Source organism: Peromyscus eremicus, chromosome 1 (assembly GCF_949786415.1).
Source record: "Peromyscus eremicus chromosome 1, PerEre_H2_v1, whole genome shotgun sequence".
Taxonomy (NCBI): Eukaryota; Metazoa; Chordata; class Mammalia; order Rodentia; family Cricetidae; genus Peromyscus; species Peromyscus eremicus.
This window is the reverse complement of record NC_081416.1, coordinates 95201865-95484926: the sequence shown is the minus strand read 5'-3', so window position 1 is coordinate 95484926 and position 283062 is coordinate 95201865. Positions and strand designations below refer to the sequence as shown.

Here is a 283062-nt window from a genome sequence, read left to right as displayed (position 1 = left end):
CCTCGTCTAGCAAAAGGAATGGAGAGAAGTCATGTCCAAATGTGAAAGCTGCTGTAGTGGAAATTGGTATGTTCTTCAAATTCCCTGGCCACTTGTAAAAGAAAAGCAAATAAAGAAAGAGGGACAAGAGGGAAGGAGAGAAAGGAAGAAAGGGAGGGGCAGAGGGAAGGGAGTGGGACTGGAAATAGGCTAAAACATTGACACTATAGACACATAACTCTACTGCTGTAAACTGATGTTTTTTTAACTGAAATATTCTTCTTGAAATTGGTATGTTTGATGTTTCAATCTGCTCATGAAGGAAAGGGATGTCACCCGTAAGTGAGAGTTGATCTTGAAAGTGTTTACAGCATTTTCAAGACATGTTTCCTTGAACAGATATTGTTCTAGTCTCATTTCCATGGTTGTGATAAAGTATCTTGACAAAAAGCAACTGAGGAGAGGAAGGGTTTATTGGGCTTACAATTCCACATTACAGTCTGTGATAGCCGGGAAGTCTGGGTAGGAGCCTGATGCAGGGCACACCATATCCACAGTCAAGAACAAAGAGAGACAAATGCTCCCATGCTGCCTGCTTGCAGGCTTATGCTCAGCTAGCTTTCTTGACTCTTATATAGTTCAGGGTCCAGCCCATGGAATGGTGCCACCAATTATCAATGTATGTCTTCTCATCTCAGTCAACAACCAAGACAACTCTCCTCAGACATACCCATGGGCCAACTTGATCTACATGATTTTTCTAAGATTTATTTATTTTTATGAATATGGATATTTTGCCTGCATATGTACATGAACACCACTTGCATGCCTGGTGCTCATAGAGGCCAGATGAGGGCATCAGATCCCCTGGAACTGGAATTACAGATGGTTGTGAGTCACTGTGTGGTTGCTGGGAATTGAACCCAGTCCAGTGCTCTTGACCTCTGAACCATCTCTAGCCCAATTTTTCATTAAGACTCTCTTGCCAGGTGACTCTAGGCTGTGTTGAATTGACAGTTAAGAGTAACCAGCACAGAGCCTCCATGGAAATTGTCAAAAATACTTAATTTGGAACATGAAAGTTTCATTCATAAATATAAGAAATTTCTTTTTGAAACTTCTTGTTGAAGAATGTGTTTTGACCATAATAAGTGTGTGATTCATATGTGTGAGAAATCGAGAAAGTGTAAATCTTATCAGTTTCTGACTAAATGTGTGATTTGTCTGTGAAAAAAAATAGTTTGAGTTACTAGTTATGTTATTCCATACAATCAAAGTGGGCCAAAGTAATAAAATGGATTTCATTCAAGAAAAGTAAAATACCATCTCTAATTCAGTCATATCTGCAACCTTAACCTTGTTTTCAGAATGGTTTTCCCATCAATCTTCTCCCATTACAGGGACCTTGAAAGCATCAATCAAGCAACATGTCACAGAGAAAAAGAAAATAAAACAGAAACTTGAAACATACCCAAACAACTGTTGTTTGTCCCATACATAGACTACTGTAGGAAATAAGGATGGAGGGGAGGCTTCTAGGCTATCGAAAAACCCTGCCTCAGCTGCTCCAAAATCAAGAAAGCAAGAGAATCCTTCACAACTTGTATTTTAGAAAAATTCCTATCTGACATGTGCTGCATTGATTTGTATAATTTTAACTTACTGATACCTATTATACTAATTGTTCTTGTACCCACAATTATACCAGCAAAACTATGTAACTTAGAGATGTAATGTTTATCAATTTATATATTCCCTTATGAGAGTGTTAAAATTAAAATGGAAGTCAGGCACGGTGGTACATGCCTGTAATTGCAGTATGTGGGAGATTGAGACAGGAAGACGACAACCTACAGGCCAGCCTGAGCCACAGAGTGCGTATCAGGCTAACCAGGGTGACATAGAAAAGCTCTGTCTCAAAAGGAAGAAAGAGAGAGAGAGAGAGAGAGAGAGAGAGAGAGAGAGAGAGAGAGAGAGAAGGGAGAGAGATAGATAAAGGACTATAGATGTATATCACCAGGTCCAGCTAAGAACAGGTATATCTTAATCCATATAGTTAATTGTTATTCTCTTATAGTCGAAATAAATGAAATCCCTTAAATTTTCCAATTTTTTTTTTTTTTTTTTAGTTTTTTGAGACAGGGTTTCCCTGTGTAGTTTTGCGCCTTTCCTGGAACTCGCTTTGTAAACCAGGCTGGCCTCAAACTCACAGGGATCCTCCTGCTTCTGCCTCCCGAGTGCTGGGATTAAAGGCGTGCACCACCACCACCCGGCTCCAAATTTCATTTTTATTTAAAAAAATTAAAACAGGGAGCTGGAGAGATGGCTCAGTAGTTATGGAACACTGGCTGCTCTTCCACCCACACACATAAAATAAAATAATAATAATAAAAATTTTAACTGAAACATCTTGATATTTGGAGCAACAAAGTTTAAATGAATAGATCTGAACATACTTTGCTGCACAAACTTGTTCACTTAAAATTTCAGAAATGTGATTTTGTTCATCTAACCATTTTGTATTATTGTAATTTAGTAGTCTAGTAATTAAAAAAATTCTTAAATGATTGGGGGAATTTATAAAATATAACACTGAGGCATATGTGTATGCATATTCACACATAACTATGTAGAACATGTGTGTATGTTAAAATGTTAAAAAGTCTTCCAAGAAACTATCATTCATTGAAGTTAATATCAGAATCTTTTACTACTTCTCTGTCTTCCTGTGTGTAAACACATGTGCTTATATGTGTGTGCGTGTAACTAAAGTAAGCAGTTTTAAGTGTGAGCCAGAGGGTAAGTCTGTGTTTTAACCTCTCCCTTCCAGAACTGTCGGAGATGAGTTTTAGACAACATTTTATATATGTCTCCTGGTACCTGATCAACTTTGTGAGAACTCTGTATGAGGAGCTCTTGCTTAATGGCCCCTGGTGTTCTTCTGGATGGGTTGTATTTTCAGAACCTCTCTGTTTAGATGATGCTGAACTGTTTGCATGTGGTGCCTATAAAATCTATTTTAAATTTCTCAAACTGTGTGGGGAGGAGAAATGTTGCGTATTTATTATGCTGTGCTCCATATCTGCTCATAGAGGGCAAATTTGTCTTATTGTAGCTTGACAAGTCCCTCTTAAAACCCAAAATGTATATTCTTATAATATACTTGGATAAAAGAACATTTTATTTTAATGATCTGCCATTCATCATAAAGAAGCGATAAATGTTTGAAGGAACAGACAAGTTTAAATTGGTTTGGAGGGGTGGAGAGATAGTTCTGCTGTGAAGAGGGCATACTGTCCTTGCAGAGGACCTAAATTCATTTCCCACCACCAGAAACAAAGGCTCACAACCACCTGTAAGTCCAGTTCCAGGGATTCAATGCCTGGCCTCTGCAGGCAGCTGCGTATATATGCACATAGCCCCATACACACACATATACATGTAGTTTAAAATAAAAATAGCCATGGTGGTGGCACATACCTTTAATCCCAGCCCTCAGAAGGCAGAGGCAGGTGGATCTCTGTGAGTTCAAGGCCAGCCTGGTCTACATAGTGAGTTCCAAGACAGCCGGAGCTACATAGCAAGACCCTGCCTTAAAATGTATATAAAATCTTTTTAACAAAATGAACTGAACATTATACAATGTTCAAATGTATAGAGCTATCACATGGGTGTTCTCAGGGCCCAACCCACTTCCTGCTGTCTTATTTGGTCCCACCTGCCCATACGCATGCAGTTCTGCCCTGGCTGGTAGATGTCATTGCTTTAGCATGGTCCAGCTTGAAGTGCCATAGGCCAATCCAATGCCATCGCCAGCAGGATCAAGTTCAAAGGGCTTCAGAAGCTGCACTAGTTCTACCAAATGTGCCCAAGGGACCATCACAACAAGAATGGCTTAAAGTGCTGCCACACGTCTGAATTCTATCAAAGACAACTGCTGCCTTCAAAACAATCCGCTGTAGTGTATTGATCTTTTTTTTTTTGAGGAATGCTGAAATGACTTTCTAGAACTCCTCAGGAGATGCACTGGCACTAAGAGAGTCCACAACAACATTGTCTACAATGAATACATCACCCAGTGAGAGCATGTGTATAAAATAAAAACCTACTTGTGGTTATTTTTAAAAGAAAAGGAAAGAAGTGCCAGAGAACTTTTTGGAGGAGGAATACAGAGGGAGGCAGAGGAAGAAGGGCCAGCTTCAATTTCCACAAATCATGGGCACTTTTGTCTGCTTTAAACCCCAGCCTATTTGTGTTTATTTCATTTACTTCCTCTCTCTCTCTCTCTCTCTCTCTCTCTCTCTCTCTCTCTCTCTCTCTCTCTCTCTCTCTCTCTCTGCGAGCATATAAACTCTGCCCTGCATGGAGTAGTCAGAGGGCAATTCCTAAGGACCGGTTCTCTCCTGCCACCTTGTGGGACATAGGGCTCAAAGTCAAGTATTCAGGCCTGCACAAGTGCCTCTGCCCATCAAGGGTCCCAACCTTCCTAATACTGTGACCCTTTAATACAGTTCCTCATGGTGTGCTGACCCCCAATCATAAAATCTTTTTTTTTTTTTTGGTTTTTCGAGACAGGGTTTCTCTGTGTAGCTTTGTGCCTCTCCTGGAACTCACTTGGTAGCCCAGGCTGGCCTCGAACTCACAGAGATCCTCCTGGCTCTGCCTCCCGAGTGCTGGGATTAAAGGCGTGCGCCACCACCGCCCGGGCATAAAATCATTTTGTTGCTACTTCATAACTGTAATTTTGCTACTGTTATGAGTTGAAATGTAAATATCTGTGGTTTGTGGTGGTTTTAGGTGACCCCCTGTGATAAAGGGTCATTAGACCTTCAAAGGGGTCGCAACCACACAGGTTGAGAAGCACTGCACTAAGCCCTCTCACCAGCCTATGAAAAACAATTTTTAACTATATTTTTACAACTGTGTTAATATATATTAATACTGTTAGTTATGATACAATCCTTGAAGAAAGTATTCATTGCTTTCTTCTGACTTAAAAAAATAAAATAAAATATTTTTCCAGGCATGATAATACAAACCTTTAACCTTAGCACACAGGAGACACAGGCAGGCTGATCTTTATGAGTTCCAGGACAGCCTACATAGCAAGTTCTAGACCAGCCAAAGCTGTATAGTTGGATTTTGTTTCAAAAATAAATAAATCAGCAAACATTTTCATGGGCCTTTAAAATGGTTGAAGATCCTACACACAGTGCCCACGTGCTCACATGCTTTAGTTGTCCCAGAGAGATACCAACAGAGCCAATAAAAAGGAGCACTGAACAGAGTAGGCTCCTAAGGCCAAGTTCTTGCTCATCCTTACACTCCTGGGGCCTCCTCAGGAGACATTCTTATGGCCTGGTGCCACCCAGTTCCAAGTACTGTGCTAAGGATTCAGAGGTAAGTTAAGGAGTCCTCTACCCTGCACTGTGAGTTCTACTGTCACTAGGGCTACATCTATTAGAACATTTTCAGTTACAGGGAAAAAAAAAAAAAAAAAAACCATAAAAATACTAAATCAGGAGCCAGGCTTAGTGGCTCATGGTTATAACCCCAAGTATTCAGGAGACTGAGCCAGGAGGATCACAAATTCAAGGTCAGCCTGAACAACTTAGTAAGACTGTGTTTTGGGTTTTGTTTTGAGGTTTGTCTATTTATTTTATTTTGTGTGTGAGTGTTTTGCTGACATGTATGTATATGCACCACATGTGTGGTTGGTACCCAGGGAGCTCAGAAGAGGGCATTGGATCCCCTGTAACTGGAGTTAGAGATGGTTGTAAACCATCATGTGGGTCTGTAAATTGAACTCAGGTCCTCTGCAATAACAACAAATGCTCCTGACCACTGAACCATCTCTCCAGCTCTTGAGACTGTTTTAAAATGAAAAAGAGATACAGCCCAGTGTTAAAATGCTTGCCTAGCATATGTAAGACCTGCTTTTGATCCCCAGTATAAAAGCAATAAAACAAAACAGAAAACTGAGGTTAAACAAAAAGCATATTGTTTAATGAATGAAAATGTCCACAGTATAAGCCAGTTTCCTACATGAGTAAATTTAACCACCAAGCAATCATAACAAAATAAGGAACTCGAAGCATACGTGTGCCTGGCCAGGTTCTGATCATATCCTGTGTGTCCGCTCACTCAACTCACAGCAGATCTTCACAGTAAATAGCATGATTAGCTCTACTGTGCTAACTAGTCTCTGTTCCTTGGCTTCCTATGTAAGTTTTCTTCTCAAGTCCTTATAGGGGCCCCACATGTATTAGATTTATTTATGAGGTAAAATGTCACAAGAGTTCATAAAATAAAAAATCTGCAAGACTCAGGAACTAATTGGATGTGGGGTTCTGGTCAGTATGTGAGTGAAGTTACCTCTTGGTTGTGATACTCAAGGGTTGGAAAATCTAGGCTGTTGAGAAGAATGAGCTTCTGTACTGGATAGACCTGCCACATCAGTGGGACTCTCATGATCATTCTAGATTACTTGAAACTAACTTCTGAATTACTTGAGACATTTGTGTAAATAAAAAGAAGTACCAAGACCCACACGGCTTGGGACCCAGAACCCTGACTAGGCGCAGTGAATGAAGAAGGGACAGACCCAGGAAGGAAAAACAGACATGCACACAGGCACATATGTAGTGAAACTGAGATCTAATGGGGTTCTCTACCTGATACCTCCCACCCCTCTCACCCAGGGACCCCAGTGTCTCTATTAGACTCAGCACAGGGAGGGTTGGCTGGCCTGGGGAGGAGGAATCGGTAGGTAATCAGTCTCACGTGGTAAACATCTTGGAGCAGGAAGCTGCACTTGCCACCCTAATCATTGTCCATAAACACTCATGCTCAGATTCTCTACTCATATTCCCAAGGAAAGCGTTGCCATTCCTCTTGATCCAGGGCCGTATGGGTAACAGCTTTGTCAGTTTGGCCTTGGAGTCCTCCATGCGGTGTGCCCATGTGTCAAAATAAACATTCACTCAGGACCGTCACTCACTTAGGGCGCCCCCTACTGCCTACAAAGAAGTATTGCAACAAGAGTCAGCAACTAGAAGAGGAAATCGGGCTGATGTGAAGACTGTTGGAGGGTTCAGAGGCTTCCCCTATAACTGCCGCCCCTGCTGGGACAGAGCACTTAACTCCAAACTGTATTACAAGGTGGGCATGGTGGCGCTCAGGAGGCTAAGCAGGAGAACTGAGAATTCAAGGCCAGCCTGGACTACATAGTGAAATCCTGTCTCTCAAAGACAGCAACTTCTGTTAAAAAGGACGGTTTCATGTGAATTCCATAAAGGCAGCATCTTTTTCGGGTGGGAGGCACTTTGAGACAGGATCTTGTAGCTCCTAATATCCTCCAATTCACAGTGATATTCTCGCCTTAGCCTCCCAAGAAACCACAAATTCCAAAAGAACAATATGTTTTTCCAGTAATAGGAACTGAATCTAGCACTTCATGCTAAGCAAATGCTCTACCACTATGCTATTCCCCAGACCCAATTGAACAGTCTTTTTTTAATTCTCATAACAGACCTGGTAAAGAAAATTGGCAACATGAAGCCCAGATGTATTAAGTATGAAAGCCATGCCTCCATGGCACCTTGCCAACTACCTGTTTAAAACAGATTTCATAAAGTAAGATAATTCACAGGGAAAAGGCCAAGACTTGAAAGAACACAACATAAGAACAAATAATGCCTGGGCTCAAGAAGAGATTGAGGAAATCCTAAATGAGTCAGCCCTGTGTACCCTGTTATGGTGAGTCTCCTCCAGCATATCCCTGAAGGAGAAGCAACTGCCACACATGGAAATCACGGGGATAGATTTTGATCTCAGGATGAAGAGAATGCTTTAGTCAGTGTCCTCGTTTGCTTCCTAATGCTGTGACAAATACCATAACCAAAAGTGACCTAGGGAGGGAAGGGTTTATTATATTATAGCTTGAAGTCCATCATATTGAACAACCCAGGACTAATTACCCAGGAGTGGCATTGCCCATGGTGGCATAGGTTCTTCCACCTCAATCATTAATCAAGAAAATGACCCCGCTGACTTGCCTATAGGCCAACTCAACTGAGGCTCTCTCTTCCCAAATTGAAGTTCTCTACCTGTGTCAGGGTGACAAAAAAAAAAAAAAAAAAAAAAAAAAAAAAAAAAAAAAAAAAAAAAAAAAAAAAACTGACCATCACTGTCAGTTACAATATCTAAAAATAGAGTTGCCTGGGAAAATAGTAAGTTCATGGACCCTGGACTATTTCAAATGCAGACCAGCTAAGAATAGACAAGATTGAACAAGAACTTTAGTAGACTCACTGGCTTTGAGTGGAGAGATGTGTCCTCCACTTCCAACAAAGGAAAGCCCAACGAATTTCCTGTACTTACCCAAAGGAGAAATTCCCTACTATGAATGCATGTATTCTTTATTGCTGGAGGAGACATGTCACATCAGAAAACAGGTTCTGTAACCTTGCTTATCTTCACGCGCTCTAAGATCTGGCTGGCTTCCCCTGTAGACTTTGTGTCAGGCTGAGAAACGTTCTCTCTGACTGAATTGTTCCCCTTACTCGGCAGTTAGATTTTGTAGGGAAATTAATGAATCAAGCACTCAAGTTAATCAATCTTTTTTGAGTTTTGCTATTTCAGAACAGCCAAATCCTGCTGGATCAACGAATAAATTTCCATTTCTGGCTCAAAGAGCTGGGAACCAACCTCTGAAATTTAGTGATCCATCAGCCTGCGGTCCACCTACTTAAAGCAGCCGCGTTTGTGCTGCACTATCAGACAGATGGCGCTCTCTGTGTCTCCTTGCCCTTGATTCATAATCATATTAACAATTACTATAGCTGTGACAATTGAGAACATAATGTAACCAAGTGGGCTATTAGGAAACAGAACTAATTTTGTTTCAACTTGATCTAATTGTTTGCTACTGTAGACCAATTAGGAAGGAATACAAGGTAACATTCCACCTTCTCTTGGAAGTTTACCAAGTCTTTTTAGAAGAAGTTAAGGATCTAGATATTTTATGTGTGAAATATTCCTTTTGTTTGTGGGTGGAAAGAGGGAAATCAGGTGGATTCCTAGGGACTTGAAAAGACAAGACTTTGTTTTTCCTTAAAGATTTTAAGCCCACCCTGCTCATCCGGGGCCCTTTGAGCTGGCCGACTCTTGAAAGCAGTAGCAGCTATGAAGTCAGGGTGTGTGAGTACTAAGGTTTCGGAGCCTGGAGGAGGAGCCTCTGCTTTCCCCATTTGAAAAGACCCAGATCCACAAAGCCGGGTCTACAGCTGCCCCATCTCTGGAAAATCAAATCAAGCTGAGAGGGAATGGGGGGTAGGGGTGGATGAAGCACCAACTAGGACACTGGCACCCCAATAGTGACACCATGTGGTCAAAAGGAGTATCAGCAACACAAAGCCATGAGTAGAGCAGTCTCTAGGGCAAAGTTGTCACAGTTGTGTGGAGAGGGACAAAGTAGCAACTACAACCACAATTGGGCCACTAGAGAGTTGAGGGCTGGGCAAGTGGTGCTTTGAGAGCAAGGAAGAGAAACGTCTGGCCCTGAAACAGGTGTGCCTGCTGAGTTGTGCAGGAGATGAGACTGAGAGCATGTGACTCTGTGTGACAACACAGGCTCAGTATCCCTCATGCAAAAGGCTCAGAAGCAAAAGTCTTCTGGATATCACAATCTTCCCAGATTCTGGAATAAAGCACTTGCACTTATATACAATAAGAGCTCTTGGGGCTGGACCCTGAGCCCAAATATGTATGTGTTCTTGCATTTTATATACATAGCCTGAAGGTAATTTTTATATAAAACATTTAGTGCACATGTACTCCCATACTGACCTGTCACGTGAGGTCGGGTGTGAAATTTTCCACTTGTGGCATCATTTCAGTCCTCAGATTTGGGAACTTTTCAGATTTCAGAGTTTTGAACCAGAGACATTCATCCTATTGTAGCATGAGGACACACAGCCACAGACAGAGGACTTTAGGTAAAGGGTGAAAAGCTTTAGCTTTATTGTGAAGGTGCTAAGAGACACTGAGGGTGTGAACTAGGAGTCTGATGTAGTCAGACTGGCAGTCTAACCCTGGTCAGGAGAAAGAAGGCCTCAAAAGGCCACAGATAAGAGCTTTAAAAGGGAATCATACTGTTGATGTCAAGTCCACGATAACTGTTTCCTTGTGGGAGGCAATGGCAGAATCATCTAACCAACCAGAAAGCTCAAGTTTCTATGCAAATGATGGTGCCATTCATTAGTAAAGAAAACTCAGGAGATGGAGAGATTCTGAACTATACTCAGCAGGGCCTGCCACATAGTAGGTGCTCAATAAATGACTGTTGGTGTGGAATGGAAATTAATCAAAAGTCATAAAAGAATATAGGGGCTGAGGAGATGGCTCAGCAGTTGAAGGCATTTGTGACTCTTGCAGAGGACCTGGGTTCAGTTCCCAGTGCCCACGTGGTGCTTACAACCATCTGTAACTCATCTGTTTCAAGACAGAGAGCCAAGGATGGCCCAGTGGGTAAGAATATATGCCACTAAGCCTGATGACCTGAATTCAGTTCCCACAGTGGAAGAAGAGACAACTATTGAAAGTTGTTCTCTAACCTCCACACATGTGTAGTGATGTGATACATGTGTTTGCTTCTTTTTTTTTTTTTTAATGTGATAGAAACAAACTTCCAGAGTCACTGGGCAACTTCTCTCACATAGATGACATAAGAGAGCATGTCGTCCCTCATTCACTTGCACATCATCTGTGTGTGCCATCTGATCCAGAAGTACCTACTGGTGTCCCAGCCAGTCCTCAGATCTAGTCACAGCACCCATGGCAACTTCACCAGATGTGTAGACCAGCTGCAATCTGTATTCCCAGAAGAAGACATCATGAGCAAACTACTGTACTTCTGCCCTACCTGGCCAAGTAGTGAGAAGCTTGGGCTACTTTAAGCAGCTGGGCTTCCACACAGCCCATTTCCTTAAAAGGTAGTAGATAACCCTCCCCATTATGTGCCCACTGGTATTCTGATCAGGCTTGTGCTAGATATGGAAGTGTCCACAAAATGGTCATGAACATTTGAATATGCAAGAATATTTCAAAGTCCATGGAAACTGACATGATACATATACCTTCAAAGAGGAATTAACACTGTAATTATATATTCTATTATGCATCAAGTATAAAATTAACTCCTCATGCTATAGTGCTGAAATTATTTGTTTTTAAATTTTTTTAATGGGGGCTAGAGAGATGGCGTTTGGCCTGAAGTGAGGCAGATTATGGCAGCAGGCATATTGGCTGAGGCTGTTCACCTCATAGCAGCCAGGAAACAAACAGGCAATAAAGCATCCATCTTCTGGGGATCCATCTTCACCCAGTGACCTTTCTCCAACTAAGCCTCACCTCCTACTTTTCACCTTCTCCCAATAACGATGACATACTATGGATTCATCAAGGACTTAATCCATTTATTAAATCAGAACCCATTCTTAGACACACACACACACACACACACACACACACACACACACACACGAGCTTGTTATTTTATTTTATGCATTGACATGAAGACTATGAATGTTGTTGTATTCATTTCACTTACGAAGTCAGCTCATCACACCGTCTCTGTTTGTAAGAGATGCTCAATTCTAAGTGGCCTAGACTCAACCTATGAGGTTACTCATTTGTTTTTGAAAACAATGAGTGGCTTGTGTGTTTTGTTTTTGGCAGGAGAACGTAAGTAGACCAAGGGCTACTTTTGAATTGCTTTTCAACTGCGTCTGGGTTGTATGTGGCTGCTGAGAGAGACCTTGGAGTGAGCATCAGACACCGGAAGCAGGAAGACTAGAAACAAGCCTGACTGAAGAACCCTGTAAAACTCGACTTTTAAGGGATGATAGAAGTCAAAGAGTAAATGGGAAAGCACTAGTTGACACTTAATTGGTCATTTTCATCAAAGAACTGCACAGCACCCCACCTTCTCAAAACTTCGCTTATATGTATGTCCCCACAGGGAAAGTGTTTAAGCAGTAAGTGGCCAGCAGGGAACTTCTCTGTGCCAGTGGAGGAGACCCGGGATTCAGTGAAAAGTGAGAAACATTTTCCATTCAACCCATTCCAGGCTCCATCATGCTTACCCTTCCTACTGCCTTCCCACCCCACACCCGTCCTCGCCCTTTCACATGGAGTCTGGGTTAGATGAAATTACTTTTATTGCTGGTGAGCCTACATTAGGCTGAAGGCTCCTCTTTCAGAGGACACAGGGTACCAGGCTGAAAGGCCAGGAAGAGAGGATCGCAACTGGGCGGTGGATGCAGAATTTTCTCCTTATTTGGGTGTAAGTGCTGCACGCTTTAAGGATTTATTTTTGGGACAAGGCATAAGCACCGAGTGGGACAGGCAGCTCCAGTGATCAGGCTGCACTCTCTATTTGAAGCACAGGCCTCCCAGGATCTTCCTTGGTAGCCTGAGGAGGTTCTGGCTCCAGGGCAGACTCCAGTGAGGACTCTAGCGCAGCCGGCTGAGCTGCAGGCTGGCCATCTGGTGGGCCTTCCGAGCTCCGGACAGGCCCCAGACGTGGGGGCTTGACTGGTGTGGGTTGTGCAGCTTCAGGGCCTTTACGACTGGAAAGAGCCCTTCTTAGGCTTTGTACCTTCTGCAAGCCTGTGCGTCGCAGCCGCTGAGCCCGGGACTCCACCGGCTCCTCGTCGGAACTCTCTCCAATTTGATCCTCTGGTTGCTCTGGGCCCAGCACGGACTGGTCCTCGGGGCCCAAGAGCTCTGGTGCTTTCTGGAAGGCGCGGGCTGGGATTTCAGTCTCCTCCTGAATGTGACGACACAGTTTTGATTCTGGCGGGCACTTAGCCAGGACCAGCCTGAAACTCTCCCCGGGGTTACACCAAAGGAACCTACTCCACCCTTTGCCTCTGCACGGGGAATTGGAGCAAATTATGAGAGGAATGGGAAGATGGGAGCCGGAGGAGAAGAGGGATGAGCAGGGAGGGGGAGAGTGGGCTGTGCAAGTTTGCAAAGTAGATGAAACCTTATAAGGTGTGAAACAAGACAACAGCTGTATGGGCGCTTGGAGGAGGCACAGAAACGCCACAACCGTTATTTTCATGTGGTTGGGACTGAGCAAATCTGCGGACTGACCTGAGCTATAGCAGGGAGGGCGTGGATTGGCCAGGCTGGGAGTGAGAGAGGGATAAGGCCCCGCTGTGGGAAGTGAGAAGTGGGTGCGGCTCTGAGAGTTTGTTCCACCACTGAGATGGTGGACGGGTGGAAGACGGGAGAACCCCTATGTGGTGGCCTAGAGGCGGGGATTAAGGGGTGCCTAAGGTTACTGACCTTGAAGAGCAGGACGTGCAGCTTCCCGCGCGCCACCAGCAGCCCGTGGTTGGCCTCCAGCCGCTGCACCTGAGCTGCACGGCGCAGCGCCCGCTCCTGGGCTGCATCCGCGTGAGAGCCCACGCGCTCCGCCTTGGCCAGCAGCTGCGCCAGTGTGTTGCTGGTGGTGTCGTGGCTGCGACTCAACGCGCCCAGGCCGCTCTGGATGCGGCGCACCGAGCCCGCCAGGCCGCCCTGCCTCTCAGCCAGGCCACCCTGACGCTCCCGCAACGCCTCCAGCATGGTGGCCAGCTTTTCCAGCAAGGTCACCACGGTGACGGCGTGCACCGGACCCCCGGCCGGCGCCCCGGGCACAGGCCCCGACTCCAGCGCGCTCTCCCCCATGATCTCCGACAACCCTGTTTGCTCTCCCTGCGGCCGAAGGCTGCGATCTGGGCTAGGGCCGCCTTTCTCCGCCTCCTCCCCAGCTCAGGCGGTGACTCAGCCGGGCGGAGTTGGCATCTCCCCTGGTGGGAGAAGGAGGAGGCCGAGCAGGGGGCGGGATGTCCGAAGGGGGCTTTTTTTGAGGGCTCCGCCCAGGGATCTACGGGGGAAGCAGGCTGGCCCAGAGGTACCCCTCAAGTCCCCTTTTCCCCCATGAGTTTGAGCTCTATGTTTGCCCATTTGCCTGGTGGGCCTCTTTCAGGCCTATGCTCTCCCACAGCAAAGGGCGAGCCACTGAGATTTTCATCCATGCTTCGAGTGATCAGAGAAAGGTTGTGTGCTGGTGGAGGTAGGGGGTTAAAGGGATAAGGCATAACCTGAGACTTCAAAACGCTGCTGAGCCCCACACTGGGCGGAGGCCTAAGAAGTTTGGAATGTTCTGCTAAAGGCCTAAGGCAGGGCTTTGTGTGGAGGCGGGCTGGGCGGGGCATCCTCTGATATTTTCCAGGTTTAGCCTCTGGCTTTCTTATATTGCTATTCCCATTGGTTTGTGTTGTCCTATTTTGGGCTTCGTGGGAAATAGCTCAGCTGTGGGTTAGAATAAGTAACTCTATGTCTGTTATTTAATGGAGGCCGACTCTGGTTCCTACCTAATGCCTTCAAAGCCCTGTCTCCGAAATTGGTGAATGTGATTATCTGGTACACATTGGGGTATGAAGATCGCCAGTTAGAGACCAGCGTGGAATATATAGTGAGTGTTAAAGTGGAAAGTCGCTACTTAAAGGTTTATTCCTGATTTCTTATTGTGAAATTTTTGTTTTTTACTATTTATATTGTACTTCGATTTGCCCATGTTGGACCCTAGAGTACCAGAGCCATCTAAACCTAATGAACTAAGAGTTGAGACAGGGTTTCATGTAGCTGGAGCTGGCCCTAAACTCGCTGTTCAGTCAAGAGTGCCCTTGAACATCTGATCCTCTTGCTTCCACCACCCAAGTACTTGGATTACAAGTATGTACCACCAAGCCTAGTTTATGCTGGTGCTGGGGATTGAGCCCAGGGCCCTATGCACACTAACTGAGCTAAATCCACAACCCTGTTTCTGTGTTTCTGAGATAGGGTCTTGCTGTGTAGTTCAAGCCTCAAGCTCAAAATCCTCCTGTCTCAGACACCTGAGTGTTGGAATAAGTGTTCACCACCACACCCATTAGCTGGTTGACAGATTAGTTGGTTGGTTGACTGCAGTGTTAAGGATAAAACCCAAAGCCTCAAGCATGCTAGACAAGTGGCCTGCCACTAAGCCACACCCCAGCCCAACAACTTGGAAATGTGTGTGGGGTGTGTGTGTGTGTGTGTGTGTGTGTGTGTGTGTTTGTGTGTGGTGTGCACATGTATGTGCAACAGCCTATGGAGGTCAGAGGGTGTCAGATCCCCTCAAGCTGTAGGTACAGGTAATTGTGAGATATCCAATGTGGGTACTGAAATAGAGTTCCCATCCTCTGTAAAAGCAGCAAGTACTCTTACTGACTGAACCATCTCTCCAGCTTAGATACACTGTATGTCTTGGGTCACCCAAAAGATTACATAAATGAATAGGGTTGAGAAAAAAAGCCTTAGTGATTGACTCTAGCCAAGTATAAGCCACAGTCTGGTCAGTTCTAACTGTAGAGGTTCAACGATATGATGCTCATCACCATCCATCACAAACTCATAACTGACATTCTTACAACCAAAGTCAGATTAAAATGGGCTTGTAATCTGTGATCTTACACCTGCAATCCCAGACTAAGGACCATGAGTCAGGAGGATTAAGACTATCCTGGGCTACACAGAGACTGAAATGTCCAACTAAATTTATATGATGGAGGTTTTACACAGCACAGACTTCAAAAGTGAAGACACAAAGGGAAACGGTCTCATAGTATGCTTATGTTCAGTAAAGAATGGAGAGTTACCCAGAAATGGGGTTAGACAGGGGTATGGTGAGAGGAGACCCAGCGAGGCCTGTCTGCTCAGATTTTTTGGGACTTCTCTGTGCAGCACGCCTTTCTCCTGGGTACAAAGCAGAACTCCCCTGCAACGAAGGTGTTGAAGAAAGGGAGTGACCCTTGTCATTTCTGTGGGACTTTTTTTAACTTTAAAAAAAGAGCGTGTGTGTGTGTGTGTGTGTGTGTGTGTGTGTGTATGTGTGTGTGTGTGTGTGTGTGTGTGTGTGTGTAAATATGTGCATGTGAGTGCAGGGTGTATGTAGATGATATGTGCATGTAAGTGTGAATGCCCACAGAAGCCAGAGGCATTAAATCCTGGAGGTGAAGTTACAGGCGATTGTGAGCTACCCAATGTGTGTGGAGGAATAGAACCTGGGTCCCCTGGAAGAGCAAGGAATGCTCTTAACTACTGAGTCATCTCCCCACCCTGTAATTTCTATGTTTTGTGTTAGAAAAGAATTGTGGTTTCTGTGAATGGCTTCAGGGGAGCTCAGGAAAAGAGGCAGCAGGAGACAGATGCCATGAGAAGATCACGGAGGACTTCCATTCTCCATCAGGTCAGATTCTCAACATGTCAAAATACAGTGCTTTGTGGAATCATTTTCTGAGTCCCAACACGACCCTTTGGCTATATAAATAAGAATTTATATCTTCAATTTCTCCCTCTCTCCCAAAGTGATTTACAAACACAGGCAAGCAGCCAAGGCAGCTCCTATAAGGAAAACTACAGAAAAAATATTCTGGATTTTCAGCTAAGACAATGCCTTCAGCAACTAAGAGTCATACTCCCTTTGAGAGGAGACTTGGGCTTGCTGCTAGATTAGTGATTCACCAGTAGCCTCTGGGTTGTTCATAAATTGGAATCCTTCATCTCACACACCAATACAAGCTTAACGTTTCTGATTATCAAATGGAACAAAATCTTAGAAAAGATGCAAGATGTCTAGATGAGTTCATTATACAAGAAATATCCTTTGGGACTGGAGAGTTGGCTCAGCGTTAAGAGCCCCTGTTGCTCTTTCAGAGGACCCAAGTTCAATCCCCAGCACACACGAATATGGTAGCTCACAACTACCTGTAACTCTAGACCCAGGGGATCTGAGGGCCTCTTCTGACTGACATGGACACTAGGCACCCCCATGGTACACATACACACATGCAGGCAAAGCACTCATACACATCAAATAATAAAATAAATGCATCTCAAAAGAAAATTAAAGAAATGCCCTTGGTCCTAGACATCAATTTCAGACACCCAGATAAACTAAGCATCCTTCAGGGACTTAACCCTTGGATTGGAAGTCATAGTGTGAACCACCAATCCTGAGTTTAAACTTCTGAAGCTATTAACAAAAATGAACTTTCTGCCCCTGAACTGGTTTCCTTGGGTGTTTGGTTACAGTAACAGGAAGCTAATACAGACATGCTGGCTTGTATATTTACCAGTGACAAAGATTTTCCCTTGTGTCTTAGTTACTTTACTATTGCTGTGACAAAACACCATCATCAAGGCAACGTATGAAAGAAAGCATTTAATGTGGGGACTCACAGTAAGGGTCTATGACCTAACATGATAAAGAGCAGGGAAGAAGACAGGCAGGTGTGGCCTAGAACAGTAGCTCAGAGTTGACATCTTAAAAGCTAACTGGGAATGGTGTGGGCTGTTTGAACCCTCAAAGCCTCACCCCCAGTGACACATCTCTTCCAACAAGGCCACACCTCCTAGTCCTTCCCAAACAGTTACACCAACTGGGGGCCAAGCGTTCAAATATATGAGCTTATGGAGGCCCTTCTCATTCAAACCACCATGCCTTATAAACCAAATGATATCTGTTTTGTTCCTTTTCACCTCACTGGTGCACTTACAGGAATCTGTGGTGGAGTCCTGCTAGGTGTAGGAAAACACAAGCTTGTTGCTATCTTGAATGTTGTTGGTTGTTTTTGGTTTTCTCATTGGAGCATCTCTGATGTTCTCAGTTGAAATGAGATAATAGGTCTCTGTACAGAGTTAACAGCTTGTCTCTCAAGCCCTTCCCTGTTTGCCGTACTTCTTGAGAATTATCTAGTATAGAATTGTAGAGCAGACACAGGCCCAAGTTGGCCTAAAAGAAGATCAAAAGACTGTGCCTACTCCCATGGATCTGTCTCTCCTCTCCCAGAGTGAGTCGACCAGAAATCCAGAGCATCCAGTTTATAGTAGGAAACCCTCTGTATGCAGTGCCCCCCACTGCTATTTTGATAGACAGCTGACTTCCTACTGTGGAATGACTCTAACTATTGTTACTATTCTTTTACTGGGAACTCCAGTAAGAGTTTCCAGGGACCTGGGCTAAAACAGACTTGTTGCCAACCTACAAGCTGCAAAGGGTGATTCATGCCATATGCTAAGCAAGCATCGAGGAGTAGGCGTGTTATTGGACCACGGTTTCACTCTCAGTTGTGGAAATGATATCGGAGATGTTTTATGGTTATTTTAGTAAGCTGCCCTAACAGTGGAAATGAATAAAAGAGAGAGAGAGAGAGGGAGAAAGAAAAAGAATTCTAAGTAAACTTTCCTCTGCTCCATCACAATGCCTAAAGATGTAGTTTTGCCGTTCAATGCTGTAATGTTCTTTATTCTTTCCCATACTAAATATCATACTTTTTAAAAGAGAAGTATGTCACTGTCCTAGAAAATAAAATGACTAATTCTGTTTTGTTTGTTTTCTAAAAAAATTAAAAAAAAAAATTAACAGGGAATGAGCCTCGGTGGACAGGCACTACCTTCCAGCCTTTGTTATAGGCATCCTGTCTACGGAAGGGGTAAGGCCACACCACACAATGAGGGGGCTCTGTGCCACTGGCAGTTTAAACACCTGAGTTAGGGGCAGCTGGAAAGAAGAATTCGCACTGTTTCCAGAAACTAAACTATTCAAGTGAGAGACCTGGGAATGCCTTCAATGGCAAAGAATCAGGCATATTGCTTACTCAAATGGCTGTTTTGTGTTGGCTTTGTTTTTCAGCTTTTATAGACTGAATATTATCTCTCAGAAAGATATGCATGAGTCCTAACTCCCAATACCTGTGAACGTGATCTTATTTGGATACTGGACCTTGGCAGATAAAATTAAGTTAATGCTCTTGAGATGAGATCACCCTGAATTTAGGGTACACCCCTAGACTGTTGCCTTTATAAGGGAAGACACGGGACCTCAGGAAACAAGATGATGTGAAGACTGAGGCAGATGTAGGGTACCACAGACAAAGGTCTGCAAATGATGGTTGGTGCCCCCACAAATTAGGAGAGGCACATGATATAGACAGATACATATACAGACGGACAGACAGACAGATGATATAGATAGATATTAAACACACACACACACACACACACACACACACACATATTGTCCTGCCCAGCTTTCTGGGGCATGCGCTGCTACTGACACTGATTCTGTACACCTGCCCACTGGAACTGTGAGGAGAATAATTGTGAGGAGGGGGGTTATTTTAATGATTCTTTTCTTCCCTACTCTCTTCCTATTTTGTATTTTTTTAATTTTTTTTTTTAGAAAGGATTTCAAAAAAACAAAAACAAAAACAAAAAAAGAAAGGATTTCATGGAGTCAAGGCTGGCCTTGAACTTGCTATATAGACCTTCTGATCCTCTTGAATGCTGAGATTATAGCTGTGCACCAACATGCCCAGCCTCCACCTCCCAACCCCCAGCTCTACCCCTACTCCCAGTGCTGAGGATAAGAAACCATGACCTAGAGAATTCTGGGCAAGCATTCAGCCTTGGAGATGCATCCCTAGCCCCACATTTCTTTAGTTCTAAGCCAGATACATCACAATTGCTTGATACAGCAGTTTTAGGAAACTAATAGGCCTACAGACACCGCCTACAAGCACTAGAACAGGAAAAAAGCACCTTGTAACAGCAGGCAGGCAGGCAGGCACCCTGCGAGAGGGAGGAGTTTGCTGACTGTTGTCATTTGGTTTTGCTTTGCTTTCAGAAACTGTTCGTTTTCCATCTTGCCTGAGTATCTGCAGAGCAGCTTCCTGCCATGAAGTAGTGTCCCTATGCATTCAGTGGCCTGAGCAGACTCGTCCTCTGTGCCTGGGAACTGCTGGATGGGCACAGAGGGCACCTGGGTGCCTTCAGGTCATCTGCCTCCTCAGGCTGAAGAACCAGGAAACTGGTGAGGTCCATTCATGCTGAAGCTCTTCCCTGGTCACAGCCTTTTCAGCGCCAGCTCGCTCTTTGTTCTCAGGGTCTCTGTAGAAGTGGAGATTAGCCACGGCCTAACATGGATGTTCACACGAGATGAAGCCATTCACCATTCACGTAGAGAAATTCTAGGGCGTGCATCCAGTCAGACCCACTATGTGAGCTGCTTTATTGTGGCATGAGATCCTAACTGCCACTCAGCATAGACGAGAATCTGTGTTACTCAGAGCAATGGTGGGTAGATTGACATAAGACCCCTCTGCAAGAGGCTAATGGTGAGCCCCAGCATCCATCACCACCAGAAGGCTGCCTCGGTCTGGGTAAGGAAGGTCTCAGGAGTGAAGTGGCCAGAATATGAGATGTCAGTGGCAAAGTTCAGCACAGCCTGGTCAGCATTCCTGGAGACAATGGCACTGACATCAGCAGACTTTCAATGGCAACTGAGCAGCTAGCAGAAGCTTCTCTCGTGGTCTCCTCAGACTTATGAGAGAGGTACTATCATTTTTCTTGTATAGAGGTACTGAATTCCCACTGTAAAGAGTCTGAAAACATTCCCCTCCTAGATTTGTAGAACATCAAGGTTTCTAGACATTGTGTGTAAGTTTCCCTCTAAGTAAGTGTAGAACTCCATAGCAAGGTTTAGACCCCTCCCTGGGTAGTGAAGGAAGGCCAGATGGATGGTTCGTTCAAAGCACACAGTGTGCATTAGGGCGTTTTGCCCCCAAGTTGAGACTGAAGTTGTTAGGAGGGCAGAACTTCAGAAAATATACTTGCTACTGGAGCCAATCGCAGGAATGCAGGAGTTGGGCCTCCTCTTCGAAATATCTTGGGACATTCCAAAAGACAAAAAGCCTAAAACGCATGAGTGAATAGACTCCATTGAGCCCCTTTCTGTAATGTAAGGAATTCGAAGCATTCTGGCATTCGAGAATTGCTGCCTGGAGGAGTGCTTCCGTTTTAGACAAATCACTGAGAAGCACTTGACGAAAGACAGCAGCATCCTTCCACCTGACATTTCTCAGCTGACTCTGATTCAAGGATTAATTCTACCACCCACGTGGTAAGTGACAGAGCTGAGCGCTTGTGCACTGAGACGGAATGGAGACCTGAAGACAAACTTGAACGCGATGCTGTGGTGATTTCTAATAGGTTAAGGCTTAATTAAGGGCGTCGTGGGCCACTGGCGCTCTCTCCCTACTTCATCTTAACACCAACATTCTCCTATGTACTGACAGCTAGAACCAAGGAAAGTTAAGTCATTTACAAGCCACCTAGTATCTACACCTGGGAAGTGATTTGACTCACATGGCTTAGCACTTATTGGGAGGCTGAAGCAGGCAGATTGCCATGAATCTGAGTCTAGCCTGGGCTACACAGTGAATACCAGGCCAGCCAGGCTGTTGAGGAACACTGCTCCAAGTATGATGTGCCTCTTGCCATCTTGAAATCAGAGCAGTTGTGATTACCCTAGGAGACCCTCACAAGATTGGACCCACTAACATCGCCTCATAAAAATGGCCCTTGAGGCTCAAAGGACGCATGAAGCCCTTCCCTGAGAATAAATAAGTAATTAATAATTGCTGTGGGGGGGATACTCTAGTCTAGCTCCCCATAAGTTGCGCATGTTTCTATAGGCAACCCCAAATAAACTCAACAAACTAGACTTGGGTGGAATCAATTCTTTGGTCTGTCATTGATCTGGGGTGAATAGACGTTCGTTCAGCTCTCCCCATGAAAAGTTAGGCAACATAGAATGGCAAAACAAGAGCCTATTCAAAAAGCAGGATGAGGAAAGAAGGAGGGAGGGAGAAAAGGAAGGAAAGAAGGAAGAAAGGGAGGGGAGGAGGGAGAGGGAGGAAGGGAGGGAGGGAGGAAGGGTAGACTGACTCATATATACTTCTACACTGTAAAATTTGTACAAAGGAGGCCAGCAAGATGGCTCCACAGGTAAAGTACTGGGTAAAACTATTGGCTACACAAGCCTGACAACTTGAATTTGATCCCACTATGAAAGGAGAAAATCAACTCTCTAAAGTTGTCCTCTGAACTCCACAGGCATGCCATTTCACACACACACATAAACACACACGCACACACACCACCACCACTACCACCACCCAAGTAAGTTTTTCTTAATTTTGCAGATATTGAGGACACCATATATTATGCTTACATGGCTCCATCTGAGTAGAAAAGCTACGAAGGCAGAAAAACATAATGTCCAGATGGTGCTTTACTTATAAAGGTTACAAAATTGAAACTGGGAATCCTCAAAGAATAGCAACTGCTGTCTGTCTTTAACTTGGGATTTGGCTATCCTGGGGAAGCCAAATTAGAGTGCCACCTGCTGAATCTTGGAAAACACGCTTAGATTCCTCTAAAGTTGACCCCAGAAACACAGGGCAACTTCTGTGGCTGAGATCCCTGGAAAAGACCAGTCACTTATATGCCTCATGGGTAGAAGTCCTATGTTACTGCTGCCTGCTGCCAAAATCTCAGACAACATGAAGAACAGCCAAAATGTCTACTTTAGCATTGTCCAACACAAAAATAATACACGTAATTCTAAATTTTCTAATATTCAGGTTTAAAAAATAAAAAGAAAGCCAGGCAGTGGTGGCACATGCCTTTAATCCCAGCATTCAGGAGGCAGGGGCAGATACATCTCTGAGTTTGAGGACAGCCTGATCTACATAGTGAGTTCCAAGACAACCAGATAACGACATAAGGAGACTCTGTCTTAAAAAAAAAAAAAAAAAAAAGAAAAAAAAAAAAAAGCCGGGCGGTGGCGGCGGCGGCGGCGGCGGCGGCGGCGGTGGCGGCAGCAGCAGCAGCGCACGCCTTTAATCCCAGCACTCGGGAGGCAGAGGCAGGTGGATCTTTGTGAGTTCAAGGCCAGCCTGGTCTACAGAGCAAGATCCAGGAAAAGGCGCAAAGCTACACAGAGAAACCCTGTCTCAAAAAAAAAAAAAAAAAAAAAAATAGTGTTGTTCTGATTAGGCCTTTTAATACATCCCTAAAACATTCTCACCCACATGCATGTTTTTAATTAGGCATAACAAAAGTAATAATTTTAGTATGCAATAAAAAAAGGGAAAAGAAAGCATGAAGTAGCCCCAGGTTTTATGACCCAGTTATTCGGACGAATTCTAGGAAGACTGAGCTTTGATACATCCATCCTAACAGAGAATGACATAAATGTGGCATAAAAGTGATCGTGAACACACATGACACATTGTATTAGCAAGACAGAAGAGGTGCCAGATGTACTTTCAGAGGGAGCGAGGTTAACTCCTGGGGAAATCTATGGACTGCCTTTTGGTTTTCTGACTGCTCTACTTCGTCAGGTACCTTCCCTAAGTGTTAGGGTTGGCATCTTCCTTTTCTGGAAACAGGGACAAACCACCTTCCAATGCTAGACATCTAGATGTGTCTAGATGTGTTAGACATGGCTCTGCTGGGTGTTTCAAGTGCCCTGTTTTGAGGTCTTTCCTTTTGAAGCACATATGGCTTCTACCCTTTCAGAGATGCCTGTTTTTTGTTTTGTTTTCTTGTTTCTTTGCACGGCCCCTAATCCTGGAAGAGGGTCATGAAGGTCTGGATATAAGGCACATTTGCCTTTATTCTTATAAAATAAGCCTGGCGATAGGATGGTGCTATGGTTTAAGTTTCCATCCTTCATTTTTCCACTGAGTCCAGAAGTTGTTACAGTAAAATATTAGCCTATTTCCCTTTACATTTCAGAGAATCAAACTCATTTAAAGATTTTACTCTCTCTCTCTCTCTCTCTCTCTCTCTCTCTCTCTCTCTCTCTCTCTCTCTCTCTCTCTGTGTGTGTGTGTGTGTGTGTGTGTGTGTGTGTGTGTGTGTGTGTAGGTGCTCACAGAGGTCAAAAGAGGTCATCAGATCCCCTGTAACTGGTGTTACAGGTGTTTGTGAACCATCCAACATGGATGTTGGACACCAAACTCTGGTCCTCTAACAACAAGCATGCTTTACTGCTGAGCCATCTATCCAGCCCCTCATTCCAATCCTTGGGGCTGCATTGTAGTATAGAGTCCAAGGACCTAAAGGTGAATTTCCCGTGGTGATCCTAGGGAGAGAGATGGGAAACTGGGGGCCTCTAGGGTGGAAAGGTGTATCTTTTGCCTACCCTGTGTCCTCAGCATCTGATTGATGCATCCCATTTACCATCATTGCAGCCCAGGTGTACCCAGGCAAGACCGAGACATATCCACAGAAGAATTACAATTGCTGGTTTGAATCCCAACTCTTTTAGATTTGTTCTTTTCCTATTTGGGATTTGAACCAATCACTTGCATTATCTTTCTCCTGGGACTAAAATCTAAAATATTGACATACAAGTCCCTGCTTCGAGCATAAAGGCCCAAGCTATGATGGCTAGGTTCAGGAAAAAGACTTGCTCTCATGAATGTCTCTGGGTTTTGTTGTAGGTTGCCATTCAAGGTAAAAATACAAGTGGAAATGGTATTTCTCCCTGTGGAACTCACATTCAGGGGGCTGTCTTGTTACCTGGGGAACTACATCCATACTCTCAGGGATGTGGCTGTGTATCGTGGCTGAGCAGAGAGAATATAAGAGCAGTTAGAATGTGGTGGAACAGAAGTAAACAAAGTGCATCTGTAGGAGAGTATGGAGCAATGTTAACCAGAGCCCAAGAGGGGAAAGAGCCCATTGCATCAGCCAGACTTGGGTTCTCTGTTTCCCAGCAATAGCTCAGACATTTACCTCAGACAACAACAGTTAGCTTGGCTTCTTGTTTGTTCTTCAGAAGGATCCTGACTCTATCACCAGGTAAGGACCCTGAAGCCAGTGAAGTTGGCCTTCATATCACATCTGCACCCTGACTTTGAGCTCTGAAGAAGGAATTATCTCAGATTCAAAGAGGGAGCAAGTGAGAGCATCCACTGCTACCACCACAGTACTTGTGTTGGAGCCCAATGCTTCTGAGTCTAGTCACGCTTTCCCGGCAGAACTGTGAGCAAGCAAAAGGAAGGAAGAATGGGAGTAAGCAAGCAACGTCAGTAGCATGTGAAAGTCTGTAGTGTGACGGTATTCAGAGAACCAATCGGCATTGTAGATCCCAAGCAGTCACATGGGCCTCATTGTCTTTATTACTGCTATTGTAGCTACCCAACATGAGTGTCACCATCTTAGTTAACCACACGACTGCCATCATATTTGGTTGTCCTCTGCCTGTGATGGATAGACACCTCCATCCATGTTTGAGCCAAGTTTCCATAAACATGAGTTCCCTGTAGGTTCTGCGCATTTCCTGGCCTCAGCTGGGATCTGTCCAACATCTGTGGGTCTACATGGCCTTCCCAATTTAAATGTGGACTTTCCCCAACAGCTGCCTCCCAGTCTCAAGTGCCAAATTGGCAGCCTCTAGCCAGGATGCATGTTTCTTTGGCCTGGCATAAACTTGGCCAGTGTTCCAGTAGGTCAGAGTAGAAGGTCCAGGCACACCATTGGCTCTGAGCCTTGGGCACGATACATTGTAGAAAGGAAAGAGACAGGAAGAGGTTGGATCTAGTGCCTCCTACAGGATCGTCAGGCCTCCTACAAGAGTTTGCTCGCCATTTCCAAGAGCTCCTAGGAGGTTCAATAGTGGAGAAGAAAGCAGGAAGAAATAGCATAAATCTTAAAAAAAAAAAAAAAAAAAAAAAAACCGAAACAAAACCTCCTGGCTGATTCACTGGCTGCTGTAGCCGTAGTCAGAGTCTATGGGGGCACCTACTGAGATTTCCCAGTTCTTGGCCCAGGGACACATGGATGGTGATGGAAGGAGAAGTAGTTTATTAAGAAAAAGAAAGGGGCTGACAGCACACCTTAATCCCAGCACTTGGGAGGCAAAGGCAGGTAGGTCTCTATAAGATCTAGGCTAGCCTGGTCTACATGGTGAACTCCAGGCCATCCAGATCTAAATAAGGAAACCCTGTCTTAAAAATAAAAGAAAGAAAAAGAAATAATAGAAACAGGCACTCCTGAGAATATGGAATTCAGCTGGAGAATTGGGGGAAAGTCTGAGGACCAAAATCCCTAAATGTCATGACCCCTTGTAGATCAGTTACTTGGTATTTAGAGATCTTGGGATTTTCTCATGTGTCCTGTTTTGTTACATGTAGCTTGTGTTTTTCCGGTCTTCCTCTGTCATTGGTTTTTGTTGCTGTTTTGGTTTCATTTGAGGTATGTGTGAGTGTGTGTATGTGTACTTCAGATCTCTCAAATTCTATAGCAGAAATTGGCAGGAAGTGGCTCCAGAGGTTAATCTAGCTGCTGACCTCAGGTTCAGAGCTATCAAATCCCAAAGTTATTATCAATTGGTGAGGTCTTCTCCAGACCACCAAGACAGGAGGAGGCAGGGTATACAAATCATAGCCTGAGCCCAACCTCCTGTGGCCTGCACTGTTCAGCTTCTCAGCCTCTGGTCCTCTGGCTTGCCACAAATGTTTCCTGGGACTGTCTGTCACCCAGGGACTGCAGCAGATTAAGTCCCCAAACCCTGACTCATGGCTTCTCCACTCTCATGCCCTCCAGGTGGCTCAGTTTTAAACAATGCATTTTCTCTGGAGTGGTGCCTTCCCACTGCCCTCTGAGTCACCCAGCACACTCAGTTCTTCTCCATTGCTGACCTGTGCGTCAGAGGAATCTGGTATCACCAAAACCCACAACTGGATTTGAGGCTTCTGAGGCCTGTGGGTTGATTTTGCCTGTAGAAATGTCTGCATCTCTTCACCAGAGCTGCTTGGCTTACCTCTTGAAGGAGGCTCCTGCTTCCCCTCCCCTACCTCACCACCACCCCGCAGGAAGCCTGGGCTGATGTCCTTCCCACCTCTCATACATCCTTTTCTCAGCACTTTTCAGTTGTTTATGACCTGTCAACATGCTTCCTCTTCCTCTTCTTTTTTTTTTAAGATTTATTTATTTTTCTATGTACATGAGTGTTATGCCTGCATGTATGTAAGGACACCATGTGTACCTAGTGCCCCAGAAGAGAATGCCAGATCCCCTGGAACTGAAGTTATGGATGATTGTGAGCCCATGTTATCTGTAAGAGCAGCAAGTAGTCTTAATGGCTGAGCCACAGCTAGGTCAGGCAGAGGCAGCTCCTAGCTGCCACTATTCTTTTAAATACTCTACTGTCCTCTGGGGACCATCCAGGCCCTAAATGGCAGCCACTCTCCTGACTTCTAACATATTTGATTATTGATAGGACCAACTTGAAAACATTTGTGCAGATTAAATCAATTAGACCTCACAATTGCATTTCACAGCGAAGGGACAGGGAAATCCAGCTGTTAGGCTGCTGGCTGAGATCACACTGCTGTTAAGTAGCCAAGCTGGGATCCAGCCCAAGTTCCACAGAGAAGCCATGATACCCAAAACATCACAGCAACTTCCCAGACAGCCTGAAACCAGTAATGTCAGTGTCCTCAGAGCAGAAGGACTGTGCCAAGCATAGTGGCAAACGCCTGTAATCCTGTTCTCAAGCTTGGGGGTCACATCATGTCTTAATTAAAGTGACTATTGCTATGATGAAACGCCATAACCAAAAGCAACTTCGGGAGGAAAGGGTTTATTCAGCTTACACTTCCACATCACTGTTCATCGTTGAAGGGAGTCGGGACACAAACTCAAACAGGGCAGGAACCTGGACAGGAGCTGATGCCGGGGCCATGGGGGTGGGGGTGGGGGGTTGCTGCTTACTGGTCTGCTCCTCATGGTTTCCTCAACCTGCTTTCTTATAGAACCCAGGACCACCAGACCAGGGGTGGCTCCACCCACAATGGGCTGGGCCCTCCCACATCAATCACTAAGAAAATGCCCTACGGGCTTGCCTGCAGCTTGATTTGTGGAGGCATTTTCTCAATTGAGATTCCCATCTCTCAAGTAACTCCAGTCTGTGTCAAGTTCACATAAAACTATCCACTACACACCCTGTGTCTCAAGTCAGGTCCAGCTACCCATTATCCTCAGCAGGCCAGTTAAAAGAGCCAAATTAAAAGAAAAAGAAAAAGAAAAGCAGAACAAAGAGATTTATTCAATGTGGACTCTGAGAAGAGACAAACTATCCAGCAAATCCAAGTCCTGAAGTGAGGTCAGAGTTTAAATAGAGGGCCAAGGATACACACATCCGAACAGTCTCAGTCAAGGTGTGGTCCCACCTGCCACCGACCCATCATTGTTTGGGCCTCCGTCTGACCCATCATTGTTTGGATTCAGTCTGTATGGTGGTCTGACAAGTTGCTAGAACTGTGTGGAACCTCTTTTCCTGGACGTGCGTGTCCCTTGCGGTTGGCACTTGGTCCTTCTCCCAGCACAAGAGTCCTAGAGGAATTCCCATTTCTTTGAGGTCCCTTGTTTCAAGAGCCTAAGAGTCAGACTGAGAGATGCAAGTGTCTATTTAGAATACCTTCCCCTCTACAGGATAGTTAGAAGACCTGTGTTCTAGAACCATCTTCGGAGAATCAGTATCCAAGGTCACCTTCAATCATACTGTGAGTTCAAGGCCTGGCTGGGCTACACTAGACCCTATTTTTAAAAAAGCAAAGAAGAAAGCCTGGAAGAAACTAACCACTCTTTGCATGCAGCTTTTAGCTCATCTCTTTCTGCATGCTCTTACTCACTGAGGGAGGCATGAGGACCAGATGGAGAAGGGAAGTACTCCAGAGCCACGGTTGTAAGTGGGAGAGTCAGGACTGTAGCCCAGTCCAAGATAAATATCATCTCCAATATAAATTTCATCAGTCAGTCCCGCCTATGGGCCAGGCAGAGACTGCAGGAAACCAGAGTCAAGGAGATGCATGCAGCTGAGTGGGCAAGGAAGAGGAGACTCTCAATCTGAGGCTCTAGTAGGGGCTGACTTTGGGGGCACTTTGATTGTCCTGACATCCACAATAAACTGGAGAGGAACAGAAGAAGTCCATCCAATTCTGTGGGAGATTAAGGCATTCTTCAGCATCCCCGGATTGTGTACTCTGGATCATTCACTTAATTACAGTCTTGCTGCTTACCCAAAACAGTTGGCAATGACAGTTACATAAAACAGTGATGATCACACTATTGTCACATGATGAATTGTTTCCCATCCCACTTAGAAAGAGATTGAACTAAATCTAAAATGACTTAAGTTTTTTAATGTTAATGACTTCTGAGTGTTGGATGTTTTGAATAGTGCCTGATTAGGAACAGAGAGGACCTCAGATGATTTGATAAGAAGGTAAAAAGCCATGAATTCATACTGAGAGGACAAACTGTGGGTCCTAGCACTCACCCCTTACTCACAGGGTGACCCTAGTGTATTACTGAGCTTCTCTGATGTCTAGACCACTCCTCATTGTGGCATAGTAATGGAAATATGGGTCCTGAAAGTGGAAGAAGACCCTCCATTTTCCAAAATGGAGCTTTATTGGCATTCTTTGAGGATCAGCTAACAGCATTTCCCAAACATGCCCCCATGTGGTCAGGTTGCCCCACAGCTTTTGACTCAGCCTGGCTGTAATCCCTTTTTGGAACTCAAACCACAGAAGCTTAAGATGAAGTGACATATATGAGTTCCCTGCCTTGTCCAAAATCCTCCACACACGTATGGACACATATATTATACAGGTATCCATCTGTATCCCTAAGGGACAAGTTCTGAGATTCTCTCCCAGGCCCGCATATGTCTAGGGATATCAAAATCATTTAACTTTTGAGTCTCAAATATAAAGTTGGGCAGATTCACAGATAACCCAGACATCTTCCTATATACTTTAAACCATTTCTATATTATTTATAACATACATTAAAATCTAAACACTAGGTAAACAGTTGCTATACAGTACAGTTTTGAGAAGAAGAAAAAAAAACATGTCTATAGTACAGACTAAACCATTACGGCTCATGAATGAGAATGAAGCTACAGCAGGATGTGCCTACACACCACTTCCTTCAAATGCAGTCAGTAGAGCTCTTGACTAAGTGCAAGGCCATTCAAGGGGTTTTTTTGTTTTTGTTTTTGTTGTTTGTTGTTTTTTTTTAATGGAACTTCTTGTAATCTTTTTCTAAATCTTTTCATTCCCCAGTTGGCTAACTCTACAGACGTAAAACTCAAGCTTACGAAGAGCTGAATTTTGCACATTGGCAAATAAAACCCATCAACTTGATGCTTACAGTGTGACCCATTTTTATAAACTTACCCAAGGGTTTCTCTAGCTTTAAACTGTCTCATATGATAGCCAACAGCTACATGTGGCTGTTTGTCTTCAACTTTTTAGAATTAAGTAAAATGTAAAACTCTATCTTCAATCACTCTACCCACTTCTTTGGTTTTTAATTGTTTAGTTATTTTGTTTTTGTTTTGAGACAAGGTCTCACTGTGTAGTTCCTGGCTGGCCTGAAACTCCCTGTGCAGAGGAGGCTGGCCTCAAACTCACAGAGATCTACCTGCCTCTGCCTCTGGAGGCTGAGACTGGGATTAAAGACATGTACCACCATGCCTGGCTCATACTTCCCACTTTTTAAATTGCTTAACAGGCTGGGTTTGGTGGCACATCCCAGCTACTTGGGAGGCTGAGGCAGGAGAATTAGAAGTTCAGGGCTAGCGGGGGCAACTTAGCAAGAGCCTATTTCAAAAATAAAAACTGAAAATTGGACTGCAATGTACCTCAGTGGTAAGGGACTTGCCTAAATAGGCAACGATTCTGCATTGAATCCCCAGCTCTGAAAACAAAATAAAACTCAAGTGCTTAACAATTCATATGAGAAGGACCGTAGGGATGGCCATGGGCATTTTTGTATTCTATATTATAAAGGCACATTTGGGCTGTCAGTGTTGTTCAGAGGGTAGAGACATTTGTTGCCAAGTTTGACAACCTGGGGTCCATCTCTGGGACCCTCATGATAAAAGGTGACAACTGACTTCTGGTGGTTGGCCTCAATGCTTAAGAGCATTTGCTGTTCTTGCAGAGGACCCAGGTTCTGTTCCCAGCACCTACATGGAAGCTCACAATCATCTGTAACTCTAGTTCCAGGGGATCCAATCACATCTTCTAGCCTCTGAGGGTACCAGACACACATGCATGAAAAACATTTAAAAAGTAAAAACAAATCTTAAAAGAAAAAAATTAATGCAAAAACGGAACTAGCTAAGAAAACAAGCAAGTAAGGGGACATGATGCTGGAAAGCTGTAATCCTAGCACATGGGAGGTGGAGGCAGGAGGATCAGGTGTTCAATGTCATCCTCTGGGACGCAGACAATTTGTGTCAGGCTGGGCTACATGAGACCCTGTCACAAAAGAAAAACCAGGAGACTGGGAGATTATCTGGTAGCAATTCACAGATGGGCTAGCCATATGCTGTGGTTTGAAGATGTTTGAATTCTTGGTCTTCAGCTGGTAACGCTGTTTGGAAAGGTTGAAGAATCTTTAGATGGTAGATCCACTCTGAAAAAGTGAGTCACTGGGCACTGGGGATGGGCCTTGAGGTTTTTCCTCACAGCCTCACTTCCCGTCCACTCTGTACTTCCTGGTTGTAGATTCGGTGTGAACAGCTGCCTCTCACCCCTGCTGCCATGCCCACCATGATGAACTCTATCCACTGGCAGTTTAAACCAAAATAAACCCTCATCCCTTATATTGTTCCTGTCAGATAAATTAGTGACAGCAAAAAATGAAAGTGACTAATAATGCCATGCTTGTATATTAGTAATCCCAACACTCAAGAGGCTGAGGTAGGAAGATCATGAGTTCAAAGCCAGCCTGGGATACATAACGAGACCCTGTGTCTAATTAATTAATTAAAACTCTGGTGCCAAGGCCAACAAGATAGGTCAGTGGGTAAAGGTGTGAGCCTGACAGCCTGAGTCTGATGCCCAGGACCCACAAAGCAGAAGGAAAAAACAAATAAAAGCATACCACACACAAAACATGGCCCCCATAAGTAAAATACACTTTAAATTTTTTAATTGTTTAAAACATCCAATGCCAATGGGATAAGAAGGTTATGATTAACTTTAAATAAAGCTTTGCACAGTGGGGAGGAGAGACAAATATACCTATAATCCTGCACTCACGAGACAGCAACAAGATGATCTCAATTTGGAGCTCTACCTGAATTACACAGTGAAAGCCAACTGGAACAGCACAATAGGATTCAGTCTACAAAGGAGGAGCAGGAAGGAGGATATTTTTCCCTTCTTTATATGTCCTCTATAATCTATTTCATTTAAAAAATATTTGTTTTATATGTATAGGTATTTTGCCTGTATGTGTGTCTGTGTATTGAGTATGTGTCAGGTGCTCTTAGAGACCAGAAGAGGGCACCAGATCCCCTGGGACTTGGAGTTATAGAGAATTGAGAGCTACCTTGCAGGTGCTGGGAATTAGGCCCCAGTCCTCTGGAAGAGCAGCCAGTGCTTTTAACCCCTGAGCATCTCTCCAGCACTTATAACCATCTTATACAGTACCTACACCAAGTAAGTACTGGAACTAACCCAAAACATCACTCTTAAAAGATCTGAACCCCTGGTAAATTAACCTACACTGTGCTAAGGTTTAACTTACCTTAACCAAAAGATATATATTGTATAAAAAATTATGGACACATGCACAAAAACAAAACGCAGCTTCACCTCAAAGGGAATAAAAATAGTTTTATTCTAAAGTCAAATATGAGTGGCCATGGCCTGGAACACAGATTCAGGATAACCCAAATACTATGTTCTGTAACAACTCTTTTTCTGTCCCACCAGCCAGCTCCCAAATAATGACACAGAGACTTATTATTAATTATAAAAGCTTGGCCTGTAGTTTAGGCTTGTTCCTAACTAACTCTTATAACTTAAATTAATCAATTTGTATCAATCTATGTTCTATCACATGGTGTCACCTCTCTTCCATCTTGTGTCTCCCGTTTACTCTCCATGTCTCCTGACATCGCCCGTGCACCTAGATTCCTCCTCCTCTTTCTTTCTTTCCCTGGAAATCCTGCCTATACCTCCTGCCTAGCTATTGGCCGTTCAGCTTTTTATTACACTAATCACAGCAAATACATCTTCACACAGTGTACAAATATCCCACAACAAGGTTCCAATGTGGAAGTAGTTTCAAGAAGTTTTTATAGTAGCAGAACAAAGAAAGTTGCAAATCAAAGCTTTTTTTTTTTTTTCTTCAAATACACTGGGGGAAACATCAGTTAGGTGATTTACAGCCAAGTAGAAAACCTTTGTTACAGACCTCAGGTATTACGTAATGGCAATCTTAGCCTTTGGATTGGTGGAAGCTACACTCCTAAGGGATTTACCTGAAAGTCTCAAGGATGTTAGGTTTCCCATAGAGAACTTGGCAGTAAATGGGTATCAAGCAGACTAAAGATAGGCCAGTCCCATTCCAGCTCTCCACAATCCATCAATCATCCATCTAGAATGTTGAATTCAGTGTGGATTTTTTTTTTCTGAGAACTTCACTTCAAAGTCATGCCAGCCATTTTTCTCACATTGTCCTCTATCTTCCCAAGTATTAACTGCAATAGACTCTAGTCAAGGACTCCTTTTTTTCCTTTTCTTTTTTTTTTCTTCCTTTTCTTTTTTCAATGAACTGGAGGCCATTCAAATTTTGTAGGCCTCCTAGACTGCTCTACCCTGTCTTAACCACTCTGCTCCATGCTGTAGTCCTGAGGATGACACCCATATCCTTCTGAGGTTCAATGCTTTCAACCTTGCTTGAAGAACCCATCTGACTTCTGGAGAGTGATTGATTGATTGGGATGAGCAGAAACTATCTCAGTTAACTTATGTGAAAGTGGATTTATCATAAAAGAATGTTCACAACCACCCCAGCTTCCAAAGTAGACTGCTCAAACAATTTACTGAGTCTGAAGCCTTTCCTGAATTAACAAAGAGAGGAGCTATTAAAGGATAATGTGGCTCATTCATCATTTCAATGGATTCCCAGGCAGAGCAGGAAAGAAACCAGACCTCTCCCTGATAATGGTGCTCACTAACGTTGGGGGAAAGGCAAGATGCCCTTCTAATTGAGGAAATATATCCCCTTCAATATGAGTACAGATTGTACTCTCTGGAAGGTAATATCTATTCCTGGGAGCAGAGCATCAGCTAAGATGGCAATTCTATTAATCAAACAAACTGACCCAATTCCTGCTCACACATGTAAGAAGAGCAAAAAGGAAACCTAGCCAGGAAAATCTAAATATGCAACCAACCACTGACCTGTAGGCTTTTCCTATTTCATCATACCCCACCCGTGGATATACAGTTCTTAAGACTTGTGGGACAGTAAGCATCATATTTAACTAGTTAAAGACCTAAGGATCCTGCCTAAAATTGACACATTCAAAATTGGGACCTTGGGGTAGGAGAGAGTGATCTAAGGGGTGAGATCCCTTCCTGTGGGTGGGTAGAAGGTTTTCCCAAGGAAAGTGGTAGCTTCTAATGCAGCAAGGTTCCCAAGGGGTCCATGGAGAATGAATGAAAAGACATGTGCCTAATGGGCCTGTGGGTGCCAGCCCTGTTTGATGTGACAAGAAAGTCTAAGGTGGAATACCTTTCTAAAATGACTTCAGCTCTTCAGTGAAGAAACCTACACATGACTACTCAGGCTGGAGATACTGGCGAGAGAGTGTAGAATAATGGGAAAGATCTGTTTCAAACATCTCCTTGTTTTCTGAAGAAAGCCATCAAGCAGACTACAACACAGAACTCCTAGTGGTGACAGGGCAGAGAATAGGAGGAATATTCATAATGACAGGATACTGTGCCAGAGGACAGTCAAGGAGCAGAAAAGTCACTGTTACCTGGGAATGTAAGTCTGGCCATTGTCGGTGACTCAAGCTTGCTGCAAGCTACAGGAAAATGTAATGGAATTCAGCTACTATCACAAAAGCTACTACTTGGAAAAATCAAGGACTTCTCCAAAGATCAAGGTACGGCTTAAGAAGTCTTGGTGATACTTTAACTTTTATATAAATATATAAATTATATATATATATATATATATATATATATTAATTAGCTGGCTCCTAAAATTATTTTCTTGTGTGCTTCCAAGAACTCCTAACAGTGTATTTATCTAAAATGCCTATCAAGCATCCAAGACCAAAGAAAACAACACCTGTCTCCTAGGTCAAATGGATTTATTTATTGGGCAATTTAGGGTGAGACCCTCCTTTCTTATACAACCTTACTCAAAGACCCCTAACTTCTTACCTAACCACTTCTAGGAGTGTAGATTGAGCACATAGACGTAGATGTAACCAATCGTCTTTTTAAATAAGAAACACAGAACCAATGCAAAGAAGAAAGCCAAGAGGTCAGAGCTAAGAGCTAAAACCTTACCCTTCTTCCTACGGTGGTCCTACCTCTCCGAACCAGAGCTACTTTCTGTGTTAAAGTCTTTATATAGAGTTTCTGTTCTGCCTTCTCATTGGTTGTAAACCCAACCACATGACTGCCTCATCACAGCCTGTCTGTATAGGCCTCCAGGTTTTCTATGATTGGTATTGAGATTAAAGGCATGTGTATCCAATACTGGCTGTATCCCTGAATACACAGAGACATACCTAGGTCTGCCTACCAAGTGCTGGGATTACAAGCGTACGCCACCACTGCCCTGCTTTTCTATGGCTTGCTAATAGCTCTGACCCCGGGCAACTTTATTTATTAACATACAAATAACATTTTAATACAAATAAAATATCACCATACATAGATCCCCTTTTTGATATTCTAGCCGGTCATTGGCGCTCAGTTGACCTCCTCTTTTACCACCCCCATTTTGGGTTGTAAAAGAAAGCCTGAGAGTCACTCCTGAGGAAAATTCTTACCTACCTTTATGACCCTGTAAGAATTCAAGCCTGGTGACCTTGCTCAGGCAGAGGATTGCTATTGTTTGGGTTTATAATTGGATTCCTGAGAGACTTGGGGAGAATTGAGAGAATAAGGCAACGGAGAGTAGGAGAGGACCGAGAACTGAGAGGCAGAAGGAGGATTTTGACTAGAGAACTTGAGGACGAGACAGAGAAAAGAGAACAGAAGAACTAGATGAGTAAGAACTGGAAAGGAATGAACTAGATGGGCAAGAACTAGATTAAAGGGCTAAAAGAGAGTTAGAGGAACAAGATGGAAGACGAGGAAGAGCCGGACGGGAAAGAACAAGATGAGAGAGTAGGAGACGAGAGAGGAGCTGAGATGGGAAGGAACTAGATAGATGAGAACCTAGATGGGGCAGAACTAAGATGAGAGAATTAAGATAGAACTTAGAGGCGACAACAGATAAATGTAGAGAGAAATCAGGCAAGAAAGGAGCTAGGCATGAAAGCAGACTAGAAGCTGTGTAGAGAGAGAACTGACTCAGAAGAATAAAGTATATGGACTAAGGAGTTTTGTGTGCATATATTCATTGCCTTTCATCAAAGATTAAATTATCAGCTGGTTGTGGATTCTTCCTGGACCCTAGGAGGGGACTATCAATGGACTGGATACACACACACACACACACACACACACACACACACACACACACACACACCTCCGTAGTCCTCATTACAAGCTGAGAGTCTCCCTCTCAGGCTCAGGGGCCTTTACTAGTGTGCACCTAGGGTTGCTGACTTACACTGCAGAAAAGAATTTCCAGATGAGTAAGAGGAAAGCAAACTTAGCAAGTTCACTGGTTAGGAGGCGAAAGGACTGACTTACTTGAGGAGAAGACTGACTTACTTGAGGAGAGTCAGGTGCCATGTTAGGAGAGGAACATGACTGAGTGCTTCAGCAACAGTCATGTGATTTTGAAAGTTGTGGAGGGGCTGGAAAGATGGCTCAGCGGTTAGGAGAACCTATTGCTCTTGCAGAGGACCCAGGTTGAGTGCTTAGCACCCACTTGGTGGCTCACAACCATCTATAACTCCCTTCCCAGGGGATTCAAGTCTATGGTTACTACATACACACAGTGCACATACATACAGACAGGTAAAACAATCATACACAAAAAATAAATAAATCTTTAAATAAAAAGAGAAAAGGAGGGAGTTATACTGTTTAAAGAAGGCAATCTGTAGCTGAAATTGAAGGAAGAAGAAAAACATGTTTTGGTCTATTTGTTTCCTACCAAAAGAAGTATTTTTATAAATTAAATTATCAAATGATTATGGGGGTACTGGGCAGGCTTACATGTTCGGAAGAAATGTGTTTAAGACAAAAACAGATCAAAATTTTAAAAATCAAGTTAATTTTGCTATGCATAGTTCACACAAAGAGCATAAGGCATGTGTGTTAACCTTGAGCATAGTTCATTAGGCATCTTAATATGTGGTATTTTTAGGAAGGAACATAGCTTCTGTGTGGGGATCTACACAGGGCAACCTCCACTCAGCTGTACTGAATCTCTCAACTCAGCAGCAAGAGCCATACATAGGTCAGGTTCAGGTATGTGAGGGGGAGGGGCTCTCCTCCTCACATCCGCTAACCTCTTCCTGTTATTCCATCCTACTTCTGTGAGAAGAGACAAATGCTTTTGTGTCCTTTTGTAAGTTTGAGGACATTAGTTTCTAAAAAGGGTGTGGGAGAAGCTGAGAAGATGTTGGGGAGGCTGGGTATTCAAAATGACCAGAAATTAATATCTGGGTATTAATTCTCCTGGCTTCAAGTCCAGAGTTTCCCATACTCTGATAAACTCACAGCACACACCCACTCAATGTTCCCACCTCCCCTTTGACACCTGAATTCCTTGACTAATCTTGTCGCTGTGCACCACCTTGTCATCAAGTTTCACGAAGAAGCATACTCTTAGCCAGACTGGGTAGCACACACCCACAGTCTCGGCACTCAGGCTGTAGAGGCAAGAAGGTCAGGAGTTGAAGGTCATCTTCAGGTGCATAGTGAGTTTGAAGCCAGCTTAGGCTGTATGAGACGCTGTCACTAAAACAGAAAACAAACAGACAAAAAAAGTACATACTCCTTCCATCTGGAAGATTGGTCATGGGAAGAATTATCCCACAGGTTCTGCTCAACTGTAACCTCTTTCTTTCTTCCTCTTTTGTCTTCCTCACCCCACAACTCCTACTCGGGGAATCCGTGGACAGGTATTTTACCCACCTAGAAATCCTTGACTTAGCAACTTCTACCTCAAATGAGCTTTTTAATGGATCTTCCTAATAAAATCCCATTATTATCTTCTGAACAAATCTGGTTATATATTTTCTCCTTCTCATGAGCTTAGGATCAAATAGCCCATCTCACAGAATCAGGGGCCCAGAAAAGCCTTTGAACTAGACCCTAGAGAGCTGGTTTCTCCCTCTGATCCACAAGGGCCTCCTGCTCTCCTATGCACCTGTTCCATCTGCTGGCCCTAAAACTAGACTTCCTGTGGGTACTTCTCAACACAGTGGATGGTGGTCTGAGAGTGTGGGCTCTCCCCTGTAATCTTAGAACTCTAGAAACTGGAACAGGAAAATCACAGCGTGCTCAACGCCAGCCTGGGCTACAGAGTGATTTCTGAGCCAGCCAAAACTACATAGAAAAACTCTGTCTCAAAAAAGATAAAAATGAAGGAAAGAATGAATTAAAGAAAGGAAAGAAGGAAAGTTATAAAGAGAGTAAGAGGAGAGGGAGAGGGAAAGAGAGGAGAGAGAAGAGAGAGGCAGGGAGAAGATGGGAGGGGAGAGGAGAGAAAGAAGGGCATGGTCGGAAAATAGGCATTCCAATCCAGCAAAGTCTACTAGTGAATGATTATAGTTATTGTTCCATAATAGGATTTCTTGAAAGAAATAGATATTCAAGAATATCTAAGTGGAATATAATAATCCCAGCAGCCTCTTGCAGGACTGGTTTTTTCATTGTTATAATAAGATGCATGAGAAATGATTTAAAGGAGAAAGGGCTATTGTTAGCTCACTGATGCAGAGATCTCAGTCTGTGGGCACTGGATTATTTTGCTTCTGAACCAGTGTATATTGAAGCTAAACATCATGTCAGAAAGCTTGGAGAACAAGGTTGCTCACCTTGTGGCATCCATGAAACAGAGAGACTGGAACAGACAATGACAGTACACCCTTCAAAAGCCTGTTTCCAGTGCCCTGTTTTCTCCAACCAGGCCCCAGCTCTCACCATCTCCCAATAATGGCATTAACTTTAGGAATCCATTGGCGAATTCATCCATTAATGATGTCAGAGACCTCATGATCCAGTCACTCTCCGTGATTAGCTCCACCAACTGGACCCCAAGCTTCAACACAGGAGCCTGAAGAACACCTCATATCTCAATCACTGCAGTTGGCAAGGTGAGACAGTCCTTCCCATCAGGAAATGGAATCTGTTTCCTGGTCCACTCAATATACACTGGTTTTTAGCTTCGGTCATCAAGTGCAGCAGAAATGGAATGTGCCAGATCTGAGCCTCAGCCTTTCATTCTTCCTGGCCCTGTCACAATAAACCACTCCAGATTAGCCTACTGCATAAGGACGGACACATGGCCCAGGATCCACGTCACTTCTGCCTTTAGACAGACAACAACCAGACGTGAGTAAGTAAGGCCATCCTAGGCGCCCAGCTGACCAGCCAGATGGTTTACAGACTCTTGAACAAAAATATATGGTTGTCATTTTAAACCACTAAGCCTCAGGCTGATTTGTTATGCAACATCAAATAACTGACAAGACATACAGTGTGTGTGAATATATACAATATGTAGCTGGGCTTACTTGCTTACACCTCTAATCCCAGCATTTAGGAAACCAAGACAGGAAAATTGCCACGAGTTCAAGGCCAGTCTGGGCTACTTATTAAGCTATAGAGGTATGGGCACTATATCAAAAGCTTGCAAAAAAATTAATTAATTAAAATTTTAAAACCTGGGTATGATGGTACAATCATGTAACTCCAGCACTTGGGAAGTAGAGGCAAGAAGATCAGTAGTTCAAGATCACATGCAGCTACTCACACTTGGAGACCAGCCTGGGATGCATGATGCTCTGCCTCAAAAATAGATAGATAGATAGATAGATAGATAGATAGATAGATAGATAGATAGATAGATAGATAGATGAAACATTTAGTAAGTTCACAGATGTTAGTGCTCATAAAAATAGATAAGAAAGAAATAGCCAAGTCCACAGGAGCTGTATATCCCTTTGAGGAATACTGAATTTCATGTAATGAAGATCCTGGCTAATACCAGCTAACTGACTGATTCCCCTTAAAGCATGACTTGCAGACTTGACAGTTGTAACCAAGTGAGATTGGCCTAGAGAATTCCATTATTGAGAGCAAACCTAGTTGGCTTCCCTTGATCCCACTACCAGCTGCTTCACTAATCTGTTGGGTGAAGCCTGGCAAGGGTGAGGAAAGATAATTGATGTAACAGACACATCTTGTGCCCCACACAGATCTTCTTGGCTCCCCTTTTCTCAGTCAGTGGAAGCAAGCATCATGCACATAGAATGTCAGTAGCAAACTCACCTTCGCTTTTTGCCCAGGGACATGTGGTAGTTTGAATAAAAATGGCCCCCACGGGCTCATGTTTGAATGCTTGGCCCTGAGTGGGTGGATTAGGAAGGATTAGAAGTTATGGCCTTGTTGGAAAAAGTGTGTCATTGTGGGGATGGCTTCTCTATCTATCTATCTATCTATCTATCTATCTATCTATCTATCTATCCATCCATCCATCTATCTATCTCTGTCTCTCTGTGTGTCTCTGTCTGTCTGTCTGTCTGTCTGTCTGTCTGTCTGTCTCTCTCTCTCTCTCTCTCTCTCTCTCTCTGTGTGTGTGTGTGTGTGTGTGTGTGTGCGTGTGTGTGTGTGTGTGTGTGTGTCTTTTCCTCTCTCTTCCTCTCTCTTGCCCATGGAACAGGATGTGAGCTCTAGTTACTGTTCCAGTTCCGTGCCTCCCTGCCTGTAGCCATGCTCCCCATCATGATGGTCGTGGACTCTAACCCTCTGGAACCAGGAGTCCCAGTAAAGTCTTTCTTTTATAAGTCACCTTCATCACAGTGTCTCTTTACAGAAATAGAGAGGTAACTAAGCACATTCCAACATCCTCAACCTTGAAGTGAGGTAGCTAAATGGATGAGGCCAAGAACGGATACATTTAAGGAACACTTTACCTGTATTCTCAAAAGATGAAGCTCAGTTACTCACAAAAATAACGACCTGACTGGATGATGGACATTCTCTGCCCTGCCCTGTTTCACCATCTTCTGCCCTTCTTTCTACTCTCTGGGATCTCTGCCCAGGAAAACTACCTACCCAGAGAGTCCTTGTCTCAAGCTCTGGTTGGTGTTTATGGTGCAGGGAGAGGTCTAGAACTCACAAGATGGAGAATTATATCCAGGATAACATGGCTATTACGAGAGTCATTCTGCCCACCTAGTCCTCAGGAATATCTTTTGTGGGGGGAACCTTCTGGTCAGCATGAAATGTGGCATGCCCCATCCCTGGGCCCCTTCTCAGAGATACAGCCACAAATCTCTGTTCTCAGTCTTGTCAACGGTTCTCCAACCTTGCCTTACCAATCATTAGTAAAACCATGAGGTACCACTCATGAATCAATGTAAATTCATCCCCAGGACATGTCATTCAGACAGTAAGCAGCTGATTTCCTCTCTGCCTGACACTTGTGCCTAGTGGCTTTGGGCTTTACAGAGACAACAGCTTGTTGGTCTTCTGGCTCCCAGTCTTCTCTGTCAGCAGGTCGTGGTGGGATTTCATAGAGGGTGGCATGAGTTCTCAGCCACCTTAATGACAGAATAGTATTCCTTTATAAGGAATATTTAATCTCTATTTTTTTATCTTAGAGATTTTATTTATTTTATGTGCATGAGTATTTGCCTGTGTGTATGTATGTGCATTATATGCATGCCTGGTGCCCATAGAGGCCAGAAGAAGATGCCAGGTCCCTTGGAATTGAAGTTTCAGATGGTTGTCATATAGCTGCTGGGAACCTAACCTATGTTCTCTGTGAGAGAAGCAAGTGCTCTTAACCTCTGAGCCATCTCTCCAGCCTCCTTTTATTAATTGGTTTACAAGGTAGTAGATTTCCTAACTTCATACATAATTTGGATACCCCCCTCTTCTCCATCTTCCGGCTGCCCTCTCCATTTATAAAAACCCAGTATTTCCCTTTCTGTTTTTCTGTCAACTATATTAGCTTAACTATCTCTACCTCTCTCCCTTCAGCCATGGTTCCTTTCCATTTACACCATTCTGTTCTCCTCATACACTCACTCTCATACAACTAAACATATGTTAAGAATTGGGAGCTGAGATCTACATACAAGAGAACATGGGTCACCTCCCTTAATATGATCCAGCTCCATGCATTGTCCTGAAATTTTCATAATTTCATCTTCTTTATGGAGGAATAAAATCCCATTTTGTATATGCACCACATTTTTGTTGTCCAGCCATGGAGTGATGGACACCTAGGTTGATTCCATTTCCTTCCAAACAGCCCCCTATTCGCAGTATCACTGATGTCATGACACAGCTGTAATGAAATCCCTTAAGTAGCAGTGCCCGGTTGCCTCAAGGAACTGACAGTCCAGTGGAAGAGCTGACACTGAGCCAGCGAGTACAAAAGTACTTCATTACAATTATGATAAGTGTTATCAAAGAAAAGTACTAAAGGGAGGCAGTGAGATGGCTCAGTGGATAAAGTCCTTGCTGTGCGAACCTGACAACTTGAGTTCGATTCCTAGAACACAAGTAAAGGCAGAAGAAGAGAACTGACTCCACAAAATGCTGTCTTCTGACACACACATACAAATGCACACACACAATGATAACAAAACAACAATAATTTAAAGAGAAAACATGAGAGATGGTTCAGGCATTAAGAACACTGACTACAGCCGGGCATGTTGGCACACACCTTTAATCCCAGCACTCGGAGGCAGAGGCAGGAACTTCTCTGAGTTTGAGGCCAGCCTGGTCTACAGAATAAGTTCCAGGACAGCCAGAGCTAGAGAGAGAGAGAGAGCCCCCGTCTCAAAAAAAAAAAAGAAACAAACAAACAAAAAAAAAAAAACAAAAACCAACAACAACAAAAAAAAACAGCACTGAGCACTGACTATCTTTGCAAGGGACCCAGGTTATAGCAGCTCACAACTGTCTGTAACCCTAGTTCCAGGAGATTCAGTCCCTCTTCTGACCTCTGCAGGCGCCAGGCACACGCGTGGTGTACACACATGCATGCAGACAGAACACTCATACACACAAAAATAATTTTTTTTTTAAGAAAGAAAAATACTAAGTGCATTAACATTGTATTACACATGGACTTGACCTCATGATGCTGAGGGTGACTTGCAAAAAGCTACCAGGAGGAGACCATATTTAAGTTAAAACTCAAAGAGTAATTTGTTTGGGTGACAAGTGGGCAGAGATGAGGCAGAAGAATCGTTATATGAAGGTTTCCATGGAGAGCGTATGTCACCCGCACAGACTCAAGTGTGCAGGAAGAAAGATTATCACTGTAGCCTGCCAGGAGCCCTGTCAGCCTGCTCTCTAGATGAGGACAGGAAAGCCTGAGGGAGGCAAAGCTGGTGTGTCCCAGAACTTTGTGTGCGACCATGAAGTACATGGTTGGGGGCAGGTGGGGGGGGAGTATAAGGGATTTCAAAATATCGTTTGGATGGCCCTGTGGAGGGTGGCCAGCAAAGCGACAAGAGAAGACAGGAAAATCAGTGAAGGCAAACCAAGTTGTATGGGCGCATGAACTCTCTCCTCCTCTGAACACTGTGATTGGTGAGATAAAATTTTAGGAACATCAAACATGAAGCAAACATTACTTCAACACAAAATGCCTCCATCCTAAACAACCCCGAGTTCATTTTCTCTTCCCCACACAGTTCTTAATTCTCATAAACTTCAGGGGCTGGGGCTAAAGCTCAGTTGGTAGAGTGCTTGCCTGGCAGGTGTGGAGCCCCGAGTTTGTTCCCCACATAACCTAGGTGTGGTGGCACATGCTTGTCACCACGGCACTGGGAAGGTGGAAGCAGGAAGATCAGAAGTCCAAAGTCATCCTAGGCTACATAGTGACCCTGTCTCAAAATATAACGGTACCAGTTCTAACAAGATTGCCTGTGCGGTCAGTCTCCCCTTGAACCTACTTCACAGCTTGGTAACCAAAGTTCCGGAACAGAAACCTGAGTGTATTGACTACCTAGCTACAGATCTTCATCTGCTGAGGACCGTAACCAAAGCCTGACTTATGGGTTGTGATGGTCTAGGTAACTTCCTCATCTTACCTTCCTTCCTCCTTACCCGTCCCCTGCCCCCAGTCTCCCTCACCCTGAGCCTTATGCCTGGAACATTTGGACTTCGAGGAAGTCTACCCATGACCCAGACTCTATTACACTCCACATCCAAAGTCTCTTTGTCATGTCTCAGTGGCCCCACACAGCTCCTCCAGCTATGCCTTTTTAAAGGAACCCTGCTTAGACTTCAGTGTTCACATCCTGCCCAAACTGAATCTATCCCTGGGCTCCAAATCAGCGTGTACCTCCTTATACTATAGCTCCTAATATGTTTATTATAATTATTTTGTTTGTATTAAAATTTTACTTCCATGGCTGTCAGTGCCTCAACAGTAGTGACTACTAGGACAATCCACCCTGGTCTTGTCAGGGTCTGTCATGGACTCTATCATAATCTGAATGTGCACTTGTTTTGTGGGGTATTTACACACTGTGTGAAGATATGTTGCTGTGATTGATTTAATAGAGAGCTGAATGGCCAGCAGCTAGGCAGGAGGTAGAGGCAGGACTCCAGGCAGAGAGAGAGGAAGTGGGAGATGAATCTAGGGGCGTGAGAGATGCCAGGAGACACACAGAGAGAACAGGAGGAGCAGATGGAAGAGAAGTGGTGCCACGTAATAGAACGTAGGCTAACGCAAATGGGTTCATTTAAGTTATAAGAGCTAGTGGGACAAGCTAAGCTAAAGCAGAGCTTTCGTAATTAATAAGTCTCCGTGTCACTATTTGGGAACTAGCTGGTGGGACAGAGAAAGACTTATTACACACTTGCTAAACACTGAACATATGGGTGAACCAAACCTAAGCGTCACACTGCCTTTGCAACTAGTTGGCATGGTGATGACGGGGCCAGGACTCTAGATGGCCTGTGCTTGGAGATTTGCTTTGGGCCATTAAACCTGATTCCTTCCTGCCTCCAGGGAGTCTGATGTGAGGGACAGTTAATTTCTCTTTCTCCCCCATATCTCACTTGTTTACACCTGGGCCCCACCTTGGGACCCAAGTCAGATGTCCCTCCAAGTGTGACACTGCAGTGCCATCTGCTGGTGATTGGAACACCTGCAGGTCAGACTGGAGGAGGCGTAGGGATGGAATTAGGATCACTGTTTTCATCCTGCCCTTAAACCCCAGCTCTTGGACCCTACATCAGGAAGTCCCCACATACCAATGGGAACTCAAAATTAATGGAAGCTTCCTTATTTAGATTTCCCATTAATCAAAGACCCTGAATTGTGTCTCAACAGCTTTCCACACTGTTCAGGAGGGAAGATAAATGGTGTTTTTTTGATGACAGAGATGTAAAAGCTGAGACAGAAAAAAGGAATTTAAGAAAATATTGTCATTTGTTTAGCATTTAACATTTTGTAATGCTGGCATGACTAGGACTTTTTGTTAGCCTCCTCCGAGTCAAAGTTCCCACCCTTGGCCTCCCCTTCTGCCAGTGACCCTAACTCAATGACCCAAGATTTATCCTAAGTCTCCTCAGAACAGAGTTGCACACCCAGGACCATAGGCCACACGAAGGAATTTGTGACAGGCCTGGAGGTGTGACTCAGTAGAACATTTTCTCATATTCTGAGGGGATCTGAGTTCTGTCTACAGTGATAGAGGGTGTTGGGGTATCATAAGGGGCTTCCTCAGCCTTTGGTGATAAATGTCTCCTGTCAGTCTTCTCCATCCCACTAGAACAAGTCCCCTGCTTCAGACCCTCAGTGATCAGATACCTGTCCTCAAGTCCTTAAAGACCAGAGCATTTTGTCCAGGCCCCTCATTAATACAGAGCCCACCGTCAGCATGATCAGACTAGGAACCTTCACTCAGACCTCACTCAATCTCCTCAGTGACTCAGGTCCTCCCAGACACCTGCCTCAAGCCCCTCATTGACCAGGAACTTCACACAGTCCCCTCAATGACCAGTGTTCCTCCCTTGGTTCCCTTCACAGCCAGGGCCCCCCACTTGGGCCTTTCTGGTTTTCCCCCAGGTCTCAGGGTCAGAGACCCTCCCTCAGTTACAACATTAGGGATGGATTTCTTCACTGGATCCATCAAAAGGAGCTTATGGAGTCATCAAAGCAGAAACACGCAAACAGCAGAAAACAGACTTTTTAATGAATTTAGCATTTGTCGGAAAATATTCAGTGAGAGAAACCAAACTTTATTGACCTTGCTTGATGGCTTTATTGACCCATTTTATGATAGATACGGTTTTGTTTAAGATAACATAAAACCAATTGTCAACTTTAAGGTGTCAAAACTTTCAACAGTTTTGATCCATTCTCATCCACATAGGAACCTCTCACTTGGGGCTTTGTGGCTGATGATCTTTCATTAAGGTCCAGCAAGCATGATTAGCTAGACAGTCCCTTCAGACCACCCAACTAACTTCTTTTCACTTCCCTCTGGTCCCCCAAGAAGTTGAAGTCTCCAGGATTCTGCCTTCTGCCTTGTCCCCAGGCCCTTGGCACAGACAGAGGACACAGCTGTGTCCAGGCCTCTAGAGGTGTAGACCCTAATTAGTATAAGCCCAGAGATTGCTTCCCCAAAGGCCAGAACCAGCTATCCCTCCCGAGCCTGCCTGTTAGCAACAATTAGCAATGACCCTCTGGACTGAATCTGATGCACACTAATCCTCCAGGATAGTGTCACAGATAAACAGACCATCCTCCACTCTGACCCCAAATCCTCTGAGACTATAGCACAGGGTCAAAAGTTAGTGTGATTTATGAGAGCAATTACAGTCAGTTAGAAAAACAAACAAAAAAACTTGTGCCTGGACATCTCACTCCCACGCCCAGTCTGAGCCCTCCTTCCCCTCTATTTTGGCCCATACTGGGCCCTTCTGCTCTTGACTGGACAGGAGACTCCTGCCCTTTTAAACATTAACCACTGTTCTGATCACCAACTGTCCCAAGGCCTATTTTTTTGCCTTTCATACATATTAATAAATAGAGTCTCCAGGCTGAGGACTCGTGTCAGAGAAACAAAAACACCCCTTGTTAACCAAAGGCACAAATGAGTCAATCACTAATTTCATTCATTCAATCAGTCCTTGCTCATTCATTCATTCATTCACTGATTCATTCATAGTGAATTTACTCAGCAGTACTGTACACAGGTCCTACGTTAAGTTTGGAGAACAGACAGTGAATAAAACTGAACTTACCTCCCCATGGGAGGCACAGATTTTAGACCACATGAATTTTTGTCATTTGTGTGTGTGTGTGTTGCTCCCACACATCCCACTGCCCAGTGCTGGGAGTACTGATGCACACCACCGTTCCCAGCCTGAACTTGGGTGCTGAGGATCCAAACTCAGGTCCTAACGCTCGCACAGAAAGTACTAGACTCACTCAGCCATGGCCCCTGCCCTTGCGTGGTTATTAACAGAAAGCATGGAAAGGGGGCTGGAGAGAGGGCTCAGCATTCAGAGCACTAGCTGTTCTTCCAGAGGACCCAGGTTTGAGTCCCCGCACACACACATAGCAGTTCATAAGTCTATAACTACAGCTCCAAGGACTCCAGTGGCCTTTTCTAGCCTCTGAGGGCACTTTATGCATATGGTACACATCATGAAGGCAGGCAAAACACCCATACACGTGAAATAAAAATATAAATAAATCTTAAAACAAACAAACAAAAAACATAAGAAATGCTGAAAATGAGCTGGATTGCCTCTGTACCCGGGCTTGTGCTTTCTGCTCTGGGTGAAAAAAAAATGGATGAAGGCACACATCTGTCTATGATGCACATCTGGCCGCTCCTGGGAGAGATGCTTAAAGAAAACCCTGGCTGTTAATAAAATTCCTTTGGATTTATTTGTTTGCTTTAGTTTGAGTTCTGATACCATCTCACCGTGTAGCTGAGGAAGGCTTATAATTCACCCTGCCCCTCTCTCATCTGCCCAATGCTGGGGTTGTACATGTGCACCATCACACCTGGATAAATAAAGTTCTTGAGAACATTCCAAACTGAGTATTGTGGGCATACCTTTAATCCCAGCACTCTAGAGGCAGAGACAGGTAGATCTCTGTGAGTTAAAGACCAGCCTGATCTACAAAGCAAGTTTTAGCCAGGGCTCTTACACAAAGAAATCCTGTTTCGAAAAACCAAGAAAAAAAGAAAGAGAACATTCCAAAACTCCCAGTGTAAAAAAACAAAACAAGCTAACTAAGAGGCCCAGCAAATGAGGCTAAAACATCAGGACTGGCATGAGAGATCAGCTATACAGGCTGAACAAAAGGCAGGCTGAGTTTAGGAAGCATGATTGCCAGTTGCTGGAAGCTGGGGATGCCAGTGACCCAGAGAAAGGCCTGCAGGAAGGCAAGTTGTTTAGGAGTCAGAGCAAGGGACACACAGGCTTCCTAGGCTTGTGTGTTCATCTGTCTGTTTATCAAAATCCACTGCTGTGCTGGACACTCAGAGACACAGTAGTTCACTTTTTTAAGTTTGATGGAAAAAAATAAACAAGTATACAGTACATGTTAACTGCAGTTAAGAATATATGCCTGAGCTGGGTGTGGCAGCCCAGGCCTTTAACTCCAGGGTTCAGGAGGGTGAGGCGGGAGCGTCATCACAAGTTCTAGGCCAGCCTGGTCTGCAGAGTGAGTTCCAGGCAAGCCTGGGATACAGAGCAAGACCTTGTTTCAACCAAACCCTATAGGGCGGGTACAATGGCTCCGTGAATAACCACCAATGTGAGGATTTGAGTTCCACCCCCAGAATCCAAAAGGACAGGACTAACTCTCAAAAGTCACCTGCTAGCCCCTACACATTCACCATGACACATCCATCCATACATACATCCCTAGACATGTACACACGCATGCAAGCACATGCACAAACAAATGCAATGAAATGCTTTAAAACACACATGCATGTAGATGGAGCTTAGTGGGATCCCACCACTAAAGTCCTTGGGGGTAGCGATTGCACCCTCACTAATTTTGGGGGGCAAAGGAATGGCACCACAGCCTGTACTCAGAAAGATCTTCTCTAGGGCTGTGCCCCATGTGTAGCCAGCAGGAGTGGGCAGATTGAGAACACAGTCATGGTCTTGCCAACTTCAGATTGTTGTATCTAGTTGGTATGTTATCGTTATTTTTACCGTTGGCTTTGGTTCCTGCAAAAATTCTTCCTGGGTTTAGATAAAATTGGCTTTAGCCTTTGAGATGTGTGTGCATATGGATGTCATCCATCATGTGTGGGTGATGAAAGAAAAGATTAAGAATGGCGTCCATGCATGGCTGCACACAGCTCAGGGTGAGTCACGAACCTCAGACCAGAAAGGAAGCTGAGTGGGAAGCCAGAGCAGGCAGAGACTCAGGTGTGAATCGTGACAGCTCAGTCTGGAGGCAGTCAGGTGGCAGAAGACCTCTCCATTGGCCTCCCACTGAGATGCCCACATCTAGCCAGACCTGGAACCTGACAGAGGTCCCCAGAAGGCCAGCAGCAGGCCAGGGTGCAGTGCTCTGCAGAAGTGATGTTGGTGAATCTTTTCTATTTTCTCTTCTGTTAAAAAAAAAAAAAAAACTCAGAAAATGCTGTCTATATCCGTCCTTTTGCCAAGGAATATGCAGCTCTTGTTTCATTTTAAGGTGTTTATTAAAAGCAATATTTTTTCAGACCTTAAAAGGAAAATACCAGTTTGAGCTATGTTCAGAAGAATGGAAGAAAGTTTTGCTCACATCCCTGAGTTATGTAAGTGTGTGTGTTGGGGGAGGAGGGGTTATGAACCAGTTATGAGTAGAGAGGCAAGGGTAGGCAGGCAGTTTGAAGTCAGAAGATTCTAAGGCATAGCGAAAGGAGACAGAGAGACTGCTGTGGGATGTCCTGTATGTTGTGAATATATGTTGCTATAATTGATTGATAAATAAAACACTGATTGGCCACTAGCCAGGCAGGAAGTATAGGACAGGTGGGACAAACAGAGAAGAGGGGCTGGGAGGTGGGAGCTGGAGGAGATGCCAGCCTGCCATCCAGGGAGCAGCATGTAAAGACAACAGGTAAAGACACAGAACATGTGGCGACATATAGATTAACAGAAATGGGCTGAGTATAAGTGTAAGAGCTAGACAATGGTAGGCCTGAGCTAATGGCCGAACTGTTTAAATAATATAAGCATCTGTATGTTTATTTTATAAGCAGGCTACGGGACTGCCGGGCCTTGGTGGGACCCGGAGAGAAAAACTCTAGCTACAAGAGACTGAGAATGACTCTAAGTTCTGAGGCAGCTGGGGAGATGAAAGAGGTGAACAAGGACCTGGATGGATGAGTCAGGCTCCCTGACCAGCTTCATGGCAGCTGACTCCCCACACTGCAGCTGTTTTCATTACAGATGAATAAGGTTAGCCAGAGAGAAACCAAGGTGAGAGTCGGCTCTGGGCCTCAGAAGCCTCACAAAGTCCAAGAGACCTGGGGGAGGAGGGAGGTAAGTGAGTAAGGAATGTCCCCAAATGTGCAGCCTCCTCCCTCTCACTTAGGTCTAAGTCTTTGAGAATAAGCCCACATGCCATCTTCCCATAAAACCTTTCCAGCTTTTTGGTCCTAGCTGACCTCTCCCCCGGCATTAATTATCAGCTTAGATCCCTGTCCTGTCTCGCTTCTTGTGAACCTCTAACTGTCTATACTTGACCTGTTTATGAGTGCTTTGGTAGAGTCTTTTAAAATCAATTATTTTCAGAGAGGTTTTTTTCGTTGTTTTATTTTGTTTTGTCTTTACGATTTTTTTTTCTTTTTGAGATGGAGCCTGCCTTTGAACTTGCTATCTAAACCAGGCTGACCTCAAACACATAGTCTTCCTGCCTCAACCTCCCAAGCACTAGGATTAAAAGTGTGCACTGCCACACCAGCTATAAAAGTTCTTGCTACAGCTATCTGCAAATATTTCCTTCATTGGGCCTGGTGTGGTGGCGCACGCCTTCAATCCCAGCACTTTGGAGACAGAGGCAGGTGAATCTCTGTGAGTTTGAGGCAAACCTGGCCTGTATAATGAGTTACAGAACAGCTACAAAATGAGACCCTGTCTCAAAAAAAAAAAAATCCTCTTCAGTTGTTCTTTAATTTGGATTATCTGTTTTTATACTAAGGCTTGGAATACCCTGACCTGGGGTCAGTTAGGCAGTTAACGTCTCCTTCGAGAACACGTCTGTTGCTCTGAAGGCGGAAACACTTGTCATTACAGAGAACCAATAGTTTACATTTCTGGGTTTGTATTATGTATTTATTTGGAGGTTTTGTTTACTGTATTCTCTCTCTCTCTCTCTCTCTCTCTCTCTCTGTCTCTCTCTCTCTCTCTCTCGTCCATCTGGAAAATACTTGGTAAATACTGCAAGAGGACCAAGGTTACTTTTGCTTTATGACAAATGTGTACAGAATAAAGTCTTCCTTTCCCAGTGATGTCTGATTCTACCCTTATGGTAGGTTGACTCCTTTCTTTTTCTTTCTTTATCTCACTATTTGTTTATTTAATTATTTATTTATTTCTCTCTTTCATCCTTTTAAAGCTGAGAATAGAAGGCAGAGTCTTGCACACGCTAGGCAAGCACTCAACCACTGACCAACAGTACCAGATTTATGATGCATATTGAATCCATGCGCATCGAGGTCATCTTTATCCCAGGCAACATATTTGATTCTAGAAAAGACTATTTGACATTGGTTTGGTTGTATGGTCTGGATGCCTCTGTTAATTTCATTCTAAATCATGTTTTATGCTCAACTGTTCATGCAACAGATATTCACTGAACATTGACAGTGGGCCAGCCAGCCGCTGAATACTGGGAATAGGGAGAATAAGATAGACACAGGCTTTTTCACTGAGCTCAATACTGACTAGATCATAATGACAAAATGGGCAACTGTGTTTAGTAACAAACAGTCCATCTTAGGGGTGTGAGATGAGGACTGCAGAGGGCCCAGGAGGTCTCTCTGACACTTGAAGTATAAGCATGCCCTGATGTAACGTCAGGAGACTAATGTGACTCAGCTGCATGACTTGGGGTTGCCCTGAGTCAAGCAATGAGGGAATGGAGAAAGAACAGACACACGTACAAAAAAGCCAGTCAGGAAGACCATGTGCTTTGATGGAGACAGACCAGCAGCAGCCCAGAAACTCAGTGTGTGTGTGTGTGTGTGTGTGTGTTTTATGTATCATAATCAGGGAGGCAAGTTTAGGTAACCTTGGTAGGGGTTATCTATAGTGTTCAGTCTTAGACTGTGAACACCTGAATGAAGGAAACTTCCATCAATGGCATTTTTCTGCACATGGTGTCAACACCTGCACATGGACACACAAGAGGCTTTGCTGTTCCCTCAGGTCTGAAGCATCAGGATCCTGGACATGGCTGTGCATATGTCAGCAGCATACACTCACTCAGGACTGCATCCATTCCCCACACTAACATAATCTGGTCTAGGCGAGACCTGGGCCAGGCTAGATCCTGCCTTAGCCTTGGTTCCAACTTCACAAGACCAGTGGAGCCTAGAGGAAAAGTTGAGAAAACCGGTTTTGTGGTGGTACACACCTTTAATCCCAGCCCTACTTACGTGGAAGCAGGAAGATCAGAAGTTCAAGACAAGCCTCGGCTATTTAGAGTGTTGGAGGCTAGCCTGGATTACATGAGATCCTGTTTAGGGAAAAAAAGAAAGAAAAAATGAAACTGGTCACTTCCCAGGCAGTCCTGAGCAGGAAAGGGAGCTTGCCTCCATGACAAACACCATGAAACATTTCTGCATAATTCTCATTTTTTTTTTTTTACACAGTCTTTCTTGGGTTCTTCTGTCTAACAGTCCTGGCTGTCCTGGAACTCACCTCTGTAGACCAGGCTGCTCTCAAACTCACAGAGATTGACCTGCCTCTCCCTCCAGTGCTGGGATTAAAGATGTGTGCCGCCACCTTAACTGCTGAGCCATCTCTCTAGCTACCACCACCTCCACCTCCACCTCCACCGCCACCACCTCCACCACCACCTCCACCACCGCCACCACCACCTCCACCACCTCCACCACCCCCATCACCACCACCTCCACCACCTCCACCTCCACCACCTCCACCACCACCACCACCACCACCTCCTCCTCCTCCTCCACCACCACCACCTCCACCACCACCACCACCTCCTCCTCCTCCACCACCACCACCACCACCACCACCACCACCACCACCACCACCACCACCACCACAAGCACCGCCACTACTACATAGATGGGGAGACTAAAGCTTGAAACGTCTACTTCCCCAATGTTCAGATCACAAAAAGGGAAAGATGAAACCTGTGGCATGAAGACATCACCTTGGCCTGCTCTTTTCCTTCCTGGGGGAATCTTTGCTCTCCTGAAACTTTGTGCTTCCTGTTTTCATGACACCCCACCCTCAGCCTGAGTCTCTATAAAGTGACATTGACTCACCAGAGTTCTTAGACTGGCGTGGCCCTGGGTCAGACCCTGGAATCTCTCGGGCCATATATGGCTTTGTCTTTTCAGGTTCTCCACCCATTGACCTTTACAGCCCAATGAACGCATAAACAGTCATCAGAGCCTAGACACTGTTGCAAACATTTTCACCAAAGCCTCAGAACAACTTGTGCCATCAGGATTACAGTCTTACTGGGAGTTGTATGGGGCTTGAGCTGTCATCTCTGTAGGGCATGGCCACCATCTTTTGTAGCTAGAGTTTTCCTGCCTGGCCCACGGTCAGGGCAAATCTCTCTCACCCGCCAGTCCCACAGCCACTCAGACCCGACCAAGTAAACACAGAGACTTATATTGCTTACAAACTGTATGGCCGTGGCAGGCTTCTTGCTAACTGTTCTTACAGCTTAAATTAATCCATTTCTATTCATCTATACCTTGCCACGTGGCTTGTGGCTTACCGGTACTTTACATCTTCCTTGTCCTGATGGCGGCTGGCAGTGTCTCCTTCACCCAGCTTCCTGTTCTCTCCATTCTCCTCTCTGTTAGTCCCGCCTATACTTCCTGCCTGGCCACTGACCAATCAGTGATTTATTTATTGACCAATCAACAACACATTTGACATACAGACCATCCCACAGCAATCTTTCCCATTCTCTGTACCCCTATGCTCTGGTTGATTCCCACCACATCACCCCAATGCCATGCCACCACAAGCAAACTAGTCTTTATATCATCACTACTCCAGGTGTGGGCTAGGCACCACTGCCAGTCCGTATCTGTTTGCTACCAGTCATTCTAAGTTCAGAGGTTGATAGCTGGGTGTAGTAATTAATCCTAGCACTTGGGAGGCAGAGAAAGGTGGATCTCTGTAAGTTCAAAGCCAGCCTGGTATACATAGGAAGTTTCAGGACAGCCATAACTACATAATAAAGAGACTCGGTCTCAAATAAATAAGTTCAGCGGTTGATAGTAAATACTAAGAAACTTGTATAAAGCCAGGTGTAGTGGCACACGCCTTTAATTTCGGCACTCGGGACACAGAGGCAGGTAGATCTCTATGAGTTTAAGGCCAGCCTAGTCTACTTCCCAGGCAGTCCTGAGCAGGAAAGGGAGCGTGCCTCCATCATATACACCAAGGAACATTTCTGCATAATTCCCATTTCTTTTACACAGTCTTTCTTGGGTTCCTCTGTCTAAGAGCCCTGGCTGTCCTGGAACTCACTCTGTAGACCAGGCTGGTCTCAAACTCACAGAGATCCACCTGCCTCTGCTGAGTGCTGGGATTAAAGGTGTGCGCATCACCTTAACTGCTGAGTCATCTCTCCTCATCTCTCCACTATGGTCTACATAGTGAGTTCCAGGACAGCCAGAGCTACATGGGAAAAAGAAGAAAAAAAAAAAAAGACAAAAAGAAAGAAATTTGTATATAAAATTTTGATATAATAATAGTATGGGGTGGCACATACCTGTAATTCCAGCACTTGGGAGGCTGAAGCAGGATTGCTCTGAGTTCAGGATCAGCCTTACTCACTACGTAGTGAGTACCAGGCCAGAACTACATAGCAAGACTGTCTCAAAGAAAGAGCAAAAAACAGGATCTGAGGATACAGCTCATCCTGTAGGTGGCTTGATTAGTACTCTACAAAATCCTCAGCGTCTTGAAAATTGGATGTGACGGCACATATTTGTAATCCCAGCACTCAGGAGGTGGAGGAAGATAGACCAGGAGTTCAAGGTCAGAGCTGGAGCTATAGCTCAGTTGGTAGAATGTATTCACAGCATGCACAAAGCCCTGGGTTTGATTCCCAACAACACATAAAACTAAGCAAGGTAGCACATGTTTGTGATCTCAGTGCCCAGATATAAACCCTGCTACATGTAGACCAGCCCAGATGAGACCCTGAAAAATAGTTCAAGGTCTTCCTTGGCTTCATATTGAATTTGAGGGCAACCTGGGCCACACAAGCCTCTGTCTCAAAGGAAAAAAAAAGACTAACAGTATGTCGCTTGAGTCTTATAGTCAAAATTCTTCTAAATGCACTCTAGGATCCCCAGTCAGATCCCAAAGGAGAAAGAGGACATGATGGGAAGACCTGCTGACCTCTGAAACCAGTCTGCAGTTACACCAGGGCTAATTTGTCAGCCTTGACAGGTGTGTAATAGTAAACACAATTTCATATTAGGGGAGCTGAGGGAGAGGTACCCAGCAACCCTCTACTCTGAAAATTCTCTCAAAATCTGTGTTCAAATTGAATTTTTAATTTTTTTAAAGATTTATCTAGGGGTTGGGGATTTAGCTCAGTGGTAGAGCGCTTGCCTAGCAAGCGCAAGGCCCTGGGTTCGATCCTCAGCTCAAAAAAAAAAAAAAAAAAAAAAGATTTGTCTATTTTTATTTCATGTGTATGAGTGTTTTGCCTGTATGTCTGGGCACCATGTGCATGCAGTACACAGAGAGGCCAGAAGAGGGAGCCAGAGCCCCTGGAATTAGAGTTAACAGGCCATTGTGAGCCTCCTGATACAGGCTCTGGGAACTGAACTCAGGTCCTCTGAAAGAACAGTATGTGTTCTTAACTGCAGGGACATCTCTCAGCCCTTAAAAAGGATTTGCTGTTGTTGTTGTTGTTGTTGTTGTTGTTGTTGTTGTTGTTGTTGATGAAAGTAGTCCGGTACCACAAAATTTTAGAAGCATGTTCACACACTGTCCCCGATGGATTTGTCATAGTACTTTTTATGAATGATCGTCATGAGCACTGGGTGACAAAGATCAGACAGCAGAGACAGGTTGGAAGGTAGACATTGTGCGATACAATAGCTAAAGCCACAGCTCCCAGGGCCAGAGAGATGGGTTGGTGGTTTAAAGTACTTGTCTCTTGTCTAGAGGACCTCAGTCCCCAGCACCCATATGGTGGCTCCAAACCATCCGTAACTCCAGTTCCAGAGGATCCAATGTCTTCTTCTGGCCTCTGCGGGCACCAGGTTCACACATGATGTACACACATGCAGGCAAAGCACTCATACACATAAAATAAATCTGGAGAGAGAGGCGGGGGGAGAACAGCTCATGACAGTGTCACCTCTCAAATGTAAGCACATTATAGAACTTCATCCCATGCCCAATAGTGAAACATCTCAAGGTCCAGTCACACCCCAGCTGCCACGGAATAGACACTGTCACAACTCTGGACCAAGTGTGGACAGCAACAAGACTCTGGGGTGTGCTGGTATGTAAGGATGGGTGCTGGGCCAGCCTGTGTGAGAGGGTCCTACAATGTGCCATTGTTTGAAGGATGAAGGAGGCAGCTTTCTGGCTATGGCAGGAATACGACAAGGCCCTGGCATGTGACTTGGCCTCTTTCTCATGAGTTCTGGGCTGTGACAAGTTCTCGTGGTGCTGGGACATGGGCTAATTCTGTTTCACAAGGTCTGGCACAGACATCCCGGGGAGGATCCTAGCTTGTCTGGGGTGTGTGGCCTGACAGGAACAGCTGATTCAACCTTGGGTGATAGCTAGGCTACACTTGCAGAGAAGTTTGTCCTGACCTCTGAGCTGCTGACCCTCCTGGGATATATGGAACAGACCTGGGTAGTTTAAGCCACACACAGAGTCTTTCATCTCAAGAGATTCTGCCTGGAGTCATCTCCTCAGAGTCATCTAATTTCCTCTCCCTGATCCCACTGCTCTGACAGTTGGCACAGCCTGCAGCTGAGCCTGTCTTAGCTGACCCTCCTCACTCTAGGGACAGTCCTCCTGTGGCTCGGTCTGGTTGAGGCTTCGTGTGAGGCCACAGTGCCATCTGCTGGCTATTGTGAGTCTTGCTGGCCATGCCAGTAACAGTCTGGACTTGGCCAGCATGAAAGGCCTTCTCCACTTTCAGTTCAAGATGGAAAAAAGCGGCTTCTCCCTCAGGCCGCAGGCTTCGGGGATCAGAGCTGCCTTCCAGGTCTTTCATCACTGTGGCTTCTTCCAGTCATCCTCCCTGGGATCAGTACTGACTCAGACTCTAGCCCCAACCCAATGACCAGGAATTCAGTGACCAGGGCTCCGAGGTCATGACCCCTGTGGTCAAGACCTCTTACTGGGCACCCACAAAAAACAGAACTTATTCTAGCTCCAAGCCTCCCTCAGTGATAGTCAGGCCATTCAATGATAGAGACCTGTACTCAAAACCACTAGAGGCCAGGACCCCTCGATAAAACACTGTGACCAGGCTACTGAAGGATCTGAAGAGCCCACTCTGTTAGGTACCTAGAGCCCATTACTTGGAGGCCACTGCATATCAGACTGGCATATAGAACTGATGGTCCTATCTAGTTCTCTGTCTATCACCCTTCCCCTTGACTCAGCAGAGACCTGTGCACAGGACTCCCAGCTTGCTCTTTCTGTGCTCTTGGCTTCATGCCTTAGACCTGGTCCCAGCTGTGCTCCAGTCTCATGAAGAAGGTAGTCTCTGCTAGAATGATCTCTCCTTTCATAGGAAGTCTGGCGGGAGAAAACCCACTGTGTCTTCCAGCCACCTGAAAGTGCCCCTGCTGTTCCCTAAGCCTGACATCTTCTGGTCTTCAGCTCCTGGTCTCAGACCTCTGTACTGTGTCAGCTCACTGCCCACAAAGTCCATCAAATCTCAGATGCCTTTACAGAAAAGCCAAGAGCTTGTCAATCCCAGCATCCCTCCAGTGCCTCGTACCTGCTTCTAACCACTGGTCCTGACTTTCTCCTCTTTTCCCTACAGATCCTAGTACATCCCAGGTGCTCTCTCATTCTCTCATCCTCTGTCTCTCTGTCTCTCTGTCTCTCTGTCTCTCTCTCTCTCTCTCTCTCTCTCTCTCTCTCTCTGTCTCTCTCTCTGTCTCTCTGTCTCTGTCTCTCTCTCTCTCTCTCTCTCTCTCTCTCTCTCTCTCTGTCTCTGTCTCTCTCTGTCTCTCTCTGTCTCTCTCTCTCTGTCTCTCTGCCTCTCTCTCTCTCTCTCTTTCTCTCTCTCTCTCTCTCTCTCTCTCTGGCCCATGCCACTGAGTTCACTTCTTTATTCAAGCAAGTGTCAAGCACGCACCATGTGTTACGAATCTACCAATGCAGGGTAGGAATGCAAGGGACAGCAACATAGCAGGGACATTTGGGTTGAGATTTAAAGGATGAATAAGGAGTTTACTAAAAAGTCGAGGGTTAGGGAAGTATTTGAAGAAGGAACCACAGATGCAAATGCACAAAGGTCCAGATATTCAGAAATGACATTCCCATGTGGCTAGGGCATAAAGTGAGGGTTAGGAAGGAGGGAAGAGAGATTTGAATAGGAGCATGGAGATAAGGGTTAATTCCTGGAACATCTTGGAGGTAATAAGTATGCATTTTTAAAATTCATTTCATAATTTTTTAATTTAGACTCATTTGATCAGTCAAATGACATCATGGAAGGTTGGAGAGAAAGAAACACAGAGAGTCAGGTATACCAGACAATTCAGCTAGTCAGTCAACAAATACTTATTAAGTGCTGAAGTGAGTTAAATGGTAATCCCACCTCTCCACCGCCTCCAAAAAAATGTGCCCTAGAACCTGTGAATGTGACTTATTTGGAAAAGGGAGTTCACAGAAAACTAAGTTAAGGCTCTCAAGATGAGACCTTGTGGATTCAATGGGCCCTTAACCCAATGGCAAGTCCTCTCATAAGAGACACCCACCAAACTAGATTTGGTGGTGTGTGCCTGTAATCCCAGCACTTGGGAGACTCAGGCAGGGGCATTTCTATGAGTTCAAAGTCATCCTGGGTTATATATCAGGCAATAACTGGGGCTACATATAGCAAGACCATACCTCAAAAACAGGGTGGGCTAGGATATGGCTAGCTCAGTTGGTCAAGTGCTTACACAGTATTCACAAAACCTTGGGTTAAATCTCTAGGACCACGTAGACCCAGTGTGGTGGTGCACACCTGTAATCCCAGCTGAGGAGGTAGAGAAAGGAGGATCTGAAATCCAAAGTCGTCTTGCTTCACATCATATTTTCGGCCAGCCCAGCCTACATGAGACCCTGTCTCCAAAACAAAACAATATCAAAAGCAGACTCAGAACATACACACACTGCATAAAAAATCTGGTAAAGACAGGGGAGAGATTGGGCCTTTTAGAGGGGATGTGGCTCTGATAACATCTTTTATATTTTAAACCTGGGCCTCAGAACTGTGAGTGAATAAGCTTCAACTGTCTTAAGCCACCTGGCTGTGGATATAAAGTCCTATGGAGTTGACACAGCACAGCCATGTGTTATGACTGGTGCTGAGCATGCAATCCACTCAAATGCGTGCTCTGGATCTAATCTTATCATTTGTTAAATAAATATTTGCTCAGTGCCTATTAGATGCCAGCTACTATTCTAGACACTAGATTACACCAGTGAATAAATTCTCCACTTCCTTGTAATTAATTCCATATTAGCAACTCCTTCATTTGTTAGTCTATGGGTGGCCTCATTCTGGTCGGAGATTCAGCCCTTTCTTTTCTTTTTCTTTTGTGGAACTAAAGATTGAACCCAGGCCCTCCCAAGTGCTAGGCAAGCACTAAACTATAACCCCAGCCTTCTTTTTAATTTTTTTTGTACTTCAAAGCAGTATCTCTCTAAATTGTCACAGACTGGCCTTGAACTCACACTGTACTTGAGATTGCCTGCCTCAACTTCCTGAGTATCTGGGTGCCTGGCCACCAGGCCCTACTCAAGATTCAGCCTTTCTCACCACCCATGTGACCAATTCCTTATATTAAACTCTGTCTTGGGGCTGGAGAGATGACTCAGCAGTTACAAATGGGTACTGTTCTTGCAGAAGAACTTCAGCTCCCAACACCTAAGTCAGGTTGCTCAAAACTGCATGTAACTCTAGCTCCAGAGAACCCAACACCCTCTTCTGGCCTCCTCAGGTATCCACACACAGTGCACCTACCCACACACAAGGCACATACAAATACACATAATTTAATATAAAATGTTTATAAATAAATAAACTATCTTATTAGAACATGCAATGTGGTTTGTTTTCTCACAAGTCCCTAATCATATAGATATAGGATGAGGTGCTACATTCAAAACTGTGCTGAGTAAAGACCCATTGAGCAGAGAAACCCAAGTGATTTGAAAGGTTTCAGACCACAGGATAAAGATCTGTAAGAGCTCGGCACAGTGGCACACATCTTTAATCCTAGCACTCAGAGGATAGAGGCAGACAGATCACTGTAAGCTCAAGGATATCCTGGTCTACATAGCAAGGAGGGAGGGAGCAAGGGAGGAAAGGAGGGAGAAAGGAAGGGAGGGAGGCAGGGAGGGAGAGGGGAGGGAGGGAGGGAGAGAAAAGATCTAAGGTGAACACTGCATTCCAGGGAGAAAGAAGAGGCTGTGGAGCCATGAAATACATCTGAGTGTATTCAAAGAACCATAAGTAGCTCCTGGTCTGGTGGCAGAGGCCTGAGATCCTGGCTACTTGGGAGAGTGCGGCCCAAGACCAACCTGAGCTGCATATTGAAACTGTTTCCCAAAATGAAAAATAAAAAGAGATTTAGGATATAATTCTGTGGTAGAGCACTTGCCAAGCATTTGGGAGGTGCTGAATTCTGTTTCCTATAATCCCAGAACTTGGAGATAGAAGCAGGAGGATCAGGAGTTCAAGACTAGCCCCAGCTCTATAACAAGTTCCAGGCCAATCTGTCCAAAAAAGGTTATATGGATTGGAATATAGTTTAGAGTGTGGGTTTGATATAGTAAGAAAAGAAAGGAGCTGGGTAGCCAAGGCTGTGAGGTAGGTGGAGGCTACTTCCCACCCAAAGCCTTTAAATCAGTAGCTCTTGAACTGTGGGTCATGATTCCTTGGGGGAATGAATGGCTTTTTCACGGGAGCTGTACATCAGATAGCCTGCATATCAGATATTTACATTATGATTCATAACTGTCATAAAATTACAGTTAGGAAATAGCAACAAAATTGGATCTTATGGCTGGGAGGTCAGCACACCATGAGGAGCCGTGTTAAAGGGTCTCAGTATTAGGAAGGGTGAGAGCCTCTGCTTTAAATGGTTCCCAACTATGGCCTTCACAGTCTTGACTCCATTAGCTCTTGGACTTCAGCTCATGGCATTGCTTGAACACTCTCAGCTGTGTCCAGTTGTGACTCCCTCCCAAGGTCTTTTCACTTGCTGTTCCCTCTGTCAGGAATATTTTCCCCCAATTAGTTCATTCTCACCTCCTTTGAGTCTTTGAGATTTCCCCTTACCCACCTACTTGAACTGAATATGCACCAAGCTCTCACTCCCCCGGGCCACACTTTGTTTTCCTCCATAGCACTTATCACTCCATCACACTACTTTTGTCAGACTATGGCAATAAGGGTTTCTTAATATTTATTTACATATTCTCAACACCTAGAATTTTATCTGTCACATTGTAGGGTTCTCTTCTTCTAATTTACTGACTCAAGTTATTCATTCACTAGAAGTGTGATCTGACACACAGTGTGTATACATGTCTGTGTATGTGTCTCTCTCTTTCTGTATATGTGTGTGTCTGTGTGTGTGTGTATGTGTATCTGTGTGTGTGAGAGAGAGACAGAGAGAGAGACAGAGAGACAGAGAGACAGAGAGAAATGCTAATGATTAAACCCAAGGCTCATATGTGCTAGGCAAGTGCTCTATTACTGAACTACATCTTCAATCTGATACACAATTTCAAACAAGAAAATCAGGCTGTGGAGACAGACTATGGCCTTGGGGGCAAAGAGCAGCAGAAGGGAAATGATTTAGGGAAACATTGAAACAATCTAAGCAAGAGATGACAGTAGCTTAGGCTAAGTCCACAGTTACAGAGGTGATCAGCAGAGATAAAATTTAAGATAGATTTTTGGAGCGAGTGTGGTGGTGGCACATGCCTTTAGTCCCAGCACTCAAAAGGCAGAGGCAGGATGATCTCTGTAGTTCAAGGCCAGCTTGGTCTACAAAGTTAATTCCAAGACAGCCCCGACTATGTAGAGAAACTGTCTCAAAACAAACAGACGAAAAGGTTTTGCAGGCAGAAGAGATACAGTTTGGTAATGAAGTAAAGTTAGGAATAAAGGAGATGAGTGTCAAAGTGTCTCACGGGATGAGGCGTCGTATCTCCAAATCAGGAAGACTGCTATACTGGTATCAAAGTCAGAAGAGGGCGCTTGCTTTGGCAGCACATATACTAAAACTGGAACAATATGGAGAATATTAGCATGGTTCATGCATGAGGATGAAGCTCAAATTCATGAAGTATTTTTTTTCTTCTTTTTCTTCTTTTGTAGGGGAAGTGGAAAGGGTTTATTAAAACTTACAAGTTGAAGTCCATCGTGGAGGAAAGCTAGAACAAGAGCTCAGGACAGGAAGTGTTCTGTATTTTAAAAAAGAAAAATAGAGTCACACACCTTTAGTCCCAGCACTGGGAAGGCTGTTCTCAGAACCTTGAGGTCAGAGACACGCTGTATAGGAATTTATGGCTAGTTTACATGGCCGGAGGCCAGTTCACCCAAGACGGTTTTAGCACTTGAAGTATTCTTAGGAATACTTTCACAAAATGGCATAACTATCGTTCAGGTATATTATTTACTGCAGTTGTGAGGTCCAGTAAAAGTTCCAGCCTCCTAGGAAGTAAGAAATATTTCCACAACATTAGTTAATCACTAATGCCCATAATCTTCTGGCACTTGGGACCAGCTGAGCTCAAAGATGCTATCCAAGTCCAGGTGAGGGGTCCACACAGGCAACAGCTCCTGTCTTCTTTTCGTTGTTCTATGAGATTTATCTCTTGTGGTCCAGGCTGTCTTAGAACTCTCTGTGAAGCTGATGCCCTTAAGTTCCTGCTCTTTCTACCTCCAACTCCCAAGTTGGGTATTACAGGCATGTGACAGACACCACATCTGACATTCCTAGTTCTTTTCTTCTGGAAGAAAGGCAAAATAGATATGGAGAAAAAAACAGAATTCATAAAATAAAAGTTAAACTTTTAAAAAGTTCTGCATTCCAATAGCTGCTAAAAGGGAAAAAAAATAGAAAAAACAATTGAAGCATCTGTTTTGTTTTGAGACAAGTTTTCTAAAGTCTCGGGCTGGCTTAACTAACGTTGCTGCATGGCTGAGGGTGACTTTGAACTCCTAACCCTCCTGCCTCTCTCCCATGTGCTGCCCAGTTCAACATGGAAACTACTAACAGTATCAAAGGTCAATCTCTCTATGAGAAAAGAAATTCGTAGAAATTTATAACAGCAACAATCAGGCTGGAGAAATGCCTCAGCAGTGAAGAGCACTGGCTGCTCTTTCAGAAGACCCAGGTTCAATTCCCAGCACCCACATGGAGGTTTACAACTGTCTATAACTTCAGTTTTAGGGGATCTGAAACCCTCTTCTGGCCTCTGTGGGCATCAAGGAATGCATATGTGCAAGAAATACATGCATGAACAATACCTATACATGTAAAAATAAAAATAAATCTTAAAAAATCCAACAATTCAAGAAAAAAAATGGGTAAAGGAAAGAAATCAAATAAAAACTGTACTGATGGCTAGAAATACAAAAAGGTGCCCGGGTTCAGTCACAGAGAGCACAAACCAGAACTCTCAAGTGTCATTCATGAATCCTATCACACAAGCAAAGTAACACAAAGAATATCTACAGAGAGTAGATGCTAGCAATGTTTGTCTTCGGTGAGAGGAGCTTGGCGGCCGGGAACAAAGAGGACAGCTCCATTTTCCTCAGACTTTCCACTCTACACCCTTTGGAACCTTCTGAATCTAGACTCATGTAAATGTGTTGCCTGTTTTTAAATGTAATTCAAACATACTTCAACAAAAGGATCTAAACTGAGGTCAATGTCACTGTCTGAGCCCGAACCTGTTTCCAGACTTGCTTGGACCTCCCTGCCCTTCTGCATGTCAGTCGAAACCTCTTGCATCCTACAGAAAGCTGTTAGCCACTGCTTCCCTAAGCCTTTCGTGGTCACTTTAACCCCAGCTGAACCTTTCATCTTCTGAACACAGGAACTATATTTATACATCAGTCCCGAAAGGACACCAAAATAAAAATCAGTTGGAACTCTTGAGTCACTCCAAAACTCAGCACATTCTTTGAACTTCTACAGACCACCCTCCACAGCCATGAGAATGCAAAGGGAATACCAAGGCAAGTTTACTCAGATGCAGTGAGGAGTGACCAAAAGTATCTCTTGTTCTCTTTGAGGAGACACAAAGTGGGGGGCAGGGGATTGGGAAAATGGTTCAGGGGGAAAGAAAGTGCTTGATACACCAACATGAGGACTCGAGTTTTGATCCCAAGAACCCAGATAAAGCCAGACTGTGGCGTCTGTAACCCCAGCAGTCCTACAGAGAGGTGGGAGACAGAGAGAGAGAAGCTGGAAGGCCAGCAGCTCGTACACACAGCAGCAATCAAGAGACCCTGTTGCCGAAAGAATGGCAGATGATGACCAAACCCGACTTGTGTCCTCACCTGCCTCTCTCTGTACAGACATACATGCACACGTGTATACTACAGTTTACAAAAAAAAAAAAAAAAAAAAAAGGAAGAAGGAAGGAAGAGGAGAAACAAAGGAACAGAAAAGGGGAGAGGAAATGAAGGGAGTGAAGAGAAGGGGATGAGAAGAGAAGAGAAGGGAGAGAGAGGGAAGGGGAGAGAAGAGGAAGGGAGAAGAAGGGAAAGGAAGAGGGAGGGGAGAGGGGAAAGGAAGGAAGAAAAGGAAAGAAAGGAGAGGAGAGGAGGGTAGGGAGAGAAGAGGAAGGGAGAAGGGAGGGGAGGGGAGGAATAAAGGAAAGCTTCACCACTCACTGCAAGCCTCCATCATCTGCTTGATCTTTATCTTCCACTCATTTCCCCATCTCTCTCTCCTACACAATGTTTGGCTTTCAACATGTGGAAAAGCTTTATGAGGTATGAAATGAAGATGAAATAAGCTCTGTCTGCCTAGATCCCTTTCGCACAGATTCGCTTGGACAATGACGAGAAGCTACAGTCAGGCTGAACTGGGTTTCGTCACTCACGCTTGGAATAATTCCTTAAAGCAGCTGGTTCTACTTATCCTATGACACCAGAGTGGAAGTAGAGTAATGTCCCTATACATCCAAATATTATTACGCTTCCCTAATCAATTGGCCTGTGTACTGACTGTAGTGCTGTTTCCTGACTTTACTCAAATCACCAACTTCTTGTCACTGATGTTTGCTATGTCTTTTGTGCTAGAGTAGTGGAAATTTGTCAATCTAAAGGTAGAAATCAAAGCCATACTTGTAAGATAAGGAACTAGACCACTTCCTTGGCTGCTTAAAAATATCGTTTAGATTTATTTTATTTTATGTGTATGGGAGGTGTTGCCTACATGTATATCTGAAGGACCCACAGAAGTCAGAAGATGGCATCTCAAAGCCCCTGGACCTGGAGTTGCAGATGGTTGTTATGGGGGTCCCAGCAAGCACCATGGTCAGTAGAGAAACATCCAAGTGAGGTAAGAGGGAAGCTCAGTTCAGCCTGACTTAGCTAGCCTGGGTCAGACTTCTGGAGTCTGACACCAGGCCAGTTTATTTTAGACATATTTATGTACAGTATAATTTTGGGAAAAAGTTTCCTGGTAACAATTATCTCAACCCCACACGCACAATAAAGCTTAAGGCATGACTACATCAAAACTCTTGCAAAGAACATGTGACCTCTACCATGAAAATGGGCTCTATAGTTTAAGGGCCTAGGATCTGATGTGGTCTCTGACCAAAATAATGTAGAAAGCACCAGGCTATATAGTACATGAAACATTTCCCATAAGGGTGGGTTCTGTTGACTGAGAAACAAAGCTAAAGATAAATGTCTAGGGAGGAGAGTCTGGGATAAACATTCTATGGGCTTTGGATGAGGACTGTACCTACAGATAACAAGGGTCATCAGGATATTAACAACATCCACTCTCAGCCTTCTAGGTGGAAAGGGGTAAGATAAGTCTTTTGCACCCTGAAGACCTCTCCGCCACATCAGACCGAATTGGAAAAACCCAGGTTTACTGGGTAAAGCGTTCCCGGGTGATTCCCGACCCCTCAGAGAGAAGACGGGGCTGAGATCGAATGAACCACATGTCTTGTTTTCTGAGATGCAGCTTATAAGCCCTGTGGGAGTGGTCTTGAGCCTCTCTGGGGGAGGAGCTGTGTGTAGTGGGCTTTGAAGGGGCGGGTTTAGGGAAAGAGATAGCGGAAGGGAGTTGAGGTGGATCTTCCACCAGACTCCTTCCAAACATTCCAGATTCTTTGGGTATAGGGATACCAGGGTGCCAGGGGTTGAGGTGGAGCTCCCACCCAAACAGGGTATACATTTCCTCCATCGATGAAATGATCCTTTGTGACTAATGGTCCCGGTTTCTTCAGTGCCTGTCTGTGAGCACTCATGATGTGTGTGCTGGGAAACAAACCTGGATCCTGTGCAGGGATTATAAGCGCTCTTAACTGCGGAGCCATCCTTCCACTTCCCCACCCCAATCCCACAGTCATTTTTTAAACATCTCCAGCTTACTTCTTTTTTGTTATTGTTTTGGGGTTTTGTTTTGTTTTGTTTTAGACAGGATTTCTCTGTTTAGCCCTGGCTGTCCTGGAACTCACTCTCTAGACCAGGCTGGCCTCGAACTCAGAGATCTGCCTGCTTCTGCCTCCTGAGCGCTGGGATTAAAAGTATGTGCCACGACTGCCCAGCTCCAGCTTACTTCTTATCCAGACAAAGAGTGGAAGATACTTTTTTTTTCTGTTCCTGATTTCAAATTACCCATCATAAAGGCCAGAAAGGTAGTGTTAATCCCACCGGTGGAGAATAAGACCACTCCCACCGTTTAAACTCAAATTTGAAGCAAGCTTTAACTAAATATTGGCCAGGCTGATGGACTTTCTGGCCAGGTCCATCTCCAGTTTTCCATAAAATGACCCTAAGTCACAGCCTGCATGGGGCTTAAAAAGACAAACCCACAATTCACCGTATTTCCCATCAGGTCCAATCAGAGGCAAGCATTCATCCTGATGTATTTCCTGACTTGATCCTCCCGCCCACGTGTGATCAAGCACTTCCAGTGTAGCTGGGTCGAACAAACTTGTTTAAGGGGAGTGAAGACCTGTGGCTTGTTATCTTACACAGCCTCCAGCGTTTCAGGAACTGTCTTTCCTGGGGCCAGGGGCTTGCAGATCAGAGGCATTTTTGTTTCATGGATCTTTTAGGCACAGTAATAAGACAAAACCTAACTTTGGCTCTCACAGTGGCTCATCAGCTAAGAGTATACGCTGCTCAATCATGAAGATTAGAGTTCAGATCCCAGCACCCATGTGACAAGCTGGACTTTCCACAAACACCAGCTCTGAGGGAACCAGCTTTTGGTCTGTGGTAAGCTCACCCTGCACATACCTGTACACAAATATGAATGATAAACAAATGAATAAACAAATATCTTAAAAATAATAATAAAATGAATGGTTCCTTGGTTATTTGCAGTGTGACGTGTTTCCCACCTTTACAGTCATGTGTAACCCTGAGGCATGCTGTCTGGGAATGTCACATGGCATCTTGAGATCTGTGACTATTTCACAAACTGAAATAAATCTTGGGCTCATATAAGCCAACCTCTGACAAGAGTTTCTCGGTGGGGTGTGGGGAAAGAAGATGGGACAGAGTCGGTCGGTGAGAGAGGCATAAGTACTGAGTTTATTCCAGTGCTTTCGCTGCCATTTGCAGCTTTCTGTTACTCAACATGGACGGTAAAACTAAGGGGAGAGATCACCAATATAGTTCAAAGAGAATAAACAGAGTGAGATGCAGAGCAATGCCAACCCTTCTTAGAAGGAAGAGTACCTTCACTGCTGGGAACACGGCTTTCCTACTTCCTGGCTGTGTGATCCGAGCCAAGTTACTTAAGTCTCTGAACCTGTTTTGTCATTTGGAGAAAAAGATGCACACCACATCCTGAGTGCTGTGGTGCTTGCTGTGGCTTCTAGGATGTAAGGCGGGAGACAGGAAGAGGATGACTGTCACGTAGGGCTCAATTTGTTAAAACGATGGAATTTTAATCTGCATGGCTCTTAAGTTATCTATTATAGAGAAGGCAAAATCACTGTGGGTATTGGAGTAGCAGGGTGGGTGTTATGGCGGCAGAGGAATCAGCAATATGAAATTATCTGCCAAGTTGTGAACCGGTTATGATAGACAGGATTGATCGTGGCAACCGGAAACCTGAAGCAGAGCCCTGTGAAGTCGTGACTTTAGCACTGCATCCTTTTTGTCAGCCATAGAGCCTTCTCTTTTCCGCTATTCAAGTTCAGGAGCAGAAAGGGCGAGCTTGAGTCTCTTCCTGTTGGGATTCTTTCAGAGGTGAAAGCCCCCACAGAAGGGGCTAGGGATGTAGCTCAGTTGGTAGAGTGCTTATCTAGCATGTGTGGAGCCCTGGATTTGATCCCCAGTGCTGTATAAATCAAGCATGGTGGTACATGCCTGTAATTTCAGCATTTGGGAGGTGGAGGGAGGAGAGAGGATTGGAAATTCAAGATCGTCTTCAGCTACATTAAAGCTCAAAGCCAGTCTGGGCTACAAGAGAACCTGTCAAGGAAGGAAGAGAGGGAGGGAAAGAGGCCCAGGAACTGAGAGTATCTGTGACAGAACTATTATGATGTTAGATTATAGAGTATGATTTGTGTGGACAGGAAGCCATGATGGGGTAGACACACAGGGAGAAAAAGAAAGGGAGAAGGACTGGGCATTTGAGAGTCATTTGTGGTACTGACATCAGACCTAGGGTCTTCCTCATGCTGGAGGTACATCCTTATGCCTGTCTTTACTTTTTATTATGAGACAGGTTATAAGTTTTTCAGGCTGCCCTTGAACTTGAGTTTGTAATCCCCCTGCCTCAGCTTCCTGTGTAGCTGGAATTACAGGCCTTTCCCAGCAGGTCCAGCTAGACTAGATGCATGGATGAGGTCAGAGAGCTATTGCAGTAGGGGTGGGAGCCATTGTGTATGCTCATAGCTGGCGGAAAAGTGCCTCTAGGGCTCAGTTTCTTCAGAGACTAGACATGGTGAGAAATGTAAAAATCTCTGGGTTTACCAACTGGATTTCCCCTTGTTCAGCCCTCAGGGTTGAAACATTCTTTTCTACATCAAGTTCCCATTACACATCTCTGAGTCACCAGAAGTGAGGTGTCCACGTGGAACTGTGTAGCTGGAGACAGCAATGTCTCAGGGCACAGGGGAGGATCTCATGCCATACACGCTGTGAGGCAGCTCTGAATGGATCATCGTATGTCCATGGTTCCTGTCCTGTGTTGACAGGAACCAGCAGAGCTTGGCTTCGTTGCCTCCTCATGATGATGGAGGAGGCACAAGCTGCCCAGTCATCTTGATGCCAACTGTGGCAAGACAGTCACTCTGGTCTGACCCTCTGTCTCCAGATCGCCTGGTCACCACCAATTTCCTCACTCTCAGATGGCTGTGGTCCCTCCCCCAGGGTAAGTGTAGACATCTGAATTACCAACTTGTTGGGCAATGCAGATACACACTGTGTGTGCTGAAGCACCACACTGAACCTTATACCTTTGCTTATCTATCTACATTCCCACCACTAGAGAAATTCCAATGTTCTTCAAGACAATGTGACTACTTCCCAGATCTATAACAGAATATATCTGGATGTGATGGCATACACCTTTAATCCCAGCTCTTCTGAGTTTGAAGCTAGCCTGGTCTATAGATTGAGTCCAAGCCAGCCAGGACTACATAGTGAGACCCTGTCTCAAAAAAAATAATAATAATAACAGGGCTTAGCAAATATTCTCTATAAAGACTAAGAGCACAAACGCTTCATGTGTTGAGACTCATACTACCCCTGCTGGGATTACTTATCTCTGACATAGTGTAAAAGCTGATAGAGATAATGCATAATGATCAGGATGGCACTGTACAAAAAAAAACTTTATTTATTGACACTAAAATCCAAATTTCATATAACATTTTATCTCTCCTCTCCCCTACCCCCCCCCACCAGATAACTACATGTGACATTTAATATCAATTAAATCATGCCATGTTTACTGTGGTCACACACACCTATAATCCCAGAAATCGGAAGAGCTGGGTAATGACGTGCTTTGTTCAGAGTCACACAAATAGTCAGCGGCAGAACTAGGATCCAAACCCAGGTGGCCCGAATATAAAGCCCCCCTTAAGAGCTTGAGCACCACCTCTGCTACAGGGGAGTCTATTTCAGGGTATTGGAATTCCCTGCTTCTAAATAACTCTTAGTTCACTAGTACTCCCTAAAATTTCCACAGGAGGGAGACCTTTCCCCACTCAAACTTGAAGATGTTGGCTTTGGCCTTCTGGAGTCCATTTGTAGTTTCCTGGGCAGTTGAAGAGTTGATTGGCCACCTGTGCAGAATTTACACTGGTCCCCTGCCACCGAGAACCCAGGCATCGTAAACAGGTGCTCACCAAGTTACCCCAAGGTAGGAATTAGCTCCGTGGTAGACTGCTTGTCTATCCTGCACAAAAACCCAGGTTTGACTCCTAGCACTGCAAGAGAAGCAGGCTTGGTGGCAGAGACCAAGGATCCCAGCACTGGGGAATGGCAGGCGTGAAAATCCTAAGTTCAGGTTCATCCAAGACACGTGGCTAGTTTGAAGCCAGACTGAGCAACCTGAGACCCTATTTTTTTGAAAATAATAAAACAAACAAAGACAAATTACTCAAATTTAACTAGAAATTTTCAGCCCTATTCAGACAGCTCACACTGACCAACTTGACACCTAATCCCTGTGGTGACAGGGACTATATAAGCCTTAGGTCTTTTTTTTTTAAGATTTATTTATTTTTATTTTATGTGTATCAATGTTTTTCCTGTATGTATGTATGATAGCACATGCATGCCTGGTGTCTGGGAGATCATAAAAGAATGTAGGATCCCATGGAGGAGTTATAGATGGTTGTGAGTGGCGATGTGGATTCTGGGAATAGAATCTGGGTTCTCTGCAAAAGCAGTAAGTGCTCTTAACCACTGAGCCATCTCTCCAGACTCTGAAGCCTTGAATCTTCATGCAACAACCCTTCCCCCAGTGCTGCTCACTATGCAGACAACCCCACAAGAGGTTCTAAGGTCCCAACATGTTTAAGAATAAGGCAGTTCTTGTCACTCTCATCCCCAGCCTTGTTCATAATGGCATAGGTTTTATACTGGAACCCTCTACCAAGACAGACACTGAGAAGGAGGGTGTAGTGGGTACTATGTGAGGCCCAGATTTCCCTCTGCACATCTGCTACTCTATGGGCCATGACCCTCAGCCTCTGAAGGACCCTCTACCTATAAGAGTCACCTTGTCTGTGGCCACATCCATTCCAGAGGCAGCGCACATCCTGGGACTGACCGACTTAGAGAAGAATAAAAATCCAGCATCCTTCCCTTTGCTTGGAACAGCTCTGAAGGTTGCCTCCTTAAAATCTGCTGTAGGATCAGCTGAGGCCTCTGTAGAGACTCTACTCACCCAATCCTCTTTCCTTCCTTCCCTTTTCAGATGCTGATTCTGAATGCAACCCATGATAACCCTCCTGCATGTTCATCTCTAGCTTGTGGTCCTGAGAAGCCTGATCTCCAGGTGTCAGTGCTAGGAGTGCTCTGAGAAAACAGATGCTGGATTGACATGGGGGTGAAGAGGATGGGTCACTTACCACCCAGCTGGTAACAAAGACAATATCCATCAGCAGCTAAGCGACACTCAGGAAAGGTCCTAACAAAACAGGATGACATGGTAGTAAAAAGGAATGTATTAATTGACTTAGTGAATTGTGCTCTTTTGGTTGTTTTCTGGAGACAAGGTCACATTACGCAGTTCAAGCTGCCCTGGAGCTTACTGTGTTGCTCATGCTGGCCTTAAACCCACAGCAATCCTCTTGCCTCACCTCGTGTGCTGAGATTACAAGGGTGAGCCATAGCATCTGGCCTGTGAATCAGACTTTTTGGAAAATGTTAATTATAATGATATGAGAATTTGCTAGCTATTGCTCAGTGCTGTTAATATTCTGAGGAAAAAATACAACAAGATGAAAGCAATTCATTGACAGAAAAAATTTTAAATGATGGTCTAAGTGAGGTAGAAATGCTTCAATTGACAGAAACGACTTCAGACCTTCACAAAGTGGGCTTTGAGAAGATATGTATAAAGCCCAAATCGCCACCGAGTAACTGTTTCATGGACTTCAGGGACATGCAGTTTACTAAAGCAATCAGGAATGTAAGGTGAAGGGGGAACCAGACGCCCCAGGAGATCATAAGGGTTCTTCTGTACAGGCCAAGACTGGTCTAAGGAAATATTACTACTTAGCGGGATTCAGAGACAGCAAGATATGGTAGAGAGAAGGTGCCCTCCAAAACAAAGAGAAAGGAGGCAGCATGTAACCACCTGAACATCACAAACCTGCTAGCATAGACCAGCTACATGAGACCCAATCCCAAAAATAGAGGATAGATGACTGATGATAGATAGATAGACAGATAGATAGATAGATAGACAGACAGATAGACATACATACATACATACATACATACATACATACATACATACACAGATAAACAAAAGAAGGAAGGAAGGGAATGAGGGAAAGGAAGACAGGGAAGGAGTGAAGAGCTCCTAGGGAGGAGAACAAATAGCTTTTGCTTTTTGTTTTTTGTTTGTTGTTTGTTTGTTTGTTTGTTGTTGTTTTAGGTATCACAAACAGTTTTTAAGACAACAAAGGTGTGTGGGCTGTAGTGTCCCACAAATTTAATCCCAGCACCTGGGAGACAGAGGCAGATGGGTTTCTGTGAGTGGAGGCCTACAGGTCTACAAAGTGAGTTGCAGGACGGTCAGAGCAACATAGAGAAACCCTGTCTGGTGGGGGCGGGGGAGGGGGGGGACAAAGACATGATAAAGTGTGTGCTTGTCTGTACATCTGTGGCTGTGGTTTTGATGGCCTCTTTAGAACCATAACAGGTCTCTGAAGTGAGGATCTATGGCTAAGTTTACTGTCAGTCCCCCCGAATAGATGCACCACCTCCACCCTGCCCCCCAGGAAGTATACTTCAGGGCAGTCTTCACTTCTTGGAAGTGTCTGCTTTCGTTCAGCCACCAGAAGCTTCACAGAGATCTTTGGGTATCACTGAAGTAGTTTCAGTTTAAAGGAATCTTTCTATTCATTCTGAGGCTCTGAGTGTGTCGGTGTCCAGTTCAAATCTGAAGCTTTGGGGCTAGAGAGATGGCTCAGCAGTTTAGAGCATTTGTTGATTTTGTAGAGGGTCCAGGTTTGATTCCAGGTGCCCACATGGAAACTAAGAACCCCTGGCAACCTCAGTTTCAGGAAATCTGTCATTTTCTTCTGACCTCACCAAGCACTGTGAGGCATTCTCATGGTGCGAGTACATACATGAAGTCAAAATACGCAGCTACATAAAGTAAATAAATAAATGGAATTTTTTTTAATAATTTAACTTTATTTTATGTGCATTGGTGTGAAGGTGTCTGGATCTCTTAGAATGGGAGTTACAGACAGTTGTGAGCTGCCATGTGGGTGCTGGGACTTGAACCCCAGTCCTCTGGAAAAACAGTCTGTGCTCCTAACCCCTGAGCCACCACCTCTCCAGCCCCTGGAATTTTTTATTTGAAGATTCAAACAGCCAGATCAGAAATAACGTGGGGGTAGGGAGATAATGCCTGTACTAAACATGTACCAACTTTTTTCTTGTTAGCAATACAATGTAACAACTATTGTTACTATTAAGACTAAGCAGTCTATACAGGATTTAAAGTATATAAATGTGTGTAACTTACATGCAAGTGCAGCACTACTCCATTCTACAGAAGGGAGGGGCCTGAGCATTCTTGAGCTTTGATATCCAAGAGGATCCTGGGAAACATGGCAGGAAAATTGTACCTAATGCCTAAATTTGTTGTAAGAATTGAGTTAACTCGGAGCCCTCAGGGAAGTCCAGCATATAATCTTGGAATTTGTTGGGTAATTATCATGATTATCTGAAATGAAGTCTACAAGGCAGGGGGAGAGTCCCATGAAATGCATCCTCTAAGAAAACCACTAGCAGGGTTTCGGTTTCGTAGTTTGGACTCTTAGACTGTTGTAGGAATCCAACAGATTAAATTTGCTGTTGTAAAATGCCTTTGTCTTAGTTTTCTCATCAGCAGAGTGGGAACAGCAAGAGTTTTGTTTAATTTTGCTTGGAGGCAGAGTCTCAAGCAGCTCAGACTGATCAGACTTGTTACATAGATAAGGATGACCTTAAGCTCCTGTTTCTCCTGCCTCCACCTCTCAAGTGATAGGATTACCAGCGTGTGCCATCACACTCAGCTCAAGAATGGTGGTATTATCGTTATTTGTGGGATTGGGGTGAGAACTGAAAATTAGTCATTATAAAGAGCCCAGACTAGTGTTTAGCACATTTAAAGATTCAATATAATTAAACCTTTTACCACTGGGGATATAATTCCTCTTCCTAATTTTTTTTTTGAGACATACTTTGGTGCAGTCCAGGGTGGACTCAAACTTCTCAAACTGACTTTGTAACTGAGGGTGGCCTTTAATGCCTGATCTTCCTATTTCCACTTCCCAAGTGCAGGGATTATAGGAGCACACCCAACCCTTCTTTTATTAAAAGGAAGGAAATGACATTCTTATGTGAGCCCAAAGTCCCTTCTATCCAAAGAATTCTGAATCAGATTCTCAGATATAGCTACACTAGGAGACTGTTGCCTGGCACCCATTTGTAAAGCCAGCCAGCACTGTGGAGGCTGGGCCAAGACACAGTGAGATCCTGTCTTAAAGTAAAAAAAACCAAACAAACAAAAGAAGACTTAAAGCACTTAAGTGACTGCTTTCTGATTGGATTTAAGACCTCCGTGAGATGAGATGGGACCCATACCATTATCAGGGCACCCATACCATTATCAGGGCACCCATACCATTATCAGGGCTAAGGACCTGTGGTTAGATAGGTCACAGGCCCTAGGGAAAAACCTACTACTATCATACTGCTAAATAGGCAGAGTAATTAAATGACTCTAGTGTCTTTTATCTGTACCCATAGATTAGAGAGCACTTCTCAACCCTCAACAGAGAAGCTTCTTGAAGCAGATGAGAGTTAATACCAACACCTATAACTGATCAACACAGAGAACAAGAGACTTCAAAGTGATCTGCCCTAAATAGGGTCTATATCACACTTCTGCCCACAAGGCTAAAGAACTGAAAGAGGGGGTGAAAGATTGAAAGAGCCAGGGGCAGTGGATGACTATAAGGAAGCTGTTTTCCGGATACAAGAAATTTGCATACAATGAACTCACAGCGATTGTGACAGCATGCACAGGATGTTCAGGCTAGACAAAGTTCCAATCTGGGTGCTGGGGCAACAAAGTCCCACTCCCAGCTAAGGAGCTGTTGGCATTGAATAGCTACTAGGAGAGAAAAGTCGGTTCTCTTTAAGGATATGTCCCTCTGGTAAGTCGACCAGACTCCAGGGCAGGCCCCACACTTAATAGTGCTGCTCTTCTAGAGGACCTGGGTCGAATTCCCAGCACCTACATGGCGACTCAAGACATGTATAACTCCAATCCCGAGGGATCCTACGCCCTCCAGCAGACACCACACACGTGGTGCACATACATACAAAATACCCATACATATAAAATTAATAATAATAATAAGTTTTCAATTAAAATAAAGTAACATTAACAAAACCTTAAGTGGCTCGGGGTGCTGTAATGGCGGCAGCGCATGTGGAAACCGAGGGGAGGGACCTCCTTGGCAGGTCAGTCCGCTCAATAGAAGGATCACTACCCCAGCCCTTTCTCTCTGTAGTCTCCCTTCCGAGTTAAATAGACAGCTGAGTCTGGTATCTATTCTAGGAATCTGAAAGTAAAAAACGGACCAAGAAGGCTCCTGGGAGTCTCCTAAGGGCTTCCACCAGTTCCAGCCCGAAAACACCGGGCAGTCTGGCCAGCGCGCCCCCCGCAGCAGTGGCTCAAAGTGGAGGCATTTGTCACTGCAAAGTGCACCTGCCTCTCACCAGCGTCTCAGGGCTGCCGGCAGAGATGGGGCGTGTCAGGGGCAGGATCAGGGAAGGCGGACGAGCCCCCTTTTGCTCCGCCCCCAAAGCTTTGACAACACTCCCCGCGGCTGCTGGGGAATAAGAGGAACAGGAAGGGGAGGAGCTGTTTTGTGGCTGGCTGCTGAGTGATCAGTCAACCACAACGAAGGGTAATTGACTGTGTCCAGCGCTACCCGGGGCCGAGTGCCAGCTAGGGCCTCGGCCTGTGGGACCTGGAGGGGTGATCCAGTCCTGTCTACGAAGCCTGGCAATGCCCCACCACGGAGTGTCATCTGGCCAGGGCCACTTCAGAGCCGGCTGGGAGCAGAGGCTGGAGAGGTCCTTACCGGCACCCAAGTTGGGACTCGTTTGGATGGGGCTGGGCCTGGCGCTAGTGCTGGCTCTGTTTGACTGCATGATTCTCTGGGCTCCTGCCAGAGCTTATCCTCTTCCTGCCCAAGGACATCCCGTCAAATCCAATGCTATAGTGCCCCTGCTTCAGAATGCCTTCGGGTGGCAGAACCTCACCTGCCCCGCCTGCAAAGTCTTATTCACTGCTCTAAACTACAGGCTGAAGGTGAGCGGTTGCGGTGGAATGCGGGGAGGGGGGTTGGAGGGGGGAGGGCGGCGGGGAGGGTGAGGAGAACTGATATGCCCTGGGGTCCAATATATTCCCTATAGAGGGTGCTTCCTATGTATACATGTTATACATGTTAACCACTACCCCATTGTGACTTTTGTAAAGTAAGAGTATAGACAGTGCCTTGAGAAAGCCAGCTAGCTAATCCTAGGCTTGAAATGATACAGGACCCTGAGCTAAAGAGTAGGTAGGTGAGGGCTTGGTGCTACCTGAGTCGCAGGGCACTGTGTAGGAGGCACTGAGGCCTCTTTATCATGGTGACACTGAGTTCATCCTAGCCCCGATTTAGACATGGAAGCCTGTGGAGTGGTGGCCAGGGTTCACTTGCTCTGTGTCTGACCTCTCATCACTGGTTCCTTCCACCACAGAAGGAGCCCAACGTAGCACGGGTAGGCTCTGTGGCCATCAAGATGTGCAAGATGCTGAACATAGCACCACTAAATGTGTGCCAGTCAGCTGTCCATCTCTTTGAGGATGATATGGTGGAGGTATGGACACGATCAGTTCTGAGCCCATCTGAAATTTGTGGCTTGCTTCTGGGCCCCTCCTGTGGACACTGGGACATCTTTTCAACTTGGAACATCTCTTTGCCATCAGTGCCGAAGCCACCCCCCAAACCACCGAACCCACCAGCCCCAGGTGCTCCTGTCAGCCGTGTCCTCTTCCTCACTGACCTACACTGGGATCATGACTACCTGGAGGGCACAGATCCTAACTGTGCAGATCCACTCTGCTGCCGCCGGAGCTCTGGTTGGCCACCCAACTCCCAGGCAGGTGCTGGGTACTGGGGCGAGTACAGCAAGTGTGACCTACCCCTTCGAACTCTAGAGAGCCTGTTGAAAGGGCTGGGCCCTGCCGGTCCTTTTGATATGGTGTACTGGACAGGAGACATCCCTGCCCATGATGTCTGGCAACAGTCTCGCCAGGACCAGCTGAGGGCCCTGACCACCATTACAGACCTCGTGAGGAAGTTCGTGGGGCCTGTGCCAGTGTACCCTGCTGTGGGCAACCACGAGAGCACTCCTGTCAATGGCTTCCCTCCCCCCTTCATAAAGGGGAACCAGTCTTCACAATGGCTCTATGAAGCCATGGCCAAGGCCTGGAAACCCTGGTTACCAGCTGATGCCCTTCAGACCCTCAGGTACTTACTGTCCATGGAAACCCAGGAAGGGAGCAGAAAGCTGGACAAGGGGAAAGGGAGGAGGGAACTGGGTGGACTCTGTTCTAACAAGTGCCCTCTGCACTCCCCACTGCCCTCCCTAACCTGACCCCACCTTCCCTTTCTTATCCCCAGCCCCCTCTTTTCAGAGCAAGCAGTGCAACCTCACCGCACCCCAGCTTGTGTCTACTTAGGGTGGCTCTCCCTTTAAAATGAATTCCCTTCCCCTTTTAATAGCTCCCATTTTTCTCAACTTGACCAGGCTCACAACATCTTCCCTCAGAAAGGCCTTTGCTCTCTGGCTTCACTGAATCTCTGTCCTGAATTCCTGGAGCCTTCAACACTCTGGGCCTTCTTTACTCAGAGGAGCCCTATAATTACTGCTGCTTTGGTCTTCAGCTAGGATGGGAGCTCCTGGAGGTGGGAGACATCCCGTGTGCCTCTGCCTGGCACAGGACCAGGCGTGCAGGAGTAGGATTGTCCAAGTATTGACACCTCTTGCTCACTTTGTTTCAGAATTGGGGGCTTCTATGCCCTTACCCCTCGCCCTGGCCTCCGCCTCATCTCTCTCAATATGAATTTTTGTTCCCGTGAGAACTTCTGGCTCTTGATCAACTCCACAGATCCGGCTGGTCAACTCCAGTGGCTGGTGGAGGAGCTTCAGGCTGCTGAGAATCGAGGAGACAAAGTAAGGGGGAGTGTGATGAACCCTGTGGAGTAGGTGCAGTGGGGGCTGGGAAGAGGCAGGCTGCTGTGGAGCTAAGACCTGTGAACAGGGACGGGAGAGTGTCACTTCACTTCCTGGAACTCCAGTGTTCCCTGGGGTCCATGGTCACCCTCTGATGACCTTCATATCCACCCAAGGCTGTCTGGATTCCTCAGTGCTCTGATAATTCCCATAATTCTCCTTTCAGGTGCATATAATTGGCCACATTCCTCCAGGGCATTGCCTCAAGAGCTGGAGCTGGAATTATTACAAAATTATAGACAGGTAAAAGATAGAGGGCTTGGATGTAGAGATTGAAGTGTTGAAATCCCCTCAAGAGCAGGGTGTGACCTTGTGAGTTCACCTTGAGGCAGAGCAGGTGATCTCTGTGAGTTCAAGGTCAGCCTGGTCTACAAAGTGAGTTCCAGGACTGCCAGGGCTGTTACACAGACAGAAACCCTGTCTGGGGCGGAGGGAGAGAAGAGAAGCAATTTCCTCAAGCACCTCACAATCTTCACCTTCTCCATGGAGCGGAGGAACTATTAAACAAGTTGGAGAACGACCACCCTAACTCCCCAGATCTACCCACCCTCATTTCTGCCTCCTTACAATCTTCTAATGTCACTGTGTCTCTGGCCAGGTATGAAAACACTCTGGCTGGTCAGTTCTTTGGCCACACTCATGTGGATGAGTTTGAGATCTTCTATGACGAGGAGACTCTGAGCCGGCCGCTAGCTGTAGCCTTCCTGGGGCCCAGTGCTACAACCTATATCAACCTTAACCCTGGTGAGTGAGGCAGAAGGGAGCATTCCTTATCCTAAAGATGGTGTGACAGAAGGGATGGAAGCCAAGGCAGGTCCTCCCCAGAGCTGCCTTTGTTCCCTTCTTTACCACTCAACCCTTTCTTACAGGTTACCGGGTCTACCAAATAGATGGAAACTACCCCGGAAGCTCCCATGTGGTCCTAGACCATGAGACCTACATCCTGAACCTGACCAAGGCCAATGCACCAAAAGCCACACCACACTGGGAGCTCCTCTACAGGGCTCGACAAACCTATGGACTTCCAGATGCACTGCCTGCCTCCTGGCACAACCTGGTCTACCGCATGCGGGACAATGAGCAACTCTTCCAGACCTTCTGGTTTCTCTACCATAAGGGCCACCCGCCTTCAGAGCCCTGCGGCACACCCTGCCGCCTGGCCACTCTGTGTGCCCAGCTCTCAGCCCGTGCAGACAGCCCTGCTCTTTGCCGCCACTTGATGCCCAATGGGAGCCTCCCAGATGTCCATAGCTTGTGGTCACGGACCCTGTTGTGCTAGTGTTCCAGAAGTTCATGGATTAGGAAAGGGACACATTCCTAAGCACTGTTGAGTCAACCTGGCAAAAACTTCTGGGGAAGGAGCCCTGTCAGGCCAGGGAGCAAACCTTTTCATAGAGAGCTTGTTTGGCTGGATTTGGGGGAGGGTTTGGCTGCCCTACCCATGCCCAGTATCTGGATTCCCCCTGAGGCTGATGTCTTCTCAAGGTCAGAGTTTAGCCCCAGGCCTGTGCTATCCACCTGTTAACCCTATACTGCTACCTGATCCTGCCGGGCTGTTAAATAAAGAGACTTGGACTCCAGATGACACTGTCCCAATTTCTTCTTCTTCCTGATAGGCAGGGCAAAGGGAGCCTGGTAGCAAGATCCTGACTGGGAAGTTCATATGAGCACAGGGAGACAAACTGCAGCGCAGACAGACTTTATTAGTGATATCAGTACAGCGGAGGTGCCCGCAGGACAGGGGAGAGGGGATCCATGCCAAGACTAGTCCCCTTCTGCCCCTGCTGGGCCTTTGAGGGTAGGACCTGGCTTGGACCAGTTCCTCCTGCTCCACCTCAAACACTGGGGATGGAGAGTCCAGGGCTGGCCTTGCTTCTGGCCACTCATGTCATCAGTCCAGTATAATGACTTCTGTGAAGGAATTCAATTTCTCTCTCCCAGCCCCTAGGTAGGGAACCCAAGCTACTGAGGAGAGGCAGCCTGGGGGACATGAGGCCTAGGAACAGCATCCAAGGCCCCTACCTGTCCCAAACCCTTGAGTTCCCTGGGGCCCAACACAAGCAGGTGGAGGAAGGATGGGAGTTCTTCATGGGGTCTGGGATCCTAGACGTTTGGGCTTGAGGGAACCCCACAGCGACTGAACACCCCTGCGAACAGTCCACCCTACACGTCTTGCAACTGACTCCGCAGGGGGTGCTGGGAGGCAGGAGGTGGAGGTCTGGGAACGAGCATCCAGACACTTCTGGTAGCGGAGCTGCAGAGAAGCAAAGGGCAGTCACTCTCAGCCCCTTAAGGTCACACTGCTATCCCACTGCCCTGCTTACTTACCATGCATGCAGCCTGCACAGCCTCTGAGAGGCTAGCAGCATTGGGCTCGCACCAAAACATGTGGCAGCAGAAGGAGGCTGGGCCGGCAGCCATGATAAATGCGAAGGTGTGCACATCTCTGCCCACAGCCAGGAAGGAGAGGAACCGCACCCGACACTCCCCCAGCACTGCCTCTGTCTGCAGGGGAGGCACCCAGTTAAAAAGGAACATCCCCTAACCCTATTCCACTGAGGCACACGCTTACTGCCAGCTCTTCCCCTGACTCGATTCCCCTCCATGGCAAAGCTCAGTCACACTGTCTCCTACCCCAGCCCTTTACCTGCTGGTGCAAGATGGTGAGAGTAGCAGGGGCCACACTGACGTGACTTGGGGTCCATTGTTCACGGCTACTGGAGGACAGGACTGACTCCAGGGCCCCATTAATCACATCTACCCCTGGAAGATACATAAGCATGCAGGACTTAGGGTAGAAGACAGCCCAGCTCTGCCTGTCAAACTCAGGGGCCGGCTGCATTCCCATCTCAGCAGCCTGTGGCCTGAGGATGCTGCGGTTTACTCCTCCTGGGCACTCTCCTCCTTGACTTCAGTGACCCCTGACCCTTTCTTGCTTTTCCTATCCTGAATCTCCAGCCTGGTTTTCTTCACTGATTGTCTCTTCCTTCAGCCCCCTAAATGGACAGACCCCTCCCCACAGAGTTCTGACTTCACTTCCCCACCGGTTACCACGCACATTCAAACATTACATGGCTTCTTTCATACAATAGTGGCTTCCAATCAGCCAGGCTAGTCCTCTCTCTCCAGACCCAAACTTTTTTTAATCTTTAATTTTTTTATTATTTATTTATTGTATGTGCACGAGGGTCAGAGGACCGCCTGCAGGAGTCAGTTCTCTCCTTCCACCAGGTGGGTCGGGAGTTTGAACTCAGGCTGTCAGGCTTAGCTGCAAGTTCCTCCACCTGATGATCCACCTCCCGGCCCTGTCTCTTGTTTGTTTGTTTGTTTGTTTGTTTGTTTGTTTGTTTGTTTGAGTTGGGTTGTGTGCTGTTTTGTTTGAGACAGGGCTTCACTGTGAGTTCAAAACCTGGTCTAGATATGGAGTTCAGGCCAGCCAAAGCTACATAGTGAGACCGTGATGTGGAAACAGAAGGAGTACTAGTTGGGAAGAGGAAGAGGCTCAGCAACTGAGGCTGGCTGCAGTGGTGCACAACTTCCCAGCACTCTGGAGGCACAGGCAGGTGGACCTCCGTGAGTTTCAGTCCAGCCTGCTATACACAGTGAGTTCCAGGACAGCCAGGACTATGTAGAAAAACCCTATCTCAAAACCAAAACCCAAAAACCAAAACCAACACACACACACACACACACACACACACACACACACACACACACACACACACACAAATCCATCCATCCATCAATCAATGAGTTCAAAAGGAATGGGAGAAGAAGAGATGGTAACAGAGGTGAATACAAACAAAATGCATTATACACATGTATGGAAATTTCATAGTGAAACTCATTATGTATAACTAGTACATGCTGATTAAAACGTTCAAATAAGAGCAAAATAAAATGCTCTCTCTAGGAATGGTGGTGCATGTCTACAATCTCAGCACTTCCCAGAGACAAACTATACATAGTGAGTTCCAGGCCATTCACAGCTACATTGCAAGACTTTGTCTCAAAAACCAAAATCAAACAATCCCATAATGGTCTTCTCCACTTTAAACTACCTTTAAACACCTGTAAAACCCTAGACATGGAAGGCAGGGTCAGGAGGATCACCACAAGTTCAAGGTCAACCTAGTCTAAACAACTTTCAGTAAGAGCTACTTGTAGAGACAGGTGTGTATGTGTTGGGGGAGGAGGGTGTTTAGATTTGAGTGGGAAGGATGTCCTGAAGGACAGTCTGTGACTAATAGCCAAGTCTCCAAATGCCCTTTTCCAGTGCCCATCTTAGTATTCCTGATTACCATCCTAGGTCTCACCTGAGAAGCCTTCTCCAGGGCACAGAAAAGACACTCTCTTTTGTTGTTGCTGTTTCAGGGTTTTGTTTTTTCCTTTTAAAGTGTTTTTTGTTTGTTTGTTTGGTGTGTGTGGGTGGGTGGGTGGCCCTAGCTGTCGTGGAACTTGTTGGTCTCAAACTCACAGATTCACCTACCTCTGCTTCCTGAATTCTGGGATTAAAGATGTGCACCACACCTGGCTGCAGAGATAACTCTTATCAAGGTATCTTGTAACTGAGGAAACCCTCTTTCTACAGTGGACTATGGTCATCTCAAGGACAGAAACCGAATGTAACTGGATTCTGTTTCCCAGTCTTCACACGGTTTATTTGCTGAAGATTTCAGATACACAGGAATGGTATCTGAAATGGTACACTAAAGGCAGCATGGACAAAAGCATGGAAATGGAAAGTAATACCGCAGGAATGCACAGGAGGATGACGACACAGGAAGAAGCAGATGGGCCAAGTCACGCTGCAAGGGCCTCAAAAGCGAGGCAGAATGGTGTGATGTCTACGGCATTTAAAATGAAGCAATGGGAAATTTCAAAGTTCATGGGGGTGGGAGAATCACCAAAGTCAAACTAAAGAATATGCAGATGATCTCAGGGTGGAACCTGACTTCCTGAGTCGGAGAGAATTCAGGGAAGTGATCTAGAAAAAGGCAGCTGGTTGGGTGTGGTGGTGCACGCCTTTAATCCCAGCTCTTACGAGGCAGAGGCAGGTGGAACCCTGAGTTCAAGGCCAGTCTGGTCTACAAAGAGAATTCCAGGACAGCAAGGACTACACAGAGAAACCCTGTCTTGGAAAAAAAGAAAAGAGGGAGGGAGGGAGGGAAGGAGGGAGGGAGGGAGGGAGGGAGAGAGGGAGGGAGAGAGGGAAGGAGGGAAGAAGGAAGGAAGGAAGGAAGGAAGGAAGGAAGGAAGGAAGGAAGGAAGGAAGGAAGGAAGGAAGGAAGGAAGGTAAGCCAAGCCAGCTGAATTTCATAGCTCAGGGTTAAAAACCTGCACTCCTTATTCTTCTGTGCATTTTCCCCCATACCAGTTGTCACTTTCAAATATACTATGCAATGTACTCCTTACTGTTTATCTCTCCTTGCTAGAATGTGATCCACTCAAAGGCCAGAATCATGGTCAGTGCTATTCCCTGATATACACTAAGAACACAAGTAAGGTATACAAGAATAATCTACTGAATAGATGGATGAACACCGTAGCTTCAGGAGGACAGTGTTTACAAAAAGGGAGCAGGATAAAGGAAGTACAAGGTTGGCAAGATAACTCAAAAGACTTGCCTCACAAGCCTGATGACCTGAGTAATTCCCAGAACCCACATAAAGGTGGAAGGAGAGAAGTGACTTCTCAAGTTGTCCTCAGACTTCCATAGGTGAACACACACACACACACACACACACACATACACACACACACACACACACACACACACACACACACACACACACACACACACACATTTTAAAGGAGTATAGATATAAAGGAAAAAGTAACCTAAGAACTCACTGGTCCAAAAGCCCTGTCTTTACAAGGGCAGACTCATGGAACTGACAGGGTAGCCAAAGATCGCTTTGGCATTGTGGGGTCCTGTGTACAGTGCCAAGTGAAATGGAACAGTCATGGGCTGGGGCTGATAGGCGGAAGAGCCAAGGAGGTTCAGAAGTTGTGGATAAGAAGGAAACCAAAGCCAAGCAAGTCCCTGGGTCAGCTACCCTTTTCTATTCTCTGAGAACCTGTTTTCACCTCCAGCTCCAATCCTGTTCATTCATTTCTTCTTTCTTTCCTTCCTTTCTTCCTTCCATTTTGGTTTCTTTTGGAAGCAAGGTCTTACTATGTAGTCCAAGCTAACCTCAAGTTCACAATCCTCTTTCCTCTGCCTCTCAAGAGCTGGGATTGCAGGCATGCTCCAGGATGTTGGGACATCCATTATTCCTTGGAATCCTCTCCTTCTCTCCTCCCACTTCTTTCCTGCTCTCACTGTCCTGGAAGCAGCACTTTCTTCCACTCAGACATTAAATACTGGGAGACTACAAAGGCAGGCCTAATCTATTTTCCCTTTCACTTTGGGCTGCCCATATTCTGGTGCCAACCTCCTCCATACTTACGGCTGGCTGTCTCTAAAACCTAACGATGCCCAAACTTCTATCTCAAGTCCAGATCTCTGCTCTCAGTTTACCGATAAGGCTGATGAACCTAGCTGCCAACCTGACTCCCACTTACTCTGTCCAAAGGTACCCTGAATTTGGCATATTTAAAACTGAACTCACAATCCCCATACCAAAACTAACCTCTCTGCCAGTGTCTGCTACTTTTAGAGAAAGACACCACTATCCAGTTAGCGCTAGGCTACCCAGTCCAACGCCAAGTACTCCTTAATGACTCCTTCAAATCATCCTTAACGACTCTGCTTCTCACCCTACTGACAAACCAGTCACCAAAGCCTATGACTTACACTCTTTTTCAGTGGCTGTTGTTTAAGATACTCTCATCACTAGCTGCCATGAACATCAAGATCCTCCTGCGTTCCCTATGTCTTCTTCCACCTGTTCAACATCCTTCTTCATGGTACAACTAAAGCAAGCTTTATTATATTCAAAATCTGTTCAAGAACTCTCCTGAAACACAGTTTGGGTAAGTGTCAAGTGTTCCCCAAAAAACCCGTGTGTTAAAGCCTTGATCCCCAGCCCATGGTGTGACTGGAAGCTCTAGAACCTTGAAGAGATAGGAATGGCAAGAGGTCTGTCCTTGCAGGGGACTGTAGAAATTTGGCTTCTTCTCTTTTTGTTCCCAGGGCATGAAGTTAAGTAGCTTTGCTGTGCCATGGGCTCCTGTGTGATGTGATAGTGTCACAGACAAAGCCAACCAATCATGAGGCAAAATAAACCGTTTCTTTTTATAAGTTGATTACCTCGGGTGTTGTATGTGGTAATGGAAGCTGACCAATGAAAATGGCTCCCTGCAGCTCTTATCTTGAAGATCATATTAGCATCCTAAGGTAGAGGTCTCTCCGTTTGACCACTGCCCAGCCCTCAGCCTAGGCCTGTACAATCAGCCGTCTCTTAGTGCTTCCCAAGTACCACAGTGTCCCCTGTTCCGGACCCTCCCTCACACACACTATCCACTCAGCTGACCATTACCTTTCCTGGCCTGGCCTGCCTTCATCTAACTGTAACACCTTTACTGCTATTCATATTTCAGTTCATCTGACACTTGCACAGGAAGGTTGTTTTCTTTTCCTTTTTTGCAGGGGTGAAGTGGGTCAAGGAGACAAGGTCTTTCTCTGTAGCCCTAGCTGGCCAGGTACTCACGCTACAGCTCACCATACTAGCAGCAGTCCTGTTTCAGCTTCCCAAGTACTGGGATTACATGTCACTATACCTGGCTTCATAGAAGTCTTTTCTGGTCCCCTAAACCAAATGAAGGTCTTCTGTTAGATCTTGCTACTTCCTTTCCATAAAGGACTGACTTTGTTATGACATTTGTTTGATTGGCTCCTGATTATTCTACTGTAAGCTCCATAAACTCCATGAAAGCTAGGCTATGGTCATTTTTCCCAGTGCCCAACACAGGGCCTGGCACAATAGGTTCCAAAGGCAATTGTTAAGTGAAGGAACAAACAAATGGCAGGTACTGTGAAAGCATGGTCCCTTGTCTCATTTCATTATCTGCAAACAGATTTTACTGTAATTGTTACACGCAGGATCATCAAGAATTAATGAGGGTTGGAAGTATAACTCAGTGACAGAATACTCACCTTGTATACCTGAGGATTTGGGTTTGATCCCCAGCACTTCGTGCACACAATTAAATGCAATAGTACTTTTTAAAAAGTCCTTATACTTTTCAATAGTGAAACCTATGTCAATCATGCTTACTGCTCCCTTCTCTGGATGCTGATGGCTCACAATTAAGACTATTATACTGAACCCAGTGCCAGGCTAGTGCCTGGTGTTTCCAGCCACTCAAATACCTACCCCCCAAACCTATCAGAGGTTTTCCATGGGATGGGGGCGGTTTGGGGGAGAAACTCTCCCTCTGTGCCTAGCTCAGCACTAATCATGTGGTAGGCTTTCACCGAAACATGCTCACTGGAGCTACAGGCAGGACACAGGGCAAGGCTGGGAGAGAGCTATAGGGAGACGGGATGAATTCTAAAAGGCAGGGATCTGCCACATATGAGAAAGTGCAGAAGAAGCAGCCCTAGAAAACATAGGGTGGGGACAGAGCTCTAGGCCTGAGGGGGTGGTCCCTGAGGGAAGAGGACACACATACCCACAGGTTTAGCAACAGGTACATTCCCCAGGTAATAGACTTGGAACTTCTGTACCAGCTCATTCTTAGGTGCTGGGAATTCCACTGTGGGAAGAAAAAGAGGGTCAACCGTTCTCTTAGCTTGCAACACCAGTGCATAAGCTGTGCACTTGCCCAGCTAAATCCGCACCCCCACTTCTCCCCTGCCTCCCTCTACAGAAGCCCCTCTACTTACGGGAAAGCATCCCATCTCCATGCACTGTGTCTGCCCGGAACCCTGGGCCTCTTCTTGGGTCACTTCACCTCACCTAACAAAGCTGAGCTGGGCCTTGAGAGGCTGTGGTACTAACCTTGGAAAGGGACGTCCACAAGTTTAGAGTGGTCCAGGGAGAGTCCATTTACCAAGCAGCGAGCATTGTGCCGTTCAGACATGATCTGAGGAACGAATGGGGGAGGGGTGGGATTTGTTAGAGCTACATTGCCCTGAAGACCCTACCTCACCACCCACCAACTCAGCAACCCTACCCACACCCTTCTAGAGCAAAGGTGACAGCTAGTCCAGGGAGTTGGGGGAGGGGGCCGTGCCTTGGAGCAGATCTCATGCAGGCTGGTGGCGATGTTCTTGGCAGGTGCCTCACAGCGAAACACGTGGCACTTGAGCATCTGGGTCAGCTTATCACGAGCTACGTAGGCAAAGTCCCTGTTGGGGGAGGGTCACCTCAATGTCTCCTAGCACCATCAAGTGCCAAGCCTGGCCACCATCCCACCCACACCCTCTCTGTCCATGGCAGTTCCTACAGGGTTTCTGCCCTGGTGGTCTGTAGGTTCTGCCTTAAGGAGCTGGGAGGACAGAGAGGCAAGCATGCTGAGGTGGGGAATAATGCCCAGCACGGCAGGTGGGAAGGGACAAGGCACAGTGAGGGAGCCTAGGTGCTTCGAAGCATCCGGTCCAGGCGTGGGAGGGGGCACAGTCAAAGCAGATGGGCATTAATACCTCTCTCTGGGTCCGGCAGCACAAGAGAGCCAAAGAACAGATTAGAAAAGAGGATTCTGACTGCTGGATGGACGAGCCTCCCCCACCCCACAGACTCCTGTGCCCTGTGCCCACCTTCCACTGTCCCGCCCAACGCCCCACACACGAATGCTGACGATGGGCTGGGCATGAAGCAGTGCTTGGCTCTGTGGCTCCACCAGCTTTAGTGTCTCATCCTCCAACTGGAGCAGCAGATCCTTTCCCTGCAAGCCCAGGAGGCAAGACTCAGTGGTACCCCAGTGGGAAGGTGGCAGAGACCTGCCATCTCCAGCTCACGGGACATGAGCCACCACTGGGGAGGAGTACGGCTTGTTTAACTATCAGAACACCCACCTGTGGGCCTTACTCTATCTAATAAAGGTTCTCCCATGACCCTTATCATCCCCATCACTGTTAGACAACCACCCCTCATGGTGCCAGGCTGGGTTACACATCCATCCCACAGGGCTACTACTTGGACCAATATCCACTCCCATGTCCTCACAACCCTTTCTGAGACAAGTCAGATCCCCCATATCTCACAACTCCCTGCACACTCCCACAGTTCCACCACCTCACCAGCTCGGGCCCTCACCTCTCCCCAGCCCCCAGACATTGGGTCATGTAGATTGTTTTTGTGGTAAGAGAGCTGACGGATACAATTGTTGACTGCCACACTGCTGCGTCCTGGGGCCAGTTCCTCCTCGGTCATCTCCACCCAGCCTAGAGAGCGCACGGCGAAACACTGCCAGACACAGAAGAGGGTCGGGGTAGATCTGAGATGGAATTGGAGGCTCCCTGAGGACAGGGCAGAGGAGCTCCTGACTTGGAACAGAAAAGGTGGGATGCATTCTGAACTAAGATGGAAGCTCTCCACACAGGACATGGTCAGAAGAGAAGAGACACCTGCTGGTCCAAGCCTCCAGAGTCCCCAGGAGGCCCTTGGGTCAACTGAGTTAAATATGGAAGGTGTCAGAAGACTGTCCAGCTCAGACACACAGCCCTGTGCTGAAACTGGGAAGAACTCCTCATTTGGGAGCTTTGCCAAGACCACAGATACCCTCAGCTCAGCTATGAGAGCCTGACCTCCATACAAGGGCCTGCTTACAAAATGGGTGCTGGTCTTGAACAAACCTTGATCCCTGGGTTGGCATTCCGTTGGGGCAGCTTCTCCTCCTCTTGGGGCAATGGCTCTGGGCTGGAGGCAGATGGAAACACTTGACACGGCACCCCCATTTTTGGAGTTGCCCCAATACTCCTCCACATAGACCCAACCTAACCCTAGCCCACTGCATCTGGTGACTCACCTGAGGCTCTGAGCTGGGAAGGGCAATGTCCCCTCTTCAGGGTCCTTCAGCCCCAACTCCATTGGGGCCTCCTCACTGGGTTCATCCTTTGAAAAGGGATTGAGGAATCAGGGCCAAAATGATGCCCCTTCTCTAGTTACCCCCACAGTGAAACGGGTCCCCTCATTTACCTTCCAAAACTCCCCTTCCTCGAAGCCTTCTTGGTGAGCAAAGCCAGTCCAGGTGAGCTGGAGGAGGGATGGGTGGAGGGTGGTAGTTTCACCCTGTCCTTTCAGCACAGCCCCTTCCACCCCAGCACGGAATGACAAGCCACCAAGCCTCACCTGGGACTCCTCTTGCGGGCTGCTCCCCTGTGAAGGGGAGGCCCGGCCTGGGGGTTCCCACTGGGTGGTCCCTGTTGGGATGTGCCAGTAGTAGGTCCCTGAGGTATCCTGGACCCTCATCCATCCAGCCGGCAGATCGGAATCCGTCTCGAAGGCGTTAGGGTTCCAGAAGGAATCTGCCAGACAGGAGGCTTCAGTGAGGGTCGGCCCACCCAACAAGTAGTCAGTAGATGCCCAGTCCCCTTCCCAAGATCCCATGGCTGAGAAGAAGGAGCCAGGAAAGGGACAGTTTAGTTCCTGCTTGCTTCTAGAGCCGACAGTTGAGTTGCCACATTGGAAGCCACCCGTGGGGAGCATGGCTCCTCCTGGGCCCTGCTGCTGCCTAATGTGGCCACATGGAGGGAAAAAAGAAAGCATGGAGGAAAGAAGGTGAGAGAAGGAGGTCGAGTGAGCCCAGTTCACCTCCTCATACATCATGCATATCCATTTGTCTGGCTACATAAAGGTGCACACACTGGAAGCTCCTGCACACATCCATGTGCACGTAGATCCACAATATATGTAAGCCCTACCACATACCTGTGCAGCCATAAACAGTGCACAGCACACAGAAAATTCTGGAAGGTGTCACATACAGGTGTACTTGTGAGTTCAGCAGCAAACAAACACAGCAACACCAGTTACATACTCGTGTAGAGCTATGTATATATGTAGCTATATATACCAGCCCTACCACGCAGATGTGTACATACCACACCACCAAAGCCTCCCAACATGTGTGTGAGTACAACACACACAGGTGAGAACACACTCAGACACAATACATTATCAACCCCTGCCACCTCTGTGCAGACACACTACACACACACACACACACACACACACACACACACACAAGCAAATATGTCATGCACACATATAGACCACATATCTGTGATACACACCCCTCCTCTCCTGGATCTACGTCACTCTATCACTGTCACCCGGACTATGTGCCCTCCACCTCTGTTCTCTTTGTCAGACCCGCCCCACATCACACCCAGCCCCACGCTGTCCCTCACCTGGACTGTTGTCCTGCAGGATGATGGCCAGGAAGAAGTCCTGGGAGAACATGGCGCTTACTCCCTGCCCCTCCTGCCTCCACCCTCCCTCCTCACATCCCCTCCAGCCCAGCCAGCTGGGCTCACAGCCTGGTGCTGGGCTGCAGAGAAAAGCTCATCCCGCCCCCTTCTCACCAGGGCAGAGCGTCTGCCAGGCGAGATCCTCCTCCGCCTGGAGTTCTCGAGGGAGGGGCCAAGACCACCATACTAGGGAACCTCCTTGGAATGGAGAGGGGCTCATGAGACCCCAGCTCTTCCTGCTCTTCTTTCCTTACCCTAGCTCCCCTCCCCAATCCTGAATCTCCATCCCACCCTCCAGTGATGACATCAAAGCCACAGTTAAGCCAGTCTTACAAGCACCAGGAGGCTCAGCCTCTTGGGAATAGCTCAGCCACCTGGGGCCCTGCAGAACCTATAGTGCTCAACATAAACAGGGTGTGGCTTCCAACCCTCAGGGATCCCTCCCCTATCTAGACCCTATCCAGCACTTTCAACTAAAGGGTGGTCTTTGAGAGCCTGAGCCCTAGCAAGCTTGAGGATTTGAGGCTTCCCAGCACCACCCCCCTCACCTGCCAGGGCCCAGCTAGGCTGCAGCGTCTCCTCGGCAACCGGCAACCGCAGCACCGGGATGGCTGGGAGCGCCCAGACTGCTGACGTGCTTCCCGTTACCAAGGAAACCAGGAATCCTGACTGGTCCAAGAGGCAGCACTGAGGGACAGGCAGTCTCAAGACCCAGGCTGCTGGGTACCAAGGCACAGAGGGGCTGGGAGTAGGTGTGGCTATGCCAAGGTGTTTCCACACCTGACATGAGTTATTCAGACAGGGTGCTTCGCCATCCTCAGCCTGTAAATGAGGCAAGTCCACAGACACCCAATGAAAGGGGGGTCTTTTTGTTATCCACCTTCTAGGCAGCCATCACTATATCTCCACCCTCTACTATCCCACTCTACTGAGGCTCAACAAATGTGTGCTTTCCTCCAGACCCTTCCCCCACTCCCTCCAGGACTTTACTGCTAAAACCTTCCAGGAACACCAACCCCAAGGGCCCTTGCCCTCCCCAGCATGCTTTATGGTGGGTCAGACATTTCTGGAATCCGGGGGCCAGTTTACTGTTTCCCCTGACTGAATCATGCACACCAATCCATCTGCCATCCCTGTCAACCTGTGCCTTCCTGCTTCAAAGGGCTTCATCCTTCCGATCTGTCCTGGAGGGGGCAGCTCCTCCCCCCTTGACCATCTGGGAGGCCCTTCTGGAGCTTGGCACATCTCTCTCCAAGCACAACCCACCCGGGGCCTTTGCTTCCACACACATGCATTAATTTCACAACCGTACACTTTCCTGAGGGCACACACATGAATCCAAATCTCCCTATGGCCCTTCCTCCCTCCCTTCCTTCATTCATCCATAAATGCCTTAGTGGCTTAGGCAGGCAAACCAGTTTTCTCAGGAGACCACGATTCGTGTAATGCTCTCCTCCCTTCCCCCGTGCCACATCACTACCACACAAGCAGCACGTTTTAATGTGGATTATTGCAGAAGCCTCTCAACTGGCTTCCTTCTGTCTCCACTATGGGCTGTACACTACAGCCTGAATGGTTCTTAGGAGATGCCAAACTAATCAGGTTACTCTCCAGTTTAATACTCTTAACGGCTCTCTCATTACCCTCAGGATAAAATCCAAACCCCTCCACAGGTTTTATGTGCTGTCTGTTAAGAGCCCCTAGTTTTCTGCCTTGCCTCTGACAACTCCCCAACTCCCTATCTCCCTACTAGTGTTCTAGCTATTACTCATTCCACCTTCAGACAACAGTGTAAAGGGAACTCTCACTACTGACCCACTCTTCCCCACTCCCTCAGGCAGGGAGGGCGCCCTCCTCCTGCTCCTCTACTCACCTGCTTATCATCACTGATTGTGACTGTCTATTTCTGTCTCCCTACTAGACAGTTGGTACTCACAAGTACCCAGAGGGTAAGAGCATCTTTCTCCTGTCTGATATATTCTCAGCATTAGGACAAGGGCTGGCTCAGAGTGTGACTCCAGCACAGGTAGTAAATTCATTCATTCATCATCCATTCACATAATTCACTCAATTCGCATAGTTCATTCAATCAACAACTATTTTGTGGAGATCTTAAAATTGGAAGAAAAAAAACAACTTTTGTTCTATCCTGTCCCATTTCTACTTAGCAGAAACCCACCACCTGCAGCTCTCATAGAAGAAGCAACACAGCCAAGAAAGAGCAAGCAGTAACGACCCCTTCTATCCTTGGGGCCGGCCTAACACCTCTACATCCAACAATCCCTAGACTCCAGGACTGGATGGATTGCAGAGTCTCCTCTCACTCTTCCCATGGTCTCGCTAAGATCACTGGCCATGCCTAGCCCACACTTAGTTCTCCTATACTGCGACCCTCCCACCTCAGAGGACGAGAAACGCTTCCACTAGTGACGACTCTCGGAGCCACAGAACCACCAGGCCTCCACCCGGCCAGCGACTCCTGCCCAGGGTTGCAAGCTAACCCTGCTGTAATCTGCAGTGATGCGAACCTCGGAGAGAAACGTATGACTTGCACAGCACTTTTGAAAAAACAGAATTAGTTGCTGACATTTATAAATTGGAAACGTTCACATTGGAATCTACCTTTCAGTATGTACATCTTTTCTCTAAACTCCACCAAGTAAATAACCAGCTTGAGTAAAACAAAAGGTGTCCCTTTACAGAAGATGGAGACACTGGCCACCACAAGCCACTAACATCATGCAAAGGGAAACAATTAGACTTTACCTTTGGTAAGGTACCCCCATGAGGTGTCCTCGCAAAACAAAACAAAAAGCCACCAAACCTGAATCTGATCAGGGTTCTAGAACTATCTACTAGTTTACAAGAAATCCAGAAGAAGAATATGTTCAAAACCATTTGAAGAGAGAAACTAAAAAGTTCAGATCATGGAAAACTCAGGATAGAAAACATGGTGTGTGTGCAATCAACAGAATAATAAAGGCAGAACTTATGTACATTAAAAGAAACTTTAAAGCCAGGCATTGTGGCTCATGCCTATAATCCCAGTACTCAGAAGGAGAGGCAAGTACATCATCACCAGTTGGAAACCAACATGGTCTACATAGTGAGTTGTTGGTTCTAGGTTATCCAGGACTGTAAGATGAGTCCCTAACCAAAACAAACAAAACAAATAAACAAATAAACAAAATAAAAGAGAAAAGGAAAGAAGAGCCAGCAAGATGGCTCTTCAGGTAAAGGCGCTTGCTGCCAAGCCCAATGACCTGAGTTCAATCCCCTAAACTCACATGTTGGAAAGAGAGAACTAAGTCCTAAAAGTTGTTCTCTAACTTCCACATGCATGAGCAGGCATTTAAAACAAAACAAAACAAAAACTAAGAACATAACCATTGTGGGGCTATTTGGATATCAATTCATATAATTCTCATCTTTTCAAAAGGCTAAGTGGGATGATTATTAGAGTATGTTAACATTTGATGATATGAGTTTCCCTCCAGAAACATACAGATAAATATAAGCAAAACAAGGCTGTGTATGGGTGTGTAGGTATGGTGGTTCATGACTACAATCCCAGCACACTCAGGTGGAGACAAGGAGCCAGAAAGTCTAGGGTCAGCCTAGGCTACAGAGTGAGACTCTGTCAAAAAAAAAAAAATGTGTGTGTATATATATGTATACATACACATTATACACACACGTACACACACACATGTACATGTACACACATACATACATATACACACACCAAATAACCTAGACTGAGGCTCAGAAGTGAATGAGGCATTGATACAGCAATCAACTATGCAATGATGATTATTGAAAATGGGTGATGAGTAAGTCAAGCTGTTATCTCTACTCTTGTATGTGCTTGAAAACATTCAGTTAGGCTTTTGAAAAGAGATGGCTGAAGCTCTCAGGTGTCTGAAATGTATCTCCCCTGCCAGGATCCACTTAGTAGGGTTGTAGGTACTGTTAGTCCCTTGAGACATCAAAGTCAGTGTCTGTCTCTCCATCTGTCTTTTCAGGCACAGAACCCAGGTCAAGTACGCTAAGCAAGGGACCTACCACTAACTTATATCACCCCCCCACCACCACCACCAAGCTTTTCTTATATTCCCACCCTCAGATCTTTTGGGAGGTAACTATAGCTACAGTAGGGAAATCTCTACTCTGTATCATATTAGCAAATACAGAGTCTCAACTTCATTAAATGGGTCACATATAGTGATCAATCTTTGTTCTCTGATATCTATCTCTCCAGAAGGAAGCATGATTTTACTCTTTCTTTTAGCCAGTATCTTATTCCTGGCAAAATGGCATCCTTGCAATGGTCTACATGGGGCATACTATACTCTGCACGGGGCATGTGGTTCATAAGCAGAAACTAACCCTCCTCCCACTTTCCAGAGGTGGAAAGGTGGAGAGGTGCTCACTGCTCCCTCTAGATGTAGACATGACTGTTAAAAGAGGTCTACCTTAGTCGTCTGCTGCGCATAGAGCTCACACAGGTCTGGACTCAGATCTGCTTTAGCGCTTAGTTCTGTTTTGACCCAGGACTGTCTGTGACCCTCAGGAAGCTATTAAACTTGTCTGGGCCTCTTTCTCATCATTTGTAATATGGATACAGAAAGAGTATCTATGTCACAGTATTATTCTAATTACTAAGCCCCATAATGCTGACCAGAGGGACGGTTTCTTAGTAAGTGCTCAATAAACCAGCTAATCTACACATCAACCATGACAGCATACATAATGAATAGATCCATCCTTCATGGCATGCATGATGGACAGACCTATCAAACTGTCCAAGCACCCTCTGACTGAGGAAATGTTGGACTGAGGCAGAAAGCTCTGCAATTCATGCTCAGGCTGGCCCTGGCTTTTCCACAGAGAAGCCAGACTTCTGACCCCATGCCCTCCCATATTGCCACATCTAGCTCCACAAGGTACCTGTGTCCTCCGGGGAGCCATAGGAGGGGCTGCCCTGTGATAAGGTGGCCCAGCTTGAGTCCTCATCACTGGCTGCACTGTTCCGCATGCCAAATAGGAGGCTAGCACTCTTGCTATGATCCCGGGGGCCATCTGTGAGGGCCTGGGGCTCAGAGGGGACTTCCACACTCTCCAGGGGCTCAGGCAGCCCTGGAGGAGAAGACAAGTCCTCCTCCTCATCTTCTTCCTCCTCATCTTCATCATCCTCCTCAGCCTCCCCGGCTGCCTTCTCCTCTCCTTCATCTGGTCCCTGCTCTTGGGTGTTGATGATCAAGCCGGGTCCACGAAGCCCTCGGTTGGCTGCATTGTGGGCTGAGAGCTCCAACTCAGAGTACAGATGCATCAAGCCTTTGGGACCCAAGGGTGCTGTCTCAGCCTCCTGGCCAGCCTCTTCTGCCAAGGTCAAGGTCACATTTCTGTTCTGGTCTCGGTGGGCCGTGGCAGCCCTCCGAAGCTGGTTCTGGCCTTCCTTTAACCACTTGGCATTGGCGGGGCCTGGTTCAGGCACACCACCCTCCCCCATAGCATTTCGAAGGTCCTTGGGTACCACAGCTGTGGCTTGCAGCTTGGCGTTGAGCAGCTGGTTATGGGCAGCGTGCAGGGGCAGGGGGAGGCTGAGTGCAGGGCCTCCGTGGCTGTTAGCGTTAATGGCCGATTGGCTCAGGGACGATGGAACAGACATGGCCTTGGTAGATCCTATGAGACAGGGAGGAGAGACCATATTGAATGTTCCTGCTTCTGACCCAGTCTTAGGTCCTGTGCCTCATCTTCTTGTACTGTGTAGGCCAGCACACACCAATCCATGACCCATAAGCTACATTCCCATCAGACACCTGTCCCTACAGCCTCACCCCCATCACAAGCCAGGCCCAACTCTGTGATCTGTCCCTTTCCCTGGTGTTCTGGGGCAGCACAGTAGTGTCTGCTTTCTCTTCACTACCAAAAGCAGAGAGTCTGCACAATGGCTCTCTGTGCATCCCCATGCCCCACTTGACCAACTGGGGCTCACTGTGCCAGGGACACAGCCAGCAGGACAGGCTCGTGTGTTTTAGATGCTAGACACTGACTATCCCTTCCCTCCTGCCACAGTGCGCTCTGGAGCCCCATCATTGCCAGCCCCTGGGCTGCATTCCCTTCATTATAAATCACTAATACCAGCCATCCCTAAGCCCACTCTACAATAAGGATTGGTTAGATGTGAATGATGGGTGTGGAGAGATGGCAGACATTGTCCAGGAAAGCAAGCCATAGAGGAAGGGCCTTCAGTTCCAGTTCTTGGCTATATAGAGCCCAAGTATAGACACTGTCTGTCTGTGAAATAACTCACCTAGGGTACCAGTCTCCCCTGTCAGCCCTTATAATGCCACAATCCCCTCAAAAGCCTCTGATCTGGAGCCTCCAGCCTTTCAGGTTTTTGTCCAGGGATCACTTTATCAGGGAGACCTTCCCTACACATCTATTTTAAAATTGCAGGCTGCCTCTCCTCAACTCAGTAACCCCATAGTCTTCCCAGGCATGGACCACCATCTACCAAACTAATTTATCATTTGCATTTGTTTACTTATGTCCTCGTGGCTAAGTTCCATGTTGGTGAAGATTCTGCACTATTATTGTTGTTGTTACTATTATTTACAATACAGCACTCCCAGCCTCTAGCAACATCCTGGAACAGAGCAAGAAGTAGGAACCCAGTAAGTAGCATTCACTGAGTAAGTGTCTAGGCTGCCCTCACATCTGGACCCCATTTTAGCCTCTCCTCAGAAAACATTTCATTTCATGCTCTGGGTCGGTCTGTCTCAGCAGTGGCTTATGGCACCTCAAGCACACTCTTCTGAGTCTGCATGTGAAAGGGGACCTCTTGGTTCAGTGTCAGCCCCTTCTCGGGTGTCTTCCGCACAAGTCCCAACCAGATTCTAAGTATGAGCTTTCTTCTGAGAGTCTCTGGACCACCACCCAAGGCCCAGTCAACCCTTCTCACTGTCTCTGGCCTGTTCTGGCTCTTCTCTGACCCCTGCTCTCCTTGGAATCTCCCAACACCAGTTCCTTCTCCTTGACCATCCACTCCCCAATTCCCCGACTCTCAATTCTCACTGCAACCCCCACCTTGGCCAAGCGCACTGTCACTCCCTCCAACAGCTTCCCTCAAAGCTCTCTCTTCCTACTGGACCCTTCCTCAGTGCACAAGACCCCTACTGTGCAGCCCTTCTCCTTAACCTGCCCCCATCTCATTCTCTAGCCAAGGTGTCTGACCCTGGCCCTCCGTTGCCTCGGTCCTCTCTGCTGCCCATATTGAGTGCAGGTGTTACGGTGTACCTGAGCAAGGCTCCCCCATCTCTTCAGCCTTGGCCCAGGATCCTGAGATGGGGAGCCACAGTCTGCCTTTCTACCATTTCTAGCTCCTGAGAGTCTAGCACATTGCTGGGAACATATGTATAAAATAAATGCAAACAAGGTTTCTGCCCATGGGTCTGCCTCACCTCCACGTTTAACTAACTGCCGGTCTGATCAGTGCGGCTCCACCTGGGCTGTGAGGAAATGCATGGTTGCTGGAATAAATGAAGAGGAAAAAAATAGGCAGTTCTGTCTCCACCCAGAACCACAGTAATTTTCCAAAAATGGAAACCAGATTGTGTCACTCCCTGGTTGACAAAATTAAAGGGCTCACCACTGACTTTAGGATAAGGTCTCAGCTCAGTTTACAGGATACCTGAGAGGCCACTGCAGCCAACCCCTAGCACCTCTCAGGCTCCCCCACCCCACCCCCCACTTCACACCTTACACTCAGCCATGTGAAGTTTGGCAGGTTCTGGAACACATCACACAAAACCCCAAGTCTTTGTTTACACTGTTCCCTCGGTCTGGAATCCTCCCCTCTTCTAAGAACCTCTTCTTGCATTTCAAACCTTTGCTCAGCTGTCAGGACTCCTAAGCAATCTTCCCTGAACTTTCTTCACCTAAAAAAGACCATCCCCTTTCCGTGCTTCACAACACCAGTGTCACATGCTATCAGAATATAGGAAACTCGGTCTTACTTCGTATTACAGCACCATCACTAAGGATAATATGTTGTGTGTTTACCAGAGTAACCATTGTGTGGGAGGGAAGGATGGGTGAATGGGACAGACACTCGGGAACTAGGAACCTGGAAGCATGGAACTGACTGAGAACAGAAAGTTTGTACAGCCACCTTAGGCTAGGGTAGGCAAAGGCGATCTGAGGGAAGATGCTGGAGAAGGAGGAAGAGCCCTGATAGGGAGGACAGGACAAGAGTCCTGGTCAGGTGAGGCTCAGGTCTATGGAAGGAGGAAGGAGGAGAAAGCACTTAAACCAACGCCCTGTCTTAACAACTATTCAGTGGCAGCATCTCGCTGAGACCCCGTGCCTCTGGACAGCTCACGGGACTTCAGGAATGACGAGTTCTTCTTTGCAGCAATGGTGGACAGAGCCATGTTTCTAGGTCAAGCTGGGGCTGACTTTTGTAACACTGGGGAGTGTACCTGGAGAGAACACATGTTTTGTGACACTGGGTCAGGGAGGAACCTGGTTGACCATCAGGGCACCAGGGCAGAAAGCGTTGAAGTAAGATGGGGAAAGTCTGTTGCAAGTACTGAGGCATAGCTGTCTAGCCTGAGGCAACGTGGCCACCACCTTCTTACTTTATGAGAACAAAAAGATAACCACATATCTAGTTTCTTCAAGAAAAGGCATGATCCAACTCCTTTCTCACTGGGGTTATCCATACTTGGGGCATCTCAAAGGATAAAAAAGGGGCCAGCATGGCTCATTAGGGAAGGTAGCTTGCCAAAAAGCCAGAAGACCTGAGTTTGATCCCCAGGACCCACATGGTAGGAGAAAATCAACTCCATAAATGGTCCTCTAACCTCCATACCTTCACTGTGATGCATGCACACCTATACCCACCCCACCCCCCAACACACACGTAACTGTATGAGTTCTGGCTCAAGGCATGAGGCTAAGCAGAGCCTTGAGATGGAGACTAAAAGGAGGGGCCATAAAGCTGACATCATACCATAGGTGAGTGAGCTGAGTCCTGTCCAAAGCCAGGGGTCTTCCAACTTGATATCCTAGAGATGCCAGGCATTGAACTAGGTATGGGTGAGGGCATTAACAATAGGAAATGGCCGGGCGGTGGTGGCGCACGCCTTTAATCCTAGCACTCGGGAGGCAGAGCCAGGCGGATCTCTGTGAGTTCGAGGCCAGCCTGGACTACCAAGTGAGTTCCAAGAAAGGCGCAAAGCTACACAGAGAAACCCTGTCTCGAAACCCCCCCCCAAAAAAAAAAACAATAGGAAATGGCTCCTCCCCTGGAGGAAGTCAAACTCTAGGGAGTCACAACACAACTCCTTACTGTAGAGTAGGACACAAACCTCTAGAACGATTCCTGGCACCTACATACACTTTCTTCTTTGTTATTTTAATTGTATTTATTTGTGTATTTTGTGTGTGGGCACACCTTCACCACAGCACATGTGCAGAGGTCTCAGGACAACTCTCAGGAGTCTGTGTTATCCCTCCACCATATTATCCCTCCACCATATGAGGCCTGAAGATCAAACTCAGGTCAGCAGGTTTGGGGGCAGGCGCCTTTCATCTGCTGAGGCCATCTCACTGGCCCACAAATAAGCATTTTTTATTGGTGGAACAAGTAACTGGTACGGTGATGGAGAAAGAACAGGATACCACCAGAGTCTGGTGTTGCTGCATCTCTAAGAATAAAGCCTGCCTGAGCGTCAGTCGGAATTCTCTTGGACCATCCGTGGGCTCTCCTGTTCTCTCAACCTCCTGTCCAAAGTCACAGAAGAAAGGGAACATCCTCAAACATCCAAACTGGATGAATCTGTTCTCCTTTCTCTTTTTGCCTAAAACCAAGTGCTGAGCCGACTACTTAGATCCTCTCAACATAAGAACAAAGTATTTCTTGGCCTGACCTTCCCCTAAGCGCCTCAGTGCTCTCTTTTCTCCCCACATTCACTATTGCCATTTCCCCTCTTCCCTGTTGGCCTTTCTAACCCTGCTTCCCCCCTCAGCAGGACTTGGTAACAACACCTACTAAGGTCAGCACGGCCCCATGGCATTTCGCCCAGTGGATGCCTAGTCACCATGTGTACTCTCAGCAGAATTTGACCCCATGAGCCCCTCACCTAGTGCTCATTCATAGCTCCCATGCTCTACATTCCTGGATTTCTTTCCACCCATCTGGCTACTGTTTCTTGGCCTGTTAGACTTTCTTGCTGGCTCAACTTCCTCTCAGTCATTACAGGCTGAATTTCTCACAGCTTTTATTATGTCCCTTTCTCTTCCTTGTCCTGTACTCAATAGAAGTATTCATTCATGTCCACAGATTCAGTTACCATCTATACAATGAGGATTTCCAAATTTCAAGCTCCCTCACCTGAACTCCAGACGCGTACATTCAACTCTCTACCCAACAACTCCATCTACCTATCCCAAAGGCCTCTCAAACATGATACAGCCATTCATGGTTCTCATTCCTATCCTCCTATCTCATTCTCTTTCAGGGGCCATGGGATGGGATGACCGCCTATTCTATTGTCCAGTGTTGTACCATTCTAGATACATGTTTCACTCTTGCTGCTTAAAGTAAATTCATTCCCAGACAATAATCACATTCTGAGAAAAAATTCTGGATGTATCTATTCTATACCTCCACTATCATTCATAATCTGCACCGAAGCCAATGACCTTATGGTCAAAATCCTAAGCATTGTCTGAATTGTCCTGTTAGCTTGCCCATGGCCTTCCTCCTCTCTGGCCCCAACTCTTATCATTGACCTCCCCAACCTAAGCAGCTTTCTTTGATTCCTGGAAGGCATTGTGATTATGGTCTTTGTTCTACATGATTTCCCTTCAACCCGTTTCCGGACTTCATTATCCCAACCCTCCCTTTACATTCTAGTTGAAACTACACGTTCCTCAGAGAACGCTTCCCTTGACCCCTACTCTCTTATCCCCTCAGCCAGTCTAGCTTCTGTTCTGCAGGCCTGTCAAAGCACCATGCATCTCCCTTCATGATGTTTATTCCCTTTACAATGTCCTTCTTATTTGACTTCCTTCATAAACCATCCGTTCTCTATGGACAAGAACCCAGTCTATTTTGTTCCTTGATTACATCTTTAGTGCCTAATGCAGTGCCTTGTAAATATCAGGTGCTCAAGTCCTATTTGTTGAATGAAAATATGATCAGATGCATTTTTAAAATGACCATTACGAATGCTATGCTGATAATAGCTAAGAGGGGGAAGGCAACCGGGTGCTATTAAAGCAGTGGGGAGTCTAGATTAAGTTTGACAACAATTGGAATCAAGGGAGATTAACAGACCTGAGAATTATTGAAGTAGTGGGTAAGAAGACAGAACTTGCTGAAATTAGATGTCCAGGAGTGAGGGAGAATGTTGCTCAGAATCCCACCCAGTGTGAGCGTAACCTGAACTGAATGGACAGCTGCCATTCTGGGGGGTTAAAGGAACAGTAGATATGGAAATAAGGTACAAGGTGAGGAAGAGACATTAATTAATTCACCTTGGAATCTATAGGCTTGGAATTCTTATTGGATATTCAAAGGGGTGCCAGGGGACAGTTGGGTATATATGAGTTTGGATTTCATCAGAGTGGTCTGGCCCAGACAAATATGCGACTTGGCAGCTTATGTGTTAAATTTAAAGAGTTGGAAATAGAGGAAATGGTAGGGGAGAAAGGACAGAGTGAAAGAACGCAGCTCAAGCCAGAACCCAGGGCCACATATGCAGAGGCGAGGAAGAGAACACAGGAGACTGAGAAGTGCCTAAGAGAGAAACCTGGAAAACGCTTCAAGGAGACTGAACTGACACAAACCGGCTGAACACTACTCAAAGGGAACAGGCTCACAGCAATGTATGCATTCGAGTTACGGGGAGGGCTCCGGTGACCTTGCCTGGAAGCTCCGGTGGATGTCAGAGCCAGAATGGAGTGGATTTTAAAATGAATGGTAAGTTGGGGGTTCAGAATGCAATAGACAAACAGGGTTCAGAAGAGGCTGAGAATAACCTCTGAAATGGAGAGGGAAAACTGCTCCTAAGAGCACTCTTGTCACTGCTAGGCCTCTCTCGGGCTGAGATGAGAACCCCGCCGGCCCCAGGGCACACCCCTCGGTCGCTGAGGACAACAGAATGCAGCTTGACAGATCCCAGGCCTAGGACTCCGGGCTGGAATCGCGCGGCCTGGCTCCTACCCTGCTCCAAGTCCCCTTCCTAGCACTAGACCTCCCCTCCCCCACTCTTCCACCGCCCCTCGCTTTGCCCCCCCGCCCCCACCTTGGTCCCCCCAATTCAAGGCATCCTGGAGGATCAAGAAGCAAAGCTAAGCGGAGGGGGTCGGTGAGTACAAAAGTAAAGCCTGCGGAGGGTGGTCGGCAGGCCCACGGTAGGAAGGCGGCGCTGATATGGGGTAGGGGGGATCAGGCCTGACCCGGGGACCTGGACCCCTGCGAGGAAGGTGCTGCAAAGGCTACAGGCTGCTGAGGCTGGGGACCCAGCTCCCGGGGCTGGGCGGGGCCAGGGGCAGCTCCTACCTGTGCGGCGAGGCCCCAGGCCCAGGTGGCGAAGGTGGCTCAGGCTGCAGGGCTCCCGCTCCGCCGCAGCTTCTCCATCACAACATCCCCCGCCCAGGAGCGCGCAGACCGCGGGGCCGCGCCCCGAGCGGCGGAGTCGCGCACGGGAGGGGGAGGGGCGCCATCTTGGCCCGGGCGGGGCGCGCGAGCCTCGGCGAGCCGCACTAGCTGCAGCTGCCCCAGCCGCACCCTGCAGACCCTTGGCTCTGTGCGAGCCCCGCGGCCCATGCTTCCAGCCTAGCCCCCCTGGCCTGCACCTGGCTCCAGGACCGCTGCCCAGTTCTTCCCTTCCATGCCACTGACTCACCCTTCGCGTCCGCGGGGCCCTGGTCCTGCACAAACGCCGGGAGACGCGCCTAGAGCTCCGAGCCTGATCCCCACTGGGGCGGTGCTGAGACCGCGGCCGCGCCTCGAGAGGCTGGCAGCCGGCTGCTCTCTGGCTCTTGTGGCAGCATTCCCTGACGTCCTGGGGATAATAATAGCGCGTATTTATTGACCGCCTACTCTGTGCCAGGCTCTATGTTCAACCGTTTGCATGCATTCATCCTCGGATAAATCCCCACAATTGTTATTCTCGGATTTGAAAGGCAGGTGCTGACATTCTGAAGGGTACCGCGACTTGCCGGCAGACACAGAATAAGTGGTTAAACTAGACTGTAACTGAGGTATTTAACACTCTACTTGTGTCTCTGAACATAAAGCTGTGACACAGCCCCCTACCCCGGCTCCCGTGTAGAAATTCACTAGAGGAAAGCGGAGAATGAGAGTGAAAAACATAAAGAAGAGCTGCTGGGTGCTTGCTATATTCCTGTTCACTGCAGTCCCTGCGTGGGCAATGAGGTAGGTCTTAGCAGTCAGGTTGCTGACCTAGATCCCATCAAGAATAAAAAGGGGCAGAACCCCTGAAAGCATGGTCGCCTGCGCTTTAATCTGTGGACTCAGAACATACTGAACAACTGATTGGAGGTGCATCTAAAGTCCAACGATGCCCAAATTTAAATTCATTATTTGTTTGTGTTCGTCTTCTAAGGCATTTCTCAGAAGTGGAAAAGTACACACACACATTCACACTCATAAGATCTGGATGAATGATCTTTATCATCGCCTGGCTTGTTCGAAGCGAGTACTCTAAAGCTGTCTTTGAATATACTCTCACTTATTTTGTGGTAAATATAAATATTTTAACTTTTTGTTATGGACATTTTCACACATGTGCAAAAATAGAGCAGTGTAACAAAACTTCCTATGCCCAACATTCAAGAGTCCATTTTAATCTGACAAGCATCTATAACAAACCATGTTGGTTCCCAAGCAGGACAAAAGGATCCCAAAATGAATCTGGTTTAGCTGTATCCCACCTGGAAGAATTGGCACCTGACCCGAGTCCTTGAAAAATGAGCAAGGCTTACATGGAAGGATAAGGTATCCTCATTCATTCATTCATTCATTCACTCACTCACTCTCAACTAACAATATTAATGTATGAGGCACTGTCCTTGGTGCTAAGGACACCCAAAGGAACAAGGTAAGAGTTCCTGCTTTCATACAGCTTAAAAGTTAACAGAGAGAAGAGACACCAAGTAGTTAGAAGCATGGGGTCTTAAAGAAAATGCACAGGGCACTGTGTGGGTAGCATTAGTCTGGCCTGGGAGACTTGGAAGGCTCACACTGGAAGTAGAACTTAAGTGAGAGAACAGGATGAAGGAAGTAGAGGTTAGGCAGAAGAAGAGAAAAGTAGCGGGAGTACAGGAAGAGTATGGGTGCTACTGTAGTTGAAGATCTCCACCCATACTCAGGTTGAGTCAAGAGGACTGTAAGTTCAAAGCCAGCCTCAGTTATATATAGTAAGGTCCTGTTTCAACCCCTCCCATCCACCCATGACCCCAGAAGTCTTGAGGGTCCTGCTTTTATGGATGAGTTTATCCATTCATGGGTTAATGGAGTTAAGGGTTGTGTGGAGAACAGGTCTGATATAAAAGCCAGTTTTGCTGGCTCTCTCTCTCTCTCTCTCTCTCTCTGGTTTTTTCAAGACAGAGTTTCCCTGTGTAGTCCTGACTGTCCTGAAATTCACTCTGTAGACCAGGCTGGCCTAGAATTCAGAGATTCTCCTGCCTCTGCCTCCTGAGTGCTATGATTAAAGGCACGTGCCACCACAGCCCAACCGGGCTGTGTCTCTTTCATGCCCTCCCCTCTTCTTACCATAGGATGCCCTGTGCCATCTTGGAACCCTGCAGAGTCCTAACAGCCAGTTGAACCTCACCAAATGTTCACCTTGATCTTGGACATCTAAGACTCCAGAAATATAAACTGAAGAAATCCTTATCATCTGTAAATTACCCAGTCCGTGGTATTTAGTTATATCTACGGAAGACAGACTAAGGCAAGTGTTATGGTGCAGAAGGATGGCAAAAGAAATGGAACAGTGCCAAATCGAGTTGGGTCTTGTATGGCCAGTTGAGGGTTTGCAACTTTACTTAAGGGCAGTAGAAAGTCATCAGAGCTTAACGTGAGAGAATGGCAGATGTGATCATCTGGATGTTGAAGGAGAATAGACAGAAGGTCAACAGTGGAAGGGTGGAGATCAATTAGGAAGCAGTTAAGGTGGCCTAGGTGGGAGATGATGGCTAAGGACCATACCAGTAGAAGGAGTAGAGATGAAGAAAACTGCAAAGGTTTAATAAATTCAGGAGGTAGAATTCACAGAAATTAGTGATCAATTAATTAGTTAGGCATAGAATTGGGGAAGTGACTTCTAGATTTTTGCTTTGACCAATGGAAAAAATCAGAAATACCACTCACCTAAAATGACCCACCAAAAAATCCCCTCTCCAAGTCTCACTGAACAGGAAGCTGAGGTATTCAGGGAAATATTTCCAGATAATCCCAGAGACATGGACAGTCTGATGGGAGCAAGGAGTATACATTAGTTACTTTTCTGTGGCTGTGATCAAACACCATGACCAAGGCAACTTGGTTTATTTGGGGCTTATTTAGGGCTTACAGTTCCAGAAGGGCAGAAGTCCATCACCATTACAGCAGGGAGCGTGGGAGCAGGTGGGCAAGGCATGGTGCTGCCGAGTAGCTGAGAGCTTACATCGTGATCAACAAGGCAGAGCACTCACAGGAACGGCCCTAGTGACTCACCTCCTCCAATAAAGCCACATCTCCTAATCCTTCCCGAGCAGTTCCAAGATAGAGACCAAGTCTTCAATCTAATGACCTATGTGGACCATTCTCATTCAAACCTCCACAGTCTAATTAGCTAGAGTACAAGGGGGAAAAAGATGTGTCCTCCATACAGGCAGTGTTCTGGTGTGTTTGATCGACACACAGTCTTCCTGAATTCCTTATGCTGCAGGCCGCAGGAATATATCATAAGAACTCAACTGGTTATGGTAAAGTCACTACCTGGAGGGATCAGGGAATTCCTCCAGAGGAAGCCAAATCCCAAGGAGTTTTTGGTGTTACTTGGCTTGTTATATATCAGCTATATTCTGTTATGAAAATCATGTGTGCCTTCATAGTTTTCCCAATTGACTTTTCCCTAAGAAGGACTAACAGTGTGGACTGATCACTCTCTGGACATACACATTCCAGGTATTTGGAGAACAGCCTCAGGAAAGGCTTTCTCTGGAATCAGATTATCTCCCTTAGCCACTTTCAAGGACTACAGGAAACACCACCCAGGTGGGTGCCCAACTTCCAAGGACTAACAGTGATAACAGCCCACCTGCAAGTCTCCTGACTTAAATTCCACAAGGAGACACCGCCTAGGAGAGGTGGACAGAGAAGAGAAAAGAGAATGGAAGAACTAGATGGGTAAGAACTTGAGAGGAACAAACTGAGATGAGAAAGAACTAGATTGAAGGGCTAGAAGACAGTACTAGAGGAACGAGATGGAAGCTGAGGAAGAGCCAGATGGGGAAGAACAAGATGAGGAAGAGCCAGATGAGAGAGAAGGAGACGGGAGAGGAGCTGATAGGAAAAAGAACTAGATAGATGAGAACCTAGAAGGGACAGAACTAGATGAAGGAATTAAGATAGAACCTAGAGGGGACAGTAGATAAATATAGAGAGAAATCAGGCAAGAAAGGAGCTAGACATGAGAGCAGAATAGAAGCTGTGCAGAGAGAACTGTCACAGAATAATAAAGTGTTTGAACTAAGGAGTTTCATGTACATAGATTCATTTCTTTTTATCAAAGATTAATTATCAGCTGGTTGTAGATTCTTCCTGGACCCTGGGAGGGGATTATCGAGGGGCTGGACCCCTCTAGTCCCCGATATCCTTACCTTCTCCTAGGTTTATAAAACGTTTTGACCTACACAGAATCACTACGTGTCCTGCACTCTTCCTTTCTCTGCTTTTTTTCTCCTCTTTTTGTGTTCTCTATGCCATAGAATCAGTCTTTACCCTATGAAATACCGTGAATACTGTGTGGTTCTGGCCAATGTGAGTCCCTATGAAGTAGCAATCTGTTGTTATTACAATGGAAACACAAAGAAAGATTGATTGTAAGCATATCTATCCAGAGTCATTTCTCTGCAGCCCAGATTGGCCTGGAACTCACTATGTAGCTAGACTGGCCATAGCCTCTTGAGTCTAATGGGTTCCTCTTCAAATGTTGAGATTATGAGCACATGCTATCATACTCAATGAATAAAGGAGGTATGCTATTAAATGGAAAGACCAGCCAATTAGTATTACTTTGCAATTGGCTCCCAAGTCATCTATATGGAAGAACAGAATTTTCATCCATATTAACACTTTTAGGAAAAAAATAATGCTTCACTACATGTGAGTTTGGGGGGGGGTATCACATTTTTACTTATTTATTTATAAAAAAATTTATTTATCTTGTATGCATGTATGTGTGAGAGCTCATGCATGCTATGGTGCATGTGTGTAATTCAGGAGACAATGTGCAAGAGTTGGTTCTCTCCTACTGTGTGGGTCCCAGGGATGGAACTCAGGTCATCAGGCCTGCACTAAGCTTTTACTTGCCGAGCCATCCTGCCAGCCCCAATATTCTTTCATATTATATGTTTTCTTGTATTTAAAGTAATAAACCCCAGTACCTCTGGGTGGTGGCTTTTATTTAGAAAATCTATAGAAAGGTGGGCAATAATGGCTCACACCTTTAATTCCAGCATGTGGGAGGCAGAGGCAGGCAGATCTCTGAGTTGGAGGCCAGCCTGGTCTACAGAGCGAGTTCTAGGACAGCCAAGGCTACACAAAGAAACCCTGTCTGGGAAAAAAAAAAAGAGAATGAAAAGAAAGGAAAGAAAATTAACATAATAAAATATTCTCCTGTACTACATGAAGTGTAGTACATATTCCATACTCCATATTCCAGAAATCATATTCCAGGCCTGGCAAGAACTTCCTAAGACACTTCAGTGGAAATATCCTAACCCTCAACAACACTAAGGTAAAAAGGCAATAAGGTCTCAATGCCTGATATCTGAACTCCAGAAATGCCAGGGCTTAGGGAGCCAGCCAAGGAAAGGACAGGCCAGGAAGGAACTTGAGAAGAAACTTGAGAGTAAGAGAGGAATTGAGAGAAATTAACATCATGGACAAGATCCAAGGGAAGGAGTTCAAGGACTATTAAATGGTCAACAGCATTAACTGCTGCAAAGATTTCCAATAAGGTTAAAGCAAAAACAGCATTCTTTGAATTCAGCATGGTGAAGGTCGTGAACCCCCATGATCCACATCAGCAGAAAATTGTGAGGAACTGAGCAAACAGAAAGGAGATAAGTAAGTGAAGGACCTCATGTGAGAAGCTTGGAAGAAACAGGAGGTAGAAGCTAGAAAATAATTTGAGGTTATAATTTGGTTTGGAACCAGGTGTGATGGCATACACCTTCAATCCCAGCACTCTGAAGGAAGAGGTAGGCAGATCTCTGTGAGTTTGAAGCCAGTCTGGTCTACAAAGTGAGTTCCAGGACAGCCAGGGCTACATAGAGAAACCCCATCTGAAAAGAAAAAGTGTCTGGTTTGGGGCACTAGAGAGATGGCTTAGTTATTAAGAACACTGGCTGCTCGTCCAGCGGGTCCTCAGCACTCACATCATAACTCACAATCATCTGTAAGTCCAGTTCTGGGGATCTGATGCTCTCTTCTGGTCTCTGCGGGTACTGCATACACATGGTGCATAGACACACAGGCTGCCCAAACACACCTATAAGATTTTAGTTTTGTAGCATGGAGATTCCTCAAGAAACTAAAAGCAGAGCTCTTGGGAGGCAGGAACAGAAGGATCTCAAGTTTGAGGCCAGTCTGGGCTACATAGCCAGATCTTGTCTCAAATTTTTTTTTATAAATTTAAAAACTAAAGAAATGGGGAAGAAGTGGATAGAGAGATGGCTCAGTAGTTAAGAACACTGCTGCTTTTGCAGAAGACCCGAGTTCAGTTCCCACAACCTGTATCAGGCAGCACACGAGCACCTGTAATTCTGGCTCCAGGGGATCCTACTCATCTGGCCTCTGTGCATAACCATACATACATATGTGGCATACACTTACACAGAAACATACACTTTTTGTTTGTTGGTTTGGGACAGAATTTTTCAGTGTAATCTTGGCTGTCCTGGAACTCGTAAACCACACTAGCCTTGAACTCAGAGGTCTGCCTGCCTCTGCCTCCCAAGTGTAGGGATTAAAGGTCTGCACCACCCCATCTAGCTCACATTACAAAAAGATTTGTTTATTTTTATTTATGTGTATTGGGGGAAGATTAAGGCCAGAAGGGATCTTCGTATGCCTTGGAGCTGGAGTTACAGGCAGCTGTGAGCTGCCTGGCATGCGTTCTGCGCTCAGAACGCGGGTTCTCTGGGAAAGCGTTGTATGCCCTTAACTGCATATCCAACCCCCACATAGATAAAGGAACACTAAACTAAAACTAGAAATTGCATCTAACCCGGAAATCCCACTCCTGGGTATATATACCTTTTACTATTGGCACATTTTCCAGTGCTCTTAGCCTCAGTTATGTGATCCTATCTAGGAAAGCTGTGCTTTAGAGACCAGCCCTTCCTGCTCTTTACTCATATGGGGTCCTAGTCCTACAACCCACGTCATGATGGGCTCCCAACTCAGAACTACACTCAAACAGTGAATGTAGGGTGAAAGGTCTGAGCTCACTTCCAGGTTTGAAAACCCAATCCCTGGGCTCAAAATCCCACCAATCCCTGGGCTTGCCTACAGTTTAGGACTAGAAATCCCACCAATCCCCGACCTGGAAATCTCCACCCTGGAAAGCTCTTCTGTCCCCGACCCCCAAGAAACCCTATAATAAGCCTGCCTCCTGCTCAGTTTTCTGCTGCTTCTCACCCCACGAGAGGCGACTACTCTCTTGTGTCTTTCCCAATAAATCTCTGTGTGAAGTTTGTTGTGTTATGTGACTTTGTGGTATTCCTTGGCTCCCAACTGCCAGGATACCTTTCCATTCAGAGCTGAAACACTTCCACTGGGGAAACCTCCCCCTCAGAGCTGAAACACTTACAGTGATCAATTCAGAGATGAGATGTTCATAAAGAAGAACATGGAAATCAGGTCCAGGAATTTTCCTGAAATTCTCAAGCACAGTGTAAGCTTGGCAGGCAAATTGTCACTAAGAAGGGGGTGCCTTCCTAATGATGAGGCCAATATGAAAAAAAAAGCAGGGTTCAGGGCAGAAAGGTCTGATAATATCAACTTAACATCTGTATTGACCTTGGCTTGAAGTCAAAATCTACTTGCATAGTTTTTAGCCACATAAATCAACAGATTTTCTTTGCTTCTATGACTTCAAATTTTGTTATTTTACAACTTAAGAGTTGTGATGGATGTAATTATGGCAGATTTTACCTGTTGGCGGTCATCCCCACCCCCACTTCTCTGAACTACCCCCTGTACCACCTAAGCCTAGGATCTGAAAACCACAGCTCTCATATTTCCGTGTCAGCTTGGTCCCAGTTAAGTCTGAAGGTGGAAGGAAGGGAAATCTCTCCCTCATTTTGTCCACATCTCTAGCCACATCAGCAGTGGTCCCTGAATACCAGAAACAAGGATGGATACAAAAGCATCAGCAATACAAGCCAGTCCAGATGTGTCTGCCCTGGCTTCCACATCTTTAGACAACACCTCTTCTCTGTTTTGCTCCTCTAAACCATGATTGGCAGTTAGCTTCCTAGTGTTTGGATAATGCTGTGATTCCCCCACAGGCATCTCCAAACCTCAACTTTGTAACAACTTTTTTAGCTTTAATTTCTTGTCTCCTTGGAATGCCCAGAGTGGTTTCTGTAGCCATATTGAACAATGACTGACGCAACACATATTCCTAGTTTGCGCATGCATGCAGGGCTTACACGCACGCATGCACGCACACACAAACATGCACACACAGCTCACAGAGTGTCAGTGTGGTGAAACATGCCTGTAATCCCAGCACTTTGGTGGTAGAAGCAGGGAAAAAAAGGGAATTCAAGTTTACCCTCAGTTGCAAAGAGAGTTTAAGGCCAGCCTGGACCCTATCTCCAAAAACTAAACAAACACAAAATAACTCAGAGAGACTACATTTCCCAACAGAGAGGTAAGAAGCTTAGCTGGAGTTTGAAGTCGGACGTGTCAAACCCCAACATTCTCTTTCTCTGACCTCTAGCTAGATTTTGTTATTTTCTTCTCTTTTTATAGCTAGATAAAAATGACAGGAAGGCAGAGAAATGAAAGTATTGTTATTAAAGTATTCAAATGATCAATCCTAGTGTTCAATGTGGAGAAAAAAAACCATGGCTTTTAGGGAATAGAAGACAGGGAAAAAGGAGAAGAGCAGAAGCATGGGTGGGAATGGGGTGTATGTGGAAGCAGGATAAAGGTAGGTTATGTTCATGCATGGTGTGGTGGTTTGAATAAGAATGGCCCCCATAGACTCTTGTGTTTGAATGCTTGGTCCATAGGGAGTGGTACTATTAGGAGGTGTGACTTTGTTGGAGTAGGTGTGGCCTTGTTGGAGGAAGTGTGTCACTGTGGGAGCGGGCTTTGAGGTATTATATGCTCAAGCTATGCCCAGTGTGGCACGGTCTCCTGCTGCCTGCAGATCAAGATGTAGAACTCTCAGCTCCTTCTCCAGCACCGTGTCTGCCGGCACACAGCCACGCTTCCCACCATAATGACAACAGGCTAGACCTCTGAAACTATAAGCCAACTCTAATTAAATATTTTCCTTTAGGGGTGAGGAAGGATTGTGAGAGCCAGAAGGGCCAAGGACACCGTAAAGAAAACACACACACACACACACACACACACACACACACACACACACAGAGTCAACTAACTTGGGCTCATAAGGGCTCACAGAGACTGAACCAACAACCAGGGGGCCTGCGTGGGACTGACCTAGGCACTCTGCACATATGTTACAGTTGTGTAGCTTGGTCCTCTTGTGGGACTTCTAACAGTAGGAGCAGGGGCTGTCCTTGACTCTGTTACCTACTTTTGGGACCCTATCCTCCTGGGTTGCCTCATCCAGCCTCAATAGCAGAGGAGGTGACTAGTCTTACTGCAACTTGATATACCGTGACTAGCTGATACATGGGAGACCTGCCCTTTTCTGAAGAGAAAGGAAGAGGAGTGGATTGGGGGGTAGGGTAAAAGGGAAGGTTTCGAGGAGGGACTGGGAAGGGAGAAGGGAGGGAGGGGAAATTGATCAGTTTGGAAAATTTAATTGATTAATTAATAAAAATTTTAAAAAATGTTTTCCTTTATGAGTTGCTGTGGTCTTGGTGTCTCTTTACAGCAATAAAACCCTAAGATAGCTGGACTGTTTGACTGAAGGAATTTCTTCACAGGTAAAACACTTGTAAGTGATGAAGACAACAGTTTGGCCACAGGGCAGCTGAAGTAGAGGAAACATTTGTGTGCAAAACTTTTTACACCTGAGAGGACACAGTCAGGAGGGTGGCAGATGGTGGCCATGAAAACGGTACAAAGAGAGGCTGGAGAGATGGTGAGAGGTCAAAGCCCTTGCTCCTCAAACATGAAAACCTGAGTTGGCATCACCAGAAGCCCATGCAAACGCTGGGCAGGTACATGCCAGGTGGGCTGAGCAGTCCCCTGTAATTCTAGCCCCAAGAGAGCTAGTAAGAACAGCAAGACTAACCGTTATCAGTGAGTGCTGGGATTGACTGAACAGCAAGACTAACCATTATCAGTGAGTGCTGGGATTGACTGAGAGAGCCTGTCTCACTGGGAAGCAGGAAGAGTGGTCCGAGAGGAATCCTGGCATTGCCTTTGGGCTTCATACACATGCACCTATACACATGTCCACACACACACATTCAAAACCAGGCTGCACACATGCTAGGCAAGCATTCTACTACTGCGAGTGTGGTAGTTTGAATGTAATTGACCCCCATAATCTCAGAGTGAGTAGCACTGTTAGGAGATAGGACTTGTTGAACTAGGTGTAGCCTTGTTGAAGGAAGTGTGTCACTGCTGGGGTGGGCTTTGAGGTCTCCTTTTTCTCAAACTTCCCTCAATGTGACTTTCAGCTGACTTCCTGGTACCTCAGCTACAGCACCACATCTGCCTGCATGCCGCCATGCTCCCTGCCATGATGAAAATGGACTGAATCTCTGAAACTTTAAGCAAGCCACCTCAATTAAACGTTTTCTTTATAAGAGTTGCCATAGTCATGGTGTCTCTTCACAGCAATAAAAACCCTAACTAAGACAGAGTTATATCACCAACCCTCTTTTTACATTTTATTTTGAAAAAGGTCCTGCTATGTTGCCCAGACTGGCTTTAAACTCGTTCTGGAGCCCAGGCAGCGATCATTGGCTTTGTGACACTTCTGCTATCCAATCTCTCCAGTGACTGGAATCACAGAGCTATGCCACCAGGAGCAGCACTAAACCCATTTTTGAAGAAGTCATGGAGAGTACGATGTAGATAATCAGAGTAAAACCTCCTGCTTGGGGCTAGAGAGATGGCTCAGCAATTAGGAGTACTACTTTTTCTTCCAGAGGACCCAGGTTCAATTCTCAGCATCCACATGGCAGCTCATAACTCTCTAGTAATTCCAGTCCCAGGGGATCAGCTGCCCCCTTCTGGCCTCCACCAGCACTAGGCATGTGTAGTAGGACAGGCCCATACAGTCAAGGAAATTGGCTCAAACCAATTGCCAAGGCATGCACATAACATACTTCCTTATGAGCCAACCTGAAGCCTGCCTGAGGGCCTAGCAACAGGTGCTGTCGGAGTTCCTGATCACTGTCAGAGTTCCTGATCCTGCCCAGCCAATGAGGGATGACCACGCAATGCCACCAGATTGTGACACAGACTGGGTGCTGGGAGAAGGGTATGTAAGGCCTTCCCCGTTATTGAATAAACAAGTTTGTGGTTTGCCTTCAACTGACTCCCCGTGTCTGTGCTGTTGACACCTTGTCTTCTCACCCCCTCCCCCGAGGAAGCCGTTAGACTCAAGCAACATCCATGCACACAGTACACTGACATACATGCAGGCAAAACACCCAAACACATAAAATAAAATAAAATAAAATAAAATAAAATAAAATAAAATAAAATAAAATAAAATAAAATAAAATAAAATAAAATAAAATAAAATAAATACGAATACCTCCACCCACCCAGCTAGAGTTTCAGGATATTTTTTTAGCCTAAATTTTAGGCCCTAAACCGAACCAACCTCCAATCTCAGCTGACTTTGTAAGGGAAAGAGAATCTCAGATGAGATCCACTGTTACAATTCTCTAACTTGGTGGTTGTAATGGAGCCTAAAGCTTTGGCTAGCTTCTGAGCAGAAAAGAACCAAGCGTTGTAACTTCTATGTGGGAGGCATCTGCTGGCCTCTAGGGTGCACACACCATGAAGGGCAATCTCCTACCAGCAGACTGCGCGAGGCCCCAGGCCCCAGAAGAATCCCCCTGGAGACTGGTTTGTACATGCACGTCACTGTTCCAGCTTCCAGCGTCGTTCCTTCTGTCTCCACCCAGCCACTGTTGCACACCTAGTGTTCCTCCTTTCCCTCTTTGCCTTCATTCCCCTTGGGCTTAACTCAAGGCAGTGAAATCTTAACGGCTGATTTCTACCCAAACCACTCAGAACTACAGTTTGAACCCCCATCCACCCACAGAAGATGTTCCACAGCAACTCCAAGTCAATCCACCTTGAATAGCATGGCTGCCCCAAGCCCTAGGGCTCCCAATGCCCTAGGGCCAGTTGTGGTCAATTTGCAGATTAGTTCACAGTCTTAACTCTCTTACATGCTGGGCACACTCAACAGTTTCTCTTCCTATTCTGGTCTTTTTTACCCACTATGTGTAGATAAGCTGGAATAAATCATGTTCTGGGCTGGGAATGCGGCTCAGTTGGTAGAGTGCTTGTCTAGCAGTCACAAAGTACTGAGTTTGATCTCCAGCATGGCATAAACTGGGCATGGCGGTGCATGCTTGTAACCCTAGCACTGGAAAGGTCAAGACACTATGATTAGAGAAGTTCAAGGCCATCCTTGGCTAAATAGGGAGTTTGAAGCCAGCCGAGGCTACATGAGACCCTGCAAGAAGAAGGGAGCGGGGGAGAGGAGGAGGGTTAGGAAGAGCAGAGAAATCAGAAGAAATCAAAGGAAAAACAAGCAAGAAAAGGCTTGTGGTTTGGATTACAAAGTCATCTATGTACTGCCCTTACTCCCCACAGCCTTGTTTGAGCTTGGGAATCTCAATGCTTAAGCAGGAGAGATGGCTCAGCTTTTAACAGCTCACACTGCTCTTGACTAGGATCCATGTTTAATCCCCAGCACCCACGTTGGGCATCTCATAACTGCCCGTAACTCCAGCTCAAGGGGATCCAATTCCTCTCCCCTCTGTGGGCACTCGACTCACACACACATACCCATGCACATTCATATACTTTTTAAAAAAAAACGATAAAATAACATTTTAAAAAGAGAGTTGCTAACTTTTCAATCCAAACAAAGAAGATTTGATGTGATTTCACATCATTCATGTGAAGAAGCCATTTGGTTTTATTAGGAGAGGTGGCTGGGCTGGGCTGGGTGAATACCCATCAGGGTTTCTTACTGACGGCAGCCAAGGAGGCCGTTTACTTGCTGGGGCTGAGGAACCATCTTGGCGGCATTCAGTTTGTCTATACTGCTGTAGCAGTACAAATTGGGCCCATGGATAAGGTACAAGCTGGGACCGTTGGACGAACATGAGTTGGGGCCAAGGGACTTTTCCAAACACAGGGCCCCATCAATTTTCTCATGGGGCCAAGAAAGCTCTGTCCATGTCGCCTGAGCTCCTGACTTCAGGTCCAGCCACCAGAGCCGCCGTCCTGGGAAGAAGACAACACACTTAACATGGCTTCTATATCACAGGGATCTCAATTTAGCTTTTCTCATTCCCTCCTGGTCACCTATGCTGTGAAGAGTTAGCAGAACAAGACACCCCTTAGCACCCAAAAGCTCCTCACCTGCTGTGACATAGAGCCTGGAAGAACCTGGACAGGTAAAGGTCGAATCCACAGTCTCCAGGCTGATCCCGGGAGGGCTCCCGATTTCCTTCTCCAGCCGCTTTGGATAACCACTTACTAGGGTATTGCCTCCCTTTGTCAGGAAGACATATACTTGAGTGCCCTAGGGGACGAAGGAGAGTGAGCAACATAGGCCTGTATAGTCTTGTTCCAGTTTCCATCTACAGCCTTTCTCCCAATACGCACCTGGATCAGATAGACTTTATCATCCCAGGAAAAGGCAGCATCTACTGTTGAAGGACCCTGGGGCCAATGATGAGCGATGGGCCAGCTGTGCCACCCATCACGGCTGGTGTCCAGACGCCAGTAGTGGGAGCCTGTGGGATATCAGAGGTAGTGCTATTGCTGGTGGCAAAAGCTAATGTAGTAAAAGGACAAGCGATGAATGCAGGTTGGAGTCATGAGAGGGAGAGAATGCATGCAGAGGCCAAGAAGGAATCGGGAGCATGAGAGGAGAACCATGTTAGGGACTGTGGCTCCACTGGAGCTGGGGTCAGCAGGGGCCTGATAGAGAGGCCGTTGTGGAGAACAGCAGACAAGAGTTCAGCAGCTGTGTGTGTGGTGTGTGTAAGGCATATGCACATGTGTATGGAGAAGGATGCATGTGTGCAGAGGCCACAGGAGAACGTCAGCTGTCCTGCTCAATCAATCATTCTCCACCCCATTCTCTTGAAAACCAGCTCTCTGGCTCTAGCACTAGGCTGGCAGCCAGCAAACCCCAGTGATCCTCCTGTCTCTGCTCCCCAACAGTAATGGGATTACAGGTATACACCCGGGTTTACCTGGCCGTTTACATGGATCCTGGGGGATCCAAACTCAGTTCCTCATACTTGAGCAGCTGGCGCGCTAACTCACTGAGCCATCTCTCCAGTGTCTTTTATTCTCATAGCAACATAGTAAAAGAATTCAGACTCCCACTTACCACTTACCTCCCTTTCCCCCATTGCTCTCTAGCTGTACTTGCGCTCCTATCCTTCTTTGAAAAGGATCCTATCAAGGTCAGCACTGTCCTCCAAATCTAATGGTTAATTTCTACCTCCTGGCTTTCGTCCGCAATTGACTGCTCACCACTCCCTTGTCCTTATAGACAGGGTCTTGGTTCTTATGTCTGCTATGGAGCTGAGGGTGGCATTCATGAACTTCTGATCTTCGGCCTCCACCTGCCATGCCCAGTTTATATGTATGCTGCTAGGGATCTAGTCAAGAGCTTGGTACATGCTAAGCAAACACTCTACCAACTGAGCTACATCCCTAACCTAATCCTTCTTCAAACACTCAAAAAAAAAATCTTGGCTCCTACAATCCCAGACTCATCTAGTATGCTGCTTATCTTTCTGACTATCCTTTTTGGTCTTATATCTAAGAGATTAGAGTTCCTGTTTTGTCCTCTTTTCTTCTCTAAATACCTTTAACTCCCCTGGTGTTCTCACAAACACCATCTATATGCTGAGGACAAGCATGGACTCTTTTCCACTCAGACTGACATTTCTTTTGAACTTTAGGCCCAAATTCAATTGTCCACCTGATACATTCATTTGGTCCTATTTGGTATACCAAACCTAGCATGTTCCAATCAATCTCTGCTCCAACTCACTCTCTCTCTCTCTCTCTCTCTCTCTCTCTCTCTCTCTCTCTCTCTCTCTCCCTCCCTCCCTCCCTCCCTCCCTCCCTCCCTCCCTCTCTGTCTGTGACCTCACACTCTTAACCATAGATGCATACTCTCCTGACACATGTTTTTCCTATGACAGGTGTTCTCAGCTCAGTTCTGAATTGTCACAACATGTGTGTTTCATTGCAGCTATATGTTTTCAGTAAGGTGTGCATTCTGAGAGGAGTCACTTTCCATGTAGCTATGTACTTCCCAATAGAACCCGTTAATCACAACGTATCCTGTTTGCTCAGATGTTTTTACTTTTCTGTGCCCTTGCTGTCTGCACCACTTTTGCTACGTTATCTCAGGTTGAATGTGGTGGTGTTGTTTCCTCCCCATTCTGGAGATGTCTTCAGTGTTGAGAGTGCCCTGAAACACCTGCCTGAGGAGTTATATGTCCCCAAATATCATGAGGTAGCTTTCACCAACTGAAAACAAAGGTCAAGGGATGGGTCTCTTCATTGGACATTCAAAACAAAAATCTCCTTGAAGCTACATCCTAAGGGTCTAGAGTACGCATGCTTCTTTTCTGTTTCTTAGCAGTGGGAACATCTCATGCCTAGGTGATGCTGAGTCCAGAGGCTGGGATATAAAAACTAAGCACCTTGGAAAGATGGGGTTCCTGAAATAAATTAAGGGGGGAGCCACAGTATTCAGAAAGGCATGTGTGAGAGCAAATTTCTAGGGGGAACAGAGACACAGGGAGATCCAGAGAGCAAGTGAGAGCCAGGAGTCTCAGAGGGACATGCAAGAGCAAGGGATACAAGCAGATGTGGATGCACAGCAAGGTCCAGAGAGCAAATGACAGTCAGAGGGCCCAGCAGAGCAAGGGAAACACGAGCAATTACTGGAGACAGGGGAGAACATGACACTGAGATTCAGACAGGTAGAAGACGTGGAAGGAAGGCATGGACAATGGAAGATAAGGTTGGAAATATGCATCTGAGGAGATGGAGTGCTAAATGGAGGTGAGGTACAAAGGGACCAAACACAGGATATGGTGATGAAAGTGGGGGGCTATGTCAGAGAAGAGAGGTACAAACAAAAGAGACAGGAGGAATGATAGGGAATTTGGGGTGGTCTCTCACCAGTGAAGGCGTAGGTGGCACCACGGTGGTCGGACATTAATGCAGTCAAGCCGGGATCTGGGCTACAGCGTGAATGCATAGGATGGGTGCTATTCCCGTGACCAGTTACATTTCTGTGTCTACCATGGCCTGGAAGAGAAACAGGTGATGGGAACACACAGCAGGAGGGAGGCTGGGGTTAGAGTAGGTTTTGCAGATGAAGAGATAGCCGGGGTTAGTAGGAATGTGGGCTTCCCCTGCTTGAGGACAATAGGAGAACTCACACCTAAGATGTTAGAGTACAGAATTAAGGCGGGAGGTGAGCATATGAGGTCAGCAAGCTCAGTCAGCATGGATAACTTCCAGTGGGTCCCAGAGGTTGGGGCTTTCTCACCTCTGCCAGGGCAGGACATGAAGTAGTCACGGGCATCCAGAGGGTATCTGGGAGGCACCTCTCCTGTGACTGGGTTGAAGCGCAGGAACTGGTTACCCTGGAAGCAGTAGTAACGTTCAAGCCACCTCAAGGCTGAGGTGCAATTCCCAACAGCCGGCCAGGAACGTTCCTTTTTGGTTCTTGTAGCAAAGTCCCAGAACCACTTGCGGTTGCCTATAACCAAGAAATCAAAAGGCATTCAGTGAGGCTGGATTATGCACGCCTTGGGCTTGCACTGGGGCCCAGGAGAGGTGGCATACAGTAGATGGCTATATGGAGCAAACAAGCCCAGCAGGGAGGTAGTTGAATAGAGTGATCACACATCAAAAGCCAGCAGCAAGGTGCACATGATCAACCCAGGAATAGGAAGAGTTGGGAGAAGTCAGAGAAAGAGGAAACAAACTGAAATTTGAGGTAAGAGCTATAAGGCAAACAAGAAAGGAAGCCGGAGGCAAATTCAGTATTCAGGGAATAGTGTGGAGTTTCTGGAGCCAAGATCAGGAGATGTTAGAAGTCAAAGCTGGGAGGTCAATAGGGGTTTGCTCATGGTGAGATATGTACATAAGGCCAAGGAGCACAGGTCTGTCCCAGGGTCATGAGGAATAAAGGAGAAATGTTAGCTCAGTCATTAGAATGACTTCTACCCCTTACTCTACTTGACCTCTAGCCTGGAACAGGCTTTTCCATTTCCTTTCCTCATAAAACCAACAGTGGCTCTTCCGCCATCACCATGAGCATCACAACTCCATCTATGTTCTTGGATTCCTGTGTGGACACACCTTGGAAGAAGATTATGCCTTCACTCTGGCATTCTCCATGGTGGCATTCTACAGCTGCATCCAGTGGGTATGGGATTCCAGGAAATTCTTCTTGGAGCAATTTTGGATATCCATTTTCCTTCTTTTCAGGAGGGTATACCCAGACTTTGTCTCCCTGCATCCAAAAACACTCTTTTGGGAACTGTTCAGCTTCAGATACATTGCATGCACAAGCACTTTTGCTCTATTGCACATACACACTATCTCCTTACAGCTTCATGCATTTTCAGTCCACATGTTGCCCCTTGTTGCAATACATACTCTCAGCCAACACAGTCACCATATTACAATGCATACACATCTGGCTATGTATAACCAGACACTCCTGTGGCACACTTAATTACAGCACTCTTAGTTTTGGCAAGAACATCCACAAGTAGGTATCTTCTAATCACTCGTCCATTCATATATTCATTTATTTATAGATTCATTAAAGAAACACAAACTGAATGACTATTACAGATTGAGCATTATGAGAAGCACTGAGCATCCAGGGATGGCAAGACTGAAAGCAATTGCTACATCCCAGCCATTCAGCCACCAAGGTGCAAAGCATGTAAAAAGCACATCGATAATACAGGGGAAATGTCGAATTATGTCTGGGAAAGTCCCGGAAAGTTTTAGTGTGGAGAGAAAGTATATGGCCAAAGAGTTGAAAAAAATGAGTGAGAATTTACCAGGTAAAGAGGACAGGAGTATAGAGGATCCTAACATGTACAGAGTACTCAGAAGACTTGGTGTGACCTCAGGCTATACAGTGAACAAGGCAAGGGAAGAAAAAACGAACACATAGACAAAACAAGGCTAGCTCCCTCAGACCCACATGTGCCTGACATATAGTAACCGGTACATGGTGGTACATTTACTGAAACAGGAAACAGAGAAAAGGTTGCTTTGTAAGAAAGACACCAAATTTATTTGGGAGAATGCTGGGTTTGGTGTACCTGAGGAATAACTAAGTCAAAGATTTTTCAACAAGAAAGTGAAAAGAGATTTCCAAAGCTCAGGAGAGTGATCCAGATCTGGTATACCACAGTGCCCTTAAAGCCACGGCAGTGGTTGAAATCACCTAGGAAGGGTGCTTGGACAGGCTCAGAGTGGATCCCCAAGCAACAAACATTTTGGAACTGGCTGTGCTGGCTAGTTTTATGTCACCTGCATACAAGCTAGAGTCATCTGAAAGGAGGGAACCTCAATTGAGAAAATGCCTCAGTAAGATCTGGCTGCAGGGCATTTTTTAAATCGGCGACTGATGGGGGAGGGCCCAGCTCATTGTGGGTGGTGCCATCCCTGGGCTGGTGGTCCTGGTTCTATATGAAAGCAGGTTGAGCACACCATCGGGAGCAAGTGAGTAAGCAGCACCCCTCCATGGCCTTGGCATAAACTCCTGCTTTCATGTTCCTGCCCTGTTTCAGTTCCTGTCTTGAGTTCCCTTGATGATCAACAGCTATGTTGAAGTGTAAGCCAAATAAACCCTTTCCTCTTAACTTGCTTTTGCTCATGGTGTTTCATCACAGCAATAGAACCCCTAATGAGGACACTGGTTAAGAAGAGGGAGTGGAAAGAGGCAGGAGACGAAATAAAGCTGTCAGACAGGGCCACCTCAACCACACACACCCTTAGGCAAGTTAAGAGAACTTATCTCTTCCTATGAGCGGACAGTTTAGGCCAGGTCCTGGGGCTTCATGAAGACAAGAATCAGTATATTTTAAATCCTTTGCTTGCCCCCTTGGCCAGGTGCCATTGTGTTGGGAAAAACTTGCCACACATATAAATAGGACCATATACAGGGTCATAGAAGCCAAAGAAAGAAATTGCCATAAGTTAGGAATAGCAAGGCCAGCTAGAACTAGATTAGGTATGAAGAATAGCCATTAGATATTGGCTTTTCCTGCCCACAGGTGCACATGCTCTGTCTCTGTTTTTCTGTCTGTCTGTCTCTGTCTCTGTCTCTCTCTCTCTGTCTTTCTCTCTCTCTCTGTCACACACACACACACACACACACACACACACACACACAGAGAGAGAGAGAGAGAGAGAGAGAGAGAGAGAGAGAGAGAGAGAGAGAGAGAGAGAGAGAACCTGTGTTTTTTCAGGAAAATAAGGTACAAGGGAGGAAACTTTGTACCTATTGGCAAGGGCCCTGCCATAGTTTGAATGTGTCCCTCAAAGTTATGTTTGTTCCCACGCAACAGTGCTGGGAGGTGGAGCCTAATTAGACATCGTTAGTTCATCAGAGCCCAGCCTCACAAATGGCTTAATGTCATTATTGGCTCAATATGATAATGGGAGCAGGTTGGTTATCATAAGAGTGGGCCACTATAAAAGCAGGTTTGGACCCTTCTGGCTCTCTCATGCCTTCTTTTACCTTGGTGCCATCTTTCTATAGGCTGTGACGCAGCATGAATTCCCTTGCCAGACACCAGCACTATGCCCTTGGGCTTCCCAAACTCCAGACCCATGAGCCAAGTAAAATACTATTCATTAAAACTATCTACTATCAGATATTCCTTTACAGCAGCAGAAAATGGACCAAGTCAGGCTCCATGCCAAGGACACTTGAGGGAGGAGGGACTCTAATGTTGATTCCAGCCCTTTCCAGCCCAGCTCTTCCCTTGAGCCAGCAGTACCTTGATCAGGAAGACACTGTCGGGACCACGGCGGAATGCAGCATCCACTGAGATGGTGGAATTCTTCCACCTCTCTGAGATTAATTCCCGGATCCCTGCATGACCCCTCCACACGAACTCCCCTGAAAAACCAACACTCTCTGAGGGATCTAGAACAAACCTTTGGCTGACTGAGATAGTTTCAAAGAAACAATATATATATATATATATATATATATATATATATATATATATATATATATATATATATATATATATACCAATATGCATAGCTTCCTCTTACCTTTAAAGAACAGCATGGTCCCATTGTGATCCAGGGTGGCAGCATCAAAGCTCCAGCCATCTGAGCAGCGCTCTGGATTGGAAAAGTATTAGTAAGATGATAAAATGCAGAGACACAGAAGACAGAAAGACTCAAGGAATTGGGGGTCTCACCGATTACATCTGAGTCTGGCTTGCTCCCACTTTCAGCTTCAGCAACATTCCCATGGGCACTAGAGAAAACATAAATAGATATCTGGGTCCATTGGGTCCTATTCCTCTTCCTTAGCTCATGACCTAGTCTGGAAACTGGCCCTGTCCCACTCAAGCCCAGATCACAATCCTCTATTCCTAATTCCAGCTTTACTCACGAAGGAAGAGGGTTGGCAACAGCCAGGGACCAGCACAGGCCCAGCACCACCAGGGTCACTGGTGCTACCACTGTCCTAGCCATGCTGAGCTGGAAAGGCCACGGGACAGCACTGGGCATGAGGCTGAGCTTATATAGTTCAGCACCACCCCCATTTCCAACCTTATTGAGAAAGACTGGACTTCCAAGACTGTGACAATATTGGCAGATGACACCACAGCAAATAAGGTCAAAGTCTAAAAAGAAATCCGAATCCAAGACTCTCTTCCCAGCAGTAGCCCCCACCCCCTTCAGCAAATTTTCAGCCATGACTAGCTCATATCCTCTGTGACTCTCTTACATACTGACAACAGGTATAGGTGCTCATAAATCAGGACAGGATGGACGGTTACCTTTCTGAGGCTGAGTTTATCTCTACAATGGGAGAGGAAAGAAGCAGGGGTGGGAGATGAACCTTTTCTGTGTACTGAGTATCAAGTCCAACTCAACTAAGGCCTACGGCAACTAAACAGACTACTGCTTATAACCCTGCACACACAAATGCGCTTCCTCAGAAATATTCAAGAGAATCTTTTCCAAGCATCAGTCATGGGAGCCTCTCCTGGGGGTACCCCAAACTTTTACAGCTTTATCTCTGGACTACTGGTTTGGAGATATTGTCTCACACTATTGCCAAATAATCCATACCCTGTCCCTAATTCAACCCCTACCAGGAAAAAAAAAAAAGTTGTGAAAAGCTTCTGAGGGGAGGCCTGACAGTAACAGGGCCCAAAGAGGCGTCTTTTACCTATAATTTCTCTCGATGATTCCAACTTAGTGGGGAAACGCTTTATTTACCTATCACAGAACACAGTGAATTGTAACTAGGATTGCACAACCTTTACAACAGATTTTGGCTTCAGTGTTCCCTTCTCCATACATGTTTTCTAGACCAGCTTTTCTGACCTCTGGGCCTCTCGTTCCCTATATGCCACCCACTAAAATTGGAATTATTTTTTCCAGCTACTTACTGATTGCTTTCTGTTAGTTCTGTTTCTTAAGCAATCCGGGGTTTCCCACACACCAGGCAAGCACTCTGCCATCCCAGCCCTGTTGTTCTGTGTTCACCTCCTGACCTGCTTTGGCTCGTATCATTCCATTTCTGAGAATTCCCCCTCTTCTGAAGCAAGTGGACATTATTAATGGGGGTATCTTTAGGACAGGTATGTACTGAACTCTAGGGGGTCACATTTGCTTGTCACTGCCCTTTCTCTGTTGGTCCTGTTTCTCTCCCCAATGTTTCGGTTCCACGTCCTTCTCATTCCTGGACATCACCTGCCACTTCCAGTACCTGCTTTTCTCATCACTCTCTGAGACCTCTTCCAAAGCCTGCCTCAGTTCCACCCAAGATTTGCTGTCAGCTCAGAGAACTGTAGGTAGTGCCGGCTAGGCTTTAGCCCGAGTCTCCCAGACCTCTGTTCCTTAGTGATCCTTCTTGGGTGGTCTTATGGTCCTTATATCTTCTACACAACCTTAGGGAAGCCTGAGCTAACTCTCTCCATTATTAAGTGATGCGATCAGACTGCACACTGTGCTCATGCTGAGCACATGATCTACTCCTCTTGCCCCTCTTTTCTATGCTGCAAAAATTCCTCCAACTAGAAAATCAGAGCTCTGGGAACTCTGGGGCATGACACCAGGCTTCTGCCATCACATACAATGTCCCCTCCTGCCTAAAAAACGAACATGTGCTGTTAGTGTCACTACTTCCTCATGGGTCAGTGAGCAAAGCTAGATTCCAGAAAACAAAGGACACAGCTCCTATAACTGAGGCCCGACACCCACCTTCTCCCATCATAAGACATCTCTTGGCTGGATCTGCACTGGTAGCTGATACTCCTAGACTCCCTTTCTTCTCACAGCCTCTGTATTTAGCCTTTCTGGGGATCCATTACTAATTTGTAGGCCAGTCTCCCTCTGCCTAGCAGAGTCCTTAAAAGAGAAACAGCACTAGATGCTCATTTTACAGTTTAGTCTCTTCCCATACAGCTCCTCAGAAAAGTGTTGATGGCCCTTTAACATTGTTGTTTCCTAACTGTCTGTCATCCATTCATCCAGTGGCTTAAATGCAATACCTCCAGGGACTCACTAGAACGCCACAGTGTTTCACAAGCAGGCAACACAAATGAAGCCCAACTTCTAGACAAAAACTGTGAGGCAGAAAATTACATCCATTTGGGAACTCTGGGCTATGAATTTGCGGGCAACTTTGGTGCCGGTCACAGGTCATAAGTCACAAGGTAACTCTTCTCCAGCACTCACCACAGCACTGACCTTGCTTTTATTCCTCTCACCAGAGGAAGCCACCTCTGCTTGTCCTCAGTCCAGCCCTCCTCCTGCCTGGACCACGAAGCTTGTTCATGGTTGTGCACAGGCGCCCCCTGGAGACCACAGGCACCAGTGCACGCCTACCTTCAACCACAGGCTGGGAAGATTTCCCTCTGGCTGATGGGCTTTCCAGACCTGCCCTCTCACTCCTCCTAATGCCTAGTTACGTGGGTTTAGAGGCACATCCTCTTCTCTGCTCCCTCCCTGTCCTCTGTAACCCTCCACTATTCAGAAGGGTTATGGAGACCCCAGTCTCCGGCTTGATTTCCAGGGAAATTCAAGCTCTGAAAAATACAATCGTTTCCTTTTTGGTGTAGTCTTTTCAATTCTCCCAACCAATAGCTTTTTGACTTCCCCCAGGAAAGATTGAACATAGGCCAGCAAAGCTTTAATGACTAGGACATCCTTTGGCATTGCAAGGCTCTATATTTAAGCTGAACATTGACCTCATTATCCCTTGGGATAGCTACGTCCAACCTGCCCTAAAACTAATCTGACTTCAGTCATTCCTCCTGGGACCATTGAGTACTGGGTGTGCCAGGCCTGCTGCTTTCACTGTGTACTCCAGAGCAGAGACTGGATTCTTCACTCCTGGGGTTAGGAAGCTTAGAAATAAAGCTCCAGGCACCTAAAAAGAGCTCACTGCTCCCAATCAACCTCTCCAACAAAAACATTTTCTCTTGCTTTATAATGGATCTTCTGAATAGTCCATTCCTTTTTATTTACGTTTTTTTTATTCATATGTGTGTGCCTGCTTGTCTATATGTGTACCATGTGCAAGCAGGTGCCTGAGGAGGCCAGAGAGGGGTGTTGGAACCCTGGAGCTGTACTTACAGGCGATTGTAAGCCTCTGGATATGGATGCTGGGAACCACACTCTGGTCTTCTGAGACATCTCTTCTGTCCCTAAACAGTCCATTCCTATCTCCCTATGAGTAGAAAATAATTTATTCACATTTACTAGGTGCCTGTATTTGCTGTTGTACTAAGCATTTAGTGAAATTTTATTTAATTAAATGTTATTTTGTTCCTGTGGTTTGCATGTACTTATCCTCTCTAAATTCATGTACTAGAAGTTTACTCCCCAATGAGGCAGAGGTGGGGGGAGGGAGATGGGACCTATGGGGAAGTTTTTAGGACAATGAAGTTATAAAAAGAGCAGATAGAAAGGTTTTTCTCTCTTCTGCCATGTGAAGGGCAGTCCCTCCTCACTAGGCACCAAATCTACCAGCACCTTAATCTTGTACTTTCTGGCCTCCAGACCTGTGAGAAATACATTTATTTTAAAATCATCCACCTCAGGTGTTTTGTTTTAGCTGTACAAATGGCTGAGGCAGAACTGTTTGTCTTACTTTATGATTGAGGAAACCAACATTAGATATCTTAGCCAAATCACATTGTTAGCAACTAATGGAGCCCTAAACTATGGCTTCCTGATTCCAGGGTGTGTTCCTAAGTTTATGAAGGGCCATGCTAGTAAGCATTTAACAGTTATTCTCTAGGGGGAGAAAGCCCTGATTCATAACATTTGCTGACTTCTGTAGTGTAAATTCTCCTATCACAGTTGATCAAGCTACCAAATGTTAGAAACAAAGAGTGGGCCTGAGACATGCAGTAATAGAATCTATGTGGTCTTCCTACCCCACAGATGTAAAGAAACTAAGGGCACAATAATAGTAAAATAAGTAGTAAGTGATGCTTTTGAATATTCTTCAGCATTCATTTTTAAAAAGATTTAATTTTAAGGTTCAACATGTTTTTTGTTTTTGTTTGGTTTTTGTTTTGTTTTGTTTTGTTTTATAGACAGTATGTAGCCCATGCTGGTCTCACAGTCATGATCCTCCCACTACAGCCTCCTGGGGACTGAGCTCAAAGGTTTGTTTGGTTTTGTTTTCATGGTTTTTCAAGGAAGAGTTTCTCTGTGTAGCCCTGGCTGTCCTGGAACTCACTCTGTAGACCAGGCTGGTGTAGCTAGAGTTTTCCTGCCTGGCTCACAGTCAGGACAATTCTCTCTCACTCGCCAGTCCCACAGCCACTCAGACCCGACCAAGTAAACACAGAGACTTATATTGCTTACAAACTGTATGGCTGTGGCAGGCTTCTTGCTAACTGTTCTTACAGCTTAAATTAATCCATTTCTATTCATCTATACCTTGCCACGTGGCTTGTGGCTTACCGGTACTTTACATCTTCCTTGTCCTGATGGCGGCTGGCAGTGTCTCCTTCACCCAGCTTCCTGTTCTCTCAATTCTCCTCTCTGTTAGTCCCGCCTATACTTCCTGCCTGGCCACTGACCAATCAGTGATTTATTTATTGACCAATCAACAACACATTTGACATACAGACCATCCCATAGCACTTCCCCTTTTCTTTTCTTAAAAAGGAAGGTTTTAACCTTTACACATCTCCAAAGTCAGCTTGGTATATTTGGGAATTTGGGCGTAGCTTTTCTTACTACTTCCTGCTGGAGGGGGGCGCTGTATCTTATGGGGATACAAAGAAAATTTTTAGGATTATGGAATAGTCCATGAGAGTGTATCGTCTGAGCCAGTTGCCTTGAAACCATTCTGGATGTTGGATCATCTCAGCCATGGGGTCATCGGAGACCTTTCAGGGGGTCTTGGCTGGTCAAACTGGATGTATCTTAATCTGGAACAAATCCATAGCCTCTGGCTTTCTGTGGAAACAAAAGACACTCTTTTCCAAAGCAACATATCCTTACATCCAAACTTTGAAGTCAAGGTACCTTTAAAATATACATTTTGGCATAACTCAACAGCTTTGGTAATCAAATGTTTTTCTTCAGTTACGAATATCAAAGAGAACATAATCCAAATTCTCTGTGTGGTAGCCATCTTTACATGGCTTATTTTTTTATATTAGCTTGAGCCTATTGCTTTAAACTGCAGCCTTCTAAGCCTGAAACAGCGCTGGCGCTGTGGCTGCTGGCTCCGCCCACTTCAGCTTCCCAACATGGTGGTGGTACGTGTTTACCGCCAGCTCTGAGAGCTATCGTGGGTCAATGCTTTTATCCAAGCAGCATGCAGCCCAGAAACCTCTGTTTTTGTTTTGTACTAGCAAAGGCTAAATCCACCACGCAGCTTAATGTGCCACTTGCAGAGGCCTCATTCCTGCCATACGGCGGCAGGTCGAGCACGCACACTAGGAACCCACCAGCAGTAGCTCAAACACGCAGGCTGCCGCTAACTTGAAAGAGACAACTAGGAACTGTTCTCAGCTCCGTTTTAGAATCTTTTTACTCAGGTTTTAGGTGGAAACTCTTGCCAACACGTTGGGCGCCATTTATAGCTAGAGTTTTCCTGCCTGGCTCACAGTCAGGACAATTCTCTCTCACCCGCCAGTCCCACAGCCACTCAGACCCGACCAAGTAAACACAGAGACTTATATTGCTTACAAACTGTATGGCTGTGGCAGGCTTCTTGCTAACTGTTCTTACAGCTTAAATTAATCCATTTCTATTCATCTATACCTTGCCACGTGGCTTGTGGCTTACCGGTACTTTACATCTTCCTTGTCCTGATGGCGGTTGGCAGTGTCTCCTTCACCCAGCTTCCTGTTCTCTCAATTCTCCTCTCTGTTAGTCCCGCCTATACTTCCTGCCTGGCCACTGACCAATCAGTGATTTATTTATTGACCAATCAACAACACATTTGACATACAGACCATCCCATAGCAGGCTGGCCTCAAACTCAGAGATCTTCTTGCCCCTACCTCCTGAGTGCTGGCATTAAAGGTGTGCCCCACCACCTCCCAGCAGCTCACAGGTTTATGATCATAGATCCCAGAGAAACCTACATGTCCATCAGCATGGAAAAGTTACATAAACTTTTGCTAATACCTATTTTTAAAAATTCTATATGTACCCTTAACACAAAACAAAGCAAAAAGCCTGGAGAAATAGCTGGGCATGGTGGTGCATGCCTATAATTCCAGCACTCAAGAGGCAGTAGCAAGAGGATCTTTGTGAGTTCGAGGACAGCTTGGTCTATGTAGGGAGCTGTGGTGCCTAGCGACAGTTTAATAATGGCTGGCTTTTAGGTAACCAGGGCTCAAAGTTCCTGATAGTTTTTGTGAGGCAGGGACGAAGGAGCTATAGAATCCACTAGTCACCATACTATTTAATTGTGAAGAGAACTAATTATTTTTTGGTACCGGAGAATCAAATATGGAATCTGGCATACACTAGGCAAGCATTCCACCAGTGAGCTATACAACAACAACCCCGAGATAAGGGCTTTATCTGCTTTTTCCGCACTGCTGTATCTTCAGCATATGGAACAATGCCTAAAGTACTGTATTACATAAATATTAAATCCTCTGAGTTCAGCTTTCTAATTATACATAAAACCTGTATATTTCTGCCCCCCTTACTAGTACAAGCACTGTTTTTTTCATCTGCCCACTCAGATAGCTTCCTCACTTCTGATCCTCTGTAATCAGTCTGCTCTTCTACATCAGTTTTCAATATCATGGTACTCTCCAAAAGGATACCTGAGGTTACCTGTTCTTGCTTAAAAGACTTATTATATATTCCAGCTTTGTCACACTTCACCCACCCCTTTTTTGAGGCAGGCTGGCTTGAAACTTGCTATGTGGAATAGACTCTCAAACACATAGAGATCCAACTGCTTCTGCCTCCCAAGTGCAAGGATTAAAGGCATGTGCCACCATGCCTGGCTCTTTCCCCATTCTTATGATAGTCTCCATAAAAACAAGGATCTGACTGGTGGAACCTTCTCTTTTACAGCATACTTCACACATCAGCATTTCTGTTGTTTGAAGACAGATCTGGCTATATGGCCTGGTATCATTGTGTAGCCCAGGCTGGCCTCAAACTTAAAGCAATCTGCCCACCTTAGCCTCCCATGTTCTGAGAACTCAGGCTTGTAAAGACAAGGCTACACCCTGCTTTTGTCTTTTGAGACAGAGTCTATGTCCTGGAACTCTCTATGTAGACTAGGTTGGCCTGGAACTCACAAAGACCCTCCTGCCTCTTGCCTCTTGAGTGCTGAAGTTAAAACTACACCACCATGCCCAGCTATTTCTGTAGTTTTTGTTTGTTTGTTTATTTATTTTTTGTGGTACAAACAGGGTATTGAAAATACATATTAGCAGGAAGTTTTGGTACCTATTCTGTGCTGATGGGCACGTAGATTTATCTGGAATCTCTTTTCTATTTTAAAAGCTGTGCTGAGCATTTGGTGCACACTCTTTTTGCATTTGTCCAATTTTCCCCTAGACTACATCCCTAGGATTGGAAGGCAACAGATGATTTTAAAATGCCAGGTCTTCAGCAGGAGCAGTTTAGAGATGTTAATCACTTTCTTTTCCATTGATATGTCTCTTCCTACCTCTCTCTCCACTCACCAGTCACTGGCCATCTCACCCATCCCCATTGCTTAAGTTCTTCAGTGGTTTGCTGTTACACTTGGACCCAAATTTGGCCTTAATTAAATGATCTAACTCAGCTCTAACTCTTCAAATCGATTCTTCTCCTCTTCCCAGCCAGCTTCTTTCTGAAGCTACTTTGGTCTCCTTCAGATTCCAAACCCATCAAGGCCTCCGCTCTCAGGAAATCTCTGCTTCCTTTACTTAACATGCCTAATCCCTTATCTACTCTTTGCTTCTTTGGCAGGCTACTGATTAAAAGAGGCTTTCCCAGTGTACCCTGTTTAACACTATTTGTGTCTGTGTACTTTATTTTTTCCCTTCACACTTGAACTCAAGTTGTCATTACACATTTAGTTCTTTGTTACAACATGCCTCCTTTCCCACTCAATGATAACTTCCATAAGGTTCCATAGGGACCATTTCTGTCTTGTTTTCCCAGGGCCCATTTCTCTTCCTGACCAATTGTCCTGAGTAGTAAGTGTCCAGTAAATCTTTAATGGATGAATGAGCCTGTGGATCACATATGGCCATAGAGCAATGGTTCTCAACTTGTGGTTCACAACCCCTTTAGGGGTCACATATTAGATATCCTGCATATCAGATATTTACATTACAATTCATAACAGTAGGAAATTAGTTATGAAGTAGCAACAAAATAATTTCTTGGTTGAGGGGGGGTCACCAAAACTGTATTAAAGGGTCTCAACATTAGGAAGGCTGAGAACCACTGCCACAGAGGATCACTGAACAAGCAGGACTCGAGTTCATGCAGGACCACAAAATAACTTTCTGGTTTGTCCTGACAAAGCGTTGGTAGTGATTCCCCATGTATGTGAAGATCATTTGAGTCACACCAATTGAATCATGACATGACTTCCACAACCAGGCAACCATTTATACCTACCTCAGATCAGAACTAGGAAATACCCAGTGTGGATGGACCTGGGAGTGGCTTCACGTTGAGACACCTTTGCATAGCTTAGGACTGCCTATCTAGAGACAAGCTCTAGAGTCCTGCTCTATGGCTGGAGAAAGAACTATTTAGGACTTCTCAAAGAAGGTCACCCTTATTGTCATTTTAGTTCCCTCTTTTGCTTTTAGGCATGCCAAGAGATTGAAAACAGGAACTTGTAGCTTCCATCCTGCATCACAGCTGGTGCTTTGCTCAGAATGGAGGGAAGGAAGATTCCACTGATACTGAACCCCTGCCTCAGTGTACGGACTGAGGCAGCTCTGCTCATAATCAGAGCCAGATGTGTAGGCCTGGTGAGAACACTGCCCTACAGCTTCCAGGAAATCTGTGTCCATCCACCTGCCTATCAGGTCTCAACTAACAGCAATGGGAAGGACCAAAGAGGTAAGTATATCCAAGGCTTCTGTGTAATCCAAGTAGTACACCCTTAGCCTCTACAAAGATTTCAAGATGTTCATACTGCCTCCTATCTGAGGCCCAGGAATTATGCTATATTGGATAATATCTTATTTATCTCTCCCATAACCTTTTTTTTTTTTTTTTTTTACCAAGACAGGGTTTCTCTGTTCAGTTTTTGGAGTCTATCCTGGAATCCTGGAACTCACTCTGTAGACCAGGCTGGCCTCAAACTCACAGAGATCTGCCTGCCTCTGCCTCCTGAGTGCTGGGATTAAAGGTGTGCCCCACTATTGCCTGGCTTCTCCCATAACCTCTTATGACCAACATTCTCAGATCCACTATTCCTAAAATCTTGTGCACCTTCTCTTCCAGTCACCATGCTAAGTGCAAGGAGCACAAAATGAAGAAGACAGTGTAATTTACTGTGAAGAGAATGACAGCTACAGATCCAACTCTGCTCTCCAGTCAACAATGTGACCTATTTCTCTGTGCTTCAGTCTCTAGTAGAGAAAGAAATTGTAGTCCCTACCTCCCAGGTCACTGAATACTGCTTTAATTATCTCTGGGATTAGTAGCCCTACCATGAGAGACTAGAGCTCTGGAATGCAATGTGAAAACCTCAATTCCATTGTGAGGAAAGGGCAGCAACCTTGGAACACAGAGCTGGGAAGGGTTAGGGGTCCAGGGCTTTAGGAATGACTTCCACCACTGACCATGGATCTCTTACATCCAGGCTTCACCTGGAAAAGCCTTAAAGATTGCTCTCACATGACTAAAACTGCTCTCCTTGCAGCCTTGGCTGTATACTGGATAAGAAAGAGTCAACCTTTCCTATTTTGTAGCTCCAGAAAGGAGGGGCAGGGAACCGCCTGTATTTACAGGGCATGCAGAGATACTGGCCTGGGAATGAGGAACTAGCAAGTGGCTCAGGGCCCCAGGAATTCACTCTTTTTTTTTTTTTTTTTTTTTTTTTTAAGTTTTCCGAGACAGGGTTTCTCTGTGTAGCCCTGGCTGTCCTGGAACTCGCTCTGTAGACCAGGCTGGCCTCAAACTCACAGAGATCCACCTGCCTCTGCCTCCAAAGTGCTGGGATTAAAGGTGTGTGCACCACCACTTCAGGGATTCACTCTTGCTCTCCTCTCCTGAAGTGTAAAAAAAAAAAAAAAAAAAAAAAAAAAAAGCAAACCCTGAACTGGACTCCAGGGTTATAAAGAAAGAGGAGACCATGGAGGTGAACGGAGGGCATGTTCAGGGACTCTAGGGGAGTAGGAGGTGGAGATGATCAAGATACATTGTATATATGTGTGAAATTGTCAAAGAATAAGTAAAAATACTCTTTAGGGCCTGGAGAGATGACTTAGCAGTTAAGAGTTCCCTTTGTTCTTGCAGAGGACCTAGGTTTGGTTCCCAGCACCTACATGATAGCAAACAACCATCTCTAACTCCAGATCCTGGGGATCTAACACTCTCTTCTGGCCTCCACAGATACTGCAATCATATAGTATAAGACAGACACATAAACACAATGCCCCTATTAATACAATTAAATGAATATTTAAAACAAAACAATTAAAAATATTCTTTAAAAATTTCACTACTTGTAGAGACTGTGTCCTTTGCCTATCTGCTTGATCACTTTTAAGTTCAAAGTAGATACCAACACCCCAACCCTTCAGAGACCCACCCCACAAGAACCTAGCAAAAACACCTTGGCGAACACATTTATTTAATATGGGGTGGGGTATTGCTGTCTCTGTCAGTGTGTATGGGGTGGTAGGGAGACAACCAGAGGGACTTCTGTTCTGAAGTAAGAGGCTGTTCTGGCCCCAGGCTGGGGGGCAGAGAGCAGACTGAGGGTGTAAGGTGGGGGGTGTGTTAAAGGGGATAGGGTGAAGCTCTGCACACATCCTTGGGACCAGTCCAGGCCCACCCAGTCACCAAAGCAAGAACCGAATAAATAAAGTGCAACCGTGGGGTTGGGGAGGAAGGGAAGGGCACTGGGCACACCCACGCCCACAGCCCACATTCAGTGCTGCTGGGTCTGGCCCACCTCTTAGCCAGACCCTCTTGTCCAATCACCCCTATGTCCGTCCCTCAACGAGCCAAGCAGGGCCCTTGTGTAGCTACTGGAGGTAGCGATAGGCCTTAAAGCAGTGGTTGCCAGCATCAGCCACTACCACGTGGCCATCCGAGGTCAATGCCAAGCCCTGTGGGCCATATAGTGGCTCTGCAGATGTGTTGATATAGGACAGGAAGGAGCCAGAGCTGTCGAATACCTGGGAAAGAAGTGGAGAATGGAAGCAGAAGTAGTCAGGCAGAGAAGCAGCTCAGCACGACGTTTCACTCAAGTCATCCCCAGGCCCCACTCACCTGGATTCGGCTATTGCCCCAGTCGGCCACAATGATGTTCCCATTGGAATCCACAGCCACTCCCGTGGGGGCATTGAACTGTCCATTGCCCTCGCCATGTGAGCCAAATTTGAAGAGGAACTCTCCATCGGCACTGTACACCTGGTGGGGGAAGGGGCTAGGGACTGGGGACCTGACCTCAGGCAGAGGGCAAGGCCTTGGAGGGTGGGGTGAAGCTCCAGGGAGAATTCCCAGATCTGCAGCTTAGCCCAGAAATCCTTTTCAGAGATCACACACAGTATCCCACTGCCCATCAGACATTCCTGCTGATGCTTCCCTGGGAGAGCGGTACTTCCCATTTCTCTATCTCAATACTGCTACCACCTTGCTGTCACGGATTGTTCTCAGCTGGACAGAAAACAACTGAACACATCCCTGATTGTGACTCAAGTCTGTTCCTTATATTTGTCCCGCTATACCTGTCCCAAGGTCCAGGCTCTCATTTCTCATCTAGATCCCTGCCTCTAGCACTGCCCTAGTCACTGTGACCTTTTCTAAAATGAATAGGGGTTCATTTCCTTAAGCACTCCCCATCGCTCTTAAAAAGAGAGATAGCCCCTCCACGGGACATACAGGTCTCATCCTCACCTTGCACTAGCATACCTAGTCTGAATTACCCATGGTTTCCAGAGCTGACTTCCATGGTCTTTTCCTGTGTCTTTTTTTTTTTTTTTTTTAATAGTGTATCATGTATCCCAGGTGGTCCTTGAATTCACCATGTACACAAGGATGCCCCTGAACTCCTGATATTTTTGCCTTCATCTCCAAGTGCTGGGATTACTGCTGTGTATCACCACACCTGACCTCTTCTGTGTCCTTTGCCTGTAACCCCCTCCTTCTCTATTTTTTGGCTGATTCCACTGGTGACTCAGGTCTTCCCCTGTCCCTCCCACAGTTCCCTGTACCTATCCCAGAATCTATTCCTTCCGATTGTAATTTCCTGACTGTCTTCTCTTCCCTGACAGACTCTAACCAAGAAGACAGGAAATCTGTGTACGTTACTCAGCACCGAACCCCCAGCGGCTAGCACAGGGCCTGGGACAGAGTCGCCATGCCATAAATGTTTATTGGTTTAATAAAGGGTTTCAAGGGGGCTTGGGAGAAGGAGGGAGGGGAGAAAGGAGCTTTTTGAAGAGGAGGGGCCAATGGGACAGGGATCATGGAGGGAGGGAGGGCACTGACCTTCACTGAGTGGTTATGGAAATCTGTTACTACAATCTCATTCTTGTTGTTCACAGCCACAAAATGGGGCCCTGAAAATAGAAAGTGGGTCTTAAAGCATTAAGCTGAGGCACTCAGTCAGGAGAAGGGTAGGATTTCTGGGCAGGGTGAGATACCCTGTCTCTGAGAGGATGGAACTAGATGTTAGGAAAGGGGAATTGGAGTCAAGATATAGAAGGGGTCTTCACAGCTGGAGGACCCTGGGAAATTCTATGGAACTGGAGTATCGCAGCCTGGATCTTAGGGTTCTTCTCGCATACCTGCAAAGTGGCGGTCAGTAGCCCCACGGCCTCCAAAACGCCCAACCAGCTTGCCATTGGGCTGGAAGGTGAAGACACAGCAAGATTTGTTGTCCACCACAATGATATGTCCATTCCGGTCCACAGCCACTCCTTTGGGTCCCATGAGGCGGCCAGCTCCAACCTTGGTCTGTAGGAAGGGCCTACTATAAGGGACTTTATCCTGACTAGTACTGTAGAGAATAAGGTCTTGGCCTGGTAGCAAAGCAGAACCTTGAGTAGGTGATAGTCCACTTTAGGCCCTGACCTAACGTGGTCAGTGGAGCAGGTCACCAGGGGTTCAAAGTACAGCAACAGCAAGCTTCTCACCTTGAACTTGCCCTCGGGGGAGAAGATGCTGACCCAACGGTTGTCATAGTCTGCCACAATAATGTCTCCATTGGTGTCCACTGCCACACCTGTGGGACGCTGCAGTTGCCCAGGTGAGCGCCCACGGACCCCAAATCGGAACTTGAACTGGCCCTCATTGGAGAAAACCTGGAGTGGAGGAGCAAGGGAGGGAACAGGGAGGAGGGGAAACACTGTGGGTACAGAGGAAAGGGAGCTGGGTCCTAGCAAGATCCCATTTATTCAGTCATTCAACAATGGATGTGGACACCACGCCAGGGGTACAGAGGAATCGCGTGACAGATACCTTAGAGGACTTGCAGTAGGGGTGTGAAGGGGAGTGTGAAAACACAAACGGAACCAAGGGTACAGCGGGAAAAGGCACCGAGAGAAGGAGATATGTGAGCTAACAGCCTGTAAAGATGTCAATTAGACCCAGCGAGAACAAGTTTTGAAAGGTACAGAGTCTAGTTAGCATGAACCCTGTCTGAGGACCTCACGAGTGTGGCTGGAGTAGTCAACAGGAATTACATTTCACCCGGGCTATAATGAGAAGCCACTGAAAATTTATGGCCAGGGAAGTGACAGATCTGCTTTTACACAGGTATTCTAACAGGAAAGAGACAGGACTGGAAGGTGGCCAACCAGTTAGAAGCTGTAGCAGGGATCCAGATGAAAGAGCAAGATGGTTTGGACCAAGGAAACTACCGAGAGGGAAGCAGATGGACTCAAAAGGAATACAGGAGGAAAACGCAACAGAATTTCACAGCTGAGTGGAAAAGGGTAGGTGAAAAGGAAAAAGCCCACAAGGATTGTTCCCTTCGGTTTGTGGGCTAAAAAGACAACCTTTCTTCTGGACAGACTGAATTTTTTTTTTAAGGTTTTCCTTTTATGTGTATGGATGTTTTTCCTGCATGCATCTCTGTATACCACCAGTGCCAGGTGTCCATGGAGGCCAGAAGAGGGCACTAGATCCCCAGAAACTGGAGTAACAGACAGTTGGGAGCTGCCATGTGGATGCTGGGAATCAAACCCTGGTCCTCTGGAAGAGCAGCCAGTGCTCTTAATCACTACACAACTCTCCAGTGACCCACCCAGAATGAATCTTTCCATCTCCCCTTCTCCTACTCCTCCACCTTAGCCTCTCAAGATGCTAAGATCTCTTCATCCTAAAGCGTCTCTTTTAATCTTCTTTTCCTCTTAAACTACATCTTCTAACTTAACAGCTCCATTACTCATTGCATAATTCTCATATACTCCATTTTGTTACAGCCTCTGGGGACACAGGATGGATCAGAGCCAAGAAGCTACCACAGAGAGCTCAAGTTCTGTGCCTCGGGCTTGATATTCAGTTCAGCCCTGCTCTTTCCTTCATGGCCACCCGGGGATAGGTCTTCCAGACCCATTCTTCCACGGCACATCACCTTCATGACTATGTAGCAAGACCTCAGCTGGTCAGTCAGCACTCTGCACTGGTCCTATGCAAAGCCAAAATTGTCAGGAGAAAGAAAGTACCACAGGGTAAGGAAAGGAAGTGAGGGGGACTAAAATGAACTGCTGCATCAGCAGTGAGGTAGTCCAGCAGCCGTTTCTCATCCCGGCAGCTTCAACTCAGGCTCAACAGTGGGGAGGGTCTGGAAAGCCTCATTCTTCCCATCCTTTCTCACACCCCCTATCAGAAATGGCCAACTCCTATTTATCTTTTAGAGTTCCAAAATTTCCAGGTCATTTCTTCAGAGTTTCCACTTTATTTAAATCAGCACATACATGTCAAGTTGGGGCCCTACAGTATATATTTTATAGCTGTCTTTATAACAACTGCCACTTTGCGGCTGTACATCTGTGGCCCGCCCTTTCCAAGGATGCAAGCCCTGTTTGGAGTCGGTGCTGCATCAGTTTTGTCTGCTGCTGCATTTTCAGTTGTATATAGCTTCTGCTATCTAGGATGTATCCAACCGACCAAAGAATCTTCCAGTTCAATCTCAGGCCTAAACTCGATGGACAGATCAATTTGGAAGCCACACAGCAACCTCAAAACTCAAGAGGGATAAAAGTGAACTCATCAGCTTAACACTGGGCCTGATTCTTAATGGGAACACCACTGACCCAGCCCACCAAGTCCTCATTCTCCATCCCGTCCCCTTCTCCCATGACATTCGATACTCAGTAAAAACTGCTACATTATTTCCTTCACAGCACTAGCATTTGCTGGACTCTCATTTTGGCCCCTACATCTCTCTCCTATACCATGGTAACATTAAGTAGATCTCTGACTTCAAGGATCTCAACAGAAAATGACAACAACTAAAAAGATAAAACATCATAAAAACGACAAACCAACCCAGAAAAGAAGTGTGAAAACTACCATAGCAAAGGGCTGAGGGAAGACAGAAGAATGTGACCAGCATGCTGCCTGCAGGGAAGGAGGATGTTCCCAGAGAGAGCTAACACATTTCTGGACTAAGACAATGACAGGATGCTGGATATTTACAAATTAAATTATTCATTCAAAAATCACGAAGCATTTCCTCGTTGTTGGGCAGGTGTGCTATGTCAGGAGGGTTCCACCCTGCACTACAGGGCAAGCTCACAAGGACCCCCAAGCCCCATGAGAAAAGTGGGGGAGTCATGTCCTACAGATGTGAGCTCAGCCCACATCAGTCCTGAGGCGTCTAGAGTAAGAGAGGTAAGCACTCAGCTTTGGAATCCAAGAACAGGCTTCCAGCAGCTCTGACATCAGGGTGGACTTGGAAGGAGAAAGAAGCAAGGATGGTTACAGAGTAGCAGGTGTCTGGAACAGAGGACTATGCCAGGCCTCTCTCACAGCCAGAGGGTCAAGCAGCACCAGCTTTTCTGTGTGTGTGAACAACAGGACAGCTATCTCTAAATCTCAACCTTTGTGCTAGAAAGCATTTCTGGCCTAAAGGGAAGAAAGGAGAGGGAGGTGGAAGGTGATTCTGAGTAGAATCCCAGCATTACCCCAGAACTCCCAAGTACCCCTCTCATCATCTAGGCTGGTCCCAAATCCCTTCCTGGGTTTCTCTGTTCCTCTACCCTAAGAAAAAAGTGAGCCGGCAGGCCTAAGAATCTGGCTGCAAGGGTTTCTGCTAGGTGGAGTCGGGTCAGGGAATTGCTGAGAGTACCAAGAAAGGCAGAACTGGACTCATGACAAGGATATTCAGGCAGCGTCAAGAAATTTAAAGGTACGGGTGTTTTAAAGTAAGGATCTTCGGGTTAAGGTGTAGCTGCACAATAATACATCTCTAAGAATTGAGATACACAGTAGCTAATCTCACAGCGTAAAACCAAAATTCCATCTTCAAAAATCACTTCTAAAACCATTTACAATCTGACCCCAGCCACTCCAAGTTCCTCCTAATAGCCAGCTTCTTACAGCCAGAATGGGATGGGAACGTCCCGCTCCAGCACTTTCCCATCTCCTTGCCTTTGTTTACAGTCTACACCTGGACACTGATATTTTTAACAACAGCTAGGTATTAGGTATACTACATTACATCATTTAATACTCCCAACAATCCTGAAAAATGCTTTTCCTAATTTTACACGAGTTAACTACAGTGCCAAGAGGTCACATGACTTGCTAGTACAGGGAGAGCCAGGATTCAAGCTGAGGTGTCCGGTTTCAGAGCCCAAGCGCTCAATCACTACACTGTCTACCACACTCACACCCACTGTGCTAGGATCAGTGCTTTCTGCAAGGAATAGAGGGAAGGAAAACGGCATTTCCTGGTGGTAGCAAGGAGCTTGCAGTACATCAGAGACCATGAGCACTGCGTCTGACTGAGGTCTGAATCAGCTGTGTGAGGTACAAGGAAAAGAAAAGCAGGTACAGAACCACTTGAGGTTGTGTGTCACCCTTGAGCTGATGAAAGGCACTCCCTTTTAACTCTCTAGTCAACCAGATAGCTGCATTCTCCAGGCAGATAGCATAGCCTGGAGCCAGACTGGTATGCTGGAAGAGAGCAGGGAAGGGCAGACCTGCAACCTGACCACTGTGATAAAGTAGACCAGCCAGCAGACGGCTCACGAAAAGACAGAGGAAGAAGGCAGGAGCCAATCTAGGAGCTCACACAGCCTTAGCACGGCCTGGGAAGCAAAGGCAACAAGCACAAGAACCCTGGCTCTGACTGAGGGTCCTGGGTAGGCAAGAGGGGCTTGATTCACTGCTCTTTAAAGATGGTTCTAACTGTGGCTTTGATCTTCAGGAGGGGACCCGAAGGCTGTGCTGTGCGAATCCTCTCTGGTACTAAAGGAGCTAGGTAAAGAGGCTCACCTGAATACACTGGTTGTTGCTGTCTGCTACCACTATGCGGCCACTGCTCGCGGCAGACACACCTTGTAAATTGGTGAATTCACCTTTCTCCCTTCCACGGCTGCCTGTGGGTAAGAGAGGAGAAGGAAAACATAAATTAACTGACATCAGTCTGACCCTCTCTCCCTTCCTCACTGAGACCCCTGCCTGAGACAGCCCCCACCACCTTTCCCTAGGCCCCCATCAGGCCCTCCCCTCAATCTTCATCCAACCCTCCCCTTGGCCTTCCTTTGGCTCTGCGCTTGGCCTACCTACCAACACGAAAGACGAGTTCATCCTCAATCGGGTTGTCCTTCCGTTTGCCACCAGTGCTGTACATGGAACTGGGCCTACGCACTGCCTTCTGGCGCACGTGGCTGCCAGGACCACCGGGAGACTTGACCCGGCGCTTCACATCATCTGGGGAAGGTGGAAGGTCCCCGGGTCGCAGGGCACGCACACGGAAGGGGCTGCCACGAACCGGCTGTCCATAGAGCAGCACTGAGAGGAGCAGGTCACCTTCTGTGCGTGCAGTATACACCAGCTCATATGTGCCATTCTTGTGGTCCACCACCGGCACTGCAAGGCGTGTGCCATCAGGGCCAGTGATCTCTGCACACAGCTCTGCGCTGCCTGTGCGCACCAGCCGCCCATCTTTGTCTTTGGTGGTGACAGTGAGTGAAGCAGGCTGGCCGACTAGTGCCTGACGCAGGCCCTCGCCAGTGGCCACCGTCTCATGTGCGGTGGCACTGGTGGTGAGCAGTGCACCCAGATTGAGCACCGATCTCCGCAATCCATCTACTTCAAGGACCAGTTCCAGCTGTGCATTCTCATGTGGCCTTTCCGGGAAGGCCTGAGCCGCCAGTGCGGCCAGCCTCTCTCGCATGTGCTTTCTCACTAGCAATACCTCAGGGGCAGAGCCCAGTCTCAATGCCTGCTCCGCGAAGCTGCAGCTACTGCCAATGTGCTCCTGACCCTGGCGCAGAGTGTCTAACTGTGTCTGCAACACCTGTTGAAGAAGACGAGATGGAGTAGGTGTGCAGACTGGCAAAAGTGAAGCCGCTGTGATGACCGATGAGTTCATAGTACCATGGCAGGAAAGAAATACACAGAGATGCATGTGGACAGGGAGGGAGATGACCACAGCAGTGACAGACTGAGTGGACAGGGAGGTAGATGACCACAGCAGTGACAGACCGTGTGGACAGGGAGGGAGATGACCACAGCAGTGGTAGACTGAGTGGACAGGGAGGGAGATGACCACAGCAGTGACAGACCGTGTGGACAGGGAGGAAGATGACCACAGCAGTGACAGACCGTGTGGACAGGGAGGGAGATGACCACAGCAGTGACAGACCATGTGGACAGGGAGGGAGATGACCACAGCAGTGGCAGACTGAGTGGACAGGGAGGGAGATGACCACAGCAGTGACAGACTGTGAGGATAAGGAAACAGATGACCACAGCAGTGACAGACCGTGTTGAGAGGCAGAACGGAGGCTGGAGAAAAGGAGACCTTATGTGGACAATGGAGGCAGTAAGATCATCTCATCACAGACCATGGTTGGCAAGGGTGACCCGACGCACCTTCTGCTTGGCCCCACAAATGTTCTCCAAATCGCTGACCAGAGCCTGCTTGCGCTGCTGCAGGGCTTGCTCCAGGTCCTCAAAGGCTGCACTTATCTGGGCCAGGGCCTCTGCCTTGCGCTCTTGCAGCTGCTGGCTGATGCCCCCAACTAAGGCGATAGCTGCGGAGAGCTGTGGCAATCTGAGGAGGTGAAACATCTCATACCAGGATTGCTGGAGGGTGCCCTCGCCAGGTTAGTCCTTCTCAAAGACAGCCTTACTACCGCCCGCTGGGAGAGCCCCTATTTGACCTTCTAGAGCCTACTTGTCCTTCCCAGGCTCCTTCCTTCCCCTCCCTAGTGCCCCTGCCCTGCCCCGCTGAGGCACCAGTCCAGATGCCCTGAAGATGCCTACCGGCCTCGCACAGCCTCAAGCTGGCGCTGCAGGGCTGCCTTGTGCTGCTCCACCACGTCCCGCAGCAGCACTGTGCCATGTTCCCGGTGCTCCCCTGCGCGACACTCACCACACATGGCAGTTTCACAGGCCTCACAGTAAAACTCCATCGTCTGGCGGTACAAGGGCTCCTATGAGGCAACAGCCAGACACTACACTTCTTTGTCCCCTCCCCTCTGGCCCTCTTTACCCCTGTAGAGCACCTCGCCCACGGCCACCCTGCCCTCATCACCTCTCCTTCTCCTCCCACCCCAAGTCCTGGCCTCACTGGGCCTCGCTTGGGCCCACCTTGCCTTCATGGTTGGGGCAGGAGAGAGGGCGGCCAGCCACCGCACTGAGGGGGTGGGGGTCTTCAGGGTCGTGGGCCCCATCAGGTGCCTGCTGCATGGCCTCCATGAGGCTGCTGATGAAGAAGTTGTTTTGGAGGGCTGAGACACCCTGTTCTGGGAGGATGGATGTCTGCCGGCACACTGGACAGGACAGTGTCAGGCTCTGAGCAGGAATATAGTTCTGGAGGCATCTGGCCAAAGAGAAGGGAGAGTCAAAGCAGGGGGGCACAAGCACCCCTCATAGGTGCCTAACCCCTTTTACACAGATGTGCCATTAATATTTCATTTTGAAACTGCTTTGTGTGGAGTGCACATACACATAGGCCTCATCGGCCCACAGGTGTTAAAAGGTCTCTGAGGACTGAGCAAAATACATTGCTGGTCTATCTAAGAACAGACATGTCTACATTCCTCTGCTTGAACAAACACAGGCTCACCCTTCACAGATGTTTACCAAACCTCCTCAAGAAAATATGTAACAAGCCCTTCTCATCCTGCTACTCCTGTCCTCTTCGCCGCATTAAACATTTACTGACTGCTTATTCTGCCAAATTTGTGCCAAGCTCTGGGGATAAAAAAATAAAACACAGTGCCAGCCTTTAAAATAGTGCTAGTCTTCAGAGGGAAAAACAAAGACACAGAATTAGAGTTTAAAGATTAAGGACACTGGTCCTTGAGTTAGTGTGCCTTGGTTCAATTCCCTGGCCAGGGACCAAATCCACTGTGTGACCCCTGACATGTTACTTTCACAAGCCGAGGTCTTTTCCCTTATAAGATGGAAACAGTACAGAATTCAGTTGCATGAGGATTACATGTAAAAGGCCCGCTTACATGTATGTAAGGAGGATTAAATGTAAAGCACTTGGCCCTCTAAAGCACGACACACAAAGAGCATAGTAGATGGGGTCATGAGGAAAGGCGTGCGTGCGTGCGTGCGTGCGTGCGTGCGTGCGTGCGTGCGTGCGTGTGTGTGTGTGTGTGTGTCTCAGGTGGGTGGACAGGAGGCCAGGAGAGGCTTCAGAAGTGATGGAAAGAAAATCTGTGTGGAGAGATAATTGTTGGGCCAAGCAGAGAAAGGTGGAGGGAGAGGAAGAAGGGGACAGAAGGCACTTTAGCATGATGGGGACAGCAAGGCACGACAAGAAAAGTGGAGGAGCCTAGCAGTGGATCCCAGCAGCAGCAGCAGCAGGCGGCCACACAACTGCAGGACACACAACTGCAGGACACATGTGTTGAATGCTATGCTCTGTACTTTATATGAAGAGGTGCATAAAGGCTAAGTGGTCATAGCAATCAAGCTAGTGAGCATTGGAGCCCGGTTTTAAATGCAGAGCAAGCCTGTGCTTCACCAACACACTCACACTATTCCAGGGAGGAGGTGAGATAGACCTGGATTGAGGGAACAAATTTATACTGAAGAAACACAGCCAGGTGTGGCAGCACATGCCTATCGTTCCAGTACTATGGAGACTGAGTAAGAGGACTGCCTCAATTTCAAGGCCAGCCTGGGCTATATAATGAGGCCCAGCAGGGGGTAGTGGTAGATTAGATGTAGGGAGGAAGAGAAAATAAAAAGGAGAGAGGAAAGCCACCAATGATGAGTAGGTATGGAGAGTGAGGGAGACCATTCTTTTTATTTATTTATTTTGCTTTTTGGAGATAGGGTTTCTTTGTGTAACAGCCCTGGCTGTCCTGGAACTCGCTCTGTAGACCAGGCTGGCCTTGAACTCACAGAGATCCGCCTGCCTCTGCCTCCCGCGAGCGGTGGGATTAAAGGCGTGTGCCACCACCGCCTGGTGTAGGGGGTGGGAGACCATTCTTAACTGGCATCTGAGAGAATGACGGTGACATAACATCACAATGAAAAAACACAGAGAACGGCACTGGGGAGGAGGGGGGTTAAGAGACAGCGATGGGGGACATCAACATTCAGACAGCCTCAGTAGCCAAGAGGGAGGATGAGATCAGAGAAGATACGGACGGTGGTAAGAGAGGGGACAGAGAATTCAGCGAAGATGAACAAGAGCAGTGGGGATGGGCAGAGGCTGGGAGAGTGAGTGTCCAGGCAGCCAGGAGAGTACAGAAGGAGGGGATGAGTCACTAGGGTGGGAAGTGGCTGAAGAGTGGAAAGTGCCCACTGCATTTGGCAAACACGAGGAGACTTTTCTCTGTGAAGGTGACAGCGATGGCAACAGCAGTGGGAGAAAAGTCTGAGTGATACAAGTTGAAGAGTGCTGGGGAGGCCGGGTAGTTGAGTGGGAGGGGCTTGAAGGACTGGATGGTGCTGCAGGGAGACAAGAGAATAGTTTTTCTGTGCTAATAAGGGGGACTTCAATTTCGCCATCTACCCAACCTACCACTGAGCTGCATCCCCGACCCACTATTATGGGAATTTTGAGCTTCTTTCCGAGCTGAAAAGTTAGCAGTAGAGAGGGAGCGATGGGAGAGACCAGGAAGCCAGTAAGACAAAGTCCGGGGGATGGAGAGAGGTTGGCCTAAAGGGGAGGACCCCATCCTCTGATGGCGGGGAAAGAACACAAGAAGGGTGGCTTTAGAGGAGCACAGGGCCAAAGGCAGAATAAGGGTGCCTAACTTGCCTGAGGCAGGATGAACCACAGAGTGAAGAAGGGAGGGGTGACGGAATGACGGAATGATGGTGGCTGGGATTAGTCACCAGAGGGAGGGAGAGGACAGTGATTACTAGAAACAGACACCAGGCTGAAGGCAGCTGTGCTTGGAGATCATGGATCTACGGAAGAAAGATACCCACAGTGCACACTGCCCTGTATCCCAGGCTCTTCTTTGGCTCTTGCCTATACCTTTTGCTCTTAATTAAAATGTAACAAACATTGTGTGTCGGTACGATCTTAAGTGCTTTACAAATATTAACTGGTTTCTCTGTGACCTACTTCTCCCTGAAGTCCCTCCCAGTAGAGTGGTTTTTGTTTCATGCTCCACATTCCTTAGGGCCAGAAGGTGGGGTTGAGTGAGTCCTCCCTTTTCTCAACTAGAACATTCCATGTGTCTGCAGCTCCTTCGAAGCTGCTCTCTTCTGCCTACACCGCGCCGTGTCGCAACTGTCTCCACTGACCTAAGAGTGGCTTTTCCACTTACTGAAGTCCTTTTCCTGACTCTGCTCTTCTATCATAGCTTCTCACCCCCTCACGTTCTGCCAACATCTCAGTGGCTCTGACACCTACCAGATGACCCACCTCCATTATGGTTTCTTCATCCTTACTTCCTTACCATCGAATAACCTTTCCTTCGCTTCACCTCATCTGTCCATTCCCACTACCACCCACATCTCATCAACTGTCACTTCTTTGACTCAGAAATCTGTCCCAATCTGTCCCTGACGGCTCTCATCCCACTACTCTAGCTCTGTTCCCACAATGCACCTTGTAAGTGGTGGACAATTCCTTCCTGTTTGTCAAACATCCTTGGATTGCCTCATTTCCAAATGGTCTTACTTCTTCCCTTGCTCCTTTAAAATTCACTCTCCGTACAACTAGAGAGCTTTAAAAAGACTCTAATTGTAACATATACGCAGAGGGCCTATATGTTACAATTAGATATTTTTCTTTAAAGCTCACTAGTGTAGAAGAGGAGGTGCCTAGTCTCACTGCAACTTGATATACCATGGCTGGCTGATAGAGAAACAGAAGAGGAGGAGTGGATGGGAGGGGAGGTAGAGGAAAAAAACGGAAGGAAAGCAGGAAAGGCTGGAGGAAACTTCTGTTGGGATGTAAAAAATAAAAAAATAAAAACAATCAACCAAATAAAAAATCTAATTAAGCCAGGCATGATGTCACACACCTGTAATCACAACACTCAGGAGGCTGAGGCAAGAGGGTCACCTGTACTACACCTGGGCTACACAGAGGCTTTGATTCCACCTCCTCCTAGCACCTGCCTCACTCACCAGCATACTCTGGTTTCTTTTTTACTTTATTTTCTTCTTTTTATTATTATTATTTTGTATGTTTTCCCTTTGAGACAAAGTCTCACTACACAGCCCCTCTAGCCTCCAAAGTGATAGGAATTAAAGGTGTATTCCATCACATCCAGAGCTGTTTACTTCTTAAGGCACCGATTTTTCTACTGCCAGTACCCTTCTCTTCCCTCACATCCCTGAGTTATTTATAAGCTGTGTAGCCTTGGCTGCCTTCCTTAATAACTTAATGACTCTCAACCTTAGTTTCCTTGTCTCTAAAATGGGAATAATGTATCTTTTGGAGCTGGGAAGATGTTTCAGTGGGTAAGAGTGCTTGATGGTTTGAGTTCGAATCTCCAGTATCCACATAAAAAAAACAGGCACAGTTGATGTGCCTATAACTCCAGTATTGGGGGGATGGAGACTGCAGATCCCAGAAGCCTGCTGGCCAATCAACCTAACCAAACAACGAGCTTCCAGTTCAGTGAAAGATCCTGTTTAGGACAATAAGGCAGACAACAATAAAGGAAGACACCTGGCATCTTCCTCTGGTCGCTACATGAATGCACGTGAACTTACACACCTGAAAAATGCACCCACTCATACAACACACACACACAAAAGAAAAAAAAACTCTACATGAATGCACGTGAACTTACACACCTGAAAAATGCACCCACTCATACAACACACACACACAAAAGAAAAAAAAACTCTACATGAATGCACGTGAACTTACACACCTGAAAAATGCACCCACTCATACAACACACACACACAAAAGAAAAAAAAAAACTCTACATGAATGCACGTGAACTTACACACCTGAAAAATGCACCCACTCATACAACACACACAAACAAAAGAAAAAAAACAAGTAAATCAATGCATGTAAATCAAGTAGAAAGTGCATGGCCATCTGTAAGCAGTCACAGATTTCCCCCAAGAATGCCCAGTGATCTGGGCATACAACAAAGTGCAGAGGCATCCAGTTACAGCTCTGACCCAGCACTGAAATTCTATGACATGGGCTTAGCAAGACAAAGGTGTGAGGGAAGTGGGCCTGGGACAGTCAGATGATCAGCTGCAGGGCTGAGGATGGATAGAAAAGAGGGAAGCCAGGGTAGAGGTGGCACATGGGAGGAGAGGGAAGCAGTTGCGGAGGTTAGGCTGTAGATTAAGTCAAAGGCAGCAGAGCAGTAGCAGGGTGACAGGAGCTAGACGAGGAAGGCTGGAGTTTATAGTCACAGAAGTACTAGTTTCTAGGTGACGGATAACTGGAGTGATGGTTAGGGGAGTGCTATCAGACAAAGTCGATGATGTCCATGGACATTAGGAACTAAGACATAAATGGGCAGTGAGGTCCACAAGCTGCTGGAAGAATTTGAATGGGCGGGATGGCTGAGACCTTTGCTCACTGATAAATGAAGATAATAAAGTTGGAATTTCAAAGAGCAGGGCTGTCAGGGAAGCAGGATCAGATTTAGTGAAAGCAGGGGATAGATAGAAGGTTTGGAGAGACACTGGTGAGAAGATCTGGAGACTAGGACTTCGAAGGTACAGCCATGAGATATGAGGCCGGAGAGAAAATGCTGCAAAAATACAATGTGATCATGAAGAAAACCATGCCAAGGCTTTGAGTGGTTGTCAGGTAACACAAATCTCCTAATAGGCGTACCGAGCCCACTTCCCTATCCAGTTTCATACCAGACCACTTCTAATCACTCACTCTGCTCCAGCTACACAGGGCCTCTCATAGGCCCCCTCATCCAACCCATTCCCCAGGCTACATGGCCTTGTTGAGCTTTCCATTCTGCCTAGCCTGCTCTTAAATTCCCTTTACCTAACTCCTGTTCATCCCTGGAATGCACAAGATTCTCCAGACTATAACAGATCACTAAGCCCGCACAGTTTAGTACTGTATCTGCAGAACTTACTATGAGTGTAATTCACGGGTCTAACAATCCAGCTCTATGATTATTTGATTGCTACCTCTCTCACTTTACTACAAACCCTTTAATCATAAAGATCATGTCTGTAGAGATGAGTATGGTGGTACATGCCTTCAATCTCAGCACTTGAGAGGCAGAGGCAGGTGGATGCCTGTGAGTTCAAAGCCAGCCTACTCTACATAGTGAATTCCAGGCTATCAAGGGCTACACAGTGAGACCTTGTCTCAATAAATAAATAAAATAAAATCTTGTCTGGTTTTTTGCTCCTCAGTGCACATTCAATGACTTGTATTGGGTCTGACACATAGCAGTTACTCAGTAAAGAAATATTAGCAGAATGAAGGCACAACGCATAGAAGCCTAGAAGCTGGGAAGGGCTGGCTTTCACCTAGAGCCTCAGAATAGGCAGGAAAGAACACCTAACTTCATATATCCACTTTTTCTTCCATCAGTCATAAACTATACTGGTTCCAGTGCTGGTTGGGAGTCTCAGCACGGTCTGATTTCTCCTCTGGCTGCTTTGTGATCTGGGACAGAGCTGACAAAGCCTGATTCTAGGTAACACTCTGGCCCAGTATTCAGAGTTCCTGGTTCTCTCACAGCTTATTGCAACCAAATCCTTATCTTCTGCAAGACAGGATTCACTTGTCCTTCCCTCCCATATGTGCATATTCCCTTTATTTGTAACATGTATTTCCCTTGGGGGCAATGGGTGCTTCAGGATCTTTGCCCCTCTCTGGTAGCCCCCCTCACCTTTCACAGAAGGTATGTAGACAAGGCAGAACTTTGGGGCACCGGTACCGATCCAGGCAGATACTGCATACCAGAAACTGCTTGTCCATTGGCTGCACCTCCGGACCAGGACTGTCCTCCCTCTTTGCCATGGTGACCACAGATGGTTCCTGCCACTCACACCAGCCTGTGTACAGAGAAATAGTCAGCAGCAGGGAGGCCAGCACTCCCTCTCCCCACCCGATCTCCTGCAGAGAAATGTGCCCCTTTCTTTCCTGCCAGGGACAGGACAAGGTGGTTGCTGGAAGATCAGGGTGAAGTGTGTGGGTGGAGTGACTCTGGCGTGTGGCACTATTTCAGAGCACAGATTTAGGGTTACACTGGATTTTAAAGCTCCTCTTTTGCCATCTTGGTGACTCTGGATCATTCTTCAAACCCCAGTTTCTAATTTATAATAATGCATATACTAATTCCCATTTCAAATGCTTGTTTTAAGAGCCTGAGAGGGTACAAGTCAAGTGCACAGTACAGGAATAGCTTTTTCACTGACAACCCAACTCTTTTCTGCTCAGCACCTCCAACCAGCCTCCAATAATCATTTCAGGTAGCCCCTCTCCCCACGCTCTGACCCACCACTTAGCACAACTGCCTGGGGTTGCACTCTTGGCCACACCAATCAGTACTAAGGTTAAGGATGACTCCCAAACTCCCAATCACTCCTTTCTCCCAGATCCTAAGCTGTTGCTCCCATCTCAGGCTGCCCCCCCCCCCCCCCCCGTTCTCTACTGGAATGTAGCACCTGGTGTTCTGCTCGCCTAGCCTGTGCCTTCCCATCCATCACCCCTTCTAACCAGAGTGAGTTTCTGAAGATAGATTTGATCCTACCATTACTCCTTTTAAATTCCTTCAATGGTTCTCCACTGTCCAGAAGATAAAGTCTTTAAACCGGCCCAAAAGGCTGAGCAGTGTCTTGTTCATACCTCCCACTCAACCTCTGGTCTCACAATCTATGATCTGTCATAATGGTTTCAATTCCTAGAAAACTCCATGTTCTCTTTGTTTCCGTAGTTACACATTCTGTTCACTTCTGCCTGAGAAACTCTTGTCCCCTTCCTAGTTTTCATGTAAATGTCACTTCCTTTAGCAAGGTCCTCTGGGACCTCCCAAAGTCTGGGTTAGGTGTTACCCCTGTCCCTCAATTCCTTGTATTTCCTCCATCCTAGACCTTACCCTACACTATAATTCTGTTACTTCTCTGCTCCCTTCATGTGCAGTATTCTTGAAAGCAGGTGTACTAGTTTACTTCTCCATTTCTAGGACTTAGCAAGGAGTCTGACATTAAGAATGACCTATCCTTACTGAATTTGATGATTAATTTGAAATACTTATTTACTAAGTGCCTACTGTGCAAAGACACTGGAAGGGTCTGAGCAAAGGTGGGGAAGTGATAGCAGATAGTTAAAAAGTATTATAAGTAGCTGGGTTGATGGCACACACCTTTAATCCCAGCACTCGGGAGGCGGAGGCACAGAGGTAGGTCTCTGTGAGTCTGAGGCCATAGTGAGTTCCAGCATAGCCAGAGCTATGTAGAGAGACCATGTCTCAAAAACACATAACAACAAGAGGAACGGATTATAAGTGATAAGTAAATACATAATTGCCCAGAGGTGGCAAGGACTAATATGAAGAAAAATGATGTGAAGAGAAATTAAACTCTTAACTGAATGATGACAAAGGGCTTTGCAAGCAGAGAGTGGGGTACTGGCAGGAATGATGGAGAACCCAGGGAGGGGCCTGAAGCAAAAATGTAAAAAAAAGTAAACGCATTCTCAGGAGAAGGCTCATACTTAAATGGACTATGTGCTTAAAGCAAAGTGAATAACAGCAAGAGCATTAAGAATATTACTTCATCCTAAGGTAGGCAGAGGGATGAGGCAATTTACAAATAAATGAAAACAAACCGGAACACTCTTCTGGTATGAAGAGAAATCGCAGAGAAACAGAAGCAGGAGTGGAGTGAGGAGGACTTGTCAGGAAGCTACCCCAGTTCTTTTTTTTTTTTTTTTCCCAGAGCTGAGGACCGAACCCAGGGCCTTGTGCTTGCTAGGCAAGTACTCTACCACTGAGCTAAATACCCAACCCCACTACCCCAGTTCTTCAGATAACACAGTGTTACAGAGTTACAGGCAGGAAGGTTGACTGATGCGAATAATGTGTATGAGGTTGAATTAAAAGGACAGTGTCATGGACTGGATGCCAGAGTAAAAAGGGCGCGTTAATAACAACAACTCCCCTGTTTCTCAACTGAGCAAATAGCAGACCATGAATAGACAGAAAAGGCTAATAAGGGCTGTCTGCAAGCACCAGGCTGAGCTCCAGGAGTCCAGTCGAAGACAGAGAAGAGGAATTCCATAAGCAAGAGGCATCAAGATCATGATGGGAAAACCTACAGAGACAACCAAACCAAACTAGTGGAAATTCATAAACTGTGGACCAAGAGCTGTGGAGCCTCCATGAGACTGAACTAGGCCCTCTGCATAGGCAAGACAGTTTGTGTAGCTTGACCTGCTTAAGGGGCCCCCTGGCAGTAGGATTAGGTTCTATCCCTGCTGTATGAGCGGGCTTTTTGGAGCCCAGTGCCTATGGTGGGACACCTTACAGTCTTGGTTTGGGGGGAGGGGCTTGGACCTGCTTCACCTGAATGTACCAGGCTCTGCTGACTCCTCATGGGAGGCCTTGCCTTGGAGGAGGTGGGAATAGGGGGTGGGTTGGGGAGAAGGCTGGGGGGATGGGGGGAGGATGGAGAAGAGGGGCATCTGTGCTTGGTATGTAAAATGAATAGAAAATTTCTTTTTTCTTTTTTTTAATTTTTTTTCCCCCCAGGCTGGCCTCAAACTCGTGATCCTCCTGCCTCTGCCTCCTTCAGCAAATCCTACCGGCATGCGCCACCACAACCAGCAAGACCCTTTTTTTTTTTTTTTTTGGTTTTTTCGAGACCCGGTTTCTTGAAAGCTTTGTGCCTTTCCTGGAACTCGCTTTGGAGACCAGGCTGGCCTTGAACTCAGAGATCCGCCTGGTTCTGCCTCCCAAGTGCTGGGATTAAAGGTGTGCGCCACCACCGCCCCAGACAATTTCTTAATAATAAAAAAAGAAAAAAAAAAAGAAGAGGCTGTCTGGGGCAGTCTGTTCCAGGCACACTAAGTTTGAACTATATATAACACGATGTCCAGGTGGAGCAGTTAAGTGAGAAACAGAATACAGGAGCTCAAGAGAGAATTCTGGGTTTGTTATTGATTTGGAATCACTGGCATATTAATGGCCCTTAAAGCAATAAGAAAAGATGATAGAGCAGCTTGGGATAGAAAGTGGACAGTGATGGGGGTGGGGTGGGGTGAAACAGGTTAAAGACTAGACTGTTCACTAGGTTGGCTGTGGTGGAGTGGTTAGGGCAGAAGCCAGGCCAGAATGATGAGTAAAGTTCACAAAGCAGATGTAGACAATCCTTGACAGAAATTTACACATGAAGAAGCTGAAAAACAGGCAGTGAGTAGGACCAGATCACCACTGCTGTGCCCAGCTAGATGCACCATGGGCATCTTAAAGACAATGAATGAATGACAGCCCAGAGGCCTCTTCAGGTTTGGGGAGGGATAGCAGGAGGGCTGAAGTGCATTCGTCCTGAGTGTATGTGCTGGTGAGTGTGGGAAGGAAGGATTTGCTTGAGAAAATCCTCTGTTGATATGGGCACTGGCATTTTGGGGGACTTAATACCAGGACATCATAAGAGGGAGGAAGGGAGGGAGGCTGGCTGATGGGACAGGAAGGCTGAAGGCAAACTGAAGCTTAAAACTGTAAATGGGAAGGCTGAGAGAGAGAGCACTAGCAGGCTGCTGAGTCTGGCTGGGGCAGCTGGACATTAGGCTCCACCTCTCTCTAAACCCTGGGGATCTCCCAGCCTGTCACACAGAGGCGGGAATTGGGCTACATCCAAGGACCAACAGCTCCTCCCTCCCTTCCCCTTCCTGTTTCAGCTTCCCACCCAGATTCACAAGGCATCATATCTGCTGTGGTCATACCCCAGCCTCAATCTAGGGTTTGCTAGATTGATTCCCTGAGGTCTTTCTGCTCCTGGGTCACCCCTCTGTTCTAGACATAGACCTCCAACAGGCCCAGACTCAAGTGGGCTACTTATCACAGCAGACACTTGGAGGACCTTGGACACAGAGCTAGGTTGTACCCTCCTTCCTTGGGTGTCTTTGTCCCTTATCCCACCCATATCCTTTACGGCTCAGTCCCAAAGGCACTTCATTCCTCATTCAGCATTCACTGGACACCTCTGCAGCAATACAAAGATAAATGGACACAGCTGAGCTTTCATGGATTCCACAATCAAATAAACAGATTTCTGCCACGCAGTGTGGTGATGAACATGACAGGGAGACACGATTGCTCTCGGAGCACAAAGTAAGTTCCCTACCTTGGACGGGATGCAGGGATGGGCCCAGAGGAATGGAGACTGAAGATGGGTAAGTTACAGAGCACATGGTACCTATTGTCTCTGGAAGCTGCATCACTCACTGTGGCAGGAAAGGGCTAACAAATGAGATGCAGAGCTAAGCAGGGGCTACACCACAGCATGCTTTGTTGCCCTTATTAAGGACTTTAGACTTTACCCCCTTCCCTGCTAGGGGATTAAGGCTTTATCCAAAGTGCAAAAGAAAAGTTTGGTGGTGGTTGGAGGGAGGGGGAGGTTAAGCCCAGAACGACAAAAGTAGATTTTTTTGATTGCTGTGTGGAAAATAGAGGGGTCAAGAGTGGAAGTTTAAGAGACTGGCTTGAAGAGAGTAGGTGCTAGGGGAGGCTGAAATAGTTTTCACAGGGAGAAACCAACAGAACCTGGTAACTGGCTGGTACTATATGAAGAGCCAGGGTAGAAGAAAAGATTAGAAATGGTTACTAGTTTTCTAGCTTGAGAACTAGAAGAGTTTGGGTGACAGGGTGATAAGTCCAGTGTTTAACACAATGACTCCAAGGTGCCCATGGGACACAGTTCAAGTGGAACAGCTCTCAGTTGGGAAGGCAACCTGAAGTACAGGAAAGAGAAGACACGGATTTAGATTTCTTTGGTATAGGGATATTCCTGAAGCCACAATGAAGTAGATGACACCAGGGTAGAGCAAGAAAGGAGGGCCTATAACTTAGCCCCCAGGAATGCCAACGTTTAAGATAAGGGCTCAAAGAAGAAGGGGACGGTATCAGAGACAGGAACGGTACAGAGGAAGCAAGCTATTTGGAGGCAAAGGGAGAAGAAACCCTTACCATCAAGGCAGTGATCCTCACTGTGAAATGTCAGATGCCCCTTCATTTAAAGCCACCAAAGAAGCTGCTCTAGCTTCAAGTAGTGTGCTTTCTGGGAGCTGGAGAAGTCAAATTTAGAGAGCTAAGAAGTTGATTTTGAACCAAGACAGCTTGGGATCCTTGACAAAGAGGGGGAAAAATATGTTTCAAAGCTTTTCAGGTTTTCCAAATTCTCAAACAACATCCAACTTCCCCCATGACATTCTTCTCCAATCACACTAGATTCCCAGTGTACAGGATTTACACAGCTGTGAGCTGGAGGTGACCACAGGCATTGTTGAGGTATGTATGGGTGGAGGGAGTTGGCTAGGCTCACTTGCTAAAATGACTCACTCCTACTCAGTAGCCTCTAGGTATATTTGATCATTTGAGGCTCAGAAAAATAACAAATGTCTGCAGGCTGTAGCCTTTGGGCTTTCTCAAAAAGAAAAGTAACAACAATGGATGAGGGAAAGCCCTTAAACCTGAGCAACCCTTCCCTTCCCAGGGAAGGAAAGTGATGAAATTCACATCACTCATCCCCCTACCCCCAATGCCTGACTGAGTAAGTACATGGATCATTCAATCAAATGTCCCTGGACACCCTCTAGGCCAAGCCCTTCATCTAGGAACTAGAGACACAAAGTAGAATCAAGTAGCTCCCTACCTTTCACCTGTGGGAAACTGACATGTACACACATAATGACAACGTGATAGGAACCATGATCTCAACAAGTTCAAACTGCTAGGGCAGGCAGTATCTAACTTGGTGGAGAATGGAAAAGGCTTCCAGAGGAAGGGATGTCTGAGCGGGATCTTGCGTGACAAACATGAGTTTGATGGGTGCCTTGGGAAAACTGAGTAAAAGAACAGAAACATGAAACATTTACAAACAGAACAGTAGTGTGAGAGAGTAAGCCTCAAAAGGGCAGCACCTGAACCCCATGGTTTTGTGACCCACTGATCTAAGTACCCCATTCACTGCACTGGTTGCCTCCCATCACCCATTCCTTAAATGTTTAATTCCATGGGGTTTTGCTTCAGGGTTTCTTCTCTGTTTACATAACCTGTCTGGGTAATCTCATTATTTCCCACAGTCTTAATTCCCATGCAGTTTTTACCCCCAAAGCCTTGTGCTGAAGACTTCCTTGAATCTCAGACCTGTACATGTAATTGCACTGTTGGACACCTCTACCTTGATGATGAACAGAATTGTCCCAAACTGCATTCATTTCCTCCTGACATTTTCTTCCTGCTGTGCTTCTCCTCTCCATTAAAAGGCACCACCATTCATCATGCCTCATCAGTCGGGACCCTGGTAATCTCAACTCTGATTTTTCTCTCATCTCCACATACAAGCTATGATACATCCTTGATGCAAAAATGTGCTCAAGTTTAAAAAGTCAAGAGATGTATCCATTGGGGCTGGGGTCCCCGTGATCCTATACTTGTGCATATATTTACACACACGTATGTAACAATAATAACCAAAGAAAAGGAAGCTACCAATTTGAAAGGAGAGCATGGGAGGGGCTAGAAGAAGGGTAACTAGGAGGGGATGGAGGGAGGAAAGGGATGAGCCAAAGTGATGTAATTCTATTTTAATTAAAAAAATTTTAATAAAAAAAATGGTTTTTCGAGACAGGGTTTCTCCGTGTAGCCCTGGCTGTCCTGAAACTTGCACTGTAGACCAGGCTGGCCTCGAACTCAGAAATCTGTCTGCCTCTGTGCTGGGATTACAGGCATGTGTGCCACCACCATCTTTTAAAGTTATGAAATTTAGGATCTAATCCTGTCACTAATTCCATTACACAAGATAAGTCTAAGCATCTTTCTACCCCATACCCATATTTGTAAAATGGGAGACAGAGGGTTTCCTGTCCTCAAAATCTGGGATTCCAAAGGCTCCCTTTCAAATTTAAGGCTCCTATAGACTGCAACGTGCCCACGATGAAATCCCATCTCAAACTAGCTTGAAGATTTGACTGCTAATTTCCATCACAAAGCTAAGCATGTTAGAGGGTGCTCACAGGCTGCCCCTCCCCTTGCTTTCCAAAATAATTGTTTTCTGAGTTTAAGTCACCCCTGGCATCCACTCTCAGCACTCTGCTGTACAGCACTCGTGTTTTCTGAACATGGGTGCTACTATCCCAACCGCGATCCCTTTCTCTCAAGTTCTATTAGCAGAAACGCCACTGTCTTCTAAGTAGCTGAGTTGGTGACTACCATATAGAAAGTCCTCAAGTTCTATTAGCAGAAACGCCACTGTCTTCTAAGTAGCTGAGTTGGTGACTACCATATAGAAAGTCCTCAACAGACGCTGGTGACAGGGGAGTTGTTTAAACTCTGCAGGTCCCGTTCACCAAAGAGCAGCAAAATCCAAAGCAGTAACAAGACAAAGGAACAAAGTTCCAAGGAGACCTCCATTTAGCACAAGGTAGCTTTCCCACAGCATAAGATAGTAAGCGCTCTCTCACTGGAGGCATCCAAGTCAAGAGAGGCAGGGCACCGTCAGGCCTGCAGCTCTCATTCGCATTCTGCAGCGAACCAGAGCCCTGCTTAGGAGATATGCACTGATGTGCTTGCTGCACAGGGTGGCTGTAGATAACCACTGCACCCACCCTGAAATCTCAGATTTATTTTCCCTCTGGGGCAAGTCCTATTTTTTTTTTTTTTTTTTTTTTTTTTTTTTTTTTGCAGTCCACATTGGACTCCCACACCAGGAATATGCACAGGGCCTGATTTTAGTCATATTGACCTCCCTGGGGTGCAGCCTGCCCTTCCAACCTGCAACCATCTGTCCCTGCAGGTTTGCGGCCCAGGTTCTGAAACCAAGTCCAGGAGGAAGGTGGTGGGAACTAGGGAGGGGCCTAGAGTCTTCCAGGCGGGGCCCAGGCTGAGGGAGAACTAGAGGGGTCCTTTCCTATAAGAAACAGCCTCTGCAGGAAGCTTCCTGTCCAGCAAACAGTGCCCGCAGCGGAGGAAGGATGTCCTCCATCCTGGCTGGTGGGCTTCTTGGTGCCCCAGGAGGACGGAGAAGGGAACAGGGGTGGAGGCGTCTGCACCAGGGAGAAAGGAACCCTTCGGACAAGCGGGGCCACAAGATTCCAGAGTGCCAATCAGCAACCCCACCCACCCCCCACCACCATCGGCCGCAGCATTCGGTACCCTCCGCCAACACACACACAGGCTCCCAAAACCCGCGCTCCTAAAAGGAACCATCACCCATCCACCCGCGCCTCCCCCCAACCGCACCGCCCGCAAACATGGACCTCACGTGAGCAGCCACAGCCCAAAGAATCCCCCCGCTGCTCTCACAGACACGGACACGCCTCACGTGGACAGAGACTGGAACAGCTTTTGAAAAGCATCCGCGCCCCCACCCACAGACGCTCGGACCGACACACCGCCGCTAGCACCCGGACCCGGACCCCGACACACAGGGGAACCAAACGCACCCAGGGGGCTCGCACGGCGCACTCACGGCGTGGGAGCAGGATGGGAGGGCAAGGCCCGGACTGCAGCCACTCGGAGCGGCCCGCGGCGCTGCCCCCGCTGCCAGCGCCCGTCCGCCCGGCCCTGCCCGCGGCGCCGCCCCACGTCCCGCGCCTCCGCCTGTCCCCGCGCCGGCGCCGCCGCCGGACCCGTCGCACAGGCCGGAGGGAGGGGCCGGGGCGGGGCTGCGGACCGGCCGGGGGAGGGGGCGACTTGGGGGCTTAAGGACCGCCCCAACCACGCCCCCGCCTCACAGACCACGCCCACCATCCCCTCCGCCCCTGCGGCTCCCGGCGCTACCTCCGCGGTGCGGCTAGGAGCTGGCAAGCGGATCCAGGATCTAAGATCCGGGATCCTCATCCTGGCCCGCTGCCTTCGGCTCCCGAGGGCGAGTAGCTGGGTTCAGGTAGTGGCACTTGGTGCCTTCAAGAAAAAAGCAGCTAGAACCAGCTGGACTCAGTACTCTGAGATACCGTCCCAGCCGCTTCTGGTCGCACCTTCTCTGGCTTTCCTGGGGGCTCCTGTGAAATCTGCTAGTTTGGTTTCCACTGCACAAGAGGGAGGGGGACCACCTGTACCTCGGCCCAGAACTCTGGAAGGGGTTTGCGGGCTAAGTGGGAGGCTTCATTCGGTTCTAGGTGCCTCAGGAGCCCCCTCGTGAGGAAATTTGGTTTAAACCATCCAGCGACTCCTTCCTCACACCAAAGACCCAGAGCAATTCTCAGAATCATTGCATTATGGAAAAACGGCCTTGGTAGACTACAATAAAAATTGTGCATTAACAGGGACCGAGTGTTTATTACGTGCCAGACAGAGCTAATCACTTTACATACATTATCTCATTTAATACGCATAACCGTAATAGGTAGCTGCTTTTATTAGCTGCTTTACAACGGAAGGAGCAGAGCGTTCGCTCCCCAGGCGTTAATCCTAATCAGCTAGAAAATGGTGGAACCAGGTTTGGGCTCTGCTTTCAGGTTCTGTCTCCAACCATTTGGAGATTTAGTGCCTTAACAACGAAAAATCCCCAGTGGCCCATGAAGTAGGGGCTAATACGAGGACCAGCACCTCTAATAATCAAGGCAGACAGCTGGCTATATACAGACTAACCAAAGCCCAGGAAGCCTGGCTGGGGATTGCAGTATCAATGACCAGGAGTCAAGCCAGACTGGAGTGCACCCTGTGCTATGAGAACCTGATGACTGGGTTGGCCCCTTTCTCCACCCTCCAGGTGAGAGAATGCTGAAAAAAGTCTGCAGTTGTCTTGGGGGCTAAGGGTTGATGGCACTTGAGCCCTGACTAAAGTGTTGCTGGGAGTGTTCTTTGACTTCTCACATAAAGTTCAGGTTTGACTTCAACAGGAGCGGAGCGGTGCAGCTTACAGCAGGAGCGATGAAACTGCCTTTGTCTCTGCAAGTGGCGACTCACTGCTTGTGAAGGAGGTCAGGCAAGGTTCATGCTCAGAGAGCCAGGCTAGGGCCATTAGGCTACCCAAGAGCCCAGAAAGACTGTTACTTTCTCAGCCCTAGGCTTTCCCCAGGCTTGTCCAATCTCTGATGGAGGTTTCTTAGTTCCCCTTCTCCAAAGATCAAAAGTCCTACCTCTTGTCACACCCACTTAATTTTTCATTCCAGACTGAATTCTTACTCAGACTTCATGTACATTTGCCTTTCTGCCTGGTCTATTAGCTACTTTCCAGATCTGTTTTTAAACTGGCATCCCCATCCCTACCCCAGTCTAAGCAAGATGCCCCTTATCAGGTGCTCCCACTGCATCCCGTATCCTAGCATTTCTCATTGTATTGTAGTTGCCTGGTTACTTGTCTCTATCCCCCACTTGGCCTTAAGCACTGTGAGCAGGGACCAGGTTTTATTCACTGATGTTTCCCCAGGGCTTAACCCAGTGCCTGGCAAATAAAAGCACTCAGTAAACATCAGCTGTATGATTGAATGCATGATGGTTAGCCAGCCCAACCCCCTCTGGACCCTATGCTCTTCAAACCTATAGCTGTCTTGGTGCTAACGGGGAAGAGAAAATAAAGCTTTGGGCTCTAACTAGGACTGAGGGGATCAGGCCTTCAGCAGCTTCTGAAACTTGGCCACAGCTCTTTTGAATTCATAGGAATTGAATGCATGATTACTGGGAATTCCTTACCAATCCACCCTCCTCTAGTCCCCCACAAATTGACCTCACTGGGCCTGCTTTTACGAAAGGTTTATTCCTAGTGCTAGAACCCAGTCTTCCTGGGCTCTAAGCACAATTCAACTGGATGGGTGGATGAGGGGAGGGCCCATTCAGATGCAGGGCCATAAATGGGGCTCCCCATTTTCCCCACTCCTTTGGTCCCAGTCCCCTTCTCTACAATGGACACCCATCGAGGAAGGACAAAGGGTATTGGAGGCAACACTATTGGCCCAAGAGAGCCCAAGAAGAGCTGCCATTGGCTGACAGAGCCTTTCGAGGTCCTGTCTTTGGTCGGGGGCACATCCCAAGAGCTGGGGATAGGCCTGAGGAGTGATGCCATTGGCCAGGGAGTGTTTTGTCATAGCCTTTGGCTGTGAAGTGGAAGGAAAAGATCTGGAAATGAAGCCCAGTGGCCAGGAAGATAAAGGACAGGGCAGCAACTTCTGGGCCTACAGGCCCTCTTCAGACCACAGCAGTATGGGCAAAACTGGTGTCAGACCCCAGCCAGGAAAGGGGAGCCCAAGCCGAAAAGTAAGTGGCAAAGGACATCCCATGTCCAATCTCCTCCACCCTGGGGCTGCCCCGCCCAGTGTCCTTCTTGTTAGCCAAGTTGGGCTGGGAGCCGCTCACTGCTCCTCTAGCCAGGAAGGCTTCTCGGCTCCTGGAGGCCGCAGCTTGATGTTGAACTGTTGCAGGGTCTGCTCCAGTTGTTTCTGGTTCCCAGCAAAGTAGGCAGACACCGCATTGTGGAAGAGCAGCAGCTGTTTGTGCATCACCTTGATCTGGGGGCCCAGCAGGGTCAGCTAAGGCTGGACTCAGGCACCCTTCTTGAGGGGCTGTGCCTAAGCCCAGGGCATTGACCAGGGCATACGGACTCTGCTCTGACAGTGCTTTGGGGGTGGGACTTTCCAAGAAGTCAAAAGAGAAGGGGCAATATGAAGAAAGAAACCTGACTTGACTTGCTGGGTCAGGGTTCTGGCACCCCAGCTGGGGGGGCAATTTTTTTCAGTTGTGTTCTTGGGACTAGTAGCCAGATCCTCAACAAAAAAGGCCAGTGATCAGCAAGGTGACCAGAGAGGGCTCAGGCATCAAGGGGCTAAGGGAACCCACTCCGCAGCCAGGCTGCATTTCCCCACCCAACAATCAGGAGGGTCTGAAGGGAAGGGTACTGTCAGATGGGAAGGTTATTTAGGACCAAGGGAGTAGGGCAGCACCTTGTTTTCTTCCAGGAACTTGAGCTTGATGGCCACATCTCCCCGCAGCTTCTCATATTTGTCCCGATGGGTCTGGAAAGTGGCCTGGGCACTCTCAAGTCGACCACGTGTCCCTGCATCCCGGGGGCCTAGGCTCAGCTCCTCTAAGTCTGTCCGGTAGGCATCATATTCCAGCCTGGGGAGGGAGTGATAAAGGCTGGTCTCCACCTCTTCATCCATACATGTATCTCCTTTCCTTCCTGAATTTGTATGCCCCCAAATGTCCAAACTGTCACCCACGCCGGCCAACTTCCCAAACCTTGAGCCCTGTCAGTGCCCACACCTGGCAGCCTCATACTGTTTGACAGTCATGAGTGTGTCTTCCATGGTCTTGGTGACCAGTGTGTTGATGCTAGAGACAAAGAAGTTCACAGCCCCTAGCAGCGTCTCCCCATTCTTGCACAGCAGCTTTTGCGTCTCTGCATTATAGCCAAATTCCTCCTAAGGGTAGAAGGGAGGCACAGGCCTTGAGTAACAGTCCTTACCTGATTGGAGCTGCAGGGCCCTTCACTTCCCTCCGTCCCAAAGAAGAAACAGCCATCAAAACTAAAACAACCAGACTGCCTCTAGCAAGGCTCTCTTAGCCACAAAGTTAGTAGGGTCGCCTTGGGGATGCCTGGGGTAGGAATGTGGGGGTAGAGTTCTTGGGTAAGTTTACAAGACGGGAACAGGGAAAGGTAGTGCAGCAGGCAGGGGATGGACTCTGATTAGACCAAGCACCAAAGGCATTCTGGATGATATGGAGAAGGGTTACTTGTGAGGCACCAGTGCGCCCTCTCCCACAACCCCTCCAACTTTTGGACCTCTGTACAAACCCTTAGGCTGCCTCCATAGGTGAGTGATGCTGGGGGCAGGACTGGGCACACCCCAGAGGGGTTCTCCCTGGGGGCTGCAGGAGGGAGGGAGGGAGGGAGGCTGAGGAATGCTTGCCTGGAAGGGCCAGGGCCCAGTACCCCCACCCTCTTTGTTTTGGCTGAGGCACCTGAAGCTCTGGGGACTTCTGGCTGAGGTCAGCAAAGGCATCACCTAGTGCATGCTGGGTCTGCAACAGGCTGTAGAGGTGGGCTGTCAGTGCCCGGCCCAGCTGCAGGACACTTTCATACTTGCGCTTCGTCTCACGCAGCAACTCAATCTGCAGCTCTAGCTCCAGATCCACAGTCCGGGAGCCTCGGCCAAATCTCTCTGATAACAGCTGCTTTGTGCACTGATTGGGAAGTGGGTGGGAGGTCAGAAATCTAAACTCTGCCCCAACCCCAACAAGTAACTACTCCAGCACCCCCATTCTCTTAGTCATAGCATAAGACTATGCATTAAGATCTGGGGAAAAGAAGAAGGTACCCATGGAGAGTTCTGGGAGGAGGCACTTGATTCTTACCTTATATGTGTTGATGCCCCATTTCTTGACGATGTCAAACTTCTCTCCGGCAATGCCCCGGGCCACCTCATCACCAGGGCCAGAAGGTGAGGTGCTGTGAGATGGATGGCGGCCAGACCCTAAAAGACCAAGTTCTCTGACACCAGTTTCTCTCACATACAACCAGATACTTCTGTGACTTCACTTAATTCCCTCCCAGCACATGAAATGACTGCTCTGAAGGAGGAAAATCTAGACAACCGCACTCTTCTGCTCATTACCGGGAACAAGGACTTACGTCCCGATAACCAAATCAACTCAATGTATGCATTTGGCATCTTTGGGATAGGGTAGGAGTGTGTTGGTAGACAGGGGAAGAGGAGACAGAAGCAAACATAATGAGTGGAACTGGCAGGGTCAAAGCTGGTGGGCACCGAAAACAGGGAAGTTGGTTTGCATTTCCAAGTAGAGCTCTAGTCAGTATAGGAGTCGAAAATAAAACTCTGAGAAGCTTGCAAATTGGCCTTAAACTCCAGAGTTCTTGTGACCTAACGGTCTTAACTTGGCTCGGATGGTGGCACCAGAGAAGAAGAGACAAATGAGATAGCGTAGAGACTAAATGGCAAGTGGGAAGCAGATGATAAACTTTGAGAGCTGGTCTGGGATTGGACAGTCTATGGATTTCACACTATCAGTTCTCAGCTTTCCTATATGCGTCCTAAGCCTCCACTACAACTGTCCTAGTCTCCCTCCCACTCAAGCCTCCTGTCTCTTTATCATTCATACCTGTGGGGATGAGTCCATCACCAGAGCCCCCATAGCCACCAGACACAATGCTAGTTTCATTGAGGTTGGGTCCTGACACCATCACCTGCTGGAGGTCCTACAAGTCAGAGAAGATGGGAGTGGCTGAAACATTTTGGGGACAGAGACAGTACAGAGTAAAGTCTGTATAGAAGATTTGAAAAGTATGAAGGGGGTTAGCTAAATGAAGGCTATTGGGATGGGGACAGAGAAACATTTAAGAGTCAGGATTGCTAAATTGAAACAATTAGAAGAATCAAACAGAAGCACCTGCTCCAGCCCATCATCTTCAGGAAGCTGCCCAGCCTCGCCATTTCCATGGATGGGGATCTCCATTGTAGCTGCCTTCCCTAGGATCCCGTCCGTCATGGCTAGGGAAGGGACTGGAGTCAAGGTCTCCACCCCAGCACGCTGTAAAGCCCAACACAGACAATTCTGGAAACTGGCCAACACTCCAGAACAAGGAGGCCTTCCCTGTGTTCTCAGAAGTTTCAGAGGTTGTCCTAGGACTTGAGTGCCCCTGGGGATCAGCCACCACTTTTTTGCTTGAGTATGTGTATTTCTCCTCTTCCGAGTACATTATTTCTACAGATGCATAGATACCAAAGCCTCGGGTGTCTTCTCACAATGCCTAACCTCACCTTTAGTAACCATTTATGCAATTAGTCACTCAACAAACATTTAGTGAGTCCCTACTAAGTGTGAGATGCTGAGAATGGGATTACAGCAGTGAGGACCAGAGGGAATGTCTGTGCTGTCTGGGAACTTAACCCTGCATAGGCATGTTTACCAGGAGGCAAAACCCTTCCCGAGGCTCAGATGCTCACTTGCCACTTAAGCATGCCCTACGATCCCTGGTCTTTCACATCCTTTTGGTGTTCCTTCCCCTCTTCCTTCAGATGGTCTTTCCTTTCTCCACCTCATGCACCTGCCTCCCTCAGGCCCTCCCCACCAGGCCTTAGATGAAGCAGTTGATGTGTTCCTGGTGTCATTAAAAGCCTCTCTTCCCCAGGACACAGACAGTCCCTTCCAAAGTGAGTTTTTGTCTCCCAGATGTGAGAGGTCCCCGCCACCCCCCCACACACCTGGGCATCAGGTGTGTCCTCATCCTTGCCAAGGGCTCAGGGCATCTTGCCCTCAGCACAGGTTCGTGCGTCCAACTTCCCTTCGTACAAGTATGTCCTTCTCACCTGGGCCGGGCCACTCTTCCCCTCAGGGCGCGAGGCCCGGACCGCGCGGGGACCTCGGGTTCCAGTTCTCGTCGCGATCTTAGCAGCAGGTCAGAGATTCGGCGGAAGTGACGTGCTCTCTGGGCAGAAGAAGCCGGCCACGTCGCAGAGAAAAAGGGCGGAGGTGACGTTAGCAGTCATGGGCAGGGCGATACTGGAGCCACACCTTCAAGTTCTTGGAGATTTGGGAGCATTTACTTCCGGGGCGACTCTGTGCACCCAGGGCGGAAGCAGCGTGAGCCGCGCGCCCTGGGCGTGATGGAGCAGCAGCAGCAACTAAGAAACGTAAGTAAGAGTTAAGTTGTTTTTCGGGGTTAGACGTGAGGTTTGTTTCCTGGGGTACACGCAAGAACACCCCCCCCCCCCGGGGAGGCAGGCTGTGCTGCACACCCCGGGAAGCCTCGGCAGTGGTGAAGTTTTGATCTCCTTTTCTCTCAGTTGCGAGACTTCCTGTTGGTCTACAATCGGATGACAGAGCTGTGCTTCCAGCGCTGTGTGCCCAGCCTGCACCACCGAGCTCTGGACGCTGAGGAGGTGGGGACTGTGGGGACCCCAGAGTTGACAATAATGTGACACGACACACACTCCCTTCCCCTCTGTTTGCACCTAGCTCTTCCATGACCTCACCCCTCAGCTGGGGGCCGGGAGGGAAGGAGGAGGGCTGGACGGGATCCTTTTAGTCTCTGCTTACATCCATCTTCTTTCCAGGAGGCCTGTCTGCACAGCTGTGCTGGGAAGCTCATCCATTCTAACCACCGCCTCATGGCCGCTTACGTGCACCTCATGCCCGCCCTTGTCCAGCGCCGCATCGCGGACTACGAGGCTGCCTCGGCCGTGCCAGGTGTTCCTGCAGAACAGCCCGGAGACTCGCCGTCAGGCAGCTAGCCATCCGCTGCCCCAGCAGAGAAGGTGCTTGGATGGGCTCCTCTATGAACCTTGGGCTTGTCGAAATTTGTACAGAGAGATTGAACCTGGAAGCTGGACACTATTGCTCCGTTGCATGGAGCCAATAAACCGGGCTTTTACTATGGTTGGTTTTCTGGGCAGGAACTTTTGTCCATTTGATTGGTACCATCCTTTATTCTGTTTTTAGTGCTTATCTACTGCTCTCAGCCCTGGCAGTTGAGAAATTGCCTTCCGTATGTAGAAGGACAAACTGAGCATTCCCAGATCCCCAGCAAAAGCATAGGGAGTTTTAAGGTTGGTCATAGCAAGGGGAAATTGGTTCCAAAAGGAGAACACTCAGTGCCTGTCCTTGAGTCTAATTCAAATGCCTGAATATATATTGGCTCATAACTAGTTTTTATTTGAGTTGTCATACAAAAAGAATTGTGCTGGATCTAGGGGAAGAAAACAGTACCACAAGAGGCTATAGCCACCACTTCTTAGGAGATCAGTGAAAAACAGAACAAAGACAAGCCTGTAAGAATTCAGGGATATTGTCTAGAATTTCAGTCATTTCCCCAGTTTACCATCTTAATATTTCATGTCTGTGTGAAATCAACAATAAAGACTTTAACTAAGAAGGGCTTTCTTCTTACCTTCCAGGCAAGTCTGGAGGACTACATTAGTCAAATCTCAAGAAGAGAAACCTAAGGGAGAGGAAGATGGTGGTAGAGGGGGGTGGTTAAATACAATCTGTGTGGCCCTTGATGTTCCCTTCGTGTTTTCACTGCTTGTCTGGAGTCTCCTAATTGCAGCTCTCTACCCTCCACCTTACATTGTTCTCACTGTAACTGATGCCAGCTTCTCTGTTCTTGTTTCATTACTGCCCCCTCCCTTTGTGGGTTTCACATCTGTATTCAGAAGGATACTTCTTTTCCTGGCCCTGCCTTTTCCATGACGTCATCCCTAGTATGGGGATGGGGAAGGAAGGAGGATGTAGCATACACCACCTTGTGGGGCTTCAAGTATAATAACAGGATGCAGGGCAAGCAACAGCATGAGGTCTGCATTTGTTATTGTTTTACTGGGGGTTAAACTCAAGGCCTTGTGCATGCCAGGTAGGAACTCTGACAACTTAAACTACCCATTGCCTCTTCACTTAACAACTTAAACTACCCATTGCCTCTTCACTTAACAACTTAAACTATCCATTGCCCCTTCACTGCTTTCCTTAATCCCATCCCATCCCTGCAAGTATGGCGATAGGTGGCCACTTTCATTTTTTACAGAGGAATTAAATTTTAAATTTCCAGCCAAAATCAACCATTCACAAAGCAGATTCCCCCTCCCCCACCTACAGGTCAAAAAAATGCATTTTATTTTTGAGATGCAAAACTGACTTGGAAATCATGATAACTAAAGATGACCTTGAACTCCTGATCCTCCTGCCTCTACCTCCCAAGTGCTGGCCAGCAAAAAAATTGAAATTCTTAGTTGACTCCATGTTAAAATGCAGCTCTTGCTCCAAGCTTTATTATTCATGCCTATAAGCCCAGCACATTACAGATTGAGAATTGTGAGTTTGAAAGCAGTCTGTGCTATATATCAAGACCCAATCAATAAAGTGCAGCTGGAACAGTAAGCCCCATATTCTTTTTACTACAGCAGGGTATTTCTCAAAATCATGTCTGTTGAGTATGTTGTATAAATTTATTTATTACACACCTAGGAGGTATTATTTCCATTTAACAGGTAAAGAAGAACCCAGAATGTATGAGAGAGCTCTGTCTATACACAGTTCTTTGAAAATAGATTCTAGTGTGTCACTGCTTTTTCCTTTTTTTTTTTTTTTTTTCATTTTAGGTGATTTTGCCATGGAGTACATTGGCCTTAAACTTGTGATCCTTCTGTCTCAGCCTCCCAGGTACTGGGATTACACACATGGGCTGCAGCTGGTTGCTAGATAATTCTTTAGGAAGATGAAAATTGCTGACAAGGAGCTTTCCTATAGAGTGACCTCATGTCTGCCTGACAAAATTCACTCTTTGACAAGTATAAATGTAAGTAAAGCAGCGTATGAACTTCTTAATTCCCAAAGACAGGAAGGTGGAGACCCAGGATATTGTGTTGCTGCTGGGGGAGTTCTTCTACATCAGCATCTGTATGTATCCTTTCAATAAACATGTACTGTGAATTGTCTGTTTCCTTTCTTCCCATGTCACATGGTTAGTAATTGCTGGAGAAAGACTAGGAAACAGATCTGCATGAAGCCCACTCTCTTTGACCTACCTAATCTTTTTTTTTTTTTTTTTTTTTAAAGATGGTCTCACTATGCAGTCTCACCTTGAATTCAAATCCTTCTGGCCTTTACTCCCAAGTGCTGGCATCACACATGTGCTCCCCACACTCAACCTATAGAGCTCTTACGTATACAATATCATCTTTGCATCGTCTGCCTTCAGTGCAAAAACAAATGTGCCTCCACCTGACCTGTCAGTCCTTTGCTACCTTCAGTCTTCTTGTCTTTCCTTCAATACTTAGGAGAAAACCCATTCCAGCTGTTCCACTTTCTATAGTTGCTGGTCCTCTTCAGGTCTTGTCGTAAAGTGATAGCCATTGGCATAGTGAGAGCAGGGCAGTATTCTCAGACACAGTAGACAAGATTTTTTTTTGGCAGGGGGTTGTGGGAAGTCAAGTTCAGGGTTTTCTACATGCTAAGAAAGGGCTCTACCACAGACCTACATCCCCAGCCCAGGAGTTACTTTTGATATAGCCTTACCACACCACAAACATTGGAGCAGACGTGGTGGTCCCGTCATTGTGACTTTAGAACTTCACTGCCCATTCCTTGGCCCAGTCTGTTTGCTTTAAAGCTGCTCATCCATGCAGCCCTCTCATTGTTTTACTCTTCCCATCAACTTTTTTTTTTCCCATTCCTCTAAATAGCTCTTGGTACTTACCATCCACTAGTTAATGCTTTGATGTTTACACAAACAGTCCATTCAGTAGTTAGGATCACTGAATTTCTTGACCCAATATCTAATGGCTTCTATTGTGTCTTAGCTATCCATTTAGTTGTGTCTTAGATATTGTCATCACTCTAAACGACTCAATCTTGAGGATATTATTACTAAATCAAACAAAACTCTGTTTCTTAAATTTTATTCACTGACCATATATTCCTTATGCTTGGTTTAGTAAGTCACTGTCCCTACTATCATTTGATTTTACTGTAACTTTCCTATTGTTTTTCTCTCACTAGCACTAGCCTTTAAGTGGAAAACAAAGCTATCTGTAGGTAATCTCTAGTATCCTGCTGCTGACCCATCTGCATCATTTCCTTTCCCTTCTAAGTAGGGAGAAGCCCTCTTATCTAATGCCAATGCCCACGCTCGGGCTTTGAGTCTTAGTAATTTCCTACTTGAATGCTTCCAACTTTCTCTTCCTATTCTTGTCAGTTTCTAAATATGCTAAGGATTCCACTGTTCAAACAAACCTTTAGACCTAGTTTCCATTGGGTTACCATCCTGTTTTTCCCACTTTACAGCTATATCTGAGACACAGTTGTGTCCACCTTGCAAGTCATTCTCCATTCCCGTTCCTCAGACTAGCACATTTTGAGTTCTGTAGTCCTTACTCTATTGAAAGAGTGCTTACTAAGATCACCTGGGTGATAACCTTGTATCTCTAAATCCATTGATTAGTTCCTGGTCCTCTACATACTTTATCTATCAATGGCATTTGATGCTATCTTATAGTTAGTTTTTTGTTGATATTCCACCAGTGCCTTGATTCTACTCTTAGGTTTTACTCCTATCTCTTTAACCATGGTGTCTTAACCTTGATAGTGTGCCCACCTTCTTCCATAGTCTTCTCTAGGTCATGTTCTTTTTCTCTTAAATTTTTCTAGGATGGTTTCATTCCCCTACTTTGGGTTTTAGGTACTGATAACTCCCAGATCTTCAAGCTACTTGATATCTTCACTTGTGTATCTCAAGAACACTCCAAAACTATTTTTTTTTCTTATAAACTTTCCTTTTATTCTTGGTATTCATTTAGTTGCAGAAGCTAGAAACCTAAGTACATCCTTCTTTCTGATCTTCTCACTCAATTGCCAAATCTTACCTTACATTTCTAAATATTCCTTGATTCTGTTTCTCTCCATCTTCGCTATGATCTTCCAGTATTACAATTACAATGCTGCTTCTCCCTATGCCTAGTGTTGCACCACTTTTAACCTATCTACTCATCAACCAGAAAACATGCTTAAAACCATTCTTATGATAAAAAACTAGAACTTTTTTCAATGCTGGGGACTGAAACCAGGGTTTTTGTACATGCTATGCAAGAACTAGAACTAGAACTAGAATTCTAGTCATGATTTAGAGCCTTGTATAATCTAGTCCTACCTCTGGCTTGATCTTAACTATGAAGTACTATCAATCCTATTTGTTGAGTTGACTTGAATCACACTTCACTTTTTCTGTGCTCCAGCCACACTAGTTCGTGGTCCTGTCTTGCACTGTTCTAAGGGCCTTTGTACTTGTTGCTTCTTGTTTCATGATGCAGGAGAGAAATCATTACCTACTAAACTTCCTAATCCAATTTTTATTTCCTTAAAGAAGTCTCCCCAGATATCAGCTCCCGTAATTCTTTGTGTATTGAGTGTGTGATACTCTTTAATGGTTTGAAACCTCATGAAGACAGAGTCCATGTCTTTATAACTCATGCTGTATCTTCATCAACGTAACTAGTGTGTAGCTTTTAGCTTCTTTCTTGTTCAAGTTACTATTAACAACAGAAAAACTAATTTTGTTTTATTGAATGATATAGAAATGAATTTGCAGTTGTAGCCTTTGCCAATAATTTAGAATTTGAGTTTTGCTTTTTTTATTTTCTTTTTTGTTTTGTTTTGTTTTGTTTGTTTGTTTGTTTTCGAGACAGGGTTTCTTGGTGTTGTTTTTGGTGCCTGTCCTGGATCTCGCTCTGTAGACCAGGCTGGCCTCAAATTCACAGAGAGAGATCCGCCTGGCTCTGCCTCCCAAGTGCTGGGATTAAAGGCGTGTGCCACCACTGCTTGGCCAGAATGTGAGATTTTGTTGTTGTTGTTAAGACAAGCTGTCACTATATTGCCTAGGTCTTGGACTCTAGAGATGTAAATGCACTCAAGAGAGAATTGACCACAGACCAAAGTAAGGCTACCACCATAGTCAAATTTGTTGAACTAATGATTTATTGGAATTACTTACAGGAACGTGCATAAGGGGTTACTTACAGGACCAGAAATGACTCCGGGACAGCACATCACCAGAAGCCTAGCCCAGCATGTCTGAGAGCTCACAAAAGGTAGAACCCAGGGCAAACTGCATACTTTGCAGGCATCTCAACAGATTGAGAGTGTCTCTTCCAGACAGCTTATCTTTTTTGAGAGTGTCTCTCAGCAGTCCTTGCTGTATATGTATGCTTGGAGAGGGAGGGGCCTAGTGCATCTGGTCAGATTCAGGAAGTTTTAAAATTTTTGAGTTGTTTACTTCCTGAGTTTGAAGGAGATTCCCTGCAGAATGGAATACTTCAATTCTCTTCTTTAAGCAGCTTTCCTCCAAGATGTAGTTTTGGGTCTGGGAAGAAATTGCTACACAACACCATGCTATCCTCTGGAATGCTAGGAATATAGGAACAAGTTGCCATGCCCAGCTGGACATGTTTTTTTCATCCCAAAACTCACTGGACAGTATCTTCTAACATTGTATGATCAGTCATCACCTGAAGGCCCATCTCCAGCAGTTTACTCTTCCAATTTGTAGGTCCTCTCATTCTGTGTAAATATTTCTTAAACACTTCAACTCCTTTTATCAGCAGCTTAATTTGACTTCCATCAGTTCATGATACAGATGACTGAAGCTGTCTCCTAAGTCTTTTGTTATGAGTCCAGATCCCTTTTGATAAGTTGGAACGCAGCTCAGTTAATGATAACAAAGAGTCAATAACAGCAACTTACCATGTTTTTATTTCTTTTAAATAAAAAACCTAGTCCAAAGTTGGTATGGTAGCTTCACAATCATGAGACCTAGGCTACTTCACAGTTTTCTGATGGTTGTGTCTAGGATATCCCCCTCATTCTAGTGACCTAAGTTGGAGCTTTCTTCATCACATTGACCTTTTAAGGAAACAGAATGGATCAGAGTTAGTTGGTGAAAGGTATGCCTTCCTCCCTGGAAGTTGCATGTTAAAAGTTTCTCATGTGGCCAGATCTTGTTATAAGGGAGGCTGGAACTGTAATCTCTGTTACCAGACATTTGCCCAACTAAAGATTAGGGGTTCTGTTTCTAAGGAAGAGGGACTTAACTTTAGAAAGACCTACCAGTTCATTTCCCAGACTAGCCAACTGTGATACAAAATATAAATAACTACAGCATTCATTTGCTTATTGGCTTTTGTGACATCAGACTCAGCATCAGAACTGGGGCTTTGCCTGAACAGGTCCCACATGGCCTCTCTAGACTCATCTTTAAGCCTCTTTCTTTGGTTTTTGGGGGGTTTTTTTGTTTTTTGTTTTTTTGGTTTTTTGGTTTTTCGAGACAGGGTTTCTCTGTGTAGCTTTGCGCCTTTCCTGGAACTCACTTGGTAGTCCAGGCTGGCCTCAAACTCACAGAGATCTGCCTGGCTCTGCCTCCCGAGTGCTGGGATTAAAGGCGTGCGCCACCACCGCCCGGCTTTTTTTTTTTGTTTTTTGCTTGCCATAAAAAGGACATGTTATTTTGGTTCTTGAACACATTTTTCTGATTCTGAACTCTATCTTCGAATTTCTTGGTAGACTTCATACTCACTATGTATTCACACATGATTCTGATGTTAAGTTAGCTGAAGATAAAAAAGAGAGAGGGGGAGGTGCAGTAGTCGTTCTCTTGGAACTTAATGTATAAAGGTCAGTATAGGAAAAGTAAGCACAACCATGGTAAGTTTTATATACAAGAGTATGTTGTAATGGAAAATAACACTAGTACAAATTTACCTGTTTGTGGGATGAAGGTCTTCCTTGAAGAAGTGATTTTTTTGCATTTATTTTTATTTTTATGAGAGTAGGGAGGGAGAGTGTGGGCCGAGTTTTCCTGTCCCAACTGCCTGCTACCAAATAACTGACTCAAGAGGCTGAGTATGAATTATAAATGCTTGGCTGATAGCTCAGGCTTGTTACTAGCTAACTCTAACAATTAAATTAACCCATATTTCTATTTGTGCTTTGCTACGTGTCTCATGTCTTGTTACTTCATTTTTACATGTCCTACTTGCTTGGCAGCTGGCTGGAATCTCTGGTGACTCTGCTGTCCTTCCCATCATTCTCAGTTTGGCTTTCCCACCTAATGTCTTGCCCAGCTACCAGCCTGTCAGTTTTTTATTAATAAATGAGAGTAATATTCATAGTATAGAAAAGGAATGTTCCACATCAGGAGAGAGTATGTGTGTATAAGCACACATGTATGTGGGTGCCCCTGGAAGCCAGATCTCTGCGAGCTGGAAGTTATAGGCAGTTGTTAAGATGTCTGATATGGGTGTTGGGAACCAAACTCTGGTCCTCTGAAAGAGCAGCAAGTGCTCGTCACCACTGAGCCATCTCTCCCGCCTCCTGAAGAAATGATTAAAAAATTTTAAATTACATTTATAATTATTTCATGTGAATGCATATGTGTAGACACATGTGCTATGACATGCATGTAGAGGTCATAATTCACCTCAAGATGCAGCATTAACCTGTCTCAACTTCCTTCATGTTGGACTGCCCTGACAGATTTTGAACTTATAACATCTGTGTGTATGCACCAAATTCAATCTCTCCCTCCTTCCCTCTTTCTTATGCACACACACACACACCCCTCTGGAGAATCCCGCCCCCCCCTTTTTTTTTTAACAGGAGGTTAGTTTGGGATCAGTCTGGTCTATAGAGTGAGTTCCAGGATAGCCAGGGCTATTATACAGAAAAACCCTGTATGTGGAGCGAGAGGACAGGTGGTAAAGTTATTATTTGAGTATAAAACAGCAGAAGACAGTGATGAATCAGTATAGGTTTGAAATACTCTTATGCAGAAAAGGGAATTAAATGAGAATACAAACATAGGCAGGCTTTAAGGCAATATTGAGAGCTCAGCAGTGTTGTTGGTTGTTTTTTAATGAAAGCTATTGGGGTCCAGCCCCAAATAGCCTTTTCCCAGAGTCCCTGGAAGAATCTACAACCAGCTGGGAAATCTATTTATCTATGAATAAGTCCACTTATCTGAGGTTATATCAATAAATTTATACACACTGCCCTTTCAGTCCATCACTTTATTGTTCTAGTAAGCTTTAACACTGATCTCTTTTGTTCTCTTTTTTCTACTACTTCTCTACATCTACAGCTTCTTTTCAGCCCTCATAGTTCCTCTCTTGCCTGACTATCCATGCATGTCTAATAGGAGACTCCTTGCAATCCTGAGAAAAGTTTTAAAACCTTCAAGGTCATAGCACATTCCTAGAATAGATGATAAGGAGCAGAGCCACTACCATGTTAATTCAAGGTTCCAAGGTCTCAGGACTAGAGGGAGGGGATGCAGTGCCCAGTGCGACAAACTCTGAGACAAAGCTTTTTATCAGCAGTCTTGGCAAGTGAAGAATTGGCAGGCTTTTCTTAGGGTGTTTTGTGTTATCAGCCTTGGTGGACACCTGTGACTCTTGACCTTGTGCATAACTGTAAAGTTTTAAACTTATGATCTCTATATAAAGGCCTTTAGTCTATTTTGAACTTGCTCTGAGGTAAAAATGAGCTAAATGTATGCAATTTATGTTAGACTGAGGAAGGATTATTATTTTCTGTGTTAGTCTAAGCAAAAGGAACAAAGCAGGCTTTAAGTGTCTACAGTCTCGTGGGACAATGGGTCTCGCTATGAAGCATAACCTAGTATATTTTCTATATATCAAAATTATACAGCTAAATGAAAAGTCATCTTCCTGACCACCCACAGATATATGTGCCCATAAGACTGAGATGTAATCATGAGATTACATATATATATATGTATCTCTATATAAAGGCCTTTAGTCTATTTTGTATATATATATTATATAGTATAGTATATACACATATATATGTATTATATAATATAGTATATATATTACATAGACACACACACACATATATATATATATTACATGAAGATGCATGGTAATGGGGAAATATCATAGCTGTTATTGCACAGGAAGTTTACAACAAGAAACAGCCAATTCATTCAAAAGACAATAACTCCAACACACCTTGTGTGATGGCTTAATCCTCTACCAGAACCCTTGGTTCTGATAGGGTTACCTTTTGAACATTAGTTGTCACCTGCTGTATACTCCCTTGGCCTTTTGCTACCAGCAGCTCTCAATAGTTTTTAACTCTTTACTCTTTGGGGGCCCACCACCCAGCTCCCAAATAAATACACAGAGACTTACTCTTTCTTATGAATGACCAGCCTTAGCTTGACTTGTTTCTAGTCAGCTTTTCTTAATTAATTATCCCATCTACCTTTTGCCTCTGGGCTTTTACCTTTTTTCTTTTGTTTTTGGTTGTTTTTGTTTTTTGTTTTTTGAGTTTCTCTGTGTAACAGCTCTGGCTGTCCTGGAACTCACTTTAGACCAGGTTGGCCTCAAACTCACAGAGGTCTGCCTGCCTCTGCCTCCTAAGTGCTGGGATTTAAGGGGTGCACCACCATGCCCGCTGGGCTGCTTTTACCTTTTTCTGTTTCTGTATATCTTTTCTTTCCTTCTTATTCCATGTCTGGCTGGGTGGCTGACCCCTGGCATCTTCCTCTCCTCCTCTTCTTGATCCTCCCTCTGCTTGATCTTTCCTTCTATTTATTCTCTCTGCCTGGCAGCCCCACCTATCCCTCTCCTGGCTGTTTACCTCTTTATTAGACCAGTCAGGTGTTTTAGGCAGGCAAAGTAACACAGCTTCAAAGTTAAACAAATACAACATAAAAGAATGCAACACATCTTTGCATCATTAAACAAATATTCCACAGCATAAACGAATGTAACACATCTTTATTAATATTCTACAACACAGGAGGAATTACTAAACAGAGTTTACTTTTGCCTGTCTGGAAAACTTATTTTAAAGCCTAAACTTCCTGAAATTCTGCATCTTGGGGATGCCTCACAAAAAGTTGGTTGTTTATGCCTGCAGTTTTTGTTTTTGTTTTTTTAACTATGCCCTTTGGGGGCCTGCCACACAGCTCCTAAACAAATACATGGAGACTTATTCTTAAGAATGCTCAGCCTTAGCATGGCTTGTTTCTAGCTAGCTTTTCTTAAATTATCCTGTCTACCTTTTGCTTCTGGGCTTTTACCTTTCTTTATTCTATATGTCTTTCTTTCTTTCTTACTCCGTGGCTAGCTGTGTTGCTGGGTAGCTGCCCCTGGTATATCTTCCTCTCCTCCTTTTCTTGATCCTCCCTCTTTTCTTTTCTCCTATTTATTCTCTTTGCCTGCCAGCCCCGCCTATTTCTATCTCCTGCCTAGCTATTGGCCATTCAGCTCTTCATTAGACCAGTCAGGTGTTTTAGGCAGGCAAAGTAACATAGTTACATTCTAGGACTAACAGAAATAACAGCCCAGACCACCACATGCTAGTCTCCTGACTTAAGGTAAATTCTACAAGGAGATACCACCTAGGTCAAGTGGACCTCAAGTAATAGCTTTGCACAATTTAGCTTGGACCCTCCTTTTCTTATAGCCTTACTAACTTTATAGAACTCTAATTCCTTACCTAACCACTTCTAGGAATATTTAGATAACCTTCTGCGTTGACAGCTATGCACAGCCAGAACCCCAGTTCAAGCCTCCCTGTAATTATCGTCATTGGCAGCATCCAGCCAGGTCCATCTCCAGACGGAGGAAAGTACCTTATCAGAGATACCTCTGTACTCTCTAAGAACAGACTTAAGTATTCATGCTACCCGTTTGAGAAGACCTGGCAGATGTGCCAATTAAGCTTAACTTCCTCCTTTCCCACATCTTACCTCTAGTTCCAGATCTCCCTTTAACTATCACCAGAGGCATCCAGCTGTACACAGGTTGCCTAGCAACCAAGCACACTTTCCCCCACCCTGCAGAAAAATGGCAGATAGCTTGGATAGATAGGAGCCACAGGAATAAAGAAGGCAGTTTTATTTTCTCCCATTGACCTAGCAACTTATAAATTAACATTTCTACCAATCACGTTTAAGTCTATAGTTGAGCACATAAGATCCCTCTTCTTAGATAGTTGAATTTAGCCTTTAGTTAATTCATTTCCCCATTAGTCATTTCCCTTTTGGGTTGCAAATGATAATTAACAATTACTGCCCCTCTATGTGATTCTTATCACCCCTCCGCTTGACCCTGGAAGCCTGGCTTTGCACTGCCAAGGGATTACTGCTTGTAAGTGTATATAAACTGGGACTCCCAGGGCATGGGAGGACAGAGAAGAAGATTTGGAAGAATAAATGACTGGACTAAGAGCTTGGTGTGCTGAGATTCTATTTCCTGAAAATAGCCCTCGCCGTTTGTAGTTCTCTCTCCTGAGCCCCTGGGGTGTATAGTAAGGCTGGTCCCTCTAATATTATACAAGATAACAGCTTCACAGAGTTAAATAAATGCAACATAAAAGAATGCAACACATCTTTGCATCATTAAATATTCCACAGCATAAACAAATGTAACACATCTTCAACTAATATTCCACAACATATGCGCTTATTTGTTCTTTCACTAAACCCTCTTACATGTCTCATTCATGTCAATTATATCAAGCATCTATTTTTTCTATAAGACTCTAAATATTTTACATACATAACATCATTTAACCTCAAAACTGTCCTAATAAGTATACTCTATTTTCTTCATTTTCAAAAAAATGAAGCCAAGTGGTAAAATCAGTGTTTCAATTTAGTCAGTGCGATCCCGGAACCAATCTGACTCACTGATTATACATTGATGCATTTTCCCATAAATATTTTATAATCACCTACTCATGATACCTAGCACTAAGGACTGGGGATAAACTAAGGGGCAGTAAGAACAAATTAAAATCATTGTGACTATGGAGCTTATATTTTTAGTCAGGATAAACAGATAAGTAAATGTATTTTTTAAAATATGAGTATATGAGATAACAAAGTATGGAGAAAAATAATTCAGGGTAAAGAGGATAAGGACGTGGGAGAGTGCTGACTTTCTACTGGGAAGTTAAAGAACTCATTATAAGAGGATATTTGAGGAGAGACTTGAAATAAAGTCTTGAGAACATGTGGGGAAAGTGTTCACTCTTCTACACTTACACTAGTGAGGTGAGTCAACAAGTCCACACCTCCTAATTCTTTCCAAACAGCTCCATCAAGGGAGCAAACATTCAGCTATATGAGCCTGTAGGGACTATTTTCATTCAAACCACCACAACCACTGAAAAGAAAGATTAGATGTGGAAGCTTTGCCTTTACCCAGGTCTGGCCAAGCAAATGAATGACATATGTAGCTGCTAGGCTGTGTCCTTATTAAAAAGAGGTGTGCTTTTTTTCTTCTTCTCTCTCTCTCTTCTCTTTTTCTTCATCTCACTAGTTGGAATGGGCCTTAACAGATGCAGGGGTGAACGCTTTTCGACCCTGAAGGCAAAGACTATTTCCATAACCTTTGGGGAAGCAGAACACTCCGGTCATAGCCCTAGGAATTCTTATACTTGAATATAATGTGAGAACAAACACTAAACTTCTAATTGGACATGGTACATAAGCATAATCCTTTCACTTAGGAGACTGAGGGCAGAGGAATCATAAAGTCAAGCCAGCTTCCCTTTTCAAGACTCTGGAGACAGAACCCAGGGCTTTGACCAGGTGAGGCAAGTGCTCGACCACTGAGCTATGCCTCCCGCCCAAGGATATCTGGTAAGTATCTCAGACTTAAAACTTGAAATACCCGAGAATCAGATGCCTGACTCCCCACTCCCCTCCACCCCAAGCCCTGCTGTTTTTACCATCTTCCCCATCACAGTTCTGGCATATCAAATTTCCACTGGTTAGGGCAAAATCTTGGAGTCATACCTCTCTATCACCAAGAGGTAGGACAGGGTTTCTGGTTTTTAATAATTAAACCGCTCCCAGATTTTCATCCCCAACTTGATGTGTAGATTGTTGAGAGGGATAAAAGATTTTTGTCTTATGTGGGCTTCTTTGTGGAAGGTGAGGTGGGACAGACGGATATACCGTCCAGGGAGGGGAGGGGAAAATCAGAGAGCAGACAAGATGGTACATGGATTATACCTGCTCTAGACGCCCTAAATGCTATTAGTGCCCCAGATCAATCTTGCCATTCATTCTCCCGCCCAGTTTCTCTTTGGATCGGGTTAGAGGTGGCCTGCTGGTTTAACCTGGGATCTCGGGGCCCGCCCCCAAGCCCCTCCCACATTGCATGCTGCCCCCCCCTCCCCCCTTCTGGCTCCGGCTAAAGCTTGGGCCTCCAGGATTCTGTAACGGTTCTAACTGCTGGGAGCAGGTGGTGTGGCTGAGTGGGCATCTGGATGTGCTGCGCTGATTGCTCAGGTCTCCCTGCTCCTCGGGAGGCCCCTACCACTGGCAAGCCCGGCGCCTCCCCTTTCTGCCTCTTCTCTCCTCTAGGTGTCCTCACCTGCAACCGCACTCAGCCGTTGGCTTTCCGCTCAGCACCTTCTCAGTCTGTGGAGAAGACTTCAGGTGACAGGAGTTTTGCCGCCTCTGAGTGACGACCCACCCCTTTGTGTCTCCTTTTCAAGGCAATTGCCAGCCGCCACTCTGAAGGTTCTCTGCTGTGAATGCAGTTTTCCAGAGAGTTTGCTAGTGTGTGTCGGTCCCTGTTAAGTGACAGGGACTGAGTCTAAGTTCATTCACTACAGCGAGAGCTCCGCAATGAAGCCGCATCCTCAGACCTGTACCCCTTCCCTTCCCATGCCTTCTACATCCAGCAGGCCAGGTGAGACAGGGCAGTGGAGGGTGGGAAGGAGCTTTCGGCAAGGAGGGTTGCCTCCTCGTACCTGTACCAGTCCTTGACAGCGAGGGGCTTAGGAAAGGCCCTCTGCTGGTCTGCCTGTGCCCTGCAGCTCTATCCATCTTGCTGTCCTAGCCCAGAGCCTGAAACTACTTCCCACCCCCACCCTGCCCCAACCGGGCTGGGTCACACAGGTGAGATGCAGCAGCCAAAAGTCTGGAACTGGCATTTGGCCCCTGAGCTGTGGGCAAGATCAGTTCGACAGCAGTTGAATACCTGCCTCCGCTTTACTCTGGAAGAGAGGAATGTACCTTCATCTCCCGATAAGCTATCATTTGATACGCTTGAGTCTGGGCTCACTGAGTGTAGCTGCAGCAGCCAAGAACATACCTGGGACTGTCGGAAGAAGCAGGAGCGCCTTAAGGCAGTGGTTGAATCAGAGCAGCGGACATCGCTGGAGCTCTTGCTGTCTGAGCTGCGGTCTCTGGTGTCAGCTGTGCTGCAGGATGGCAGCAGTGAAGCTTGGCGCTATCTGCATGCAGTACTGGGCCTGTTGTCTCCATATCGTGAGATGCTAACTGGTCAACTCGATTTGCTACCCTTACTAGAGCAGCTGTACTGCTGGGCACCCAAGGTCCAATCCGAACTCCACCTGGACCTGCTAGATGCCATAGACAAGGCCTTTCCCCCAGACAGCTCTTTACTATATAGTTCCTCCCACGTTGACTGCCGTCCCTGGATGAAGAGGTCTCGCAGAGGGCCTCCCTACCCAGTATGCCCTTTTGTGAAGGCTCGGTGGGGTGAGAAACAAAAAAAGGAACTGGGCACGTGGCTACGTCCATTGACACTGCCTGAGCTGCAGCGCTGCTTGGGCATTGTTGGTGCAGAGGTGGCCCTAGAAGAGACCCAGTGGCTGGATAGCCTTAGTCTCCTGCCCTTGGCATTGGCGACAGACATCCCTGTACAGTATGAAAGCAGCGATGCTGACCACAAACAAGAGGAGTCTGCAGGGAGAAAGTGAGTGGCCTGGTCCAGGGCTTTGAGGAGAGGAGAAAAAAAGAAACTCGTTTCAGGTGCCTGCGGGGCCACTGGCTCCTTGAGTCCCCTCCTACGGCTCTTCAGTATTAGCCCGACTCTAAACTGAGCTGGACTAGGCTGCACCCTTCTTCCTTTTCTTTTTCTGTTTTCATTTGTCTTTATTAAGAAATTTTCTACTCACTCTGCATACCACCCACAGACCCCACCTCCTCCCTCCTCCCACCCCCCAGCTCTCTCTCCCAAGCCACCCCGCATCCCCACATCTCCCAAATCAAGGTCTCCCATGGGGAGTCAGCAGAGCCCGGCACACTGAGCCTAGGCAGGTCCAAGCCCCTTCCCACTGCACCAAGGCTGCGCAAGGCGTCACACCACAGGCACTGGATTCCCACAAGCCTGTCCATGCACCAGGCACGGATCCCAATCCCCCTGCCTGGGTGCCCCCCAAACAGTTCAAGCCAAACAACCATCTCCCATATCCAGAGGGTCTAGTCCAGTCCCATGGGGGCTCCACAGCCAGTAGTCTACAGTTCATGGGCTTCCACTAGTGTGGCCGGACACATCTCTACACATCTTCCCATCATAATCTCAACATGTAGTCCGTCTGTGTCTCTCCCCTCTCCCCCATTTGATTGTATTCCTGGAGCTCAGCCTCCTCCTTCCTTTTCACTTGCAAAACAAAGCCATTGTATCAATGCTAATCCATGGGGAAATACTAAAATCAAGAGTCAGCCAATAGGAAGCCAGAATTTAACCTTGCAGTTTCCAGTCTTCTGTGGTTCCAGAAGCTTCCTTGGGGTTCATTTTCTCTGTCATTTGTAATCACTGAACCACACTTTGGGGCTTATCTTGTGGTGGTCCTGGGTGCTAGATATAGATAGGGTCCTTGGTTACTCCAAGGGAGTGCTTGTCTAAGTAGTCTTCTCCCACAGGTCTATGTGAAATATTTCAGACCTAATGCAGAGCACTGACTCTGAGTCATCTTCCTGCTCTGACAGGATGGGCTGGCCCCTTGAGTAACAATCCATTCCTTCCAGTTCCCAGTCTGGCTTCCAAAATTCTAGGACTTCAGAATGCCTAAAAGACCCTTTCTGGGAGTTCTTTGACTTTAGTCTGGGAACTTCTCTCTAGCTCTGGTCTGATTTTCTTGATATTTTGTAACTTGTCTATGATACATTCACTGTTGAGAAAAAAAAAACACCTAGTTTTGCCTTTAATCAAGCATGACTTCCTCAGATTTTGCTTTTAAATTTAGGCTGGATCAATTTATGACCTTTCATGAAGTCTCACATCCCTAATGGCAGACAAGTGGGCAGGTTCCTGGAGCTGTGAAAAAAGGTGGCCAATGTCAGCAATTTACGTCTTCAATCATTCCAGCATAGCTTTTCTTCTTCAGAGTGGCCCCAAGTCTAACTTTTCTCTCTTGGGAGATCTTAATAGAAATGGTCATTGGCTGATAGATCAAGAAGGAATCCTGGCAGTCAATCTCTGAGGTCTAGCTAATATAATTTATTTTACTGTTCTCCAGAACTGTCCTCCTAGGCCCTGATTCATTTAATGGCTATTTTTAGATACTTGGATGTATCTAGATGCTGGGGATGGAAGAAATTAATCAGACAGATTCAGTTCTTTGGAGTCTTACAGTTTGGTGAGGGATACATTAGGACAAGTAAGATATAACGAATTGTAGTAGGTAATATAATACAAAAGGCTACTGGCTGTTGTCTGTGTACTCTCTTGCTGAGATGGGGTTGGGAAAGACACACAGGGAGATACAGCAGGAGTAGAGGATTTGGGTAGAGATTAGATTAGTAAAGTGGGTTAGGAGGTGAAAATTTGTCAGTAAGGCAGCAGTTGGTAGTATGAAACACTGCCCAGGTTTTGTGATGAGGAAGCCAGATGATAGTGCACTTGGGACTGAATGGGAGACAAGTGGAAATACCATTTACTATTCATCAAGATTGGCTTGAAAGAGATAAAGACACTAGGACCAGAGTTTGAAGTAATTCTGGCACCTGGACGGGACTCTTGCTAAAGTAGAGGGATGCTTATAGCTCTTAAGACACAGTATCTGAGAAGTAGGTACTCCATCAGTATTTGTAGACTAAAGGAATCAACAGGTTATGGTAAGAAGAGGAAATTTAATAGAGAATAGCAAGGGATCTAGCAAACACATGAGAAAGTAACCTTACAGAAAATAAAGGGCACACTGTCCTTCAAGTTGGGGAGACAGAATGACAAGGCAAATGAAACCAAGGGAGTTAATTCAGAGTCAAGAAGCTCAGATTATGCAGGAAAAGAAGGAAGAATGTGATGAGACTGAGGCTAGGCAGGGTTGAGCATACGGTTAGGTACAGTAGGTTGAGGGGCTGGGAACAGTAGTTGTTTGTATACGACATCAAAATGGAATGAGCCCAGAATTTAGACTGGACAGTATGGATCTGTTCAGGAGGCAATATTTCTGGTCTTGTGATTATGCAACGTCACTACTAAGGAAATATGCTTTTATTTTTTTGTCATGCTAGGGATCAATCCTGAGTCCTCATGCACTAGGCAATTGCTATACCACTGAGCCGAATTTTTAGTCCTATTTGTACTTTTTATTTTGAGATAGTGTTTTACTAAGTTGCCTATACTGGCCTTGAACTCACTATAGCCAGGCAGGCCTTGAACTTGATATCCTCTTTTGATCACAGATAGAACAGTTAAGATGATTTGGTCCAATATCAAAGCCTATTGCTGATAAGAATTCTAGGACAGAGGATTTACAGGGTAATGAGCTGGGAAAACAGTGTCTTCCTAGAATTGTATACAATATTATGTAACACTGATTACAGTAATCACAGCCAGTGTAGTAGAACCATTTATCAGAAAAAGAGTTTTTCATGCCCTGGCTGTAGTTGACTATAGTTGACCAACATGCATGATGGACTGCATTTGCTCACTATGTGACATCTTTGAGTATAAATTAGACAGTGCCATCTGTGTCCCCTTGTCCACTTGATCTAACTCCTGCTTTCCATGGCCAGTGGTAGCAGAACCCACTTCTAGGCACTGACCTTTTTGCTCTGCTTTTCCTCCCTGGTTTATTTGGTCATGCAGGTCTCTGCTTGCCTCTGAAGCTCCTGAGGAGAAGGCCTTCAGGAAGAAAAGTTCTAAGACTTCCCTCCTGAGAAGTCAGGTGAAATCCCTTCTGAGGACAGACTGGAACCAGAAGAAGATCCACTTCCTCTATCTCAATGTGGCTCCTGATCGGTACTTTAACTAAGAGCCACCCACCCACTTCTGCCCGAGTTACCTGCCATTCTTTTGCTCCATGCTCATCCCCCTCTTTGGCTTCACAGTTTCCAGCCTTCTGACCCTCTCAGCCTCCTCCTCTGCACTCTCCAGCTCCTTTTCCTCTACTTGGCTTTTACAACCTCTTGTCTGAATTGTACCTTTCTCACTTTTGCTCTTTATTCTTTTTTTTGAAAGGAGGAAAGCATTTATTTATAGCCTCAGAAACACATTTAATGCTGACCTTATTTAACTATAGTGCAAGAATCATGGGTTGAAAACTCAATGTTAGGGAAACGTCGGTCTTCCAAAAGCATCCTGTTTTTCAAACTAAAATCTTCTTCTTTCCCTGGACTTCCACGTCTTTGTCTTTTTTTTTTTTTAAACCTGTGAGCCTATAAAAATAATCCTGGTTCCACACCAGTTGCATCCATTCACTTTCTCCTATTAGATCCATTTTTTCCCCTTCTGTTCTTAAATGGAACTCAGGAACTCACAAATGCTAGGTGAATGCTCTACCACTGAGCCACACCCCAGCCCTAAGTTCCTCTTTCTGTCCTTCCCTCACTCACATCCTTCATAGGCTATGATAGCCACTATTAAAATACCTCACCCTCACCATACACAGATTTCAACATCTCCAAAATGTCAGTGTATCTTAAAAATTGAAGTATCACAGTGGAAGGATTTTTAATCTTAGCTTTTCATAAAATAATACTTTAGCTTACACATGACGATGTCCTAAATTTTATGAGATGTTCTGTACCTGAAGATAAGAACTTGGAACAGGCTAATAGGCTAGATGCCCTTTCCTTTCTTTTCATCTATCTTTGGCTTAAATTTCTTCTTAATATTTATTCAATCATTCTAGTTTGAATACGATTCTGCTGTCTTTCCCCCTTTTCTACTTTTTTTTCTGCCTCCCTAACTCCTTTTTCTCTCCCCCATCCTTCTATGGTCTCCCCAGGAGAGATGCACAAGTTGTTCAGTTCTCACTAATCAGAGGTGGGTTTTGTTGTTGTTTAATTAAAAACAGGCCTTACAACCTGATAGTGGTGCCACCAAGCAAGGTGAATCCCGAACACTACATCTTTTCCCCCTTTGGGGTCCTGCATGTACATCCTGTGGAGGGCAGCGAGGCAATGACACTGGGTACTTGGCATCGCAACTCTACTGTCTGGCACGAACTCCAGCGCATTCCATTCTTTAAGAACTGCCTCTTGCGAAAGGCTTTGACCTGGTAGGCAATGACAGGGTGGGGCTTGGGTGGAGATATGGATGAGAGAAATATGAGAGCTTATTGTCACTCACCTCTAACCTGTAGTTGGAAGAAGAATGTGAGGTTTTACGGGCTGCATCGAATCCAGACTTTACTCAAGAGTCATCTGCTCTTGGCTGTTCCTCACTTTGGAGCTGGGATGCTCCATATTAGCAGGTGAAGTATTACAAACACAACTGCCGTGGATTTTTAAATTTTATATACTGGCTATGGTGGGGCATGCTTGTAGTCCCACCTCTCAGAGGCTGAGTCACGAGGACCAAGAGTTTGAGGTTGATGTGTGCTGTATAACAGACCCTACTGATTTTTTGTTGTTGTTGTTTTGGGGTTTGGATTTGATTGACACATATATGTGTATGTTACAGTGCTAGGAACTGAATACTAGGCAAGTGCTCTACCATTGAGCTACATCTCTAACCTTCAACATTTTGTGTCAATAACCACAAAAATTATTTGGACAAAAGACAATACCATGTCCATTTATAAAATTTTAAGATACAAGAAAAGCACAAAGAAAAAACTCTCTAATATTATCATTCATAAATAACCATTAAGAGTATTATATTTTATTTTTCTAGTCATTTCTTCTATCATGTACAAAATATGATCATATGTTACACATTGTTATATAACCAGTATTCTGAATATATATCTCCATATAATTACATGTTCTTCTATACCAACTTATCCGAAGTACAACACAACTAAGTACCAAACCCGTGGCTCAAACTTGGGCATTTGAACCCAAAAATTCTTTAATCCTGTCCATTTTTCTCTCCAGCACACCCACATTTTTTGAAAGTTAGATATTCCTGTTTTTATTGCCTCCTTGCCTTTCCTTCATGGTGCTTCCTGTATAGTCTAGGAAAGGAGTTGCAAACTCAAATGCTCAGGGATCATAATTAAAGATACTGAAAGAATACAATGATTAAGTGCAAGACATTAGAGATCATGGTGCCGCACCCTGAAGATTGCATCTGAAAAAGACAGTGATTCCTCAGTTTAACTAACTGACATTTTGGAGTATAGGTCCACTATGATCAGCTGACCTCGTGTTTTAGGATTTCCTGGAAATCTACATTTCATGGTCAAATTTAAGTTTAAAAACTTAAATGTAGCATTTTAGTTATTCGTATATGTGCATGTGTGGACTGTGTGTGTGTGTGTGTGTGTGTGTGTGTGTGTGTGTAGGTCAGAGAACAACTTGAAGGAGTCAGTTCCACCATATGGGACCCTGAGATTGAAGTTAGGTCATCAGGCTTGGTAGCAAATGCCTTTTTCTGCTGAACCATCATGCCAATTCTACCAAGATTTAAAATTTTAGCTGTTGGGCTCAAATTGTAATTAAAACACTCTGAGGGTCAACTCTTAGCAGTGCACAGTGGAAACTTTTAGTCTGAATTTGATACAATGGTTATCAGTTTGCAACCTCTACTTTAGGCTGTTACTGTCCTCTAGACTTCCTTAGTCATCATAATGTCTTTTTTTTTTTTTTTAAAAAAAAAAAAGCTGTTTTGTTTTTCTGGTTGTTTTAAAAGACAGGGTCTCATATACCGCAGGCTTGCCTCTAACTTGCTACATAGGCCAAGGCTAGCTTTGAACTTCTGATCTTCTTGCCTCAACTGCCCAATAGCTAGGATTACAGGTGTGTGCTCTCATGCCTGGTGATGGTGTAAATCATAAGGGTTTGGAGGATTTATAGGTCTGAATCTAGATCCTAGCTAGGAGACTAGCAAGGAGTCTACTCTTTGAGCCTCAAGTCAATGGTCTGCAAACTCCTGTAAAGATTTCAGCTACAGAGTGCAAATAATGAGAAGTAAATGAGATTATGGATAAAAAGTACTATATATCCAATGCCCTTTTGCAGGTACAGAATAGATAGCATATATTCATCATCTTAATCATCCTGTCTACTTATTGGGGGGTTGTTCATATTTTTCAAGGAATCTTAAGAGCTATGGATGAAGTTGTGGGGAAGCAGGGAGGGTAGAGAACAGGAGCAGCTTCCTCAGTGGCAGTCAACTCTAGAGATGCTGTGGTTTAATCACCTTGGATCCTAAAATATGCCTGTCAACCTTGACTTTTTAGGACCTTAATTTTCTTTATTCCCAGGATGAAGTCTCTTGTCTTTTTACATCTTAGGATTTATCTGAGCCTCTCTTGGAAGAAAGGTTACTAGGTATAAGCAACTGTGCATTCTATGAGGCTTTTCCAAATAATTTCCCAACTGGCAACTGTCATTGGTCACTGGGAATATTACAGTCTTTGTAAACATTCGCTCAGTCTGGGTTGAACTGAGTTGGGAAGAGTTCAAAGGTGTTGAGAGAGGGATGGCTGGAATACCAGCTCTAACTAGCTTATTTCTTGATTCTAGGCTTCTTCAGGAGTTTCAGTCTGTGTCTTGGCTACCCAAGGAGCCAGATAAGTGCTATGAGCTTCAGGACCTGCAGAAGACAATAGCCAAAGAGAACCACAAGGCTCTGCGAATGTTCTGTCGCTTTCTGAATCTCTGTACATCCATTCTTCAACTGGTAAGAGGCTCTGCTTTATTGTGAGCCTTTTCTCCAATCAGAGCTGTCCAGAGTTTCAGCCTTCTCTTGGTTATTTCTGGGACCCCTGTGTGACTTGGATCCTGCTGTTGGATTAGACACATTTTTCTGCTCAGTGACAATAGTTTCTATTCTAGAATAGACAGATCAAGACCAACTGAGCAAAGGCTGGCACTCTAATGTCCCCTGAGGGTTGTTCCTAGCCTAGGGCCAGGGAGGAAAAGGAAGGTAATGATGTCTGTTTTGTCAGGTGTTTGTGCTAACACGAAGGAATTGGGGCATTAAGAAAATTAAGAACTAGAATCCTAACCTTTCATGCATCTGGGCTTATCTTTGAACCTGTGGCAGGCCTCCATGGCTAGTCGAAGCATTCAGTGATGGAATTTATCCTAATTATGACTACTTTGTATCTGAGTCCACATCCCCATCTAGTGCTCTGGGATGTCTTGTCAGGTTCTTTCTTGCCTCTTGTCTGTTATCTGTTACTATGCTTTTGTTTGGTGTTTAAACTAGGTGCCATCGTGGCGATAACAGGAGATGGAACCTTTGGTAGGTGATAGGACCGTGAGGGCTCTGTCTCTGCCACCTCTCCTTTGCTCTCTACCTTCCCTCTTAACATAGTTCTCCTCTTATCTGAAGGATGTGGAAAGAAGCCTTTTCTCGGCCTCCACAACTGAGAAAATAAATTTCTGTTCTTTATAAATTATCTAGTTCCAAGTAATCTGTTAAAGCAACACAATTAGATTAAGACCACCCCTTGTGATTGCCATCTGAAGTAGAAGACAGTCTTGTGGGCTGTGGCTTTAATCAGAGCGACCCAAGGCTGTTTCCAGATAGTGTCAGAGTTAAGTATGGGATATACACTTGGAGTTTGCTGAAGAAGTGTTTCGTGCATGTGAGAAAACTTCTACATGTCTAGATTTGGAAGTGCTGTGTTCACTGGTATGTTTAAGAATGATGTTTTCCTACTCTCACAGGGTTAGATATACATTGTAAATGTAAATTCTATATCAATTGTATGACAACAAGTTTGTAGCTTACCTTTTCATGTTTTAATTGTGTCTTTTGGTAAACAAATGATTTTAACTTTTTAAAAAATTTTTTACATGTATAGGAGTTTTTCCTCATATGTGTATCTGTGCACAATATGTGTGCTTGGTGCCCACAGAGGCCCGAAGTGGACATAGGATTCCCTGGAACTGGAGTTACAGTTGGTTGTGAACCATCATCTAGGTGCTGAGAATTGAATCTTGGTTCTCTGGAAGAGCAGTCAGTCATCTTTTGATTGCTGAGCCTTCTCTCCAGCCCCTGATTTTAATTTTCTTAAAGTTTTCTCAGTGCTATCAAGTGTAGCAAGCTTTTTCTTTTTGGTCACCAACCAGCTCCCAAATCATGACGTGGAAACTTCTTATTAGTTATGAATGCTTGACCTTAGCTTAGGCCCATTTCTTGCTAGCTCTTATAACCTGTTTCTCTTCATCTACATTTTGCCTTGGGGCTTTTCACCTTTCTTTCTTTCTTTCTTTCTTTCTTTCTTTCTTTCTTTCTTTCTTTCTTTCTTTCTTTCTTTCTTTCTTTCTTTCTTTCTTTCTTTCTGTCTGTACATCTTACTTTCCTACTGTCTCCATGACTGCCTAATGACTACCTGGCTTCTGGCCCGGGGAGTGTCCCTCTCTCCCTCCCTTGTTCTCTTTATTCCTTCTCTTTTTTTCTCTCAAGTCTAGATTCCTCCTCTATTTATTCTCCCTGCCTGCCAGTCCCACCTATCCCTCTCCTGCCTAGCTATTGGCTGTTCAGCTTTTTATTAGACCAATCAGATGCCTTAGGCAGGCAAGGTGAAACAAATGCAACATATCTTTTCATAATGCAAATATGAACAAATGCAGTATAAACAAACGTAACACATCTTTGCCTAGTTAAAGTAATATTCCACAACAATCAAGTCTTTTGAGTCCTTGTTTAAAATATCTGCACTTATTTCAAGTCACACAGATAGTCTCTTATGTTTTTCTACAGTCGTTTTATTACTTCATCTTTAGATTTAGGTTTATAGTCTGTTTCAATTTTTTTTCTTTTTTTTTCACACTAGGTTCAATTTTTTTATATGTGAGGTAAGAGTCAAAATTAATTTTCCTTTGAATTAATTAAGACTCTTTTTCAGCCAGGCAGTGGTGGCACATGCTTTTAATCCCAGCACTTGGGAGGCAGAGTCAGGCAGATCTCTGTGAGTTCAAGGCTAGCCTGGTCTACAAAGTAAGTTCCAGGACAGCAAGGGCTACACAGAAAGACCCTGTCTCAAAAAATCAAAAAACAAAACAAAACAACAACAAACCCCAAAAACCCTCTTTTCTTCATTTAATATTATTTATCTCTCTTTTCTTCCTTCCTTTCTTTCTTCCTTTCTTTCTTTCTTTCTTTCTTTCTTTCTTTTTCTTTCTTTCTTTTTGGCGTATTTGTGTAGGGGTATGTGTGGTGGTATTGTGTTCCCCAAAATATTGTGTACCCTAATAAACTTATCTGGGGTCAGAGAACAGAAAAGCCACTAGATACTTAGGATAGGCAGTGGTAGCACACGCCTTTAATCCTAGCATTCCAGAGGCAGAAATCCATGTGTTCAAGGATACAGCCAAGCATGGTGACTCATCACGCCTTTAATCCCAGAAAGCGAGCCTTTAATCCCAGGGAGTGATGGTAGAAAGCAGAAAGGTATATAAGGCGTGAGGACCAGAAACTAGAAGCATTTGGCTGGTTAAGCTTTTAGCTGGTGAAGCTTCAGGCTTTCGAGCAGCAGTTCAGCTGAGAGCCATTGGGATGAGGACACAGAAGTCTCCGGGATGAGGACACAGAAGTCTCCAGTCTGAGGAAACAAGACCAGCTGAGAAATTAACAGGTGAGGTTAGCTGTGGCTTGTTCTGTCTCTCTGATCTTCCAGTGTTCACCCCAATACTTGGCTCAGGTTTGATTTTATTAATAAGATCTGTTAAGATTCATGCTACAGGTATGTATTTGTTTGTATGTTTATATGGATGTGTGTGTAGGCCAAAGGTAGATGTCAGGTGTGGTCCTCAATCACACTCTACCTTATCGGTTTTTGAGACATGGTCTCTTACTGAACCTGACACTTATCAGTGGTCTAGATTTGCTTACCAGTGAGCTCCAGGGATCCACCTTTTCCCAGCCCCTGAATGAGAGTTACATTCCAACTTCTTTCCTTTTTTTGAGGCAGGGTTTCTCTGTGTAGCCCTGGTTGTCCTGGAACTCACTCTGTAGACCATACTGGCCTAGTGCTAGGATTAAAGGAATGTGCCATCACCTCCTGGCTTACATTCCAACTGCTCAACTTGGGTGCTGAGATCTGAACTCAACTCCTGATGCTTGTGAGGCAGTCACTTTACTGACCCATCTCCCTAGTCCTTAATACCATTTTTTTCTGTAAGAGTCTGTCTCTAAAATCTGTACCATTCATTAGCCTATCGATATTTTTTCAGGGTCACACTGACTTCATTATTACAGCTTTCTGAAGAGGCTTTATATCTGGTGTTGCAAATCCTACACCTTTTCTGATCTTAAAGAATGCCCTGGCTGTTTTACTTCTTTGAATTTCCATATCAGGTTTGAATTAGCTAGCTATTTTCTACAAAATAATTTACTTACTATACTTGTTTTTTTGTTTTGTTTTGTTTTGTTTTGGTTTTTTTTTTTTTTTTTTAAAGATAGGGTCTATGTAGTGCTGGCTGTTCAGGAATCCAATATGTAGACCAGGCTGGCCCCAAACACCCAAAGATCCACCTGCCTCTGCCTCCCAAGTGCTGAAATTAATAGTGTGCACCACTCTGCCCAGCCTTGCACTTTTATTACTGCTGTCTTAACAGTTTCCTAACCATGAACATGGATCTCTTCATGTTTTGCATTTGTTACTTTCTATTACCCAAGATTCTGTGAGTTAGATGTCTTGAACACATTTTATCAGATTTTCCACTAGGCCATTGTTTTCTAATTATTGCTCCAATGACATTCACTGTGGGTAAAAGATATCGTTGTAAAGGAGTGAAAAAGGAATCTTTTAGAATATGAGGCAGGATTTTTATTGTTTTGAGATAGGCAAGGATTTCTTTTCCTTTTTTCTTCCTGGTTCTGAGGATTGAACCCTGAGACTTACGTATTCTAAGATAAGTATTCCAAAGAAAACTAAACATCATTTAAGAAACAAAAATACAAGCTTTAGACACATAGAGCCATTTTCTCTGCTGTTTCATGGAACAGAATGAAACATTTCCTTGCTGGCAGTTACCTTCAAGAGGCAAGGGTGGGAGATGTGAACTCAGTAATCCTCACAGCTGGTCACTGAGCTGTTCAAACCAAGCTTTTAATTGGTGCTGAATAAATGCATTCCATTTATAAATGCATTAAAATACAGCATCATGAAGAGCTAACATAGTTTTGAAATGTTCAAGAAAAAATGTTAATTGTGGGTTTCTTGTAGCTTTCCCTTACCCATTTGCTAAAGGTTTTTATTAGGAGTGGATGTTGACTAATGTTTAAGAGTTGTAAAACAATTATAACTTCCAAGTTATTGTGCCTAGTGCTGATATTTTAAAACCGTATACTGATTATATTTTCTAATCATAATTATTATTGTCATTTGTATAGTTTTATGGTGATTAGCAACCAAGGGGACACTTCAATAGAAGGCATTATATTCTTTTTTTTTTTTTCTTCCCCACGACAGGTTTTTTCTGTATAGTTTTAATGCCTGTCCTGGATCTCACTCTGTAGACCAGGCTGGCCTCAAACTCACAGAGATCTGCCTGGCTCTGCCTCCTGAGTTCTGGGATTAAAGGCGTGTGCCATCACTGCCTGGCCAGGCATTATATTCTTTCTCTAAATATTTACAATAGAGTGTGAAATGTCGTGCATATCAGATATTTACATTATGATTTATAACAGCACCAAAATTACAATTATGAAGTAGTAATGAAAATAATTTTATGGTTGGGGGTCACCACAACATGAGGAACTGTATTAAAGGATCACAGCATAAGGAAGGATTAGAACCACTATACTAGACTGAGGGCTATGAAGTGGGAAACACTAAGCCTTGAGGGTATTGCTAAAGCATGGAAAATGACACTTTCCTAATATTGAGGACTTGTTTTCTTAGGGCTCAACTGAGTTGCAGAACACTGAAATGAGTTCATAGAGAGCAGAAATACAATGCACAGACACCAGTCAGCTCTAATCACAAGCTCAGTGGAGCTTGGCAAGGAACAGGAGAGCATCAAGGACCATTGGGTCCATCTGGCCAAGCATAGCTTTCCTATATCTCTCTTAGATTCCTCAACTGGACAAATGCAGAAACTTGAAAACTCGCAGCCTTTGCCAGTTTAGAATCTTCCTATATCCAAGAAGAACCCATAAAGAGACTCTCCGCACCAACTTCTCAGTTGGAAGTCTGTGTCAGTGCCCATAAATATCTTGTAATAGAATGCATTTTCTCAACAGGCTATCATCCCAGGCCTAATGGTTAGAGTCCAAATCCTGCAATCATTGCTGGCTTTAATCATGCAGTCTTTGTCTACTCTTTGCCCTGTGACACTCCCTGTGTCCCTATACTAACTTTTTCTAATTGAGTTCCATCATGGGGTTTGTTTATTCATTTATTTGTTTGTTTTGAGGCATAGTCTCATCATAACTCAGGTTGACCTTTAGCTCCTGATGTTCTTGCCTACATATTTTAAATGTTGGGATTTCAGGTATGTGCTACCAAGGTCAGCTGCCTTATTCTGAGACCTTCCCATGTAGACCCGGCCTATCACATGAGCCCTCTGAATTAAAGTCCTCTGTTTTGTGTCTTCTCAAGTCATTTAAAAGTGTATGGAGCAGTCTCTACTAAAAAGGAGCCTTCCACATGCAAATCTAGGTTCTAGGTTCTAGACTCCAAGACCTCCTTGCTTGCAGGGACCAGTGGGTAGCTGTTTTACTTCCCTATCCTTCTGTTTCCAATGAGTTTCACCTTTCTACCCTGAAAGGTTCACGAAGACACATACCAAATGCAACAGGGCCTGCAGGAGAGAGTGCAAAACTGGAACAGGATCAGGAAAGGCCAGGGCTCCATATACCTTCAGAGGGTGCTGTGCAGGCATCTGGAGAAGAAACTGAAGCTGGCAGAAACATGGTTGCTGAAGCTGGGAAAGTTTGCCCGCCTGATCGACTACATGATTTGTCAGAACCTTGTTTCCATCTTAGAAGATGAAATAACTTCCTTTGTAGCCAACACTATGCAAGTGAGGTGGTGGCTAGGGTGGGAAGTCAGTCAAGGACCAGACTACTGGGGGGAGGGGTGCACTTTCATCTAGCCCTGTAACCTCTGCTGATCCTTCTTTTACAGGCCCCAAGACAAAACCCTTTTCTCTTATCACACCTGGTTTTTGATGACAATGGCCAGTTGTCTCCTAAGCCTTGTGTTGAAACTATAATCCAGACTCTTAATAAAGGCCTGCAGTCTATCAAGACCTCTGCCCTAAAGGTTTCTAGATTGGGCAGGGGGTGGGCTCTGGAAATTCCTGGTCCTATCCTCTATAGAATCTGAAGTTCTCAGCCTACTTAGAATCTCATTGTTTCTCTATTTTGGTTCCTTTTCTGCCTCCTAACATGAAGGTACTGCAGTCTACAGACCTGAGGACCTCCAAAGATCCCCTGTATTCTGAAGGTACTTAAAGGGACAGAGACAGGAGATGGGAAGTCTGAATGGAGGGGAGGGGCACATGTAGAGTGCAAAGGACATGGAAGTGGACCAGAGGCTCAGCACAGGTCAGGCCTTGGATGTAATGGGGCAGCTCTAACCTGGGTACTGTACATGTCTGTTGAGAGGTGGGAGAGTCTAGAGGGAGTTGTGCTCACTAATTCATGTGCCTATGTACATGTGCTTGCTTATTCATGTGCTTATGTAATTGTGTGTGGTGGTGGGTGTGTATGTGGATACATTGTCTGCCCCCTGGTTCACCCCAAATTCCAGGTTTTTCTCTAATGTCACATTTGCATTTTATTTGCTGTTGAATTTGATTGTTTAACTAATGTGTGCTTGTCTGACAAGTTCTGCTTGCTCAACATCTGCTTTAGGTTATGTGGCTGTGTTATTTCTGATAGGACAATTCATTAAGATATTGAGATATTGGGCTGGAGAGATGGCTTACAGGTTAAGAGCACTGACTGCTCTTCCAGAGGTCCTGAGTTCAATTCCCAGCAACCACATGGTGGCTCACAACCATCTGTAATGAGATCTGGTACCCTCTTCTGGCCTGCAGTCATACATGCTGTATACATAATAAATAAATAAACCTTAAAAAAAGATATTGAGATATTAATCCTCGACTTTTAAAAAAGTAACTTATTTAATGATTTATTATTTATTCTTATTTTATGTTCATTGGTGTTTTACCTACATGTATGAGGGTGTCAGATCTCCTGGAGCTGGAGTTACAAACAGTTGTGAGCTGCCATGTGGGTGCTGGGAATTGAACTTGGGTCCTCTGGAAGAGCAGCCAGTGCTCTTAACCACTGAGCCATCTCTCCAGCTCTAATCCTCAACCTTGTTAACCATCATAAAGGAAATACATCTTGACATTCACTTTCTCCAAGGTACTAATGTTATCATGAAAAAAATCATTAAAAGCATTAGATGCCTTTTACTTTCCCTACCCAACTGGTATGTCTTCATGAAGATGAATGAAAAAAAAATGGAAGTTAATTTTAGGGGATCATTCATAAGAAGGAAAGGGTTCTGGAAAAGGAGCCTATATTTTATATAGATAAATACATATAAATCATACTCATTGACCACATATTTTCAAAAAATAAGTTTAGATTAAGTGACAAAAAGTTTTAGTGTTTTACATACTCATAAATGCTGGTACCTTGATGAAGCTGGAGTTTTTTCCAGTCCTGTCTAGCCCCATGGACCCTACAACCACTTATAAAATAATATTAATAAAATTAATATATAAATAATATATTAATTAAACTGTTCAGCCATTAGCTCAGGCCTACCACTGACTAGCTCTTACACTCAGCCCATTTTTGTTAATCTATATGTCACCACGTGTTCTGTGGCTTTACCTGTATGCCATTACATGCTGCTCCCTGGATGGCAGGCTGGTGTCTAATGACTCAGCCTTTTCCACCCAGTATTCCCTTCTCTCCTTGTCCCACCTACCTTTCTTCCTTCCTGGCTATTGGCCAATCAGCATTTTATTTATCAATCAATCATAGCATCATATATTCACAGCATACAGGACATCCCACAGCACCTTGAGGCTATGAGTGGCTTGGCCCACTCACTGGTACTTTGGGACTTTTGCCTTTTCCCTAGTTGTTAAAATATTACACATAGGTGAGTCCCTAATTGCTTTGTCATTTTCCTATGAGGATTTGGAGTGATTTCAAAATGGTTTTTACAACCATCATCTCAGAATCCCTTCTGGCATTAACATTGTTATTGTTTCTATGTGGAACAGGTATAAGGCATTGTAAGCAAGGGCCAAAGCAGGGAAAGATTAGAGGATTATTGTAGCAATGTTCCCAAGGGTTGCTGTCTGGACCAGGAGTTTCCAGGTCCTTAGCATCTTATTGAAGGAACTGAAAAAGCACACATAAATAGTAAGGCAGTGAGGAGTTTTACTTGAAGAGACCATGTAGGACACATTGCAAGGGAGCAGTGGGCTGCTTGGGCTAGAGTGCAGTCTGAGAAGAAGACGAGAAGTATTGCTAAGTGGTATAGTTTAATCAACAGACTTATGTTGCTATGTGTAACTTTTCCCATGATGCCTCTGACTTTAATCTTAAGCATGCCCAATTATGCAAGGGCATAAATGGTAAATAGGGGATTTACCCTAAAAATTCACTCACAACACATTACTGTGCCTGAATCCAAAACTGGTTCATGCTGGATTGGCCCCCTGCCTCTGGTTCCTGATATATTCTGCAACCTGTTTGAATGGAAATTAACCACAAAATGGGAGTTACCAAGAGGCTGCTGAAAGGAATAACTTATTCCATTGTTTGAAATGGAATCTACACTTCAACTACAACTCAGGGAAGGATGAGAGTTCAGGTTGTTAGCAATGGAGAGTGTGTGTAGTTTAAGCCAAGCAGAGTCCAGACTTCTAATCTATCCTTTTGCTTGCCTACCTTTGTAACAGCAGTGAAAGACAATGGTGACTTGGCTAGGGTGAAGTTGGTTAAGTGATGGTAGATGTGGGGAGAATTAGTTGGATTTTGGATATAGTTTGATGTAGACCTCATGTATCAGTGTGGTGGTTTGACTGAGAATGGTTCCTATAGGCTCATATGCTTGAATACTTGCTCCTCTGTTGATAGAACTGTTTGGTAAGGAATGGGAGATGTGGCCTTGTTGAAGAAAGTATATCATAGGGGCAGGCTTTGAGGCTTCAAAAATCTCCCATACTTCCCAGTGTGCTCTCTGCCTCCTGCTTGTAGTTTTGAGATGTGAACTCTCAGCTGTTCCTGTTGGCATGCCTTTTTACCAAAAATACTGACTCTGGCAATTAATCAGTTCCTAAAATGTTATGGGGAGAAGCCAGGTCCAAGGATAATCTCTTAAAGTGGATATTAAGAACTGGCATATTCAATCATGCATCTATTCCTCCTCTTCTCCTGTTCTGTAGAGGCTAGGATGCTCCTAAGTGTACTTCCCAGTCCCCTTGCAGCTAGACCGCATATGTGATATAGGGCCCACCAATTCAATCCATCTGAGCTTTCAATTCAGAATTAAACTGGAGAAAAGGCAGGATGGATATATATATATATATCTCCACTCTGCAGATATTGGTGATGTGGTAATGATACCCCAACTTGCCAGTCAGCCAGACTCTAGACATTCAGCCTACAGTATTTTTGCTTTTCAGATCTCCTAATTACTCTGAAACCACTTAGTAAGTTGTAATAATTTTCCTTCCTGCTTACACTAGACAAATTCTATTCTCAGCATGTGAGTTCTGGCTGACCCACTCCTCCCATGGATTTGCAGTACTGTGGTAATTAATGTTGATGATGTATGTATAGATTTACTCATAAGCAAGGAATAGCAGCATGGTGTGCATTTAGGATAGAGAGAAGGTTTGCATGGGGCTCTGGAGAGTGCTCATGATATTATATCATGTGTTCCACTAGATGATAAAGACCAGGACTCAAATGCAGAATTCCTGATGCCCAAGTTTCATGGAAAGCCCAGCGATGCTGTTCGCCTCTTCTGTGGCCCGAATGTAGGATTTGTGTGGCCCTGGAAGTCTCATGCAATTACTGATGTCCTGGAGGTCCGTGGGCACCGGCTTCGGGGTCAGTATCTGCCCCCTAATTACAATCATGTACAGAAGGACTTGGACAACAATGCTAGAATCCAACAGGCACTGGCTGTACAACAGGCACTCCTGGAGGTGAGAACAGAAGTTTGAGGGATGGGCTGCTGGCTGCCAGCCTTCATCATAGCTACTGCCTGCCTTACATACTTTATCTGCCTGTAGGACATGCTGCAGGAGGTTCAGGAATTCTGCAATGAACAACAGTGGGTAGAAGGCATCTATGAGTTCCTGACGGCCTGGGACCCTCAGAAATTGGAGGACCTGAGAGGCTCTCCCATTAAGGACTATGTAGTACTAGTAAACCAGCTGAAAGTTTGGCAGAAACGTGTCTCCAATATGCCTGTCCAGTTGCTGACGAAAGGCAAGTTGCTGCTCCTGAGTGGCCACAATGTTCAAGCAGAGTTGGGTGAGTGCTTCTTGTCTTCCCTACATCTTCCTTACATCCATGCACACAGGTTACCTTGGGACTAGAATGTCCTCCAGGGACCTTTGGTTTAGGCCCCTCTTTGGACCTTTGGAGCCTTCCGAAACTCTAGCTCTCAGCCCCTTCTCTTTGCCATCAAAGGTATGGTCACAGAGGTCAGCCTCTGTTTGGATTCATTCATTCCCTGTATTCATTAGGAATCACATTCCTGTTGATGAAAACTTTTCTATTCTTGTTTTTAAAAAAGATCAAACCAAACATGATTAAGAAGCTTAGCCTGTACTTGGTTTTCTTCATAGAGATTCTTGGGAAGCTAGGGTGCACCTTTCTTGAATGGAATAGTGCTAAATTTCTACCACTATTTGCATGTGTGAAAAGTTACTCTTTTCTTGCCTCACTCTGCAGTCCTAACCTCTGTGGACAGTGGCAAAAGAACACACTCCTCCCAGTTAATGAGGGCTCTTTTCATCTAAAGCAGCCACTCTGGTCCAGTAAGGTCTATTCTGAATATTTGGTTAGCTCAGAATTCTTAGCACCACTGATTTTTATGCTCAAGTGTTCTCTGCTCCATTTTGCTTCCACAGCACACTGGCACTGGGAAAGCCCACTGGGTTGGACACTGTCTGCACAGAGTGTAATACCCCCTTGCTTGGTCCTACCCTTCTTGATACTGATGATTCTGGTGCTCCTGTGTCCCAGGCTGGTGTAGCTGGGGCGTGGCCTGTTTTTCCTTTTCTATTTAAATGTATTTTAATTGTGTGTGTGTGTGTGTGTGTGTGTGTACACACACGCACGCGCGTGCATGTGGTACAGGTGCCAGTGGAGGCTAGAAGAGGGCACGGGATCCCCTGGAGCTGGAGTCATACCCAATATGGGTGCTGGGAACCAAACTTCCGTCCTCTACAAGAATAAGTTCCCTTAACCTTTGAGCCATCTCTTCAGCCTTCACCTTTTCTCAGTCAGCACTACCATGACTCTTATTGCTGTGGCAGACCTGTAGGAGTTTAATGAGTTCCTCTTCTTGTCTCTTAGGCTTACTACTTGTCTTAGGCTGACCACTCCCATGTTATTTACCTTAGGACTCCTTACTTCCAACTCAGAAACTGCATCCAGGTCCAGTGGGATCAATGTCCTGATATCTTTGGTATCTCCTGCCATTTGGGACCTGGGGGACTTGTAAATATTGCCTTTGGTTCCTTTCTGCCACATCACAGCACACTACAATTTTTCCTATACAGTGACTGTTCACTATCAGCACAGGGAACCATTTAAGAAGGCCTTTTCCCAAAGTTCCATATAAAAAGTAGGACATAAGAGCACACTACTACCGGCTGCAGGAATTATAAGAACTCAGCTGATTTTGGCAAAGCCACTACTAAAGGGATCAAGGAATTACATCAGAGGAAGCTAAATCTCAGAGAGTATTTGGTGCTATTTGGCTTGTTATATTTAAGCTGTCTTCTGTTATGAATATCATGTGTGCCTTCATAATTTTCCCAATTGATTTTTCCCTAGGAATTGCTAACAGTGTGGACTGATCACTCTTTGGACATATATTTGAGATATTTTGAGAAGAGCCTCAGGAAAGGCTTCATTCCTCCAGGCCCACCTGTTTCCCCCTTTTAGCACTGGAATCAGATATCTCCCTTAGCCACATTCAAGGACTAACAGAAATAATAGTCCAGACCACCACATAACAGTCTCCCGAATTAAGGTAAATTTCACACGGAGACACCACCGAGGTCAGATGGACCTTAAGTGATAGCTTTGCACAATTTATGCTCAGACCCTTCTTTCTTACACAGTCTTACTAACATTTTAGACTCCTGACTTCTTACTTAACCACCTCCAGGAATATAGGCTGAGCATATAAATTCCCTTTTCTTGCTATACTAACTGATCATTAGCTCTCAGTTGACCTCCTCCTTTACCACTCCCTTTTTGGGTTGTAAAAGAAAACCTGATGGTCACTCCCTGAGGAAAATTCTTACCTGCCTTTATGACCCTGTAGGAGTTCAAGCCTGTGACCTGGCTCGAGGAAGAGGATTGCTATTGCTTGGGTTTATAACTGAATACCCTAGAGAACTTGAGGATGGAGAACTGAGAGGGAGAAGGAAGATTTTGACTAGAGAACTTGAGGACAAGGTGGAAGATGAGGAACAGCCAGGTGGGGAAGTACTAGATGGGTAAGAACGAGATGAGAAGAACCTAGATGAGGCAGAATTAAGATGAGAGAATTAAGATAGAACTTAGAGGGGACAGCAGATAAAGGTAGAGAGAAATCAGGTAAGAAAGGAGTTGGGCACGAAAACAGAACTGAAGCTGTGTAGACAGGATTTTATCCCAGAGGAATAAAGTAGATGGAAAAGAGCTTGGTGTGCTTAGATTCTTTTCCCGAAAATAATTCTCGCCATTCATAGCTTCTCTTCTGGGCCCCTGGGAAGAAGATTATTAAGGTTGGTCCTTTAATAACACTATTCTGTTTCCTCTTCAGCCCATCTTATTTTCTTCCTCTTGTTACTGGTTTTTTTTTGTTTTTTTGTTTTTTTTTTGTTTTTTTTTTTTGAGACAGGGTTTCTCTGTGTAGCCCTGGTTGTCCTGAAACTCGTTCTGTGGACCAGGCTGGCCCCAAACTCAGAGATCTGCCTGCCTCTGCTGGCCAGTTCTGGGATTAAAGATGTGAGCCACCACCCAGCCTTCTTATCATTTCTTACTCTACAACCTCTTTTGTCATCTCCCCTTTTCTCCCTCTTCCTTCCTGTGGGAAGAATGGCTCATGCTATCTTGTACTAGCTAAGTGCCTGGACTATGAGCTGGCCTTAGAAAGGCTTATGGTAGGATAGATTAGGAAGCCATTGGTTTCTTTTCTTAGGAAAAATGGAAGTTGTTTTGATTCTCACACAGTCCCAACCATAGTACCTATTGCTAAGACTGAATATTAGACTCACCACACACACACACACACACACACACACACACACACACACACACACACACACACACACCACAGGCCTGCTTTCTTTATGAAGGTAAGAGCCTTGACTCTGGGGACTAGAGAGAGATTGCTTTGTTTGAAAGCACCCTGCCTGCCTCGGCTTCTGGCTTTTGCTCCTCACCAGGTTCCTTACAAGCCACTGAAGGTTCCAGCTTTTGGGCAGGGGTTTGTTCTGGCAAGGCAGGAACAAGATGATGTGATTGGTTTGCTTTCTTTGTGGCCTTGTTTTGGGCAGGTCTTTCCCTGGCTGTGCCCCAGGAGTCTGTTCTCTTTCTAGTTTGTAAAATCCAGATCCACTGGTCTCTTCAGTTCAGAGGTAGTGTCCTATCTCTGTTCCTCACTTGCTTTGTGATGTAAGACCACATGGTTTCAGTTTCTTTGTAACCTAAATATGCTAAAATGTGTCACTCAAGGTTATAGGAAGGAAAACAAAATAAGTTTGGTTTTGGGTTTGGGTTTTTTTTTGTTTGGTTTTGTTTTGTTTAGGGCTTTTTTTGGCTTTATTTTTGAATTACTTGTAGAAATGGCTGACGTAGGCAATGATGTTTTTCATTTCCTCTTGTTTTCTCTGTCTGCTTCAGTCTTCTTGCTGATCATATTTTATCGCCTTATGTGCTAACTCTGCTTCTTTTCTTTCCAAACTCTTTTGAACAGAGAAGGGCATTAAATATACCACACCCAACCCATCACCAAGCCTTTTCCTTTCTTCTCCCTTTTACTGTCTCTCAAATCAGTTTCTCAGTCCATCTCCATCCAGCTCACGGACCCAAGGAGCCCTAATACTTATGACATCACTGCTTCTTCACACCATGGGGTGTCACTGTTGCTCTCCTGCCTAACCCTCCTGGTCCCACAGCAGCACCATTCAGTGGCCTAGCCATCATCACCAAGAGAGATGCTCTGTTCAGCATAGGTGTCCTTCAGAAGTTCCTTCTTGGCAGATTTTATCAGGTTCATCTCTTGGTGCCTAATTATCTGGAATACTCTTTCCAAGTCTCTGAAAGTGCCATATGCAGTGGATCTCAATTGTTTTGCCTCCAAACTCACTATTCTACCTACCACTTGCATAGACACTAATAGGGGGTAGGTGTGTTTACTTTTATATAGCATTATGTAGTATATAAAATAAAACTATAATATTATTTTTGATATATGTGTATATCACAGACTACATGTATACATGTCTAACTCTATATTATGTTTGTAATCTGAGCTATAATAGAGTAAAACAAAGCTCTCTAAGTATGAATCATTATTCTACCATTATATAATGTGGACCAGTAGAGTTTACCTCTCTGAGCCTCTGCTTATTTATAAAATAAGTATAAATAGTAGTACTTACTCAAAGGGAATCTATGAGGATGAAAATGAGTTAATACATGTGAAGTACTTGAAATAATGTCTGGCATATAATAAGTACTCAGTACTGGATTTTGTGGTATTCCATATTTTTATATTGCATCTTGATATCCTATGCCTGTTTTAGCATATCTAAACTTAAGAAGTGTCTTACAGCATTGCAGCATGTCAGAGTTTGTTTTTTTCCCTTTTTAGTAGTATATAAAATAATGATGTCCTTTATAGTTAGTGAGATCCTAAGAGTCAGTGAATTATGTCATATGGATAGTATCCCTGCCTTCTTTTTTAAAACTACACTTGGGGCTGAAGAGATGTCTCAGTGGTTAAGAGTGTGTTATTGCTGTTCCAGAGGATCTGAATTTGGCTCCCTGAATCCGTCCCAGGTATAGCTCCAAGAAATCAAATACATCTGGCTTCCTCTGACACCTGCACTCCCATGTACATACCACTCCCCCTACACATGGAACACACACAATTAAAAGTAATAAAAACTAAAATTACATTTATATACTTATTGTATGTGTGTATTCCCATGTCATGGTGCATGTATGTGCAAGCATGAGTGTGTGAGTGTGTAAGTCAGAAGACATTCAAAAGAGTCAGTTCTCTCCTTCCACCTAACTCAGGTTGTCAGGCTTGTTGACAAGTACCTTTACCCATCTGAGACAGCTCTACAGCCCCCCTATTCCTATTTCCTCAGACAATGAATTTTTTCATATTACCAAGGGCAGATTATCTTCTAACCCTTTATCTACGTGAATTGCTTTTCTTTAATCTGCAAAAGCAAAAGGCAAGCTGGGCTTGGTGGCACATGCTAGTAAGACCCTGCATCCAAACAAAACAAAACAAAACAAAACAAAACAAAACCCAAAAAACAAACAAAAACCCAAAAAGATAAAAGCAAACAAACAAAAACAAAACAGATAAAGGCAGCTTTACCCCTCTTCTTGGTATCTCTTCTGCAAGAAGAAAGACTCTGAAACACAAAGACGGGCTATTCATGAGTGTGTATTCCATGTTCATGTTTGGAGCATTGTACTACTCATACACTCATTTCAATGTCCAACTCTGCAGAGACCTCTTCAGGCCTTCTCAGGGTCCCCTTCCCTTCACTATGCTGGGCTAGGGGCTCCAGGCAACTCAGTGATTTATCATACTGTGAGAACCTCTTGTGATTGTCCCTTTATTCTCATGTGTTCTCTGTTGTCATATTATGAGGAAACTTCCTTTTTGCCCATTTGCTCTTGTATACTAATTCTTATATACTTATTTTTCATGCATCCCCTCTTGTTTCAAGAATCCAAGTTAGACAACTTGAGGAAGGACATTCTTGCACAGGTACAAAGCGAATGCTGGAGTCGTAATCAGCAGCTGATGACAGAGTTGACAGATTTCTTGCGGGTCTTCCAAACCATCAACTCAGACATCCATGCCATTGCACAGTGCTCCCAAAAGGTGAGGTCTCCTCATCCTTTCTTCCTTGTATATCCAGGGTCCTGCCTGCTCAAGGGCTCAGCACACTCTCTTTAGATTTCTGTTGCGCTTTATGGGGTTTGATGATCTTAAACTATGCATGCATATATATATATGCTTATATATGTTATCTGTTCTTGCTGATTCTTGCCCTGTTTGTGTAGTGCTTTGCTTACACATGTCAGGACCAGACCCTGAAGAAACAAGATAGAGTCTTGCTTTAAGACAATGTTCTCAACCTGTGGGGCGAGACCACTTTGAGCATCCAACAACCCTTTCATGGGGGTTGCCTAAGATCATTAGAAAAGGGGGCTGGAGAGATGGGTCAGTGGTTAGGAGCACTGACTGTTCTTCAAGAGGACCCAGGTCCGATTCCTAGCAACCACATGGCAGCTCACACCTATCTATAACTCCAGTTCCAGGGGACCTAACACCCATGGCAAAAGACTGATGTACATAAAATAAAAATAAATAATTTTTTTAAAAAGATCATTAGAAAACACAGATATTTACATTGTGATTCATAACAGTAGCAAAATTACAGTTATGAAGTAGCAATGAAATAAGTTTATGTTTGGGGTCACCACCACATGAAGAACTGTATTTAAGAGTCACGGCATTAAGAAGGCTGAGAACCACTGCTTTAAGAGGTATGGTTCTGTTCCTTGTGACAGCAGGTAATTTAGAGATATGTTGTCCTGTCATCAGGTCTGGGAGATTAAAAACTAGACCACTTTTAAGACCTGAGCCAAAAAGGAATCTGATCCTAGATAACTCTTCTATCTCAAATGGTTTAAATGCTGAAGCTGGCTCTGGAGCCTCCAGATGCCCACTCTGGAAAATGGGATTGCCTCTTGAGGGTGAGTTCAAAGAGGTAGGCAGGTTTTTTTGGGTGCTGGTCTCATGCTGTAATCTCTGCAGTTGAATGAAGCCAATGAGCAATACAGCCAGCTGGAGGAGCGAGTGGAATATGTCCGATCACTCCATGACCTCATCCGCAACCACTGTTTCATTGCTGAGAATGAGACTCTAGACATCTCGGTGAGAGAACCATTCAAGGAATCATTCATCCCTTTTGGTCTCCCTCCTCTATAACCACATCTCACTGTCTTCTGCTTGCCCCACAGCTTCTGGATATATGGGAGGCATTTCAGTTTGAGAGAAGCCAGGCTTCAGAATTCCTGCTTAGTAAGCGACATGCCATTGTGCCCAAGCTGCAGCAGCTGATGGCAGCAGCATTGGCAGAGCTGGAAGGCCTGTTGGCAAAGGCACTGTCTGGTCCCTTCATGGATCCTTCACAAGAACAGAGGAGCACTGAGCACCAGCTTACTGCCTTGGAGCACCAGTTCTTGAACACATACAACAACTTCAATGAACTACGCTATGCTTACACCACCTTCACTGGTACTGATCTTCACCTTCTCCTCTTTCACCCTATGATGAACCCTCCAACTAAATAAGGGTTGGGGCTCCAGGTCTTGTGCCCTCTGTGATCCTAAGCAAGCCTTGGGAATCAATACCTCCACTGGTCTCTTATAAAGAAACATGCAGGACAAAAACCTCATTCGTTGTAGGACTCAGGTATTAGTGGATACAGGAAGTTCACAGTCTGGTAGAGAAAACAAACAGCTGAATGTTTCATTAGATTTTGATGGGGCCCAGGGTAAATGCTGATTAGGGAGAAATGTATACACTCATTAGAAAACTTAGCACTGGTCAGTGTTGTCATATTCCAAGCAGCAGGTCATAGAAAAGAATAGCCAAGATCTTGATGTGGTAAGCACTGCCTCCAGCCAATGTATCAAGAAAAAGGACTGGTGAGGGCCTCACTATCCCACAGGAGCCAACCAGGACAGAGCTACTTGTCTGAGATCAGTCTTCCTCTGCAGGAGTGCAGTAGGCTGCCTCCCTTCTGCTTGTAACTGCATAGGCTCTTTTCTCATACACAGTCACTTAACTCTTGGAAGGGCACAGTGTGAGTTGCTCCTTGGTAAGCTACCAACTGGGCCTTATGGCCAGGTGCAATGAGAAATGCTTTAGAACCATCCTTCATCAGGAATTTCTCTGTCTCTTTTTTTAAGTACTGGGAAGCCTGCAGCCCATATCCTAACATGTCAACCGTAGACTTGACCCTTCTTGTTAGGAGTTTGAATTATTGACAAAAAATCAGGGCAGAGGAGTCAGGCCAAGTGGTGCTAGGCCCAGAGAACTGCATAGCAGTGTGTTCACTTGCTTCTTCTGTCCCAGCTTTTGTGAAAATAATCTAGTCCTTTAGATCTTCTTGATTTAATAATCATCCTCAATTTCTGAGAGTTCATTCACTTACTCATTCATTCAACACTTACTTGGTTAGTGCCTGCCATGTGCTGGACTCAAAGTACATCAATGAACACATGGCGAATCATCTTCTGTAATGGACCCAATATTGCGGCTGGAGAAGAAAGATGATAAATAATAATTATAAAACATTACTAAATTATGTAGCATATTAGAAAATTATAGGTAATGTAGAGAAAACATAGCAGAACAAGAGCGTCAGAACATGCCAATGAGTGGAGCACAATGCTTTATGGGATAGGTACTATTTGAACAAGGACTTGGGGTTGGAGGTGGTGAAGGTGTGAATAGTGGTTCTCTGTGCCAAGAGGTTTCTCATAAAGAATGAACTGGGCAGAAGGGGGTGTGCCTGGGATATCTGAGCTACAGTCAAGTCCACTGTGACTGGAATTGAGTGGGTGAGCTAGAGACTAATAGAAGAGAAGCTCTTTTATTTTGCCACTATTGTATTTGCCCAGGAATCCTCTCTTTGAAATAATTGCTCTTTGCATGGCCCCACTTCCACTGCTGAACTGAGAGATTTACATAGGCACCACACCATCTTTTTCTTTCTTTCTTTCTTTCTTTTTTTTTTTTAACTTTTGTTCATTAAGGGCTCTTCACTGGCCCATTATTCCCTCAATAACCCAAGTCTCAACCAGCCTTATTCCACAGGGGATGAGAGTTCTATGTCCCCACCCGCTACTGGGAGCCGGCCTATTATACAGCAGCAGCGCATCTGGAGGCTCTACCGAATGATCTCTGAAAACTTCAGTGAGTGGAAGTGCATGGCTTTTACCAAGGTACTTCCAAGAGCTCTCACCTGGGGCAGAAGTCTACCAGGTGGAGGTGGGTGGGTCAGTTTGACCGTGAACTCTTCTCTGTGCAGTTCAGCCTTCTTATGGCCTGGGAGAAGACAGAAGCCTGGCTGACAGAGGCTGCGCGGCTCAGCACCACCCTGGGGATGCACAATCCAGTGCTACAACGCTGCATGCGCATGCTAGAGGAGTTTCGAAGCTACCTGCCCTTGCTCACTAAGCTGGGTAGCCTCCAGTTTCAGAACTTTAACTGCCAATCCCTCTTGAGAGGTGTGTTTGGTTAGAAACAGGGGAGAGGGATGGGAAAGACACAGTGTTTAGAGCAATTCCCCTGCTGCTCCTGCTGGAAACCTTGTGTCTCCTTTCTCACATATGCTAAACTCACTTCACCCAGGAGGAACACATTTTTATGCTCCCTCATTACAACACAGGGTCCTCTCAACTGATGGGATTGGACTCAGGCTGGAGTCTCAGATCTGGGGGTTGAGTTGTGTCTGGACCTTGGGTTCTGGGTTCTTGGCTTTGTGTTGTACTCCTGATCTTGCACTGCAATCCAAGCTGGTCTGGGCTCAGGGTAGAAATGAGCTCTAGGATATGAGCTCCATTCAGCCATATGCTAGATGTTATTCTGACTTGCCTGTTCTATTCCAGTGTTAGGGCTGGGCAGTCTCCAAAGCTTGGACCTTCTCACACTGGGCCAGCTGCTCAACTGTCCACTGCTGGAATTTTCAGACCGAATCAATCAGGTGGGGCCCACAAGGAGGAGGGGGCTGGTTGCAGCCACTATTTGTAATAAAGCCAGTCAAGGCCTAGCAGTCCCTTGGACTATGGGGACAGTAGTGGTTGGCATGTAGGTAGAGGGAAGTTGGGACTGATGACCTTCCTGGAGGGTAGGAAGAGTCTCCATCTACAGATGAGGATCTGATAGGCAGTTCCAGACTCTTATCTGACCAAATGCTTCCCTTGGTGGAAGGAAGTGAATGGTAGCCTCAAAGCTGTGGACACATAGACGAACAGATATCTGCCAACATTTACTTTATCCCTAAAGGACATACTGGCTCTAGGGTATTGCCTACTCAGTGGGATCCATCCAGGAGGCTGCTCAGTGGAGGCAGCAGTCCTGGGTCAAGCATTAATAGTTCAATCCTGCTGCAGCCAGCACATCCCTGAAGCCTGATGGTTCTACTCCTCCTTCATATCTGAGACCACCACACGCCAGGCCCTTGAGTTCTGCCTCAGACCCAAACTCAAGTCCTAGTTTCAAGGCTATGTTTCCTGAGCCACTAGCTAGTTCTGCTTTCTGAGACATACCTTTTCCAGGTCTGGCAGTATGATAAAGAACGAATTCATGCCCAAGAGAGCCTACAGCAGATGCAGCAGTACTGGGAGGGGCGCCAGCTGCGCCTGCTCAACTTCATCCTGCATGTGCCCTACAAGCCCCCAACCTCAGAGCGGTCCAAAAGGCAGGCATTCCGAAGCCCCCGGTGGGAGTTAGTGGGCAAGGATAGTGGCACCTTCCTCCTCTCAGGTGAGTCTCAGCCTTTGTGATCCAGCAAATGTCTCCAGCTAAAGGCTTTTCTCATTTACCAATTTTGTCAAATATGGCTCCTGTAGTCAGGCCCCAATCCTTAAGGATAACTTAAGGCATCCATGTGTTGAGACAGTATCTTCCATGCTCTCTCTCTCTCTCTCTCTCTTTTTTTTTTTTTTTTCGAGACAGGGTTTCTCTGTGTAGCTTTGTGCCTTTCCTGGAACTCACTTGGTAGCCCAGGCCGGCCTCGAACTCACAGAGATCCGCCTGGCTCTGCCTCCCGAGTGCTGGGATTAAAGGCGTGTGCCACCACCGCCCGGCCTTCCATGCTCTCTTAATGTCTTAATCTTTCCAGGAACTCTTTTTTTTTAATTAATTAATTTTTTTCCAGCCAGATCACAGTTTCCTCTCCCTTTCTCCTCTCCTTTCAGTCCCTCCCCTACCCCCACTCCATTCACTCTTCCTTTCTCTTCAGAAAAAGGCAGGCCTCCCATGTATATAAGTCAGCCATGGCATATCAAGTTGTGGTAAGAGTAGGTACCTCCTTTCCTGTTGAGGCTGGACAAGGCAACCCAGTAGGAGGAAAGGGTCCCCAAAGCATGTAACAGAGTCAGAAACAGCCCCTGCTCCCACTGTTAGGAGTTTCACAAGAAGACCAAGTTGCACAACTGGAGCATATATGCAGAGGGCCTAGATCAGTCCCATGCAGACTCTCTGGTTGGTGGTTCAGTCTCTGTGAGCCCCTAGGAGCCCAGGTTACAAGATTCTGTGGAGGGCTTTTTTTTTTTTTGTGATGTCGTTGGTTCCTCTAACTCCCGTAATCCTTCCTCTCCCCTTCCACAAGATTCCCCAAGCTCCACGTAATGTTTGGCTGTGGGTATCTGCATCTGTTTCCATCAGTTGCTTTATGAAGCCTCTCTGATGATAACTGGGCTACAACAATCTATGAATATAGCAAAAATATTAGGAATCACTTCACTGACTTTTTTTTTTTTTTTTTTTTTTGCCAGTCACGTTTGGCTCTACCCTAGGTCTCTGGGCTGTCCAGCCTCTGGGTCCTGGCCCTCCAGACAGTGTCAGAGGTGGGCTTTCTCTTAAGGCATGAGTCTCAAGCTGGACCAGTCGTTGGTTGGCCACTCTTATAATTTATGTGCCACCTTTACCCCAGCACATCTTGAAGTCAGGGCAAATTGTAGGTCAAAGGTTATGTGGCTGGGTTCAGGTCCCAATTCCTCCACTGGAAGCCTTGCTTGGTTACAGGAGATGTCCAGTTCAGGCTCTGTATCCCCCATTGCTAGCAGTCTTAGCTAGGGTCACCCTCATAGATTCCTGGGAGTTTCCATTGCACTGGGTTTCTAGCTCATCCAAGAGATGCCCGATTTCAGTTGTCTCACCCAATGCTCTCTTCCTCCATCCTCCCTGTGGGGGACCTACCCATTTCTCTGTGGGAGACCCACTCCCACATTTTCCCCAGGGTACTCTTGAGGAGGGAGTAGTGAGACATACTTAGATAGAAGGATAGAGGGGAGAGAAACAGATAGAAACACAGAATAGCCTCGGGAGGACCTGGATAATTATCCACCGGCCCCTTCTGTCTCTTCTAAAGGGCTTTTCATAGGAATGCCAAGGGGTGGAGCAAAAGACCTTCCCTTAGCACAGTCAAGTGCAGACCCTTTCCAATTACCTGGTAGCCACACACATGGTCAAGCAATCCTCTAATGCAGCCCTGCTGGTTAAAGCAAGCTCAGATCTCACTAGGAAACTTTGTGGGCCTCCACACCTCCCCCCACCTGATCCCTCTTGTTCCCATCCTCCCCATCTAGACCCCTCTTCTATCCACCATGGTGTCTATTCTATTTCCTCTTCACAGTGAGATTTATGTGTCTCCTCCCCACCCCCTGGAACTGTCCTTGTTACCTAGTCTTCGTTGGGTCTATGGATTGTAGCATGGTTATCCTTGGAGAAGTGGTTCCCTTTGCTCCACATCCTCACCAGCATGAGCTGGTATTTTTGATCTTAGCCATTCTGACAGATGTAAGATGGAATATCAGAGTTGTTTTGATTTGCAGTACCCTGATGGCTAAGGATGTTGAACATTTCCTTACTTGTTTTTCAGCCATTTGAGATTCCTCTGTTGAGAATTCTCTGTTTAGGTCTGTAGCCCATTTTTAAATTGTATTATTTGGTCTGTTGGTAATCTAGTTTCTTGAGTTCTTTATATATTTTGGTAGTCAGCTCTCTGTCAGATGTAGGGTTGGTGAAGATCTTTTCTCATTCTGTAGGCTGCTATTTTGTCCATTTGACAATGTCCTTCACCTTAAAGCAGCTTTTCAGTTTCAAGAGGTTCTGTGTATTAATTGTCGATCTCAGTGTCTGTGCTATTGGTATTATATTCAGGAAGTAGTATCCTGTACCATTGTGTTCAAGGGTAGTTTCCACTTTCTCTTCTATTAGGTTCAGTGTTTTATGTTGAAGTCTTTGATCTACTTGAACTTGAGTTTTGTGCAGGGTGATAGATATGGATCTATTTGCAATCTTCTACCTGCTGACATCCAGTTAGACCAGCACCATTTGTTGAAGATGCTTTCTTTTATCCATTGTATATTTCTGGCTTCTTTATCATAAATCAGGTGTCCATATTATGTGGATTTATGTCTGGGTTTTCAATTCAGTTCCATTGATCAACCTGTCTGTTTTTATGCCAATATCATGTGGTTTTTTAAAATTATTACTATGGCTCTATAGTACAGCTTGAAATCAGGGATGGTGATACCTCCAGAAGTTCTTTAGCTGTATAGGATTGTTTTAGCTATCCTGGGTTTTTGTTTTTCTATATGAGGTTGAGTATTGTCCTTTCAAAGTCTGTAAAGAATTTTGTTGAAAGTTTGATGGGAATTGTGTTGAATCTGTAAATTGCTTTTGGTAAGATGGCCATTTTTATAATGTTAATCCTACCAATCCATGAGATTGGCAAATTTTTCCATCTTCTGATATTTTCTTCAGTTTCTTTCTTCAAAGACTGGAAGTTCTTCCCATACATGTCTTTCACTTGTTTGGTTAGGGTTACACCAAGATAGTTTATATATTTGTGGCTATTGTGAAAGGTGTTATTTGCCTAAATTCATTCTCAGACCATTTGTTGTTTGTATATAGGAGGGCTACTGATTTTTTTTTTTTAGCTTATTTCGTATCCAGCCACTTAGCTGAAAGTGTTTATCAGCTGTAGGAGTTCCCTGGTGGAATTTTTAGGCTCACTTATGTATACTATCATATTGTCTGCAAATAGTGATACTTTGACTTCTTTTCCAATCTGTATCCCCTTGATTTCCTTTAGTTGTCTTATTGCTCTACTTAAGGCTTCAAGTACTATATTGGATAGATATGGAGAGAGTGGACAACATTGTCTTGTCCCTGATTTTAGTGGAATTGCTTTAAGTTTCTCTCTATTTAATTTGATGTTGGCTATTGGCTTGCTGTATTTTGCCTTTATTATGTTTAGGTATGTCCCTTGTATGCCTGATCTCTCCAAGACTTTTATCATGAAGGGGTGTTGGATTTTGTCAAAGGCTTTTTCGGCATCTAACGAGATGATCATGTCATTTTTTTTGTTTGTTTCAGTTTGTTTATATGGTGGACTACATTGAGAGATTTTCATATGTTGAACTATCCCTGCATCTCTGGGATGAAGCCTACTTGATCATGGTGAATATATGTTCTTGGATTCTGTTTTTGAGCATTTTTGCATCTATGTTTATGTGGGAAATTGGATTGTAATTCTCTTTCTTTTTTTCTTGAGTCTTTGTGTGGTTTGGGTATCACTGTGGCCTCATAAAATGAATTTGGTAATGTTCCTTCTGTTTCTATTTTGTGGAATAATTTGAGGAGTATGTAAAAGAAAAAACAGCCAGGCGGTAGTGGCACATGCCTTTAATCCCAGCATAAGCAGGCAAATCTCTGTGAGTTTGAGGCCAGGCTGGTCTACAGATCAAGTTCCAGGACAGCCAGAGCTACACAGAGAAACCCTGTCTTGGGAAAAAAAAAAAAAAGAAAAGAAAAACAAATTCTTTGTGGTTATTTCTCTCTACTTGTCAATGCTCTGTCCTCTGGATTTTACCCTGCTGATGTTATATTTTACCTACTCATCCATTCATTCTTTCCCCTGCTAGTTGACAGAAGAGGACTCTGTTTGGTCCCTGAGCCTTGGGCCAAGCATGACCTCAGCTTTATTTGCCCTTCTTCTTGGGGCACAGGTTGTTGATGTGGCTATGCTTCTTTTGATAGTTGACTGCACAGGGGTGCAGACATGCATAGCCCTTGTGGCAGTTGACCCCACAGGGATGCAGACATGCATAGCACTTGTGGCAGTTGACCCCACAGGGATGCAGACATGCATAGCACTTGTGGCAGTTGACCCCACAGGGGTGCAGACATGCATAGCCCTTGTGGCAGTTGACTGCACAGGGGTGCAGACATGCATAGCCCTTGTGGCAGTTGACTACACAGGGATGCAGACATGCATAGCCCTTGTGGCAGTTGACTGCACAGGGATGCAGACATGCATAGCCCTTGTGGCAGTTGACTGCACAGGGATGCAGACATGCATAGCCCTTGTGGCAGTTGACTGCACAGGGATGCAGACATGCATAGCCCTTGTGGCAGTTGACTGCACAGGGGTGCAGACATGCATAGCACTTGTGGCAGTTGACTGCACAGGGGTGCAGACATGCATAGCACTTGTGGCAGTTGACTACACAAGGGTGCAGACATGCATAGCACTTGTGGCAGTTGACTGCATAGGGATGCAGACATGCATAGCCCTTATGGCAGTTGTACTTCTCGGTGAACTCAACAAGAGCATACCTCAATAACGCCACCACATAGGCACAGCACCAGGTGCAGGGTGTACTCTTTCTGGATGGTGTGGTCAGGCAGGGTGTGGCCATCCTCCAGCTACTTGTCAGTGACATCAGCCACTGCTGGTAGGATGCCTTCCTTGTCTTCGATATTGGCCTGACATTCTCCATGGTGTCATTGGGCTCAACCTTGAGAGTGATAGTCTCGCCCATCAGGGTTTTCACGAAGATATCTATGTCTGTTGGTTGGCCACCTTGTTGAAAGACAAAGAGCCATTCTTTCTTTTATTCTCTTGTTAAATTCATGGACCTCTTTTGTGCCAAACACAAGGCACTCTGAGATTGATTTAGCCCTATATCTAATGAGAAACTGACAGTACCATTTATTTATTTATTTATTTATTTATTTATTTATTTATTTATTTACTTATTTAGTTATTTACTTATTTACTTATTTATTTATTTATTGAGACAGGATTTCTTTATGTAGCTTTGGCTGTCCTAGAACTAGCTCTCTATGTAGACCAGGCTGGCCTCAAACTCACAGAGATTTGCTGGCCTCTGCCTCCCTAATGCTGGGATTAAAGGTGTGTGCCACCACTGGCCAGGCAATAACATACATTTAAATGCATGATAGACTACCATATTGAGGACAGTAGGTAAGTGAAGACCAGCTCAGAGAACCAGGGTTAGTAAGAGAACTACCACTTTAGACAGTGGACCCAGGCTAACCTTTGAAGAAGTAAGTTTGTCAGACTTGCAAGGTGAGAAAAACATTCCACATAGGGAATAGCACTTTTACAACTTAGAGGAGGAAAGGGTTTATTTGGCTTATAGGTAACAGTCCACCATCGTGGGAAGCCAAGGCTGGAACTCAAGGTAGGCATCTGGAGACAGGAACTGAAGCAAAGACCACAGAGGAATGATTGCTACTAGGTTGCTTCCTCTGGCTTACTCAGTTACCTCTCTTATATAGCCAAGGCCCACCTGCCTAGGTATGGTTCAGCTTACAGTGGGCTGGGCCCTCCTACATCAATTGATAATCAAGAAAATGTCCACAGATGTACCCACAGATGAAGTTAGTTTCTTAATTAAAGTTCCTTCTTCCCAAATGTGTCTAGTTGAGATCTAACTTGAAGCTAACTATGACAAAAAGCATCTAAGAGGATGTGTTGGGAATTACTGGTAGATGAGAAATTCTCTTATTCAACATAACTGGTGTCAGTGAATCCAAGAGATTAAATATGTAATCATGATAGGTGGGTAAGTAGGTAGCTAGGACTTCAGATTTTTTATTTTAGCCAAAACATTTGCTAACATTTTATTCTAAGAATAAGAGCTTTTCATTTCTTTTTTTTAAGATTTATTTTTTATGTATACAGTATTCTGCCTACATGTATGCCTGCAGGCCAGAAGAGGGTGCCAGATCTCATTACAGATGGTTGTGAGCCACCATGTGGTTGCTGGGAATTGAATGCAGGACTTCTGGAAGATCAGCCAGTGCTCTTAACTGCTGAACCATCTCTCCAGCCCAACAAGAGCTTTTTATAAGCTCACCTTTACCTTCTATAGTTTCCATAAAAATGGCAACTCTTTTCTCATACATATTCCAGTCGTTACTGCTCTTTTAGATTAGATTATATAATTAAAATTGTGACATAACTCACACAAATAGGTTTTCAAGCATACTTGCATTTAATCAGGTAAACAATTTAACTTGGATCAAAAATGTTGGAATATTCTAAATAATAGCTTGATGTTTATGTGGTTCTGTTGAATTTTGATCATTAGACAGTACCATTGTAGTGGTTTGATTTGCAATGTCTCCCATATACTAATGTATTGAGGGTTTGATTGACAGTTGATAGGCTTTGGGGAAGTGATAGGATTCTAAGGCTTTACTCTTGATGGATTCATAGTGCAATTGAATTGTTGGGTGGAAGAAAGTAGGAGATAAGGCCTAATTGAAGAAAGTAGTTCACTAGGGATATGTCCTTGAGAGCTGTATCTTGCTTTGGCTCTTCCCATTTTCCCTTTTCTCTGCTTCCTGGTATGATGTAAACTGCTGTGTTTACATCCCTCCCCACCATGATTGGCAAAAACTCTGAGACTATGCACTAAAGTAAGTCTCTCCCTCCTTAGTTGTATGTGCCAGGCAACTAATCATAGCAACAAAACTTCTGATTAATATAGTCAGTATATCTATGATAGAAAGTAGGAACATCCACTAGAGTACTTTCCAACTCACTGAGACTAGAGCCCAAAGACTACTTGGAACAGGAAATAGGCATGTGAAGTTAGAGAGATCAGATCATGCAAAAGAATTTATTCAGCAATATTTAAATCATGGGGAATGTTTTGTTGTAGGGAAGTGATGAGGTCACATTTTAGCTCAACAAAGATAATTGGGTAGCAAAAAATAGTAACTGGAAGATCAGTTAAGAGGCAACTGGTGTAACTCAAGTAAAAAACAATAATGGCCTATACTAGAATGGTAGCAACAGAGAATGAGGAAAGTAGGTGCATTTGGGCTACTTCTGAGTCTGTCTAGGCAAAATGTATAGCTAGTGCAAATTTGTTGTGGAAGAGAAGATATGTCTTTTCTATTATAACAGGAATCTTTATCCTTACACACATCCATGTGCAGTATTTGGTTTAGAATACCTTTCCTATCTATTTTTACATGGAATTCTTGTTCACACTTCTCTTATTTTGGACTAATCATTTTCAGTGTTGACTGAAACATATTAAGATCAGACATCTGTAGTTAATACTCACACCATGATTCAACGGACATTCTCTTCCTACTTTTGACACGAGCACATTTTATGCTGACCTTTTTGCCCGTGTTTGACCCTGGTTCCACACTTTGTCAATCTGCTTCTTCTATTCTACCTTCCTGTATCATTCTTAGATTCCTCTGCTACTAAAATAATATTAAAAACTAGTGGAGTACAAACTATGGATTTGTTTGTGAGGTTTGGTTCACTACCTCTAAGTATAACTTCAGGTACCAAGTGAACTCTTCCAATCTTCACTTGTGTTCACAGTCCTTATCTTATCCTTATCCTACTTTCTGTCCAACTTTCCCTCTGGCTCTAATTCAAACAGAAGATTGTGTAGTTGACATTTCTCCCTACAGGTTTTCTCCTTTCTCTGTACTAGACATCTGCATCAGCTCTGGGTATATTAATTAATTTTTATGGTGGCCATACACCATGAAACTAGTGACTTCACTCACCTGAGTGAGCCCAAGATGACAAAAACTTATGTATTTAATTCATACCCCAGGAAGACATGTTTTTGTAGGGTTAGTGACACTACTAATCGTTCATTCTCCCTTTTAAGTTCTTAGCAAAATTAAGAAGGATATGTATGAAAAGGATAGTACAACATCCAAAATATCCCCAAGAAAATGTTCTTTTTAAATATATAATATGTTGGCAGACATAGCTAGATTAAGACTTCACACAACCTCTTTTAACCTTCCCAAGATCAGATGAGAATCTGAGGTCTTTGTGGGTATATAAAGGAAATGTGGCATCCAAGCTCTCAGGTAACTATAAGGATTTGTAGTCTGTTCCATGTTCCTTAGACAAGCACAACAGATGGGCCTTTATGCCTCCCCACCATTCAGTGGTCTTTTAAAGGAGGATAAAATAGAGGACCCAAACTATTCCAATATAGTTTTCTGTAGAGATACTCTGAGATGAAGGTATTGTGTATTTTCTTTCAAACATGGGTATTTAGAGAGTCCTACATCTATCCAAACCAATTTCTCTCAATTCTGTTGTTAACCTAGTTATCTATGCTGTAGCCAGGCCTGTCTCACAAATTATGGGACAACTCTTTAAGTGGCCCCAAGTAGCTAAGTGCTAAGACCATGAAAGAAAATTTTGGTCTCAACTTTTCTACCAGGATCTATCCCAGTCATCTCAGAATGGGCATTCTTCCTGCATACATACTATGTAGGAACTTGGAGCCATAAGGCCTTTTTCTAGGATGAAGCTCTGATGCATTAAAGAATGTCTGTAGGACTAGATAAGAATGACAATGTCTAACAGGAGAAGTCAGCTGGTTTGGAGTCTACCCATAGTGCCTGTTTTAAGATCTCAGTTCTCTACCATACCAACTCTATGGGCTGATGCAATATCTGAAGATAGAAAAAACGGTATTGAGGTAATTACCTCCCCTGGAAGATCAAGATGTGCTCTTTCCTGGCCCAGCCCCTGGCCTTTGACTCACATAGAATAATACCAGCTTAGCTGAACTTTGACAGTGCATCTTTTTCTTCCTAAGACTTCAGCAGTCTGCAAGATGCCATCCAGAACAGTCTCCAAGCACTATTCAAGATCCTAGCCATCCAAAAATCAGGAGAGCTGCATAAAATAGCTTTAGAGTGGGTGACCATCATGTATGGCCTGGGTGAGTATAAGGCTCTAGTTGGATGGATGGATGGATGGATGGATGGATGGATGGATGGATGGATGGAACCTGATGTAGACTGACCCAGAGGTATGGGGGTGACATGTGGACATTGGATAGAAGATATGAAGGACAGAGTAAGGACTTCCCAGGCTCCTCCTTGGTTTAATGTGACAAGGTCTTTATTTCTAGTGAATGTTTTACTTCCTTTAATCAGGTCCCTGAGATCTGCTGAGCAGTATGCTTCTGTTGGGCTAGTGGGTCACTGGAGAGGTCAGGTGTATGCTAAACCCCCTTGGAGGTGTTAGAACCCTAGAATCTTCCTCAAGTATTTTTCTAACTGCTTACACAGGTGCACTACTGGAGGTATGGGTGGCTTTCCAGCAGAAGTGGATTTTTCTAAATAAAGTTCTACATGAGATGAAGATCCAGTTTCCTGGTGCTGAGCTGGTAGGGAAAGGTGTTAAAGAAGGTGGGCAAGAGCTCCTGAGTATCAGGGCTCTGAGTGGAAGAGCAGAGCTGTAACATTACCCTCATTTATCACCTTTCTTACCACAGAATGCCCGTTTCAAGGTCATGGATGATCAGTATCGGACCCTAATGCGAATCTCTGTAGCTGACCCAATGGTTCTGTCACTTATAGTGCCCAATGCCAAGAGGAGCCCTTACTTCCAAGGTCAGCATCTACAACAACTACTGAAAGCAGGATCTGTGGAGCTGGAGACCATTATCGTAGCTCTGGAGGATGTCCTCTATGGGGTATGTGCCCACTTCCCCCGCCTTTTCTTCCTCAGTGACAGTGAACTGGTGGCCCTCCTTGCTGCCCCTCTAGAGACCTGTGAGGCCCAGTCATGGGCACAGCGCTGCTTTCCTCACATTAAAGCTGTGAACTTCAGGTCCAACCCAACTGATGAGAAAGGCAAGAATAACCAGGAGTCAAGCTCAACTGCACAGACTCCAGAGGAGACAACTGCTGTGCTAGGGGCATATGGAGAGAAAGTGAAGCTTCACGGTCCTCTGCCTCTGCATCCAGACCTTCCTAAGTGGCTGGCCTCTTTGGAGAAGTGTCTGCGTTTTGTAATAGTGAACCTGCTGCAGAACTGTGTGGCCACCCGCCTTGCTCAAGGCCCATCCCTAGTTAATGCATTGAAGGCACTGCCTCAACAAAGACAGGTGCCCATGCAACTATATGTCCAGCACTGGCTAGATGCAGTCCAGGTTTTTCCGTGGCAGTGCATACTGGTGGCAGAGGAGGTAGTGTGGTGTGCTGAGATGGAGGAGGCTCTGTTTGAAAGGGGGACCATGCGCACGACTCGCCTACATGTACACAAGCTGGAGGCACTGGTGCAATTTATACGTGCTCAGAGGAGCTCCCAGGGTGAGCACCCTCTGCCTTCTGTTCTCCAGACTAGCCTATTCAGTATCCTGCTGGTCATGGCAGTGACTCATCGAGATATAGCACAACTCCTGGAGAAGCACCATGTCAGTGATCTGACAGACTTCCACTGGGTCCGCCAACTTAAGTATCGCCTGGGTTCATCTCACTTGAACCCCAAAAGCCCCCTTCAGTGTCTTAAGACTATTTCATCTGCTGATCCCTCTCTGTCACCAGCTATATGCTGGATAGATGTGCTTGGCCGGTCCTTCATATACAATTATGAGTACCTGGGGCCCAAACTGGGGCCTCTACCCAGCCTGATTCATGAGCGGCAAGTGTTACTTCTCTTATTGGCTCTGGAGGAGGTGGCCTGTGGGGCCCTACTGGGCCGGGATGGTTTGGGCAAGACAGAAATGGTGAATAGCCTGGCATGGACCCTGGGCCGCCAGCTGGTAATGATGCCCTGCTTGCCCCAGATAGAGTTCCGATGTCTGAGCAATTACCTGAATGGTGCCCTTCAGGGTGGGGCCTGGCTGCTGTTGGAGAATGCTCATCAACTACCTCCTAGCTTGCTCTCTGCCTTGGGACAGCGTCTGGATGAACTACACCATCTTTATGCCCCACTGTACCAGAAAGCTTCCAAAAACATCAGTACCATAAACCCTACCAGGCTCCTATTCCTTGGTTCTGGATTCTTTGAGAAGCATCATGTATCCATGCGCCTTGGCTATGGCTGTTTCCTGACATTTCGTTCCCTGAGCCTTGATGTGCCTGCCAATCTGCACCTGCTCCTACGTCCTGTGGCACTGGCACTGCCTGACCTGCAGCGAGTGGCAGAACTTAACCTGCTGGGAGCAGGCGTGCGGGATGCCTCCCGAATGGCTGCTCGCCTATCCAAATTATTCTCCCTAGAGCGTGAGCTAGTGTCTGGGACTTTGCCCTGCCGCTTGCCACTGCTCAAGCAGGTACTAGAAGACACAATACAGATACTAAATACAACTGAGGAGGAAAACAATTCCCAGCAGCCCCACAACTTAGCTGCCCCTGAGGAGACTGCCCTACTGCATGCCCTGTTGCATTCACCACTGTTCAGCATCCTTGATGGGCTCCGCCTGCAAAAGCTCCGAGAGCTGCTCTGTGGGATTTTCCCTAATGCTAGCCATGTGTTGGCAGAACCTGTGGCCCATAGACTGACGAGGTCAGTAGTGGTGGAAGAACTCCAGCAGGTAGGCCTGCTTCCCACCCCTAACACATTGATGTCGCTGGAGCAGCTCAGTCAGGCCCTGAGCCGGGCTTCTGGTGTTCTGCTCCTGGGCCCTGCGGGCAGTGGCAAGAGTACTTGTTGGAAGAGCTTACTTAAGATTCAGAATCGGCTGGCAGCTATGGAACAAACCTCAACCCAAGGTTTCCAGCCTGTGGAAATTGCCCACCTATATCCTAGTGTGCTCAGCTCCCAAGAATTCCTAGGGTGGTCAGAGGGTCCCTCCTGGCACTACGGCATCTTCCCCAAGCTTCTTCATGCTGCCCCTCACGGTAAGAGTGTGGGCTCAGAGGAGCAGCCAGAGCAATTCACAGGGATTCAGTTATGGATAGTATGTGATGGGGCCCCTAATTCTACATGGTTAGACTCCATCACTTGCCTCCTAAGTGACCCTCCCCAGCTGAGTCTCCCTAATGGTCAACAGATAGCGCGACCCCTGAGTACCTTTTTCTTGATAGAGGTGGCAGAGGCAGCAGGCATATCTCCTACAGTGGTAGGCCGGTGTGCTCTAGTCTGGTGTTGTGGAGATCAGACTTGGCAATACATGCTTAACGTCTTGATGGCATCCCTGCCCCATGAATACCACCTGCAGCAAGAGACAATCATTGAGCTCAACCACATCGCTGAAGTACTGGTGCCTGCAGTGCTCCGATTCCTTATCCGCATAGGTGCCAGTTCTCTGCTACAGGTACACGGGCATCAGACTGTTTGCCCAGGTGTGGCAGAAGTCACCAGCCTGGCTCTCATCTTGCGTGCTCTACTTGACCCCCATCTACGCTTATATGAAGAGGAGAAGCCACATGACCAAGGTAGGGAGGTAGAAAAGTTGGCTTTTGAGAGAGCTGAGATCTTAAGGGTAACTGGGTTACACCTGAGCCAGAAGCATGGTTTCCTTGGTGAAGTTGGTCCAGGGAACTAAAAGTGACGAGAAGTAATGTAGTCAATCTCTGTTTTCCCCTCTGTCTTCCTTTTCTATGGATTCCTATTCTGACCATGGTGACCATTGCAGAGGACTTTAGTGGCAGCGATCTTGCAACCCAAAGCTTCAAATCTTCAAAAAGCAGGAGCCAGTCTGACAGTGACAATGTGAATAAAAAGCAGAGGAGGCATTTGCTGGCTATCAGCAGCTTTCTTTTTGCCACAATCTGGGGCTTTGGAGCCCACCTTCCCTCCAGGTACCACAAGAATGGAAAGTATAGTGTACAAAAGAGCAGAGGTAGACTGGTAATTAAAATTCATGGGGCATTACAGTGGGGATATGGTGGAATATATGAATGTCATAGATGGAACTTTTATTACTATCTGACTCTTGCCTGTGTGTCCTCTGAGTAGACACTGGCCTCTCTTTGATAACTTCATGAAGAATTCTATTAGTTCCTTGTCCAACTACCCTGAGCCACCTCCTTCAGCCTTGGTGTTTGATCTACATGTAAACCTTGAAGATGGGACACTGGTCCCCTTTACTGGCCATTACCTGAGCAGCTGTGTCAGAGGAAATCTGGGTACTTTCCAGCCCTCTTCCCAGGTATGAAGACAGTGAAGAAATAGTTTGGGTTGAGACTTAAGGAGCTATGCTAGAGGGTAGCCCATCTTTGAGGTCTTCCTGAGGCCCACCTGTTCCCATACTCAGGTGTTTTCACAATTACAAGAATACATGCCGGGCGGTGGTGGGGCACGCCTTTAATCCCAGCACTCAGGAGGCAGAGGCAGGTGGATCTCTGTGAGTTCGAGGCCGGCCTGGTCTACAGAGCGAGATCCAGGAAAGGCGCAAAGCTACACAGAGAAACCCTGTCTCGAAAAACCAAAAAAAAAAAAAAAAAAGAAAAAGAAAAATACACAACACAATTTTCAGCTTGATTGCTGTCCTATCTGGAGCCAGCACAGTAAATCCTGCTCCTATCCTGCAGACTGAACGGCTTTTGTATACAGTGGACCTGCTTCTATCAAATGGACATCCAGTGCTGCTTGCTGGAGAGATCGCCACAGGGAAGTCAGCTTTTGTGGAGGTGCTAGTGGAGCCAAATCACCCTTCCATTCACAGCCCCATTCACCCTGCTTTAAGTTCTATGCACCTTCGTCACCTGCTGAGCAGAGGGGTCCATGGCCAAACACAAGCCGGCTTTTTTGGGTTTTACCAGGAATCCAAAGGCTCACTCCTTTTCCTGATGGAAGATCTGCACCTGGCTGCTTCTGGTGAGGAGATGGGAGGAGGAAATGAAGGGAAAGCTACTGTTACCTTACACTAAAATCCATGGCAATCTTCATTGATTCAAACATCTGCCTACAGATCAAACTTCAGTATTTTTTTTTAGTATTGTTGTCTAATTGTACATGTTCTCTTTGCTTTGACTTGTAATTTCTATCTCCAAATCAGACACCTTTCTTAAACATAAACCTATTTATCTAACTATCTGCTATACATTTCTACCTGGATACCACCAGATCTAGCCCTGGTCTCATCATGCTCTTTCAAATTGCTTCTGTGTCTCTGAGTAACAGATACCACCATCCAACCAGTTGCTTAAGCTATAACTCTTTTAAAAAATTAACAAGTTGCTTAAGCTATAACTCTTTTAAAAAATTAACATTTAGTGTGTGTGTGCATGCATGACACAGAGAATGCCAATGTCACACATACGGAGGTCAGAAGAGAAACTTGAGTCCTCTCCTACCACATGGGGGCCAGGGATCGAACTCAGGTCACCAGGTTCAGTTGCAAGTGCCCTTACCCACTAAGCCATCTCACTGGCCCCCAAAACAGGACTCATGTTGAAGTCTCTTTATCCTTGACTAATGTCTACTCCAATGTTTATCAATTCTGTCTCTTAAATATCATGGTAATCTTTGCACACACTTCTTAGTTTAGAGGTAGACAATCATTACTTGGAATGTTGACAGCTCCACTGTGAAGCCTTTTTGTGACTAGGCATTCTCTGGCTTCTATAATCTACTCTCATTGACTCAACAAGTAGTCCCTTGGAATGCTGTCCTCTCCTCCCTTGCCTTGGCTTATTTGGCAAAAATCCTATTTATTCTTTCCAAGTCATCAAAGACTGTAGAATCTCCAAGAAGCCTGAGCCCCCAGGCTGGGTTAGATATCCATCCTAAACTGTATACAGGTTAACAATCTCATTTTATGATTGCATACACATTTTTTTTTGTCACATGACGGCATGAATCTGTCTCATTCATTTTAGTAGACAGAATAGGAGCTAAATGCCCAATAAGCATTTGTAGAAGAAGAGATACTAAAAGAAAAGAGGGGAAAATTGACTGAAAGTTTGAGATATTGAAATTTAAATTTCCAAAATGTGCTACCTCCAGATGGCAGGTTCTACATGTGGCATGAGAAAAAGCATGACTAAAGTTTAAATAGAAGTTGTTTGAGTCAAGGGAAGTCAGTAGGTTGAAGTACTGGGTAGCTTGTTCAATCAGATATTGAAGTCTGTTATGGTATGTAGAAAACTTGAGCCAGGTGTATTAATACTATTAAAAACTGAGAGGTAAAATGTATTGAATACTATGTCTTACATGCTTAATGTTTTTTGTTTTGTTTGTTTATTTTTCTCTGTATGATTGTTTGCTTGCATGTATGTATGTATATGGACCACATGCATGCTTGGTGCCCGTTAAAGCTAGAAAGGGGCATCAGAGCCCCTGGAATTAGAGTTGCAGACTGTTGTAAGCTGGCATGTGAATGTTAGAAATAGAAACTTGGTCCTCTGGAAGAACAGCCAATACTCTTAAACACTGAGTCATCTCTTCAGCCCCAGGTGGGGATTTTTGTAAAATGATGATTTTTAAAGAGGAATAAGTTCAGAGTGGGGAGAGTATTAGGGAGCTAGAGAGATAGCTCAGTGTTTAAGAGCTCTTGCTGCTCTTCCATGAGTTCAGTCTCGGCACCCACACTGAGCAGCTCACAACCACCTGTAACTACAACTCCAGGAGAACTGATGCTCTGTTCTGGCCTTTTGGGGTGCTCATATTCACAGACACAGACAGACAGACAGACAGACGCATGCATGCACGCACAAAACTTCAAAAAAAAAAAAACAGATAAATTTTTTTAACTTGTTTGAGACACCCTAGCTATTAAGTACCAAGATTAATATTAAAATCCAATTCTATTTTGCTCGAAACCTTTTCAACTATGTTTTGTCCGTTATGAATTTAAATAGTAATTAAGGTGTGGGTAGATAATAAAAGGAATAAAAGCAGATCAAGTAAGATAGATGAATACATATATGATACATTTCAGCTAAGAAAAGACAAATAGGAGGACTAAAAACATTGCAAACAATATGAAAAGTGACAAATATTAGAGCTGCTAGTGTGAAAAAGTGTCTTACACTTACATTTCCTACAAAATTTAAAGAATGACTACACGTTAAAAAAGAAAGATAGAAAAAAATGTGTCCCACTATCAAGAAGAAGCAAAGAGCTGGGCATGGTGGCACATGCCTGTCATTGCAGCCTTCAGGAAGCTGCAGTAGGAAGATAGGAAGATCATGAGGCCATCCTGAGCTACACAGTAGCTACACCCTCAGAAAGAGGAGGGAGAAGATAGATGGGAAGAGGAGTTTAATAGAAACTGACCCTGGCTGATATACATGTTAGATTTAGCAGGAAAATACTTTAAAGCAACTATTAAAGTATTTAAGGGGCTGGAGAGATGGTTCAGCAGTTAAGATCACTTGCTGCTTTTCCAGAGGACTCAGGTTTAATTCCCAGCATCCATGTGGCAGCTCACAACCATCTGTAACTTCAGCTCCAGAGGGTCTGACAACCTCTTCTCACCACTGTGAGTACCAAGCATGTATGTGGTACACATATATATGCAGACAAAAATTCATACATGTAATATAAATAAATCTAAAATTGTATTCAAGGGTGCTTGAGAGATGACTCTATGGTTAAGAGCATTAGTTGCTCTTTCAGAGGACCTGAGTTAATTCCCAGCATTCACATGGCAGCTCACAACCACTCGTAACTCCAGCTCCAGGGAATCTGATGCCCTTTTCTGGCCTCTGCTAGAACCTGCACATACATGGCATATGTTCACACAAACATACACATAGACATAAATAAATAAAATCTTAATAAGAAATGCTAAATGACTTTGTTCAGCAGAGTGGCCGTGGTAACAAGAGTTAAGAGCATCAAAAATAATGATTGTGGTTGCATATAAACAACTGTCATTTTCTTTCTGTACTTTCCTTAAAAGATAGCTGGTAGTCAAAACAAATACAATGATGTTGTTAGTGTGTTTGAATGTGGGTAGAAGTAAAAGTGGGGAGAAATAAAAAATTGTATTACAATATTGTTGTTTTCTTGTATTTGCCTGAAGCAAAAATCAAACACCTGTCCCTAAATAAAGTACATGGATAAACATTGTTTGGAAAAGCCAAAGCCTAGGACTAATATAAATGCCCCCCTCCATGTGTTGTTGATGGATCTACAAATTGTGGCATTTTCATAATGGAATATTTTACTGATATATAAAAACATATGAATGTCAAATGCAGGCAAAGTGAAAGAAAACAGATATGATTAAGTAGCTACTATATGATTCTATTTATACAAACTTCTAGAAGAAGCATAGTTGACAGTGATAGAAATCAGTTCAGAGAGCAATGTATGCATGGTGGGAGAAGGGGGTAACTGTAGAGGAACACACAGGAGCTTTCAGGGCTGATGAAATCTATAGCTTTAAAATGGTGGTTTACAGAGGTGTCTACATTGTCAGAACTCCATGATACATACATTTAGACCTATTTTTGTTTTGTGTAAATCGCTGTTTTCTCTTTTCTGTTTTTAGATTAGGACATAAAATAATGGGTTTCATTATGGTATTTTCATGCATATGTGTCTTTATACTTTGTTCTCAACTCCCTTCCCACCTCCTTCCTCATTCTCCTTGCCTCTCTCTCGTAAATCACATCTTAAAGTCCTTTAAGATTTTATTTATTTGCGTGTGCGTGCGCGCGCGTGCGTGTGTGTGTGTGTGTGTGTGTGTGTGTGTGTGTGTGTATAGGTGCACCTTGTGCCACAGTGTGTATGTAGAGGTCAAAGAACAACTTTCAGGAACTGGGTCTCTTTCACCTTCTGAAGCAGCAGGATCTCTCTTGCTCCACTGCTGTGCTGTGTACTCCAGGCTAGCTGGCCCACAGCTTCCCTGCAATTCTCCTGGTCCTACCTCCCATCTCTCAGTAAGTGTGCTGGGATTAAAAATACACCTGGCTGTTTTACATGGGTTCCAGAGATTGAATTCTAGTTGTCAGGCTTGTTTGGCTAGTACTCATACTCACTGAGTCATCTCCCTAGTCTTTTATTTATTTATTTTGTGGGGGGTGGGGTGGGATGGGGAATGAGGTGGGTTCTCATGTAGTCCAGGTTGGCCCTGAAGCCACTATGTAGCCATAGATGGCCTTGAACTCTTGATCCATCTGTCTGTATCTCCCAAGTACTGGGATAATAGGTATGTACCACCATGACTGGATCAAAGCATAGGTGTGATATAACTGTGCATTCTCTAATGGAGATGATTTGCACTTTCTTTTCTTTTTTCTTTTTTTGTTTTGTTTTGTTTTTTCAAGACAAGGTTTCTCTGTGTAGTTTTGGTGCCTGTCCTGGATCTCGCTCTGTAGTCCAGGCTGGCCTTGAACTCACAGAGATCCACCTGGTTTTGCCTCCCGAGTGCTGGGATTAAAGGCATGCGCCACCACAGCCTGGCTGATTTGCACTTTCTAATTGAGATCTGACTCATTTTCCAACCATCTCAGCTTACAAATCTTATTACAATATTCATTCCCTTCAGGCAATGAATAGGTAGGATCTAGGAGAGGAGAGAGAAGATATCACTTCATTTAGGAATGTGTGGAGAGAGAGCAACTTGCTCAGAGGTTACTAAGTGCCAAAACGTCAGATACCCAGAATTCCTTTAGAACTCTGTATGCTGGAAAAAGAGGAAGCAGGGATGGGCGGTACACTGGGATACTTTCATGTGGACTTGCACATGCCCTCAATGCTGGTCTTAATGTTTTACAGACCCAGAGAAGAGCTGCCAGCCAGTGCTAGAGACCCTGCGCCAGGCAATGGAAGGCACCATCTATGCCCGAAACACCTTAGAATTACAGACACTGCAGCCTACAGTCAACTTCCTTGCCACTGCTACAGTACCAGGCTACTCTGAGCGCCCACTCTGTCCACGTCTCTTCCGACTCTTCACAGTGCTAGCCCTGGACAACATGACCCAGGACACCCTTTTGAGCAGGCACGTACCTAGTATCCAAGCCTGGCTTGAGCGCTTCCCTTCTGTGGAGCGGGAGCAAACTCTGGCAAGAGCCCTTGTCAGGGCTTCAGTGGAGGCTTGGGAGGCTGTGCGCAACTGCTTCATGCCTTCACCTCTCCGCCCACATTACCGATTTTCCCTGCACTCTGTGAGCCACATTCTGGGAAGCCTGCAGCTGCTGCCTACCAGAATGGGCTCACGAAGTTTTGTGGAAGTTTTTCATCACCAGGAGCACCTGCGCCGGGTGTCTGGCCTGCGTGGCACTCGCCTGACTATCATGATGTCTATGCGCATCATGGTGCGGCTTTGGTTACATGAGGCACAAAGAACATTTTGTGACCGGCTGGACAGTGAAAAGGAACGTTCCCATTGTGCTAAGCTACTTCTAGAAGTAGCTCAGAGTGTCTTCTGTTGTGGGTCAGAGGCTCAGCCCTTGGTCAAGGACTATGAGGAGGAAGTGGAGGAGGAAAAAGTACCCGAAGTAGAATCTGAAGGAGAAATAGCCCAGTGGGAGGACTTAAGCAACAGCGACAGTGAATCAGAGGACGAAGAGGATGCGTATGGCCTTCAGGCCACAACAGGCTCATTACTCAGTGATAGCAGTGGAGCACCATTCTCCATAAGGTCAGTAAACAAGGAGAACACCGAAAGTGTAAGTCAGATGGCTGAGCAGGAGGAAGATATAAGGGCTCCTAGTGGTAAGCTCCAGTCAGGAACACCCAAGAGTGAGTGGCAGGCGGTATCCCAGATGGACTTAATTTTACCCTTGTTGCTGCCTGTGCTGCTGCTCTATCCCCAGGAGAAGCCCTCGGACCTGGTGTTCAGTCTGGAACTTACACTGGGATCTAACTTTGAGAGTACCAACTTGTACTTGGAACGGCAGTGGGAAAACCTGGAAAAGCAGTTGGCTGCCTCAGCTGTTCGACTGAAGCTGAACCCCCACCTTGCTCAGTGCCACATGATGACCCAGCATGTGGCTCGCCTGGTCCGAGTTCTGGCTAGGCCAAGGCAGCATGGCCTACTGCTCTCAATGGCTCGGGGTACTGGGCGCCATACAGCCATCAGCCTGGCTTCTAGCATTTGTCAGGCTCACTTCTTTCATTTGCCATCTGAGTCCGAAGAAGCTACCTTCCAATGTCTCCGAGATGCCAGCTGGTGTGCTGGAATATTAAACCAGCCAGTGGCTCTTCTGGTGCCTGAGAGTGTGAATGTTGCTATCCTTCACCGACTGGTGGCCCTGGCAACCTCAGGTAGCTTCCCTGATCAATACACAGAGGCAGATCTGGATAACATCGAAGAACATCTCCCCAAGGAGAACCTTGTGGTCAAACTTATCATTAAGAAGGACACAATATTGCATAGGTAAGGCCCAGAACCCGTCTATGTCAGCTCTGCTTTTACTCTTTCCTGGCCAAAAAGACGAGAAAAAGCAATAGGCTGCCATGAAAACTCTGAAGATGTGGGCTAAAGGGTCAGGGTCGAACAAGGGTCTGGATGTGTAAATAGGTCTAAAGGAAGATCACAGCTGAGTCCCTGACTTACAGGTTCTATCAGCAAGTGTGTAGCAACTTGCATATGTTCTTCTTGATGGGAGATGACCAAGCCCAAAAGCAGCTGCCCTCCACCCTTCTCCTGAGGCTCCTTCAACTGGCCACTGCCTGTGTTGACCGCTATGAACCCTGGGACCAAGCTTCCCTGGTCCGGATTGCCCAGTCCCACCTAGAGAATGTTCAGAGTCTACCTCTTGATGATGGTGAGCCACTTTTCATTTGTTCCTTCCACTCATCCCAACCAGCTAGTGAGAGTTACTGCCCAGGGTGGTCTCTCACATCCTCTTGATCTGATATCTCACTCTTTTTCTCCCTCTCCTTGCTTTCTGACTTTCTCCTTTCTCATTCCCCTCCAATCCTACAAGGCCAGACCAAAACTATATCCATTGCAGGCTCCTTGAAGTGCCCAGATATCAAGCCCTTAATTCCCAATGTGGCCAAAATCATGGCTCTCATCCATCTTTCATCTGCCTATTACCATCAGCACATGTGCCCTGCATTGCCACTTGTCACCCCCAAGACATTCCTAGACTTCTTGGATATGTTCCTACTGCTCCAGCAGCAGATGATCCTGAAGATGAGAATGAGGGCCCGGCGGTAAGCATCCCACTCCTGCAGTTTGCTTCTGTCTGCTCTCTCTTGAGTCCACTCACTGGTATATTGTGTTTCTAGTATCCACTCTGCCCTGAAGACTCTAAGGCTGCTGGTTGAGAGGCAAAGCACCCAAACTAACCTGGTAACTGACCTGGAAAAGGAGCTAAAGGGCTCCTACAAGGTAAAGAGGGAGAAGACTGTGAGATTTACATGGTTGTGTCAAAGCAAGAGAGCAAAAAGGGAGGGACAGGGCAGAACCAGCCTAAGTGAATCTTGGTTCTTGGTTCTTTTAGTCTTCTTTTCCCTGGAGGATCTCTCTAATCCCTGATGTCTCTTCCATTAGAGCCCAGGGCCCAAAGTTTCCCAAGATACAGCTCAGACTAGATTGACATTTCTAATACAGAAATCTCAAGTGTCTGCCCCTGCGTGCCTTTAATGCCTTGACTCAGTACAGTTTGGTATGCCCCTGAGATCTCTGGATTCCTTATCCTCTTCAGTAGAGTTCATGACAGTCATCTGCTTTCCCCCTCCATATCACTTTGTTTGTACCTTTCTTCCAAAAAAGCACCAAATGTATAAGGCTATGGTGAACAATGGGAAAATGTGGATGAGTAATGGAAACGGGGAAATACACACTATAGCAAAGAAACAGAATCATTTATTTATTATTTATTTAAAATTTTTTCATTTTACATACCAACCACAGTTCCCCCTCTGTTGTACAAAATCTAATAGGTCTTATAATAAAAAACAAACAAACCAGAGTCAGATATTGGGGTAAATGCTGAAAAAATAGAGATACAAAGAACAAGCCACTGCCACATCTCACCTCGCCAACTCCATGAATCATCTGATGTAATGCTTCTGAGTCCTCAGTCAAAAAGCTTCCAGCTGAAAAAGCCTTAGTTCCTGTCGCCTCACACCTTATATACCTTTCTCCACAAAGCTATATTACTTCTTTCCTAGTGCTGGAATTAAAGGCGTGTGTGCTTCCCAAATACTGGTAGCAAAGGCATGAGATCTCAAGTGCTGGCATTAAAGGCATGTGATATCCAAGTACTAGGATTAAAGGTGTGTGCCACCACTGCCTGGCTCTGTTTCTCTCCTAGCCTGAATCAATCTCATGTAGTCCAGAGTGGCTTTGAACTCACAGAGATCCAGATGGATCTCTGCATCCTGATTGCTAGGATTAAAAGTGTGTGCCACCTCTGCCTGGCATCTATGTTTAATCTAGTGGCTTGTTCTGTTCTCTGATCTTCAGGCAAATTTTATTAGGGTACACAATATATCACCACACCCCTCCCTCCCCTTCTCCTGTTTCCCCCACCTCTCTCCTATCTCCCCCCCCATCCACTCCTCATAGGGGATAAGGCTTCCCTTGGGGAGTAAACACAGGCTGGCATACCAAGTTGGGGCAAGACCAAGTCCCTCCCCACTGCATCAAGGCTGAAAGGTATCCCATCATAGGAGATGGGCTCCAAAAAGCCAGTTCATGTAACCAGGATAAGTCCTGGTCCCACTGCCAGGGGCCCCACAAACAGATCAAGCCACACAACTGTCACCCACATTCAGAGGACCTAGTTCAGTCCCATGCTGGTTCCTCAGCTGTGAGTCCAGAGTCCCTGAGCTCCCACTAGCTCAGGTCAGCTCTGTGGTTTTCCCCATCACGATCTTGACTCCCCCCCCCCCCCCCCCCCCGCCTTGCTCCTATAATCAATTCTCCCTCTCTTCAGCTGAACTCCAGGAGCTCAGCTCAGTGCTTGGCTGTGGGTCTCTGCATCTGCTTCCATTAGTTACTGGATGTAGGTTCTATGATGACAATTACGGTAGTCATCAATCTGATTACAGGGGAATGCTAGTTCAGGCACCCTCTCTGCTATTGCTAGGAGTCTTAGCTAGGGTCATCCTTGTGGGTTCCTGGGGATTTCCCTAGCACTGGGTTTCTCCCTAACCCCATAATGGCTCCTTCTATCAAGATATCTCTTTCATTGCTCTCCCTCTCCATCCTTCCCCCAACTCAGCCATCTCAATCCCTCATGATCCCATTCCCCCATCCCCTCCCCTCTATCCCCTCCTATTTTACCCAGGAGATCTTAATTATTTCCCCTTTCTGGATGATCCATGTGTGTTCCTCTAAGGGTCCTCCTTTTTACCTAGCTTCTCTGGGGTTGTGGATTGTAGTCTGGTTATCCTTTGCTTTGTGTCTAATATCCACTTGGGAATGAGTGCAAACCATGTTTATCTTTCTGGGTCTGGGTTACCTCACTCAGGATGATTTTTTTTCTAGTTCCATGCATTTGCCTACAAATTTCATGATAACATTGTTTTTTTTACTGCTCAGTAATACTCCATTTTGTAAATGTACCAAATTTTCTTTATCCATTCTTCGGTTGAGGGACATCTAAGTTGTTTCCAGGTTCTGGCTATTATGAATAATGCTGCTATGAACATGGTTGAGCAAGTGTCCTTGTGGTATGGTTGAGCATCCTTTCGGTATATGCTCAAGAGTGGTATTGCTGGATCATGAGGTTGATTGATTCCCCACTTTCTAAGAAACTACCATACTGATTTCCAGAGTGGCTGTACAAGATTGCACTCCCACCAGCAGTGAGGAAGTATTCCCCTTACTTCACTTCCTCTCCAACAAAAGCTATCATCAGTGTAATTGATCTTAGCCATTCGGACAGGTATAAGATGGTATCTCAGAGTTGTTTTGATTTGTATTTCCCTAATGGCTAAGGATGTTGAACAATTCCTTAAATGTCATTTGGCCATTTGAGATTCTTCTGTTGATAATTCTCTGTTTAGATCTGTACCCCATTTTTTAATTTTATTATTTGGTTTGTTGATGTCTAGTTTCTTCGGTTCTTTATATATATTGGAGATCACCCCTCTGTCAGATGTGGGGTTGGCAAAGATCTTTTCCCATTCTGTAGGCTGCTGTTTTGTCTTATTGACCATGTCCTTTGCCTTACAGAAACTTTTCAGTTTCAAGAAGTCCCATTTATTAATTGTTGCTCTCAGTGTCTGTGCTACTGATGTTATATTTAGGAAGTGGTTTCCTGTGCCAATGTGTTCAAGGCTACTTCCCACTTTCTCTTCTATCGGGTATATGTTGATGTTTTTTGACCTATTTGGACTTGAGTTTTGTGCATGGCGATAGATATGGATCTATTTACATTCTTCTACATGCTGCCATGCAGTTTATGCCAGTACCATTTGTTGAAGATGCTTTCTTTTTTCCATTGTACAATTTTGGCTTCTTTGTCAAAAATTGGGTGTTCACAGGCGTGTGGATTAATGCCAGGGTCTTCAATTAGATTCCCTTGATCCACATGTCTGTTCTTAGGCCAATATCAAACTGTTTTTATTACTATAGCTCTATAGTAGAGCTTGAAGTCAGGGATGGTGATGCCTCTGGAAGTTCCTTTATTGTACAGGATTGTTTTGGCTATTCTGTTTTTTGTTTGTTTGTTTGTTTTTCCATATGAAGTTGAGTATTATTCTTTCCATGTCTGTGAAGAATTGTGTTGGGATTTTGATGAAGATTGCATTGAATCTGCAGATTGCTTTTGGTAAGCTTGCCTTTTTTTTTTTTTTTTTTTTTTTTTACAATGTTGATCCTACCTATCTAAGAGCATGGGAGATCTTTTCCATTTTCTGATATCCTCTTCAAAGACTTAAAGTTCTTGTCATACAGGTCTTTAACTTGATTGGTTAGAGTTACCCCAAGATATTTTATGTCATTTGTGGCTATTGTAAAGGGCGATGTTTCTCTAATTTCTTTTTTATCATTTATCATTTGTATATAGGAGGGCTACTGATTTTTTTGAGTTAATGTTATATCCTGCCACATTACTGAAGGTATTTATCAGCTGTAGGAGTTCCCTGGTAGAATTTTGGGGGTCACTAATGTATACTACCATATCATCTGCAAATAGTGAAAGTTTGACTTCTTCCTTTCCAATTTGTATCCCCTTGATCTCCTTTTGTTGTCTTATTGCTATAGCTAGGACTTAGAGTACTATATCGATAGATATAGAGAGGGTATACAGCCTTGTCTTGTTCCTGATTTTAGTGTAATTGCTTTGAGTTTCTCTCCATTTAGTTTGATGTTGGCTGTTGGCTTGCTGTATATTGCCTTTATTATGTTTAGGTATGCTCCTTGTATCACTGATCTCTCCAAGACCTTTATCATGAAGGGGTGTTGGATTTTGTCGAAAGCTTTTTCAGCATCTAATGAGATGATCATGTGTTTTTTTCTTTCAGTTTGTTTATATGGTGGATTGCATTGACAGATTTTCATATGTTGAACTATTACTGCATCTCTGGGATGAAGCCTGCTTAATTTGATCATGGTGGATGATTTTTTTTTTGATGTGTTCTTGAGTTTGGTTTGCCAGTATTTTATTAAGTATTTTTTGCATCAATGTTCACGAGGGAGATTGGTCTGTACTTCTCTTTCCTAGTTGCGTCTTTGTGTGGTTTGGGTATCAGGGTAACTGTAGCTTCATAAAAAGAGTTTGGCAATGTTCCTTCTGTTTCTCTTGTGTAGAACAATTTGAAGAGTATTGATATTAGCTCTTCTTTGAAATTCTGGTAGAATTCTTCACTGAAACCATCTGGCCCTGGACTTTTTTTTTGGTTGGGAGACTTTTGATGACTGCTTCTATTTTCATAGGGGTTATGGATCTGTTTAAATTGTTTATCTGATCTTGATTTAATTTGGGTGTGATACCTATCCAGAAAACTGCCTATTTCTGTTAAATTTTCCAACTTTATGCAGTACAGATTTTCAAAGTATGCCCTGATGATTCTCTGGACTTCCTCAGTGTCTGTTGTTGTCTCCCCCTCTTCATTTCTGACTTTGCTAATTTGGATATTCTTTCTCTGCCTTTGGTTAGTTTAGATAAGGGTCTGTCTATCTTGTTGATTTTCTCAAAGAACCAACCCTTTATTTCATTGATTCTTTGTTTCTATTTTATTGATTTCAGCCCTCAGTTTGATTATTTCCTGTTGTCTAATCCTCCTGGGTGAGTTTGCTTCTTTTTGTTCTAGAGCTTTCAGGTGTGCTGTTAATTCACTAGTATGAGATTTCTCCACTTTCTTTATGTAGGCACTTAGTGCTATGTACTTTCCTCTTAGCACTGCTTTCATAGTGTCCCATAAGTTTGGATATGTTGTTCACTCATTTTCACTGAACTATATGAAGTCTTTAATTTCTTTATTTCTTCCTTGACCCAGTGATGATTCAGTTGAACATTGTTCAGTTTCCATGAGATTGTAGGCTTTCTGTGATTTGTGGTGTTGTTGAATTCTAATTTTAAGCCATGGTGATCCAATAAGGGACACTCCAATTTTTTTTGTATCTGTTGATGTTTGCTTTGTCACCGATTAGGTAGTCAATTTTAGAGATGGTTCCATTGGGTGCTAAGAAGAAGGTATATTCTTTGGTGTTTGGGTGAAATGTTCTATAGATGTCTATTAAGTCCATTTGAGTCATAACATCTGCTAATTCCCTTATTTCCTTGTTAAGTTTCTGTCTGGCAGACCTGTCCAGTGCTGAGAGTGGGATGTTGAAGTCTCCACTATTAGTGTGTGGGATTTGATGTGCAATTTAAGCTTTAGTAATGTTTCTTTTACAAATGTAGGTGCCCTTGTATTTGGGGCATAGATGTTCAGAATTGAGACTTCATCTTGATGGATTTTTCCTGTGATGAATATGAAATGTCTGTCTGTCTGTTTTGATTAATTTTGGTTTGAAGTCTACTTTGTTAGGTATTAAGATAGCTACACCAGCTTGTTTCTTAGGTCCATTTGATTGGATAATCTGTTCCCAACCCTTTACTCTAAGGTAATGTCTATCTTTGATGTCAAGGTGTGTTTCTTGTGTGCAGGAGCAGGATGGATCCTGTTTTTGTACCCATTCTGTTAGCCTATGTCTTTTTTTAGGCAAATTGAGTCCATTGATATTAAGAGATGTTAATGACCAGTGATAGTTAATTCCTGTTATTTTTGGGTTTATGTTTGTTGGTGGTAGTATGTGTGTGTTTCTCTTCTTTGGGATTTGCTGGTGTGAGGTTATCTATTGCCTGTGGTTTTGTGGGTGCAGCTAACTTCCTTGGGTTGGAATTTTCCTTCTAATACTGTAGACGAATTTCTAAATGGCCTTAATAAATAAAAAACAAAGAGCCAAATACAGGGATGAAAGCCTTAGTGATATCAGGGAAATAGGGAAAGCCACCAGCCAACCTTACCTCACCAACTCTGCAGCTTCTAAAGAGAGCTACTTGCTGTCTCCTCAGACATATATGCTTTGCTGTTCTGCCATCTGATTTGCTCTCTGTCTAGCTACATCACTTCCTCTTCCTGGCCAATTCTGTCACTTCCTGTCTGTACAGGCCTCTAGAACTCTATGGTTGGTATTGGGATTACAGGCCTGTGTCACCACGCTTGGCTCTGTTCCCTAGTGTGGCCTTAAACACATAGAGGTCCTGCCTGCTAAGTGATAGGATTAAGGGCGTGTGCTACCACTGCCCGACTTCTTTGTTTACTTAAAATAGCTTGATGTTTCCTCTGATCTCCAGGCAAACTTTATTTATTAAAGCACAAATAAAATATCACCACATTTCAGCACAAATAAAATATCACCACATTTCCATTTTTTTTGTCTAATAAAAATTTAAAAAAATATGGGCTGGAGAGATGGCTCAGAGGTTAAGAGCACTGGCTGTTCTTCCAAAGGTCCTGAGTTCAATTTCCAGCAACCACATGGTGGCTCACAACCATCTATAATGAGATCTGGTGCCCTCTTATGGTCTGCAGGCATGTAGGCAGAACACTGTATACATAAATAAATAAATCTTTAAAAAAATTTTTTTTAAATAAAAAAGTTATAACTAATATAAGAAAAACTACATACAATAAGTACAATAACTATATACAATATATACAAGCAATAAATACATCAACAATGTCTAGTCCATTTGCATTTGACAAATTCAGAGAAAATATTCCATTTTCCATCCTATTTTGGTAAGTCAAAAAATGTACCTAATTCACTTTCTATCCTATCTTGTATTACCAACAGAAAACCATCTTATAATGTCTTTCAAACTTATACACTTAACACCTCTTAGTGAGTTTCTTTTCTGAATTTCTTAACAAGGAAAACTGTAACTATAACTGTCTAATCTTCAACTCCCTCAGAGACCCGAGAAGAAAATAATATTACCTAGTAAAACAGGAAGTGCAAACAAGTGACTTCTAAAAAATAAGTTATGACAGAAACAGCCAGCTGCCTGGACAGTCACCTGAGATTTCTCTGCAACGTTGGGGCATCATCTTCAGCCTACAGGCTTAGCATATCTGACAGACTCATTTGTGAAGCAGGATGTATGCAAGGCCTACAGCTCGACCCCACATTTAGTGCGTGTATTCCATGTACCAGATAAACTTGAATTCTGCCAGTGTCGTGTCATAATTCAGGATTTTAAATTCTGGAAGTTGCTGGTGTTTTTGGAACTCAGCTGCCCATTCTTCTTGGCCTGTGGGTGGCTTCATCTTGGCATCCCATTCTCTGCATCCCATTCTTCTCCATCTGTGGGTGGCTTCATCTCGGCATCCCATTCTCTGTATCCCATTCTTCTCAGCTTGTGGGTGGCCATCTCCTTTATTAAATAGCAGTCTACCATTGAGAGGCCAGACTCTGTCAGCCTAGTTACTCCTCCAAGAATTACTGTTCCACTGCACACCAGGAGCCATCCATCCACTGCTTGCTCCGCTGCCTTTGAAGAAAGGGGCACTGTACCTTTTCTGGATTGTAAAGCCACTTCAGCGATGGTGCCATATTGTCCTGGCCTCAGAGAACGCCTGTTGCCAAAGCTACAACCACACTTGTCTTGGCAAGGATCGGTTGGTAGTCCTTTGTTTTGTGTCCTATTTGTCCATTTTGGATAGCATACTGTCAGCAGTTGATGCAAGGGCACTTTCTTGCCCAGTGGCTAACTTTTGCCACAGTGAAAGTTAACTCCATATGCAGTTTCTTCAATGCCCATATCTTCTCTGAAACAGATTGGTGCTGTCAGGAGCAGACATGTCTCATAGTCATAAACAAAGAAAAAAATCTGTTATTAAAACATTTTAAATGCCATATTCTGTAGATCTCTGAAGGGTTTGAAGATGACCTGTCTATCTAAAATATATCTCGGCTTGATCTTGAAAACATACCTAATATGACTACAAGTTCAATTGTAATGTCTAACTACTAACTTTCATTTCTTTATATCCTAATAGTTGGTAAATATAACACTCAAGGATTAGCAAATTGCATTTCATTGTTAAATGAACTGTATAGGTTAGAAATATACATACAGTATTTTCTAACAAAATCAATCTCAAATTTGCATCAATATATATAATTTGTATACAATATACAAAAAACCAATCCAATGTAAAATATTTAAAACTAGTAGTTGTCTTTTAAAAGTAAATTCAATAATCTACCTTTTTATCTGTATCATGTCTATATCCTCTCTTTTTCCTTTTCAGAGTAGATTCAATAATCTACCCTTTATTCTATCATTTCTATTTTTTTTTCAGAGTAGATTCAATAATCTACCTCTTATCTCTAATACTTTTTGTAGGGCTGGATTGTGGGTAGGTATTGTTTAAATCTGGTTTTGTCATGGAATATCTTGTTTTCTCCATCTATGGTGATTGAAAGCTTTGCTGGGTATAGTAGTCTGGGCTGGCATCCATGGTCTCTTAGTGTCTGCAGAATGTCTATCCAGGACCTTCTGGCTTTCAGAGTTCCCATTGAGAAGTCAGGTGTGATTCTGATAGGTCTGCCTTTATATGTTACTTGGCCTTATTCCTTTGCTGCTCTTAATATTCTTCCTTTATTCTGTATGTTTAGTGTTTTGATTATTATGTGGCAAGGGGACTGCTGGGGGATGTCTTTCTGTATGCTATGAATATATGTTATCCCCACTGGTTAATAAATAAGCTGCTTTGGCCTATGGCAAGGCAGCTTAGAGGCAGGCAGAAAATTTGAGAGAGACAGGAAGGAGAAAGGCGGAGTCTAGAGGGACGCCAGCCATAGCCGAAGGAACAACATGCCAGCAGACCGGTAAAGCCATGGAATACATGGCAAAACATAGATTAATAGAAATGAGTTAATTGAAAATATAATAGCTAGCTAGCAAGAAGCCTGCCATAGGCCATATAATTTGTAAATAACATAAGCCTCTGTGTGTTTACTGGGAACCAAGTGGCTAAGGGATGTGGGCAGGAGACATTCATCCTGACTGTAGGGCCGGGCAGGACCAGAGAAACCTTCTGGCTACAAGGGGACTTTTTTTTTTTTTTTTGTCCAGTCTATTTGGTGTTCTATAAGCTTCTTGTACCTTCATAAGCATGTCCTTCTTTAGGTTGGGAAAGTTTTCATCTATGTTTTTGTTGAATATATTTTCTATGCCTTTGAGCTGGAATTCTCCTTCTTCTATCCCTATTATTCTTAGGTTTGGTCTTTTCATAATGTCCCAGATTTCCTGGATTTTTTTGTTATGAGTTTGTTGAATTTAACATACTTTGACCAATGAATCTATTTCCTTTATTGTATCTTCGATGCCTGAGATTCTCTCTTCCATCTCTTGTATTCTGTTGGTTATGCTTGCATCTGTAGTTCCTGTTCATTTACTCAGCTTTTTCTTTTCCTGAGTTCCCTCAGTTTTTGTTTTCTTATTGCCTCTATTTCAATTTTCAAGTCTTGAACTGTTTCCTTCATCTGTTTTTTTTTTTTTTTTTCCTTTAGCTTTCTTGGTCCATTTGATTGGATAAGGGATTTATTGATTTCTTTCAATTTTTTGTTTGTCTTTTCCTCCACTTCTTTAAGGGAATTTTTCATTTCCTCTTTAAGGGCTTCTATCATCTTCATAAGGTTCTTTTTAAGGTCATTTTCTTTTGCTTCCTCTGTGTTGGGATATTCAGGTCTTGCTGTTATAGAACCACAAGTTTCTGGTGGTGCCATACTGTTCTTTATGTTGTTGAGTGTATTCTTACACTGCCATCTACTCATCTCTTTCTCCAATCAGTGCAGGTGGAGCCTATGCCTCTGGGAGTCCCTCTTCTTCCAATTGGTGCAGGTGGGGCCTGTGGGTCCACTGGTCGCTGGTGCCAAGGGGGATAGTTGGCAAGGGGGAGGGAGGATGCTGGTGTCTGGTCTCTGGGGCTGCAATGGGTGGGGGAGGGGCACGGTATGTGACCTGGAGTCTAGGGAATAGAGAACTGAGCTGTCTTGACAGGAGCTCAGGGACTCACCTCTTCTTCCAATCCCAGAATCATATTAAAATCATATACTAGACATTGGTGTCCTGAATTTCTTTAGTTAGCCTCTGTTGCTGTATATTTCCCAGAACCATCTCCTTCCCTCCACTTCTTTCAATATTTGTTCCACTTGCTCATCAGCCCTCCTCTTTCCACTTGAATGTTACCCCAAATGCAGTTCCTTTCTGGTCCAAACTCTAATCTTTTTTCATTGCTATGCAGAGCCAATCATTTTGAATAAATAAACCTCTCATATCTTGCTAAAACTAGTGGGGTGGGAGTTGTTACTCCTTCCCCAGCCAAATATTACATTTGAGGTGTTTTTACAAACTAGCCAGAAGTTTTGTTTTTAATACAATGGCTTTTGAAATAGCACTTTGTTTTAATGTCTGTCATATAAGTCTTTGAAAAAGGTTCAGGACTGGCTACTGAGAAGTGAATTAGTGTCCCATTCTCAATTAGATGATCTGCTAAACTTTCTAGTAAGCTTTCAGGCCTTGCAACTTCTCTTCATACCAGTATGAGCAGGGCTATTTACCTATGTTACATAATTTCCACAGTGTTCTGTGTAAATTGTGGCCCTGGAGTTCTCAAGGTGCTGGTGCCCTCTTCCTATCCTGGTCAACCTATGATGACCAGGTTCAACCTCAAGACTCAGATGAGTTTCAAAATGGGGAATGGGTGTGGTAGAAAGTTCAAAGTAAATAGGGGTCTCCTTTCTTACCTTTCCTAAGTTCTAGTGTCTTTCCTTGGGTCCTACATTTTCTCAAGATAATTAATACCATGAATTATTGATCTGATTGAGGAGTCCTGCTATTCCTTGGTTCCTTATATCACACCATAATATAGGAAGCTCCAAATATAGCTAAGAGATTTTCATACATCTCAGGGGTCATTCAATTAGATCCTTTGGTCATTCACTAAATGGTCCTAATAAAGCATCCATCTAGTGTTTCCCACCCCCAAGAAATGTCACTATTCCTTTAATCATCTAAGCCAAATCCCCAGAATCATTCTGGTCTCCTGCAGTTTTTCCCTTTCTCATACTCAATTAGTCCATTTATTCATTGGTATTACCAACAAAATTAATTGAACTCTATAACTTTTGCCCAGGCCCTCAAAATTTATGTCTATATTTGTGTTTATATCTACATCTAAATAGATGGATAGATTGGTAGGTAGATAAAAAGATAATACATTACTTGCACAGGAAGCAACTGTCCCTTTCTGATTTACTGATGAGAAAACAGAAATCCAAAGAGGCTAATGAACATAGTTTAGACTTGTCCAGGCAATTTTAAACAGTTATTCTTATTATGAAAGAGAAAGTCCAGAGTGTCCTAAGATATACCAAGAAGAATTTTCCAGAGGGAAGGGAAGGAAGAAGAGGAGAAGGAAGAGGAGGCAGTTTCAGTATATAGCACAACATGTATAGAATGAAGTGGACGTTAAAAAACATTCCTTTAAAATGTAAACAACAGCCAGGTAGTGGTGGCGCATGCCTTTAATCTCAGCACCTGGGAGGCAGAGGCAGGCAGATCTCTGTGAGTTTGAGGCCAGCCTGGGCTACAGAGTGAGTTCCAGGAAAGGCTCCAAAACTATACAGAGAAACCCTGTCTTGAAAAACAAACAAAAAGTAAACAACAATGAAGTACAACAAAGGTATTTTCTGAGGTAATATTTGGACAGGTATAAAGGGAGGTGGAGAAGAAGAACATCTGGATTGAAGCATCAGTGTGAGTGAAGACACACAGACTAGAGAACATTCACCACACTAGAGGAACTCAAAGTCAGGAATGGCTGGAGAGTATGGTGCTCAGGGAAATAAAACAATGAGCCTAGAAATATGAGTAGCCAAGAAGGTGAATGTTAAGACACAAAGACAATGAGATTCAGTTAAAGAAAACCAATTAGGATGCAGTGTGGTGAATGATTGGAGGAAGGGAATAAGGGCAGGAACCAAGGTACCCAGTTAGAAAAGTAGTGTGCAGCTCAGGAGAGACTCTGAGTGTCAATGGGCATTGGGAATGGGGATAGAAATAAGAAACATTCAAGAGGTATAATGGGAAGATCTACAAAGAATGAGCTAGATTTGAGGAAATAAAAGAGATGGAGCCAAGAGTAGCAAACAAGATATCTTCTGTGAGTAATATGAGTATATTCTGTCAAAGTTCTTGAAAAAAGGACACAGAGAGAGGAGCAAGATTGCAAGACAACTAAGGAGTCATGAACACATTCATTTTAGGGACATTTAGAGTTGGAGAAGCCTATGAGAGGCTTAAGTAGATGGATACATAGGCAAAGCTGGGGAAGGAATGTGGTTATAGAGAGATTTGAGGTTTTTTTTTTTTTTAAGGTTTATTTATTATGTATACAGTGTTCTGCCTACATGCATGCTTGCAGGCCAGAAGAGGGCACCAGATCTCATTACAGATGGTTGTGAGCCACCATGTGGTTGCTGGGAATTGAACTCAGGACCTCTGGAAGAACAACCAGTGCTCTTAACCGCTGAGCCACCTCTCCAGCCCCCGAGATTTGAGTTTTTAGAGTAATGATATGGTATAGGAAAACACTACCCCACACAGTACAATCAATCAAGACCATGATATTACAGGATGTGCAGAAGTGTAAGATGAGAAGAAATGGAGGCCTGAAAGCTTTTATTAAGGAAATAGTTTAGGGATCACTAAAGAAGAGACAGAGAGATCCAATGTCATGAAGGCCAGGGGAGGAGAAAGCTTCCAGAGGCAGGGGCAGTGCTCTCTGACAACTGTTGCTAAGAAGTCAGGAAGAGAAGAGATGTAGCAGAACAATTACACAAGCTCTGGAGTTACTTGTATGGCAATAAGATGGCAGGAAAAGCAATCCCCTCACACATACACTTAAGGTTTCTGCTACTGGATGTATAAGTCACAGACCAGACCAGAGCAGAAGCTCTGTCTATGGCCTACTGGGAGTTTGACTAGGTCACCCTATCATGCTCGTGATATCTCTGTGGGGGTGGTCTAAAGCCCAGGGAATGGAGCTGCAAGGTCTGGACCTCTGTTCACAGAACATTGGTATGTATCAAAGCCAGCTCGATCAAGTCAAGCAGCTATACAAGCAGAAGATGGCAGAATGTCAACACCAGGAGAGCCTCATTGAGAATCTGGTCAGGCAGCAATGTACCCTACAGGCTCAACAGGAGGCTTTCCTGGAACAGGTAGGCTCTTCCCGCTACCAGCTCTGCTGGGGAGGGGACAACCACTCATAAGATACTCGGTGGACAGAATGGGGTGACTAATAGGGCTCTTGGCATGGAGGCCAAGGTTACAGGGCGGCTTGGGAATGAGGAACCTTAAGAGAGATGAGTCCTCTTGGAAGCATCTCGGAGAATGAGCAGAACATCACAGGATCTCTGCAGCATGCATCTGTCTTCATTTAGATGGGCAAGGCATTTCTAGGTCCTTTGAGCAAGCTGCAGGTGGCTGACTTTGAGGAGTTAAGAAGCTATCGAGCCCCACCAGAATCTGTAGTCCAGGTGACGGATGCATTGTGTGACCTGTTCCACCATGAGACAGGCTGGGCCAATGCCAAGCAGCTGTTATGTACTGAGGATTTTTATCAGGTAGGAAAAATAAGGTACCATAAAAGGAGAGGGGTCACATAAAGGGAGAATTGGGCAAGATTAGCCTATTGAGTCAAGGTAAAGAGCACCTATGTCTTCTCTTCTCCCCTTAACACATGTCCTCCCAGGAGCTGGTATTCTTCCCCAAGGAGAAGCTGACTGACTCAGAGCTGATAAAGTTAAACCAAGCTCTGAAAGCTCCAGGTATGCGTGATGCAGCCTTGAGGTCAGTAAGCATCCCTGCAGCAAACCTGGCAGTCTGGCTCTCGGCTGTTCTGCGCTATGGGATGGCACAGCGCCGGGGATTGCCCACTGGCCTGCTACTGCGGCAGGTGGAGGCAACATTGGCTCGGGAGCAGGCCCGCCTAGGCCAGTTCCAGTTTCAGGCCCATGATCTGCTACAGCAAACTTTGTCTCTGACTAAGAAGCTAGAAGATGCCCACGCCTTTTATAGCCTCATCATGGAGACCCTCAATCAGGCACAATGTGGAAAGTATCACAAATGGCCCATGAAATCTGCACTGCTCACACCCATGCACATGTGGACCCAACAGCTCCAGGTAACAAGCCCTTCCCAGATGTCTCTCTCTCAGTTCATTTTACATCCCACCATGTATGTGCCTTGCTTCCTCTGTCCTTCCATGCCCTTCTCCATATTTTCCTCTACAAATTATCTTGTTCCCCTCGGGTAACCTTCTGTCCACCCTTCCACATACCTCTCTACCTCACTGACTATTCATGCTTTGGTTCCCTCTCCACACCAGAAGTTGAAGGATCATTGCAAGACTGTGTTTGGAGATGCCCTCTTGTGCTCAGCTGCCATTGTCTACCTGGGTCCCTTTCCACCAGAGCGGCGCCAAGAACTGTTGGAAAAGTGGCTGTCTCTGTGTCAGGGCTTTGAGGAAGCGCTGGAGCCAGATGATGTGGCACAGGCACTGAAGCAGAAACCTGCTAGGGTGCCACCAAAGGATCCTCTTGTGCCCACATGTACTCCCTTCAGGATTATGAAATTGCTGAGCTGTGAATCTGAACAGCACCAGTGGGATCGAGACCGGAAGCCCCAAGCGAAGTCAGCCCGCTTGTTAGGCCTGCTACTACAGAGCCACATCTACTACAACAGCTGCCGTTGGCCTCTGCTGCTTGACCCCAGCAACCAGGCCCTCATCTGGTTGAATCCGCTACCCCTGAAACAGGACAAGTGGTTGGCACCACCTTCCAAAGAGAGCAGAGGTAGGCATGGATTAATGGCATGGGATGAAAGCTCCCCAACACTCTCAGCTTCCTATGGTCTGCCTTTTCATGGCAGAGATACTGAGTTTTTGTGGCTAACACATACCCTATTTTACCAGCCTGAACTATATTAATAAATTCGTTCTCATTTACTGTCTTTGTCTGATTAGTTTTAGCTCATGTTACAATGGCCCTGATTTCCCACTTCTCTGCTGTACTCAACAACATGGGAAATCTTGCTAACAAATAAAGCTTACAATTTTGGGTAATATTTATTACCCAAATTCAAGCAACATTGAGAAATTCTTGGAAAATATTTTTATTGGCTATGTTTGAATCAGGGATCCATCTGAATAGAGTTCCTAGGAGAAGGAAATGAATCCATTTGTAAAAGAAAGATTTGGGGAGTTGAATAGATGAGAGGAAAACTGTTGCATTATATGAACAGAGGTCTTTATAGAAATAATGAACTTCAGGACCTTGAAATGAGATCATTCTGCTCCTTAAATGAGTGAGGCCTAAGTCCTGAAACAGTCATCTTTTAAGAGACAGAGGACACATATACAGTCGGGAAGACCAATGAAGGAGGCAGTTATGGAGCCACAGCTGAGGAATACCTAAAATTGCACTCACCAGAGGATGGAAAGGGCAAAGACAGATCCCCTCTTGAGCCTTTGGAGGGGATGAAGCTTTGCTGGCACTTTGATTTCAGACATCTGGCCTCCACAACGGAGAGAACAGTAGTTTAAGCCATTAAGTTTGTGGGAACTTGCTCTGGTCATCCTAGAAACTAATCCATACATCATAGTTGCAAGATGTCTACCACTCAGGTATCATGTCAAAGTTGCTGCTGGCAATCTATGTCTCCTCTGTCAGGAGTGCTGGGCAGAATTTTGGTCCCCATGATTTTCTTTTTTAAAATGCTAAGAAAGCATTGTACTACCAAGCTACTTCTACAGCCCTGATCTTTGCCTTCTGGTATGACTCCTATAATATTCAGGATAAGAAAATTTCAGATGCACCAAGGTTACTAATCAATGTGCCTTAAGAGAGCTATCATTCTGAATTATCTTGGTGAAGCTCAAGCTAATCATGAGCCCTTCAGAGCAGAAAGGAGAAAAGAAAACACAGAGAGTAGAAGGTCAGGGACATTCAACAGACAGTTGCTGGCTTGGAGATGCATGGGGCTTACAGATCAGCTGTAGGAAGGAAACAGATCCTGTGAACACCCAGTCAGAGCCAGGCTCAGTGGTACACACCTATGGGCTCAGGTACTCAATAAGCCACAGTATGAGGACGGCTTGATCCCAACAGTTTGGGGACAGTTTGGGAAACACAATGAAATCCTATCTTAAAAAAACCTACCAAACAACAAATAATCCACTAAACATGAAGGGCCTCCAGCCCTAGATGAGAAGACCTTCATCTAAGCCCAGTGTGTGGCTGAGCAGAGAATCTAGCCATGCTGTGCTGGACCACTAGCCTTCAGTACTTAGGGATAATAAATGGTGGCTTAAACTGCTGAATTTGCAGTAATTTGTTATAATGAATGCAACAAACTGTAGGCCTGGGCAGCATCCACTTGTAAGAGAACCTATAAAGAAAACAAGTGCTTATCTCTTCTTGCAGGAGAAAAGGGATTGGGATGGCTGTACTCACACCACCTTTTGTGGTTTCCAGTACCCCAGTCATGACTTTTCCAGTGCAATAGTTTATAGCCCTTCACTTGTAAGCCACTGCTTCAGGCACCAATTTCCCTATCAGGGAGGACATTTAGTTGTTGCTGCCAGAATAACTTATGTTTAAAAAAAGATGGGGGTGAGTATTGACTCTTCTAATCAACCCACAGAAAGGGAAGAAATGGAGTCAATTTCAGAGATGACTAGCTCCTTCCTTGGAATTTTAAAGTAATAACAAAAACCAGCATTTATTGTTTGCCGTGTGCTGGTCCATACTGTACATCATCACAATTAATATCCAGAGCAACCCTATGGGGTTATCACTAATATCAACTCAATTTTTTCAGATGGGAAAACTGAATCATAGATCTTAAGCAGCTTTCCTAAACTGTCTTGCTCTAGACCTCCACTCATGAACCCTCTCCTGGGTAACTAGAACTTAGAAAACAAGCTTCTCCTCTAAGAAACACTCTTTTCTATCTTTTCCTCCCAGCAAAGCACCGTGTGACAAACCAAGACAGTGACGATGAAACGGAAGATGAAGGTGATGATGACGATGATGAAGACAGAAATGAGGCCAATAACCAAACAAAAGAACAGAAAACAGAGGAAAACAAGAGTGAGGAGAAAGAGAAGGAAGAGCAAGAAACAGAGAAAGAAAAGAGTGAAACAGAGAGTTCTAACTCAAGTCCATCATCTGAGACTCAGTCTCCACCTCTCCTTACTGTGCTCTCGGGTGCTGACCCAGAGTTGGGGCCTCAGCTCCTGGAGGCAGCTGCCAATGGTGAGAACCACAACCCCCATTTTCTTCCCTAATTCTGTGGCCCCCACAATCTTTTCATACCCCAATCTGACCTTAGCTTTGATCCTACATCCTACCATATTGAAGAATCTAGATTGAGCTCTCTTATCAGCCAAGAGAGAGCTGATGAGGAACACATCTTGTGCAGAGACTGGGTGGCATGGGTGCTGGCAGTGTGGATAGTTGTTCTTACTTCTCTCATAGGCCTGCCTGTGCTCTTGACTAATATGGAGCTGAGCCTAGGGTGCCAAGAACTTCATGGGCTGCTATTGAGGGAGAATCTGAGTCCACCCCACGTGCAACCTGGTTTCTGTCTCTATCTGAGCACTACCCTTCCTATCTATGCTTTGGAACAAGGTGAGACCAGAGGGTAGGTTACTAGCACAGCTTTGTGGACATACTAGGCCCCCAGAATCATCCCTAAGAGGTCTTCATTCAACTAGGCCCAGAGCAGGCTCAGAACTGCAATGGAGAGCCAAATTCTCTGTCTACTCTACCCTTGACTCTGACATGGGTGAGTTTACATTTTCCATGTGACCCCAAGTACTAGGTCGTAAATTGCTGAAAGGGTTGAATGTTCTGGATCTGGGTCTGAACATGGAAATACTAGAAGAACAGATGCTGCATGAAATCTTGTGCAGAGAGCGTCCAGAGCTTGAGACCCGCTGGCAGGACCTCAAAGTCAGAGCAGTGGATACCTATGAAGCTGTGGAGGCTGCTGAGGTACTTGGGGGCCCAGTCTGTGGGGTGGGATAAACATTGGAAGGGTTTAAGTATAGAGCTAGAGATGATGTTTGGGGACCATCACAAAGGTCCAGATCCATCAAACAGATTACCACATGCAGGAACGGTTGCTGGTGATATTGCAACTTCAGAACCCAAAGCGTAAGAAACCGTCCAAGTTTATGAGAGAAATCGTGAGGACTCAGGCAAAGATATGTCAACTGAATGCTCAAAGGGAAGAGATAGAAGAGCAGAAGCTGGAGGAGATGGCACTGTGGGCACCTTACCGGCAGGTAGCCTGTCATGGAATGGCTGTGGTAAAGGCTCTAAGTCCACTAGAGAACCTGCTGCCATTTTTCTTTATGAATTTAGAGAAGTGGTTGGCAGTCACCAGGCGGGCTCTAGACAGCATGAAACCACATGATAGCTATCATGGAGAGGACTTGGCCAGCCATATGCTGCAGTTGAAAATACATCTGACCCGCCAGTTGCTGAGCAGCACCTTGGCTGCCTTAGGCTTGACCCAAGCACCTTTGGTGGGTGCCTTGGGTGCTTTGGCCCTGCTGCAAGTGACAAAGAAGACACCAAAGCTAGAGAGGTTGGCACTGTGGCCTGGACTGTCAGCCTCTCCCAGCACAGGCCATAACACACAGATCCCTGGTGTGGTTAGGCCAGCCTGGCTAGGCTTAAGAGCCTGGCAAGAATGTGGGGCATTGGAGCTGCTGTCCCCATTTGCTGGGCTTCGTGCATCCCTGGCAGGCCACTCCATTGTGTGGCAGGATTACTTGTCACTATCATCCACCGTGCTGGGTCCTGCACCTGGTCCTAATTCTGAGCCACTTAGCCTCCTCCAGAAGCTGATTCTGTGGCGTGTACTGCGACCAGATTGCCTGGCAGGTATCCTAGCAGACCTCACCACCAGCCTACTAGGTCGGCCCCTAGATGAAGACCTGGGTGCCCCTACCATGATATTTGAACACAGTCAAGCTACTCAGCCCATCCTGATCGTGCTGCCACCACCTGGCCACCCTACAGCCACCTTGCATCCTATGACTGTCATCCGGAAATTAGCTGCCAACCATGAAAAGGTTTGAATCTAGTCACTTGACCCAGAGTGAGTGGGCTTCTATGGGCTGGGATGGAATGTGGGGGACCTGTCCCAGCATCCTCATGGGTCTTTTTAACACAGGTACTTTAGGGTTATTGTGGCATAACTCTGAGTCTATCAAGTCACCCCAAGATCACTTTGACTTACTCTGTCACCTTTCTAATGGTTTCTAGACACAGAAGCACCTGCATGTGATAGCATTAGGTTCTGAAGACTGGGATCCTGTCTCAACTATAGTCAACACTCTACGCCAGGCTATGCTCCAGGGGCACTGGCTGGTGCTGGATAATTGTCATTTGATGCCCCATTGGCCAAGAGAACTGCTACAGCCCTTGTTGGGACTGCTGGATGGAGCCAAGGGTAAGTGTACTGCTTCAGGATGGTTTCGAGGATCCTCCCCTACACTTTGTCCTGAGCTTGAATTCTAAGACTTCACGGCTGATCTCCCAAGTGTAAGCCTATCCCTTTGGCCTTGTGTCTGATTCCTGTTGCTCCAGTCTTGAAGATGACCTATGGACTTGTGGGTCAGTCTATTTATTACCTGAGGATTTATTCCAGCCCCTTATCTAAACTTAGTGGCCTCAGACTCGGAACTGTTAGCTGAACAAGAAAGCAAGAATGTGTCTACTGTCCACAGAGATTTCCGTCTTTGGCTGATTGTATCTACTGAGGCCAGTGCTTCCTTGCCAGGTGAGAAGCATCCCTTTATGAGCTATCAAGTCCTAAGGATGGAGAGTGATTGTACTGTACTGACTCAGGACTCTGCTTCCTCCACAGGGGTGCTGACCCATCACTCCATGACTGTTTTCTGGGACCAGTCTTTAGAACTGGGCCGTATCTTGATTGACAGTGTGGATTCCCAGCAAGGACTCTGCAGGCAACCCCTCACCCAGACTCTACCTTTGTTCCTCCTGCATGGTCTCCTACTACACAGACAGCTCTATGGGATAAAGCTACAAGCACACAGGGGGCGCTGGTGAGGGATCCACCAGTCCTATTCAGTCACCCAGCAAACACTGAGTACCTTCCATATGCTTGGATGAGAAAACTGATCTTTGGAACCTCCAAAGAGTGAAGGCAAGGGGAAGGCAAGGAAGTCTTCTCCAAGGACTTTGTTTGCAATCTCACTTTGAACTGAACCTTAAAAGCAAAAGCTAGTTAGATAGAAACAGGGCTTTCTGAAGCAGAGGGAAAGACTTCAGTGCAGCTGAGGTGGACATGATGGGGATGGAGTAGAGAAAAATGAAGCTCATCACAAAGGGCTTTTAGGGCCATGGCAAGGGGCCTTGGGTCATTCTGCAGACATCAGGAAGCCAGGGACGGGGGCAGGGGGCGTTAAATAGGAGAGGAAACTTGATTCTATCTGTCTAAAGCATCACCCAGGCTGCAATGTGAAGAATAGACAGAGGGGGTGGGCCTGGAGAAAAAGAACACCTTTTAAGGAGGCTCTAAGGAAAAGATCATGATATAGGTGGTAAGGACTAGGGTGGTAGTCAGAATAGAGGTCAAGAATAAATATATGGTGAAGAATAAGGATGACTCCTAGACTTCTTAGACAACTGGGTGGCTGACAATACCTCTTAATAGGCTAAGAGGTGGAATAGGTTTTATAGGGGAAATGATTATTGCAATAGAAAGCAAGTTGTATTGGGGTGTAAAGTAGTAATGTCTAGTGAGTCCTCATAAGTCTAGAGCTCAGGAGAGAGGTTTGCACTGAAGAAAAGATGTGAGAGTCCTCAGTATATTGTTATTAAAACTGTGCTCTCTGTACTCCTACCCAGGAGTCAAGTAACCTTGACCAACATTCTTCAGATCCAAGAGCGTCTGTGGGCCAGTCTCAGTAACCCCAGTGCTGCCTTGCTAGACCTGGCTGGTGAGGTTCTCCTCCTGTCTTCCATATGGTGATTGGCCCCCAGAAGACCTGGAAAAGGGTGGTGTGGAAGTCTGAAGGCCAGGACACATGTGATAGATAAACACACAATTTTGTTTTGAGGGGTGGTAGAAACTGGAAGGACTGAAGTTCTGATTTCATCTACAGCTTCAGTTTTCTATGGAGGTTCTTTGGAGGACCCAGAGGACAGAGAGGCCCTGATTAGCCTGACACGAGCTTGTCTGAATCCCAGGAGCATAAGCTGGGTCCAGCCACACACACCTCAGCATCTGCTGGCCACTCTGATGCCTAGCCCAGGTAAGTTTCAGGCAAATGTCCACCCTAGGATGGGGAAAAGTGCATTGTACTGCAGTCCTCACAGGAGTGTGGATAATATCCATACCAATGAAGGTATGAGAGGGCAATGTTGGTAATTATTGGGTCAGAGGAAGGCCTACTTCCTTGGCTCTGGTGGGGACAATCTATTTTGTTTCTCACCTCCAATTCCAAGAGCTAGGGAAGCTAGATGCCATGACAGAGTGCAAGGCCCGAATGCGTCTACTGCCCACACCAGCTGAACCTCGTGTTTGTGGACTGAATGAAGGGCCCAAGTCCTGGCTGTTGAGACGCCAGAGTCGTGCTCTCCTGAATGTGCTGCAGCAGTGTTCACCCACATGGGTTCCTTCAGCTGGCGGAGGAAGCACCCAGCGTAAAGAAAGGCGACTTCGGCAACGCTTGGTGCAAGCCAAGAAGAGGCTGGTGGCACTTCAGGCTTTGCTAACCAACCGTACTCGATCAGGCCAGTGTGTCACCCCCTGGGCGGTGCTGGGGCCCACTGCCCACCGGCCTCTGGAGGGCTTCTTAGAGACAGAGGTGCTGGAACTGAGGCAGCTGGTGAGCATACTGCAACGTGACCTTGACTGCTTATTGCAGCAGCTGAAGGGTGAGACCCCATGCACCTCCAGCCGCTGTGCAGCAGTGGCCCATGCTCTTTGGGCTGGACGCCTACCTCGGCCTTGGAGACCTCATGCGCCTGCTGGGCCACAGCTGCCCTGGCAATGGCTGCGACAACTGTCCCGCCGTGGGCACCTGTTGATTCGCTACCTGGACAGTGACACGAGCGAAAATGCCAATGAACCAGAGCGCATATTTCACCTGTCAGCTTTTCGCCATCCTCGTCGTCTATTGCTGGCACTGCGTTGGGAGGCTGTCCTGGAGTCCTCGGTGCCCAGTCCCAATCTTCCTGGTAACCAAGGCTCTGGCTCTGGCAGTCTCCCACCTAAACGTCAGGAGCTGAACAACCACCCTCTGCATATCCGGGTATCTTGACATCACCCTTTCTGCTCCCCATTCCACCTCCTCTAAGTATCTGATTATACCCCATCCTGTTGACCCTGACTCTGATCTGACTCTCATCTTCATAGCTTTGCCTTTTTTCTGGCACCCCCCAGGTTGAGAATGGCCCAAATCCCAAAGTTCCTGAGATGGGACTGCTGCTGATCGGGTTACAGCTCCAGCATGCAGAGTGGGACCAAATGGATGGGGCCTTGCAGGACAGCTTTTCCAGTCAACCCAGCCCTCTGCCTCCTGTCAGCGTCAGCACACAAGCCCTTGGGACCAAGGCTGCACCAGTCTCAGCTGGCCTGGGTGTGTACTCCTGTCCTGTATACATGACCGGGCCCCTTGGCACTACCAAGCTGCATAGCAAGAACATCCTAATGCACTTGCCACTACCCACGAAGCTCAGCCCTGACACCTGTATCCAACGGAGAGTCCATGTGTGCAGCCCAACCTTATCCTGAGCCCCCACCAAAATAAAGCTGTAGTGCTGTCAGGAATGACTTCTGGGATTTGGAAGAAGATTGCAGTATGCACAGAGTACACAATGTGGCACATGGAGGGGAAAGGATGCCACTGATAGAGGAAGAAGGGGGACATGTGCAAAACAAGAGGGGCAAAGGCTGTGGGTACTCTCTGGGTACAGGAGCCTGCTTTTAGTGCTGTTTACAAGGGGATAGGGAAACCTAGCAATAGCTACACAGAATTCTGATTCCTTGCTCAGCTTTCTACTGTGGTCTCAGCACTTGCATTAAATATTTAGTGGGTAGTTTTAAATGGAGAACATTATTTGAAAGTTGCTTAAGGCATTTAGCAGCATTATTGGAATGTCCCACTTCTGCCTTACCACATTCTCCAAATGAATCATATACCCAAAACAAAGGCCAATGCACGACCCCTCACTCATTCAATAATAACCAACTGAGCAAGCACTTCTCTATATGAAGGGTTCTTTCAGGCACCGATGAGGCTATTCAGGGTAAAACTCCTGCTTTCCTTGGGATCTATTTCCTGTCCCATGGAAGTTCTAGGAACATGTTATGCCCTTCGAAAGCACCCTCCCCAGGGACCTCCTTCTAGGCCATTCTTTTTAATAGTCCATTTATCCATTGTTGAAATTAGCACCTTCATTATCCAGTCAGCTTCTCATAGTGCTACCAGGATTGGACTAAGCCTTCTGTGCATACATTCGTTTGGGGGATACATCATATCTAAACTTCACCACTCCACAACGGGATCTCGAAAGGTCATATTATTCTTATAATGCCAAATGCATATTACTGCTCCCCGCCTTTCTGTTTTGAAACAGGTTCTTGCTGTGTTCCAGGTTGGCCTCAAACTTGTGATGCACCTGACTCAGCTCCCCAAATGCTGAAATTAGAGGCCCACACCACAATATCTAGCTAAAATGCATTTCTCAAAAATCCACGTTCAATTTCCTCAGACCTAAACTCTTAACTATAAACCCCCATAAAACTCAAGAAATATTCTAAAATATGACACACAGTAAACATTTCCATTCTAAGAGGGTGGAATAGACAGACACCAAAGAAAGGTTAGACCAGAGTAAGAGTGAAACCTAGCGGGACAAACATTTAGTCCTACAGCCCATTCCCAAAAGTACTCTGGGTATGTGGTGAAATGATATGAACTTAAATGTGCATGGATCCATCCCCACCACTAAAGCCTTACCATTTGCAGCCCACGTGCTGGCTTCTCTAGACCTTGCTCCACTCACCGAGGCTTTCCATGGCAGATGCTCTATGTCCATGGCCTCTCTAACTTTCTGGAGTGTCCTCTGCAGCTCCACTCACTATTACAACTTTACACATTGTCAGAGATTTCCTGTGGGGATTCTGGTCCTACCATACATACATTGGCCTTTTAGACTCTCCTCTGAAATAGAGAGGGAAAGCCTATAATTCCACAACTCTTACATTCTACATGCTTGAAACTCCAGCATCACATGGTCAATGCCAAGGTCTGCTGCTAGCTCAAGCAGTAGCTACTCTTCAATGGCCTCTGAACACCTGGATGGATGAAAACAGGGGGGCACTTTCCTAAGTGAACACTTCTCAAAGCAAAGTCTTTCGAATGAATTAAAACCTTTATATCCATGTGCCTACCAAGGGTGGCAGCTAGCCAATTCCTGAGAAACCCTCAGGTACTTTTCTGTTGTTCTGATGCCAAATATTTGACTGTTTGGTTTAGGGGGTTATCTTATGTGCATGAGTGTTTTGCCTGCATGTATGTATATATGCACTACATGCATGCCTAGTCCTGTGAAGGTCAGAGAAGGTATTAGATTCTCTGAAACTAGTGTTATGGAAAGTTGTGAGCTAACATATGGATTCTAGGAATCAAACCCAGGTCATCTGCAATAGCAACAAGTCCTCTTAACCACTGAGTTGCTGCTTTAACCTCTTATCTTTTGAGACAGGGTTTCATATAGTCAGTCTGAACTTCAACTTGCTATATAGCTGAGGTTGATCTTGAATTCTTGATCCTCCTGCCTCCTAGCTACCAAGTGCTGGCTGGCATTGGTAGATATGCACAATCACACATAGTCTACTTAGTTTCTTTTTCTTTCTTTCTTTCTTTTTTTTTTTTTTTTTCATGACAGGTTTCTCTATGTAGACCTGGCTGTCCTGAAACTCACTTTTGTAGACCAGGATTGCCTGGAGCTCACAGATATCTGTCTGCCTCTGCCTCCCAAGTGCTAGGATTAAAGGCATGAGTCGGCTTACTTAGTTTCTTTTTAATGGCCCTAATCTCTTCAACAACCACATTCCTCTTGGCTTCAACTTTAAAGGTTTTTTTTTCTGCTCTAAGTGAAAGATTTTCAAATTTTAGAAAACTTTTGGAAAACATTCTTGCTATAAAATTGACTAAAAGCAGCTAGCAAAAACCATGCCCTTTTAATTCAGGCTGCCTTGAAATGTCCTCTGCTGTATTAACTAGTCTGAACCTTTAAATTCACCCTCATGCAAAGACTCAGGATACTACTAAAATCTAAACAAGTTCTTTGCTGGGATTAAAAATGAATGGTCTGTAATCCAATTCCCCAAGAGAGACCTTCTTCTCATCTTTATTGTCTCCTATCAGCATTCTGGCCCTCTGCGTTCTCACCAGAATTGCCCATTAAGCATTTCTAACAACATTCTGGCACTTCTCTAGTTTGTAACTCTGCACTTTTCCAAATTCTCCCAAACCAATCCCAAAGAACCACAAAGTCAGGTTTAATCACAATAACAACCTTACTTCTCCAGGATAGATTTAGACTTTCTACCAACATGACAAATATCTTAAATAAACAACTTAAAGAAGGTGTTATCAGCTCATTGTTGCAAGAATCTCAATAGTTGATGATTCATTGCTGTGCACCTGTGAAGAGACTGAGGCAGTGAGCATGAACTGGAGCAAAGTTGCTCACCTCATGATAGGAAGCTGAGAAGGACAGAGGAAAGAGCTGGAGACAAGATATGTTTTTCAAGTTATATCACCAGTGACCTGCTTCCTTCAGTTATGCCCTAAAATCTAAAGTGCCTATCATTTCTCAAAATAACACCATCATTTGGGATCAGGACTTCAACATATTCAAACCATAATATATGGACTAAATGAACTATCCTTGGTAAAAGGATTTTTTAAAAATTTAATTTTGGAGCTGAAAATGTGACTCAGTTGGTAGTTTTTGCCTACATGCACAAAATGCTGAGTTTGATCTCAAGCACCTCATAAAACTGGGCATGGTGGTACACACCTATAATCTCAGCACTTGGGAGGTAGAGATCAGAAATTCTAAGTCATTCTCCGCTATATAGTGCATTCAAGGTCAGAATGGGCTACAAGAGACTATGTTTCCAAATAAAATTTGTAAATAGAATTATCTACAAATCTGAGATTACATTTTATGTATATAAACAAATTATATTCTTGGTTATTTCTATTCCTGGTAAGAATACATACATACAAAGAAGAGACATTAAAACATTTTTTTCACAAATGTCACTATTTGCAGGAAGGACAAATCAGAAATAATTTGGAATAGTTACTTGTAGCTAGAGTTTTCCTGCCTGGCCCACAGTCAGGACAAATCTCTATCACCCGCCAGTCCCACAGCCGCTCAGACCCAAGCAAGTAAACACAGGGACTTATATTGCTTACAAACTATATGGCCGTGCCAGGCTTCTTGCTAACTGTTCTTATATCTTAAACTAATCCATTTCTATAAATCTATACCTTGGCACGTGGCTCGTGGCTTACCGGCATCTTCACATGCTGCTTGTCATCACAGCAGCTGGCAGTGTCTCAGACTCAGCCTTCCACTTCCCAGAATTCTCTTCTCTGCTTGTCCTGCCTATCCTTCTTGCCTGGCTACTGGCTAATCAGTGTTTTATTTACTAACCAATCAGAGCAACATATTTGACATACAGAACATCCCACAGCAGTTACTAGACAGTGCACAAATATTATTTCTCTTCCCTTTGAGAATGGTTAGAGGTTTTGGGGGGGTTGTTTGCTTTTTACCATCTATGAAGCTATATTTCACACTGGTAATTGTTTTTGTCAGTTACATAGGAGCAGAAAGGATTGGCTTTGTTCCCTTTTCTTGCTTCAGTGACTACAAGAGCATATGTTGAGATACTGTCTCCATTAGTTGGGTCTCTGAGTGTGATCAGAGTCCCTCTCAAACTATATTGACAGGGAAAAAAATAACACTGGAGGTGAGATGCTTAGTAGCTAAAGGCACCTGACTCTAAGACTGACAACCCAGGTTGAATCCCTGATAACCACAAGATAGAAGAGATTCCCAACAAATGTCTCTGATTTCCACATACACACCATGGCACACATGTAATACTGCTCCTTCCAAATGAAAGAAAAAAATGTAAAAAATAAAAAAGAAGTCTTAAAATTACCACATTGGCTTAAATCAATATTTTGGGCTTTTATTTCTTGAAAAGATGGCCCAGCCACTCCTCATAAGTACACTAACAGTTTAAGCAATCACTAAATTGTGGTTTATTCACATTAATAAAAATTAATACAGTTGAGCTCGATACAAATGCATGTTAAGGGATGAGTAAAAAAAGCTAGACACATGGAAATGCTATTTAGATATGGAAGCTTAAGTGGTAAGACTACGTAGAAGACCAATGAAATAACATTGAGTAAGGATGGAAATTTTGTGGGAGCAAGAAAAGAAAGTTGCTACTTAGCCTCTCTGGGTCTGTGGATTGAGGAATGATTGTTCTTTGTTTAACAGCTAATGTCCACTTATAAGTGAGCACATATCATTTTGTCTTTCTGGGGCTGGGTTATCTCACTCAGGATAATATTTTCTAACCCCATCCATTTGCCTGCAAATTTCAGGATGTCATTGTTTTTAACAGCTGAGTAATACTCCTTTGTGTAAATATGCCACATTTTCTTTATCCATTCTTTGGTTGAGAGACATCTAGGTTGTTTCCAGTCCCTGGCTATTATGAATAAAGCAGCAATGAACATGTTTGAGCAAGTGTTGTTGTAGTAGGATGGAGCATTCTTTAGTTATATGCCCAAGAATGGTATAGATGGGTCTTGAGATAGATCCATTCCCAATTTTCTCAGGAACCTCCACATTGTTTTCCATAGTGGCTCTACTAGTTTACACTCAGACCAGCGATGAAGTATTCCACTTGCTCCACATCCTCACCAGCATGAGCTGTTACTTGTGTTTTTGATTTTAGCCATTCTGAAAGGTGTAAGACAGAATCTCAAAGTAGTCTTGATTTGCAGTCCCCTGACAGCTAAAGATGTTGAACATTTCCTTATGTGTTTCTCAGCCATTTAAGATTCCTCTATTGAGAATTCTGTTTAGATCTGCATCCCATTTTAATTGGATTATTTGATTTATTGATCTAATTTCTCAAGTTCTTTATATATTTTGGATATTAGCCCTCTATCAGTTGTGGGGTTAGTGAAAATCTTTTCTGTAGGCTGCTGTTCTGTCCTATTGACAGCATCCTTTGCCTTACAGAAGCTTTTCAGTTTCATGAGGTCCCATTTATTGTTGATCTGAGTGACTGCTTGATTGGTGTTTTGTTCAGGAAGTTGTCTCCTGTGCCCATGCATCCAAGGCTATTCTCCACTTTCTCTTTTACCAGGTTCAGTGTGTCTGGTTTTATGAGGTCTTTGATCCACTTGGACTTGAGTTTTGTGCAGGGTGATAGATACAGTTCTATTTGCAATCTTCTACATGCTAACATCCAGTTAGACCAGCACCACAGTGTATTTTATCTAGTGTGTATTTCTGGCTTCTTTATCAAAAATCAGATGTGCATGGATGTGTGGATTTATGTCTGGGCCTTCTATTTGATTCCATTGATCAACCTGTTTTTATGCCAATACTGTGAGGTTTTTTTTTTTTTTTTTTTTTTTTTTTTTTTTTTTTTTTTATTACTATAACTGTAGAGCTTAAAATCAGGGATGGTGATACCTCCAAAAGTTCTTTTATTATACAGGACTGTTTTGTTTTTCGAGACACAGGGTTTCTCTGTGAATCAGTCTTGGTTGTCCTGGAACTCACTCTGTAGACCAGGCTGGCCTTGAACTCAAAGAGATCCACCTGCCTCTCCCTGGGATTAAAGGCATACACCACAACTGCCTGGCTTATACAGGATTGTTTTAGCTATTCTGGGTTTTTTGTTTTTCCATATGAAGTTGAATATTGTCCTTTTAAGGTCTCTAAAGACTTGTGTTAGAATTTGCTGAATCTGTAGATTGCTTTTGGTAAGATGGCCATTTTTACTATGGTACATTTTCCTACCAATCCATGAGCATGGGAGATCTTTCCATCTTCTGATATCTTCTTCAATCTCTTTCTTCAAAAACTTGAAGTTTTTGTCATATAAGTCTTTCACTTGCTTGGTTAGAGTTTGTTAGCATTTCATTTAGGCATGGGTACTGGCCTGCCCTTTGGGTCCTGACAGGATATATCCTCAGCTGCAGCCACTAAGAGCACTCTCTGTGCGCATTCACTACGTTTCCTTATAAAAGGAGGGCCTTGCCCACATCCCATCTCGTTCTCTTTCTCTTCCTTTGCTCTCATCCCCAAGGACCGGTCTCTGCCCCCTTCTCTGTCCCTTCTTTCCCCTCCCCTCACTAAACCTCCCACGTAAGCCATGTTGTATGGTATGACTCCTCGCCATTTTTAAAACACAACAGAGTTACCCCAAGATAGTTTATATTATTTGTTGCTATTGTGAAGGGTGTTGTTTCCCTGATTTCTTTCTCAATCTGTTTGTCATTTGTGTATAGGAGGGCTACTGATTTTTTTTTTTTTTTTTAAATCTTGGGAGGATGTATGGATCTCCCAGAGAAAGGGAAATAAAACAGATTTTACCAGTGGACTGGGAGTGGGTGGGGATGGGAACAGGAGGGATCAGGAGGGGGTAGGTGGGAGGGATGGAGGGAAAGAGTACTGGGAGAGATGACAGAATTGGGGGGATGTTGGGGGGCGATATAGAAACCTAGTGCAGGGGAAACTCCCTGGACTTTACGAGAGGGATCCAAGTGAAGTCTCTTAGTAATGGGGGATATGGAGCCCAAACTAGTCATCTTTTATAACCAAGCAAGGCTCATAGCATCAATCCAGGGATATCAACCCAGGCACAAAACCTTCGACCTACAATCTGTCCTTCCTGCAAGACATGCTGAGGCAATGGTGGCATAGACAGGCTAAACACTAGGCAGAGCCAGGGGAAGCCTGAAGAAGAGAGGGAGGAAGGATTGTAGGAGTCAGAGGGTTCAAGGACACCAGGAGAACATGGGCCAAAGAAACAACTAAGCAGGGCTCATAGTAGTAGCTCAAAGAGTCTGACACAATAAGCAGAGACCCTGTATGTGTCTGAGCTAGGTCCTCTGCCTATATGTTACAGTTGTGTAGCTTGTTCTTATGGGACTTCCAACAATAGGAGTGTGTGTGTGTGTGTGTGTGTGTGTGTGTGTGTGTGTGTAGAGGTGGAGGGGCTGTCTCTGACTCCTTTGCCAGCATTTAGGACCCTTTTCCTCCTACTGGGTTGTCCAGCCTTGATATGAAGGTTTGTGCCTAGTCTTTTCTTTTTAAAGATTAATTTATTTATTATGTACACAGAAGAGATTGCCAGATCTTATTACAGATGGTTGTGAGCCACCATGTAGGTGCTGGGAATTGAACTCAGGACCTCTTGAAGAGCAGTCGGTACTCTTAATCTCTGAGCCATCTCTCCAGCCCCGCCTAGTCTTATTGTATTTTGTTAGGCCATGCTCAGTAGATCCCTGGGAAGCCTGCTTCCCCCCCCCCATTTTTTTTTCTTTTTTTTTTGGGGAAATAGGTGGAGTTGATCTGGAGGGGAAACTGTGGTCAGAATGTAAGGCATGCGAGAAGAATAAAGGTTTTAAAAAAGTTCTAACACTCTAACCACACACACAAAAGCTGCTTGTGTTTGGGAAGTGGCTTTAGGTGATAACAGCCTTCTGCTACATAATCTGGGTGATTATCAGTGGCTTTGTGATAAATCAGAGTTAAATATTGTTTTGTATACTTTTCTTTATAGGTGCTTTGTCCCCTTCAACTCAAAGGGCTTTTAAGAGACTATTAGTGCCTCAGGAAAACAGCAATGTATTTCTCACTTAAATGAAACCTAAAGCAGGTAAATGACTCCAGTTTTGGTGATGCTCAGGGATTTAGGCACCTCTGCTCCAGTGCATCAAGTTGGAAAATGTGGAAACTTGGGAGGCAGAGGTAGGCAGGTCTCTGTGAGTTTGAGGCCAGACTGGTCTATAGATCAAGTTCCAAGACAGTCTCCAAAGCTACACAGAGAAACCCTGTCTTGAAAAAACCAAAGAGGGGTAAAAAGAAAAAAAAAATTAAGTCTGGAAGCAGCAGTTTCATTATTAAGCAACCGTCTCACCTCCATTACCTGTTGACACACAACTCCATGGGAAGATGGGGAATATAGTATAGTTGACTTCCCAGGAGGAAAGTGAGTGTGAAGGGCACTGGTAGTTCTCCGTTATAACACCCATATACCTAAACCACCATGTATTGTGTCAAAGATATTTATGAGTACAGGGTCATAGGAGGAGGGGAACAGGAGGAAAATGTTTGGAGCCATATGGGCACAGTGACTGGTACTTCTCATCAGCACAAGGAAAGAACTGTCACCTGCTGCCTGCTTCACATTCCACTGTTTGATAGGACAAATGTGCATGGGTTCCCCATGGGCTCCTTGAAAGGTAAACGGTCTTGAGGTATGTTGGGACCTTCTCAGGGAAGGTGAGGCTCGTTAGCACTAGGTGGCAGTGGATACACTGTGCCCTAGTTTGCTGCCTGTTTGCTGTGGTAAAAACTGACAAAACCAACTTGGAAAAAAAAGGGTTTATTACATCCTACAGGTTAGAGTCTATCATCGAGGGAAGCCTGGGCAGGAGCTGGAAGCAGGAGCCTGGAGGCAGGAACTGAAGCAGAGGCCATAATGCTGCTTAACTAGTTTGCTTCTCTTGGTTTATTCAATGACTTTTCTTACAAAGCCCAGGCCCACCTGCCTATGAGTGGCAACGCCCAGACTGGGTTGAGCCCTCCACACAATCAACAAGAAAACGCCCCATAGACATACAGGCCAATCTGATGGAGGCATCTTCTCAGCTGAGATGTTCTCCTCAAGTGACTCTAGTTCGTGTCTATTTGACAAAAAGTAACCGACATACACTGTCAGGGTTAGGAGCTATGGATTTAAGGGGCAGTTAGGTTATATATCATAAGGAATCAACCAAAGTCAGTTCCTGCACATGTCCCTGTGGGGAGCTCTGGGGACCTCAGCATCACACACAAAACTTAACATTTATATATTTGTCTTGGAAAAACATATCAATGATGTATTAATTGATAAGTTTAATCTTCTCTGATATACCTCCCTCCATTCCAATCCCCAAACAAACAGAAAAGGTAAAGAATGAGTAAAAGGGGGGCTGGAAAGATGGCTCAGTGCTTAAGAGCACTAACTGCTCTTCCAGAGGACCTGGGTTCAATTCCCAGCACCCACATGACAGCTCACAGCTGTCTGTAACTCCAGTTCCAGAGGACCTGCCACCCATGGCAAAACACCAATGCACATAAAAAATGAGTAAAAGATCATATTCCCCTTATCCGCTGAACTGAAGAGAAGTTTAGGCCCTAGGAGCTACTGATACTGAAATGTGGGAAGTGGCAGAGAAGGAAAACGCATTTAAAGGGGTTTTTTTTGTTGTTGTTGTTTTGTTTTTAGATTGGATTCAGTCATCATGGAGAACATAACATATTTATACCAGAGTACTAACAAGTGAACAGATCCTTGAAGCGAAGCCAAAGGGGGGTGGGTAGGGAGTGCTGTGGCAATCAGAGAGACTTCCAAGAAGTCTAGTCAGTAAGGTGTCTCTGCCTAATTAAGAATGCATCTGTGGCCGGGCGGTGGTGGCGCACGCCTTTAATCCCAGCACTCGGGAGGCAGAGCCAGGCGGATCTCTGTGAGTTCAAGGCCAGCCTGGGCTACCAAGTGAGTTCCAGGAAAGGCACAAAGCTACACAGAGAAACCCTGTCTCGAAAAACCAAAAAAAAAAAAAAAAAAAAAAAAAAAGAATGCATCTGTGACTATGAGAATCAGGACACCAAGAGAAGCACAAAGCCCTTACTCCTGACACTTCTGAGCTTCTGAACTAAAGCCAAGTCATCAACCTTCAGTTTCCTTGTTATATTAGGAAAAAAATTTTAAGTTTTTAAAACATTTACTGGGAATTTTTTAGTCATAAATAATTGATAAAATATTTGTTTCCTGATGTGAACATTATTTTTCTTCATTTAAAAGTAGGATAAGAGGTTGGAAAGATAGTAAGAGTGAGTACTTCTCTTGCAGAGGACTCAAGTTCAATTTTCCAAACCCTCATCAGGCAGCTCACAACTGCCTATAACTCCACCTCCAAGAAATTCCATGTCTTTGGTCTCAGCCACTGTACTCACACATGCATAACCCCCATATATGTAGTTAAAAAATAAAAACAAATATTTAAAGTGGGACAATTAGAAAGTATATACTGGCACGTGGTAAGATGAATGTTGAAGCACGCTACAGGAAACAGAAGGTTTTGTGGTAAGGTGAACAGGAAGACATACCCAGGATGCATAATGACAATTGCCATAACATGCTCGCATTCATTAGCTTTAGGGGTTTAGTTCTGTTTCAGAGTTCAATTTTCTCCTAAATGGCCAAACTTCTTGTATACTATGACTCCATCACCTTTAAAACCAGACCTTTCTAGGTAGGGAAAGAAGTGGGAGAAAATGGACACAGCTCATCTGCCTCTCACTTTCTTTGTATGAAAACATCACTCTGACTATCCATGACCTGCCTAGTGTACATTGCTGGAAAATAAGAGTTTAATTCTATGTCCAGAAAGAGGGCACCTGGGGAATTTCTTCCACAGGAAAGAAAAACATGTCACTGGTAAGAAGATCCAGAAGATGAAAATGAATTGAGGGAAAGAATATTTTAGGAAGATGGAGGGGGCATGTATAGATGTAGAGAGGGCTTGGAGTGCATGAGGAATGAATAGCAAGCTCCTGCTGGAGTACTGAGGAGGGGAAGAGTGAGTTAAGATGCAGTTGGACTGCAGAACAATGCCTGGGTAAGATTACACAGGACCTGGGAAGGAGTCTGTCTTTTGTTCTCAAGCAATGAGAATTCATTGAAGGATTTTATGCAGAAAGGTGACATAATCTGATTTACATTTTCATAAAGATCACTTTGCAGTATGGAAAATGAATTGCTTTGGGAAGCAAAGGCAATTAGATCCCTAAAGCAATCACTGCAGTAGCCAAAAGTCCTACAACCAGGTGGCTAGTTAGAGAACTCACCTGGGAAAGATGATGACCTGGAAATGAAAGGCTCTAATTACTAGTTTCTGCGAGAAGCCAGAGAGCTTTGTGTGATTACGTAACTGGTGAGTGCTTGGAGCTGAGCTGTCTCTGCCAAGATCACACTGTTTCTTTTGGAGCTGTGTTCTCTCTTAGGACTGTTTTACGGGAACAAAATCAGGAGCACAGGAATAATTGCAGAACACTGCTTGGAGAGCTCTGAAAGGGATATTGAACATGACCCAGGTCTAGATTGATATCCATATCCAACTTCATTCTTGTCTCCCACAACCCTGAAAGAGTAAACTCTTTCTCTGCTGAGAAAGACTGCAGCAAGCCTGTAATGGTCTTCTATTTATTAATTTGTTTACTTTGTTTTATGAGTGTTTTGCCTGCATGTATGTCTGTGGACCATGTGGGAGCCTGGTGTGCCCAGACACCAAAGTGGGCATTGGATCCCCTAGGGCTGGAGTCAGATGGTTATGAGCCATCTTGTGGGTGCTGGGAATCGAACCTGTGTTCTTTCCAAGAGCAGCCAGAGCTCTCAACCACAGAAACATCTGTCCAGCCCCACTGTGATATTCTCAGTTAACGGACAGTCCTATGATCAGCTCAAGAAGTAAACAATCTAAATTAGCATGCATAATTCTGTGTAATAAATAACTGGCCCCTGTGGTGGCTTTAAATCTTTCCTCCTCCCAGCTTTGCCTCACCTAAGTCAAGGAGGCTGCTTTAGGGAATGGAGGAGAGCTCCCTGCTCTCCACAACTCTTTCCCACCTCCTTGCTGATTATTCCAGGCATAGGTACTGAGGAGGAGAGACAAGGAAAGTCTGCAAGTCTGGTTTGACTTGGTGGTTCTTTGACCTGGCAGGTCCCTGGTGGAAATTCAAAGGTGAAATTCCTGTTAGTCTCTGATGGATACTGCACTATTCTGGATGGCCTTCTGAAACTGTTCCATCAGCCCAAATGGCTGACTCCTTGCTGCTTGTTATGAAGTCTCTTTATCTCTTCAAAATGGTCCCACAGGACAGGACTCAAGCCCATCTTACACTAACACAAGATGCATAGAAGATACTCATGTTCTATTGCCAGGGCACATTCTGGGAATGCAAGCTAGTGCCAAAGCAGCAGCACCCCACTACCACACCATCTAAACAGCCTCTGAGCTTTTCTCATGGCAGGAGTAAGAAGACCCTAGGCTCATCATTCCTCAGCAGTAGAAATAAATATCTCATGCTTCCCTAATGGTCTCAGTAGACCCTAGCTAGACTTGTGGTCAGTAGGCAGAAACCTGACCCTCTCCCCTTTCTTACAAATGGGGCTGGATTCTGATAGACCTGTAGTACAGGAAAGTAACAAGTTCCTGACACAACACTGTACCATGCTCCTATCCTCTTATGACTCGAACTTCATGTGTTATTAACACTGCCAATACTTCTACTCTATTTCCTTAGTTCAGCGTCTCACTATGTATCATCTCCTGGGTGGCCTGGAACTAGGTAGACCAGGCTGGCCTCAAACTCAAGAGATCCTCCTGCTTCTGCCTCCCAAGTGCTGGGATTAAAGGCATGTGCCACCACCAACAACCATTATTCATTCTCTTCTATTCTCCTTGAAATGATCTTCATTTTCCTTTCCTCAAAATCCCAATCCTCTCCCCACTTTTACTTTCAATGAATAAATTTTGCTTCCTCCTTCAAGGAGAAAACTCAAAGCCACCAGAAAAGAATTTCTAGGGCCCTACTCAGATCTACAGAACCAGAAACTATAGGAGAGGACTCGGGACACAGCATTATAATGAACCTTGCAGATGACTCCAGTCACTCTAAAGTTTGAAAGCCACTGTCTTTCACAGTTAACCCCTCCTATTACCACTTACCTCCTAATACTCTTCTCCTTCCTTCAATCTGTTCCGGCCATACAAGCCTCCTGTTTTTTAAGCTGGGTATGCTGCATGTGAGAGTGGATAGTGTGTGTGTGTGTGTGTGTGTGTGTGTGTGTGTGCGCGCGCGCGCGAGTGTGCGCGCGCACGGGCAGGGGTGGGAGCCAAAGGACGACATCAAGTTTCCTGCTTTTATCATTCTCTACTTTATTCCTTTAAGACAACTTCTTACTGGGTCTGGTGCTGACCACTGTTGAGATAAGTTGGCTGGCCTACAAACCCCAATAGCCTGTCTCCACTAGCCCATCCTTCCTCAGCTTTGGAGCTACAGGTACGCATTTCTATGTGGTGCTAAGGGTCTGAACTCAGGTCTCCATGCTTGCACAGCAGTGCTGTTAGCCACTGAGTCATCTCCCTGGACCCCAAATTCAACATTCTGAATGACTACACCAGCTTGTCCAGTTTATTGCAGATTTTTTTTTCTCTCAAAAAACCTCAACATTATACCAACTCCATCTTGAGGTTCTCCTGCTGGCATACCTTTCCCATCACTAGTTCACAGCACCCTTATGTAACCCAGACTTGGCTTCGGCAACACTCCTGTTGTCATCAAGTTCAGTTAAGCGGACTGTTATTCCTTAAACACCGCCCCCACCCCCCCACACACACACAAGTAAACAAACTCTAGAAACAGAAAGATAAATACGGCTTGAGAAGGCTGCAGTGAAATGTATAAACCATCCACAACACAGTACTTGTATACTAAAGAAACATTTTGCATACAGTATGTTGAGAATATACATGCTTCTGGGGAAGAGGCTTAAGCAGCTAAGCTATTTGGGAAGACGAGTAAACTTTGCTCGTGAGATGCATGCTCAGCAGCAACATTGCACACAAAGATATTGTATAGTGTCTGCTAAGGTCGGCCTCACAGTCCAACCTCCAAACATGCCTTTTGGCCTGTGTCTTCTTTCTTTAGGCCTGGGAGCATCTAATTAAATCAGAATCCTGAGACCTATTTGCTCCTAGAGGGAACCATGAGGTCTTATTTTTGTGAATGGGTAGAAGAGGCTGTATCTTTATACAGCATGCCATCCCAGCTCATTTTCCCAGCACTGGTTCAGGAACTTGAGTACTTTAAGTTCCTGCCTGTAGCTTTCCTCTGACATGCAAGGTAGGTACCATGGCCAGATCCTGCCAATGAGCAGCCCAATCAGTTGTTGCTTATGAACAGATGAAAGCTTGAAATGCATTAAGCCTCTAAATCTCAAATAAGCCTGTTTACGTGCCTATACCAAACTCTCCTAATCTTTCTCAGTCACAACTAAATTATTTACTCTTCAACCTCCAAGCCATCTTAGGGGTGATCGTTAAAGAACAGTAAGATCGACACATAACATCCAAAGCTGATTTATTCGGCGCCAGCTCTTTATGTTCCCACCTCTTGCTGCAGCTTTCCTGAGTTAACCCATACAACATGCTGGAACACAAGAATTTTACATTTTTCAAATGAGAAATGGAATATTCAGAAATTAATTAATTAAGCTGGGTATAGTGGCTCATGCCTGTAATCTCAATAATCAGGAGGCTAAGGCAGGAGAATTACCATTTGAGGTCAGCCTGGACTAGTGTGAGATGCCGTCTCAAAACAACAACAGAAAGAAAGAAATGAAATGATTCTCAGCTCCAAAAGAGAAAGAAATAACTCCCAGCCCCAGTAGGCACTAGCATTAGGGCCTGCCATGAGGCAAAAGCTATCTGTAGTCTTGAAGTTGAAGGAGCAGAAACTATGGATGAGCAGAGGCTACACAATACAGTCAGAAGACGGCACAGTGGAGTGCCCAGGCACCTTCTGAAAGATGAAGAGAAACCAAACCCAGAGATCTATCACTTCCAAGCCAACTAGTTTGAATGATACCTGAAGTGACCCACAATTCCCAGAATATACCAATGCCCTCACAATAAACTCCTCATTCTTGAGCCTGCCCAAGTTACTTCATGCTTTTTGTAGCTGAGAAGGCTCCATTAGAGCAGAGCTGAGCTGAAGGCTTTACCAGTGTTCTTGGTAGAGAAGGAGTGTGGCACCAGGTCCTGGCTCAAAGCTTGGGTAGGTACAGTCTTCAGAGTTCTGAGTTTGGAGTCTGAGCCTTCCCCTTTTAACAGGTGTCCATTGGTTACCTGCGCTTGTAGAGACAGGGCTGAAGTTTCAGGCCTGAAAGTTGGGCTTTGGGTCCTACTCTAGGAGGCCCAGTCTTTTCAAAGTCAAACAAGAAGAAATGGCTGTTGGTCAGGTCCTAGGAAAAGAAAACATCAATGAGCTACAAATCCTCACCTCAACTTCACCTGTCTGTGTTTCCCCAGCTCAGGGAGCTTCCCACAGCTCCTCCCAGAGTTTTGCCTTGAAAAGCAAAAGGTCTATCTCTGTGGTTACAGCCTCGTTCCTGTACACCATTACCCAGAAAAGGACAAAAGCAAGGGCAGACTTCTTGGGGACCCTTACCTTGTAGATGACCTTAAAGCCAAGTTTGGTCACAGCCCCCAAAAACGTCCGAATATCCTCAAAGCGGCTGCTGACTTCAGCTACTTTGAGCAGACCCCTGGGAAAAGGAGGAAGTCACAAGTAAATATGTAGACACATGTATGCACACAAAAATTCATCTGTGTCCCAGGGACTCACCCTGGCTTCAGCACTCGATTTGCCTCCTCAAGGAAGTCCCTGATGTTAGTTCCCATTAGTGAAAGGCAAAACACAGCCACATCCACAGATTCATTGTCCAGAGGCACCTGATGATGAAGAATGTTAGATGGAGCACACAGTGTTGTAGGGGGAAATTCAGCACCAAGTGCTTGAGTTGGATAATAGGATGGGAAGGCCAGGAGGAAGGGTTAGAGAAAGCAAAGGCCAGACACACAGAGGTGCTTACTTGGGCCATGTCACATACAGTGACCCTGGGGTCCAGAGAGGCCAAGTCAAAACAGTGCACAGGGTTCCGAACACTTGAAGCTAGGCGGCAATCTCCGCAGCCAAAGTCAGCTACCACCAAGGATGCAGGCCTGGGAGTGGAAGGGAGGGTCACATGCTGGTCTGGTCTAAGTCCTTAATCACCCACTTCACCCCTCACATGGTCCACAGCCCCTCCCCTCCTCCTATTACTTCTGGCGGAGATCTTTGGCAATACGGTCCACTGGGTGCAGTGGCCATTTCTTCACTTGTTTCTGAAAGCCACGGTGATAGAGGAGAAAAGCTTCAGGGTCTTCCTGGAAGAGGCGTTGGGCAGCACTGCTGGGCCCTGAGTACAACTGTTCGTTAAGGTACCGAAATCGGGCCCCGTCTAGCCGTTGTGTCATGCGTGCTCGTAGGGCTCCAGCTCTAGTCTGTTGACTGTCTGACTGTGGGGCAGGAGGCACCTCAGTCTCCTCTGCGGAGGCCTTGGGAGGAACCTGGTCTGGTGTCTGAAGAGGCCGAAATTTGTTTTTGTGTCTCCGCTTATTCTTCTGCCGGTTCCGCCACTGTTTGCGGCTCAGGGTATGCGAGGAGTTACAGGATGTGGACTCAGGGCTTGGCTTGGGTGGGTCAACTGTAGCAGTACTTGTCCTTGAACTGTGAACTGCAAAGAGGGAGATGAGAAGGCATCTGAGGCTTGATCCCCTAAATTCAGAGGCATGGCAAGTCATCCTGGCTATTCCCTTTTCCTTTAGATAGAGTCTGTGGCCTGAATAAAAGTGCCTTTTACCAGCCAGCCTATTGGGGGGGGGGGGGGGGTGTATGCATGCGTGTGAGTGTGTGTGTGTGTGATAAAGAGAGACCTTTGTCATCTATGCAGTCAGCTCACACCCCCACCCCAATACATATACACTGGTACCTGTTTGATCAACACTGTCCAGGTGCTGGGATGAGTGTGAATGAGAATATTTCTGGCATTTCCTCTTTTCTTTTTCTTTTTCAGCAGAGATTCCGCCGAGAATTTGTCTGCAGCATTTCCTTTCTACTTCCTTGCTCTCAGAGTCACTGATAGATGGCGACTGTTTTTGACATTTCCTTTTTCTTTTCTCCCCTGCTTCCTTCGAGGCATTGGCAAGTGAGGGCTTTTGGAGGTATTTGTTCTTCCTTCCTACCTCCTCCTCAGAATCACTGCCAGGTGGACTGGGGCACTTCTGGGAAAGAGATGCTGCTTCCAGGGCCCGTAATGTGGCCAAGAGATGGCGGCGCTTGCGGCCCTGGAGGCAAACAAGGGATGAGAGTAGGTATGAGAATGGATGAGGCCTAGAGAATAAGAAAGGAGAGATGAGGACCTGGTTCAGATGCTGGTCATTCTCCCCAGCCAATTGAATGAGTTTGTTGTGAAGTCTGCCAACCCCAGAACTTTCAGGCTGCAATCCCAACCTCTTGGAAGCTGGAGAGTGGGAACATGCTTCTACTCTACTTTTTTAAATGTGTAGAGGATGGCCAGGTGCTGTTCCTTAGAGGAATGTGCTAAGGTCACAAACAACAGGACCAAGACAAGACTGCAGTTGATAGCATTCTAGGAGCACCAGAGAGGTTTCTTGAAACAGGAAGGACAGTGTCATACAGGTCTGTTAAAGATGTTCCTAACTGCAGTACAGAGAATAGCCTGATAGGATGAAGCTGCACACAGGCAGACAGTGGCCTGCATTAGGAGGATGGGCTACAGAGCTGAAAAGAACACCCTGGGCTGACTAAAGGTCAGGAACACCCTAAGGAGGTACAGTAATTCTCACATCTGATGAGGCTCAAGGGAAAAGACCTGTTTTCTGGGAAGCTGATTTGTGGTTCAAGTCTTGTTGCTGGTCCTCTGCCAGACACTAACTTACCTTGGAAATTCTGAGTTCCCTGAACCTCCTTTGAACAGTGATTCTGATAACCCTGCCTGTCACCTACTTTGACTATGTCCAATATACTCTCTAAAGAGCAACTAAAAACCTTTTCAAGGCTGGGGGTACAGCTTAGTAGTGAATGCTTGTTTACCATGCTGAAGCCCTGGAACTGATCTCCAGTATAAAGTGATGCCGGGTGAGAGAAAATGTGGAGAAACCACTCCGCTGCTAAAACAACTCCACTGACTCCCTTAGGGTACGAAAACTTCACGATTCAAACCTTTCATTTACTGTGTGCTCGACCCTCCGAACTCCCATTTCTATCTGTATACACTCTAACCCGGTGTGTTGCTGCCCCAGGGCTTCTCCACGTTTTTCTACGTCTCAGGTACTCTCTTCTCCACACCAACTTCTCACCAACTAACTGTATTTTAAGGTCAGTTTCTTGGGGAGAGTTTCCAGATCTTCAAATAAGGACTAACTCCCTCCATCCCGATCCACGACGGCACTGCAGGTTCTTCCCCTCCCCAGCACCACAGGGGCCGCTCAGGAGTGTTGGCTTCGCCGCCTCAAACAGCCCAGTCCCGGGCCGCTCACCTTGACTGGTGGGGCAGTCACTGGCCGCGTCTGTGTTGTCGCGGGACGGAGGCCCAGGGCTGCTGGGGCCGCCTCGACCCATTCGGGCTCCTCGAACATGCCGGTGGATGCAGGGTCGCCGGAGCCCACGCCGTGCCCACGTGCAGAGCCCGTCAAGGAATGCTAGTGCTGGGTCCAGACCAAATCCAGCCGGGAGCCACCGAGTGAAAGCCTGTGGCGGCTAGAGCGGCCGGCGCGAAGCAGAGCACCATCGAGTGCAGCTGCTGGAGAGCTAGAGAGGCAGTAGGAGGTCGGAAGGGAGGGACTGCGTCCCGCGCTGGCCGGAGAGCGCCGGGGCGGGGCCGGGCGGCGGGCGCGGCCGGACGGGAGTTCCCCCGAGAAGGCGCCTGCGGCCCGAGTCCCGGTGAGTGCGGGTGGCTCCGCGCCCTGCTCCACGTTGGTCCTGCTGGCCCGTTCCTGTGATCTCTGCAGCAGTTCCGAGCTGGGAGCCGGGGCCGCCCGGGAAGGACCCCTGTCCCCTCCCCCGGGTGTTTGCAGCTTGTCCCCCTCCCCCTCAGCCGTGCTCGCGGGTCGGGACTCGGTGCCTACTGACACCGGCTCAGGAGATTAGCAAATTCCTCCCTACACTGCCAGACCCCGCTTGCCCTTCGCGCCCAGTGGTCGCCCGGCTGCCCGAAGTCCTTCACAGACAACCACTGTCCCTCGCGCGACGCCTAGCCCCGATCCCAGCACAGACACCTCTGTTCTGCAGGGAACAGAGCCAGGCTCATCCTCTTGATTCTGCTTTCCCCCAGTCCCCCAAGGCTTCCCCAGTCCCAGGGTCTCAGTGCCGGGACGCCGCTATGGACGACATTTTCACTCAGTGCCGGGAGGGCAACGCGGTGGCGGTGCGCTTGTGGCTGGACAACACAGAGAACGACCTCAATCAGGGGTGAGCTGAAGCGCTGGCTGCGAGTGAGAGGACGACTATCAGTCCATTCTCCGCTACTTGGGGCGCTTATGTCGGGCGGGGGCAGCTGACTTTGCTACCCAGTGTGTGGAGTAGTAAACACAGACTGTTGATGGAGGGGGATCAACAGAGAGGAAGCTGTGTCTGAACTGAGTTTTTTCCTAAGCTTCACAATTAGGGGTTCCGGATTGCATTGTAGCCTCTATGAACTCATGTCAAAAGCAGACCAGAGTGCCAGAAAACTGTCTGGAATTACATGTGGTTGGAGGATAGGTTTCTGTGCCCTAGAGCGTTGGATAGAAGTGGAAAAGGACAGATGTCTGTAAGCAAAGTTCTGAAGCTGTGTAGTGATGAGACTGGCCGTTTGTCAAATGTCGGCCTGGATGCAGTTGCCTTGAAATGATGTTTTGGACTAATTCAGCGTTCACCCCCCAAAAAGGTGAACAGGTGAAAAGCTAGAAGTGGTGAGATTCCCCCCCCCCTCCAGTCATAAGGATGAAGTAATTGACTTGGCTTGGGAACTGAGGGTAGTCAGAGATGACCTGGGGTTCGTGAGGTTTGGGCACTTGGATACTTGGAAGTTGCCGATGTTCCATTCTGGACTGATTAGTTATGGTGACACTACAGCACCTGGAAAAGTTGGTCAGGTTGTTGGTTATGTAGATTTGACGTTCAGGAGAGGTCTGACTTGGAGACCAAGATACCACAAATTATGAAAAATATAGTACTCCAGAAGAGTAAAAAAACTAAGGCAGAGGATTAGAAGCCTGGCCGACTGACAGGGAGCAACTATCTGAAGGAAAAACAGGAAAATGGATTTAGAGAATGTTTTAATGAAAGCACAGTGGTCAACTGTAGCATAGGCTACTGAGAAGTTAAAGAACACGAATGAGTATCTTCAGGTCTTCATTTAACTTACATTTAGGATATATTTGATCTTTGTGAATGCTATTGCAGAAAAGTAACAGGAAACTGCATTTATACTGGGTTCCTTCAAATAAGGAACAGCACCTGTGGTGGGTGCTAGAGTCCTTAAATCAGACATAATCTATACTCTCGAGATGGCAGGCTTCTGGCAGGGAGAAAAGTGAATGAGAAGTGAGGAAACAGAAAATATGGACACTTTTTAAAACTCTGGCTGATACAAGCAAGAAAAGCATTTTTGGGGAAGTTTAGTAGGTAGTTTTGCTTTGCTTTTGGAGACATGGTGTCATGTAGTTCAGAGTGGCCTCCAGCTCTCCACCCTGCCACCTCAGCCTCCTGAGTGCTGGGTTTTTAGTTTGATGCCACCATGTGTGACTCTAAGAGTGTACTTCTTAGGTTGCAAAGGATCATCTGTTATCCTAGACCAGGTTTCACCAGTTCCCTTTAGACAGTGTTATTTTTATGTCATAGTCAAAGTTTTTTGTTTCATTTTTTTCACATAACTTGTATGCTGTGGTAGACACTAAGCTCTACCATCTGTTTTGTTAGTAAGGAAATAGAAGTTTAGGCTGTTGTCCAGTGGGAGTGGCATTTTGGAAGATCCCTTGCTGTCAAAAGGTGAAAGGTTATTAGGGAAACCAGAAAGTTTGGTGGCTTTGAAGGGGACAGGGTGTGGTGTTAAAGGTGGTTAACTCCCTGCAGGCTTTCATGAGATAGAAATCTAGGCCCTGGGTGACAGTGGGCAAAACCTTGTGCATTTATTTTTGTCCTCAAGCTTGTGCTTACTGAGGCCACAGACTGCTGGAGGCTGTTAGGTCAGAACACATGAAAAGTCTGGGAGACAAGACAGATAGCAACGGATGTACTCACAGCCTGGGAAAGCTTTTGCTGATTGTGTTAGCAGATGAGGGCAAACCGGAGGAACAATTTTTTAAAGCTACATACCTCTTTCAGCTGTTGGGGGATTCTAAGTGACCAAGCCTGGATCTGCTCAAGGCCCCACCTCCAGCCCCCTCACAGGAAGTGACCACAGCACTAAGGCATCCGGAGGCTGCAGGCCTAGACCACAGACCGCCCCTTGTTCCGCCCCTTAGATCTGCATCCCTGGACTGGAGGGAATTTCCTTTTATGGCTCCAGGCTGTCAGTTTGGCCCATCCCATCCAATTGTTTTGTTTGTACACTTCTAAAATACATGTTCTTAGGAAATGAAAATACAAATTAGATATAGTTTTTATTCTAAAGCTTCCATTTATGTTTTCTTTTGGGTGTCCTGGGTTGGTAAGTAGGAAAATCCTGTTTTGTGTGGTTATCTGCCTCATCAGTAATCAAAAGCATGTTTCCTTGTCATTATATCCCTCCAAAACATTTTAATTCCACTCCATTTTTAGATGTTAGTTTCAATACCAGAGCCAAATGGTAAGCTTGTTTCCTCTCCTAAGTTATGGCCCGCCTTCTCCAATTTGTCCCTCTCCCCCATTAGCCTGCATAGAACATCAGCTGTCAGACTCTGTCCTCAAGCATATGATCTAACAGGCAAGAAAGCTCACATCAACAGATTCTTACAATCCAGTCAGTGTAACTCTACAGTAAGGAGATGCACAAGAAACAGTGGAAACAAAGGATTATAGGTGTTGCTAAAGATGTGAGTTGGAGATAAAGCTTAGTGGTATAGCATGTGCCAAGTATGTACAAGGTCCTGGGTTTGATTCCTAGTACTGTCAAAAAAGGGAGGACAAGGAGGCAGAGGAAGCCAGAGGACCCCAGGAAGAGTACTATCACCTAGTGAAGAACTGCTAGGGAAGGGGTTGTAGGAGGTGGTCATTAAAGGAACAAACCTTACAGTTGTTGGGACATCTAAGTGCTTGTTTGGTGTGACGCTCAAGGGAAAATCTGAATTGAACTTTGTGAATTGCTGACAAGTAAGAACTAAATACTAGAGAGGCAAGCCTTTTCAGTGAATATAGAGCCCGCGCACCCCCCACCCCCCACCTCATCAAAGCTCTTGTTCCTCCCAACTCCCCAATTCCAGCTTAGTCTCTATGCCTTTTTCTCAAAGGGATGATCATGGCTTCTCGCCCTTGCACTGGGCTTGCCGGGAAGGCCGCTCTGCAGTGGTTGAGATGCTGATCATGAGGGGAGCACGGATCAATGTCATGAATCGTGGGGATGATACCCCCCTGCATCTGGCAGCCAGTCATGGACACCGTGACATTGTACAGAAGGTATGGCAAACCCTTCGCCACCCACAATCTCGTACACAATGTGAAGTCAGTAACAGGAACTGTCATGGAGAATGTGTACTGTTCTCCCTTTCCTCATGCCTAGACACAAATATCTCATTTACAACTGACTGTGCCTTTTTTTTTCTTGGCCACGGCACAGCTGTTGCAATACAAGGCTGACATCAATGCAGTGAACGAGCACGGGAATGTGCCCCTTCACTATGCCTGTTTCTGGGGTCAAGACCAGGTGGCAGAGGTAAGTACTCAGACCCCAAGTCCTAGGATGAGTGGGAAACACATTGAGAATGGAACCATCAACCCATCCGGTCCTACTGTGTGACACTTATAGGACCGTGCACTGCATCTCTGTGTTCATGCTTGCTTGTGACTGGCATTAACAGAGGCCCTCTGAATAACTGTCTTTTCTTTTCAGGACCTGGTGGCTAACGGAGCTCTTGTAAGCATCTGTAACAAGTATGGAGAGATGCCTGTTGACAAAGCCAAGGCACCCCTTAGAGAGCTTCTCCGAGGTCCACTCTCTTACCCTAGCTTGTGTCCTCTTGTCCCATCTTGTGTCTCTTCCCTCCATACCACAGTTAAGGCTAAGACTGTTTTCCTCCCCAGAACGGGCAGAGAAGATGGGCCAGAATCTCAACCGTATTCCATACAAGGACACATTCTGGAAGGGGACCACTCGCACTAGGCCCCGTGAGTCACTACTGTGGGGGGAGGGGTTGTAATACAGGATCCTGGACTATTGGGGTGGGTTAGGGTGAAGCTGGGTACTTGACCTGCCCATATTCTCAGGAAATGGGACCCTGAACAAACACTCCGGTATTGACTTCAAACAACTCAACTTTCTGGCAAAGCTCAACGAGAATCATTCTGGAGAGGTGATCCCTGCCCTTCTTGCCCCTCCCTCTCTAACACTCACAAACTGCCAGTCTGCATCTCCAATTAAGGTTTTCTTCCACTTAGTGGAAAGGAAATAGTATAGCCTGAGCTAATGCCTCCTAACCTCTACCTGTCCTTCAGCTATGGAAAGGCCGCTGGCAGGGCAATGACATTGTTGTGAAGGTGCTGAAGGTTCGAGACTGGAGTACAAGGAAAAGCAGGGACTTCAATGAGGAGTGTCCTAGGCTCAGGTGGGACAGCTAAAGTGGAAGCTGTTGTTTCTAAGTAACTCCAAATAGTACTGAAAAGGGAAATTCTGTTGGTTCTCACCACCTTCTCCCTCTCCCAGGATTTTCTCACATCCAAACGTGCTTCCAGTGCTAGGTGCTTGCCAGGCTCCACCAGCTCCCCACCCAACCCTAATCACACACTGGATGCCATATGGATCGCTCTACAATGTACTACATGAAGGCACCAGTAAGGATGCTGGCCTTGTTGGGGAGGGACTAGAATGGGTGGTAGACTCTAAATTATTGATTCTTGCTTCCTGTTAGATTTCGTTGTGGACCAGAGCCAAGCTGTAAAGTTTGCTTTGGACATGGCAAGAGGCATGGCTTTTCTCCACACACTAGAGCCTCTCATACCTCGACATGCACTAAATAGCCGTAGCGTAATGGTGAGGCGACATTCACTACTGGCTCCCGAAGTCCTTTGCTTGCCAACAATAGGACCCACCTTTTTGAACTTCTCTTCCTCAGATCGATGAAGACATGACTGCTCGAATCAGCATGGCTGATGTCAAGTTCTCTTTCCAGTGCCCTGGGCGCATGTATGCACCTGCCTGGGTGGCCCCAGAAGGTAGGTGAAGGCATCATGTTGGGAAATTGAAAAGCATCAGCTCAGTAACAGTAGAAGAAGCAGAGACAGGCAAGGCTAGGCAACTAGAATAGTAAGCCCTATTCCTTCCAGCCCTGCAGAAGAAGCCTGAAGACACAAACAGACGCTCAGCAGACATGTGGAGTTTTGCAGTGCTTCTGTGGGAACTGGTAACACGAGAGGTGCCTTTTGCTGACCTCTCTAATATGGAGATTGGAATGAAGGTGAGCACAGAACTGCAGATACTTGTGTAGGGGTAGTGGTGATGACAATCACTGTGGTAAGCTCTTCTCACAATTTGTACAGGTAAATAATAATCCCATTGAAGGGTCAAAACTTTTTACCAAATGATCAACTCAAAATCTAAAGCTCATCTTGTTCCTTATAATTTGCAGGTGGCACTGGAAGGCCTTCGGCCTACCATTCCACCAGGTATTTCCCCACACGTGTGTAAGCTCATGAAGATTTGCATGAACGAAGACCCTGCAAAGCGACCCAAGTTTGACATGATTGTGCCTATCCTGGAGAAGATGCAAGACAAGTAGGACTGGAAGGTCCTTGCTCAAACTCCAGAGGTGTCAAAACATGGTTGGGGGAGTGCACTTCCCCAAAGCTGAAGGCCTCTGGTTGCCTCCCCATCTCCAATTATGGTACTACCCCAGTTATGGGGCTCATCCCTGCTCCCATCCCTACCACTGTAGCCCCAAAAGGGGCTGGGCTCAGAGCTTTGTCACTTGCCACATGATGTCTCCCAACATGGGAGGGATAAGCCCTGCCTGTCACAATAAAGTTTATTATGAAAACAGGCTGGTGTGGGGACAGAGGAAAAGACAAATACGTCTGGGTTAGGTGGCTCAGGTGAAGTAGTGCGGCTTCTTCACATTGATACCATATTCGCTGAGGGCAGGGGTCAAGTCCTCCATGGTAAGGGTGTACTTGCGGTCCTATGGGAAGAGGGAAGACCACCATCTGAACACCGTAATCCCAGATTCCAGTCCCTTGTGGGTGACCCTGAGTAGGCCCAATACCTCCCCTAGGATGCTGCTTCCCCAAAGGGGTTTCAGGATAAGTTAATCCTGTACTGCTGTGGTAGGTGAGCCTTCTTTCACACCTTGCTCTTGCTCCGGGAGCTGCCTGAGGCTGTGCCCTTCATTTTGCAGTGCTGTAGGGCATCGTTGGCAATATCTGAGATGAATTTCTGGGCAGCTAGTGAGATGAGCCGAATTCTAGAGAGGAAAGTGGGGAGGTAATAATGAAATATATAGTAAACTGCACCCAGCATTCAACAGTCCAATATGCCCTGCCCTGAGCTTACTCACATGCGTGGGTCTGAAGCTTCAAAGCCAGCACGGTTCAGGTAATAACCAGTCACTGCATCTGGGATCTGAGAAATCAAATTAAACAGCGGTCAGTATTATCCCTGACCCCTGATGCGCTGGGTGGGAAGAAGGAATAAAAAGCTAGCACTGTAGCAAAGGGGACGCTTGAAAGCCCGAAGGTGTGGTTGAAAGGCACGACAGCGAGCCAGATGGCCTTATTCAGGCGGGAAGCCCACCGTAGGAGTGTAATCCTCCAGCTGCATCAAGAAGTCCACAAGAGGCGTGCTGGACACCACGGGCTTCACTTCTCCGTTGGCCGCGCTCGGCAGGGCGTAAACCCCATTAGACATTGCCCCTTCAGGGGGAGCCGCGCCGCCCGCTGCCACCGAGGCTGAAGGAGAATCAACAACGGAGGTGAGAAGAGCAGGCTCCCCCGCCGCGGGGCCCAGTCCGAGACTGCCCCCTCCCTCACCCAGCCCGGCGCTCACCCGGCCCGCGCCGCTCCGCCGGCTCCCCGGCTCGCGCCGCCACGGGGCCCGTGCCCGTAGTGGCGGCTCCAGCCCCGGGTCCCCCTGCCATCCCCGCAGGGCTGGCCTTGTTCTCCGCGGCTGTGCTGGCGGGCAGCGCTGCAGGAGCCGATACAGGGGGCGCCGGACCCGCGACCGAAGCGGCACCAATCGGTGCCGCCTCGGGGTCCGCGCCGGAGCCGCTGCAGCTCATGGGGCTGGTGGGAGAGGCGGCGAACAGAGCCGCTTCCGCTTCCGCTCGCCCAGGCGCACGCCGCGTGACGTTACAGTTCCCGCCCACCACTCTAGGCTGGCCTGCGGCCGGCAGTTCCAAAGCCGCAGGCGACCTCTAGTTGACTGTGAGCGGACTAGGTGTAGCCTGCAAAGTGGAGGCGAGCTGT

General features: G+C 45.5%; 11 protein-coding genes, 2 long non-coding RNA genes and 1 other non-coding gene across 22 annotated transcripts; 6 read left to right on the top strand and 8 right to left on the bottom strand.

Moving 5' to 3' along the window:
* Positions 1–12182: 12182 nt before the first annotated feature.
* Cavin3 (caveolae associated protein 3) lies at positions 12183–13829 on the bottom strand. The gene is made up of 2 exons (XM_059252118.1): positions 13336–13829; positions 12183–12811 (listed from the first exon to the last, which is right to left on the bottom strand). The coding sequence occupies exons 1-2, from the start codon at positions 13717–13719 to the stop codon at positions 12401–12403; spliced, it is 795 nt and encodes a 264-aa protein (XP_059108101.1). The 5' UTR covers positions 13720–13829; the 3' UTR covers positions 12183–12400.
* Positions 13830–13944: 115 nt separating this feature from the next.
* Positions 13945–16303, top strand: LOC131900785 (uncharacterized). The gene is made up of 2 exons (XR_009376277.1): positions 13945–14509; positions 16199–16303. It is a non-coding gene; the product is annotated as an uncharacterized LOC131900785 (long non-coding RNA).
* A 46501-nt stretch (positions 16304–62804) lies between these two features.
* LOC131902873 (U6 spliceosomal RNA) lies at positions 62805–62911 on the top strand. The gene has a single exon (XR_009377152.1). It is a non-coding gene; the product is annotated as a U6 spliceosomal RNA (small nuclear RNA).
* A 13102-nt stretch (positions 62912–76013) lies between these two features.
* Positions 76014–80793, top strand: Smpd1 (sphingomyelin phosphodiesterase 1). Of its 2 annotated transcripts, XM_059269382.1 has the most exons (7): positions 76014–76166; positions 76574–77332; positions 77764–78536; positions 79071–79242; positions 79469–79545; positions 79901–80046; positions 80172–80793. In XM_059269382.1, the coding sequence occupies exons 2-7, from the start codon at positions 77027–77029 to the stop codon at positions 80579–80581; spliced, it is 1884 nt and encodes a 627-aa protein (XP_059125365.1). In that variant the 5' UTR covers positions 76014–76166; positions 76574–77026; the 3' UTR covers positions 80582–80793. The 2 variants fall into 2 exon arrangements, with proteins under 2 accessions (XP_059125365.1, XP_059125368.1); XM_059269385.1 differs by lacking the exons at positions 76014–76166; positions 76574–77332 and adding an exon at positions 77378–77582.
* Positions 80794–80985: 192 nt separating this feature from the next.
* On the bottom strand, positions 80986–104698 carry Apbb1 (amyloid beta precursor protein binding family B member 1). 2 transcript variants are annotated; one of them, XM_059269376.1, is made up of 14 exons: positions 104587–104698; positions 96614–97348; positions 90543–90718; positions 90390–90446; positions 90220–90305; positions 90047–90110; positions 89508–89657; positions 89009–89136; positions 88486–88600; positions 88251–88335; positions 87922–88005; positions 81950–82065; positions 81631–81807; positions 80986–81556 (listed from the first exon to the last, which is right to left on the bottom strand). In XM_059269376.1, the coding sequence occupies exons 2-14, from the start codon at positions 97332–97334 to the stop codon at positions 81389–81391; spliced, it is 2127 nt and encodes a 708-aa protein (XP_059125359.1). In that variant the 5' UTR covers positions 97335–97348; positions 104587–104698; the 3' UTR covers positions 80986–81388. The 2 variants fall into 2 exon arrangements, with proteins under 2 accessions (XP_059125359.1, XP_059125352.1); XM_059269369.1 differs by lacking the exon at positions 104587–104698 and adding an exon at positions 104241–104348.
* Positions 104699–117301: 12603 nt separating this feature from the next.
* On the bottom strand, positions 117302–128245 carry Hpx (hemopexin). The gene is made up of 10 exons (XM_059252098.1): positions 125047–128245; positions 124850–124908; positions 124698–124769; positions 124415–124536; positions 121746–121899; positions 120928–121140; positions 120555–120683; positions 118002–118132; positions 117756–117918; positions 117302–117617 (listed from the first exon to the last, which is right to left on the bottom strand). The coding sequence occupies exons 1-10, from the start codon at positions 125352–125354 to the stop codon at positions 117358–117360; spliced, it is 1611 nt and encodes a 536-aa protein (XP_059108081.1). The 5' UTR covers positions 125355–128245; the 3' UTR covers positions 117302–117357.
* Positions 128246–135904: 7659 nt separating this feature from the next.
* Trim3 (tripartite motif containing 3) lies at positions 135905–160632 on the bottom strand. 3 transcript variants are annotated; one of them, XM_059269353.1, is made up of 12 exons: positions 160525–160632; positions 151751–151916; positions 145071–145302; positions 144744–144913; positions 144351–144531; positions 143040–143772; positions 142746–142849; positions 138434–138601; positions 138086–138254; positions 137787–137857; positions 136566–136706; positions 135905–136471 (listed from the first exon to the last, which is right to left on the bottom strand). In XM_059269353.1, exons 2-12 carry the CDS (start codon positions 151879–151881, stop codon positions 136319–136321), a joined length of 2253 nt encoding a protein of 750 aa, XP_059125336.1. In that variant the 5' UTR covers positions 151882–151916; positions 160525–160632; the 3' UTR covers positions 135905–136318. The 3 variants fall into 3 exon arrangements, with proteins under 3 accessions (XP_059125336.1, XP_059125330.1, XP_059125344.1); XM_059269347.1 differs by lacking the exon at positions 160525–160632 and adding an exon at positions 152615–153640; XM_059269361.1 differs by lacking the exon at positions 160525–160632 and adding an exon at positions 152615–153232 and having other exon boundaries at positions 144744–144895.
* Positions 160633–162760: 2128 nt separating this feature from the next.
* Positions 162761–167480, bottom strand: Arfip2 (ADP ribosylation factor interacting protein 2). Of its 3 annotated transcripts, none has more exons than XM_059269307.1 (8): positions 167347–167480; positions 166427–166567; positions 166139–166235; positions 165374–165492; positions 164981–165202; positions 164282–164439; positions 163960–164134; positions 162761–163527 (listed from the first exon to the last, which is right to left on the bottom strand). In XM_059269307.1, the coding sequence occupies exons 2-8, from the start codon at positions 166523–166525 to the stop codon at positions 163372–163374; spliced, it is 1026 nt and encodes a 341-aa protein (XP_059125290.1). In that variant the 5' UTR covers positions 166526–166567; positions 167347–167480; the 3' UTR covers positions 162761–163371. The 3 variants fall into 3 exon arrangements, with proteins under 3 accessions (XP_059125290.1, XP_059125297.1, XP_059125304.1); XM_059269314.1 differs by having other exon boundaries at positions 167242–167356; XM_059269321.1 differs by lacking the exons at positions 166427–166567; positions 167347–167480 and having other exon boundaries at positions 165374–165539; positions 166134–166198.
* A 61-nt stretch (positions 167481–167541) lies between these two features.
* On the top strand, positions 167542–170464 carry Timm10b (translocase of inner mitochondrial membrane 10B). 2 transcript variants are annotated; one of them, XM_059269339.1, is made up of 4 exons: positions 167542–167670; positions 167824–167919; positions 168094–168294; positions 170134–170464. In XM_059269339.1, the coding sequence occupies exons 1-3, from the start codon at positions 167644–167646 to the stop codon at positions 168268–168270; spliced, it is 300 nt and encodes a 99-aa protein (XP_059125322.1). In that variant the 5' UTR covers positions 167542–167643; the 3' UTR covers positions 168271–168294; positions 170134–170464. The 2 variants fall into 2 exon arrangements, with proteins under 2 accessions (XP_059125322.1, XP_059125316.1); XM_059269333.1 differs by lacking the exon at positions 170134–170464 and having other exon boundaries at positions 168094–168911.
* Positions 170465–173485: 3021 nt separating this feature from the next.
* Positions 173486–181736, bottom strand: LOC131915991 (uncharacterized). 2 transcript variants are annotated; one of them, XR_009380484.1, is made up of 3 exons: positions 181359–181736; positions 179304–179390; positions 173486–174427 (listed from the first exon to the last, which is right to left on the bottom strand). It is a non-coding gene; the product is annotated as an uncharacterized LOC131915991 (long non-coding RNA). The 2 variants fall into 2 exon arrangements; XR_009380485.1 differs by having other exon boundaries at positions 181578–181736.
* A 72-nt stretch (positions 181737–181808) lies between these two features.
* On the top strand, positions 181809–256243 carry Dnhd1 (dynein heavy chain domain 1). The gene is given in 43 exon segments (XM_059269286.1): positions 181809–182262; positions 182472–183294; positions 186415–186582; positions 187625–187828; positions 187913–188023; positions 190242–190398; positions 196446–196700; positions 196805–196942; positions 197074–197125; positions 200605–200867; positions 200955–201198; positions 206868–207025; positions 207965–208084; positions 208171–208447; positions 210035–210162; positions 210249–210447; positions 210829–210923; positions 211498–211705; positions 220861–220986; positions 221339–221436; positions 221545–224434; positions 224635–224800; positions 224958–225150; positions 225533–225818; positions 230673–232278; positions 232461–232669; positions 232859–233063; positions 233139–233241; positions 246439–246588; positions 246811–246993; positions 247122–247553; positions 247758–248223; positions 250396–250686; positions 250909–251061; positions 251249–251427; positions 251550–252515; positions 252709–252895; positions 253112–253225; positions 253313–253511; positions 254317–254408; positions 254574–254723; positions 254917–255725; positions 255857–256243. Coding segments are annotated over 43 exon segments (14268 nt in total). The 5' UTR covers positions 181809–182198; the 3' UTR covers positions 256208–256243.
* A 14189-nt stretch (positions 256244–270432) lies between these two features.
* Positions 270433–275193, bottom strand: Rrp8 (ribosomal RNA processing 8). The gene is made up of 7 exons (XM_059269257.1): positions 274971–275193; positions 273401–273755; positions 272692–273145; positions 272462–272591; positions 272215–272321; positions 272038–272134; positions 270433–271831 (listed from the first exon to the last, which is right to left on the bottom strand). Exons 1-7 carry the CDS (start codon positions 275067–275069, stop codon positions 271712–271714), a joined length of 1362 nt encoding a protein of 453 aa, XP_059125240.1. The 5' UTR covers positions 275070–275193; the 3' UTR covers positions 270433–271711.
* Positions 275194–275265: 72 nt separating this feature from the next.
* Positions 275266–281641, top strand: Ilk (integrin linked kinase). Its single transcript, XM_059269265.1, has 13 exons — positions 275266–275373; positions 275765–275901; positions 278901–279066; positions 279227–279322; positions 279500–279596; positions 279691–279774; positions 279874–279959; positions 280102–280211; positions 280310–280437; positions 280515–280636; positions 280719–280818; positions 280930–281060; positions 281232–281641. The coding sequence occupies exons 2-13, from the start codon at positions 275813–275815 to the stop codon at positions 281379–281381; spliced, it is 1359 nt and encodes a 452-aa protein (XP_059125248.1). The 5' UTR covers positions 275266–275373; positions 275765–275812; the 3' UTR covers positions 281382–281641.
* Positions 281614–282909, bottom strand: Taf10 (TATA-box binding protein associated factor 10). The gene is made up of 5 exons (XM_059269279.1): positions 282644–282909; positions 282392–282546; positions 282156–282220; positions 281948–282062; positions 281614–281780 (listed from the first exon to the last, which is right to left on the bottom strand). The coding sequence occupies exons 1-5, from the start codon at positions 282873–282875 to the stop codon at positions 281691–281693; spliced, it is 657 nt and encodes a 218-aa protein (XP_059125262.1). The 5' UTR covers positions 282876–282909; the 3' UTR covers positions 281614–281690.
* Positions 282910–283062: the final 153 nt, after the last annotated feature.

Excerpts from the sequence above, each read along its gene's own strand:
- Cavin3 (XM_059252118.1), bottom strand. The coding sequence starts at position 13,719 with ATGGGGGAGAGCGCGCTGGAGTCGGGGCCTGTGCCCGGGGCGCCGGCC. Across the intron at positions 12,812-13,335 it reads TGCACGTCCTGCTCTTCAAG|GAGGAGACTGAAATCCCAGC; the intron begins GTCAGTAACCTT and ends CGTCACATTCAG.
- Smpd1 (XM_059269382.1), top strand. The coding sequence starts at position 77,027 with ATGCCCCACCACGGAGTGTCATCTGGCCAGGGCCACTTCAGAGCCGGC. Across the intron at positions 78,537-79,070 it reads GATGCCCTTCAGACCCTCAG|AATTGGGGGCTTCTATGCCC; the intron begins GTACTTACTGTC and ends ACTTTGTTTCAG. Across the intron at positions 79,243-79,468 it reads CTGAGAATCGAGGAGACAAA|GTGCATATAATTGGCCACAT; the intron begins GTAAGGGGGAGT and ends TTCTCCTTTCAG.
- Apbb1 (XM_059269376.1), bottom strand. The coding sequence starts at position 97,334 with ATGTCTGTTCCATCGTCCCTGAGCCAATCGGCCATTAACGCTAACAGC. Across the intron at positions 90,719-96,613 it reads TGGCTCCCCGGAGGACACAG|ATTCCTTCTGGAACCCTAAC; the intron begins GTACCTTGTGGA and ends CCTGTCTGGCAG. Across the intron at positions 89,137-89,507 it reads TGTCTGGGGGCTGGGGAGAG|GGAAAGGATCTGCTGCTCCA; the intron begins GTGAGGGCCCGA and ends CTGGGCTTGCAG.
- Hpx (XM_059252098.1), bottom strand. The coding sequence starts at position 125,354 with ATGGCTGAAAATTTGCTGAAGGGGGTGGGGGCTACTGCTGGGAAGAGA. Across the intron at positions 124,537-124,697 it reads GACCATGCTGTTCTTTAAAG|GGGAGTTCGTGTGGAGGGGT; the intron begins GTAAGAGGAAGC and ends TTGGTTTTTCAG. Across the intron at positions 121,900-124,414 it reads ACAGTGTCTTCCTGATCAAG|GGAGACAAAGTCTGGGTATA; the intron begins GTACTGCTGGCT and ends TTTTGGATGCAG.
- Trim3 (XM_059269353.1), bottom strand. The coding sequence starts at position 151,881 with ATGGCAAAGAGGGAGGACAGTCCTGGTCCGGAGGTGCAGCCAATGGAC. Across the intron at positions 144,914-145,070 it reads GCCCCAACCATGAAGGCAAG|GAGCCCTTGTACCGCCAGAC; the intron begins GTGGGCCCAAGC and ends GTTGCCTCATAG. Across the intron at positions 143,773-144,350 it reads TTTGTGGGGCCAAGCAGAAG|GTGTTGCAGACACAGTTAGA; the intron begins GTGCGTCGGGTC and ends CTTCTTCAACAG.
- Arfip2 (XM_059269307.1), bottom strand. The coding sequence starts at position 166,525 with ATGACGGACGGGATCCTAGGGAAGGCAGCTACAATGGAGATCCCCATC. Across the intron at positions 165,203-165,373 it reads GGGGCATCAACACATATAAG|TGCACAAAGCAGCTGTTATC; the intron begins GTAAGAATCAAG and ends CTTCCCAATCAG. Across the intron at positions 164,135-164,281 it reads AAACAGTATGAGGCTGCCAG|GCTGGAATATGATGCCTACC; the intron begins GTGTGGGCACTG and ends CTCCCTCCCCAG.
- Timm10b (XM_059269339.1), top strand. The coding sequence starts at position 167,644 with ATGGAGCAGCAGCAGCAACTAAGAAAC. Across the intron at positions 167,671-167,823 it reads AGCAGCAGCAACTAAGAAAC|TTGCGAGACTTCCTGTTGGT; the intron begins GTAAGTAAGAGT and ends CTTTTCTCTCAG. Across the intron at positions 167,920-168,093 it reads GAGCTCTGGACGCTGAGGAG|GAGGCCTGTCTGCACAGCTG; the intron begins GTGGGGACTGTG and ends TCTTCTTTCCAG.
- Rrp8 (XM_059269257.1), bottom strand. The coding sequence starts at position 275,069 with ATGTTCGAGGAGCCCGAATGGGTCGAGGCGGCCCCAGCAGCCCTGGGC. Across the intron at positions 273,756-274,970 it reads TGACTGCCCCACCAGTCAAG|GGCCGCAAGCGCCGCCATCT; the intron begins GTGAGCGGCCCG and ends GTTTGCCTCCAG. Across the intron at positions 272,592-272,691 it reads GCCAAAGATCTCCGCCAGAA|GCCTGCATCCTTGGTGGTAG; the intron begins GTAATAGGAGGA and ends TTCCACTCCCAG.
- Ilk (XM_059269265.1), top strand. The coding sequence starts at position 275,813 with ATGGACGACATTTTCACTCAGTGCCGGGAGGGCAACGCGGTGGCGGTG. Across the intron at positions 275,902-278,900 it reads GAGAACGACCTCAATCAGGG|GGATGATCATGGCTTCTCGC; the intron begins GTGAGCTGAAGC and ends TTTTTCTCAAAG. Across the intron at positions 280,637-280,718 it reads TAAATAGCCGTAGCGTAATG|ATCGATGAAGACATGACTGC; the intron begins GTGAGGCGACAT and ends TCTCTTCCTCAG.
- Taf10 (XM_059269279.1), bottom strand. The coding sequence starts at position 282,875 with ATGAGCTGCAGCGGCTCCGGCGCGGACCCCGAGGCGGCACCGATTGGT. Across the intron at positions 282,547-282,643 it reads GGCGGAGCGGCGCGGGCCGG|CCTCGGTGGCAGCGGGCGGC; the intron begins GTGAGCGCCGGG and ends ATTCTCCTTCAG. Across the intron at positions 282,063-282,155 it reads GAAGCTTCAGACCCACGCAT|AATTCGGCTCATCTCACTAG; the intron begins GTGAGTAAGCTC and ends TTTCCTCTCTAG.